This window comes from Spermophilus citellus (assembly GCF_964194105.1).
Source record: "Spermophilus citellus genome assembly, chromosome: X".
NCBI lineage: Eukaryota > Metazoa > Chordata > Mammalia > Rodentia > Sciuridae > Spermophilus > Spermophilus citellus.
In genome coordinates, this window is record NC_138190.1 from 131,853,088 (window position 1) to 132,141,445 (window position 288,358).

The 288,358-nt window shown below is 37.6% G+C and overlaps 4 protein-coding genes across 6 annotated transcripts; all 4 read left to right on the forward strand.

Annotated features, from left to right (window-relative positions):
* Positions 1–39,551: 39,551 nt before the first annotated feature.
* Positions 39,552–149,976, forward strand: ADGRG4 (adhesion G protein-coupled receptor G4; the record flags this gene model as incomplete). The annotated part of the gene is made up of 23 exons (XM_081277756.1): positions 39,552–39,621; positions 53,613–54,227; positions 76,835–82,828; positions 83,785–83,885; positions 85,799–85,863; positions 88,166–88,205; positions 89,397–89,440; positions 92,334–92,497; positions 93,641–93,773; positions 95,518–95,636; positions 102,186–102,402; positions 103,391–103,553; positions 109,982–110,116; positions 114,076–114,195; positions 115,721–115,766; positions 117,563–117,666; positions 120,464–120,585; positions 122,498–122,766; positions 127,591–127,669; positions 131,012–131,292; positions 137,396–137,497; positions 138,604–138,771; positions 149,825–149,976. 23 exons carry the CDS (start codon positions 39,552–39,554, stop codon positions 149,974–149,976), a joined length of 9,303 nt encoding a protein of 3,100 aa, XP_081133882.1.
* Positions 149,977–205,534: 55,558 nt separating this feature from the next.
* Positions 205,535–209,840, forward strand: BRS3 (bombesin receptor subtype 3; the record flags this gene model as incomplete). The annotated part of the gene is made up of 3 exons (XM_081278330.1): positions 205,535–205,968; positions 207,536–207,887; positions 209,421–209,840. The coding sequence occupies 3 exons, from the start codon at positions 205,535–205,537 to the stop codon at positions 209,838–209,840; spliced, it is 1,206 nt and encodes a 401-aa protein (XP_081134456.1).
* Positions 209,841–214,831: 4,991 nt separating this feature from the next.
* On the forward strand, positions 214,832–231,848 carry HTATSF1 (HIV-1 Tat specific factor 1). Of its 3 annotated transcripts, none has more exons than XM_081276858.1 (10): positions 214,832–215,121; positions 215,349–215,566; positions 217,005–217,185; positions 217,551–217,598; positions 218,428–218,582; positions 220,724–220,887; positions 222,385–222,484; positions 228,084–228,173; positions 229,047–229,184; positions 229,713–231,848. In XM_081276858.1, exons 2-10 carry the CDS (start codon positions 215,381–215,383, stop codon positions 230,952–230,954), a joined length of 2,304 nt encoding a protein of 767 aa, XP_081132984.1. In that variant the 5' UTR covers positions 214,832–215,121; positions 215,349–215,380; the 3' UTR covers positions 230,955–231,848. The 3 variants fall into 3 exon arrangements, with proteins under 3 accessions (XP_081132984.1, XP_081132983.1, XP_081132982.1); XM_081276857.1 differs by having other exon boundaries at positions 214,835–215,112; positions 215,326–215,566; XM_081276856.1 differs by having other exon boundaries at positions 214,844–215,121; positions 215,326–215,566.
* A 23,406-nt stretch (positions 231,849–255,254) lies between these two features.
* VGLL1 (vestigial like family member 1) lies at positions 255,255–270,287 on the forward strand (the record flags this gene model as incomplete). The annotated part of the gene is made up of 4 exons (XM_081276547.1): positions 255,255–255,519; positions 265,082–265,504; positions 267,313–267,372; positions 270,244–270,287. 4 exons carry the CDS (start codon positions 255,255–255,257, stop codon positions 270,285–270,287), a joined length of 792 nt encoding a protein of 263 aa, XP_081132673.1.
* Positions 270,288–288,358: the final 18,071 nt, after the last annotated feature.

Below are 288,358 nucleotides of genomic sequence, written 5' to 3' on the forward strand. Positions count from 1 at the left end.
ATAAAAGATCTACTATGAAATGTAATCATCTATTAAGATTGGGAATCTATGAGTCTTTCTAGTTTAGTAGATGATGGTAGCTGATAACAAGTGGCACCTTGAGAGGCAGACACCCACAGTCCTCATTCTCATAATTTGAATCTCCCCAAAGACATAATTTCAGACATAACCACAGAGAAGTTTGGATGAGCTTTGAGATCTCCATAGCAACCATGGCCCAATTCATATATATCCCAAAAGTAAATTAAAATCAATTTCAAAAGATTCAAAAGGGGTCAGGAAAAGGCCCATACATTTTCTGACTGGCAACATCATCATTAATTAATCAATATTGTGTGTTTGTATAATATGTAAATCCTATAGATCCTATAATATATACATTTACATATAATTAGGCTGAAAGATTCTAAAATATCTTTCTCATTTCGTGTAATACGTCTATCCTATTCCACAAACTCTCAGTGACATTTTGCACTTAATGTCTCAAGACTATGAGCTTTTAACTAATCTCTTCATAAAACCTGTATGTGCTTTTTGTATACTCAGGAGAGTGGTAATGGGAGAGAGACCTTTTCACCTTTAGATCTGACACAAACCCCATCCATGGTTAGCAAAGAGAAGACTATTATTAAGTAGAAGGTCAGCCATTGGCTCAGATTTCACCAGTGGAAGTCTGTAGATTATGAGGCCACTTGGCACCATAAGAAAACCATGGATCTTCCAACCATGAGTCCTTCAGTCTTTATAGAGGGCTTTGTTAAGATATGTGAATAGTATACTAGGAGATGACTTCTGCAACCCAATGAATTCCTTCCCCAGGAAGGAAGCACTATGCTGAAGTGGATATTGTATATAGAAGCCTAAACCTTTCAGGGGGGCTACCTAAGTCTGTAACACCAAGTGCTAGGCTGGGAATCAAGCACAATGGCCAGTGATATAGAGACTGTGATTAAATGGGAAGGCAGCCATTGGCCAGTTCCCACAAATGGGAAGTCAGCAGAAAGGACATCGATGTCTCACAATGGAGGTAACATGGGTCCTCCTTCCTAAGTGTCTCTTCAGGCACCCTGAGAAAGATTTTTACAGAGATATGAAGAGTAATGTCAGAGGATGATTTAAAAAACCTTTTGATCTCCTTCCTTGGATAGATTGCAGTATTTGGTTATGAAGGCCTCATGGGGGAGCATAGAATCCTAGGTCCTGTATTCTTCTTACTGATGTGGCCCTATGATTTGGAGTTCTGAGATAATAAATAAGCATACTGGTACTGATACTGAGGTAGTGACTAAGAAATAGGGAAGCCATTGACCACCTTCCATTAATGGAAAACTTCAGTTCAAGGGGCCATTGATGCCTCAGAATAAGGGATTAATGACACATGTGCCTTGAATAGCCTTATAGCCCATTAGAGAGAAACTTGCACTGAAAAGCAAATAGTGGTATATTAGTAATGTATTACTAATGATATTAGTAATAGAAAGGAAAGCATATGCAAGACTAAATTCTGAACCTTAATGACTGTACCATGTGCAGAGGTGCAGATGTCATAAAGGAAGCATTTCTTTCTGGAGCCACTACTATCAATTTTCACGGTACACACCAATAATTTGGAGCTCTGGGTTGAGAAGAGAGCACATTGGCTGGCCACAAAGTGCCCTTGATTAAGGAGGAGGACAGCCATTGGCCACCTTCCACCAATGGGAAACATTAGTGGAGAGGCCATCAATACCTCATAAAGTGCCGCAACCTGGCTGGGCACAAATCACGAGCCACTGAAGCAGGAACAAACTTTATTTTTGAACTGCAAGAAAACACTTCACCCATGCTCCAGGGGAATTCTCCCGAACACCACACGCTCGTCCAGGAACCCCCAGCCAGAAATATCTTTCCCGGAAATCCCTCTTCCTGCACTTCCCCAACCAATGGGAACTCTCGGGGAATCCCCGGGAATCCCCATGAGAACTCCAAAGTAGCGCAAGAACTCAAAAGTAGCGGCCAAGGCAGATAGTAATGCCTCGCCTGTCAATCAGTACTGTTGGCAAAATGCCAGGGGCCATACAGACTCGGCCATGGCTCTCAGCATCTCCCCCCTTCTGTTTAATTAAACAACAAGCAATGTGGCTAGGTGCCGCAGTCTGGGCACAATTCAGGAGCCACTTGTCAAACGAAACTAACTTTATTTTTAGAACTACAAACGCCAAACAAAACAGCTCCTCAGGAAAAAACCCTCAGAGCCCAACTGCCACCACCGGCTTCCCACAAGCCTCTCACCCCCACACAAACCTCTCCACCTCCCACAATCCTCCTGCTCTTGAGGCTGATTGGCTGGGTCGCGTGGGCGGAGCCAAAGAAGTCCCCCAATGAGCAGCTCTGTGGAGGAGCCAATCAGCTAGGTGTTGCTGGGGCCGCTGTGAGCCAATCATCAGCTGGCAGTCTGAAGGGCAGGGAAACAGCCCAATGAACATCACCGCAGAGGAGCCAATCAGCTAGATGTTGCTGGGGCTGCTGTGAGCCAATCATCAGCCGGCAGCTGGAAGTTTGCTGGCAGCTGGAAGTTTGCTGGGGCCCCTTTGGCTGTGGCTCTCAACATCTCCCCCTCTCTGTTTAAACAACAAGCATGTGGCTTGGGGACCGTGCCTGCCTTAGGTTGTCCAATACTACATATGGTCCTTACCCGTCTTCGGATGAGCTGACCTCAGGGCGTCAGCCTCCTGTCTTAGATTGGTACCATTGTAATTGGATCTTACCCATCATTGACTACCGGTCCAGTATACAGCCACACCTGTGGAGAGGTCTTTGTCATGACAAGCAGAAGGGAGGAAGATACACCAAGCCAATTGATGGCTCTTGTTGGAAAAATTGTACCACCGATGACATCATCAGCAAAAATACCCCAACACTACCACAAGTTGCTGCACCAACAGATAGTTCACAATGCATACAAGTGAGTTCACAATGCATACAAGTGACACATAGTTTAGGCAAGTTCTGCAAGCAGTTCAGTGATGGCTATTGCAGAAACTGTAGATTAGTTTTATCTTTGTCTTCACCAGAACTGGGATGAAGATAGGAATTCTGGCAATAATGGCTAAAGAAAAAATTATGTAACATTCCAGAAGGCACTAAAAGAAAACAATTTTCTTAACAATTTACATTATCTTGAAGAGAATTATTAAATATAATGAAAAGGAAAGGTGAAAGTAAACAAACAGATCTGTTAACCTTCTTTTTTGTTTACATATTAAAACAATTCTTAATAGTTATTTACCCAATTTAAATTAAACCATTTAAATCACGTGAATAAAAAAAAATTTGGATCCATTTTTTCATGAGCGCTCCTCATATATGATATATGGACATACGTACATTCAAACATATAACACAAAACACAAGTGTGCACACATAATATAATACATACAACACATAACATAATAGTAAAGGCCTTATAACTTTTTACAGGTGAAATCTCCATTGCAATGTTTAAAACTCTATAGTCAAAAAAAAAAAATAGAACTGATCAGCAAAACATTAACCTAGGTCTATATGAGCTCAAAAAACAAAATAGAACTTCATGATATGGGAAAGGGCAATAATAAAATAGATATTGAAAAAAGCATCCTGGTTCTGTCGCAGATGTAAGGATAGCCAAATTGGAGTTTTGGATATCAGCTGTTATGGATTTGAGCCAAATCATCTTCTTTTTGGTCTGTAGAAATCGCTTTAGTTAATCTCTCTGGAATCCAAATGGGCTGCTGTTCTCCCTGTGGAAATACACAAACAGGCCCCCGACTCCAGACAATCACTGGGTCAGGACTTTAGTTAATCTCTCCGGAATCCAAATCGGCTGCTGTTCTTCCTGTGGAAACACACAAACAGACCCCCGACTCCAGACAATTACTGGGTCAGGACCTTTCCATTGTCCTGTTAGAATATCTTTCCAAAGTACCTTGGGCTTATGTACATTTTTTGGACACATATGTCTTTCTGCAGCACTAAGTCCTGATGAATCCAAATTTAAAAAGTTTAGAGTAAAAAGGGTTATTTTAAGTTTATCTTTGGGGAATATATACCCCTTCCCAATTCCGTCTTTTTGCTTTAATAAGTACATTTTAATAGTTTGATGAGCTCATTCAACTATGCCTTGTCCCTGTGGATTGTATGGGATTCCTGTTATATGAGTAATGCCAAATGATGAGCAAAATTGTTTAAAAGAGGTAGAAGTATAACCAGGACCATTATCTGTTTTTAACTGTTTTGGAATGCCCACAGTGGCAAAATTTTGTAAGCAATGAGCTATAACATCTTTAGTTTTTTCTCCGGCATGAAGGGAGCCCATCAAAAATCCAGAAGAAGTATCAACTGTAACATGAAAATATTTTAATTTTCCAAATTCTGGCAAGTGTGTGACGTCCATCTGCCAAATATGGTTAGGTATCAATCCTCTAGGATTGACTCCAAGATTAACTTGTGGTAAAATGGTCACACAATTTTGACATTGTTTTATTATTTGTCTAGCTTGTTCCTTAGTTATTTTAAAATGTTTTTGTAAAGTATTAGCATTGACATGGAACCTTTTATGAAAATTTATAGCTTCTTCTAGTGTAGAGAAAATATGTATGTCATGTGTAGTTTTATCTGCTAAATCATTGCCCAAACTAAGGGCTCCAGGCAATCCTGTATGTGCCCTGATATGTCCTATAAAGAATGGATCTTTTCTGTCCTAGATTAGACTTTGTATAGTGGAAAACTAAGAGAAAACAGTAGAAGAAGGGGAAATGCTACCAGCATCTTCAAGGGATACTATGGCATTAACTATATACTGACTATCAGAAAATAAATTAAATACAGAATCTTTAAACATCACAAAAGCTTGTAATACTGCATTAAGCTCTACCTTTTGAGCTGATTGTTTGGGTACTAAAAATGTAAAAGTTTGATCAGGTGTAACTATTGCTGCTGTACCATTATTTGACCCATCAGTGAATATATTTGGAGCATTCATGATAGGTGTTTTTCTTGTCATTTTTGGAAAAATTACAGGATGCAATGACCAAAAAGACAATAAAGGATTAGATGGTAAGTGGTTATCAAATGAAACATTAGATTTGCACATGATTATTGCCCAAGTATTTAACTCATTAGCTAATTCATCAATTTGATTCATAGTATATGGAGTAATAATTTTATTGGGAGAAATTCCAAACACTCCCTTTGCTGTTTTTATTCCTTTGAGTATTAATTGTCCTACAGCCTCAGGATACCTAGTAAGAATAGTGTTAGGAGAATAAGATAAATGTATCCATAATAATGGACCTTCTTGCCAAAATACTCCTGTAGCAATATTTTTTGTTGGTAGTACAATAAATAATAAAGGCAATCTTATATCAATTCTATCCAAATGCATATTTTCCATATATGTTTCAATGATTTTTAATGCCTTTATTGCTTCAGGCGTTAACATTCGGGGTGAATTTGGATCTGATGGACCTTTTAAGATATCAAATAAAGGTCCCAACTCTCCTGTTGGTATGCCTAGATAAGGCCTTATCCAATTTATGTCTCCTAATAACTTTTGAAAGTCATTAAGTGATTTGAGTTGATCTACTCGTATTTGAATTTTTGGTGGACGGACCATGGTTGAGGATAATAGAACTCCTAAATAATTAATTGGAAAATTTAATTGTACTTTATCTATTGCTATCTCTAGATTATAATTTTTTAATAAATTTGTAAGTGTGGCATAACATTCTAGCAATATGTTTTTAGCTTTGTGTGCTAATAATACATCATCCATATAGAGAAATATTTGTAGTTCAGGATTTTGATTTCTAAGTGGCTGGATTACTTTGTTAACATAAATTTGACCCATAGTTGGGCTGTTAGCCATCCCTTGAGGGAGTACTTTCCTTCATAATTCTGATCAGGACCTTCATGATTCAGTGCAGGGATAGTAAATGCAAAACGTGGACTATCCTCAGGATGAATTGGAATTGAAAAAAAAAACAATCTTTAATATCTATAACTAAAACATACCAAGTTTTTGGCAAAGCAGACAATTGAGGAATCCCCGATTGAGCAGGTCCCATAATGACCATTTCATTATCAATGGCTCTTAAGTCTTGCAATAATCTCCATTTACCAGATTTCTTTTTGATGACAAAAATGGGAGTATTATGGGGAGATACAGAAGGTTGTATATGTCCTTCCGCTAATTGTTGTTTGACCAGATCATGGGCTACTTGTATCTTTTCTTTAGTCAAGGGCCACTGAGGAACCCATACTGGTCTTTCTGATTTCCATGTAATTTTTATTGTCTCAGTGGCCCTTTGTGAAAATCCAACCCATGTCTGTCTGTTCCTTGATCTATTTGTATTGGTGCTGCTATACCTTGTTCTTGTTTTTCTAATCTTTTTCCTTTCCTAAAACCTTGTCTAGCCATAATAGTGGGTGCATTTTGATTGGTGTTATTTGTTAATGTCAAACCTAATTGATCTAAGACATCTCGTCCCCATAAATTTACAGGAAGATGATCCAATACATATGGCTATATAGTTCCTTCACATCCTTCAGGATCCTTCCAATCTAATACCATTGCGACTCTATCGGGATTAGTCGCCACTCCTAGGCCTCGAAGCGTTTGAGTGGCTTGTTGTAATGGCCAATGTTTTGGCCATTCTTGACGAGAGATGATGCTAAGGTCTGCACCTGTATCCAGTAGCCCATTAAATTCATGTCCTTGAATATTTAGTTTTAGCATGGGGCGAGAATCTAAATTTAAAGAAAGCATAGCCCAATCTACACCTGTGAAGCCTAATCCTTTGGAACCTCTTTCTACAGCATGACTGGAAAATTTATCATGTAGGCTTGGTATTATTAGTAACTGTGCTATTCTATCTCCTGGTGAAATTATTGATATACCCTTTGGAGAACTGGCTATAATTTTTATTTAACCTTCATAATCGGGATCAATTACCCCAGGACTTATCAAAAGTCCTTTTAGAGTAGAAGAGCTGTGTCCCAATAATAAGCCTACTGTTCCTTTGGGAAGAGGTCCTTTTACCCCTGTGGGAATGATTTTGAACTCCCATCTCTGGAGTTAGTACTGATCTGGCGGAGGCGCAGATGTCCAACCCTGCGCTCCCTCTGGTTTGTCTGATGCGGGATCTGATGGACAATGTGTCCTGGGCACTACCCTGATGGGGTTGCTGGGTTCCTCCAGTGCTCCATATATTTGTGGTTTGGGGCCCCGGAGCATTGGGGCCCCCTGTCCATTTTTTGGCAATGGAGCCCAATGCCTTTGTCCACGATATTGTGGATAAACACCTTGTCCTTGTTCGTTTTTTGATAATGGAGTACCCTCTATGGTGGTTTGAGAACGGCATTCATTAGCCCAATGTAATGGAGTACCCTCTATGGTGGTTTGAGAACGGCATTCATTAGCCCAATGTCTCCCTCTACGGCATCGTGGGCAAATACCCGGTATTCTACTCCTTTGATACCTAGTTTTGTTAAACCCTCCTCCTATGGGAAGAGATATCATTAGACCATGGAAACAGGAAGATTTAAACACATATATTAAATTATGTAGAGACATTAATGAACAAGAGCAAGTCATGGCACCTGCAGTAAAACAGGCTTTAGATGCAGCTAGGGACCGTGCCTGTTAGGTTGTCCAATTCAACAAATGGTCCTTACCCGTCATCGGATGAGGTGACCTCTAGGTGTCAGCCTCCTGTCTTAGGTTGGTACCCTGCAATTGGATCATACCCGTCACTGACTACCGGTCCAGCATACAGCCATACTTGTGGATAGGCCTTTGCACCAGTGAGGGGGGGTGAGGATCTTTGCCTCACCTCTGTTGGCCCCCAAATTTGGCCTTGGTGCCAGTGGGGGGGTGAGGTTCTTTCCCTCACCTCTGTTGGCCCCCAAATTTTAGACCATCACTAGTAGAAGGGAGGAGGATGCATAATGCCATGACACTAAGCCAATTGAGGGCTCCTTTGAAAAATTGTACCACCGGTGACACCATCAGCAAAAATACACCAGCACTACCACAATTCGCTGCAGCAACAGATATTTCACAATGCATACAAGTGATACATAGTCCAGGCAAGTTCTGCAAGCAGTTCAAAGCAGAGGAATCTGTCAATATGTCCATTTCCTCCCAAAGTAAATCGACTCCTTGATTGAGCATTACTTGTTGAGTTATTATTCATTGATGCATCAGTTTATACAGTTTGTTGGGATAACTATCGAAGAAGCTGTAGTTTGGTTTTATCTTTGTCTTCACCGGCACTGGGATGAAGATAGGAATTCTGGCAATGATGCTAAAAAAAATGTAACATTCCAACAGGCACTAAGAAAACAATTTTTTGAACAATTTACATTATCCTGAACAGAATTATTAAATATAATGAAAAGGAAAGGTGAAAGTAAACAAACAGATCTGTTAACCTCCTATTTTGTTCACATATAAAACAATCCTCAACAGCTGTTTACCCAATTAAAATTAAACCATTTAAATCACGTGAATAATAAAAAAATATTTGGATCTATTTTTTCATGAGCGCTCTTCATATATGATCTATGGACATACACACATATAGACATACAACACAAAACAGAAGTGTGCACACATAACATACAACACATAAGACAACAGTAAAGGCCTTGTAGCTTTACACAGGTGAAATCTCCATTGCAATGTTTAAAAGACTCCACAGTCAAAAAATAAAACTGATCAGAAAAACATTAACCTAGGTCTGTATGAGCTCAAAAAATAAAATAGAACTTTATGATGTGGGAAAAGGCAATAATAAAATAAATATTGAAAAAAAGCATCCTGGTTAATCACTGTCGCAGATGTAAGAAGAGCCAAATTGGAGTATTGGTTATCAGCTGTTATGGATTTGAGTCAAATCACCTTTTTTTTTTGGTCTGTAGAATTCGCTTTGGTTAGTTTCTCTGGAATCCAAATCGGCTGTTGTTCTCCCTGTGGAAACACACAAACAGAACCCCGACTCCAGACAATCACTGGGTTAGGACCTTAGTTAATCTCTCTGGAATCCAAATTGGCTGCTGTTCTCCCTGTGGAAACACACAAACAGAACCCCGATTCCAGACAATCACTGGGTCAGGACCTTTCCATTGTCCTGTTAGAATATTTTTCCGAAGTACCTTGGGCTTATGTACATTTTTTTGGACACATATGTCTTTCTGCAGCACTAAGTCCTGATGAATCCAAATTTAAAAAGTTTAGAGTAAAAAGGGTTATTTTAAGTTTATCTTTGGGGGATATATACCCCTTTCCAATTCCCTCTTTTTGCTTTAATAAGTACATTTTAATAGTTTGATGAGCTCTTTCAACTATGCCTTGTCCCTGAGGATTGTATGGGATTCTTGTTATATGAGTAATGCCAAATGATGAGCAAAATTGTTTAAAAGAGGTAGAAGTATAACCAGGACCATTATCTGTTTTTAACTGTTTTGGAATGCCCACTGTGGCAAAATTTTGTAAGCAATGAGCTATAACATCTTTAGTTTTTTCTCCGGCATGAAGGGAGCCCATCAAAAATCCAGAAGAAGTATCAACTGTAACATGCAAATATTTTAATTTTCAAAATTCTGGCAAGTGTGTGATGTCCATCTGCCAAATATGGTTAGGTATCAGTCCTCTAGGATTGACTCCAAGATTAACTTGTGGTAAAAAGGTCACACAATTTTGACATTGTTTTATTATTTGTCTAGCTTGTTCCTTAGTTATTTTAAAACGTTTTTGTAAGGTATTAGCATTGACATGGAACCTTTTATGAAAATTTATAGCTTCTTCTAGTGTAGAGAAAATATGTATGTGATGTGTAGTTTTATCTGCTAAATCGTTGCCCAAACTAAGGGCTCCAGGCAATCCTGTATGTGCCCTGATATGTCCTATAAAGAATGGACCTTTTCTGTCCCAGATTAGACTTTGCATAGTGAAAAACACAGAGAAAACACTAGAGGAAGGGGAAATCCTGCCAGCATCTTCAAGGGATACTATGGCATTAACTATATACTGACTATCAGAAAATAAATTAAATACAGAATCTTTAAACATCACAAAAGCTTGTAATACTGCATTAAGCTCTACCTTTTGAGCTGATTGTTTGGGTATTAAAAATGTAAAAGTTTGATCAGGGTAACTACTTCTGCTGTACCATTATTTGAACCATCAGTGAATACATTTGGAGCATTCATGATAGGGGTAATTTTTGTCATTTTTGGAAAAACTACAGGATGTGAAGACCAAAAAGACAACAAAGGATTAGATGGTAAGTGATTATCAAATGAAACATTAGATTTACACATGATTATTGCCCAAGTATTTAACTCATTAGCTAACTCATCAATTAGATCCATAGTATATGAAGTAATAATTTTATTGGGAGAAATTCCAAACACTCCCTTTGCTGTTTTTATTCCTTTGAGTATTAATTGTCCTACAGCCTCAGGATACCTAGTAAGAATAGTGTTAGGAGAATAAGATAAATGTATCCATAATAATGAACCTTCTTGCCAAAATACTCCTGTAGCAATATTTTTTGTTGGTAGTACAATAAATAATAAAGGCAATCTTATATCAATTCTATCCAAATGCATATTTTCCATATATGTTTCAATGATTTTTAATGCCTTTATTGCTTCAGGCGTTAACATTCGGGGTGAATTTGGATCTGATGGACCTTTTAAGATATCAAATAAAGGTCCCAACTCTCCTGTTGGTATGCCTAGATAAGGCCTTATCCAATTTATGTCTCCTAATAACTTTTGAAAGTCATTAAGTGATTTGAGTTGATCTACTCGTATTTGAATTTTTGGTGGACGGACCATGGTTGAGGATAATAGAACTCCTAAATAATTAATTGGAAAATTTAATTGTACTTTATCTATTGCTATCTCTAGATTATAATTTTTTAATAAATTTGTAAGTGTGGCATAACATTCTAGCAATATGTTTTTAGCTTTGTGTGCTAATAATACATCATCCATATAGTGAAATATTTGTAGTTCAGGATTTTGATTTCTAAGTGGCTGGATTGCTTTGTTAACATAAATTTGACCCATAATTGGGCTGTTAGCCATCCCTTGAGGGAGTACTTTCCTTCATAATTCTGATCAGGACCTTCATGATTCAGTGCAGGGATAGTAAATGCAAAACGTGGACTATCCTCAGGATGAATTGGAATTGAAAAAAAAACAATCTTTAATATCTATAGCTAAAATGTACCAGGTTTTTGGCAAAGCAGACAATTGAGGAATCCCCGATTGAGCAGGTCCCATAATAACCATCTCATTATTAATGGCTCTCAAATCTTGCAATAATCTCCATTTACCAGATTTCTTTTTGATGACAAAAATGGGAGTATTATAGGGAGATACGGAAGGTTGTATATGTCCCTCCGCTAATTGTTGTTTGACCAGGTCATGGGCTGCTTGTATCTTTCTTTAGTCAGGGGCCATTGAGGAACCCATACTGGTCTATCTGATTTCCAAGTAATTTTTATTGCTTCAGTGACCCCTTCTGAAAACCCAGTCCATGTCTATTTATTCCTTGATCTATTTGAATTGGTGCTGCTATACCTTGTTCTCCTAATCTTTTTTCTTTACTGAAACCTTGTCTAGCCCTAATAGTGGGCGCATTTGGATTGATGTTATTTGTTAATGTCAAACCTAATTGATCTAGGACATCTCGTCCCCATAAATTTACGGGAAGATGATCCAATACATATGGCTGTATAGTTCCTTCACATCCTTCAGGATCCTTCCAATCTAATACCATTGTACTTCTATGGGGATTAGTTGCCACTCCTAGGCCTCGAAGCGTTTGAGTGGCTTGTTGTAATGGCCAATGTTTTGGCCATTCTTGACGAGATATGATGCTAAGGTCTGCACCTGTATCCAGTAGCCCATTAAATTCATGTCCTTGAATATTTAGTTTTAGCATTGGGCGAGAATCTAAATTTAAAGACAGCATAGCCCAATCTACACCTGTGGAGCCTAATCCCCTGTAACCTCTTTCTATACTACTACTGGAAAATTCATCATGTAGGCTGGGTATTATTAATAACTGTGCTATTCTATCTCCTGGTGAAATTACTGATATATCCTTTGGAGAACTATCTATAATTTTTATTTAACCTTCATAATCAGGATCAACTACCCCAGGACTTATCATAAGTCCTTTTAGAGTAGAAGAACTGCGTCCTAACAATAAGCCTACTGTTCCTTGGGGAAGAGGTCCTTTTATTCCTGTGGGAATGATTTGAACTCCCATCTCTGGAGTTAGTACTGCTCTGGCGGATGCGTGGATGTCTAACCCTGATCTGATGAGAGATCTGATGAGAGATCCATCTGATGAGAGATCTGATGGATAATGTGTCCTGGGCACTACCCTGATGCTGTTGCTGGGTTCCTCCATGGTGTTTCTGGGTTCCGCCAGTACCCCGTATATTTGTGGTCATGGGCCTCGGAGCATTGGGCCCCCCTGTCCGTTTTTTGGCAATGGAGCCCGATGCCTTTCTCCACGATATCGTGGGTAAACACCTGGTCCTTGTCCATTTTTTGCACAAGGAGTACCTTTTTGATAACGGAGTACCCTCTATGGTGGTTTGAGAACGGCATTCATTAGCCCAATGTCTCCCTCTATGGCATCGTGGGCAAATACCCGGTATTCTACTCCTTTGATACCTAGCTTTGTTAAACCCTCCTCCTATGGGGCAATTCCTTTTAAAATGTCTTGTTTGTTCACAATTATAGCATGTTTTTGGCCTAGCATCTAAAGCCTATTTTACTGCTGCCAAGACTTGCCCTTGTTCATTAATGTCTCTACATAATTTAATATATGTGTTTAAATCTTCATGTCTCCATGGTCTAATGACCTCTCTGCAGCAACGATTTGCTTGGTCATAAGCCAGTTGTTTTATAAATGGCATTGGTTGTTCTGTATCCCCCAAAATTCTGGAAGCCGTTTGAATAAGCCTATCTACAAATTCAGTGTAAGGTTCATTAGTTCCTTGTATTACCTTAGATAATTGACCTTGTAAATCTCCATGCCCCTGTAGAGTTTTCCATGCCCTAACCACATCTACAGCAATTTGTGTGTATACGCCAGGATCATATTCAATTTGTTGCCGTTGACCCTCATAAGGTCCTTTTCCTAACAACATATCTAGATTTCTTTGAGGGTAACCAGCCGCTGCATTTCGCCTAGCTGTCTCCGTGCAAAATTCCTCATTGTAAACCTTCCATAACAAATATTGTCCTCCATTTAGCACAGATTTACACATACTAGCCCAATCTTCTGGCGTCATGTACAAGTTGGTAATGGATTCGACCATGCTTACAGTGAAGGTTGCTTGAGGACCATAGGTTGTTACAGCCTCCTTTAACTGCTTCACTGTTTTGAAATCTAAAGCACAGTGAATTTGCTGCCCTCCTGCCTGCTCAAGTACAGGGCATGCTAATCTTTGAGGTCCTGTCTCAGGATCCCATCTATCAACTATGGGGGTTGAGGGCCACTCAGCTATCTCCATAGGTGGAGCTGTTGGTTGAATTACGCCCTCTGGTGATAGAATGGTGTTAGTAGCAGCCTCCTGTTGTAGCTTTTTCCCTAATAGCTGTTTCTCCTCTAAGCTTTCTTCCTTTAAATTTTCTTCCTCTGTCTGACTAGCTCGAGAGACTTTCTCTTTTGCTTGATCTAAAATGTCTTTCTCCATGGTCTGAACCTCTAACAATTTACTTAACAGTCTTTCAGTTTGTTTTTTACTAATTTCTAATCTGTTATAAAGATAACACAACCCAATAAGATAATACAAAACAAAACCGAAACAGAATGAAACAAAAACAGAACAAAAAATCATTGTATCAATTTTCCTATTTTCTTGACATGTGCATTTGGGGTCTATTTCTATCTCTTCCTCAGGGGCGAACAACTTCAAACCTTGAGCCAACCATTTTTCCCAGTCTGCCTGAGAAAGTTCTAGGGATAGGCAGCTTGAAACAAAAACAAAACAAATCAAAACTAGAACACATTTTTTTTTTTAAAATGGTCACCCATTCTTTCGCCTTCCTTTAGGGGTGAGCAATTTCACTTACCCCCAAGCTTTAGATGTTCCCCACACGGGCCGCCAATTACCGCAGTCTGGCTGGGCACAAATCACGAGCCACTGAAGCAGGAACAAACTTTATTTTTGAACTGCAAGAAAACACTTCACCCACGCTCCGGGGGAATTCTCCCGAACACCACGCGGCTCGTCCAGGAACCACCAGCCGGAAATATCTTTCCCGGAAATCCCTCCTCCTGCACTTCCCCAACCAATGGGAACTCTCGGGGAATCCCCATGAGAACTCCAAAGTAGCGGCCGAGGCGGATAGTAATTCCTCGCCTGTCAATCAGTACTGTTGGCAAAATGCCAGGGGCCATACAGACTCAGCCATGCTCTCAGCAATAAAGGAGTCATCTTGGCTTCTTCCTGGTAAGGGCCTTTCAGCCAATCAGAGATCACCTGATCACCTTATGCAGATGTGTGAAAAGTAAAGTGTGTGATGTCTTCTGAATCCCTCTAATCTCCTCCTGGGGTAGACTGCAGGGTATGTGTGTGACTGTGTGTTGTGGGGAACACTACTTTAATAGACCACTCATATTTGTCTTAATAACCATATCCTATGCTTTAGACATATGGGGTGTTTGACAAGCACATTGTGGTGTAGTGACTGATGATGTCACTAAGAAGGAGGGCAGCTATTGGCTGACATGACGCCGAATGGGAAACAGTGTTTAGAAACAATATTACGGCTCACAAGGGAGGTATCATGATCCTTCTCTTTTATGGGTCTCCTAATCCAATGAAAGAAACTTGTGCTGAAATATGAGGGACATATGCATGTATTGGTTATGGAAGTGATGACATCTGTGGCCCTCTAAATTCTGTCTCTTAGGGGTGCCATGCATGGAGGTTCAGATATCATCATAGAGGAAGCATTACTTCTTCCTACCACCCCTATCAATTTTTATGGTGCAACCCTATGACTTCACATTCTGGTAGAGGAGACATGAACACTCGCTAATCATACAATGACCTTGATTAAGTAGAAGGTCAGTCATTGGCTTACTTCCACTAATGGGAAACCTTAATGGAGAGACCATCAATTTTCCCAATGGAGGTATAGCAAATCCTCCCTTCTTTTTGTCCTGCAGTCAGGTAGAGATAATCTTTTTCTGAAATGTTTATGGCAATGTGTTGTTAATAGATATGGTGTTTTTTTGAAACCATATCAAGTCCTTTCCTTGGGGGGGATGGTACAGTTTGTATTGTTGGAGGTATCATTGGATGAGTACTGGCTTCTTCTGAACCTGTATTTCTTTTAACAGCCAAGCTCCATGATACTAGGTATTTCCATGGAAGTCAACACATTGGCTTGATAAGTTAGGAGGGTTGCCACTGACTCACGATTTGCTAATGGGAAACCTGAATTTAAGGAACAATCAACTCCTCATAATGGATGCATCATGGCTCCTCCTTCACATGGATTCCCTTTTCCTATTTAGAGAGAACCTTATGATGACATGTGAGCAGCCAAAGAATGTGTGCCTCCCTCTGAACAGCTTCCCTTAGGAAGGAAGTGCTTTTTTTTCAGAAGCTTATTTTTTTTTAAATTAGAGCTTTACAATTATACATAGTAGTTGGGTTCATCCTGACATACTTATACATGCATAGAAATCAACTCAGAAGTCTGTTTTAAGTAGATCACTGAAGTCTCTCTTAATTCCATTTCTCTCCCTCATCCTCAATTGTCCCCACCCAATTGTCCCCACTTCAATCATCACTCAATCTTGTGGTGTCATGGACTCCTTACATCACAGCAACCAATGTTACCATGTAACACCCATCCCTGCACCTCTTTTCAGACCTAGGCGTTCATGTACAGTCACACTGAAACACAACATTTGCCCTGTTGTACAGCATATTTTCCTAAGTCTTTTCTCTAATTAAGTTTTGCATTCTTCAAAATTCCTTTGATTGCAAAGGAGTCCAGAACAGTTCTGTATCAGATGTTCAGGATCCTGTACCACTTGTTTCTTTTCTCTGTGCCTCTCCCATTGGTCTTATCCACTTTCCATGGCTCCTCCCCATTGTCTCTGCTTCAGAGGCTTTACTCAGGCTTTGGTGTAAGAACTAGTGCTCTCTCTCTAACTGAAGTGATTACTACTTTATCTCTACCCATGAAAGTATCACTTACCTTTCAAAGTCCAGTTTCATGCTGGACCATTGAAATCTTCTTCCACCCCCTAGTTTAAATGGTCCCCCTTTGTTACTTGAGTGAATTGCAACACTAGATCTGAATTTTTGAATACTTCTGGACCAGTTTATCTGCTTAAATACCTTTATAGCTTTATCCTATATTGCTTTGTTTATTTGAAACTTGTTTCTATTGCAGCATTGAATGAATTCTTCTACACTCTCTCCAATTCTCTTGGAAAGAAAAGTAATCAATCCACAGATAATTAGTAAATAAATAGTCTTTCTTGGATAATTCTAGCCCTAAACCCTGGCTTGGGGACTCCTCTTTGTTACTTGTTCTGTGCACTCCATTCATTTGTACCTCATTTTGGCCAGATCTATTTCTTTTTAAACACCTTGATTGATGTCCAAGTAAATGCATGCTTGTAGGTGGGTAGATGTTGGCCATTCTCTGGAATGAGCCTTTCTATGAATGTGGGTTACAATATCTTCATTCAGGCTTTCCTGCAGTATCTGAACTGTCCCAGGGAGTGAGACTGTATTTACACCCTGGCCTCTTCCAGACTGCATTATTGCACTGTAATAAACTTACTATGATCTAGCTAAGTTATGACATACCTGAACTAGGGACAGGTTATATATGAGTATATGTCAATGATTGAACACTTTTCAAAAGGTAAAAGACCCATATTCATGTATAAACACAATGACTGAAAATCAAAAAATTCCCCCAAGATTGTAGATTCATGGATCCACTGCCATTTTTGTTCATGAAGCACAAAAAGAGGCACTAGGAATACTGACTCGGTTACATGGGAATCATCAGAGACTAATTGCTCATTTTGGTCTTTCATTAGAATCAGTAGCAAGACATAACCTTTATTTAAGTGTCCTAATAGCAATAGCAAAACATATGAAGATTTCAGTTAGTTTAGTTCTAAGTTTAGTGGTTCTCTAAGCTGTGATAACCCATGTATTAGAAAATCAACCCTTTTGCTAAGGATGTAGCTCAGTGGTACAGCATGTGTCTAACATGCACAAGGCCCTGGGTTCAAACCCCACCACTACAAACAAAACAAAACCAAAAACAAAACACTCACTGATTTTTAGCTTGTTACCCAACTTTCTGTAAATCATTGTTGCTTTCTCTTTCACACATCAGAGGACACAATGTTGTCCATTGCTAAAACATTATAAACCTAATTTCTTTCTTTAACCTAACAAAGGAAAAAATTCCTAATTGCTTACCTCTGTTAAAAGAAAAACAAATAAAAAAGTATCCACATATTGCATAGATTTTCTATAGGAACTCCCTTGAGAAATCTGAATGTAATTGTTTGTTAATTGTTTACACATAAAGAGCCAAATAAAAAATTGACAAATAGGATATGCTATTATAGACTTAAACTCACTTTTCAACGATACACTCACAGAAATTAAATCAGTTCAGATGGATTCATTAGTTGTCATCATGTAGACTTACAAAATGACAAAAAAAAAGAAAAGGATTTCTGGGTGGTGCAGGCCTGTAATCCCAGTGGCCCAGGAGGCTGAGGCAGGAGGATTGCAAGTTCAAAGTCAGCCTCAGCAAAAGTGAGGCACTGAGCAACTCAATGACATCCTGTCTCTAAATAAAATACAAAATGGGGCTGGGGATGTGGCTCAGTGGTCGGGTGCCCCTGAGTTCAATCCTGGTACTCCTCCCCCCAAAAAGAAAAGGATAAATATTTATAGTGATAGTAAGTATGTGGCTCTAGTTACTCTGACTTCAAAATAAAGAGATTTTTTTTTACCTCAACAGAAACACCTATAAAGATGGATACATTAAAGAACTTTGAGATGCTGTTAACTGAGAAAAATAGCTAAAATGAAAGTGGAGCATAGTTCAAAGCACAAGGACCCAGAATCTCAGGATATAGCCTTAGTTGACCACTAGGTTAAACAAGCAGCTTCTGCCAAGGCAATTGCTCCTATAATCACTTAGAAGGGAAAAACCTTAGAGGAATTAAATGAGATTATGGTACTGTCAGAGATAAACCCCTAATTGGGAAAAAAGTTATTGGGAAAACCTGAAGATTTATTGCATAAGAATAATATTTGGTACTGCCTGGACGGCTGACTGGCAGCACCAAGTGCTTTAAAATGGAATTCAGCAAAAATTGTCCATGATATTATCCACAATAGTGGAGATAAATTGGTCATGATATTAAACCAACATTGATGGGAGTAATTTTTAAAGGTATTGTTGAAGACATTTCCAGAATATTTCCTACCTGCCAGCAATCTTGTTTAAATAGGAAAAGTGGCTCATAGACAGGAACCAAAGCCTCAAGGGCACTTTGAACAAATGAACTTCTTACAAATGCCTCCTTAATAGCTATAAATATATCTTGTTATTATTTATGTTCAGAGGGCTACAATTCTGTATTTGTTTGCTAGGACTGCTATAGGATAGGATCACAAATAGGGGAGTGGGTGGTAAACAGAAATATATTGCTAGAAGTCTGAAATAAAGATGGCAACAGATTTGCTTTCTCTAAAGGGCTGCGGAAGGAGGAATCTGTTCAAGACCTCTCTCTTTGGCTTGTAGATGGCTGCCTTTTCCTAGGTTTCTTTATATCAATTTGCCTTTATGTGTGCCTGTGTCCAAATTTTGCCTTTTTTGTGAGGATTAGGGCCCACTGTAATGGCTTCATTTTAGCTTAAGTAATTACCTTTGCCAAGAACCTAGTTCTAAACAAGGTCACATCCTGAGGTATAGAGGTTAGACTTCACCATATAAATTTTGGGGGAACAAAATGCAACATACAATAGGCTCTAAGTATGGAAAAATTAATATTTTGATATCATTTTTCCTATTCTGTGGAATTCCAAATTATCTTTCACAAAACAGAACTTATTTTACTGGCACTGTTGCTAAGGAGTTCTGTAAAGTTCTATCTTTTATCCCAAAGCATCACTATCCTTATTGTATACAGTCCTCATAAAAAGTAGAGGAAATTAATGGAATTCTAAAACTAAAATTAGCAAAGATGACAGAAACCCTAAAATTTCTGTGGCCTAAAGTATTACCATTAACTTTCATGTCTACAATATCATTCTTCTCTGGCATCTACAAGTTATGAATTAATAGTAGACTATCCTATCTATTTGTGAATTTCACCCTCAATCTTAGATTATACCCGATTATAAGCCAACATGATTTATTAATACAATGGACTCATAAATACCTCTAACTTTATCACTAATAGGTACAAAGTGCATTTCCAGAATTTCTATCTAAACAGCCACTGCATGATTTGCAACCTGGAGGGTTGGTCTTCTAGCAAAGACATTAGAGAAACAATGCTTTTGAACACCAATGGAAAAGACCTTATTACTGTTACCAACTGACACAGCCTTAAAACTCCAACATGGCGATACTTGGATTCGTGATTCTCAATTCAAGACATACACAACTTCATGCTCATTACTGCACATCCATCCATTCCATCTGTGGACCTTGGATTTTAGATTCTTAGAAACCTTCCAGAAGCTACTGCTTTTAGAGGTGGACAATTTCCACCCAAGTTGACAAGAACAACATTAATTTTCTGACTCTATAAAAACTCCATTTTCAGTTCCTTTACTTTTCTAATTTTGCCTATTATTCCACTTATATGCCTTCTAGAACACTAATGTGACATCTTTTATCTCTATCCTATTATTTTTGCCTTGCTATCTATAATTTAAGAAAAAAATAAAACTGTCTTATATGTTTTTCCCATAACCACAACTCTGAAGTTAACTGATTGCTGAACACGTCACCCCCTGCCTTGCCCTGCTGACAAAAATGTAATAGCTGTTCCTTTAAACACTTCAGGAGGTAGATTCCCTTTTACAGATCTCTTCTGGTACTTGTTTTCCTCACAGCATTAACCCTAACCTTTAGTCTAGTAAAAACTAGAACTCACATCAACAAAAATGCTTCTGCTTGAAGTCATTATAATCTTATCAGAAAGATCTAATAAATCACGAGTGAACATGATGTCATTTTGGGGACATCCTGGTTGTGGTGGTCAGTTTGTTCTCTTCAACTTTCATTGGAAGAACTGTTTAACCCTACTAAAGGGATTTGTCCATTTTGAGAGACACAATGAGCTCACTTCTATTATAGTAAATGATGATTATGCACCCCTAATAAATTCTAGGCTTCACTAACGGTACTACTTCTTACATATCTCTGTATGCACCTTCTTATGTACCTTCTGCCATACACTACTATGTCCTGAATATTGGGGGTAACTTTTAGGATTTAAAAATCACAATCTTTATAGTGGATCATAGTTTCTTAAGAATAATACCAGTAGAGCTCAAACATGGCCGCCGACGAGGAAGCAGCGATTCCAATGTCTCCACATTAACGGGATCAGAAAGACCCATTGGAACAGCGGCAGTCTACCTACTGAGGAACTTCTAGCAAAATTCCGTGAAGAGGGGTCTTGCCGGGAATTGGTAGGTTTATTAGAAGTGTCAGTTTGTGGCCGCCGGGACTCGGGGCCCGGGGACTGCGGTACTTGCCGGAGAGGGGCTGTCGCCTCCCCGGCCCCGGGCGCCGCTGGAGCTGCGAGCCGGAGAGACACGGAGAGGGCTGCGGTGCGGCCAGAAGCCGGGAACGCCGGGGGCGGAGAGAGCGGCCGGGGCGGCGCTGGCTGTGGAGGACGCGGCGGAGTGAGGCGCGGGAGCCCGAGGCTGAGACACACTGGAGGGAGCGGAGCGAGCGCCCCGCCATCATCCCGAAATAGCGAGAAGAGGAAGATGGCAGCGGGAAGTGAGTAAGCCGCTCCGTGCTCCGCGCCCCGTGCTGCCGCATCTGAAAAGCTGAGACAGACAGCTGTGACTCAGCGTTAATCCATCCGGCTGAGGCGGCTGGTCAGCCCTTCTCATCCTACGGAGGTGGATGCCTGCCGGGCCTTCGTGGGTAGTGGCCGCAGGTTCCAGGCGGGGCTTGGGAGAGACAGTGGGGACCCGCCTGTTGCGTTGGTCGCCCGGCAGGGGTAGGCGAACTGTTGCCGTTTGCGGGGGACACCACTGTGGCGGAGGGCTGGCGTCGCAGGACTGCGGCGAAGAAGATAACTTCATTGAAGCCTGCTGCTGCAGGTGTGTGGTCCCCTGGCTTTCCCTCTCCACGCATCGGGGAAACCTTAAGGGCCCCTCCCAGCTCTCCCGTGAGTGCTACAGTCATCCCGAGGGAGTCAGAGGTGGGGCGGGACCCGCAGTGTGGAACTGCCGCTCCCACCAGGGCTGACTGCTGAGGTCTCTTGCACCAGCTACGGGGGAGTGGCTACCGGAGGGCAAGTAAAATTCGCTGAGGATTCTCAGCCCCAAGCTCTACAAACTTGGGGTCTGAGGGAATGGCAAACCGGAGGAGTGAGCCCAGATGTTCATGAAAACAGGGCTCCCGGGAGCAGCAGACCTGGCATGTAGCCAGTATTGTGGTGAGAGGGGCCTGGCTAGAGGAAAAGTGGGAAGTGACTGGACACAAGAGGAGGCCCTAGGTACTCAGGATTGGAGACTCGCCCAGTCTGGGAGGAGCCGCTGCACAGTGATTGGTTCCCGCGTACTGACAGGAGAGACTTGACCTGGTGGGCACAGCGCCACCTACTGGAAGAGAAGTTAATCAAACTCTAAGACGGCATTTATTAGTTTTTTTTTCTTCTCTTTTTTCTCTTCTAATTTTAATTTTAATTTTTTTAAAATTATTATTATTTTTAAAAATTTTTTTCTTTTTTTAGTTCCTATTTCTTTCTTCTTTTGTCTTTTCATTTTTCATATCCCCCCTTCCTTGAATTCTACCTGCCTACTCTCATTCTCTTTAGTGACTTCTTCCCTTCCCTTCTAATACCTTTCCTCCCAAGCATCAAATAAATTTATAGGAGTAAACAGTAACTCAGCAGTCAAACAGAACAAGAAGCAACATGAGCAGCTTCAAGAAGCAAGGAAGAAAAGGAGTACAAACAATGCAGGACAGCCTAAATATTCAGGAGGACCTAGAGTCATCAGAAAAATGGTCATATAAAGACCTCAAGGAACACCTTAGACAGATGGAATGGAACCTTAAAGAGGATACAAGACAGCAAATTCAAGCAGCGAAAGAACACATTGAGAATGAATTACATAAACGGATAAAAGAAGAAGTTAAGCATCTTTATCAGGAGATAGAGATTATAAAAAATAATCAAACAATAATTCTAGAAATGAAGGAAACGATAAACCAAATTAAAAACTCAATTGAGAGTATCACTAACAGAGTGGAGCAAGTAGAAGCCAGAACGTCAGATAATGAAGACAAAATATACCATCTTGAAAAGAGTCTAGCCAACTCAGAAAGGCTGGTAAAAAATCACGAGAAAAACATCCAAGAGTTATGGGATAACATGAAAAAACCAAAAATACGAGTCATCGGGATAGAAGAAGGTACAGAGATTCAAACCAAGGGAATGAGAAACCTGCTGAACGAAATAATTACAGAAAACTTTCCAGAAATAAAAAAGGAAACAGATATACAAATTGAAGATGCATACAGGACACCAAGCACACAAAATCACAGTAGACCAATGCCAAGACACATTGTTATGAAGATATCCAATATACAGAACAAAGAGAAAATATTAAAAGCTACAAGAGAAAGGAGGCAGATTACATGCAGGGGTAATCCAATAAGGTTAACAACGGATTTTTCATCACAGACACTGAAAGCAAGAAGGTCATGGAACAATGTATTTCAAACACTGAAAGACAATGAATGCCAACCAAGAATTCTGTATCCAGCAAAATTAAGCTTCAGGTATGACAACAAAATAAAGATCTTTCATGATAAACAAAAGTTAAAAGAATTTGCAGCCAGAAAACCAGCATCGCAAAGCATTTTGAGCAAAACACTACACGAGGAAGAAATGAAAAACAATAACCAAAACCATCAGTGGGAAGTGCCTCAGTAAAGACAGAGGGTGAGGGGAAAGATAATCACGGAGAAACAAACTAAATTTTTTTAAAAAAAAGGATAAACAATCAAACATGGATGGAAGTTCAAACCATACATCAATAGTAACTCTGAATGTTAATGGCTTAAACTCTCCAATAAAGCGACATAGGCTAGTATCATGGATTAAAAAAACAAATCCAACAATATGCTGCCTCCAGGAGACACATCTGATTGGAAAAGACATACACAGGCTGAAGGTGAAAGGATGGGAAAAAAAATACCACGCACACAGTTCTCGTAAGCAAGCAGGGGTGGCCATCCTCATATCGAATAAAATCGACTTCAAGACTAAGTTAATCAAAAGGGATAAAGAAGGTCATTATATACTGTTAAAAGGAACCATTCACCAACAAGACATAACAATTATCAATATTTATGCACCAAACAATGGTGCTGCAACATTCATAAAACAAATTCTCCTCAAGTTCAAGAATCAAATAGACCACAACACAATAATTATGGGTGACTTCAACACACCTCTCTCACCATTGGACAGATCCTCCAAACAAAAGTTGAATAAAGAAACTATAGAACTCAATATCACAATCAATAACCTAGACTTAACTGACATATATAGAATATATCAACCATCATCAAATGGATATACTTTTTTCTCAGCAGCACATGGATCCTTCTCAAAAATAGACCATATATTATGCCATAGGGGTGGAGATAATACCTTGCATTTTATCTGATCATAATGGAATGAAACTGGAAATCAGTGATAAAAGAAGGAAGAAAAAATCCTACATCACATGGAAAATGAACGATATGTTACTGAATGATCAGTGGGTTACAGAAGACATAAAGGAGGAAATCAAAAAATTCTTAGAGATAAATGAAAATACAGACACAACATATCGGAATCTATGGGACACAATGAAAGCAGTTTAAAGAGGAAAATTCATCGCCTGGTGGTCATTCCTCAAAAAAAGAAAAAACAACAAATAAATGAGCTCACACTTCATCTCAAAGCCCTAGAAAAGGAAGAGCAAAACAACAGCAAATGTAGCAGAAGGCAAGAAATAATTAAAATCAGAGCGGAAATCAATGAAATTGAAACAAAAGAAACTATTGAAAAAATTAACAAAACTAAAAGTTGGTTCTTCGAAAAAATAAATAAGATCGACAGACCTTTAGCCATGCTAACGAAGAGAAGAAGAGAGAGAACTCAAATTACTAACATACGGGATGAAAAAGGCAATATCACAACAGATGCTGCAGAAATACAGAAGACAATTAGAAATTATTTTGAAAACCTATATTCCAACAAAATAGAAGATAGTGAAGACATCGATAAATTTCTTAAGTCATATGATTTGCCCAGACTGAGTCAGGAGGATACTCACAATTTGAACAGACCAATATCAATGGATGAAATTGAAGAAGCCATCAAAAGACTACCAACCAAGAAAAGCCCAGGACCGGATGGGTATACAGCGGAGTTTTACAAAACCTTTAAAGAAGAATTAATACCAATACTTTTCAAGTTATTTCAGGAAATAGAAAAAGACGGAGCTCTTCCAAATTCATTCTATGAGGCCAACATCACCCTGATTCCGAAACCAGACAAAGACACCTCAAAGAAAGAAAACTACAGACCAATATCTCTAATGAACCTAGATGCAAAAATCCTCAATAAAATTCTGGTGAATCGAATACAAAAACACATCAAAAAAATTGTGCACCATGATCAAGTAGGATTCATCCCTGGGATTCAAGGCTGGTTCAATATACGGAAATCAATAAATGTTATTCACCACATCAATAGACTTAAAGATAAGAACCATATGATCATCTCAATAGACGCAGAGAAAGCATTTGACAAAGTACAGCATCCCTTTATGTTCAAAACATTAGAAAAACTAGGGATAACAGGAACTTACCTTGACATTGTAAAAGCTATCTATGCTAAGCCTCAGGCTAGCATCATTCTAAATGGACAAAAGTTGAAGGCATTCCCTCTAAAATCCGGAACAAGACAGGGATGCCCTCTCTCACCACTTCTGTTCAATATAGTTCTCGAAACACTGGCCAGAGCAATTAGACAGACGAAAGAAATTAAAGGCATAAAAATTGGAAAAGAAGAACTTAAATTATCACTATTTGCAGATGACATGATTCTATACCTAGAAGACCCAAAAGGGTCTACAAAGAAACTACTAGAACTAATAAGTGAATTCAGCAAAGTGGCAGAATATAAAATCAACACGCATAAATCAAAGGCATTTCTGTATATCAGTGACAAAACTTCTGAAACGGAAATGAGGAAAAACACTCCATTCACAATATCTTCAAAAAAAATAAAATACTTGGGAATCAACCTAACAAAAGAGGTGAAAGATTTGTATAATGAAAACTACAGAACCGTAAAGAGAGAAGTAGATGAAGATGTTAGAAGATGGAAAAATATACCCTGTTCATGGATAGGCAGAACTAACATCATCAAAATGGCGATATTACCAAAAGTTCTCTATAGGTTTAATGCAATGCCAATCAAAATCCCAACGGCATATCTTGTAGAAATTGATAAAGCAATCATGAAATTCATATGGAAAAATAAAAGACCCAGAATAGCAAAAGCAATTCTAAACAAGAAGTGTGAATCAGGTGGTATAGCGATACCAGATTTCAAACTATATTACAGAGCAATAGTGACAAAAACAGCATGGTACTGGTACCAAAACAGGCGGGTGGACCAATGGTACAGAATAGAGGACACAGAGACTAATCCACAAAGTTACAACTATCTTATATTTGATAAAGGGGCTAAAAGCATGCAATGGAGGAAGGATAGCATCTTCAACAAATGGTGTTGGGAAAACTGGAAATCCATATGCAACAAAATGAAACTGAATCTCTTTCTCTCGCCATGCACAAAAGTTAACTCAAAATGGATCAAGGAGCTTGATATCAAACCAGAGACTCTGCGTCTGATAGAAGAAAAAGTTGGCTCCGATCTACAGATTGTGGGGGCGGGCTCCAAATTCCTTAATAGGACACCCATAGCACAAGAGTTAACAACAAGAATCAACAAATGGGACTTAATTAAACTTAAAAGTTTTTTATCAGCAAGAGAAACAATAAGAGAGGTAAATAGGGAGCCTACATCCTGGGAACAAATCTTTACTGCTCACACTTCAGATAGAGCCCTAATATCCAGAGTATACAAAGAACTCAAAAAATTAGACAATAAGATAACAAATAACCCAATCAACAAATGGGCCAAGGACCTGAACAGACACTTCTCAGAGGAGGATATACAATCAATCAACAAGTACATGAAAAAATGCTCACCATCTCTAGCAGTCAGAGAAATGCAAATCAAAACCACCCTAAGATACCATCTCACTCCAGTAAGATTGGCAGCCACTATGAAGTCAAACAACAAGTGCTGGCGAGGATGTGGAGAAAAGGGTACACTTGTACATTGCTGGTGGGACTGCAAATTGGTGCGGCCAGTTTGGAAAGCAGTTTGGAGATTCCTGGGAAAGCTGGGAATGGAACCACCATTTGACCCTGCTATTGCCCTTCTCGGACTATTCCCTGAAGACCTTAAAAGAGCATGCTACAGGGATACTGCCACATCGATGTTCATAGCAGCACAATTCACAATTGCTAGACTGTGGAACCAACCCAGATGCCCCTCAATAGATGAATGGATAAAAAAAAATGTGGCATCTATACACAATGGAGTACTATGCAGCACTAAAAAATGACAAAATCATAGAATTTGCAGGGAAATGGATGGCACTAGAGCAGATTATGCTTAGTGAAGCTAGCCAATCCCTAAAAAACAAATACCAAATGTCTTCTTTGATATAATGAGAGCAAATATGAACAGAGCAGGGAGGAAGAGTAGGAAGAACAGAGTAACATTAAACAGAGACATGAGATGGGAGGGAAAGGGAGAGAAAAGGGAAATTGCATGGAAATGAAGGGAGACCCTCATTGCTATACAAAATTACATATAAGAGGTTGTGAGAGGAATGGGAAAATAAACAAGGAGAGAAATGAATTACAGTAGATGGGGTAGAGAGAGAAGATGGGAGGGGAGGGGAGGGGGGATAGTAGGGGATAGGAAAGGTAGCAGAATACAACAATTACTAATAGGGCATTATGTAAAATTGTGGAGGTGTAACCGACGTGATTCTGCAATCTGCATTTGGGGTAAAATTGGGGGTTCATAACCCAATTCAATCTAATGTATGAAGTATGATATGTCAAGAGCTTTGTAATGTTGTGAACAACCAATAAAAAACAAAATAATACAAAACAAAACAAAACAAAACAAAAAGAAACAGGAAAAAAAAAGAATAATACCAGTAGTCTCCAAATCAGGCAAACAGGTTATTCAAGAGAACTTTTAAGAGGGATAATCTATTTCCTCTTTATGCTTACGCCATGAGCTGTAGTTCCCACAGTGGACATAATACAACTGGAAAGGTGTTCTGAAACTTGTCTCCGACAAGTAGAAGCTAAAGTTCTGCTCTGAAAGTTGAAGAAACTAGTCAAAACTCATTAGGTGGAGTGGTTATGGATAATCATGTAGCTCTGGATTTCCTCTTAGCCAGGCAAGGGTGAAATATTGCTTGTTACATCTTTGCAAATACTACATGGAAAGTATAATAGTTTGTGAGTATGCTGAAAAAAAAATATCTGGTTGTCTCAAGTAGACCCAGTTGGTTTCATTGCCTGGGTTTCATAATCTAGGCTCCTGACTTTGAGGCATGTTATGATGTAAGCTTCTGATCATTGCTTATCTTACAGTAGGCTGATGAAATCTTTCCAAAGTCTTTTTATATTGAATTCGTATCATGCACTCATTTTTATATCAGAGAGTACAACAACTCATCTTGCAGCAAGCAGGAGAGATTTCAAGTCCATACTATCTATAAACAACTTCCTGATCAGCAATGGGGAGAATCTGGATATCATGGAGCAACACCCTGCTGACTGACTTCATCTCTCCTTGGCCAGAAGAGACAGAAAAGCAATCTGTCACATAGGAGCTGGTCTCATGCTCATAGCTAGGTCTGAATTTATTGGTGTAAGCTGGCCTGGTGGTCATAGTTAGAACATGTTATTCTTCTGTGGGACATAATCTCAGATAATTGTATCAGACAAGATTACTCTAAGGTGGTGGTAAAGTAAAACAAAACAAGTCCAGTTCATAAGTTTGTCTAAGCAGAGAAAAACAAAGCCACTGTGCAGCCCATAGATGCCAAATATTTTACCTCTCCTGGCTAATATGAGTGACTGCTACAGCTTTTCCAGTTATAGCTTTCTCTTCACTCTTGTCTGCCCTCCAAAGATAAATAAGATGCCAAATGATAGAATCTAGAGTGAACTCTTGCTTCCTTAAACCTTCCCCAACTCACCCAACCAAAACCCAAATTGTGGAATAAATGTTTCTTACTTCCTCTTACTGAGATGTCCCATAGTTGCCCATGGAGTATGTTTGCCCATGCTTCAAAAAGGAAAAATTCCACTTGTTCTACTAAGATTTGTTCCTGGTTGTTGAGAGCCACAGCCAAAGGGGCCCCAGCAAACTTCCAGCTGCCAGCAAACTCCAGCTGCCGGCTGATGATTGGCTCACAGCAGCCCCAGCAACATCTAGCTGATTGGCTCCTCTGCGGTGATGTTCATTGGGCTGTTTCCCTGCCCTTCAGACTGCCAGCTGATGATTGGCTCACAGCGGCCCCAGCAACATCTAGCTGATTGGCTCCTCCACGGAGCTGCTCATTGGGGGACTTCTTTGGCTCCGCCCACACGACCCAGCCAATCAGCCTCAAGAGCAGGAGGATTGTGGGAGGTGGTGAGGTTTGTGTGGGGGTGAGAGGCTTGGGGAAGCCGGTGGTGGCAGTTGGGCTCTGAGGGGTTTTTCCTGAGGAGCTGTTTTGTTTGGCGTTTGTAGTTCTAAAAATAAAGTTAGTTTCTTTTGACAAGTGGCTCCTGAATTGTGCCCAGCCAGACTGCGGCACCTGGTAGTCTTTGGGTTGATACAAGAGAACTTTGATGAATGTTAAGAGCTGCTAATGAGACTCATCTCCAAGACCCTGAGGGAAATGTTTCAGAAAGGTATGTTTTTTTCCAGAGAACTAACTTAAGTAAGGTGTCTTATACAGTTTTCCAGGTGCCTTCAAGATTGTGTCCTACCTGGATGACCATAGCCCTCTGTCAGAGAACAAGAGGAAGAAGACTATCATTAGGCTCTGATAAGATTTAGAGGAAACTAGGGAAGGGGCATGTTCTTATACAAGTCTCAAAATATAGTTGAGTTATGGCTTCTAGGTCACAAAGCCTGCATACCTTCCTTTTCCCCATCTCCCAGGTGCTTTCCATGTCTGGTCTATCCCTATCTCCAGGGTTATCTGAGCAGGCTTCCTGCCCCCGGTAGTCCTACTACAACTGTTTAGTGTTAAGGACACTAGCACTTCATTCTTTGGACTTCACTTGTGTTATGGAGTCTATGAACCTGAACTTCATGCCAACAGGATGAATTATTATCCTTGATACATTAGGAAAAAAAGAAACCCACAACGTGATTTTTTTTTGTTGTTGTTATCTTAGCAGTCTGGAATGGTAGTACTGAAGGAGAAGCACTAGGGTCCTGGGGTGGGATGAAAATGGAAGAAATTGTTCAGGGAAAATTTCACAGAGGAAAAAGATAGGTGTGTTATGAAGAATGAGATAGTCAAGCAGTATAGAACAGGTTGTGGGAAAAAATGTACTAGGTAAAGGGAATAGCATTTGTAAAAGCACAGAAGAATGAAGATAATGGGGCATTTTGGGAACTCTAAATGGTTTACTGTAGGCAGAATATGGTATTTGAGGAAGGGGAGTATTGGGGAATGAAAGTGGAGAATTTTCAAGGGACCAGACCATGGAAAACCTTTCTTTGCAATGCCACAGAACTTTAAGTTTATAAGTGATATGATCTACCAGAGAGTTTTGGCAGAAAAGCCACATGGTCAGATTTGCATTGCAGAAAAAGAAGTTTGTTCTGATAACAAAGATGCACCCTACTGTATTCTCCTTAGTCCCCTTAGAGTCAATTTTAACACAGCAGCCTGAGTGATATTGTTAACACATGTCAGATCATGTTACTCTTCTGCTCAAACCTGTCATAACTCAGATGTTGGTTTCTAGACACCATTTCTCTCTAAATGGAATGAGCGTGGATTTTAAGTATGAGGCAGGGGAAATGCAAGATAAATGTGTTGTGTAAGAAAGTAAAGAATTGCTTAAGGAATGATGGGAACATGTTAAAAGGACACAGAAGCAGGGTCCAGTGGTGCAAGCCTATAATCCCAACAAATCAGGAGGTTGAGGTAGGAGAAACCCAAGTTCAAGGCCAGCTTCAGCAACTTAGCAAGACCCAATCTCAAAATAAAAAATAAAAAGAAAAAAAATGGTTGGTGATGTAGCTCAGTGGCAGAGGGCCCCTGAATTCAACCTAAGTTCAATCTACAATACTGAGAAAAACCAGTATGAAAGGGCTTCCCTTGGACCAATTTGGGACAATTTGAGCATAAATATAGTATCTTATAATCCATAATATGTTGTAACTCATTGATTAAAATATGAATCTATGAGTTCATACTGATAAAAAGAATGAATATGAGAGAAGGGGGAACTCTTTCAGTAAAAAGCTAATAAATGTAGAAAAATTATAAAATAGAAAAATATAATTTGGCAGCCATCAGGTGAAAACTTGAAGTGAATGCTGAAACTATTGGTTGGAAATTTGAGGCCAAACAGATTATTCACACAAACTCAAAGTGTTTCCCTACAGATCACTTATAAGTTACAAATGGGAAAATAAAAACTACAGTGGAAAAATCTGGCAGACATCATCTTAACCAAGTGATCAAAGTTTGCATTCCCAATAATGGGACAAACTGACATCATGTGTCTCACAATGCAATGTACTGAGAAAGATACATCGCTTTGGTGCTGTTCCTGCCAAAAATGCATAATCTGAACCATGAGGGAAGTTTAGACAAACCCACATTAAGGAATATTCTATAAAATAGTTAGACTGTAAGCTTCAAATACGTCAGTGCCATTAGTCAAAGAAAGGCTGAGGAACATTTCCAGATTAAAGGAAACTGAAAAATCATGATGCCTAAAAGCAGTGTGTCATCTTAGATTGGATCCTGGATCAGACTGAGGCAAATGTAATAGAGGACATTAGTGAAACAGTTGGCTAAATACAAATATGGACTGTATATGAGATAGTATTACATCAATGTAAATATCCTCATTTTGATTATTACAGTTATGTAAGAAACTATTCTTGTTCTGAGGAAAATGCCTGCTGGAAATTTGGAGTGAAGGGACATGATGTCTTCAATTTACTCTCAAATGATTCAAAAATATATGAAGCAAATGTGGCAAAATGTCAACAATTGGAGAATCTGGATGAAGGATATAAGAGTGCTTTTTGCTTTCATATGGTTCTTCTGTAAGTCTGATGTTATTTCAAAATAAAAAAGTTTTTTTAAAGCTCTGCAATGTGTCCCCATTTCTCCAGGGTAAAACCAAAGTTTTTAACATGTACCACAAGACCCTGTGTGATTTGGGTCCATGACCTCTCTTACCTCTTTTCTCATTGTTTTCCATATTCTCTCTGTGCTTAGGCATGCTGACCTCAGTACTATTTCCAGTAAGGCTTCAAACACCCAGTGGCACACAGGGTATTTCCTCTTGCCTGGGTCACTCTCTAAGTGTCACCATGATTCACTACCTCACTTTCTTTTTTTGGTACTGGGGATTGAACCCAGGGGTGTTGAACCACTGAGCCACATCCCCAACCCTTTTTAAATATATTTTATTTAGAGACAGGTTATCACTGAGTTCCTTAGGGCCTCGCTAAGTTATTGAGGCTGGCTTTGAACTTGTGATCCTCCTGCCTCAGCCTCCTGAGCTCCTGGGATTACAGGTGTGCCCCACTGTGCCTGGCACACTCCTTTACTTTCTTCAGGTCTTTGTTCAAACAACACTGTATCAGTGAGGATACCCTCCATTGCTCTATTTAAAATGACATTTCCGCCAGTACAGTGTCTCAAGTCTGTAATCCTAGCAACTTGGGAGGTTGGTTGAGGCAGGAGCATTGCAAGTTCAAGGCCAGGCTGGGCAAGTTAGAAAACATTGCCTCAAAATAAATAAGAAAGGTTGGGATGTAGCTCCGTGGTAGAATGCTTGCCTAACATGTGCAAGATCCTGAGTTGAATGCATTCCCCACACCAGTTCTGGATATCCTATGCCCATTCCATCTTTGTCTATGGCATTTATTGCCTTCAGGTATGTTAGATTTTCCTTATTTTCTTGTTCGCTGTCTACTCCCACTAGAATATATGTTTTATGGGGTGAGAGGGGAGAGTTATCTGTTTTGTTCACTGCCAAAACCCTAGCACCTTATAATTATACCTTGCACATAGTGGGCACTCAAATGTTGCTCACTAAATGAATACTTTTGAACTTGAAAAACAAGTTGCAAAAAAATAGATAATCATGGTTAATACTTATAAAGCTTTTATTCCATACCAGAGAGTATTCTAAGTGCTTTGTATATATTATCTCATTTATTCCATGAGAACACTAGAGGTGGCCATCATCACTATAAACATCTTTTTTAAAATCTTTTTTTTGGGGGTACCAGGGATTGAACTCAGGGACACTTAACCACTGAGTTACATTCCCAGTCCTTTTTTTGTATTTTATTTAGAGACAAGGTCTCACTGTGTTGCTCAGGGCATCATTAACATCTTCATCATCAATCATATTCCATTTTGCAGATGAGGAAGTTAAGGCAGTGAGACATTAGAGAAACCAAGTGGTCTGGCTTCACAGTGTTTTAGTTTGTATCCTTTGCTGCCTTTCTTAAGGTATAATACATATAATATGTCATGTCTAAAAGCATGTAAACTTGTGATATTTAAAAAACATGTAGTACTGTTATACAAAGCAATAGTACATATTACTGAGGGATGCCAGCATATGTAGTTAAAGTATGAAGGTAAACATAGGAGGGATAATGAATAGGTTATCAGTTAGATGGTACTGTTTAACATGGCAATCAAATATAATCAAAATTGTCCTTCAGAATCTCTCAGGAAGTTACCAATACAGATGATTTTTTTTTCCTTCCAGTGCTGAGCCCCTTAATTAATCCTGTGGTTGAGTCCAAATTAAATAGCTGGGTTTTGGTTGGGAGCCATGTCATGTGGAATTCACCATACTCCCAATTGCCCTGGTGTGATGCTTACACCTAGAACGTGGAAAAGGAATGATGATAGCCTGGACCTTTAACAGAAGGTTGTAGGTATTTTCTAGAGTTAGATATGGGGACAATATCAAGTTATTCAGTTCAGTCCTGTTTGGGGGCGAAGTAAATCAGTAGAGCCATATGGCTATCTAGGCTGTCCAGTTTCCAGGGATGGATAGCTCATAACATCCTGTGATATCCTTTTCTGGTGTTTATCAACTCCTATGGTCAATAATGACTTATTTATGTTTAAACCATATCTCCCGCTGCAATTTCAGTCCATTTCCTATTACTCTGTAGATATGGAGAACAGATGGTCATCATTCTCCTTATAACCTTTTAGAGAGAATGAAATATACCCACTGAAGCCCTCCCAGGTGGCATTTTTTAGCTCTTAAAATATTTATTTCTTTATTGTTTCTTAGTGACTTTTTTATTAGAGCATTATAGTTATACATAGTACTTGTGATCATCTCCACAAATTCATACATTCATGGAATTGGATTTTAGTTAATATCTCCTCCCTTTCCCTACTTTACTGATCTTCCTTTCACTCATTTATTTATTTTTGATTGATTCTTTCTCCTTATAAAAGTGAAATTCCCTGTCATGTATTTCTATTTACCTAGGATGATTGTTTGAAAATTCATCCCACATTTCCTCCCCTTTTCTGTCCCTCCTCTCTCCCTGTGGATTTCCCTCTTCAACTCTACTGATCTTCCCTATACTTTTATACTGTCTGATCCTCCCCTCCTTCTTCCTTTTATTTTTTCTCTAGCTGCAACATATGAGAGAAAACATTTGACCCTTGACTTTCTGAGACTAGCTTCTTTTACTTAGCATAATTTTCATCATTTATCAGCTAATAACACAATTTCATTTTTCTTTATGTCTGAGTACAACCCTATTGTGTGTACAGATCACAATTTCTGAATCCTTTCATCAAGTGATATGCATCTGGGTTGATTCCTTAATTTGGTTATTGTGAATTGTGTGACTATAAACATTGAGGTGGATGTATTGCTATAGTGTTCGGATTTTAGTACTTTTGGATAAATACCAAGGAGAGGGATAGCTGAGTTGTATGGTAGTTCATTCCTAATTTTTTGAGGAACTTCTATATTGTAGGTGGCAATTTTTTCATAATCAAAGACATCAACTCCAACTTTTTTCATTTTTTTTGCACAAACTTCATTTTCCAGTTGATGATTTCATTTCACCTACACTGGATTTTCTTTGGAAAAAAATATACAATGTTTTTCTTTGAAAAAAATAACAAATGCAGATGACTAAAATTCTAATATCATAAAAGTATATCCTGTGAAAAGTAACTTTTGCTCCCACCCTCAGTCTGTCTTTCTAGAAGCAGCTATTCTCATCATAATCTCCTTCTAGAGAATTTTATTGGTATATCCAAGTATTTCTGCATATATACTCTTCAAATCATCCTCATCTTTGTATTTGGTTTCCATTGTTAGAACAAAATATCTGACAGTCTACTTATGAAGTAAAGAGAGTTTTTTGAAAATGTTTATATTAGTGTCTTATACATAATAGTGGAATTCATTGTGCCACATTTACACGTATTTAGTATAATTTGCTCCACTTAATTCCCTAGTACTTCCCCTTTCCTTTTCCTCCTTTTTCCCATGATCCCCTTCCTCAACTCTACTGTTCTTCCTTCTCTTTATTTATTTTAATTGGTACATTATAATTATATATAAAAGTGAGATTCATTGTGATATATTCACATATGTACATAGCATAACTTGACAATTTAATTTGTCAATTTCTCTCCTTTCCCACCCCTCCTGCCTCTTCTAGATCCTCTTCATCCACTTTACTATTCTCCATTTTTTTTCATGAGATCCTTTTTTATCCCTTATTTCTTGTAAAGAGAAGTACTTTCAGCTTATGGTTCTGGAGGTTCAAGTCCAAGATTGGGTGACCCACTGCTTTGGGCTTGTCATGAGGGTAGCACATCGTGGTAGAAACATGTATCAGAGCAAGCACTCACATTTTGAGCCAGGAAGAAGAGAGAAACTGTAGTCCCACAATCTCCTTCAAGGGCACAACTCCAATGTCCTAAAGATCTCTTACTAGGCCCCATATCTTAAAGGTCCAGAGTACTTCTTGATAGTGTCACCCCAAGGATCTTTGGAGGACACTACTTCTATTCAAACCATGACAATCTTCAATGTATCAGATACTGTTTAAGTACCTATAATGTGTTAGGCACTATGCTAACTCCTAGGGCAGGGCAGAAGGAGACTAGAGATGTATTTCTGTATCCTTAGGAAGTTTACACTCTAGAAGGGGAGAAAGGCATATTCATTCACTTAGTAAATATTGACTGTGTGACAGGCAATGTCTCAACTACTGAATATCATGCAGTTCCTGCCCTTTTGAAGCTTAATGTTGTGTAGGGTGATAGACCAATGACAAGCATGGCATGAATATCAACAAGTGCCAGGGAAGTGCCAAGGAGCTCCTTGACCACTGTATCACACTTCTTGCAAGATCTGTGGGGGACAGGTCACAAAGCCTAAGCCTTATGCGTTATGGAAAAGAGAGGCTTTGGAGCCCTGGATAGTAGCTGTGGCACGGAACTCTGTGAGAAGCAGTGGGTCAAGCACCTTTACACATGGTATGTTATATAATTATCACAGAAATATGAGGTGAGTTCGATTATCCATGTTTTACAAGTGAGGAGGACACAGGGGCTCAAGAGATGTCAAGGTTGTGTAGCTGAAATTCAATCTCAAGTTTGTCTTTGCCAAACCTGGGTTCTTATCTGCTGTACCAATCACAGCTTGTGGGCTTAGGGATGAATAATGAGTGATTCTGATACACTTTCCCTTTCTCCCTTCCCCTATAGAGAATCCTGGCCTACAGATTGGTTGACTCAGCCTCTTTTAGACTGAATTTTTTCACTTAAGGTGTGAGATGGAGAGGAAAATACACTGGTCTAAGAGTCAGCAGACCTAATTTCTAGCTTTTTCTCTGTCTTCATGAGCTGTCTATGACTTTGGATAAACAATCTACTATGTGAACCTCAGGGTCCTTATCTGTGAAGAATGGAGACTGAAGGAGATCATCTCTGGATTCTTGATGGGATTTGATGGCTTCAAAAGGGGCTGTAATGACATCTTCTGAGAGAAAACTACACCCTCTCTCTCGAATAACACAAAAATTAGTTCAGTAAATTGATTTATTTTCAAGTTGATTTGAAGAATAGATCTCCAGTGAAGGCAAAGAGTTGTCTTCTTTTTACTGACAACCTAAGACATATACATCTCAATGCCTTTTTGGCCTTTGCTTTCTGCTTATAGTTCTGACCCCACCCCATTTTCTCAATAAAATGAAATGAGCCTTAATTAAGTAAGTACCCATTTAATATATCCAACTTAGTTAAAGCAATAATTAACTAGAAACTGAAGATAATCCTTAATGAAAATTGGGAAAGAGTCCTCAATAGGATATTGCTGGTATGTAATAACCTGAGAACTTTGCTCAGGCTAATTTTATGCTTGGGAGAGCAGCCCCATGACGTGCACCAAGCCACAAAAAGAGGATCTACCACAGTCAATAAGCCCCATAAAGCTAAGAGCAGAGAGTCTGGTTTGATCTGGAAAAGAAGGTGATTGAGGCATGGCCAGCAGATAATGAATATCTTGTTCCATTTCACATGAAATGTAGGGATTTAGAGATCAGATCTGGTCATTTGTAAAGCAAACTCTTCTTTTGGTCTCCACAGTGACACAGGGGTAGGAAGTTAAAGGAATCCTGTTCTTAGGTAAGTGTCTCTCTTCCTCTTTCCTTTCCTCCTCCTTTCTTTCCCTCCTTCCTCTTTCCATCCTTCCTTCTTTTCTTCCTACCTTTACATTTTTTTAATTATAAAAGTACAATTACTCATCCTAAGAGAATCAAATTGCATGGAATTGTATGGAGAATAAAATACAAGTCCTTGATTTCGACCTTTTCTTGCTCTCCTCCTCTTTCTTTTTCTTCTTTTACTCTTTTCATTCATTCTTTCATTTTTTTTAAATTACTGAAGTAATGAATGCTCACTATAAAATAACCACAGTATGGAACTGTCAGTGGCATAAAGGAAATAATTTAATTCTCATTTTCCTTCCCTGTTTCTCCTGCTTTCATTTCACTTTTGCTCCTTCTTTCTCTTTTACTTCAATTTTTAAAATTATATAAGCAATGTATGATCATTGAAAAATAATTAAGCAATATAAAATTGAATGGCTTATAAGGGAAATGTCCTCAAGCTCTCCTCTCTTCTCTAGACCACCTTTTCATACTGACATATAGACTTTACTCCTTTTAGTGGCTGTGTAGTATTCTGCTGGTGAACGTCCTTTGATTTATTTATAGGGTGCCAGGTAAGTTTCTGACACATACCTTGGAATTGTTATAAAAGTTTAGAGGAAATGGAAGATATAAATTGGCTTGTTTGCTGCTGAAAATTCAATTTTATAGATAGTGATCATATCCATTTCTATACCAATTTATACTTTGAAAATTGCCTTCAAAATATCAACTCATTTGATCCTCTTCAAGAGTAGCTCTGGGAAATAGGCAGATTATTATATACATTCTTACAGATAAGGAAACTGAGGCCCAGGAAAATTAAGAGCAGAAATATGTATGGTCTCACCAGTTACTGATTCTCAGTCTAGTCCTTTCACAGCACTATAAATTTAAGCTGCATTTCATCTCGCAAGTCATAAAAGATTTACAGACCCCCTTAATTCCAAACTGGTGGTTCTGAAAATCCATCCAAGTCATACAAATTCTCTTATTATTGTAATGGGAATGACGGTAGAACACTTGGTAAATATGAAAAGCCTGATTAAGGGTTGATGCTCATAGGAAGCTCAAGATTCATCTGATTTCCTAATGGCTTCTGTTATGTTAAATGTGAGTCCATTCGCTTCAAATTCCACTTAGAAATGTAAAGAAATACAGTATGTTGCATTATTCTATAAGAAAAGAAATACTTAAAATCAGTCGTGAATCATTCAGAAGTGTGTTTATTTAAAATCAGATAATGCCGATCAGCATCCTACTACCAAATTTCTATAAAGTGTTTCAGAAAGATTTGTGGTTTTAACAAAATTTCCATTTGAGAAAAAGGGTATATTTCCCAAATAAGAAGCTTTAGTCACAATCAATTAAGGAGAGAAAGTGGGTGAATGTATTGATATGGTAGTTATGTTTCTCTAAACAGATCTGTTTTAAATATAGAAATGATTTGATGAGTTACTTTTGTCAGTAAGGTCTTCTTGCATAGTGTTCCTTCAACCCTGATGTGATCATTACATGTGATATGCATGTATCAAAACATCACATTGCATCCCACAAATTTGTGAAATTATGTGTCTAATAAAGCAAACCTAAGCTAAAAAGTTAAGAATCATTGAAACTGCAAGTAGTTGGATTGAAGTTGTGTACATTGATGTTAAATGCATCACACTTTGTAATTATGTATTTAATGTCTTTGTTTTAAAAAAGTATTTTCTTTAGTTGTAGATGAACACAATGACTTTATTTTATTTATTTTTATGTGGTGCTGAGTATTGAACCCAATTCCTCACAGATGCTAGGCGATCTACCACTGAGTTACAGCCCCAGCTGTAATGTCTATCTTTCTCACTGAGCTAACAGTCCCATACCAGCAAGTATCTCTATCTTGCCTTCTCAGCAATGTATTCCCAGTGGGTAACACAGTGTCTAGCACATAATATGACTTTAATAACATTTATTGAATGACTATATAGATAAATCAATCAATGAAGTTTCAGCCAAGGTGGGTAACTGGCAAGTGTCTCTCTTTGGATTCACTGACATGACATTAAGAAAAAGGAAAAATCCTTGGATGGATTGCAAAGAAATGTGGTCTCATACAATTTGTTATGAGTCTGAAATGGGCATATTTTTTACTTTTTGAACACAGGTTTAGACAATGAAAGAACATATCATATTTCAGAGGCTTTATGGATTGATGATCATGTCAAGGTTTATCTTTCTCTCAGGTAAGAAAACGTGTTCTTATTATCTCTTCCAAAGTCTCATATGCAGTAGTTACTAGAAATAAGTCATTTAAAAATATTACCAGTGGAGGTTTGCTGGGTTTCCTCTCAATAGCCTCTTTTTGGTCAATATAAGGCAAACTGTAGCTTCAGTAAATGTATGCATTCATTTAGGATTTTGTACTACTGATGAAGAACCTGCCTCAAGCAGGCTGTAGCTTGGACTACTGACTTGGTATTTCTTACTGGCAGCTCTGAAATGACACTTGGTGGCCAATGCACACCTAATAGATGATTTAGGCATTCTTTGGGGCTATTTTATCTCATGCATATGGTTTATTTAAAGTTCCCTGGAGCATTGTGATACTTTCTGTCTCCATTATACGTATATGGCAATGAGAGTAGGCTGCAGACAGGGAAACTGGGATGTGCAGAAAGTTCCTTGCTGATTTACAGTAACACACAGGCTCATGACTGGAAGGGCCCAGACCTTACTTACACACTGTAACAGGAGTGGAGATAGATATTTTTGCTTCTATTTTGTACTGAATAGATGATTAAGACAGTTCACTGAAGTGGCTGGTAATTTGGACACTTAAGGAGAAGGCGTCTTAAAAAATGGCAATCTCATCCATATTAACTACATTCAGTTGATAACAGCTCTCATTTAGTTCATCAGTCTTCAGTGAAAAGGTCATAAGATCCAGTGAGTGACAATTCCTGATGAAACTGACCTGGGGTTCAATCTGAACAGTACTCAGATTTTAGAGTCAATCTTCTGGAAAAATACCAAATCATCATCACCATCAATAACAAACAATGACTAGCTCCTTGCTGTGTGCAGGGCCTGATGGGAAACCATGTTTTTTTATAATAAAGGTTGAAATGGGGCCTATAGGGCACAGTGGCAACTCTATCACCTGGCCTTGCCTACCTGCTAAGATGTTGATTTATCTTTCTTCTGCCTGTTTCCTCAAAGCCAAGAAACTCTGTTTTCTCTATTTCTTTATCCAAAATATCCAACCCCAATCTTAACACATATGTTAGAAATACAGTTCATATGTACTGATAGAATAAATTAATGAAATGTGCAATTATAAAACTTTGAACATCTATATGGTGGTGGTGCATATGACAAAATCCTCGTCAGTTTTGTGTGAAGGATTATGGGGCACAGAATAGAGTAATTTAGTAATGGAGGGATATAGGAGACTAGTGTGGTCATGAAATAAAAAATACTGAAAAGTCCAGGAGATTTTTTTAAGGAATGCCATTGTTCCATGAAAATTATGATAAATGTGGTTTTTAAACTTGTGAAGGTCATTTTAAACCTGTCACAAGGTTTTCCAGACTGTTTTAGTCTCAAATTCATAAGTCAAGGCAATGATTCCTTTAGGTCATCAAACAATTAAATTATCCTTTGAATGGTGTGAAATGCACCAGTTTTTTTCTTGGAAAAAGTAGACTCTTGTCCTTGAAATTATAGTATAACTAAGGATGAGTTCCCTTCAGGTTCCGTAAGAGTCACCAGCCTCCCAACTGTGAGGGTTGTGGTAGGGAAGAGATTAGGGCCAGATGAAGCAGAGGGTGACTCAGAAATGCTCTAACTGGATGGAACCAGAGTGAACAAAGTGTGTTCATAGAAGAATGCTAAAGGTTGAGATGGAGAAACAAACTCTGCCATAAAGTCCAAGGGGTGAGAGTGAGTTTGCAAGAATAGGATAAAAACCAAGGCCAGGGACTGAATAGTTGGAGGTAAAGAATAAAGTAGGAGTGAGTGGAGAGTTCCCAGCACTTAGGTTGTCAGAAGGATTTAAGTTTTTTAGTGCTCTGTCTTAGTTAGTCTTGGGTTGTCACAAGAAAACACCATGAGTGGGTAGTTTAAACAACAGACATTTATTTATAACAGTTGTGGAGAGTGGGAAATCCAAGATGGTGTTAGCCAATTTGGTTTCTTGTTAGGACTCTCTGGCTTTTAGAGGGCCACCTTCTTCCAAGTGTATTAATATTGTGGAGTGGGGGGCATCTGCTATCTTTCTCTTATAAGGGCACTCATCTTTATCATGTAACCTCCACCTTCACAACCTCATCTAAAACTAATATCTCCCAAAGGTCACACATCCTAAAACTATTGCATTGCAGGCTAGGGCTTCAACATATGAATTATGGGAGAATATAAACATTCAGTGCATAATATGCTCCTTCCTCTTACTGGTGCTGGCTATTAGTCATATTATGTTTGCATGATAAGGAAGTTGGGTGTCTCTGAGTTAAAGTCATAGGGCTAATGTAGTTGAACCAAAGTACACCTTATCATCTCTCTCTCTCTCTCTTACACACACACACACACACACACACACAGAGGAATGACAGGCTTTGTTGTCTGAAAAAGGGTAATACATTTTAAAATATTCTTGACTGTAAGAATGACTGGAATTTTGTGACACATGATCACAGGATGCTTAAAGCAGACTCCATGGTTAGAATCTTAGTACCTTTTATTCATATACTGTATAGTCAATCTGGGCTGGAGTCAACTGTCTTGAGAAATTCTCACATATACAGACACATCTTGACCAGGACTCCTTTTGACATGGGAGGGCCCCAGACTCATGTAAAAAAAATCAGTACTTATGTTGTAGAGGTCAACTTGGTCAGAATCAGTCAGGATATGGTAAAATGGAAAGGTAAAGCAGCTCCATTTTTTCTTCTTGAAGAATTCATTTGGTGAGGAAGGACAAGTTGAGGATAAATTTTGAATAGAAATTCTAAATTTCTTTATAAACTCTAGAGCTGATCTGTCCAATATAATAATTACTTACAACATGTAGCTTTTTAAGTTTTAAGTAATTAAGATAAAAAATTCAGTCCTAAGTAACACAAGCCACATTTAAGTGCTTAGTTGTTACATGTGGCCAGTTTCTACCATATTGGACAGTGCAGCTATAGAACATTTCCATCATCACAGAAAGTCTAATGATGTTCTGGAAGGTTATGGAGAGTGGCCCATTGAGAAAATATTTTTTTTCAGAAAGATAGTTGTATTGAAATTTAATAAACATACCACAAAATCTATAATTTAAATTGTACTGTTTGGTATTTTAGTGTATTTACAGAGCTGTGTAATCATCACCAGTATCTAATTCCAGAATGTTTTTGTCACCCCTAAAAGAAACTCAAATTCTTTATTCATCCCCCCACAGTAGCCCTTGGCAGTGATTAATCTGCTTTCTATGTCTGTGGATTTGCCTCTTCTGGATATTTCATATAAATGGCATCCTACAACCATACCAAAAAACAAAGTGTTTTTTGTCTGGCCACTTTCACTTAGCATACTGTTTTCAAGGTTATCCATGTGTAGAATGTATCATCAGTTGATTTCTTATTGTTGAAAATATTTAATTATATAGGTATCTATGTTATACTTCTCTATTTATCAGTTGATAGAATGATTGACTGTTTCTACTTTTTTGGCAATTATGAGTAAAACTGCTGTGAACAATTGGGCTCTGGTTTTTGTGTGGATGTATGTTTCCATTTCTTTTGGGAATATACCGAGTAGTAGACTTACTGAGTCCTATAGTAACGTTTTTTGACTAACATTTTGAGGACCTAGCAGAACATTTCCCAAAGATACTATATCATTTTACATCCTCACGAAGCACATGAGGGTTCTGACTTCTCCACATCCTTGCCAACATTTGTTCATGTCTGTCTTTTTTTTTATCACAGCCATTTTAGTGGTATGATGTGATACTTCACTGTAGTTTTGATTTGCATTTCCCTATGACTAATGATGTTGTGCATCCTTTTATGTGCAAGAACAGACATTCTATCTAATAATACTCAGAGTTATTGCCTGTAAAATTATATCTCCCAGATTCTGGAGCATGTATTTCTTTCTTTTTAATTTTTTTTCCAGATATACATTTCCTACAGTTGACATAGACATAGTGCTTTTGTAGTCAGCATAGGGCAGATTAGAAGGGCTTATATGATAGCACTTTTTAAAATCTGTCATTCAGGTGTGTGACAGACCCTGACACTGTTTCAGGCCAGTAGATTGTAGAAATTTCATTCATCAACAATTAATATATAGATGGCTATTAACATAGGCTGAAGAGTAGGTCTCCAATGCTATTTTCCTCCTACTGTTTGCCTCCCAGGTAAAAATGGAGTTTTAAGATCCCTGGCTGGGAATTTTATTACTTAGGATCTTTCAAGTTATTCTATCAGGCCAGGTATTATGGGAGCTATTAACATAACAACATAAAGATCTTGATAGGGAAATGAAAGGCTGAGTAATTCCACTGTCAGGTAATAGTCTGCAGCTTTTCCTCTTCTGGAAATGGTTCCTCTGTATACTGTTACTCAAACCTAGAAACCATCCCATATCTTTCTCTTTCTCTCACCCTCCACATTCAATCCACTGAGTCTAGTTGATACCACCTCCAGATATATCCTATATCTGACTCTCTCTCTCTACGATATATTCTGCCTCCAAGTGATCTTTTAATATCTTAAGTCAGATCATTCTGATTTTACTCAAAACTTGCCAAGAAGTTCCCATCACAGTTAGAATACAATACAAACTCTTTAATAAGACCTAAAAAGCACTGAGTGATCTTGTCTCCCACTGCCTCTTGGGCCTCATTTCCTACCATACTTCCTCTCTCCCCCTCTGCTCTAGACACACTGGCTTCCTGCTATGCCTTGAAAATGTCAAGTGCCATCACCAAAAGGTCTGTGCACATGCTACTACCCATGTCTGAGTCACTCTTACTCCACACCTTTGTAACCCTACCTCCTTTTTCATCCCCTAGGACTGAGCTAAAATGATTCTTTCTTAGGCTTTTCTTTAACTGTGCTTTTAATGTAGACATTTCTATTCCCCTCATCCACGTTTTTCCCATTATCTAGCTAATCAGCCTGTTAATTTTCTTCAGAGCACTCCTTACAATCTGTAATTATTATTCTTTTGTTTATTGACTTCCTTTCTCTCTGGAATGTAAGCCGAGAAGGCCTATGTGAGGGTAGTTCCTCTGCCTCCTGATCCAATAAGAACTCTTGGCAGGCCACACATATGATCAGCAGCTTGGGTCCTGGAGGAAGGAATGTGTTGGATAGTTCTGTGACTGCTGACAGAAATGAGGGTCAGCATCGAATGCTTCTATATATAGCGAATCTACTCTAAGTAGTAGCCTGGTGTTTTAGTCAGTTTTTTCACTGTTGTGACCAAAGGACCTGACAAGTACAATTAGAGAAGTAAAAGTTTATTTGGAGGCTTATGGTTTCAGAGCTCTCAGTCCATAGGTGGTGAACTTCATTCCTTGGGTAGAGCAGCATAGCAGAAGGGTGTGGCAGAGAGGGAATATGGCACCAAGAAGCATAAAGAGAGAGAAAGAGCTCTGCTCAACAAGGACAAAATATATACCCCAAAGGCACACCCCCAGAGACCCACCTCCTCTAGCCACACCCTACCACTTCAGTTAATCCCTCTCAGAGGATTAATTCACTGATTTGGTTGAGGTTCTCATAACTCAATCACTTCACCTCTAAATGTTCTTGCATTGTCTCACACATGAGCTCTTGGGGTACACCTCACATCCAAACCATAACACCTGATTACTCGCAAGACCAGTGAGATGTGTGGGCATGGAGTCACAGTAACTATAGTTCTCTGTGGTTATGAACATTATAGTCATGGTGATGTAGATAATGGAGTTATCCATTATCAGGCACTTATCTATTATATCTATTCAGATAGTCATGGGTTTACTAGCTTAGGACCTGGCCTACAAATTTTCTCAATGCTCCAGAGCATTGCTTTGCAGGAGTCTGTAATACTAAAAGCCAGAAAACTTCTTGCTCAGATAAAGGCTTCATAGAATATGGAAATGAGTGTCTGATTATCCCCTTTTAATAGGAATGGTGACATTTCCCAGTTGGCAGGCATGGAGTACCCCTGGCAGAATGTGCACCCCCAGGGTGGTCAGATTCTCCAAAGTATAAACACCACTAAAACCTCTAGTGGGCCCTTTTCCTAAAATCTGCTGTGTCTTCTCTCCTTCCTTTGAGAGGAGGTATTTCCAGGTGGTTGGCTAGCCTAGAGCCTTTCACAGTATTGTAAGTTAAATGGTGTCTTCTCCAAATATATATGTTGAAATTCTAACTCTTGGTACCTCAGAATGTGATCTTATTTGTAAATATGGTTATTGCAAATGTAAATAGTTAAGATTCGATCATGCTGGAGCCAAGTGGGCCCCTAATAAAAAGAGGAAATTTATACCCAGACATGCACACAAGGAGAAGATTATGGAAGGCTAAAGGTAAATACTGGGGTAATAAGCCTGCAGGCAAAGGAACACCAAATATTGCAGCCAACCATGGGAAACTAGGAGAAAGACACCGAACAGATTTCTTCCTGATAGTCTTTAGAAGGAGCCAACTTTGAAAACATCTTCATCTTGAATTTCTAACCTCCAAAACCATGAAACAATAAATTCATGTTGTTTCAGCTATCCAGTTTCTGGTATATTGTTGTGCCAGCCCTAGCAAACTAATACTACAAACCAATGTTCTATCAGGCTCGCTGAGTCAAAATAGGAAAGCAGATTACCTTGTGTGAGAGAAACAGTGACCAGATTATTCCCACAGTGTCTGATCATGAGAAAACTGCATTTGTTCACTTTCCCTAAGATCTTGTAAGATAGTGCACTTGCAATCTCAGTCTCAAAATTTTGAAACACTTGAGCATTTTAAAGGAGAAACTTTGCAAAGAAGGCTCATAAGAGAATATGTCTGATGGTTACTTAATATTGTCCAGCTGAAAAAAATCATTTGGATTGTTTGTCTCTTAGAGTTATAAATATTTTGCTCACTGATTTTTTTAAAAAAATTGTTTTAATTAGTTATACATGACAGTAGAATACATTTATGCACTTTGATATATCATACATAGATGGGATATAATTTCTCATTTTTCTGAGTGTACATGTTGCAGAATCATTTCGGTCATGTAGTCACATATATACATACAGTATAATGTCTGTTTCATTCTACTATCTTTCCTATCTTCACGTACCCTCCCATCCCCTCCCATTGTTGAGAGCCACAGCCGAAGGGGCCCCAGCAAACTTCCAGCTGCCAGCAAACTTCCAGCTGCCAGCTGATGATTGGCTCACAGCGTCCCCAGCAAACTTCTAGCTGCAAACTGATTGGCTCCTCTGCGGTGATGCTCATTGGGCTGTTTCCCTGCCCTTTCAGACCACGGAGCTGCTCATTGGGGGAATTTTTCTTGGCTCCGCCCATGCGACCCAGCCAATCGGCCTCAAGAGCAGGAGGAGTCGGGCAGGTTGAGAGGCTTGTGGGAAGCCGGTGGTGGCAGTTGGGCTCTCAAGGTTTTCCTGAGGAGCTGTGTGGTGTGGTGTGTGTGTTCTAAAAATAAAATTCGTTTCTTTTGACAAGTGGCTCCTGAATTGTGCCCAGTCAGACTGCAGCATCCCATCACTTCCCTCTACCTAATCTAAGGTAATGCCTTCCCTAGTGCCCCGCCCCCAACTTATTGTGAATTAGCATCCGCATATTAGAGAAAAATTCAGCCTTTGGTTTTGTGGGATTGTCTTATTTTGCTTAACATGATATTCTCCAACTCCAACCATTTACTGGCAAATTCCATAGTTTTACATTTCTTTAAAGCTGATTTTAAAAAGAAATGCATTACTTTGGAAGGGGGGCTCTTTGCTGATCTTTTGCCAAAAGTTCTCCCAAATAAGCAGCAGGGTCTGCTCATTTTGTGCCAGATCCTTTATCCATATACTGATATCTTTGCACAAGAGACAACCCTCCACTTGCCCACCTATCAGCCTCCAACTCTATGCTCTAAAAGAAGGCATAACTGCATATTGCATATGTAGTAAATAGCTACTGAGAATCAACTATGTGCCAGTGAAATTGGATGCCTCCATATTACATCACTTACAAAAATTCACTCAAAATGGATGAAAGACCCAAATGTAAGAACTAAATCCATAACACTCTCAGAGAAAGGAAAGCAAAGGGACAAAAGTTCATAGCCTTCATTTTGGAAATGGATTCTTGTAAATGACACCAATAGTACAAGGAACAAAAGATAAAATAGATAAATTGGATTTTGTCAAATTTTTTTTTTGCATCAAAAGTCATTATGATGATCTGGGGTTGTAGCTCAGTGGTAGAATACTTGTCTAGCATGTGTGAGGCACTGGGTTTGATCCTTAGCACCACACATAAATAAATAAATAAAATAAAGGTATTGTGTTCATATACAACTAAACATTTTTTAAAAAGTTATTATGAAATTCTGTAAAACCCTGAGGATCGAGGAAATGAGGGGTAAGAGAAGAATAATACAAGTGGAAGAAATGATTTACAGTAGAGGGGGTAGAGAGAGAAATGGGGAGGGGAGGGGAGGGGAGGGGAGGGGGGATAGTAGAGAATAGGATAGACAGCAGAATACATCAGACACTAGAATGGCAATATGTAAATCAATGGAAGTGTAACTGATGTGATACAGCAATCTGTATACGGGGTAAAAATGGGAGTTCATAACCCACTTGAATCAAACTGTGAAATATGATATATTAAGAACTATGTAATGTTTTGAATGACCAACAATAAAAAAAGAAAAAAAAGTTATTATGAGGACAACCTACACAATGTGAGAAAATATTTGCAGATCATATATCTGATAAAGTTCTAATATCCAGATGATATAAACAATGCTTACAAATCAATGACAAAAAGATGAACAACCCAATTAAAAATGGGCAAAAGACTTGAATAGATATTTCTCTAAAGAAGACAAAACAAATGGCCAATGAGAATATGAAGAGACACTCAATGTCATTAAGTATTAGGGAAGTGCAAGAAAAGTATAATAGAATACCACTTCCCAGCCTCTAGTATGGTAATAATAATAATAACAGAAAATAGCAAGTGTTGTTGAGGATGTGGAGAAATTGGAACTCTTACACACTGCTGGTAGGAATGTAAAATGGTGCCACTATTTGGGGAAATAGTTTGGGTATTATTATTATAAATTGCTTTTAGGTACCAGGTATTGAACCAAGGGGCACTTAACCACTGAGCCACATCCCCAGCCCTTTTTAATACTTTATTTAGAGACAGGGTCTCACTGAGTTGCTTAGTGCCTTGCTAAGTTGCTGAGGCTGGCTTTGAACTCATGATCTTCCTGCCTCATCCTCTCAAGCCACTGGAACTACAGGCTTGCCCTACCATACCTGGCTATTATTATAAATTAAACATACAATTATTTGACCTATAGCAATTACACTCTTAGTACAAGTCCAAAAGAAATGAAAACATGTTGTTAAAACAAAATCAATGGAAAAAATCATAGAAGATTGTTCATTGTAGCTAAAGGCAAAAACAACCCAAATATCTATTAACAGATGAATCAACAAATGAAATGTAATATGCATATGGTGGAATAATATTCAGCTATGGAAAGTAATGAGGTACTGATACATGCTTCAACATGGATGAACATTATACTAAATGTAAAAAGTCAGGCACAAAAGGCCACATATTGCAAAGTTTCATTTATATGACATGTCCAGAGTAGAAAAAATTACAGAGATAGAAAACATAATAGTGATTGCCATTCATGGGGGATGGGGCAGAGCACAAACACAGAATGATTGTTTAATGAGACTGTTTAATGTTTGGAGTGATAAAAATGTTCTGGAATTAGATAAAGATATTGTTTGTATATCATTGTGTATATGCTAAATGCCACTGAATTGTACATTTTAAAATGGTATAAATAGTGAACTTCATATTATGTGAATTTTCCCAGTACAAATAAGATGGTGGTTCATGCTCCTGGGGCTGTAACATATGCATTTTAATAAGGCTTTTGATGAGTTTTTCCTAACATGGAATGCACTTATGTTATAATGTTAAGTAAGCAAGGGACCAAATTTTCCATACAATATGATCTCAGCTATAAACACACAGACACAAACAAAGCCCCCCTCCCCCAACACACAGTCAAAGAAGTCAAAGGAAATACATCAACCTGTTATTGCTGATTGTCTCTTGATGTCAGAACTCTCTGGCTGACTTCATTCTCGTCCTTTTACTTTCTAATACTTTCCATTTTTTTCTTTAAAAAATGTACAGTATTACTTTTATAATGCAACAAAACACCTCCTTTTAAAAAAATAAACTAGAGAAAGCAATAAATGGGATTTAAAATAAAAGGAAAGAGCAGACAGAGAAGAGATGCAGGAAACTCAAATTCAAGAGAGAATACACTTGTGTGTGTGGGGGTGGGTGGGTAATCATGCAATTTGGACTTCAAAATTGCCAGGGAACAGATGGCAGCATCCGAGCAGACATCTGCAATGGATAGCAAAATCATATGCAAAGACACAAGTGGCCTTTCAAGCAGGCCCTTGAGAGACCCATGGTGAAGGCTGTTTGCCTGGCCAAACAAGGGCCAAACCCCTCTCCTCCTCATCACAGCCCCTCCTCCTCTGGGTCCTGCTAGAGGCCTGGAGGCTGCAGGAAGGCTCAGCACAGATGTTCTTGCATGTGTGAGGGAGAGAACAAGGTTGTGGGAGAAGAAAGAGGTTTCTGCTAATAACACTGGTAAACACTGCAACTGACATTTCCATGGTACTTCATAGTTTATAAACATTGTCACACAGATCACCTCAATGTTAGTTGTTATTGTATCATCTTTTATAATGGCCTTGGGAGGAAGGCAATTATTATTCCCATTGTACACAGACGTGACATGAGTTTATTTATTTAACATTTATATGGGGCTCACTATCTTCCAAACACTGTCCTGAGAGCTTTACATGCACTAATTGTCCATGTCCACATAGCTAGTGAGAGACAGAACTGGGGCATGCATCCAGCTTTTAAGACTTGTGACACCACTCTTCTGCTGATGTCTAAGTAGAATTTATCTCTGTCTGCAGAAGCTAAAGTAAGGCCAAACTAATCTTTTCTTCATTTCTCTCTTCCTCCCTCCCTCCCTCCTCTCTCTCTCTTTCCCTTTCTTTCTTTCTTTCTTTCTTTCTTTCTTTCTTTCTTTCTTTCTTTCTTTCTTTCTTTCTTTCTTTCTTTCTTTTTCTTCTTTCTCTATTCATCCAACCATCAGTCTATCTATATTTTTCTGATTATAAATGCAAAATATGATTATTTAAAATGCAGTAATATTTATTTAAGTATAAATAATATTTAAGTATAAATAATACAGAAAATAAAAATCCCCCTAAATCTCCTATTTAAAAATAATCATTCTTAACTGTTTGATACGCTCTTCCAGACTTTCTTCTATGTGCATACTAACACATATATATATTATTTTTAATAAATAATACTATACTTACACTTAAGTAACTCCCCTTTCACATAATTTTAAGACTTGAAAATTTCTCCATGACTATATATGTCTACTTTATATGCTTTAGTACTTCATTGCACAGAAGTAGCAATTTTCGTAACTAGCCACTTATGAATAGACACATGTTTTTTTTTTTTTCATTTTTTCATGATTAGAAACAAAGCTGCAGTAAATATCCTTGTACTCACACCTTTGTATATATGTATATTTTTCTACAATAAATTGATGGAAATTGAGTTTCTGGGCCAAAAGTATACACACAATTTACTGGGCATGGTGGTGCACACCTATAATCCCAGCAACTTGGGAGGGAGGATCACAGGTTTGAAGCCAGCCTCAGAAATTTAGTGAAACTGTAAGCAACCTCATAAGAACCTGTCTCAAAATAAAATATAAAAGGACTGGAAATGGGGCTCAGTGTTGAAACACTCCTGGTTCAGTCCCTGGTATCAAAAAAATAAAAGTATATACACAATTAAAATTGTCATATAAACTGGCAAATTGTCCTTCAAAAACCCTACTCAACTGGTACTCCCACCAGCACCATATAAGAATTAGTCATTTCCCCAAATGTTTGCCAATGCTGGGTACCATCAATCTTCTATGATTTTATCAATTTAGTAGGCAAAATGGTATGTTATTACTGTTTTAATTTGTGCTTAAAAATGGTGAGGTGGCATCTTTTTTTATTGTTGGCCTTTATATTTTTGATTTTGTAAATTGCTCATTCTTCCCCCTTGGCAACTGGTTTTATATTAGTATATTGCAGAGAGGAGAGGCCCTTGTAGACCATATGAGACTATGATACATTCTTTTTTTAAGCAACAAGTAAGTCATGAAGATTTATATTCACCATAAAACCAGTTCTTAAATGTTTTATTTGACGTCATTTGGAGGGCTGAGCGGAAAAGCAATGTTAACCAACAATAATCAAGAGTTAGATATCATGGTGTTACTGTCTTGTGGGATTAACTCTTGATTTATTAGCTACATGAAAGATGATAAGATAATACCATATACCAAGAACAGAAATAAGCATTTTCTCATCTATCATGGATAATTGAACAATAACTGGTGGGTGGATAATATGAATTCCTGTACATGGGTATGCTGTGTGTGTGTGTGTGTGTGTGTGCACATGCGTGTGCAGGTTGAGTGTGTGCATGAATGTGTGTGTGGGTAAGCATATACATGTGCTTGTTTGTTTTTGGAGGCTATTCAGTAAAGGAATGGAGGGAGAGAATTTTGAATGGGCGGAGAATATCCGAAGGCTCTCATTTGGAGGCATCTCCAAGAAGCAGGGCAATAGTCACTTCCTTCCAGCCTCTATAGTGTGCTGCTATGGCTGTCACTGTTTTGAAGTAGTGGTCCCAACATTATGACTCTAATTCAGAGAGAAGTTAACAATTTTATTCTGCCACAAAGCTCTTTTTGGTTTGGCTTGGTCTGTCCTGGGCATGGAACTAGGTTGACATTAGGCAAACCGTGGATATTTTCCCAGTGGCCTAGGGCTGTGACACTTGTAGTGGTGATAATATCACAATTTAATAGCTTCCTATGAGACAGGAGAAATACCTGATTTAAATTTTCAAGCTGCCTGCCAAAAAACTGTACCAATGGAAATGTACACTTGAGAAGGCTTTGCGTACATTTTCTCACTAAATCTTCAAATACTCCTGTCAGTAGACAGGGACCACCTGGCCTAGATTCCAATGTGAACTGTGGTCCCTTTTGTTGGGCAAATATAAAGCACTATGGTTCTAAATCCTCATTTAGCTGAAACAAACATTTAGGCCCAGGGAGGTTCACTTACTTGCTCAAGTTTAAACTGATGTGTGTCAGTTGGAGCTGGGATTCCACTCCAGGCTCTCTGACTTCATAACCAATGATAACTGGGTTCATGGCTGTCTAGAGTGCCTTAAGCTCTCTCAGCGGGTAGAGGGAAGGAGGGCATCCAGATGCATTCAGGGCAGTGCCATCTCTTCCATTCCTTAGTCCAAGCTGAAACCCCCAAATTTCAATATTGTCCAGCTGGTCATTCTTCAGGCCTTTGCCAGTGATTTTTCAGTGAGAAGAAGTCTCCAGAGACAGAATAAAACAGGTCTTTTGGCTCAGGAACAGGCATTGAAGAAACAAATCTCTGTGGAATCATGAATATAATAAGGTGGTTAGGTGGGTCGAAACAATTCTCTTTTGATTATATATATGCATGAGAATTATATGGAGAAAATCTGAAGTCTAGGCTGTCTTTCTTTGGCTTCTTACCCCCACTAGCCACACATTTCTAATGGCCCCTCCAAATTGTCCAGCTGGTGTGGGCTCTGGGAACACTAATCTAACTTTTTATATTAGCCCAGGCAAAGTATAATTAGGAAGAAATGCTTCTGCCAAAAACATCACATGCCAATGTCAAAAAGAGATGATTTTTGTTATATCTACAATTTGCTTATTTGTATCAGGATTGATTCATAATTATATTGTGCAATTTGAGCATACTGCCAAAGATGGTAAAAAAATTTAACTGAAATTATTTGATTTGTTTTCTCTTTCTCCCTTTTCCAAATCTGCACAGATACACTTTCACTAAAAGGAAAAAAGCTGGATTTTTATGGAAAAAGTGACACATATGTAAGCCTGGCCAAGACCATTCCTGAACTGAGCCAATTCACAACATGTATTGATATGGTAGCCAAAAATGGCAAGCCAGGTTATTGGAAGGCCTTCTCCTATATTACTAACAACACTGTGCTGGGCAGAGAAGACTTACACCTTGGACTTGCAGGGGACCATCGGCATCTAATACTACACAACTTGGGCAAGACCTTTTATATCACTTACCGACTGGTTCCATTTAAATGGTATACAATATGCTTGATATGGGATGGGGTGAAGGGCAGATTAGATATTTTCCTGAATCAAAAAAGGTTAGTGATAATAATGGATGAGCCACGCAGCCTGACACCTAATGGGACCCTGGTCTTAGGGCACTTGCCCAAGAATGAAGATGGCCAGGTGAAAAAAGTGGCACCTCACTTTACTGGCAGCTTATACTACTTTCAACTCTGGGACCGCATCTTGGAAACTGAGGAGTTTATGAAGTGTTTAGATGGAAATATCATTAGTTGGGAAGAAGATATTTGGCTTCTCAACAAGATCATCCCAACTGTTGACAGGACACTGCGCTGCTGTGAGTAACTAATTCATTTTTCTCCTTAGCAAGGTTAGCATAAATGCTACGCCAGTGAATCCACTCTTCCATCAGTGTTCTGGCAAGAGCCTGAGATTGCCACAATTTTTCATTTACTTTTAATATACGGCAAATATTGTTTTCATTTACCTTTTATTTTGATATAATTTCGAATTTACACAAATATTGTAAGAATAACAACATATTTCATACTCTTAGATTCATCAATGGTTAACACTTCCTTATATATTTTATCATCCTCCATATCTTTTTATTTTTTATTTCTTTATTTTTTGGTACTAGGAATTGAACCCAGAGACACTTTACTACTAAGCTACACTAACAGTCCTTTTTCATTTTTTTTAAAAATTTTGAAACAGGGTCTTACTAATTTTCCCAGGCTGGCCTCAATCCTCCTGACTCAACTACCTGAGTTGCTGGCATTACAGGTGTGCACCACTGTGCCTGACCCATCCTCTGTATTTTAATCTTTCTCATTTCTCTTATCTTCCTCTTCCCCCTCCTCCTACACACATAAAACACACACACACACACACACACACACACATAAAACACACACACAGGCATCTAATTTATTTGTGAATCATTTGAGAGTAAGTTTCAGGCATGATTCCCTTTTATCACTAAATACCTCCGTGCATTTTCCCTAAGAATAAGGAATTATCTTACTTAAGCACACTGTATATTCAAAATTAGAAATTTAACATTGATACAATACTTATATCTAATTCACAGTTTATATTCAAATTTAGTGAATTCTTTTAATAACTTTCTTTATAGCTGTTTTTGATTGATCTAGGATCCAATTCAGGAGCATACATTGTATTTAGTTAGAATGTCTCTTTAGACTTCAATCTGGAAGAGACCCTCAGTCTTTCCTTGTTGTTATGGTTTGTATATGAATGGTCCCCCCAAAATTCTTGTGTTAATGCAGGGATGGATGAAATGATTGGATCATGAGAACTGTCACTTAATCAGTCCATTCTAATTTGAATGAAACAACTGGGTATTAACTGTAGGTAGGTGGAGAATGGCTGGAGGAGGTGGGTCACTGGGGGCATGACCTGGAAGGGTTCATTTTTTCTGTGACCCCTTCCCCCTCCTCTGTTATCTGGTTGCTATGAGGAGAGCAGCTTCCCTTCCTTCCCTATGCCCTTCTGCCATGATGTGCTCTCAAGTTAGTTGGAGTGCAATGGATTTAGCCCACCTTGAAGTGAACCTCTGAGTCAGTGAGTCAAAAGAAACTTCTCCTCTTAGTTGTTCTTGTCACGTATTTTGGTCACAGCAATGAAAAGCTGACTGACATACTTACTTGTCTTTCATGACTTAGACATTTCTAGCATACGGTCCAGTTATTTTGTGTAATTTCCCTTAATTTGGGTTTGTCTAATATTTCCTCATGGTTAACTTTATGCTTTGTATTTTGGCAAGAATACCACAGAAATTATGTTGTTCTTCTCAGTGCATTATTACATCAGTAGACACATGGTGCCAATTTGTCCCATTATTTGAGATGATAACTTTGATCACTTGATTCTGATCTCTGGCAAATTTTTCCATAGTAAATGTGTTTTCTTTTCTTTGTAATTATTAAGCAATTTCTGGGGGAGAAGTATGGGGGCTACATAAATACCCTATTCTTATCAAACTTTTATCCAGTAGTTTTATATCTATTGATGATTCTTGTCTGAATCACCAGTTACTATACTGGTGGCAAACTCCATTCTTTTTCTACACTTATTAATGGACATTCTAAAAGAATAGTTTTCTCTTCTTCCACATTTACCTGTCCATTCATTCATTTATGTGTTTATTTATATGAGCATGAACTCATGGCTTCTCATTTTATTCATTGGATTAAAATCTGTTACTATTGTTTATTTTGATACTCAAATTGGCCCAAATTTAGCAAGTGGGGGCTCTCCAATCTGGCTTTTGTGTCCCTTTGACATACCCCGTCATTCTTTGAGCATTTTCTTATTTTTTTTGACACAAGATACTCTAGGATCATCTTGTATTTTTTTCTCTTCAGCCCAAGAATCAGATGTTTTACCAAGGAGTGCTGGTTCTTTTAGCTGGGAATGGTATTCATAAACCAATTCACTTTTCTTGTGAATGTAATGATGATATTGAAGAACTATTTGGATAGAGTTCTTGTAAAAAATCCTCTCTTCTTGGAATTATGCATGCATGTTTCTCCTCTCTGCTTTAGAGAAGGAAATATAGGATTGATTTTCTCTGTAAAATCCCACTCTTCTCATTGCCAGTCTTCTCCACCATCATCAACAACAGTCCTGAAGCATGGATCACAGTCAGTGATAGTAGCATCAAAATAGAATTTTTCTCATTTCCCAAAACGTTCACTTATTCTTGGGGGCATTGTTTACTTATGAATTTGGGAGGAGAACAATTAGGGAGGGAGTAGGGGATAGATCCAAGCCTAAGAGGGCTCTCATAGACTGTTGGGATATACTTTCATCACTAGCCCATATGTTGTTTGAGTTAATGGTAGAGGCACATTGCAGGGGATTTCTATTTCTTTGAGATCAGACCGATGCAAAGAAAGAACAAAAGCTATTTCTTTGTGCTGCTAACTGAAGGCACTGTTTTTTCTCTTTTCTGAACTCTTGAAAATAAAGAACAGTCCTAGCTGGCTCTGATCATAAAACTGAGCTAGGAACTAGTAGGTTAACTCTGATCAGCTCAAGTAAAGCAGTTTAAAATAATTTTATGTTTGATCTAAGGAAACAAAAGTATGGCCCTAGCAAACTCACATGTTTTATAGTGGTATTTAAAAACTGAATCTGGTCACCTAATGACCTTTTATATTTGGCTGGTAAATAACTAAATCTAATTAATGCGTTAAAGTGCTATACAGCTCTTATTTATTTTGCTCTTTTGTACACTTTTTTTATTTTGCAATCCACTCTATTGGTTGGGTTGAGTCTTTATGTGCATAACACACAAATAATCCAACACAAGAAACACAAGAAAACACTACCTAAAATGACAAGTAAAAAAAAAAAAGGTAGAAAATATTCTCTCTACTTTTCAGATTTCAAGTGTTGATTCCATATCTTTATTCAAGAGTTCCTAACCTGAGGACCAGAATTGGTTGAAGGAGTTGGCAAAGCCCTTGAAATCATATGCAATATCCTAAAAATGCAAGGTGGATCTTTTTCAGGGAGAGTCAACATGTTTTATCTCATCCTAACAATATAATTGCTGCCTTTGACTAAGTTCTTATCATGTGCCAGGCATTTTACAGATGAAGAGAGAGGCTCAGAGAGGTTAAGTGTATTGCCTAAGGTCACCAATGAAATAAACAGTGGAGTTGGCATTTAAACAAAGATGTGTCTAGTTGTAAAGTCCATGTTCTCTTCACCCCTATATCATGCAGGACTCTCTCAAGGGATTCTATGGCCCCCAAAAGGTGGTGAACCACTGGCTTAGAAGCTTCCATTGATAGAAATTTCTGGCACTGATAACCCACCTGGGGGGATCAAGTTATTAGCTGGAGTTACTGTTGGCCTCACCACTGAAGGAACTATATAACACCACAGAATCTCTTTTACTTTTGTCTTGGCTATATCACATGTAGAGAAAGGGTGGCAATGTATGAATAAATATGAGTAATGTCTGGGTTTAACTTTGCCTAACAAATTGGTATTTATGGTCCATAGAAGGATTGTGACCTTTAAAAATCAATTTTAATGAGCAGATTGCTAGGTTACAATTCTCCATAAATGTATTTACACATAAATTATATATATTTATATATTCATGAACAAAAGGCTTTTGGGGAAAATTGCTGGAAAACATCAACCCTACCTGGGTTTATTAAATAAGTATCCACTATAGTTGGAGATGTCTGAGGAATATTTAAACATCATAGTGATAAATAATTACAGTAAAGGTGCCATTCATTAGAAATTTATTTTGGGGGATATTTGTACCTTCTTTTCCTTATTTTAAAAAATTATAAATAGAATATATATGGATGTGAATAAAATAGATTTAAACAATATGAAATATATGAAGTATAAAGTAAAACCTACTCTTCATCCTCTACATAGAAATGTCTATTTTTCTTATGGGTTTATAAAGTGAGTGTTTATGGGCACATATATATGCATGAATGCATGTAGTTTAAAAACAAAGATAAAACATAAATACATGTTAGTAAAAAACTTAATTTATTTTAATGAAATTATCATGGACACACAAGTACATTTAAATCTATTTTAGGGTTATTTATATTTCATTGTGTAGATGTAACATAATCCACTTAACCTTCCATTAATGCATATTGAAATTGTTTTAGTTTTTTTTTGCAGTTACAAATAATGCTACAGTAAGTTCCTCATACATACATACATCTTGTTATACTTGCAATTTCATAGGCCAAATTCCTAAAAGTAGAATTTCTCAGAAAAAGTACATAAGCTTTTACAATTTAAATTGACTTATAATTTTCACTAGTTATTCCACTAATTCAACTATTCATTAAAATTAGTCTCTTAAAGTAAAATTAACACATACAGTTAAAAAACTAAAATTACACAAAGATATAAATCCAAACTAAAAGTCTCTTTTCACTTTTTTTAAAGAGTGTGTGTGTGTGTGTGTGTGTGTGTGTGTGTGTGTGTGAGAGAGAGAGAGAGAGAGAGAGAGAGAGAGAGAGTGAGTTTGTATGTGGTGCTGAGGATCGAACCCAGGCAGCACGCATGCCAGGCGAGTGCGCTACCACTTGAGCCACATCCTCAGCCCCAAGTCTCTTTTCACTTTAATCTCCCACCGCAGGTATCTATCTCACCACAGAAAAAAATTAAGAATTTTTTAGGTAGCCAGGTATGACTTGGGAAGCTGAGGAAGGAGGATCACAAATTCAAGGTCAGCCTCAGTGACTTATTGAGACACTGTCTCAAAAGGAAACATTAAAAGTTCTGATTATGTGGCTCAGTGGATAAGTGTCCCTGGGTTCAATCCCTGGTACAAAAAAAAATTTCTTAGGTATACTTGCAGAAAAAATGCAAACCTCAGGTTTACATGTACGCATTATATATTTTTCTTTTTTATCACGGCTGGGATCATCATTATATGCATAGCCATCTGCATCTATTTTTTTAAAAAAATTAATAATATATTTTGGAGATATTTCCATGTCATATAATATAGAGCTATCTGATTATTTCTAGGGGTGGGCTGCTGAATAGTATGATAGAATAAGAATATGCTATAATTTATTCAACAAGCTCTATTTTAAGGACTTTGAATTTATTTCCAATTTTTAGCTATGAGAAAAGTGTAGAAGATTTTTTAAAGTAAAGTGTGGTGACAGATATGTCTTGGAAGAACCATTAAGACCTGATCATAAACTGAAGATCCTCTTTAGGTATGGTGAACATAATTTCCTAATTTCAACTTGGAAACATGATCCAACAGAGAATTTGTTCTGACCCAGGAATGTATGAAGATGAAGAGTCTCACAAAGGCATGCAGATTAAATTACTCTGAGTTATACATTTGAGGAATCCTTTCTATTGAAAAGAATGAATTCACATGAATTAAGTCCATCCTGGGAAATCTACACTGTATTAAAACATAGTGTTCCTCTATCTGTTGGGTCATTGATTTGCTAAGGATTATTAATTGACCTGATGCTCCAACTGCTTTGAATTATGTTATGAACCAACCATTAAAATATGTAGAGGTGGATTGCATAGTTTATGTATTTTCTAAAGGCCTTTGTTGTCCTACTATTAATCCTTCTATCCAATTATCAGCTCTCTTATGAAGGATTCCACAGTGATGGACTCTATAGCTAAAAGGCAATTTGGTCTTGCCCTTGTACATCAATTCTCTGTGCTCCCCTCGTTTTTCATCACGAAAGATAAGCATGAGCTGTTTGTACTTTCTTCAAAGCTTTCTTATTTGTATTCTCCTGCACAGACTGACATTCTCCTATAGATTCATACATGGAGACTCTAACCTGTCTCTCTATCACAAGATTCATTTTTCATGTCCTTGCTTAAAAACTGAACACAGACACCATTTTGAAAAAAATATCTCCCTTATCATCTTAAAGATGCTCATTTCATATTTTTAGTACCCCACTGGTAAATCTGTTTGTGGCACTTTCTGAGCCACCATTATCTCCCACAAATCTAATCAACACATTGAATTATATTTATAGAGGTCGTGATTGAAAGAAAAACCAGATGCGATATGTGGGCTAGAACAACACACAGATTTAATATGATGTGATATACCCAAATCACAACCAGAATTTGGTACCTTAGCAAATGTTCTACTTAATATTCTGTTGGCAGGTACATCTGCCTCAAAATGCCTCATAAATATTCAACTACTCTATACCTCTGTTCTCTAACTCCCAATGATTACAATAATACAATTTTGTCTAGAGTGAAAGAGCAAATGGCAATTAAGCTCACAGGCCCCTGTGAATCAGCATGGATTATCACCACTTTAATATACACAGACAGCAAAGCTCATGTAAATAATTTGTGGAAGTGATCACTTGTTCACAACAGGACTAGAATGAGTGCAGTTTCTGGGCTATATGGTAATTGCATGATTCATTTTTACAAGAAACTGCTGGACCAGTTTCTAAAATGAATGGCCCAGATGTCTTTCAATAGGTGAATGGGTAAGAAACAGCAACAAAAACTGCAATGCATTCTTGAACAATTCTTATACCACTAAAATTCCTCATGTTGTCCTTTTATAATGATACTTACCTCTTTCCCATCATTCCTTCCCACCCACCCTTTATTACCCCAAACTCTAATTCTTGACAATCACTAATTTGTCCTCTATTTCTAAAATTTTGTCATTTCAAGAATATTATATAAATGGAATCACATAGTATGTGACCTTTTAAGGTTGACTTTTCAGCATCATTCTCTGGAGAGTCATCAGGTAGTTATGCATAACAATAATTTGTTCTTTTTATTGCTGAATAATATTCCATAGGGTGGATACATTGAAGTTTTTGTTACTATTTCTTACCCATTCACCCACTGAAAGACATCTGGGCTAATTCTAATTTTTATTGCAAAAAATCATTATGAACATTTATGTACAGGCTTTTGTATAAGCAAAAATTTTCATTTCTTTGGAATAAATGCTTATAGTGAAGTTTCTGGACTATATGGTAATTGCATGATTCATTTTATGAGAAACTGCTGAACTATTTTCTAAAATGCCTTTGACATTTTACATTTCCACCAGCAATGTAGGAATGATCTATTTTCTCTGCATCCTTGCCAGCATTTTGTGTTATGTATTTTTTTAATTTTAATCATTCTTGTAAATGTGTAGTAATATCTCATAGTAGTTTTAATTTGCATTGCCCTGATATGAGTTTGAACATCTTTTCCTGTGCTTACTTGTCTTCTTTATTTCTCCATTGGTGAAAAGCCTGTTCCTGTCTTTTGCCTTTTTTAAAGAATTGGGTTGTTTGTTTTACTTTTGAGATTTGAAAATTCTTTACATATTCTAGTCCTTTGTTAGTTATCTGTTTTGCAAATATTTTCTCCTACTCTATAGATTTTTAAAAATCTTTCCACATGGGGTTTCTCAGAGAAGAGCTTTTCATTTTGAGAAAGTTTAACTTATCAATTTACATTTTATGTATCATAGTTTTGGTGTCAAGTCTAAGAACTCTTTACTTAGCACTAGATTCCAAAGATTCTCTCCTGTTCTTTTTTTTCTAAAAATGTAATAGATTTGTATTTACATTTAAGTCTGTGATCCCTTCTGAGTTAATTTTTGCTTAGGGTGTGAAGATTAGGTTGAGGTTCATAATTTTTGTGTCTGTGGATGTCAATTGCTCCAGTACTGTTCATTGAAAATGTTATCCTTTTTTGGAATTGAGTTTGTACATTTTTTGTTTCTCTTTTTTTGGAGGGGGGGCGGGGATACCAGGGATTCAACTCAGGGGCACTCAACCACTGAACCACATCCCCGGCCCTATTTTGCATTTTATTTAGAGACAGGGTCTCACTGAGTTGCTGAGGTTGGCTTTGAACTCATGATTCTCCTGCCTCAGCCTCCAAAACCAGTGGTATTACAGGCATGCACCACCATGCCCAGATGTAGGTTTTTCAAAAACCAGTTGAGCATATTTATATGGGTATATTTCTGAGGCTTCTATTTGTTTAATTCATCTTGTGTCTATCCTTCTGCCAATACTATACTGTCTTGTTATAGCTATATATTATGACTTAATATTATTGAGTCCAGTGATTCCTCTCACCTTACCCTTCTTTTTTAAAAGTTGGTTTATTATTATTCTAAGGCTTATGCATTTCTTTAAATTTCTGTAAATTTTCAGACTGTACCTGCATAAAACCTGGTTGGAATTTTAATGGGAATTGCATTATATCTGTATATCATTTTGGGGAAAACTGGCGTCTTTACTAAGTTAAAATTCCCAAACTATGTACATGGTATGCCTTTTCATTTTTAAAATAGTTTTATTTGGTTTCTTTCGTTAGCATTTTGTGATTTTTGACATATACATATTTTGTTAATCACTGGAGTTATTGTAACTAGCTTCTTGGTTTCTACCTGTTCTTTTTTTACGATGCAGAAATGTAATTGATTTTTGACTGTTAATTTTGTAATCTGTAACCTTACTAAACTCAATTATAGTTTATTATGGGAGATTCTTTTTTTCCATGGCGATTCTTTGGGATTTTCTGTGCAAATAAACCATATAATCCGCAATGCCTTTTTTTCCTTGCTTCATTGGAGAGACTCTAACTTCTGCTATGACACTGAGTAAAAGTAGCGAATGGATATCCTTGCCTTGTTCCTAATCTTCGTGGGAAAGCATTTCTTCTTTCACCACTGTAGTTGATGTTTGCTTTGTGTTCCTTGATGATCCATATTACCAAGCGTCTATAAATTCCACTATTTTTTTAAGTTGTAGTTGGATACAATACCTTTATTTTATTTTGAACTTCTCTTCCTGTGCTTACTTGCCATCTTTAGATCTCTATTGGTGAAAAGTTTATTCCTGTAAATGTGGGAGTTGGTGGAATTCCTTTTATACATCAAGTAATATAAGCATATGATTTTTCTTCTTTAGCTCATTGAAATAATGGGTCATGCTGATTTTTTGTTTTTCTGATGTTGAACCAGCCTTCTATATCCGGAATAAGATCAACTTAGTCATGATGTATAATCCTCTGTATATATTGCTGCTTTCAACTTATATTAATATTTTGTTGAGGATTTTTGCTTTAAGTTTAGAAGACATCTTAGTCTATGAATTTTTTTGCCATACTATCTGTGATTTCAGTATTAGGATAGCATTGGCTTCATAAAATACATTTGAAAGCTTTAATTTCTCTTCTCTTTCTGGAAGAGATTGTATAAGATCAATTTGATAGTAAACTCCAATGAAATCATCTGAGCCTGGATATTTCTTTTTCTAGAGCTTTTTAATTACTAGTTCAATATCTTTAATGGTTGTGTTGTTATTGCCTTATTATCTTTTTAATGGCTACAGAATGTGTAGTAATATTCTATTTCATTCCTGATATTGGTGTTTTGTAACTTTTCTCTTTTTCACCTTTATTAGTCTCACTGGAGATTTTTCAGTTTTATTGACTTTGAAAGAATCAACTTTACTCCTTTAATTTTTCTTTTGTTCTTTTTTTCTTAGCTATTTTCAACTTCATTGAGTTCCTTTGTGGGTTTATTATATCTTTTCTTCTGCCCACTTTGGATTTATCTTCCTCTGTTTTTTTCTAGGTACTTGAAGTGGAAGCTGAGATCATCATTTTGAGACTTTTTTCTGTTGCCTACCTTTGGTGCTATAAATTTCCTTCACAGTACTGCTTTAGTTGTGTCTCACAAAATTTGTTATATTGTATTTTACTTTTATTTAATTCAATTAAAAATTTCTTAACAATGTCTTCTTCAAATTGAGGATTATGTAGAATTGTGTTAAAAATTTTCCTATGGTCTTTCTTTTTTAATTTATTTTTTATTTATATATGACAGCAGAATGCATTACAATTCTTATTACACATATAAAGCACAAATTTTCATATCTCTGGTTGTAAATATAGTATATTCACACCAATTCGTGTCTTCATATGTGTACTTTTGATAATAATGATCAAAACATTCACCATCATTTCTAACCCCATGCCCCCTCCCTTGCCCTCCAACCCCTCTCCCCTATCTAGAGTTCGTCTATTTCTCCCATGCTCACCCACATCTCACTATGAATCAGTCTCCTCATATCAGAGAAAATATTCGGCATTTGGTTGTTTGGGATTGGCTGACTTCACTTAGCATTATCTTCTCTAACTTCATCCATTTACCTGCAACTGCCATGATTTTATTCTCTTTCATTGCTGAGTAATATTCCATTGTGTATATATGCCACTTCTTTCCCCATTCATCTATTGAAGGGCATCTAGGTTGATTCTGCAGTTTAGTTATTGTTAATTGGGCTGCCAAAAAACCAAATAACCCAATCAATAAATGGGCCAAGGATCTGAAAAGACAGTTCTCAGAAGATGGTATACAATCAATCAACAAATATATGAAAAAATGTTCAACATCTTTAGTAATTAGAGAAATGCAAACCAAAACTACTCTAAGATTTTATCTCATACCAGTCAGAATGTTAGAATGGCAGCTATCAAGAATACAAACAACAATAAGTGTTGGCAAGGATGTGAGGGAAAAAGATATACTCATACATTGCTGGTGGAACTGCGAATTGGTGCAGCCAATCTGGAAAGCAGTATGGAGATTCCTTGGAAAACTGGGAATAGAACCACCATTTCACCCAGGTATCCCACTCCTTGGTGTATACCCAAAGGACTTAAAAACAGCATACTACAGGGACACAGCCACATCAATATTTATAGCAGCACAATTCCTATGGTCTTTCTAAAATTAATTTGTAGTTCAATTCCATAATGATCAGAGAAACAATCTTATGAATTAATTTTTTAAAAATCTGTTTTATGGCTCAGTGTATAGTATGTGTTGAATAATATTCCATGGGTGCTTCAGAAAATGTGTATTGTGCCACTGTTTGTTGGAGTGTTCTAAATGCTAGCTAAATTTCATTGATTGTTTTTTAGGCCTTCTATATACCTGCTGATTTTCTGTTTTGTAGTTTTATCAGTTGCTGATAGAGGGTTATTGAAGTCTGCAACTATAATAATGGTTCTATCTACTTCTCCTTTTGATTTATACATTTTGCTCTGCTATTTGAGTGTGTGTGTATACATGTAATATCACTGTCTTCCTGATGAATCAAGCCTTCTATCATTGTAAAAGTACTGATGACTCAAGCAATTTTCTTTGTTCTGTACTCTATTAAATATTAATACAGTCACTTTTGTTTATCTTAAACTGAATGTTGGCATATGTAAATTTTCCCATCCTTTATGCTTTCAATCTACCTATATCTATAACTGAAGTGCTTTTTTTGGTAAAAAAACAATTTGTGGATTACTTGAATATATGTTAGGATTTCATCTTGATTTATTTTATTTTTTTAATATTTTATTTACATTTTTTAGTTTTCAGCAAACACAACATCTTTGTTTGTATGTGGTGCTGAGGATTGAACCCGGGCTGCACCCATGCCAGGGGAGTGCGCTACCGCTTGAGCCACATCCCCAGCCCCAATTTGTTTTATTTTTAATGTTTTAGTTTATCTCTGTTTATTCTTCTTATGGTTGCTCTTGGTATTTCAATATAAAAATGTGACATTACAAGTCTAATGGTATTAACATTTTACTACTTTGAGTGAAGTATGGAAACCTTGCTTCCAATTTGGTTCCTTACCTTTGTTATTTAAATTTTACTGTATTGAGTAACAGATAGTGCTACAAATTTTTCTCTTAATCATCAAATATGATTTATAAATCTCATGAAGGAAATGATAGTCTATTGTGTGTACCCATATTTATGTTGATTGCTCCTTCTTTCTTCCTGATTCTCCAAGATTCCTTTTTACAAATAATTTCCTCCAGTTCCATCCATTTACTGGCAAATGCTAAAATTAAGGCTGAATAGTATTCAATTGTGTATATATACCACATTTTCTTTATCCATTCACCTACTAAAGGGCATTTAGGTTGTTTCTACAGTTTAGCTATTGTGAATTGAACTGCTATAAATGCTGATGTGGCTGTGTTACTGTAGTATACTGATTTTAAGTCCTTTAGGTAGAAACCAAGGAGTTGGATTTCTAGGTTACAACCAGCAAGATTCTACATCAGATACAACCAGAAGAATGAGAAGTTATACTATATTTATGTATGATGTGTCAAAATGCATTCTGCAGTCATGCATAACTAATTAGGACGAATAAAATAATAATAATAATTTCCTTTCTTTTTGAAGTACTCCCTTTAGTAAACCTGATAAGGGTAGGCATGCTAGTGAGCAATTATTTTAGTTTTCTTTAATCTGAAAATGTTCTTATTTCCATTTTTTACTTAAGGATAGCTTTGCTGGATATAGAAAACACAGCTACCAGTTCTTTTCTGTCAGCATTTGAAAAATATTGTGCTACTTCCTATGGCCTATTTCGTTCCAGATGAGAAATCTGCTGTCATTTGAATTGTTGCTCCCTTGTATATGCCATTACTCTTTGTATACTTTCAAGATTTGTTCTTTGTCTTTCAGCTTTCAAAAGTTTAATTATGATGTAATACATGGATTTATTTGGGTTTATATTGTTGGAAGATCATTCAGCTTCCTGAATATGTAGGTTTGTGACTTTTGTTGTTTTCAGGATGCTTTAAATCTTAATTTCTTTTAATACCTGTTTAGTCCCATTGCTTTTCTCCTCTTTTAGAAATTCAATAAGAATGTTGATATTTTGTTATTGTCTCACATGTCCTTAGGGATCTGTTTACTTTTTTAGTCTATTTTCTGTTGTTTCAGTTGGGTGAATTCTATTGTTCTCTTTTCAAATTTATTAACTCTACTGTCATCTCCAATCTGCTATTGAGCCCATCCATGAAATTTTAAAACTATCTGTTATTATATTTTTCAGTTCTATATTTCCATTTGGTTCTTTATAACTTATATTTCTATTCTGAGCTATTTTTTTCATTTCACGAGAATTTATATTTGCTTGTACAGTTACTTTTATGCTGGTTGCTTTAAAATTCTTGTCAAATAATTCCAATATCTGATTCATCTTGGTGTACCATGAGTCAACTATCATTTTTCATTCAAATTGTAATTTTCTTGTACTTTAATATCATTTCCCTTGTGTCTCTGGGCAGGAAAGAAGAATCTTGGGCCAGACACTTAGTGCTAGTGGGTTCCTTTTGCTATTCTTCTTGGCTTCTTTGGTATCTCTGGATGAGGGAGAAGAGTCTTAGAGTTGGGCATGGTGGCATATACCTGTAATCCCAGAAACTTGGGAGGCTTAGAGGATCACGAGTTCAAAGCAAGCCTCAGCAACTTAGTGAATCCCCATGAAACTTAGTGAGATTCTGTCTCAAAATAAAAAAAATAAAAAGGACTAGGGATGTAGCTCAATAGTTAATCCCCCTGGGTTCAATCCTGAGGTAGAAAAAAATTAATCTCAGACTGCAGGTTCAAAGAGGCTGGTTCGTTTTCTCCTCTTACGCCTACTTGACTTAATGTTTTTGAGTTGCTGAGGAGACTTTTGAGAAAAAAGGAGCAAATAGTCTTTTTAAATATACCTTTTATTTCATTGATTTATTTTTATGTAGTACTGAGAATAGAACCCAGTGCCTCGCACATGCTAGGCAAGCATTCTACCACTGAGCCCCATCGCCAGCCTGCAAATAGTCTTTCCAGACCCGGTTCTGTCCAGCCAGTGTGTTTTTGTAGGCAGAGTTTATTTAGGTCTGCAGGGATGGAAAGGGCTTTGGTTGGCTGCTCATTGTTACCAAGGATTCCAATCAGTTCCCATTGCTAGTGGTGTCATGTTGTTAGAGGGACTCCTTTGTTCTAGAAGTGGATGAGCCTACTTGGACTATGTTCTGTTGCTCTGTTGGAGATTGGGAAATGCAAAGCCTGAGTTGCCTTTTTATAATGGGTTGGGGTAGGCAGGATGTCCACCACTAAATCATTCCTCTATTCTGTGGTTCCAAATCAGTTTGCTTTCATTAGAGTATCATTCATAACTCTTTGATTATCTCTTGTACCATGTCCAGTATTTATAGTTATTCCAAAGAAGTTTATATTCACTATCAAGCCTACATTACACACTAATTATACTGAATATGTTTGCTAAGCCATTGTAATGAATTGCTAGACTTAGGTTTTAAACATTCTTTAGTTCTAGGTTTTAAACATTCTTTAGTTCCTATGGGTCTTGATTCTAAAGAGCTACTGATGTTTGATTGGATTGTCTTTATCTGGGATATGAATGATTCTTTAAAGCAGTTACTCTTCCAAGGAATGGTGCTAGTTTGGGATCAATATTGGTTTTCAATGTCTGGGATAGCATGTTTGCCTTAATGTTTCAGTTTGACAATGTGATATTCTGTTCTAAAGTTTATGTCTTAGAAGATATTTTAGATGATTGTTGTATTTTGTACTGTTCAGCATTTGAAGAATTTGGCTTTTAGTATTGAAGTTTGTTTCTTCTTGATTATATCAGTAGAGCCTTTTTGCTTCTTTCTCTTTGGTGGTTCCATGTAAATTGAGGGCATGCATTTATGGGTGCTAAATAATTGAGGCATTGCCATACTGTCTTATTGCTTCTCTAAATATTTTATCTATGAAAATCTTTTCTTCTCAACATTAAACCTCTCTGGGCCTCATATTTAAATGAAAAGATTGAAAATAATTCCTAAGACTTGGATCTAAAATTCTGTGATTTTCATGAATGAAGATATAAATTTTTATTAGTAATTACTTTAGAGAAAAAATTTGATACAGCAGGCCCTTTGGGATGTAGGGGTGGGGGTACCTTGCATCTGAAAGATTAAATGGAATTTTTTTTCTGAAAAATAGAAATCCAGGCTTCAGTTTAGAATGGAGTAATGTAAGAAATATTTTCTTTTAAAAATATTTTTAAAATTTTTTAAAAATATTATTTTTGGTTATACATGACAGAATGTGTTTTGACATATCATACATACATAGAGTATAATTTCCCATTCTTGTGGTTGTACAATATGTGCAGTTTCACTGGTTGTGTATTAATATATGAACATTGGAAAGTTATGTATAATTGATTCTACTGTCTTTCCCAGTCTATTCTCCCTCCCTTCTCCCCACTCCCCCTGTCTAATCCATAAACCTCCACTTATCCCTCTCCCTTCCCAATGCCTATTATGAATTAGCATCCTCATATAAGAGAGAACATTCAGCCTTTGTTTTTGTGGCACTGGCTTATTTCATTTAGCATGATAGTCTTCAGATTCATCCATTTACTGGTAAATGCCATGATTTTATTCTTCTTTATGGCTGTGTAATATCCCATTGTGTATATGTACCACATTTTCTTTATCCATTCATCTGTTGAAAGGCACATAGGTTGGTTCAATAGCTTAGCTATTGTGAATTGAACTGCTATAAACATTGATGTGGTCGCATCTCTATAGTATGCTGATTTTAAGTCTTTTGGATATATGCCAAGAAGTGGGATAACTGAGTCTAATGGTGGTTCCATTCCAAGTTTTCTGAGGAATCTCCATACTGCTTTCCAGAGTGGTTGCACCAATTTGCAGTCCCACCAGCAGTGTATGTGTGAACCTTTTCCCCAACATCCTTGCCAACATTAATTGTTATTTGCATTCTTGATAATTGCCATTCTGACTGGAGAGACAGTAATTTGTATTTCTGTAATTGCTAGTGATGTTGAACATTTTTTCATGTATTTGTTGATCATTGTTATTTCTTCTGTGAAGTGTCTCTTCAGTTTCTTTGCCAATTTATTGAATATTGGTGGGGTTTTTTTGGTATTTTGTTTTTTGAGTTCTTTATATAACCTGGAGATTAATGCTCTATCTGAGGTGCAGATGGCAAAGATTTTTTTTCCCATTTTGTGGGCTCTCTAGAATAAGTATTTTTAAAGAGATCTCTGGTACTTAAAATGCTACCTTGCTCAACTAATTTGTTTATATTTTTGTAAATCTTTTTTTTAATTTTTATTGGTTGTTCAAAACATTACATAGTTCTTGATATATCATATTTCACACTTTGATTTAAGTGGGTTATGAACTCCCATTTTTACCCCGTATACAGATTGCTGAGTCACATCAGTTACACTTCCACTGATTTACATATTGCCATACTAGTGTCTGTTGTATTCTGCTGCCTTTCCTATCCTCTACTATCCCCCCTCCCCTCCCCTCCCCTCCACTCTTCTCTCTCTACCCCCTCTACTGTAATGCATTTCTCCCCCTTGTATTATTTTTCCCTTTCCCCTCACTTCCTCTTGTATATAATTTTGTATAACCCTGAGGGTCTCCTTCCATTTCCAAGCAATTTCCCTTCTCTCTCCCTGTCCCTCCCACCTCTCATCCCTGTTTAATATTAGTCATTTTCTCATGCTCTTCTTCCCTACTCTGTTCTTAGTTACTCTCCTTATATCAAAGAGGACATTTGGCATTTGTTTTTTAGGGATTGGCTAGCTTCACTTAGCATAATCTGCTCTAATGCCATCCATTTCCCTCCAAATTCTATAATTTTGTCATTTTTTAATGCAGAGTAATACTCCATTGTGTATAAATGCCACATTTTTTTATCCATTCGTCTATTGAAGGGCATCTAGGTTGCTTCCACAGTCTTGCTATTGTGAATTGTACTGCTATGAACATCGATGTAGCAGTGTCCCTGTAGCATGCTCTTTTTAGGGAATAGACCCAGAAGGGGAATAGCTGGATCAAATGGTGGTTCCATTCCCAGCTTTCCAAGAAATCTCCATACTGCTTTCCAAATTGGTTGCACCAATTTGCAGTCCCACCAACAATGTACAAGTGTACCCTTTTCCCCACATCCTCGTCAGCACTTGTTGTTGTTTGACTTCTTAATGGCTGCCAATCTTATTTTTGTAAATCTTATGTTTCTTTTTGAAAGGCTTGCTGGAAATGTTAATAATAATTGTCACATCTATGGCTCAGCCCTTTTTGATAAAAATACCATGTTTAACGCCCATCTCCTGTTTTCCAAAAGAGTTTCCCATTACTTGTTATGGATTAAACTAACAGTGCTCTTTGAGTAGTGCATCAAAGGAGGTAATTTAGGATTTTGTGATATTTAGTGTTTTGTTGTTATCCTAAAAAGTGAATGCAGCTCGATTACTAATCAGTTGTCAAGGACTGGGGATTGTGAAATCTTCTATCAAAATCACAGAGAGTGATTCAGGCTCTGGGATTCCACATTGCTTCTATGTGATAGAAATGACACTTTACCAACTTTCCAAAGCCAATTGGCTGTGATAAACCCATTTGCAAAAATGAAAACTAAGCCAGCCATGGTGGCCCATGCCTGTAATCTCTGGCTTGAGAGGTTGAAGGAGGAAGATTGTCAGTTCAAAGCCAGCCTCAGCAATTTAGTGAGGCCCTAAACACACACACACACACACACACACACACACACACACACACACACACACAAAGGCTCATGGTTAAGTCTCCTGAGTTTAATCTGGGGTACCTAAAAAATTAAAAAAGAAAACTAAGACCCTGGCTTTTCTTTTCTTTTACTTGTAGTTATGGACAACTTAAAGGCAGAAAACCTGAAGTAAATATTGTACTGTTGAAATATAATGATTTCTTTATAAGACCTAACAGAATGTGAATCTCTGATAATTGAAATGATTTTGTAAAATTAAGCTCAAAATTATTTATATAACTTGACTTTTCCCCTTATACATGTATATACTTTTATCAAGTTATCTATACAGTTATTGCAGGATTCATTTTACTTGCTAATAACCACAAAATCCTAAAGAACATCCTACACATACACCTCAGAATTTCTGGATATGCAAATTAAAAGTAATTTTAATGCTCAAGACATTGAGATAAGTTAGTAGATTTTCTACCACCATGATTATTCTCACATCGTAGGTAACATGATTCTCAGGTAAATTTAAAGTACTAGTTTCCCTAAGGTAAATATGCAGGATTTCATTTTAGGTGATTTAAATTGGAGAAAGTTTACGTCAGTCTTGAATTTTACTATGCACCATTATCACTTAGATCCAAATTCCACTTATCCAAGCCTAAACTGGGTGTGTGTTTTTTGTTGTTGTTGCTCTGAGTGAGGCTTCTGTCTCAATTTTTCAATTTTTGTGAATTTTACCAGTATTGTCTGAATTTCCAAAAATCAAAATTTGAATTCTCAGAGGTTTCTCTGTTCTTATCTCTTAAACTTCTTACTATATTCCATTAATTCCTCCTTTCTAATTGTGATAGGATTGGGGTCTTCACATTGTTTTCACTTCATTCCCTGCCTTCTTCATTTCCAATTATTCAGTTAGTCTAAAAATTGGAATTGAGGATACAATGGTAAGTAGTGAAAGAAGAGATCCTTGCCCATATGGCATAGGAAGGAAGACAGATATTAATATGCACATACAAACACCTGTAAAACTGCAGCTATGGCAAATACTATGAAGAATAAGTATGAGGTGTCATAATACTCTCATATAGACTACTTTGAGCTACTTGTGAGGTTAGGTAATTTAGGCTTTCCTGATGAAGTGATGCATGAATCGAGATCTGAAAGACAAATAGGAATTAATAAAATGAGGAAGAACAGGAACAACATTGTAATTTGTGGCAACAGCATGTGCAATGCTTTTTTGGTAGAAGGAGAATACTAAGTACTAGAGAACTGAAAAGAAGCTTAGAGCTGGGTGCAGTGGCACACGCCTGTGATCCCAGTGACTCAGGAGGCTGAGGCAGGAGGATTGCAAGTTCAAGGGCAGCCTCAGCAACTTAGTGAGGACCTAAGCAAATCAGCAAAATTGTCTCTAAAAAATATACAAAAGGTTTTGGGATATGGCTCTGTGGTTAAGTGGCCCTGGGTTCAATGCTCAGTATGAGAGAGAGAGAGAGAGAGAGAGAGAGAGAGAGAGAGAGAGAGAGAAAGAAGAAGAAGAAGAAGAAGAAGAAGAAGAAGAAGAAGAAGAAGAAGAAGAAGAAGCAGCAGCTTGGAAGAAAAGGGAGAGACTTGGAACAAATTGAGGCTGGAGAGGTGGGTAGGAATCAAACCATAAATGGCTTTATAGGCTCCACTAAAAAAAATTCTTTTCATCCTGTGAACAATGAAAAGCCACTAAAAGGAGCTGAGTGTGTGCTTGTGTGTGTGTGTGACATGATTATATTTGCCTTTCAAAAAGATCATTCTGATTGCATAATAGAACAGATTGGAGGGGACCCAAGAGCAGTGACAGAGAGCTCAATGGAGAGGTTGCTGTAGTAGTCAGAGGTTGGTAGTTTGATCAGCATGGCAACTGATGGAGATAGAGAGAAATTGATTGTATCGAGGTATTTAGGCCAGTCATTGTGGTGCACACCTGTGATCTCAGCAACTGGGCTAAGGATAGAGGATCATAGGTTCAAGGCCAGCCTAGGCAACCTAGTAAGACTATTGCAAAATAAAAAAATAAGAATAAAAAGAGTGGGAATGCAACTCAGTTATAGAGCACCTCTGGGTTCAATTCTAGTATCTGGAAAAATAAGAAAGAGAGAAATTCAGGCAATAAGATCTAAAGAACACAATTACAGGTTGGTTATGGCAGGTGAGTGGGAGAATGGAGGAGACAGATGGAGAGGAGTTTAACTTTTATAACTGAAGGTATGGTGGTATCATTCAATAAAGAAATACCAGAAGAAGATCAGTTTGGATAGAAGATGATGAGTTCATGTTGGGGTATGTTCAGTTTGAGATATTAAAGCTATCTAAGAGATTACATCAAGGAAGCAATTAGTTATAAAAATGTGTAGTTCAGAATACAGAATTGGTCTGCAGATATGACTTTGATATTGGTCTGTGTATAGGTGTAAACTGAAACACTGGTTGTGGAAAAAGATATAGAGAAGGAGTAACCAGAGAAGTAGAGGTAGTCAGCATAGATAAACTTTCTTTAAAGAATTTTGGGAGTTATGGGGAGGAGAGAGATAAGGCAGTGCCTGCAGAGGAATGTGGTGTTTTGATTTTTTTTTATTTCAAGAGACTGGAATATGTTTCATTTCAGGATGGAAATGCTGATTAGGGACAGAAAGTGATAACTGATGATTTGAGGTTTCTGAATGGTAGGAGGTGACAGGATCTAAAGCACAATTGAGTTTCTAGCTGATGATTTCAATTACTTTTAATTTTAAAGTAGGAGGCATGATGATCTGATAAACATGTGGGGGTGGAATTTGAAAATGGGGAAGATTTGAAAGAGTTATTGCTGTGTGGGAGCATAAATTGACCAGAGAAAAGTAGTAGGGTGGATGGGCAGTGTGAAAGTCTCATTTGAGGTTGGTGATCATGAAGTTATGGTACATGCTAATTTATCCTCTTGGGTGACCGTGTCCAACAGTGCTTGATTGCCCAAGTGCAGGCATAGAGGAAATGGACAATAGGGATGGCTCAGAGTTGGTGGGAGGAGATTGGGGGAAGAGGACTTACCAGCATCTTAAGAGTCTCTTTGTGTCCTGTCCCCTCTAGTTCCTACTCATCCTGTGTACCACCATGAAATTTCTTTTCCTCAAGACTGCTTTTTATTAACTCATTCCCCTTGGTCAAGAATATGGATCATTTATGGGCTGGGGCTGTAGCTCAATGGCAGAGCACTTGCCTAGCATGCATGAGGCACTGGGTTCCATCCTCAGCACCACATAAAAAAGCACCTCATAAGCACCTCAGCACCACATAAAATAAAGGCATGCTTTCCATACACAACTACAAAATTTTTTTTGAAAAGAATATGGATCACTCAAAATGGTGCAGTGATTTAGAGCACAAATGATAAACCTTGGTTTGAATTTCAAGTGTGAACTTGGATGATTCATGTGAAGTTTCTAACAATTCTAAAGTAAGGATAATTCATAATATTTACCCTATAGTTATTAGGCAGATTAAATGAGATTGCATGCAGCACTGTACTTGGTTTGTAGTAAATACCCAATACATGAAAGCAGCTACATTATCTTTTCTCATCTATCTTCCTACTCTTCCCTTCAGGTCCCATCTTAATCTGTCATTCTTTCTCATCACTATTCAACACACTCCCTCCCATTCCCTGCTAGATTGATCTTTTGCTGCCTCCGTATTCAATGCCATGTACCTTTGCCTACTCTACCCTAATTCCATCATTTCTCAAAGGTGTAAGAGAAAGCTTCCTCATTAGCTTGAAGCCAGGTTTGCTCTTTCACAGTATTGATCTCCCATTGCATACTGGTGACGTGTAAAACCTTATTATATTCTATTGTTCACTTTATTATAAACTTCATTATTGTTTTGTTTTAAAATACTATTGTATCTTTTAAAATATTTCAGTACCATAAAACTTTCTCAATGAGAGTATGAACTCTTTGAGGGAAGCAATCATGCTATAAGTCTATGTATTTCTCACAGAACTTAGAATAGTAGAATAGTATTCACAATTCTAGTTAACTTTAATTGATCTGAATGGAGGCATAAGTTAGGCTCCATTGTTCTTCAGAGCAGGGTATAAAGTCCCATGGGGTAACCAAACAATATGCTAGAATATAGGAAGAAAATATTACAATTTCTCCTTATATTTTTGTTACCATTTTTTGACATTTCTATTTTTGTGTGTGTTATAATGTATATAATACAAATATACACAAATCTATCTATCTCATGGTTAAGACATTTTAATCTTGAGGCTCCAGATAAAAACATTTTCAGTTTCTAGTTTTAAATGAGTGATAGAAAATTGACTTAGACAAAGTCAGATCAAATATTTTTTAAGAAGTTACTGTGTGCCAGGCATTATGCTAAATGTTTCACACACATTAACTCACTTAAGTCTCATGACAATTTTATAAGGTGGGTGTTATTACAGTCTTTACATTGCAGAATAGGATATTGAAGCATAGAATTTAAGCTACTGCAAAGTTTTATAGTAAGCAAGTAATGAATCAAGATTTAAAACTACTTCTATTTGAATCAAAAGTTGATATTCTTTTTTAGAAGATTTTTTAAGTACACAATTTGGTTACTTTAATAGATATAATACTAATAGAATTATCCATTTCTTCTTTGGTGATTTTTGGTAAATATGTCTTTCAAGGATTTTGTACCTTTCCCAGAGCTGATTGTGTCAATCAGTGCTACTTTAGCATGTTTCCCTTTTTAAAGCATCTATATGGACATACCATGGTATGAATACCTTCCATGGTAATAATAAGTTACCTAACCAAGGTATTATGAGAACCATATAAGATATTAATGAGTATACATCATTTTAAGAAAAATGAAATAAGCAATGTGATTATGTCTATGATACTTATTTCTCTTAAAAATGAAAAAGAAACCAGATGTTTTCCATAAAAAAAATTGTTTCTGATTTCTAAGGCTGAATCCAAAGTAAAAAATGCCTTCTGATTTTTCAGTTCTTTCTGAAAATATGACAATTGAAGAAACAAGTACGCCTCTTCCACAACAAATAAACTTGACAACCCCTTCCCAAATTACTGAACTAAGACCACAAAAGACTGTACATGTATCTGCAGTGATGTCTAAAAGCGTCCCTATGGATGCAACTAATTATACAACTTTATCATATTCTAATAAAACATCTTCGCCTGTAGAAATAATGACTGCATCAAAAAATTTAAGGACATCTATAGCTGAGACAGCTACCTTTGCTGCAGATGGTCTATCTTCTGCAGCCATCTCTAGGCCTACTCAGAGTACATCTATATGCACTACCACTGATTTCATGAAAATAACTAAATCCTCAAGTTTAGAAAGCAAAAGGACAACAAAAATGGCAGAAGTCATGTCTACTAAGACCTCGCATCCAACTGCAGCTATTAATTTCCTTTCCACATCTGGATTTACCAAGAATTCAAGTCCATCAGAAACTTCAGCTGAATCTCAGTCAGCTATTATGAAGACCACATCTTTATTCTCATTTATTGAGTCAACATCCATGTCTACAACATCTTGGCCCAAACAGAAATCTACAGTTATTCCACCTTTCCCTTTTACCACATCTGGGCAAGAGTTTCTTGTATCTACAGCTGCCAGAACTGTACCTTGGTCCACAGTAGAAGAGACTTCAGGTACAAGTACTGTCACTGAGACTGCATCAACATTCCCACCTGAGTCTGTGCTCATCTCTACAGTTGCTCCAGTGGATTCTATATTTACTAGAAATCAGACAATATCTACATTGGCAAAAACTGATGTGCAAACAGCATTTACAGTTCATTCTGTTATGTCTTTTGAGACCACACCTGCTGTAAGAACAGCAGAAAAAGAATGGGCATCTACAAATTTCCAGAATATTTCTTCACCTAGCTTGGAGGATGCCATATCTACCTCCATGACAAAAAACACCTCTTCTATGGCTTTTTATTCTGTGACCTCCTCTCCAATCACTAGAACTCAGAATGTACAGACAGTTGTTGATGCTGAGAGTTCAAACACAGCCTTCACTCCTGCAATCACACTTGCACCTACAGGGGCTAAAACTACTTTCTCCTCCACAATCACAGGGTCAGTACATACTCATAATACACCCACAGCTGGTGAACACATGCTTACTTTAATTTCTACTAAATCACTTTCCACATCCAAGGCATCTGAATCAGGTTCCACACCCACAACTGATGAAAGTGCCCATGGATTTTCCACCAATGGTAACACTTGGACTTCTAGGCCAGAACAGACCCTGGTAACATCTATAAATACAACTACCACACTTATATTTGTACCTAATGAAAATTTCACATCAGCATTACATGGGAATATTACTAATACAGGATATTCATCCACAACTACTAATATTATCACTCCACTGGAAGCCTCCACAGAAAGTAAGGCTACCACTAGTACTGATACCACTACAGCTAGATATACAACAGCTCTTACCAAAATAATATCTCCACAGTTTGCTAATTTTTCTACCATTTCGGAAACTACAAATGTAACTAATCTGCCTGAGTTTAAATTTACCACCTTACTACTAAAAACCAACTCTATGTCCACAGTAGGTGCAAATGAACTTCCTTCAACACCAAAGGAGACAGTTGTTCCATCAGCAGATATAACATCTACCCTTGCTGATATTAAACTAAAATTTTCTACTGAAGAAAACACTTCTGAAGTAACACAAACAGAAACAAATGGTACAAGCACATTTGGTGATACAACAGCCCCAGTACCAAAGTCTGTCACAACAGAAAGATTCAATGTTACTGTGACAAGGAAAGAAACAACTTCCCATCATCTTAAGGAAAAATCAACAATAGCAGCAGTAGCTGAGCTTTCTCAATTTTCAACAATGCTGGAAATGATAAATGAATCAGCACAAACAGTGACAGATTTTGCCACTGTTTCCCCTTTTCCTGATACAGAAAATTCAACTAATCTATTGGATCATAAAACTGTAACTACTGAGGTGGGAGGGAATTGGTTTTCAACAAATTTGATGCAAACCACACCTAAGAGTCCATACAATGGAGCTACAGAAATCTTTAATTCAACTCACAACTATTCAGCACATTGGACTTCAGAGACACCTGGGGGAAATTCAGCTCTGTCTCCCACTTCTGGGAAAATGCAGACATTCCCTGAACTCCTGGATGCTTCTACCACAAGAATATTGGAAGCCAGTGTCACCACTATTCCTACAGACAGGACAGCTTTGTTCTCGTCTGCTGATATCATACCTCCAAAGACTGCAGCTACTCATTCCTCAGTAACCCCTACAGCTGTTACCCATATGTTCTCACTGCCAGTTAATGTTTCTGCGGTCACTTCTTCTGTCATCTCTATGGTGGTGTCTGATGAAACTAAGGTGACCATGTCTGAGCCTTTTACACTGGCCAAGGATTTCTCCACATCTATGCTCTCGAATGTTTCAACTCTGTCATCTGCTACAAAAACCACAGCATTGGTGCCACAATTGAGTCAAACAGCTTCCACAACCAGTGATGCCATGCCTACCCACAGAATCTCAACTGATACCACTTCAGAGGCCGTAGTGATCTCTACTACAATGACACCCATGGCAGTTCCCCCTCTGACAGAAACTGTAGTCTCAATGAGACCTCTCACTCCTGTGACATCTAACACTAGGACCATCCTTTCCTCTACCTCAGCTGACACAGTAACTCCATCCACACACACTCTTGTCTGCTCAAAACCTCCCCCTGACAACATACCTTTTGTATCCTCTACTCATTTGATCACAACTACATCTGCACCAGCAACAACTCAACCCATATCTCAAGTGGAGAAGACTTCTATCTATGGTCTTAGCTTTCCATATACTTTCAGCAGTGGTGGAAATACTGTTAGCTTGGCTACTGGCACCGAGACCTCTGTTGTTGATGAAGACATATCTTTGCACACCTCTGCCAAAAATCTTATTACCTCAGTAGGCATTCACGTTTCTCAGCCTTCCACACATCTTGTAAACACACCAGTCTTTACCCAATTGGCAACTGGCACCTCTAATTTATCTTCTGACCAAGAGCAGATAACCACTTCCCTCGGGAAAACCACAAGGACTTTGGCAGGGACAGAAATGTCTCCTTCAAAGAATTCTTTTATTTCCTATTCCCAGGGTACTTCATCCTTAGAAATGACAGATATAGGATTTTCTGAAACCACAAAACCTTCTAGCTATCGAACACATTCACCTTCAGAGATTCAATCTGGGACTATACCTGATGGGAATTCAACTTCATTTCCAAGTTCTGGGAGCACACAGGCTACACCTACCTTGACCTCAAGTAAAACAGCAGATGTTCACATTTCAGAAATGTCTACTAGTTTGGGGAAAACAATTCTCCCTTCACAAGCTCTGAAAATAACCACTTTTTTGTCTCCTGATAATGAAAGCACAAGTGACCTTCATGTATATACTCCCAGAACTGCAGAAATGATAGTGAATTCCTCCTCTACAACTCACCTTGTCTCATATCACCAGAATACTTCAATCATTCATACCATAACTCCCAGGACAACCAGAATATCAAATAATGTACTCATCAACACAACTCTTTCAGACCTGCCTTCACTTAAGACTCAACCTGAGATAACTTCATTAGTTGCCTCTTCTACTTCTGAAAGCATACATACTTTCCCTAAGTCTTTGTCTCCTTCCACAGCTGGATTATCCAATAACAATTTTACAATGATATCAACTAATGGGATCACTACAGTCCTTTCTGTAACTACAACACTTCTTGGGGAAACTTCCACGACAACCTCAATTCCTGTTTACCATATAACCTCATTGCCAGTTAATGCCACTACTTTCACTTCCAAAAATGCTTCTGATACTCCCACAATACCAATGACCAAGTCTTCTAAAACCACACACTCAAATTGTTTGAAAAATACTACTATGACCACTTCTGGGCCCACATTTGAGATGTCTTCTAGGCCAATTAATGATTCTGTTTCCTTACCTGCAGCAGGTTCTTTTGACACTTCCACAACAAGTGGGTCATTCTCTATTTTATGGTCTTCAACTACCCCTAGGACTGCTATGACCACACAAACATCTACACTGAATGCCATACCTGTGACATATGTTGAACCTACTTCAGAAATGATCACACCTACAGCCACATCCTTTCCAACACGGCCAAGTTTTCTATCCATGAAAACCATTTCAACCACTATTCCAGCTAGAATAGTGACTTCAGTTGTAGGCTCCACTGCCACCTCTCTACTTAGTTCTAAGAACAGTGAAGCTATTTCCTCCATTCCAACAAGCATGTCTTCACCATCACTATCAACAATCCAACAATCATTAAAAGGAGATGAAGCTACAACCCTGGGCATATTACTTGGGATTACTAACAGCTCCCGTTCGGCTATGAGCAGTGGTAGAGTGACATCTCTCAAAAATACTTATTCTAGAATTCCTGTCCCTGAAAATGAGCTTTTGCAGACTCCTTCAGATAATCTTCATACTTCCTTGAATATCCAGGTTTCCCCATCTTCAATTGACTCTAAGAGCACTTTTGGATCCACAAAAAGTGTAAAAGGCACCACCATTTACCTTTCCTCTAATATGGGAAATGTGACTTCCTTGTCAGAAAATATTTCCTTATCAGCTGAGATAACAAAAAGAGCTACATCTGGGAATACTCCTGTTTTATATCCTTCATGGACCCCATCCAATACAACTACACCCTCTTTGACATCACTTCTTTATTCACCTCATGGTACTGAGGCAAATGCTGAGTTCTCTACTCCAGAGGTCTCTCTTACATCACAAATGGTTGAATATCCAGTTCTTGGAACAAGAATTACATCTAGTAACACAAAGTCTCTGCTTACAACTTCCTGGAACACACCCAGAACTGAATATTCTCAGTTTCCAATTTCTACCACTACTCATGTGCCTACACCCAAAAAGACGGAAACAGAGACTCTGCACCTTGTTCCTGGGTCTTTGTCAACATATGCAGCCCCGCAGACTGGTCTAGTCTCTAAAGATGTTATGGCAATGTCACCAATTACCACATCAGAAATTTTTCCTACCTTTGGTATTTCTGAAAGCTCTTCATTGTCAACATCTTTAAGAGATATCTTCACCTCTTCTGCTAACAATAAGCACACATTTGAGAAAACAACCACATCTGTAATGCCTAGGACCACATATCCATCAAATCCTTCTAAAATCTCCAAGACTACTACTTCATCAATGCTGACTTGGATCTTATCTAGTCTTCCTTCAGGTTTTCCCCTGGTGACTATAACTAATGCTCCTCATGTTATAACTTCCTCCCCAGTAGGGGTGTCAAAATCTACATTTCCAACTTCTTCCATGATATCAACATACCCACACATTAACATTTCAATACTTCCCTTTGCTACCGAAAGCACCACACTTACAAAAACTACTCCTACACCTACCCTGGGCAGTATCATTAATGGCTCTCCAACTTCTCTCCCCATTTCTACAAAAATCACAGATGACAATGTATACATTTCCACAACCCCTGAAGTATCCTCCAGAGCTACTATGACTACCAACTCCAGAACTATGTCTCAACCTCCATCTGTTGATGGAATGAGTATGTCACATTCTACAGCTGACCACACTCCATCTATTGGTTCCATGTCTCTGCCTAAACCTACAAAAACATCTGCATGGAGCACAATTCCAGCTGAGTCAGTATCTTCTACTTTAACTCTTCCTAATCCCATACTAGATTACCTCATAAATAAAACCACTACTACATCCAGTGCCACTGGAGCTTTATTTTCATTCACAGCTACTGGAATAACACATCCTTCCAAAGCAACTGTGACTTCACTAAAGTCTTCTTCTTTTGAGACAACCTGGATGGACTCCATATATTCCTTTCTATCTACAGAAGCACTAACTTCACCAGTTGCTGCTAAGCCCAAAGGTACTATTTCTTTATGTACGCATCCCTAATAGAAGGCATAATGGGCCATGTGTTCTCTAAGTAGACAGTTCTCTGAGAGCAGAAAAGATGAAGAAGTGTGCAAGTGTTTCTCTTCTTCAGAGACATAGTGTTCTTGTGCAAACATAATTGTGTAGAAAAGTTTCTTGTATCTAATTAAATATAATGCAAATGTATCTTTGCACTCAGTACATTTTTAAGCCTCCTTTCTACACTTTTTGTTCTTGATGCTCTGACTGATTCTGCCAATGTGAACATACTAGAAAATTTACCCCTACTCAGTAGAGATCATATGGCCCTAGATCTGACCATGTTTACCACACATCAGAAAACACTGGAATATATTCTATGCTGCCTTTGAATTCCTCATACTCAGGTCTCAGCCTTCTCCAATCCCTGTAACCAGCTGACTAAGAATACTTATCCATAGCTAGGGAATATTTGACTTCCATAGTGTTCCCATTTTGTGTGTCTCTGAAACTTACACTATTCAAAAATTAAAATGATAGAATACAGAAGAGTAGGAGGAACTTAAGGGAAAGAAAACCCTGAAGCAGAAAGGAAGATTAGGTGGGAGGTTGCAGGTTATTTTGTCGGTATAAATATGAGATAATGTTCATTTGGCTATTGAATAGACTGAAAGTCTGTTGTTCAATGAAAGTAGAGAATTTGGGGGAATTTGTAGAATATTAATCAACTATGTAGAAATCAGAAAAATGTCTAAAAAATTAAAGCAAAAATGGTATGATGCCATTCTGTTTTGCTTCTGAATATGGTACCAAAAGTAATGGTTCTTGACCTTACATTTAAATTATGCAAAGTTTATGCATTAGAGGTTGTTGTTTCATTTGTTTTAAAATGGAGAGCAGTTTTAATCAAATTTATAGAAGTCAAATTTCTTGAACTAAATGAATAAAATTAATCTCCTTATTTTTTAGTTACAGTTTCCTTCTACAATATTGAAATGAGCTTCTCTGTCTTTGATGAAGAGCCAAGGGTCCCTGTTACCAGTGTTATAAGTGAATTGGCAAAAAATTGGGTAAAATATTTTTTTGAATATTTATGATACATATAAACTTCTGTGACAAAGATTTAGTAGATTAAAACTAGATTTTACTTTTTTCTATCAATAAACCATTTCACAGATAATGAGGTTTTTTTTCATTGCAAATCTATTCTGTAAGCAACACTGTGAGGAACTATGCAGTCTCTTTCATAGTGCCAATAGTTGAAAGCTTTTATGCAATGTTATTATTTTCATTTGTTTAGATCTGCATATTTCTCTCCAGTGACACAATTTCTGAGTCTTTGCCAAAATTTTCTATTTGGGGTAAAATAGGAGAACAGTGACAAATTTTGTGCCATTGTATCTAAGTATCTTTGTTTTATTCATTTTAACTTTTCTCTCTCCTTGAATTTTTCTGATAATAAGACTAATTACATATGGTTTGTAAAAAAAAATTATCAGATATTAGTATCTAAAACAGAAAGCAAATATCCTCTACTGCTCCTCCTTCCATTAACTACTCCTAATGGTCTAAAGCATATTATTTTAGATGTTTTAGATTTTTCTATACATATTATAACATTAATGCATGTGTGTTTATTCACATAAATAATTGAAATCATGCTATTATGGCCTGACTGATTATGTTCAATTCCCCTTACTCAATCATGCATATTTTAAATTTTATTTTTGCAGTGCTGATAAAAAACTTCTAGGCCTCCTAGACAAGCACTGTACCACCACTAAGCCATATCCCCAACCATTAACCATTTATCTCTGAGCATATTTATGATGGTAAACATAGATCAACCTCATACACTTTAACAGATACATAGGATTTAACTTATATGCTTGTAATGTAGTGTTTTTTTCTTTCAAATCTAGGTATCCATTGGTGGACATTTAGGCTCTTTCTAATTTTTTCTCTATTTTTAACCACTTCTGAGAGCAATGCCCTTGCAATAAATTTTGAGGCACTTGAGGGTAAATCCCTAGAATTGGAATTGTTACATCAAAAAAATGTGAATATTTTACATATTAAGAGTTATTACCGGGCTGGGGATGTGGCTCAAGCGGTAGCGTGCTCGCCTGGCATGCGTGCGGTCCGGGTTCAATCCTCAGCACCACATACAAACAAAGATGTTGTGTCCACCGAAAACTAAAAAATAAATAAATAAATAAATAAATAAATTCTCTCTCTCTCTCTCTCTCTCTCTCTCTCTCTCTCTCTCTCTATCTCTCTCTCTAAAAAAAAGAGAGTTATTACCAAATGGTCTCCCAGATAGGTAATACCAACTTGCATCTTCCATTCAATGGTGAATGATCATATTGATTTCTCCTCTCCCCATCAACACTTATTTTCAAGTGTATAGGACATGATTATAAGTGCTTGAAGATGGTGAGTGTATCAGTCTGCTCATGGTATCTTATGAAGATCTGACAGACTGGGTGGTTCGAAGACAGGCATTTGTTTTCTCAGAGTTCTGGAGGCTGGAAATTCAAGATAAAGGTGCTGTCAGGGTTGGGCTCTGGTGAGCTCTCTCCTTGGCTTCCATATGGCTGCCTTCTTGCTGTGTCTTCACATAGTATCTCCTCTGTGCCCATGCATCTCTGGTCTCTCTCTTTTTATAAGAATATCAGTTATATTGGATTAGGGACCCACTCTTATGACCTCATTTAACCTTAATCACCTCCCTAATGGCTCTAGCTCCAAATATGATCACATTTGGGGTTAGGGCTTCAACATTTGGATTTCGGGGGGATAATTAAACCCATAACTGTAGGTAAAATGTAAATTGGAAAACTAAGTGGAGCAGATGGAGATGTTGAGCCAACTGAAATAATGAATACAGCTTAATGATCACATTGTCCCGGATGACTTTGCTGGGTTAAAATAGAAGAGTGAGAATATGAAAAAGTTATTTTCTGTTTCTTTTCTTTTACAGTTGAATTATATATTTCAAGACAGTGAATTTTCTCTTGCTAATCTGGCTATCCAAATAAAAAGCAGGTATGTGGATGGCATCTTTTCTGGTTGGAAGAGCAATTTGAGAGCATTCTGGGTCTGTTCATATCCAGTAGGAATTTCTTTTTGTATGCCTGAACTTTAGGGGCTATCACATTTATAGTTGCATCTTCTTTTCTAAAGTTCTCTTTGGAATGAGGAAGAAATTTGCCTTATTGCATGGTATAAAGCCAACAGGAGGACAAAACAAAAAAAAAGTTGAAATTAGACCAAGTTATCTCTACTGCTTCTATAGTTTCTAAAATTCCATGAATCTGTGACTCAAGGAAATCATGCTTTAAAGGGATGAAAATATATAGACGGCCAAGTGCGTGAAGATCTATAAGACATTTTACTTTCAGATGATGCACTTTTGAGAATTAGAAATTCCAAAGGGAATATGGAATGTTTAAAATGAGGAATGTCAACTACTCCAAGACTTGCTTGGGGCACAAATTTCAAGAGGCAATTGAAATAGGCAGAAACTGAGTAGTATCAAGGAAACCATGGTAAAGGCTCTCTGTCACCTGAAAAATGCTTCCTGTGATTTTCTCTGCACATAAATTAGTTTTCTATTAGAGGGACACTCAGAACAATAGGTATGGCTCTGTTAAATCATGATCAGTTGATTTTTTTAAAGAACATTAAATGTCTTACTCTATTTTCTGTTGCATTATCAGAATACTTCAGACTGGGTAATTTATAAAGAAAAGAGGTTTATTTTGGCTCATGGGTCTTAAGGCTGGAAAGTCAACAATTATATAGATAGACACATCTGGTAAGGACATGGTGCTGTTTCAACTCATGGTGAAGAGGGGAAGGTGTGTGAGGGCAGGTGTGTGCAGAAGAGGTAAAACAGGAGAGGCAGCCTCATTTTATAACAATCTACTCTCCAGATAACTAATCCAGTCCCATGAGAGTGAGAACCCACTCCTAAGAGAAAGACACGAATCCATTTATAATGTCTCTGCCCTAACACCTCTCACTAGACTCCATTTCCCAAAAGTGCCACTTAAGGGGCGAAGTCTCAACATGAGATTTATTAGGGATAAATCATATTCAAACCATATTACTAAATGTGACTATCTTCTGAAAGCTGGACTTCATTTTTTCTTATATGTTAAATATTAATAGGTGGGAGGTTCATATAAAAATAATGTAGGTAAATCCATTATAGATGATTGTCAGTCAGTTTGGGCTACCATAATAAAAATACTATAGACTGGGTGACTTAAACCATAGAATTTTATTTTTTATGGTCTGATAGCTGGGAAGAAAGCATGGCCAGGTCCAGATAAAGGTTTCTCTGTTTATAGTGTCCTCACATGGCAGAGAACAGAGAAAGAGGAAGCTGTCCTGTCTCTACTTACAATGGCACTAATCATGTTCACGACAGCACTATCTTCCTGGCTTAATTACCTCCAAAAGGCCACACTTTCTAATATTTCATAGGTGATTAAGCTTCAAATTGTTAATTTTAAGTAGATACAAATTTTCAATCCCAAACAATTACTAATACAATATCAGAGATATTTGGGGTATACAATGTTCCTTTACAAAACTGTTTACAATTATTCTTTATTGCAAGGTAAGATGTGGCCATTGTAAACCTTAGAACTTAACAGAAATATATGACATAGAAAATGAAAATCTCTGGGAAGTCACTTTTCCCTACTCCTTTAAGGACTCCTGTGAGGGATGGGGATGTAGATCAGAGACAGAGCACCTGCTTAGCATGCATGAGGCTCTGGGTCCTATCCTCAGCACTGAAAAAAAAAAAACTGAACAACTTATTTTATACATTCCTCTAAATTTTTCTCATGTGTTTACTAAGAGAACAGAATCCTACTCTGTGTACTGTTTAACAACTTTCTTTTCTTGTTTTGTTATACATAGTGTTTTCTTATTTTGTATCTTTTTGGGCCAACACATATAAATATATCTTATACATTTTGATAATTACATAAGATTCTTTTGTGGGAGCATAATATGATGTATGTGTTCAGTTGTCTAATGACAGACATTTGAGTAATTTCTACCCAAATATATATATTTTATGCACCATTACTGGTACAATTATGGAATAGATTCCTGGAAGTAGGATTATTGAATCAAAGGTTTACCACCATTTTGGTATGTAATGACCAAGTTCATTTCAAGTGTTCCATTGAACCCACAGCATTACTTAAATTCGAAGCTGAGAGGATTCTACTCTTCTGCTTTAGAGATTTCTTCATCTTGATCTTGTGTCCTGTGTAGTTGGTACTATGTTTCACTTTTATACAATTTTATGATACTTTTGATACAGGAAAACTTCTAAGGAAGAAATGGCCATGGACCGACTTCTTGTAAGTAATTTTGAAAAATCAACTTACATGAGACCAATATTATAATCAGGTATTAGATTAGTAAATAGATCTTTTACTCAAGGGTGTTTTATCAGGCAAGATTCATTGTTGACAATTGAATATCAAATTAAATTACTTCCACAACAATCCATTAAAAAATCCATCCCCTGCTTGTCTGAACTATCAGTGTGACAGTTTTTTTTTTAAAGAGAGAGTGAGAGAGGAGAGAGAGAGAGAGAGAGAGAGAATTTTTAATATTTATTTTATTTTTTAATTCTCGGCGGACACAACATCTTTGTTGGTATGTGGTGCTGAGGATCGAACCCGGGCCGCGCGCATGCCAGGCGAGCGCGCTACCGCTTGAGCCACATCCCCAGCCCAATGTGTGACAGTTTTTTGAAGCACATTTTGTGGGCTAAGAGAATGGGGAATGATGTGGGGATTGTAAATGTTACATAGAATTTCTTCTATTCTCTACAATTTCTTCTATTGTAGAGATCTCACAAAACTTCTAGCCTTTTTAAGAGTGACACAACTGTTTGCAAGACTGGTATTCACATATTAAATTTAAATCTACCCTCTATATTTGTATAGCCGTGAAATCAAAGTTTGGCAAAGTTATCGCCCATCATCCTTGTCCCAAATCTCAGTACTTACTTTAGTGCCTTAAAGTCTTACAATGGTACACTCTATGTACCATTTTTAAATGATTAGAAAGTACAGAGCTTTTAAGGTATTTAAATATGAGGTAAATATCTTGACTATACAAAATACATTAAGTGCATTATCTACCATCATTTAAAATACCTCCTATATGTAGTTGTCAGAATTTTAAAATATAACGTTATAGATAACATGATATAAATAAAACTTCAACTAGTAGTTGTAAAGGCTTTTTGGTGATAATCTGGTCAAGCTGCCTGGACTAGAATTCCTCCATTCCTGGCTGTGATATTTGGGACAACTTAATCAATCTCTGCTTCTTAATTTTCTCATCTTTAAAATGAGGATTGTTAGAAGGATAGAATGAGATAACTTATGTTAAGTGCTTAGCAAAGGGCTCAGAATGCATTAAATGTCCCATGTTTACTATTGTCACCACTGTGTTAATATCTAGATCCAGGAGCTTAGATTCTGCTCCTAATCCTGTTTCAGTGACTATGTACTTTTCTTTTGCATCCATTGGAACAGAGAGAAGAGCAAGGAATGACTACAATTTCCCATGTAGCATACAGGTAGGAGCTGAGCTTATTCATAGCTGGTACATTTAGTTCTGATTTTCCTTCCATTTAATTCTGTATGCACAGCCTGTTGGTCAGGGTTGTCAGAAGGAGATCAAAGTACCTGATGGTTATTTTACAGATGCTGTAATTGGGCTTTTGCCTTCACGAAATAGTTGCTTTGGTTGGTCACAGCACAGCCTAGCAATCTGCCTGCTGCCTCTTTGTACTGAGGAGAAAATGGGGTCCAAAGTGGTTATAATTTGGGGATAGGGGAATATACTGTTTGTTGTGGTCAATAAGGTTCATGAAATACTGAGCAGGAGAATTGAAAACAATGACAGCAACATAGAAAGCATCCCTGGTCCTGCTCAGATTCATGGCCCAGCTCCTCCTGGAACACTGGCTATCGTTGATCTGTTTGGTGCACATCATAATGGACATATAGCCAAAGAAGCCTCATGAACAGATCATTGAAATGTTCAAGGGGCTGGCATAGAGGGTCTGTTGCAAGCAAGATGAGAGGTTCAAAGAGAGGATTCTTATTCAGACTGGAAATCCAAAAGCTGAGAAGAGATAGGGTTCAAATTCAATGTGTAGGATGAGCAGGGACTTCACCACATATAGAACAGGGGATGGGGAGGAATCAAATAGATTGGATATACAGAGAAGTGTTGAGTAAAGTCATCTAACTTTCAACAACTGGTAGGAAACTCAGCAAATATGTTTTTCAAAAAACGATATGTACCAAGAATCAATTAGTAGGATGGCATCAAATTAAAAATCTACTGCACAGCAAACAAAACAAGAGTGTGATAAGAGAGCCTACAGAATGGGAAAAGATCTTTGCTAGCTACTCTTCTAACAGGAGATTAATACTCAGAATATATAAGGAACTAAAATAATTAACACCATCCCCCCAAATAATGCAATCAATAAATGGGCAAAAGAACTAAACAGACACTTCTCAAAAGAAAAAATACAAATGGCCAACAAATATATAAAGAAATATTCTACATCTTTAGGAAATGTAAATCAAAACTATATTGAGCTAGGCATGGTGGCTCATGTGTGTAATTCCAGAAATTCAGGAGGATGAGGAAGAAGTGTAACAAGTTTAAGGCCAGCCTCAACAACTAAGTGAGGTCCTAAGCAACTTTGCAAGACTCTCCCTCAAAATTAAAAAAAAAATGTGGTGAGTACCTGGGAATGTGGCTCAGTGGTAAAAGCACTTATGAGTTCAACTCTAGTACCAAAAAAAAAAAATACATTGGGATTTCATTCCATCCATGTCAGTGATCCAGAATACAAATAATAAAAGCCAGTGAGGATGTAGGGTAAAAGGCATACTCACATATTGTTGATGGGATTGCAAATTAGTACAACCACTCTGGAAAGCAGTATGGAGATTCCTCAAAAATATATGACTCATCCATTCCAATCCTTGGTATTTATCCCAAAGAACTAAAATCATCATACTCTAGTGAAACAGCCACACCAATGCTTATAGTAGTGCAATTCACAATAGCCAAGTTATAGAACCAGCCCAGATTTCCATGGACAGATGAGTAAATGAAGAAAATGTGGTTTATATACATAATGGAGTTTTACTGAATCACAAAGAAGAGTGAAATTATGGCATTTTCCAGTAAATGGATGGAACCGGAGAACATCATGCTATGTAAGATAAACCAGCCTCAGAAAGTCAAATATTTTCTCTTGTATGAAGAAGCTAGAGAAAAAGGGAAAAAGAGGAGATCACATGAAAATAGAAGGGAGATCAGTGGAGTAGAGGAAGGAGATAGAGGAAGAGGGAGAAGGGATGGGAAAAGGGATGAAAAGTGGAATTAAATTGACCAAATTAGGCTGTGTACATATATGAATATACCAACAGTGAAGTCCATCCTTATGTATAGCTATAAAGTACCCATTAAAAAAACAATGACTAGAGAGAAGGAAGACTTAAAGAGCAGAGGAAAGGGAGAAGGGGGAGTGAGGAAGGGAGGGCAAAAGGAAATACTGGGGGCTGAAATTGAGCAAATTATATTTCATGCACATGCAATTATGTGAAAAATGAACCTTCTATTATGAATAACTATAATGTACTAATAAAATATTTTAAAACTGCATGTACTAATGGAAATGGAAAAAAGAGATATAGGTAAGTGTGAATTTTAAAAGGTTCCCCTAATGAAATATTAGAGGAATTTAGAAGGGTTAAGGACCTCACTGTATGGGTTGAGGTCAGGGACAGTCTATTCTTTTATAACATATATTTTAGTGGACAGAAACACTGGATGGGTTTTTGTGACTGAGAGAAATATCTCCCTAAAGTTCAGCTCCCTCATCTGTAGAATGGGAATAATTAACCTTATAATGTTGCTCTGAGGATCAAATGACTCAAAACATGTGCAGCAAGAGCTCTACAAGTGTTAGCTATCATTATCATCATTATTATTCCATTATAGAAATAAGCCTTCTGTGGATCATGTCTTTATGAACTAATTGGACATGTGTCTATTTGCCATATTGCACTAATGATGGATAAATTGGAGATCAGAAGGATAGAAGGTTTTCTCTGAAATAATAAGTCTTGAGAGCACTTCATACTTTCTATTAATTATTAGAAACTCCTGGAGAAATCTCATGGTTAGTCAATTTCCACATACTATAAATGTTGCTGACATTTCATTTGAAAATAGGTTTTCGGTTGTCTGTGAGAAAAAATTTTCAGAAGATTTCAACATGCTGTCTTCCATCATTTCTTAAGATTTTTCACTTAACATCTACAAAATGTTTGACATTTATGGACTACCAATTAAGGCAACTATACCAAATTTCAGCACTGCAGGCCAAATTGCACTGTACTGACATAACTGCACATTTTCTTTTTTGTCCCATTTTGTAGCTGTGCTTGTCAGGTCATCATAAAGGCTGACTCTTCTTTAGAATCCATGGAATTGATCATCAAGATCAGAAATAAAATACATGGCAACTTCTCACGTGGAAACTTCACACAAGATCAGTTCACATTATTAGTAACGTCTGAACACATCACAGTGAAAAAGCTAGGTAATTATTTTGGTTGGGTATTTCAGTATGAATTCACTCCCCCTCTTATAAAATTCATGATGTATTCAGAGTAAGGACCCTAAGCTCAGAGGGAAGAGAAGTCATCTTCATGATCCTTTCCACATCTGCAGTACCCACTTGTCCTGATGGCCTTTCTACCTTTAAAAGCTTGTGAAAGAAATGGATTGCCTGAGAGTTTATAAGAGATCATTTGTCAGCTGTGGATATTAGCAGTGGCCAGTCTACCCACAGTGTAGGAGGATTGTCTCTCTTGCCCAAAACACCCTGAAGCCCAGAGAGATTTTTTATTACACACAATAGATGCCTAATAGATACTTGCTAATTTATTGTTTCATTCAGGCATCCTATTCATCTTGAGAAGTGACTTGGGAACTGTCCCAGATTTCTCTTCTAGGCCTTTACTTTCCTGATTAGGAATGCTTTACTGGTAAAAGTAAAACCCTACCAGTCTACTCCACTTCTCTCCCATTGCTGCCAGCTTTGTTTCTTGCCCCAACAGACTGCCATAAAAACTTTCTAGTGAATCCGGACATTCACAGATATTCCTACTCACAATCCGTGGCAGCAAGTGAATGAAGTAGCAGAGGGCAGGCTGTGATTGCACAAGAGAGAGAGAGTGGGATGAGAGGCAGAGAAGTGGGAGGGCACAGGCACAGCCCATTGTGCAAACGATGCTGATGCTGATAAATGTGTCCTGAAAGTGATAGGAAGGTACTTTACCTCTTGGCTCACAGAGAACACTGGGATGGGTGGTTTAAAAGAAGGACAGTTGACAGGTGGATACTTTGAATGCTTTCCTCTAACACCCTTTTATGTGACTGGAATTTTTTTTAAATCATATATACTATTTAAACAACAACAACAAAAAATTTTTCCTGTCAACTGGTGGCTTTAATGAAAGGGACTAAACCCGTGGCTATACTGGATGGCTTATTTAAGCAAGAATACTCTATTTAAAGCTATTTTCAGTGCAGCCTGATTTAAATGGCCTGGTAGAAAGAGCCTCCTCTTTTATTTGCTGATGTGTGTGTGTGCAGGGTAGTAATGATGGGTCATAATGGATGCTCATGATACTTTTAAGAGCCTTTTGCCCTTTAAAATGTGCATACATTTTCTCCGTAGATCCAGGAAAGTGTGAAGTCCACGAAACACCCACTAAATACAAAGGGACATATAAGTGGCTATTAACCTACCCTACTGAGACAGCCCAAACCAGATGCATAAAAAATGAGGATGGAAATGCCACTAGAATCTGGTATGTACCGGCCAAGTTCTAATTGTTAGTTCACATATACAAAGATTCGCTTCGTTGGGGGCATGTTTCTATGTCATTTCTCTGGGTGTGCTCCCTCCCCTCCACCTCTACTGCCAGTCTTTCTTTTCTTCACCTTGTGGACTTAAACATACATATGCAATATAATAAGAAAATAATGTCAAGAAGACAAAGAGAGAAGTCAGTCACCATCCCACCATTGAACACAGCTGTTTTTAGGTTGGCATGTTGTCTTTCTCTGTATGCTTTTAAATTTTCTGTGGAGGTAATCACAGTTCAGTTCTCCAATCCGTAATGTAATTTATCCTTTCACTCAATGGTTTATCAAACATTTTCCATGTTTTACATTCATCTTCTTAATGATTATTTCAAAAAATCGGCCTCAGATGCTGTTTCGTTGATGGGCCATAGTAATTTACTAAATCACTCTTCTATTGTTGACTTTATCATTTTCCTTTTTAAAATCATCAGCCCTTTTTTCTTACTCTCTGCTGTTAATGGTTTATGCCATTAACTTAAGTGGGCAAGACCAGAAGGACAGCAGGTTTTAACAGAGGCTTAAAAGCACTCTTAGAAAGCCACAACTCAACTGTATGCTACCTTTCCCTGCCTACATCTAATCAGTCCTCAAGGAGGGCAGTTCTGACAGCCATAGTCAGGGCCCACATGGAGCCTCTCCTTTCCAACCTCACTGCTTGGCGCAAGCCCATTACTAGCTCTCACCTCCTGTTAGAGTAGTCCCTTCGCCTTCTAAGCACCAGCCACCCCAGCTCCATTACACACTGCTGCCAGCATGATTATCCCAAAGGCTGACTGTCATCATGTCATACTCCTACTCAGGAACGAAATCCAAACCCCTAAATGCAGTCCTCCAAATTGTAGACTCCCTCTCCTGCTGTCTCGTTCACCACTTCCCCTCCCTTTACCATGCATTCCAGCCAAAAAGACCATTTGTTAGTCTGGACTCAATGGACACTTCCTTGTGTATCTCTCTGTGCTTGTGCTGTTTGCTGTGCAGGGAGATGGGGGTCAGGTGGGCAAGTTGTATGTCTTTCTTTGCCTCTGTCCTTTCAGCACTGGACTTAGCTCAAGTGTTGAAACTAAGTTCTTGCTTGATGGTTTGATACATTCCATTTTGTTTATACAGTTTTTCTTATATTTTGTCCAATTTTAAAGAAGGTAACATTTAGAATCTGAAACTACTGAACTACACAAATCTCAGGGGAGGATCAGCCTAGAACATAATGGGTGCTCAATGAATGTGCTGGCTGACTTGAACTGTGTTAAACTGGATGAGGCACTGGGAAGGGTGGCTGAAAGTGTCAGTGAGCTACAGAGGGTTCTATACTAATCACCTAGAGGAAATTTATATGCTGAGTTAGAGACTGCATTCCCACATTTCCCTTTACAATTACAGGTAAGAGGAGGAAATGAAGGTAAGTAGTCATGTTCAGCAGACTGACATCTCTCCCTTGACTCTTGATCAGCCAGACGTTGCTCTGCCTCCCTCCCCCATCTCCCTTGCCTAGTCATCCTCCCACCTACTGACCCTAGTTTCACTTGTCTTCCAAGAACAAATTTTTCTTCACTTTACAAAGAATTACTGTACTCCTGCCGGTGCTATCTTGGCCAGAAGGCTGGGGGTGGGTCAGGGAAAGGCATGCCAAAGATAGACCTGTTTTTTCATCCTAGGATGTCTTTTATTCCTCCCTTCTCTCTTTTTCAGTTCAATCAGCATTCAAACAGGCAAATCTCAGTGGGAGAAACCAAGGTTTAAGCAATGTAAATTGCTTCAAGGACTTCCTGAAAAGATTGTGGATCTTGCTAATATTACCATCAGTGACGGTAAGATTGTTTTGTACACATCGGAGAAATAATGGAATCTTAGCTAGTTTGCCTACTTGTCCTGAGACCAGAGAGTACAGGCAAACCTCGTTTAATGAAAATCTACCCTATAATAATCCAGTTTCAGAAACTAGGTAGTTAGTTTAAGTTGCTGGAAGTGGTGGGGATGTGACAAGTTAAGACTATCACGGTTTTTTATTTTGTTTTATGAATTTTTGTTTTATGATTTTTGACTTACTATTTTTCATTTTATTTTAAATTTTGCAAAAAGTTTAATTTATAAATACCTCATCTAGTCCAATATTCAAAGATAAAAATAATCTACAGTGAAACATCTCCCTCCCAGTGGTGGCCCCAGCCATTCAGTGACTATTCACAGAGAGAGTATACACATCTATAAAGAAATGTGCAGGGGCTGGGATTGTGGCTTAGCAGTAGAGCGCTCGCCTAGCACATGCAAGCCCTGGGTTTGATCCTCAGCACCACATAAAAATAAATAAATAAAATAAAGGTATTGTGGGCTGGGGATGTGGCTCAAGTGGTAGCGCGTTTGCCTGGCATGTGCAGGGCGCTGGGTTCGATTCTCAGCACCACATAAAACATAAAATAAAGATGTTGTGTCCACAGCTGCTGTGCCATCTTACATCATGCCAACACTGTCCAAAGATTCTACTTTTCTTACATATTTGTAAACACTCATTATTGTTCATTTTTAAACTATTGTTGCCTCCCCCTAACATGGGCACCTTCATTCCTGATTTTGGTAATTTGTGTCTTCTCTTTTCGTCTTGGTTAGCTAAAAGATTTTGAATTTTGTTGATTATTAAAATAGTTTCTTCATTTGGAGGAGTTTTAGGTTCACAGCAAAATTAAACAAAAAACAGAATTCCCGTATGCACACCCCCTTGACACATGAACATCTTGCCCTCACCATCAACAACCCTCACGAGAGTGCTACATTAGTTACAACTGATAAACCTACCCTGAAAAATCATAATCGCTAAAAGTTCATAGTTTCCATTAACATTCACTCTTAGAGTTGTTTATTCTATAAGTTTGAACAATTGTATCATTCAGAATCAATTCACTACCCTAAAAATTCATTCCACACTTCCAACTAACCCCTGGAAACCACTGATCTCTCTCTTTTTTTTTTTTATTGGTTGTTCACAACATTACAAAGTTCTTGACATATCATATTTCATACATTAGATTGAAGTGGGTTATGAACCCCCAATTTTACCCCAAATGCAGATTGCAGAATCACGTCGGTTACACATCCACAATTTTACATAATGCCCTATTAGTAATTGAAACCACTGATCTTTCTTCCATGTTTTTGCCTTTTCTAGAATGTCATGTAGTTGAAATTATATGGCATATAGCCTTTTCAGGTTGGCTTCTTTAACTTAGTTATATGCATTTAAGGTTCTTTCATGTCTTGTCATGGCTTGATAGCTTATTTCTTTTTAGTACTGCATAATATCCGATTGTCTGAATGTACCACATTTTATTTATTTGGTTATCTACGGAAACAAATCTTGGTTGTTTTCATATTTGAGCAATTATGAATAAGACTGCTATAAACATCAGTGTGCATGTTTTTATATGGATTTGTTTTCAACTAATTTGGGTAAATACCAAGGAGTGAAATTGCTGAATTAAATACTAAGAGCATGTTAAGTTTTGTAAGAAACTGCCATATCTTCCAAAGTGGCTGTATTATTTTAATTCCCATCAGCAGTGAATGAGAGTTCCTGTTGCTCCACATCTTTACCAGCATTTGATGTTGTCACTGTTTTGGATTTTGATCATTCTAATAGGTGTGTGATGGCATCTCATTGTGTCTTTAATTTTCAATTCCCTAATGACGTGTGAAGTTGAATATCTTTTCATAACTTACTTGTCATCTGTATATCTTTTTTTTTTGGTGAGGTGTATGATATACACTGAATGTTTATGCCCCATCACCAAATTTATATGTTAAAATCCTAATCCCAAGGTGACCTTACGGTAGGTGATTAGGTCATGAAAGTGGAGCTCTCATGAATAATATTAGTGCCCTTATAAAAGAGGGCCGAGGGAGCTTGTCTGTACCTTCCATCATCTGAAATTATAGTGAAGAGATCATTGTCTATGAACCAGGGAGTGGGGCCTCATCAGACATTGAGTTTGAATGGATAAGGAAAATGTGGTATATATGCACAATGGAGTTTTGCTCAGTCATAAAGAAGAATGCAATCATGTGATTTGCAGGAAGCAGAAAGTCAAGGACTTCATGTTTTTTTTTTAATATGTGGAAGCCAGAGAGAAAAAAGAAAAGAAAGGAGAATCTCATGAAAATAGAAGGGAGACCAGTGGGGTAGAGGAAGGGGGCCTGAGAGAGAGAGGAAGGGAGGAAAAAGGAAGGTACCTGGGAATTAGTTTGACCAAATTATGTTTGTACACTTATGAATATGTAACAATGAAGCTGAATATTATGTACAATTGTAATGCACTAGTAAAAATGATCTTAATAAAAATGAAAGGGAAAAACTAAATTTCATTTCTATGCCAGTTATCAGATGTGGCTTTACTGCATAAATTGGGTCTCTGCCATAATGAATTGTCAAAAATTGAGGCATAAGCACTCCAGTGCCTTGCAGAAGAGCCAGGAAATTGGCCTGGAGGCAGTGAACTTCTTGGACTTGTCTTCCTTGTGGAAGATAGAAAATTAAGACCCTTGTCCAGGAATATCTGGAAGAATTAGAAAAACAAGCACAACTTTGATGGTTCCTAGTTCAGAACTCATGAGTCAGGGCAGTAGGGAGTGTTGCAGCTTATAGTGAGTGGGAGGAAAGATAGAAAGGTCTGTGTTTCACGCTGACCTGCCTCCTTCTGAGTGACACATTTTCTTTAGACATGCTAATAGAATTTTATCTTGTGGAAGAAAAAGTTTAAAAACAGCCATAACAACAACAAAAGCACTGTATCAAGTTCGGATTTTTAGAAAATTGACTGTGAGAAGTCATTACATCTATATATCTATACACATACACACACATACATACATACACTACTGTGAAGCAAAAGGACAGTTGGATGGTGATTGTAATGTATATAACTGAAAAATAAACTATCAAGTTTTTTAGCTTTGGAGGAATCCTCTTATAAGTTAGGAGCTTAGTAAAAAATGGGTGCAATGTAAAGAAAAACGTATTCATGTTGGAATAATTTATTTTCATTATTTTTTAATCTTGTTGACAAGTATTAGATATCTTGGTTGAATCTTAGTTGGACGAAAACTCTTTAGTTCTTCCACTTGACTGCTCATTTTTCTTACCTCCTCAGTAATAACAGAGTTAGAAAGGCATCCTTATTTCAAAGTTCTTTGAGGCCTTTTCTGTTCTTAGTTTTGGTTACCCACATGATAGTGAAGATACACCAGGCTCTAATGAAGTTGGCTAAGACATCACAAAATTCTCTCCTATCCATGTCCTCCTGCCATCAGGGCAGGATTGTGTGTGACTAAGGAGGAATGATACTAGCTGGGGACATAGCTCAGTGGTAAAATACAAGCCTTGCATGCCAGAGGCCCTTGGTTCAATTTCCAGTAGGTCAAGTAGACCTCCTGCTAGTCCAGTGCCTAACAATATGAAGAAATTAAGAAGAAGATGCTGTAGTAAAAAGTGATATTGGAGAATTCAAGCTCTGGAATCAGAGTAGATTAGAATTTCTCAATCTGTATAAAGGGAGATAATATGAGAACTCATCACATAGAATTATTGTGGTGAGAAAATGCATGTGTAAGGCCTTGCTGTTGTATCTTGTCTCCAAAATGCCATACATCATTTTATTCCCTCCTCTTCAAGCGAGGATGGCTTGTGACTGCAAAGTATGGTAGAATTTGGAAATAGAGATGTTGCCAATTATGTGATCAACTTTTAAAAGGACTGAAAGTTTTGTTTCCTCTTGGTACACTTTCATTTGGGATGCTGCCTCTCAGAACTTATGGTTTTGAGTATCACCATTGTTTTGAATATAATTCACTTAATTGTACATTTATGGAATTTAAGTTTTAGTGATTTGTCTGCTTAATAACCAGTTCACAAAATTCACCCAAATTTGTTACAGGTTCCCATGAGCTATTACAAACCAGCTCTAATACCTCACATCTGGATCTAGCACAACACTGAGAGGGTCATGGGTAGGGAATGTAGACAATCCCCAATGACCAGCACATGATCAGCATCAACTAACAGCCATGTGAATGCACCATTTTGAATTTGCAGCCCAGTCAAAGCCTTCAGATGTCTCTAGCCCCAGCTGCCACCTGACTGCAGCTGCATGAAAGATCCCAAGTGAAAACTGCTTGGTTGAATCTAACAACAGAGCCATGAAAGATAATAATTAATGTTGTTTTAAGCCATTAATTTTTGGGGTGGTTTGTTATGTAGCAACAGGTAACTCGAACATTGACTCCCAGAAATTAGTCAGTAATAATGCATATTATTATTATTGTTTTGATTGTTGCAATTATTGGCAGATTAATTGTAATGCTATTTCAAGCAATATTCTGCAATTAATAAAAGAAGATTCATTTTATTGCTTCTGTTTGGGGACCTAGAAGTTTTACACAATAAATATAATTTAGCCTGAATTTTCCTTAAAAATTGTATAACTCCAGATGAAAAGTCTATAATTACTTTCCACAGAATAGTTAGGCTCCCATTGGCCTGTTGTTTACTTTCATTCTGCCACAGCAGGGACTATGTGAAGTGAAGTCACACCACTGAAGCCTGAAGAATCATGACTAGGCAGCTCCAGCTATTCCATTTTCAACAGAGCTTGAACAATTTAACAAGAGCAGTAGAAAGATCCATGAATAAGCTCACCATATTTTTCTTCTATCCCTAGTCTTATAGTTTTCTCAATTTGTTTAACTGACCAAAGGAAAGATATTAATAGGGACAAAATATTAGTTTAGAAACAACTACACACTTAGTCAATGTTCCCCCTTGTTCCCATCTCCGAACCCTGTTTTTGCCAACTCAGTTCCCACATAAGCCACCATGGAGGGGGGCTATTCAGAGGACCTCAGTTAAGTTTGCTTAATTTACATTGATGAGGGCAGAGTTGTTTGTAGAACAAAAAAGAATAGAGCAAGAAAATGGGGGGAAAGGGAAGAGAGGGAGAAACACCCTATGCTAGCTTTGTTAGGGGTAAAGTTATAGGGAGCTTGATTGAGGTAAGAGAGAGATTTAAAGAGATGCTGATGACCATGGAGGACCATAAAAGAGAGGGAGGGAGGGATGAAGAGAGAGAGAAAGAGAGAGCAAATTTTATGTGATATATTGTTTTCTCAAACTCAGTTGTTCATATGCAATATAACTGACTCAAATATGTCACAACTGTAATCTCTGGAATTTTTCCTAACAGACTATATTTTTCAATTGTTTTCCTTGTCTGTTTTATGTATGCATATTTTCTTATGCACCTGGACAGTGCTTTTCACAAAATAGATACTAATTTAATATTTCCTGAATAAATAGTAATACTCTTTCCCAAAAAAGTAGGTGATAATTCAGACAAAGCAATTATTTTTAAAAATTATGAGATAGTTAAGGATACTTGAGCACTGATAGGATATTTTATATTTGTAAACATTACTGCAAATTTTTCAACTTAAATTTAATTTAATTAGAATTATGGTTAAGACAAATGAAAGTTTTTTTAAAAGATATATCCTAGTTATATTGTTACATTGTCTGCATGCATGACTATGTAACAAAAATCCCACTTTTATCAATAATTATAATGCACCAATAAAAAACAGAAAAAAGACATGTATTAAATTATTTATGAATGAAATGATATGACGTCTAGGACTTGCTTTAAAATAATCTGGGCTTAGGAAAAATGTGGGTGAGACAGTAGATAAAATAAGATTAGCCTCTCATTGACAATTGTTGAAGTTGGGTGATTCATGAAGTACATGGAGATTCATTATACTATTCTTCTACTTTTGCATTTGCTTCAAAATTTCCATTATAAAAAGTGAAGAAAAAAGTGGGCGGGTTAATGTCTATTGTTCTTACTCTCTAGAAATTCTAAATTAATTGCTTTTTATTATGTGGTCCATATTTGCTTTTTTGCTGTGTGGGTTGCTGGTTCTTGACAGGAAATTGTACTCACTACCCTTGACTGGGAAATCATAGACTGTGTTTGCTGATATTTGAGTACAGATGGAATCTCCTTAACTCAATCCAACACTTTGAAATCTTAACTTAATTAGAATCAAATTTCAAGATAATTCTTCAGTGACAAAAAGATTTCCCTAGTGCATTTAAAAAAGGGTTTTAATGAATAAAAACTTGATTTGTGTGCCACTTTCTGGGACTATATTTGCTGTAGAAATTGAGATACAATGTTTCCCTTCTGCAAACTTTGTTACTTTGGCATGTATTACGATTTCACTGCCTTTACTTTTTAGAGGGAAGGAAGCAGACCAGCATGGTCTAAAACTAAGTATGGTAATATAGATGGGGCATTTCTGTTTTGCTTCCCCAGAGAATGCAGATGATGTTGCAGAACACATTTTAAATCTGATAAATGAATCTCCACCTCTGGATGAAGAAGAGACGAAGATTATTGTTTATAAAGTAGCTGAGATTTCAAAGTGTGATGAGATAAGTATGAACCTAACCCAGATTATATTACAAATAATCAATGCTGTTTTGGAAAAGCAAAACAATTCAACCTCCAATCTACATCAAGTAAGCAATGAGTAAGTACTAATGCTTTGGTAAAATAAATTATTTCACATAATTTAAGTGACATATTATTACTTCCTTAGCTTACAGTCCTCAACAGTTTCATGCATTGAAAGCTGATTTAGTACAGCACAGTGAGGTCATTTAACTCTAATCCCAGTTGTGAAATAATGAATTCAAAATTGAATTGAGTCTTAGTCATAACAACATCTTTTCAAGTCAATAGTGACTCCAAACCAAACTTCCAATTTATTTCCCCATCATGCCACTACCCCAGGGTTCTGCATTTCTTTAAAATGTACCCAACCAGTGCTAATCTGAAAAGTGGGAGAATCATGCTATTTACCACCCTATAGCTCATAGCCAATAAAATAACATGACTCTTACATGAGGCACTCTATATGTATTTTAAAATATCTTAAATATTCTGGTGGAAATCCATCTACATGTCTCCATCTCCAGGCCTAGTCTTATTTCTCTTCCTTGATCATCTAAAATAGCCTCCCAATTGATCTATCTGCCTGCACTCTTGCCCCTAACAGTCCATCTTCTATGTAATAGAGTGATCTTTCAATGCATTTATCATATCATGTCATTCTTTTGCTTTTAAACCACTAGGGTGCCATTTCATTACATGCCAAATAAAATAAAAGCCAAACTTCTCATAAGGTCTATGTGCCCTGAGGATCTGGCTTTACAAATAACAATTTCATTTATTTTTCAAAATGATCTTTTGAGATGTGTGATTACATCTGACTCTATAGAGGAGAAAACTGAAGCTCAGTGAGGTCACTTTACTTGCACACACAGTTAGAAATTAGAGGAGCTAATGTGTAGATCTCAGGCTGTCTTGTTCCAAAACCAGTGCTCTTGTCTAATAATTCCTGAGGAATATAAAGATGGGGATTAAAATATACAGTCTCGCAATGAGGAAATCTTGTCAGGGGATGGGTTTTATATTTAAAAAATGTAAGAAGACTCTTCTTTACGCTTTCCTGGTAGAATTCTGAGGATAATTGAGCGTGCTGGTCACAAGATGGAATTTTCTGGGAGGACAGCAAATCTTACCGTGACCAGGTTGGCTTTGGCTGTGCTACGGGTGGATCATACTTTCAAAGGTATGGCCTTTGGCATCCGCTCCTATGAAGAAGGTGCAGACCCTCAGGTGAGTGAAGCTTTGGAAACTGAGAACCAATTGGTCACACACTCTTTCAAGTCTTTATTTACTTGTTAGGAGGGAAAGAAAAGAGGGCACTGTTTTTCTTGTAGTTCTGGGAATGGAACCCAGGACTTTATGCATGCCAGGCAAGCACTCTACCACTCAGTCATATCCCCAGCCCTGCAGGACACTCTTAAAGTTTAACTCTTCAGGAGACCTTTTAAAAATGCATATATCCCAGGAAAGATTCATATGTAACCCTCAGGGGGCTACCATCTTAATTTAAATGGTGTCTGTGAGATGTGTGATGATGTGTGATGATGCTACTTTTAGCCCTGTGACCTGACATTACCTCAAATGTCAGTTTATTATTTTCCATCATTTATGGAACATTTATTATATGTTGAGCATTGTGCTACTGTTTATAGATGAGGAAACAGAGAAGTTAATTTGTCTAAGGAAATACAGCCTCATGACTAAGTCAGAATCCAAATCTTTCTGTCTAGCTTTAGAATCTGGGCCCAGAATATTTAATACAAAGAAATTATAAATGTTTGAAGTGACAGATATGCTAATTACCATGATTTTATCATCACCTGTGTATCAAAATATCAGACTGTGCCCTATAAATATGTACAATTGTTATATATTTGTTATGAAAAATAGTCTGGTCCCTTTTTACTATATCATACTACCTCAGCCTTTGGCAGATCATAAGCCACCAATACCCCTGAAAAAATATTGAGTGACCAGACTTTTTTTATACTTATGGCAAAACGTATAAATCCTGAGTTTACATTATAATCTGTACAACTCCAAACCCTATCAAGATATAGATATCATTATCACTTCTGAAAATCCCTTATGCTCTTCCCCATTCAATCCCTGAAACTGCTACCTCTAGGGTCTCCACTGTTCTGATATTTTCACACCATAGATTATTTCTGTTTTAGAACTTTATACAAATAGAATCATTATAATATGTATTCTCTTCTGTAAGACTTCTTTCATGTAGCAGTATGTTTTTTTGAGATTCACCCCTTTTCCCATAGTTTTTTCCTTTGTATTTTGGAATAATATTCCATTTAATATATATGTCATATATTGTTTGTCTATTCTGTTGATGAACACTTGCATTGTTTTCAATTTGGAGCTATTATGAACAATGCTACTATGAGCATTTGTGTAAGTCTTTGCATGGACATATGTTTTCATAATTCTTGAATAAATACCTAGGAATGGAATGGCTGGCTCATTGGTTATATGTTTAAATTTATAACAAGCTGTCATATTGATTTTTAAAGTGGATAATGATGTGGAGTAATTGTTTATTTTTGTAATGACCATTCATACATCTTCTTTAGTCAAATACTGTCAAAATCCTTTGTCCATTTTTTAACTTGGCTTGTTTACCTTCTTGTACAGGTGTAAGTATTTTCAGTACATTCGGGCTCAGGTCACTCATCAGATACAAGTTTTGAAAGTATTTTCTCTGTATCTTGCCTATTTTTCTTCTCAGTGGTGTCTTTCAATGAGCCAAAGTTTATAATTTCATAAAGTCTCATTTATAGTTTTTTCTCTTATGAATAACCATATATTGTTTACCTAAATATCCTATCTGCTGGCAAGTCATGATGATATTCTTCTATGCTTTCCCTTAACATATCTTTGGTTTCAGCTTTTATATTGAGGATGATAATCCTAGTTAATTGAATGAATGTTTGTACAAGGTGTGAGTTAGGGGTTGGGGATAATTTCATTCCATGTGGATATCTAGTTTTTCCAGCACTATTTATTGAAAACTTTCCCTTTCCCATTGGCTTGTTTTGGTACTTTGGCCAAAACAAACAAACAAACAAAAACCTCAAACTAATAATTAAAAAAATAACAGTTATGTAATATAGGTCTGTTTCTGGCTTTCTATTCTGTTGCATTTATATTTTGTAGATTCTGTCTTGGTGTTGTCTTCAGTCGTGAAGTCAATAGTGTGAGTCCTTTAACTTTGTTCTTTTTCAAGATCACTTCAGCTGTTCTAAGCCTTTTTTATGTCCATATGAATGTTTACATTTGTTTATCAATTTGTGTAAAAATTTTACTGAGATTATGATTGGGATGGAAGCTATTGATTAATTTTGGGAGAATTTATATCTTAACAACATTGAGTTTTCTAATCCAGTAACACTTACCCAGATCCACTAAAGTTTCTCTCAACACCATTTTATAGTTTTACGTGGAGAGGTATTGTATGATTTCTTTGATAAATTTATTCCTATTTTATGATATTTATGTTATTGTAAATGAAATACTTTTAAAAATTGACTTACTAATTATTTGCTGAATAAATACCTAGGAATAATTATATATAATTATATATAATTTATGTAGCCTATGCATTTGCTAGATTCACTTTTTTGTTATACTAGATTGTTTTGTAGGTTCCTTAGGACTTTAAATAAAACAACACTATCTGACAATAGAGAGTTTTATGACTTCCTTACTGATATTTATTTCTTTTATTCCTTTTTCTTTTGGGATTATTTTGATGTCTAATACTTCTGGTAAGATATTGAATAGATGTGGTTAAAGTGGGCATCTTTGTCTTTTTTTGACATTAGATGAATAAATTCACTATTTTAACATTACCATTCTGTTAGTCCTATTTTTATTTTTAAGATGTCATTTATTTGAAGAAATTACTATTATTTTATCCTGGGGTCTTGCTATGTTGCCCAGGCTGACCTTAAACTCCTGGTTTTTAAAAAATAATTTCTGTCAGACTTTGGATTTAGGCTGGGCTCAGTGCCATATGTGTGTAATCCCAGCAACCTGGGAGGTGGGAGAATCACAAGGTTGAGGCCAGACTCAGAAATTTAGAAAGACCCTGTCTTAAAATAAAAAATAAAAAGCTCTGGGGGATGTAGCTTGGGTGTAAAGTACCCCTGAGTTCAATCCCTAGTACCAAACAAACAAACAAACAAACAGACTTTAAGATCTTGCCAACTTTATAAAAGTGAGTTGGGAAATGGTCCCTGTTCTACTTTCAGAAGTACTTTAGGAAACACTGGTGTTATTTATACACTAAATGATTGATGAGATTCATTCTTAAGGAAAATTAAAATAAAATCATTGGTGATATTAATCATACAGAATGGTGGGTTTCATTGTGACATGTTTGTTCTACATAAAAGCATAGTTTGATCCATTTTACTTCCCAATATCTTCTCTACCTCCTCCCAAACTGAACCCATTCCTCTACCCTAATGTTTCCCCTTTTACTTTCATTGCATCTCCCCTTCCTCCTGACCCCCCAACTTCTTTATGGGAAATCATTAATAGCTAATTCAAACTATTTTTAAATATTTTTTAAATTGTAGTCGGACACAATACCTTTATTTTATTTATTTTTTATGTGGTGCTGAGGATCGAATCCAGCACCTTGCACATGCTAGGTGAGAGCTCTACCGCTGAGCTACAACCCCAGCCCTGATTCAAACTATTTATTTATTTATTGAATTTTTTAATATTTATTTTTTAGTTATTGGCGGACACAACATCTTTGTTTGTATGTGGTGCTGAGGATCGAACCCGAGCCGCACGCATGCCAGGCGAGCGCGCTACCACTTGAGCCACATCCCCAGCCCCCTGATTCAAACTATTTAATGGATATAGTGTTCATCTTTTGTCTGATTTATTTATTTATTTGATTTATATATGACAGCAGAATACATTACAATTCTTATTACACATTTAAAGCACAATTTTTTTCATATCTCTGGTTGTATACAAACTATATTTACACCAATTTGTGTCTTCATACATGTACTTTGGATAATAATGATCATCACATTCCACCATTATTAACAATCCCCTGCCCCCTCCCTTCCCCTCCCACCCCTCTGCCCTATCTATAGTTCGTCTATTCCTCCCATGCTCCCCCTCCCTACCCCATTATGGGTCAGTCACTGTATATCAGAGAAAACATTCAGCATTTGGATTTTGGGGATTGGCTAACTTCACTTAGCATGATATTCTCTAACTCCATCCATTTACCTGCAAATACCATGATTTTACTCTCTTTTAATGCTGAGTAATGTTCCATAGTTGGAGTCTATATTTATAGTTGGATTTTATTCTCTAAAGGGCAGATAACAAGTATTTTTGGCTTTGTATGCCATAAGTGGTCTCTTTCTATTGTGGGTTCTTATTTATTAGTGTTTGTTTCTCTTCTCTTATCTCTCTATATTGTACAATCTTGAAGCAATGAAATATAAAGTCCATTTTTACTTCAAGGTGATATAAAGGCAAACCTTTGGTAAGATGTGGTCTTCTGACTAGTTTGTCAACCTCTGATGTATAGTGTTAATTCCTCTTTCATTCAGAGCTTTAGATGTCCTTTATAGCATTAGTTTCTGTCCACCATCAGGCAAACAGCTGTGAAAACAGACAACTGACCCTGTGATGTTACCTTTTCTCAAATGTCTACTCTTCTCCAGATTTTGTCTGCTTTTGTTCATTTTCCATAACTTCAAGCCATTGTTAGTTTATATAGTTGTTATATGTAGTGGGCATCAAATCTATTAAGAGCTGCTTAGCCATACTAGAAGCAGATGGTGACTTCCCATTGCATTTTATTTACATATATAATTTTTTTATTATAAAGTTGGTGGATAAATCAACTAACCTAAATCACACTCTTGGTACCAAACTGTGTACATTTTGAAGCTAAAACATTACCTTTCCGTGATACTTTTTTTTTTCTTTTTTTATTGGTTGTTCAAAACATTACATAGTTCTTGATATATCATATTTCACACTTTGATTCAAGTGGGTTATGAACTCCCATTTTTACCCCGTATACAGATTGCAGAATCACATCAGTTACACTTCCACTGTTTTACATATTGCCATACTAGTGTCTGTTGTATTCTGCTGCCTTTCCTATCCTCTACTATCCCCCCTCCCCTCCCCTCCCCACCCCTCTTCTCTCTCTACCCCCTCTACTGTAATTCATTCCTCCCCCTTGTATTATTTTTCCCTTTCCCCTCACTTCCTCTTGTATGTAAAAGCAATCTATGCTAAGCCTCAGGCTAGCATCATGCTGAATGGAGAAAAATTGAAGGCATTCCCTCTAAAATCTGGAACAAGACAGGGATGCCCTCTCTCACCACTTCTGTTCAATATAGTTCTCGAAACACTGGCCAGAGCAATTAGACAGACGAAAGAAATTAAAGGCATAAAAATAGGAAAAGAAGAACTTAAATTATCACTATTTGCAGATGACATGATTCTATACCTAGCAGACTCAAAAGGGTCTACAAAGAAACTATTAGAGCTAATAAATGAATTCAGCAAAGTGGCAGGATATAAAATCAACACGCATAAATCAAAGGCATTCCTGTATATCAGCGACAAATCCTCTGAAATGGAAATGAGGTCAACCTTTCTGTGATACTTGATTGCCTGAGCAGAGATCATTTGTGTTAGGCAAGAAAGAACCATTTATATCTTTTGGTTTCTTACGTCATTTTTAGAAATATTGTAAAGTTTCATACTCCCATTATACACCAACTAGGTAATAGCTTCTTGAGAGGGAGCATAGATAATAGAAAAAAATGTTAAACTAAAATCATATATATCTTTGTTCAGCCACATCCTAGCTTTATGATCTTAGACAAGTCACATAACTTGTTTGAACCTCTGTTTCTTGTTATAATACAAGCATGATTAAACAAGGGTGCTCATGAACCCTGTTTTTCTCTGGGAGAGAACAGGTTTACAACTGTGTTTCCAGTGTAATTTTTGATAAAGCCCCTTTTATGCCTTTTTTTTTTTCTGAAGCCACAAGCTTCTCTGACTTTTTTCTGCCTCACTTTTAATGAGAGTGTTGTTCAACAAACTATTGGCAAGTGCCTAAAGCCATTGGCTGATTTTTGTCGTTGTTTTGTTTTCATTTTCAGAACTCTTATGTGGGAAAAGAGGCCTGATTTCCAAGACTGGACTTTATTTCTGAGAATCAGGACAGATCACCTAATTTGTCATTCCTCTTCCCACCTCTGGTGTTACCCAGGTGGAAGTAGGTTAAAGAGAGAGAACCTCAAAGATAGGCTTGGAAAGGAAAAAGCTCTCTCTCTCTCTCTCTCTCTCTCTCTCTCTCTCTCTCTCTCTCTCTATCTCTCTCTCTCTCTGTGTGTGTGTGTGTGTGTGTGTGTGTGTATCTACATCTGTGTGCACCAGGATCATGTCTTGGCTTGTGATGTGTGTGTGTGTGTGTGTGTGTGTGTGTGTGTGTGTGTGTGTGTAATAGCTTATGGAGCTAGTTCCACCATTCTGCTCGTTGTGGGATGCTCTGGGACAAGTGCTGGGGTGGGAGGTAGGAAGGCTTTCATCCTGATAGATGAAGACTCCAGCTTTCATTCTCTGATTGTTCTTGGCAGATCTACCTGGGCAATGCCCCTCTGGAGAGGGTTTTGGCTTCCATATATTTGCCTAAATCACTGAGGGAGAAAATTCCTCTTAACAACTTACAAACCATCTTGTTTAGTTTTTTTGGCCAAACTTCACTTTTTAAGGTAAGTTCTTGCCTCTGGGAACTGTCATGAAATGACATATGGTGACTCATTGTAATTATGAACTCCTGCTATTTTCATGATGTTCTGTTTATTTTAGAATATGTTCTCTGATTGATTCCACAAGTCTTGCAGCACAACCTCTGGCTCTCAACATGAATCAACATCTACTTTAATGATGTTCTACAGTTTTTAATTTTCACAGCTTTTCGGCTTTGGAAGCGACCTTAAGGATTATTTGGTGACCAAACAGAGGCCTCAAGATGTTTCAAAGCTATAAAAGAACAGCACGTTCTCCTGATGAAATGCCCTTTCAGCTTGCTAGTGCTTTCTTCCCAAATCTTTCCTGGCTTCTCAAAACCAACATGTCTACTCTTCGGGGCCAATTTATTTGAAACTGGGTGGTGTCCAGCAGGATATTTGCCTGCAGACATTTGTTGATCTTTCTATCCACCTCCAGAGAACCTTCTCTGAGGGCTTCAGCTCTCACCTACTAAAAACACAGGCAGTATGATGTGGTGGTGAAGAGCATAGGCTCAGGTTCCAGGCTGGTAGAACTTGAAGCTAGCTATGCCATATCTGCTTGTGTGACTCCATGTGCCTTAGTTTCCTCCTATGGGTAATAATAATAATAATTTGAGAGCTGTTGAAGGACTAAAGGAGTTAATGAGTATAAAATGCTTACAACATTGCCCAGTACATAATAATCATCACTGTGGTTGCATTGCTATTATTATTATACTACCTTGGGTCTGTGCCTAACAAACGGCTCATTTCTTCAGGCCACTTTTATCTCATCTAGCTGTTGGGAAGATAGCCATCAGAGTTTGCATGTTGTTGAAGACAATGACTAGTATTCATTGTTAATATTTATACTTATTATCTCATTTTATTCTCATAAGAAGCTGAGACTCAAATAAGTTAATTAATTTTGCCCAGGATCACACAGCTAGGAAGTGGCATATCTAAGAATCAATCTCAGGCTGTCTGATTCCAACGTTCATGTATTTAAGAGGCTAATACATTAGTTTGCCCAAGTGTGCTTGTATTTCTAAGGAGGTTACTCTAAGGAATTAATTTCTAATGGTCAAATATTCACAGAGTTATTGTGGGGATGATGGGGAGAGATGGTACTGGGCCAATGCAAAATATACCGCATATTCATACTACCTACCAACTCCAATTTACCACATCACCTCTAAGTCTGTAAAACCTTTTGTTCCCCTGAAATTCTGCAGCCACTCTTCCTTCACTCTAAATTCTCCTTGGTTCTGTGGGATTAGCTCAAATCTTACCCAAGACATCTGCCTAGAGTAGTGAGCCCCTCCCTGCTCTTTCATCTGCCCCCTGGAGAAAAACTTTTGGTGGACAAAATTTTTTAATAAAAGTTTGAAATGTGGTCTGATCCTTTTGATAAATCTGTCAATTCTCTGTACCATCTGAGATGCTATTATTTTGGTCTTAATTTCTCATTTCTTCAGAAGGCTGTGCTTGTCTATTAGAATAGGAGATAAACTTGCTTTGCATAGATTTCACACTTAATAAGAAATTTTTATTCACTAACGCCTTCTACCGAAATGGATTAAACATCTTTGCCAAAATTAGCCTGCAGACGTCATAGTGCCAGATGAAGAAGGATTAGAACTAGCTTGCCATCAAATTCAGGGCTGGAAGGGCCCTCAGAACTCATGTAGTGTCCCATCCCCTTATTGTACCAATGAGGACATGGAGACCCAGAGAGTCTTTAGCAAGAGACACTTGCTAAAGGTGACTCAGTTTACTAATTTATTCACTCATTTATTCTTTCAGCAAATATTTATTGAATTCCTACTCTGTGTCTTAAGTGGTGCTACATGCTGGGTATATAAACTGAGCAAGAGAGATGTGATGGTTGCCCTCAAAGAACTTCCAGTATGATGAAGGATAGCAGAGATCTGAAGTTTCCAGCACTGAAGGGGGGACCTGAGGCTGAGATCTGTGCTAATGGTTGTTGGATACTGAGAGCTTACAAGAAATGTCACCTTTTACCTATCTTTTCTTTGAGTCCCTGAATCTGGCAGCCTTGTTTTTACACTGCTTCCTGTAAAATCTTTTGATCAGAATCTCAACTGTCATTACAACACATTACCTTAGAAATTCTTAAAAAGACACCACTCCTGAACATCATGTACTTCCTCCTCCACTCCTCTACTAGCTGCAGTTCTCAGGGAGAGGAAAAGGCACAAGCAAGTGCAATGTGGCATAGGGACTCTAGGGCTGTAGAAGAGGGTCTCTACTGTCATTTGGAAGAGCAGGAATGGCCTGGTGTAAGAGAGCTCTCAGCTCACACCTGAGACTACAATAGAAGGTAGAAGATGAAAGATGGTGAAGAGGGAGGATGAAAAAAGGAAGGAGAAGTGCTTCAGTCAGAGGGAATGGATTGTTTCTTCCCCCAGCATGGCCACCATTTTATAGTTAAAATAAATGAAGACAGAGAACAGGTTAATTAAGTCTGGGGCTGTAATGGGTGTCTCTTTGGCCTTTCCACCACAGAAAATTGTATTGCTTAGACTAAGTTGGGAGGATGATTTGAGATCATCTGGTCTATCCTCCTTCTTCATGTGACCAGTGGCCCAGAAGGAAGAGTGCCTTTAGAGGAACAAGAGGGCTTGGGCTAGCTTTTGGTCTTGCCAGTGTCAGTCAGGTCCTTTCTAATCACATCGTGCTGCTAATACACCTCTACATCAGGCTGTCCCAGGTGTTCCTACTGAAAACAGAATACTTAGCCATAAGATTGGTTCGGATGAATACCTCAGGTCATAAACAGGAAGTTAGTAGGTTCCTGGTGGACATACATTGCATTTACAATTACCCAGACATCAGAAGCTGCAGGGCTCAGGTTGGGTAGGGAGAGGGGGCTGAACATTATTTCTTCAAAATTATGAAGGCATGGCATCTTTTAAAAATGGCCTAGCAGGTTTTTCATGGGATGTCTTTGGGGATCACATTCTCCAGGCTTTCTTGGCAAGTCCTTAGAGGATTTGCTGCTTCTACTATCCAGAGATAAGCACTGGCCCTATAACTGGTCCACTCACATGTGCTCCAGAAGAGGTATACTTTCAGCTGGAGCCTTAGCCTTTGGATGTTTGGCCTTGTTAATTAGAAAGCCCTATGTCTCAATAGGTACATTCTAGTTAATTGTCTTTAAACAAACATTATATCTGTCCTATCATTCACAAGTTTGTGTGACCTTTGTACATATAGGCATTGAGCTTGTCTAAGCCTCAATTTATTTGAAAAAAAATGTCTGTCTATATGATGTCCACGAAGACCAAAGATAGTAGATAGTGTAGAAAGCACTCAGCAAAGTATCTGACTCATGGTGAGCCCAAGATAAAGTACCTACCATGCAGGGAACACTGGGACACACAAAACCTGGACTATGGTCTCAGAGCTCATGGTCCTCAAGGGAGAAGAACACTATCCTCAGAGACTCATTCCAAGCTGGCTGTTGATCAACCTATTTCCATCTCCAGTGAGGATAGAACAGGATGTGGTATATAACTAACTCATGAGGTATTTAGATTCCTTATAAGGGATGTGCTCTTATAAAGATGGTTGAGATTTAAAACTGGATGAGTTATGAAATGTAAGGATCTGGAGAGCTCTCCAAGTTGAGAATAGTTTTATTTTGTTAGTGCAGTGCTAAGTAGCAGGTACAAAACCAAAACTGGTTGGATAGATATTTGGATAGATAGATTAATTAATGCATTGTTCCATCTTGGTATAATGATCACCTTATGTGAAGTCAGGAGATGAGCTGAATGATCTCTAAAAATTCACTCTCAGCTTGTAATTTTATTTTCCACATTTTCTGTACCTAATACTGCATGTAGTAGTTCACAAGTTCTAGATTGATAATGAACATGTAAAACCTTAGAAATTCAGGACCTAAACTTCTCTTCTTTATGTTTCATCTACAGATAAAAAATGTCACGAAAAAATTAACCACATATGTTATGAGTGCTAGCATTTCAGATATGTCCATTCAAAACTTGGCTGATCCAGTGCTCATCACTCTGCAGCATATTGAAGGAAACTGGGTAATGCCCATTTTTATCTCAGAATCGCATGGCCTCAGAACTCTTCCTTGATTTTCCTGTTAAAAATAATTTTCTTTTAAAAAATTTTTTAATTTGTAGATGGACACAATGTCTTTATTTTATTTATTTTTATGTGGTGCTGAGGATCAAACCCAGTGCCTTGCACATGCTAGGCAAGCACTCCACAGCTGAGCTATAACCCCAGCCCCTAATTTTCTAATTAACAGATGTGATTCAAAGATTTAGTGAAGATTATCCCATTCCAGGTATCAGAGGTGTGTTGTAACTGGGGACTTCAAGAAGTAACACCTTATCTCAAAGAGATAGTGAATGGTGGGCATTCTATCACTGTGACAGATTGGCAAGGCAGTGACTATAGATAAGTGGATGTAATGGTCATCCCATCACACTAAATGACATTTAACTTCGTTTATTTTTAAGTGAGGCAAACAGCTTCATTCAAAATAACTGAACATTTGTATTCTTCAAATTTCCATGAAGAGCATTAAAATGTGTATTAATTATCACCAAAGGACTAAAACCATAGTCATATGGCATAACATAAGGCATATATTACTAAATGATCAAATTTAGCCTTAGAATAAGAATGAATTACTATTTCATTCTTTGATGTTAATGTGTGTCCAGTGTGAAGTCTTAATAGCCTCCTTCATTGCCAATCTACAAGACCATATGGTACAACATATTTTTAACTAGTCTTGATTCTAGAAGAGAAGAAAGAGTAGGAGAGAGAATTAAAAAAATATACCAAAAGAAATATGTTAATGGGGTAAGATATCTCAATTTGGACTCGAGCTACAACTCTCAAATTGTTCCCAGCAATTAATTATTCCTTCCCTCCAGTTTCCCAGAGATTGTGGGTGCTGGCAAGGCCTAGGAATGTTCAGTAGGTCTAATGAGGAGGCAACTCAACTTTGTGTCCATAAGGCATGAATGACCTCAACTGTGAGCCCTGAGTCCCACAGCTATAAAGAACACCAGTACTAGCTGGGCATGGTGGCACATGCCTGTAATCCCAGTGGCTGGGGAGGCTGAGGCAGGAGGATTGGGAGTTCAAAGCCAGACTCAGCAACGGGGAGGTACTAAGCAACCCAGTGAGACCCTGTCTCTCTATAAAATCCAAAATAGAGCTGGGGATGTGGCTCAGTGGTTGAGTGCCCATGAGTTCAATCCCCCCAAAACAATACCCAGTACATATCAATCCTGCACTTACTAGCCACAGCTTCCTCCTGGGCCTTGCACCAGGACATCATAGAAAATTCCAATGCTACCAACTATTTTCAAGGACACACACGAGATCACCATGTGGTGACCTGGTGTTTTCTCATTTATGAATCCAGAGTTAGATGGTGTTAGTCTTAAAATCAGTTCACAAATGGGCCCTGTGTGTGTGTGTGTGTATGCAAACATGTGTATCTACTGTCTTCTAAACTCTTGTGTGTGCTCATTACTGTGTGATAACTCTCATGAGGAAAAATGTTTACCTCTGATTTCTTTTTTCCAGAATTATGATCAGGTTCACTGTGCCTTTTGGGATTTTGAGACTAACAGTAAGTATTTTTGTAAGCAAGCTTTTCCCCAGATCATTTTCATATTTGGCAGTTGAAGGGGGTATTGTGCTGAAGCTACTGTCTTATCAGGCTCTACAGAGTGCTCTGAATAACCAAGATACAGGATGTGATTTTTATATCAAATTAGGGTATGGAAATTAAGAGAAAAATCCTTTTAGATGAGACAGTTGAAAAAGCATACAGGGGTAAGCAAATTTGGAAGAAAGAAATTTTGAAGGTCCAATGCAGAGTAGCTTAATGCTGTTTAAAGAAAGTTGAGGAATGGTCACCTGGGTCTTAACTTGTACATTCCCACAGGGATTTTCAATGGATACTGTCTCCTTCCTTTTTTTCCTCCTTAACTCTTCCAACCTGACTATGTGACCTTGGGAAAGCCATTTAACCTGTTATCTCAATCTTTTCCATCTTTTCATTGAGGAAATGAGACTTTTTGGTTTGTCCCTAAAGGGCCCTTCCTGCTTGAATGAGTATGAGTCTTTGACACCAGTAAGAGATGATGAGGATTGTTATTGCTCAATGGATTTCTCTTAGGCTTGCCATCTTCACTGGAATTTCTAAAGATAACACCAAATCTTAGAGAATTCCACACAAAATCAATTTCCCCTGAAATGCCAGAGCTGACTATGAGAGGAAGAACTACCTGGGAATTTTTCCTTTTTTGGTATCCTTAGGATTCTGGGAGAAAAGGAAAATTCTCTTCCCTCTTAATTTTCTGGTGTGCAGGAATACTACCTATTTCTGACAAACAGAATTAATACTTCACTTTCCTGGTCTCCTCCATGTCTTTCAGGAAGAAAATGCTGTAAAGTGATGAGCTTTATTCCCCATAGCTTCAATAAGTTGATCTCTGTATTTACTAATGCCAAATGGTTAGATTACTCCCAGGATATCCTTTGCCCTTTTCTCTCTGCTTAATGGATCCAGAACTTTTGAAATCTATGGAGTTATCATGGATGGACAAATTCAAACTATACTATATGCTATAGTTTATAGTTGCCTTACTGGTCTAATGCCACCTGGAGGCTCTACTTTAAATCTTCTGTGTGACCCAATATTGGCAGGTTATGTCAAATGACAGTTGGTTTCAGAACCCTGAGAATTCTGAGAAGAAACTAGGTAGGTGTTCAGTAGAACAGAGACTCTAGTTGGGTCTAAAAAGCTCTAGACTTGGGCTCAAAGCACTTAAGACCACTTGAATTTTGGGTTTACCTGGTTGTTTAGGATGTCTATTCCAGTCCCACCAAGTGTCAGTGTATATTCCACAGGTCCACATCCTTCAAAAAGTTGTAGATCTGCCTATTTCCTCTTTATTGGCTATTTAAAAAAAATAATCGCTCCAACATGGTAGCAAAACTATTGTTCATGATTATTAGAGTCTGTCCTAATCTGTAGAGGTATGGTACAAGAAGAGGAAATGTGAGAGACAATGAAGTTATGCCATGCACAAAATCCCTTAAAAGTCAATTTGGGGGACTGGGGTGGTGGCTTAGTGGCAGAGCACTTGCCTAGCATGTGTGAGGCACTGAGCTTGATCCTCAGCACCACATATAAATAAATAAATAAATAAAGGTACATCAACACTAAAAAATATTTTTTAAAAAGTCAATTTGGTCTTTTAGATTTAATTTAATTTTGGTATTCAATTATACCTCTATCTTTCAGTCTTAACAAACAATACTAATTATAACACACGTTTGGATGGTGCATACAATGAAATGTTAAACATTTCTCAGAAAAACCAAAACTGCTTTGAAATTCCCTTCTGTCTCCTGCAGATGGACTAGGCGGATGGAACTCATCAGGCTGTAAAGTAAAGGAAACGAATGTAAATTACACAATCTGTCAGTGTGACCACCTCACCCACTTTGGAGTCTTAATGGTGAGTTGTCCCTTCATCATTCCTCAATAGAATTTTGACAACTTTTATTAGATTCAGATCAGTAACACACGTATGAACAAAGTAATGTGGAAAAAAAGTCCCTTATCCCATCTTGTTCATCCAAAGTAGAGAGATTGAAATAAATATTATCTTTCTCACAAAATGAATGCCTACTTTTCAAATTTCAAACAATACAGAAAAGGTCCTTGCAATTCCCCTCCCAAAAGATTACTACCTTTAACAGTCTGGTATGTATATGTATATTCATTTAGAATCTTTACTTCTGTATACATGAATATGCTTTTTATAAAATAGGATCAAATTTTTTCATACCATTTTACTGCTTCCTTTTATTTTTAACCTAACAATATATATTGGACAATTTTAAGGCAAATATTATCCATTTACTTCAATTTAAAAATACCTTTATGGTATACCATTATGTTGATTGAACATGATGAGTTTAACCAGACCTTGACAGGTGGCTGTTTTAGCTATTTTTCTCCAATATGAACTTTGGTATAATATACATTCTTGTTTATTTTTCTTCCAACATTTGTGAAAGTATTCCTGTAGAGTAAAGTAACAGCATTGCTGAATTGAAGGCTATGATCATCAACAATTTTTAATTTTAATAGTTATTGTCAAATTGCAGCATATGTAAGATGTATTTTTAAAATGTTTGCAGGGGCTGGGGATGTGGCTCAAGTGGTAGCATGTTCGCCTGGCATGCGTGCGGCCCGGGTTCGATCCTCAGCACCACATACAAACAAAGGTGTTGTGTCCACCAAAAACTAAAAAATAAATATTAAAAAAATAAAATAAAATGTTTGCAGTGCTTTAACTAGTAAGAGTTAACTGACCAATTTACAAAGCCAGGCTTAAACAATCAGCATCACTGTTCACTCTCCTAGTTCTTTCATCTCCCATGATCTTCCTAATATCAACTTGCTGAGTTTTCCTCTAAACCACTCTCAACCAAATGGCTTCTCTACCCACACATGAATACTTCCTTGGTTTCTTAAGTTACTTTATTAGATAGTGGTATTTTAATGTGTCATGTGTGAGTTGTTTCTCCAGCTAAGTTCTTCAAGGGCTGAGAGTTTGTCTGACATTATATATATATATATATATATATATATATATATATATATATATATATATATTCATTCCTCAATAGAATTTATATATGTATACATATGTATATAAATTTACTAACTCTTGTTGAATATTTTTTTAAAGAAATTAATATGGCTGAGAATGTATATACATATATATATATACACACATGTATATATGTATATATACACACACACATATATACATATATATACACATACATACATATATATAAATATACACATATATATACACACACACATATATACATATATATACACATACATACATATATATAAATATACACATATATATACACATACATACATATATTATTCATATATATATACATATACACATACATGTATACATGCGCATATATATAAAAATATATATATATAGAGAGAGAGATATTGATTCCAGTGCCTTACACATGCTAGTCAATTACTCTATCACTGAGCTACATTCCCTATTTATTTCTTTTAAAAATGTTGATTCAACAAATAAGAGTTAGTGAATTGATAATTATCAAATTGTGAGAAAATTTTTTTTAGCCTCCCCCAAATCAATTAGAGCACTAGAGTAGGAATCAGAAGACCAGGGTTTATTTCCAGCTCTGTCATCAGCTAGCTTTGTGATCTTGTTTGGGTTGTTTTCCTTGTTTGGAACTTAGATTTTTCTTCTGAAATATAAATTATTTAAGGAGACCAGGGTTTATCAATTTTTCGCTCTATTGATAATTAGTCAAATAATTCTTTCAAAAATCAATTAATTAATTAATTAATTAATTTTGTTGATATACCTTTATTTTACTTATTTATATGTGGTGCTGAGAATCAATCCCAGTGCTTCACACATGCCAGGCAAGTGTACTACCACTGAGCCACAGCCCCAGGCCCCAAATAATTATTTTATTGTGGAAATCTGTTCTGTGTATTTTAAGATATTCAGCAGCTCCTGAGCCTCTACCCCACTACAAGCTACTAGCACCCTTCCCAGTTGTGACAACCCCAAATGTCTCCAGACACTGCTGCATGTCCTAGGAGGAAGGACAAAATTACTTCCAGCTGAGAACTACCAGAGTAGATCAGTACTTCTAACTTTCTGCAAGTCATAAATCACCTTAATCATCTGATGAATGCTATGGACCTTCTTCTCCAATCAATTCATTCATATATTCAAATAATTTTGTGTGTCATTCCAGGTCTTTTATGGTCCTTAGATTAAGAAATTATTGGACTATGTGATCTCTAAGGCCCACTTTATCTCTTAATTTTGTGAGTTATTTAAGGTTTAAGAGAAAAGAACATTTTTTTGATGTTCCATGTAGTGTTTTGGGACGTGCAGTTCACGTAATGATTCACTTTGTATCCCAAATTCACATCTATTAGCTTGGTTGTATTTTAAGTGTAGAACATGTTAATGACAATGAAACCAAGGACTAAATGTTCTTTCAATGCTGTCAATGTCTCTCCATGTCTTGTACACAGTAAGTTGTACTAGGCACAGTCACCAAACAATATAGGGTCTTATCATGTATTTATTTACACAATCTGGTTGTATAAGAACTATGGCAAATATGTTATACATTCTGGGAATCACATGTTTGTGAGCACTGGAAGTATTGTCATAAATTTGCTCTGGTAGATGTGTAACATACACACATTGCATTCCCTAGGATTTATCCAGGTCTACAGTGGATGCAGTGAATGAACAGATATTAGTTCTTATCACAAACACTGGATGCGGAATCTCCTCCATTTTCTTGGGAATTGCAATGGTGACATACATAGCTTTTCAGTAAGTTGATACAGATTTGTTCTAAGTTTAATTTGGTTTGATAGATGCTGTTGTCATTGTAACCTTGTTAATTTCATGAACAAATCCCAATAGGAAGAGGTCAGATCCATTAGATTATGAAGTGGATAAATTAAAAACAAAACAAAACAACTATCACTTCTAAAAAAAAAGTTTGAATTGGGCTTTTAAAAAGCAAGAAAGTTGGGATTAGAAAATATTTTTCCACCAGGATACAAGAAGACTAAGTGATAAAAGAAAAAGTTGAACTTATACATTTATGATAGCAAAATGTCAAACCACAGTTTCGGAAGAAGATATTTGCAATGCATATATCTGACAAAGGACTTTCATGCCAAATATATTTAAAACTCTTAAGAATAACAAAAACAAGACAGTACAATTGCAAAATGGGCAAAATAGTTTAACAGGTACCTCACAAAAGAAGTTATCCATGCCTAATCCCAACTTTTGCCTAAATGGCCATTAAGCAAGCATATGACAAGGCTCTCAGCATCATTTTTCATCAGAGAAATGTAAATCAAAACCACAATTACCATTAGACACCAAACAGAATGGCTAATATTGAAAATACTGACCATAGCAGGTATTAACAAGGATGTGGAACAATCGGGACTCTTATATATTGCTTCAGGGAATGCAAAATGGCAGATGCTTTGGAAAATTCTTTAGCAATACCTACTAAAAGATAAATACACATTTAGCCATTGATCCAGAAGTTTTACTCTTAGGTATGTATTCAAGAGAAATAAGTGCATGTGTCCATCAAAATATATGTACAGGAATATTTATAGCAGCTTCAGTCAGAGTAACCCCAAATTAGAACCATCCCCAATGCACATTAACAATTCACTGGATGAATAAAAGGTGCTATCTTTGTAAAATGGAATGCTATATAACAGGAAAAATGAACTACTTTTATATAATATTTAAATAGGATTGAGCAGAAGAAATCAGAAAAAGAAAAGATAATGTTTTATGATCCATTTCATATATGTGAAGTTTCAAGTGCAGGCAAAAGTAAATATAGGGGATAGAAGTTGGAATATTGATTACCTCTTGTGGGAGTTACTGAATGTTATGAAGTATTGAAAACATTCTAACTTTTGATCTGAGTGGAAGTTCCATAGGTGTATACAGATGTAAAGAATTTTAAGAATTCACTGAGTACATTCTTAAAATATGTGCCCTTTACAGTTTACCTTGATCTAGAATACCACATTAATAGGAAATAAAAATTCCAAAACTTAATTCAGTAAACACTGACTAGAAGTTGAAAAAAAAGAATCAAAGAAGAAAATAGGTATATTTAATTTTTGAAATACTAGATCAATTTCCACAAAATTAAATTGTGATCTCTTATTGAAACTTAGGGCTATATTTCCATGATTCCAACCATTGCAATATTTGGAAATATCCAAGTAAATCTATTTTAAACGGTTTCCATAGCCATCATCCTTTTCAGTAATATGCAGATCCAGCTCACTACATTGGTGATAATGGAAATGTAGTATCTGAGAAACTCTTCTCTTCCTTCTTTCTAAAAGAGAATAAAGAGAAAAGGGATTGCTTAGTTGAGAGAGGCTATTATTAATCCTGTTAATGAAGGTCACTATATTTAGGATACTGTGATTCTGTCTGGAAAGATATTGGGGGTACTCTAAAAGTCAGTGTGTGTGTGTGTGTGTGTGTGTGTGTGTGTGTGTGTGTGTGTATGACCATATAATTTACCATACTATATATATGCATATATTATATATATAAATAATGTAGTAAAATAAGTAATTTAATTTTAATAGGTAGTTCTTTTATTTTTGTAGTACACAGATGAGATGTGGCAATGATTAATTTAAACAGAAACCCTCACTAACTTAACATTTTTTTTTTTTTTTAGCAAACTTCGAAAAGATTATCCTTCCAAAATCCTGATCAACCTGTGCACAGCACTACTGATGTTAAACCTGGCATTTCTGGTTAATTCCTGGTTGTCATCGTTTCAGAAAGAGGGACTTTGTATCACAAGTGCAGTGGCCCTTCATTACTTCCTGCTCGTTTCTTTAACTTGGATGGGCCTGGAGGCAGTCCACATGTATTTTGCTCTAGTCAGAGTCTTCAACATATACATTCCATATTATATCCTTAAATTTTGTCTAGTTGGTTGGGGTAAGTGTATCTGCCATTGTTCTTGATGTCTTTGTTTTAAGCCTGTGTGTCTTTCTAATTCTTAGTCTGCTTTGTGCTGCTATAACAGAATACCCAGGAAAATTTATTAACATATTCTATTTCCTTTCAAAATTAATTAATTAATTTTAATTGATATATTATAATTGAACATAATAGTGGGATTTGTTCTTTTAATTTTTCTTTGTTCTTTTTGGATATACATGACAGTAAAAGGGATTTGTTATATATTCATACATGAACACAATATAATATAATTTAGTCAATTTAATTCCCCAGTACCTCCCTTTTCTCTCCCCTGATCCCCTTCCTCTATGCTACTGGTCTCTTCTATTTTCATGAGATCCCCACATTTTTTTCTTTCTACTTCCACATATGAGAGAAAATATATGATCATTGACTTTCTGAGTTTGGCTTATGTCACTTAACACAATGAGATTTATTTCTTAAATTCTGGAGGCTGGGAAGTCCAAGATCAAGGGGCCTGCATCATAGTAGAAGGCATCACATGGGGATGGAGGACAGAAGTTACAAAGAAATATCTTCTGCAAAAAATAAACCTATTCCTGCAATTATGGTATTAATCCATTCATGATGTCAGAACCTTTATAATCTTAAGTTTCCACCTCATGAACTTTGGAGGACACATTCAAACCATAGAAAACTCTATTAAGCAATTATTTTGTGGCCATATCATAGTTAAGGAATTAAGGATAACCTCACTGTGTTTGAGTGTGAACCTCTTTTTCTGCCTATATTGCTCTATGAATTCAACTTTTAATCTTTATGGTGAGGAGTTGGTTTGCAAATATTTATTGAGTACTTGCTTATGTGCTGTGCTAAGTGCCAGATATATAAGGGTAAACCTGTTAGATTTTAGTCATCCCTTTACAGAAGTTACAATCAACAAATAATGATGGAACAGCTAACAGTAAGGTAGCTTGTACTTGCACCGGAAGCTATTCCAAGTGCTTTATATGCTCATTTAGTCTTCACAGTATTTATTTTTTAATATTTATTTTTAATAATATTAAAAATATTATTTAAAAATATTATTAAAATATAATATTTAATAATAATAATAATCCAACTATATCCAAATAGTTGGATGCAATACTTTTATTTTATTTATTTTTATGTGGTGCTGAGGATTGAACCCAGGGCCTCACACATTCCAGGCAAGTGTTGTACCATTGAGCCCCCACCCCAGCCCAGTCTTCACAGTGTTTATATGGGATGGGTCCATCATTATTCCTACTGAGGACACTGAGAAACAGAGAGGTTAGGTAATTTGCCAAAACTCCATCAGTTAATAAGGACAGAATAGGAATTTGAATTGGGGAGTTTTTCTCCATAGATTGGACTTTTAACCTCTATGATCTTGCCATGCCATTTAAGGAACAGAAAAAGGACTTGACATGGGTGAAAGGGTGTCGGGCCAGGTACAACCTGACCCTTTTGACACCTCATTGCTGCTGCCCTTAAAAGAAGCCAGAAATAGAACTCAGCATGCATAGTTTCCTAATATAAATGTCACTATATTGGTTTACTTTCTTGTATTTCTTTTCAACATAATAAATAGTGAAAAGGTGTTTTGTTTTTGTACTGGGGATTGAATCCAGGGGCTGTAAACTAAGCTACATCCCCAAACATTTTTATTTTTTATTTTGCAACAGGGTCTTGCTAATTTAGTAAGGCTGACCTCAAATTTGAAATTTTCCCTCAGCCTCCTGAGTCTCTGAGATTATAGGTATTTACTACCACACCCAGCTTTCCAGCTTTCCTTCCTTTCTCTCTCTCTTTGTTTCTTTCTTTCTTTTTTTCTTTTTGTACCAGGGATTGAACTCAGGGGCACTTAACCACTGAGCCACATCTGCAGCCCTTTTTATTTTTTACTTTGTGACAGGGTCTCATTAAGTTGCTTAGAGCTTCAGTAAGTTGCTGAGGCTGGATTTGAACTCACAATCCTCCTCTCTCAGCCTCCTGAGCCACTGAGATTAGAGGCATGCAACAGCAGGCCCAGCATCCTTCCTGTATTTCTAATGGGCATGGTCAGCTCAGCTTCATTCCTATCCTCCCTTGCCTATCCAAAAGAGATTTTGTGTTCAAAAATGTGTTGGATACAGAAGTGATATGTATTAAGTAGGATACATAATGGTACATAGGTAGATAGATTTTATCCCCCATTGACTTTGTGAAGACAAAGTCAGCTACTCATCCTATTGATGAGTTCATTAGCATAGTGCATGCTTTCATTGGATAGACGGTCAGTGCTATTATCTATGCTAATGTCAGGTGCAAAGACAAATAGTAAACAAATCATAATCTAAAATATGGCTTCAGTATACTTAACAATCTATTAGAAACACAGAACCAAAAGCAGTACATGCATTTCCTTTTGTGTGTCCCTCATCTTGATTCAACCAGAAGATTGAAAAATGTTGTGGAAGAGGCTTCATGAAATGATGAAGTGGTCATAAATGTCCCTTGATCCTGGCTTTCCTTTTCCTCATCACCACTCCTCCTTGACTCCCTGTGTAGAAGGTCCTCCTTCACTCACTCCTCACATGTGGGTCTTCTCCAGAGATTGTTTCTTGCCTCTCTGATCTTCTGGTTCCACACACTCCTAGGGTACAGGGAGATGCAGGGAAGGTTAATGCTTGCACTTGCAGAGAAAAATATCTCGAAGAGTACCAAGTACACACAAGCCAGGGCCAAGCTGAGGCTGAGGCCTGACAGGTTTTGTAGGTAAAGAAAGATACAATGAATCACTCTTAGACTTATTTTCTTACTTACAAAGACAGCACAAGGAAGAGTAGCTCAAAGTGCCAGCTCCCAAGTTCTTGTCTCACACGCTAAAAACAACACCATCAAGACAAAGGGAACACATGACTGCCACACTGAGTTCTGGGATTTCCTGTTACTTAGGAGCCAGTTCTAAACAGAAGCTGTGAGATTTTCTCTTCTGTAGCTCTGTTCTGAGGAGACAGGGTACAAAGTCCCACAATTCTGCAGCACCCAGGCCGGTGATGGAAAACTGTCTCAAGATAGCCTCCCAGGGGATGTGAGTAAGAGATAGCTTTGGAGCACCTCTTCACAAGCTTCCCATCTTCTTTCATTCATGGAGGACCAGAGGGCACTCTGCCAAAATTCAAATAAGCTGACATCCAAGCCTTTGTCTAAGTGGCCTATGTGGATACATTGAAGGTCCCCAAGGGAAATAAGTATTAGCATCTGTTTAGATTTGAAGCTGTGTCTTCCTATTGCCAAAGCACCCTGATTTAAAGGTTCATTCTTTTTTTAAAGCCCTGTCCAAACTGGAGAACATCATACTATGTAAAATAAGTCAGACTCAGAAAATAAAAGTTGAATGTTTTCTCCCATATGTGGAAACTAGAGCATAATAAGAGGAAAAAAGTGTGTGTGCGGAGGGGGGGGGGGTTGAGTATCATAAAGATAGAGAGGAGTAGAAGATGGAGGTTGACAGAGAGGTAGGAGGGACAGGAAAGGGGAGGAAATGTGGAATAAATCTGACAAAATCATGCTAAGTGCATGCACATAGTGTATGTAGTGAATTCCAGCTTTATTTGTCTCTATAAAGCACCAAACCAATCTAAATAAATAAAAAATAAAGAAGTGAAAGGAAGACAAGCAGAGTAGAGGAAGGAAAATAGAGGGAGGGAGGAGGGGAGAGAAGGGGAGAACGGGGACTGAAATTGAGTAAATTAAATTTCATGCATGTGTGATTATGTCAAAATGAACCCAACTATTACGTATAACTATAATGCATTAATAAAAGAAAAAAACTACCCAAAGCAGATTGGTCCATGTTTAAAAAAGAAACAACCAACCAATAGATATATTTTTAAAAAATAATGTATATATCAACTTGAGGACTGCCACTTAATTCCATCCTAAATATGAGGTGTTCCATCCCTCTACCCCCATTCCAGGGGTATCTTTGAAACATGTCTGCATCATACTAGGCACTGTGCTTGGTGTGGACTATATAGATTGGAAGGAGCTGTCCTATTTATCACAGAATAGGATGGTGGAGGATTTTTGCACTCGGGGGTTTGGAGTAGCTTTGGAAAATATCTTACAAAACCCCTGAAATGTGTGTGAGTGTATGCTCTTCATTTAGGAGAAATACTGTTTTAGAAATAAAGAAATCATTTAATTTCTGCAAATGTACATGAAATTGGATTTTTCAACCCTGTGTCTATACTCACATCACGTTTGACCATTTTAACTGAACTGATTGCTTTATTATAGTCTGGCTGAATTGACTGGTCGTTAACTGGTCGATCTAGTCAAAATGTCAAACTAGTAATGAGTGTGGAAACAGCGTCCCTGTCAAAAAAGCACTGAAGGCTGCAGCTGATTGCCTGTGCCCTTCCTCCAAGGTGACCTAGACAAAAAGATAGTAGGAACTAAGGGGCAGTATTGAAAAGGAAAAAAATTGGCAGCCCATCATTTGAGAAGAAATGCTTGATGCAAACTCGCATTCTGATGAACTAGATACTTCCATTGCCAAGTTGATTTTTTGGCACTTGAGCTATTTTTAATAACCAGTGGGCGTAGTATTGGAGCCATTGGCATGCCGTTTAATTTAGCAGATTGGAGAACTCCTAGAAATGTTTAACTTGGAAGAATTCACAAACATTTTGCAAACAATGGTATTTTGATGCCCGCACATCTGTGGCTCATTTAAACATTATCTTAATATATCAGTGCCCACAGTCATTGATCTGGATCCTTCTCCCATGATATAATGGGATCCTTTGGCTTCCTTTCCTACTCTAGGAATCCCAGCAATTGCAGTAGCAATCATACTCACCGTGAGAAAAGATCTGTATGGAATTCTGAGCCCAACAACTCAGTTGTAAGTACCAAGAGCTCTGCTCCTTAGGTGGTGGGTTCTGGCCTGGCTGGGTATGGTGGGATGTTCTCAGCTTGGGGCTTGGCCTTGACACTGGCTTCAGGGAGAACTTAGCCTCAGCCTTTCTATCCTGGACACAGTCACAGCCACACTCATGGAATGGTTAGCTACCTAGGCTCTGTACGACTTTGAGCAAGTTACCAAATCTCTTACTTTTAATCTCTTCTGGAAAATTGGAGTAATAATGTTTGCTGTCAATGTCATGTGCAAATTAAAATGAAATCACATATATGTATATGTGTGTGTGTATATATATATATATATATATATATAATATAAATATATATGTGTGTGTGTGTATATATATATATATATATATATATATATTTGCTCAGCCTGTTGCCTGATCCATAGTGTTATATAACTGGAAGCCATTGTGATTATAAAACTCACAGACCGTTGGAAAGATTTAGTGGCCATTATAAGGAAATACTGAGGTAAATTGGAAAATATTTTCTACCTTTCAACAATAAAAATCTTCCCTGAAGAAGATAGCAAACAAAGCTTTTCTTGGTAAATTGGCTCAACTTTATTGTTCTCTTTTCCCTCCCTCCCTCACCCCCTTTTCTCTCTCTTTCTTTTTTTATTTGATTATAAGCCCATCCCTTTAATTCTCTAAACTGTAGCCATAACAAAGTAGTCATTCATTGGATTCCATCTCTTTAGAATCTTCTGTTATAGCCATGTAAATAGCTATCCTGTGGTCCTTTAGGCTGCACAATCTCATTTCACGTTTGTTTTCTTTCCCTTACATATCCATTCTCTTTATAGTTGCCTCTCAAGATCACGTCCACTATAGATTTCCTTTCCCACTGGACTGGAATCAAATGTAGGAGGTCCTGCTCCCAAGACTCCTCTGTCTTTCATATTGAGATGACAGTTTCCAGAGGGTCAAAATTATATTGCCCTTTGCAGCAAACGCTTTCTAATTAAAATCTTTGTTATTCTTTCTTTCTCTGCCTTTTCTCTTCCCTTCATTCTCATCTGCACCTCCATCTTCCCTCTTTGTCTGTTTTGTGTCTTAAAAGGTCCTCAGTGTCTATCTACTAGTGATTCTTCTTGAAAGATCAAAAGCAAAAGTAAAATCAGAACAAAATCAACTCCACTCTCCCCCAAAAGAGCCATTTCACATATGACTTTGTTAGTAAGAGGCAGATGGCTCTAAGAGCTTTGTTTTTTAAATAATTACATTTTGAAAGGTAATTCAACACATGGTACAAAATCCAAATGTACAAAAAGGTAGAGGATGAAAAATAAGCCTCATCCCAACCCCAGCCACTCAGCTTCTCTCCCTTGAGGTAATTCTTGTTACTAATAATCCTTGTATACATATTCTTTTGCATGTTTTTTTAATTTGTTTTAGTTTTTTGATCTATTTTATTTTATTTTTTTTCTTTTCTTTTTTTTACCTTTTATTTTTTTTATTTTTTTAGAGTAGAATTTTCTTTTCTTTTTCTTTTTTTTATTGGTTGTTCACAACATTACAAAGCTCTTGACATATCATACTTCATACATTAGATTGAAGTGGGTTATGAACTCCCAATTTTACCCCAAATGCAGATTGCAGAATCACGTCAGTTACACATCCACAATTTTACATAATGCCCTATTAGTAACTGTTGTATTCTGCTACCTTTGACCTATTTTATTTTAATTGCTACATAGTAATCACATATATTTATGGGGTACAGTAGGATCTTTAGATACATTCACATGTTGTGTAATGATCAAATAAGGGTGATTAAAATATCCATCACTTAAAACATTTATTATTTTTTTGTGGTGAAGCATTCAAAATCCTTTCTTCTAGATTTTTTAAACATACAATATAATATTGTTGATTATAGTCACCCAACTGTAACAGAACACTAGAACTTATTCCTTCCCACTATTCTCCTCATCCTCTCAAAACTATTACTATTCTACTCTCTACTTCTACGACATCAACTATTTTAGATTCCACATGTGAATAATGTCTTGCACAATTTGTTACTGAAATGGTGAATATATATGACTTTACACATTACTCTTTTCAATTAATAAATATCTTGGAGATGACTATCCAAACATACAGTTTGCCTCATTTTACAAGTTTTTTAAATACCTTCTTTCAAGGCTGAAGATAATATTTAGAAATCCCTAAGCATTAGAGTCCATTAAGAAAATTAAATATTTTTTCACACCCTCCCAAGTTGCATACACACAAAATCATACATACATGAAATTATCTACACCAAAACGTGAACAACATGTTCAAAGAGAGTTTTCCTGGCTTTAAAAACGAGAGATCCCAAAGGGGAATGAATGAAAGAGAGGAGAGATGGGAATAGAAAAGACAGCAGACTGAATTGGACATAACTTTCCTATATTCATTTATGAATACATGACCAGTGAAACTCCACATCATGTACAACCACAAGAATGGGATCCTAATTAGGATGTTGTATTCCATATATGTACAATATGTCAAAATATGCTGTACTGTCATGTATATCTAAAAAGATCAAAAATTTTTATTGTAACTAAAAATTTTTGGTTCTAGCTCTGAGAGAGAGAGAGAGAGAGAGAGAGAGGGGGGGGCAGGTCTCTGCAAAGCTAACACACAGTTGAATTCATCAAGTTTGTCTGTGTTCAAAAACTAGAGGCAATGCCTCAGTAATTAGATATGTTATTAAATTAAGTAACTATACATATGAACCATAAGAAATTTCTTCTTTAATAGAAACTGTAGAGCCTTTAATCAATCCAGTGGCTAGTGTTGCTTTTTATAGTTCAAATATATCATATTTTAAAGCATTTTTACTAACTCTGATCAGCTCATCATTGTTGATAGAGCATTCAGAAAAGCCATTAATTGCTCATGTCCTTCTACTGTAATATTTATAATGCAGAGTTGAATCTGTCCTGCAAATAAAACTCAGGTGTAAGGTGGGGAGAGGAGAGTCACTTTGGGGGAAAAACATAATTTGTTTTTCTGCTGATGAAAAATAGTCTCCTAGGGAATTCGACTGAGAGGTTTCTGCCTATGTAGGACAGAAACATCTTATGGGATTTCTAACTTGGTATTGAAGAGTACCCTTAACTGGGCTCAGAAGGTTGGTGTTTTAGTCCTAACTCTGCTACCAGTGGGTGTGAGTGAACTCTGTCAAGTTCTTCATCTCTCTAGGTCTAGGTGTCCTTAGATTAAATGGAACTGACTAAGTGATGTTCAGAATCTTAGTAAAATAGGAGCTAATGTTTTCCTACCTCACTGTAGTCTTCTTTTTTTTTTTTTGTTTCTTATAGTTGTTGGATCAAAGATGATTCTCTCTTTTACATCTCAGTGGTGGCTTATTTTTGCCTCATATTTCTGATGAATCTCTCCATGTTCTGCATTGTCCTTGCTCAACTGAATTCCATGAAATCCCAAAGCCAGAAGACTCGGCAGAAGATGATTCTGCATGATCTCAAAGGCACATTAAGCCTGACATTCTTGCTTGGCCTCACCTGGGGGTTTGCCTTTTTCGCCTGGGGACCCGTGAGGATATTTTTCTTATATCTTTTTGCCATTTGTAACACTTTGCAAGGTAACTGCTGCTTCTCTGTTCTCTGTGTGGCTACCTACACCTTCACCAAGTGTTTGGTTGCTTTGAAAAATAACCTCATCTTTTAGAGACTTAAAGGAGGAGAAAATAGTCCAGGAGGCCTCTGTTCACAACTATTTGACAAGAAGTCATTGGAAATATTAGGTAGATGTTACCCCTCATTGTAGGAATGAAGTTTAAGAATGTAAGAATTGTAGGAATGAGGGTTAGAGCAAGGAGTAGTGGGCCAAGGCAACAGGCCAAGGTTCTAGTCTTGGTTTTGCTACAAATCCTCTTCAGAATCTCACCATAACTGATTGAATTAGATGATCCTAAGCTAAGGGCTCTATAGCTCTTTAATCTCCTTCATATATTCTGGTGAAAGAAATAAATGATCAATGAAGTGATTAACAATAGAAAAAAGGCAACATAAGAAGTAAAGCTGGGGGGCTGGTTAATATATTTTTGAGTAATTATTGATTTGTCCTATAAAAACAATCTTTGGGTGATTTGGGGACGCATGTAGAATTGATTCATGGAGGACTGAAGCTCCTCTTCATACTATTATCCTCATCTTCGGCCAAGACCATTTAGGCTACTGGGGCTGGCATGGAGCCAACTTAGCTCCATTGAGTTAAGGTCTCCTTTAATACTCTCTACTATTTTCCACTCAATATACACCTCCTTCCTAAATGCACTCCACTGGTGGTCCCAGGGGATGCTCCATCAGGAAAAGGTCGCTTTGGTCAAAGAAACATGGGAAATGCAGCAGTTCATTCCCTCATTCTTTGGAATATAGCTTGTTAAAAACTCTCAGAAGCTATTGAAAAATATTTAAAATTTTGTTTCAACTTTACATTTTTAAAACCTCAGAACCTTTTTAAAATTATGGTTGTTTATCCTTGAGGAATCTCAGGAAATATGAATTGATATGTAATTATATTCCAGGCCCTTCCAAAGTGGTATAGGCATGTGGTGGAGCAATCTGTATACATCATAGTTTTACCCTAATGTCTTATGATTCAAGAACCCATCTCATTTGCAGCAGTATGGTGACTTAACAGAAATTTTGTGTCCCACCAGATTCTAGTCTACCAACCTTAAACAGTAGTTCCCCTTATTTCTGTTTTACTTTCCACAGTTTTAATTATCAAGTGTCAACCATGGTCTGAAAATATTAAATGAAAAATTCAAGAAATATACAATTCAAAAATCTTAAATAATTTTATTATAGAATGTTGATATAATTGTTTTATTCTATTATTAGTTGTCATTCATCTATTATTGTGCCTAATTTATAAATTGAATTTTATCATAGGTATGTATGTGTAGGAAAGATAATATATATAGGATTTGGAAGTATCCATAGTTTCAGGCATTCTACTGGGGATCTTGGAATGCAGCCCTCCCTTTGGATTACAGGGGATTACTGTACAGCCATATTCTGACTAGAAAGTGTAAAGGTGCAAAATGTGCTGTTCTTCCTTCAGGTGCCATTTAAAAATTTTTTAGTTGCAGATGGACACAATATCTTTGTTTTATTGATTTATTTGTATGTGATGCTGAAGATTGAACCCAGTGCCTTACACACACAAGGCAAGAGCTCTACCACTGAGCTACAACCCCAGACTTTAGGTGCTATTTTTATTGCCTCTGGTAGTAGGAATGAGTTTTTTAGGAATACCCCCACCACACACACACACACACCAGACTTACTTGATCCCCTCTGAGACTACCTGCACTTGGTTATAATCTAGATTACTGACTGAGGCTTTAATGCTGGTTCTATATTTTTCCTCTGGACAAAACCACCTGACCCACACTGAGGTACTCTAACTCTATACTCCAGCATGATGCTCTAACCTCAAGAACTAACTGTACTTGGTGTAGAATGTTCACAGAAGTGGCTTAGGAACTAGGTGCCTGTACAGACTTCTTTCTTAGTACTAAATCCAGACATCTCATTGGCTCACTAATCTGAGGAGAAATGTACTCACTCTATTGAAAGAGGGGTTAAAGGAAAGCTGACAAAGAACAAGAGAGCAGTTTTGAGCTTGAAAAGGAAGGAGGTGTTTTCAAAACAGCCAGTGCTCCGTTCCTGAGGTGGAAGTGGAAAGTAGTGTCTAAGCAGGGAGCCTACATGAGTAGAAGCAAAATTTAATTGGGTATTGTTTTGAAGACTAAAACCAAGGTCCCATAGATCCAGCATCAACAGAGCCAAGCTGTCTCTGTCACATATGCTTTACGTCAATCAAGCACCCAGTGTTCCTAGTCCTGCCTACAAGATAGAATGTGCCATCTATCTTGGGAGGGTGTTTTCAGAGCTCTGAGTTTCAAACTCAAGTCTTACCCCCCTTCTCTCTCTCTCTCTCTCTCTCTCTCTCTCTCTCTCTCTCTCTCATACACACACACACACACACACACACACACACACACACACATCAAGTAACTGCAAAACAAGAATGCAGTGAAACACAGGAACAAGCTAGCTATTTACACAGCAAATGGCAAGCTTGCAATCTGGCTAAGGGGCTTGCCCTGTGGTCAGGTGGGAAAAATTATGTTCATGATGAGTCATTTGTGAAGGAAGGGTGCACAAATAAAAATGCAGGTGACAAAAACCTGACATCTTCCCTCATGCCTGTGTTCTGGTGAGTAAGCAGATCAATCTGTTATTGGAAAGAAAAGGGAAGGCTGTCAGGCAGAGAGGGAAAGCTGGAAGGCAGCTCATTGGGAATTCACAGAATAACCTTTAAGTCTGAGAATTAACGAAACTCCATGCAGAAAATCAGAGCAGTAATAGGTGCTTGATGTCACTGTTGCCCCTTGTTCGTGCTGAAGCCGGAGGAGTTTCACCTGCTCTGAGGCTGAGGCTTGCTCTCATCAGGTTGCTGCACCACCATCCAGGTGGCTGCTGCTCAGACAAAGAGTGAATGCTGCTGAATTCATCCCCACAGTTGTGTGGTTACACATAGAGCTAAAGCCCTGGGGATAGTTAGTGAAAAACGTCATTTTGTTTAGCCTCCAGATTGCTGTCTCCCACCTGGAATCAGAATGTCTCAGGGCTGGAACCAGGGAACCAAGATCTTCCCAATCCAACTCCTCATCAAGTAACAATAAGTCACTGAACCTTTCCTGGCACAACATTCCATAAATTTGATGTAAATTTCCTATGTACATATATGAATATAGCACAGTGAATCTCACCATCATGTACATCCATAAGAAATTAGTTGAAAAATAACTATGGGTACAGGGCAGAAAGATCAATAGAGGGAAGGGAGCAGGAGGTGAGGGGAGAGGAGGGAAAGGAGAGGTACTGGGGTCTGAATTAGAACAACATATATTCTGTGCTTGCATATTTATGTCAAAATAGATTCTATTTTCATGTGTAACTGAAAAGCAGCAAAAATTTAAAAAGAAAAAGGAAAGGAAGCCCCACCTCCCAACCGGAAAGAAAGCTCAATATCCCATAAAGCAGAGCATTTAATTTCTCCTTCTCCTTCTCCTCCTCTTCCTCATTCTCCTTCTCCTTCTTCTTCTTCTCCTCCTCTTCTCCTTCTCCTGTACCAGGGATTGAATTCAGGGGCACCCGACCATTGAGCCACATCCCCCAGCAGCTTTCTGTATTTTGTTTTGAGACATGGTCTTGTAAGTTGCTTAGGGCCTCATTAAGTTTCTGGGGCTGGCTTTGAACTCATGATCCTCCTGCATCAACCTCCCAAGCTGCTGGGATTACATGTGTGCACCACTGTGCCCAACCAGCATCTTCTTTACCCAAGAGTAGTATAGTATGGTGGTTAAGAATGTGGGCTCTACAGTCAGACTGCCTGTGTTCAGTTCTGATGCTGCCAACTTAAATATTAGCTTTGTGACCTGGGTCAAGTTTACTAGATTTCTTGGACTCTGAGGTCCCTCATCTGTAAACATGAGACTAAAAACACAATGCCTATCACAGAGCCATTGCTTAGCAAACACTAGCTGTGATTTATTATTTTCTGGCTGTTCTGTAGCTTCCTCACATTGCTCCTGGTTCCAACCTGGCAACCACAAAGAACAGGCATAATTTCTCCTTTTGATGACAGCCTTTTCAGAACTATGACTAATGCTACCAACCTCTCCTCACCCTGTATTTCTCATCCCAAGAATTTTCTTATCTGGATACAACACTCCAGCTTTTCTACAAGTTCATTACTATCCTTGTTTATTTTATTCTTTTTTTGGGAGGAGGGTACCTGGGATTGAACTCAGGGGCACTTGACCACTGAGCCACATCCCCAGCCCTATTTTGGATTTTATTTAGACACAGGGTCTCAGTTGCTTAGTGCCTCACTTTTGCTGAGGCTGGCTTTGAACTCACTATCCTCCTGTCTCAGCCTCTCCAGCCACTGGGATTACAGGTATGCACCACCATGCCTGGCTATTATTCTTGAATATTTCTCTTTGTCATCATCCTCTTAAAACAAAGCCTCCTAAACTGAACTGGTAGGAGCTATGGTCAACCCATGGCAGATGGCAGAGATTCTTACCTGCCTCAGTCTAGATTCTTTACTTCCACTAAGGCCCTAACTAAAATTGTCTTCGAACACATTTACTATATTGACTTGTGCTCAGTTTGCAATGAGTTAAGATCATTTTGTTACTAATCATTGATGTGCATAACAACTTTCCATATAGAGTCAAACTGAACACTGCCCTGTATGCAGAACAAAGGTTTCTGAACTGGCCTTGGGCCCAAAATAATACTTTGAGATCCAAGAAGGAATTGCTAAGGTTGCAGAAGGCTGTGAGAGTTTACACTTCAAGTGCTTTGGAGTCCAAATAATCAATAATGTATTGAGCTGCCACACAGAGTACTGTAGACAAAAGGGAAGGTGATATAAGATGGAAAGGAAACATACCTCTCCCCTTCAAAGACTTGACACTTAGAGTGTGAGATGGACAATCCATGGAAAGTTATGTGGCTAAGTAGGGCAGATATTATGAGAAATGAAGCATCATGGGAGTTCAGGAGTGGTAAAGGTGAGTTCCAGTTTGAGGCATCTGTAAAGGCTTTGTGGATAAAGACTTTTGGCATGGACCATAAATAAAAGTGAAAGTATCAACAGGAGTTATTTCTGCCAATTCCACCACAAACTTTTGGAAATCCAGTTGTCCCTCCTAGGACTTTGCAACAAGGATCATCTTAAGTCCCAATTTTGCATCCCAAGGAGAATGATGGGGATAAAAATTGGCTCATACTGCTCATAAATGCCTTTGGCACTCTCCTCCCACTTGTGGGACAAAATCAGGGCAGTAGAAATCAAGGGCATCAGATGCGTGTTTTCCACATGGTGTAATTGTGGGAAGATGATGTGTATTAGTTATTTATGGTCGTGTAGCTAATTACCCCTGAATTTTATTATCTCACACAGGGTATGAGGGTCAGGAACTCAGGAGCAGCTTAGCTGAGTATTTCTGGTTCAGAGACTCTGATGAAGTTGGAGTTAAGCTGTCAGCTAGCATTGTAATCATCAGAAGACTTGACTGGGACTTGGGGAACTGCTCATACATATGCCCACTCACATGGCTGTGGACTAGAAGATTCAGTTCCTTACCATGTGGTCCTCTCCACAGAGATGCCAAGATATCCTCAGGACAAAATGCTTGACTTTTTTAGAGTGAATGATGGGAGAAAGGGGAAAAGAGAGAGAGAGAAAGGGAAAGGGGGCAGGGGGAGAGAAAATATGACTTTATTATGTTTTATAACCTAATCTTAGCATGTCATTGCCACATTCTATTGGTACAGTGTGAAAGGAGACTGCACAAGAGTGTGAATGACTGGATGTGGGGATCATTGAAAACCATCTCAGAGACTGGATATCCTAGCAGCTCTTATTTGTAATGGTCTAAGATAGATAGCAATCTTGGGGCAAAGGAGTGGTGGACATAAAGTTTTGATAACAAACCTTTTTGCCATCACTGTCTTTATAAAAGCTAGAAAAATGAAATCAGAAATCAGGTAATGGCCCTGGAGCTCTTTGGAAGTAGCATTGACAAGAGCAGCTTTGTGTCTAGGTATTGGTTACAGCTGATGAAAAAGACTGACCTCCTTCTCCTGGCTTAGGATTCCTCATTTTTGTGTTTTACTGTGTGATGAAGGAGAATGTACGGGAGCAGTGGCAGATACACCTCCGTTGTGGGTGGTTGCAAACGGATAACTATTGTGGTAAGATGCCAGTCTGGGTAAGGTTTTGAATTTTACATGTTTTACAAAACTGCTCAGATTAACTTATCTCCTAACTTGAGTTCAAACAGTATCAGCATCAAAATACAGTCTGTTTCTATGACCTGAAAATGATTTGTGTTTTTTACACTAAGATGAATGCAGTCAAGTGAAGAATGTGACTTGGGTCATATATTAGCCTAGTGGAGCTTTTGTTTTAGCACAGATTCCTTGGATCACTTTTCCTCTATGCCACATCACCACTTATTCAATCAAAATAGTATTGATTGAGTGCCTGCTGTGTTTAGGCACTGGGTCACAGGAACTTCTGGCCAAGTAGCCAACAGTAGATTGAGAGGATGTGAAAAGCAAAGAGTGGTGGTGGTGGTGGAGAGAACTTACCAACATGCCAAAGATGTCTGGCCAGTGGGCTGCCAGGATGGTTCTTCTGATGGCCTTCTCAGTAAACTGGGAGATGTAGTAGATGCTATTGTTGTCTCTTAGCAGTGGTGATTCACGTGAGAATGTCTCCAGTACAGGCAAGTTTAATTTTTATGTATCAAAAGTGTCTTCCATCCAATTCTAGCAGTTTGTCTCAGTCTCAATGCAAAGCTCAGTCTGCTTCCCTAAGGGAAGACAGCATTTGAACTCTAAGATTCTATGAGTACCACCAAGATCTCCTTCCTTTATACGAAGTGTATCTGTGACCTGTGGTCCTTATACTGTAGGGAAAGCAGGTCTCCTTGGTAAGTGCTTTGACTCTTCCTTTGTCACACATGATAGTACAAACTTACCTCTCATGACTTTGTAGAAAAGCTAACTCTTAGAATGAACAAACACTGTGTATTGAGGTTTATATTTCCCCCTGTTTTATTGATGTATTACAATTATATATAATAGTGAGATTTGTTGTCATATATTCATCCATACACACAATATAACACTATAATTTGGTTAGTATCATTCCCTATTATTTCCCCTCTCTATCACCTCCTCTGTCCCCCAGGATTTTATATTTTAACAGGACCATTGAGGTATCATAATAGTCATTGATTTTAAGTGTAGAGTTTGATAAGATGTATGTTTTAACATTTTTTGCATTATTTCAGATGGAAGTAGCAGGTGTGGGTTAAATGTTGGGTATAAACAGAAGAGACTGAAGAAAACCTTTGAGCACAAATTGTTGGCAGCATCCCTTAAATCAACTGCAACAAGCTCTACTTTCAAGTCTTTAGGCTGTGTACAAAGCACTCCTTCAGAAATGATCTTCCCAAACGGTGAGGAAAAGGCTGTGTTGCTTACATTTATAGCCCAGTGATACTGAATTAATCTGAGACCATGTAGTAGGTCTTAAATAATACTTCCTCTTCAAACCTGAACACACACACACACACACACACACACACACACACACACAGCTTTAGTCAGATTTTTCATCACTGTGACCAAAAATCCTGACAAGAACAATATAAAGAAAGAACAATTTATGTGGGGCTCACAGTTTCAGAGATTCAGTTCATTGACAGCTGACTTCATAGCTCTGGTTCCAAAGTGAGGTAGAACATCATGGCAGAAGGGTGTGGTAGAGGAAAGCAGCTCAGAACATGGCAACAGGAAGCAGAGAGAGCTCTGCTCACCAGGAACAAAATATAAACTCCAAAGTTATGCCCAAGTGACCTACCTCCTCCAGCTATACTCCACCTGCCTACAGTAACCATAACCATTGACCCAGTAAATACATATTAGTGGATTAATACAATGGTTAGGTAACAATTGTCATAATCTAATAAATTTCACCTGTGAACAGTCTTGCATTGTCTCACACATGAACTTTTAGGGGACATCTCATAACCAAACCACACACATACATACATGTACACATCTGGGCTCATTCTTGGCTGAGAACATATATAGAGAAGCACTTAGCAAACTTAATATGTACAAATCTGATGAGTTATTATACTAATGGGACTACAGGAGACAGGTTAGAAAAATTCATGGGAGTTAAAAACAATTGTCACAGACTGTTGAAAGCACAAGAACCTAGACATTGTATAATCCTGTTCCCTAATTTTACAGATGTGAAACATTAATCAGGGTAAAGGAAAGTGCCTTAAGGACAGTCATTCTGTTCAGCAGCAGCAGACTGGGACCAGAAATAAGGCCTCCTGGCTTTCAGGACTAGTGCACCCTACCAAGATTACCCTTTGAGTTACATGTTCACCTTGTTCTATAGGAAGCAATATTTATAGGTAGAGACTAGAGATGGAGCATTGGGAGACAAAGTGTAAGGAAAGGGTGGGTCTACAGGCTAAAACAGAGAAAGATAAAGTGATCAAGAACTTAACAACTTCTAGTTGGTCCATGATGCAATGATCTTGGTTGACTTTCTTGAAGACCATTGTAGACCCCCGCTCACACACAGATAGACCACCTTTGTAGCCATTCTCTCACCCTCTCAGTGCTGATAGTACGACTGCTCATCCACTTGTATTTTTTTTTTATTATGTTGGTTCAAAAAAAAAAAAAACTGTTTTCCAGAGCTGAAGCTCATCTGGAAGTAGTATGGTGGATTTTAAAAGCACTTAATTTTGTATGGGAAAGCTAGTAGTACATGAAAGAAACCTTTCCTTGGCCACAAGCATTTATCAGACTCTAGCCAACTAACTTGTGGGTATGTTCTGGTGCTCATATGGAGGCACAGGGGAGCCACAGCACAGAGAAGACCTGGACTATGGAAGCTCCTTTCTGCATAATAGTTGGGGCTGGTTGGATGATATCATTTTGGCCAAAGGATAGTTAGTATTGGTTCCCCTGCTGCCCCAGGAGTATATTTCATTAGCAAATAAATAGTACAAATGTACACATATTTTTCTTCAGAGGAACAGTAGCAATACATGTGAAGGATTCTAATATTGTTGTACTAAGCAATAGACCTGGACAGCCAAGGGGCCTGGGATCTGTCTCAAAATGAGTGACAGGTAGACAGCCCCATGTTCTAAAATTGAAGTTTGGATGCTACCACCCAACATGTGGTAGCCAAAAGCTAGATTCCACTAGCACAGAGTGAAAAATCATGCTCTCTTTAACACCAGACAATCTCAACTTTGAGAAATAGCCAAACTTCCAGTGTAAGAATATCAAATCCATAGGGAATATTACATATTCTTATTCTACTTTCCAAGGCCTCCTAAGTTTGGCCATAAATATCCTCCCCTAGGTTAAGTTTAAGATCTGTAACACTGTTATTCACAATGGGGAAGACACTTTTGCCTAAACAATATGCTGTCAAAACAAATCAATTCATTCCATATTTATATTAAACCATCCAAAGAAAGCAACACAATGTTCACTTCTTTTATTTTCTTATATACTTTTATTTTATTTATTAATTTTATGTGGTACTGAGAATGGAACCCAGTGTGTCACATGTGCTAGGCAAGTACTCTACCACTGAGCTACAGCCCCAGCCCTCTTTCCCTTCCTTTCTAATTGTTCATTCAATCATTCAGTACAAATTTTTCATGATTCTACCATATGCACAGTTCTTAATGCCCCAGCTGAAAAATATTCTTGTTTTTGTTAATGCAGATGACATGGATGAAGATACCTACTGTTTTTCTTCCTTGGGTTGTGAAGTTATGCCTGACTGTGCAAGAAGAATATTACCTATGGAAATCAAAATGAATTCCAGCCACAAAGATTTTTTTTCAATAAATCTCAGCAGAGATGCTCACCTTCTCCCACCTCTGGGCTGGGAAAAGTGTTGAATTTATGAAACAATCTGCTCCAACCTCCAATGAGATAATATTTGGTGAATATTAAAGTTGTAATAATTCTATTCATTGTTACAGTTGTTTCTTTTTTTAAAGATTAGATTGGAGCCTATAGTTATGGTACATTAGGGGAGAAATGTCTACAGCATTTTGTTCCAAAAATGTTAACTGTGTGTATCCTAAATGAAAATAGTCAAGATTGGGGGCCGTACTGTCCTGCTCTGGGAGACAGTTGCAGATGGCCAATGTATTAGTATCTCCAGCTGGCCTGACACACAAAGGAGAAGTAGATAGGAAGAGCCACAGGTCATATCTTTTTTGAGGAAAAAAACCTGCCTTGTTTGTCTGTCATGACAAAGCACCTGAAATCCTCATTATTCAAGTTATATTTTGATTGAAGCCCCTTATTAAAATGCAAACATGTTTTGTGAAATAGGTAGCTCATCAATCCACAGACACGCATGAATTTCTTAACGGGGACTAATTTCTCAGCTAAGACAGCCCCTTGGGAAACAGTAAGCAGGGTCCTGAAGAATGTAACAGCAGGAAGTGTCTGAATCTGCCTTTTCTCCCTTGGAAGGAAGGGAAAGGTCAGGGTGAGCAGGACAGTAGGGGAATGGAAGAGAGAAAGATCAAAGGTGACAGAATGAGCAAAGATGAATTTTGTCTGCTTTGCATCCTTTGATAAGCATGATAAGAGTTCTTCTTAATCCCATCCCAAATACCACCACTGCAGTTTCCCAGCCAAGCATGCTGCTCACATTCAACCTTGGGTACAAATGAGGAAAGAAATGAACATTCTGGAAGGATACACAAGCAACTGGTATCATTGATTTGCCTTCAAAAAGAGGGACTGTGTATCTGGCTGCAAGGGAAAAGAAAATTTACTTTTCCCTCTGTTTCTATATATCTTTTGAATCTTCAACTGAGAGAATATATTACTTCTTTGAGCAATAAATAAATGAATACACAAAGAAAGTTAATCAAACCCTTCCAATGAGAAAGAAAGATAAATCCTTGGGGTTTAATACTGCCAATCAACCTCCCTACAGTCCTTGTGAATGTGTATGATGCAGTGGACTGTGGAGACAGCAGAGCTGAGTTCAAATCCAGCTTTGCCACTTCCTAGATTTGTGACCTTGAGAAATAACAATAATCATACAATTGAAGTGAAGCTTAAATGAGATGATGTTCTGAAAGTTTTCTAGCACAGTGGAATACATGATATGTTAACTACTTTCTACTCACTGCCTGCTTACTACTCACCCCCTGTTGGCCCCACCCACCATGTCTATTCCATTAAAGGCAACACACTGGATCCTTGAAGTGAAAATTTATGTTGACTACTAAACAGTCTGGAGTTGGTGCCAGTCCCTGGTATAAAGTTCTTAAGTCTCTCTTGCCCCTTTATCGGCTCACATAATATTGAAAAGATAGGTAGGCTCTTAAGCCCCAGAATATCTGCCATTAAAATCAGTCCTCTTGTCTATGAAATGTTATCATAAGGAAATCATACATCCATTGTAGCCCATATGATTTCATGTGTACTTTGAAGCGATGGTGTATGTGTGTGAGAGGAATGTGTGTGTGCACACGCGCATATGCATGCATGTGTATGTGTTCGTGAAGGGACTAACATAAATGATGGCCAACATGTCTTGGATGTTACATGCCTTTGAACTGGCAACATTAAGTCACCATCATTCAAAAGTGGATTTAAGGACAAAACTTAGTTGTAGTTAACAAAGCTACAGATACATGCATTCTGCAAATTGTTTAATTTGGGAGGATCATTTGGTTGTTAAAACGCCCATGATTGTATTTATTTTCCAGACCCTGGTTTTTCTGCTGCTGTTGGAGTGATAAATGTGCAGTCTGTCTCTAATGACCTGATATGCTGTCAAAAACAGAAACGTTATTTTATAGAAATTTCATGATTCTTGTCATGCCTCCTCCTGTTAATTAGTAAAACATAGGTTTTCTGAAAATTAAATGACAGTTTGAGCTTGCAGGGAGAACACTGATTAAGCAACTTTAAGGGTATCTTTTCATTTTTTCTTGGGTCCATAAGATGGCTGACACTTTTGTGAAGATGGAAACAAATAATTACAGAAAAGAAACCCTAGGAATTTTTTGTTAAAAATATCATTTGTTCTTTTTAGATATACATGACAGTAGAATGTATTTCAAAATATCATATATACATGGAATATAACTTCCCATTTTTGTGGTTGTACATGATGTGGCTCATGTATTCATATAGGCATTACTTTCTATTTTCTTCATGTATAAACTTTGCTTCATTCATTTATTTTTTATTTTATTTTTTACACATGGAGCACAAATTTTCATTTCTTTGATTGTACATTATGTAGAGTTATACCATTAGTGCAACCATATCCATACATAGGGGGAATGATGCCCATACGATTCTACCATCTTTCCCCACACACAGTCTCCCTTCCCTCCCTTCTTTCCCCTTCTTCTCCTCTGTTCAATCCAAAGTTCCTCCATTCTTTCCTTGCCCCTGCCCATTATGGATCAGTATCCACTTACCAGAGAAAACATTTGGCCTTTGGTTTTGGGATTGGCTTACTTTGCTTACCATGATATTCTCCAATTCTATCCATTTACCCATAAATGCCATAATTTCATTCTTCTTTAAGGCTGGGTAGTGTTCCATTGTGTGTGTGTGTGTGTGTGTGTGTGTGTGTGTGTGTGTGTGTATCATAGTTTCTTTATCCATTCATCTATTGAAGGGCATCTAGGCTACTTCCACAGTTTGGCTATTGGGTAAGGCAGAAATCCATTTCTCAATACCCAGGCAAATACTCTTTATTGAGTACTGGCCAATAAATTTACAGAGCCCCTTGGAGCTTCAGGGCACAAGCTCTGGCCTTTCACTCTCTGCTGTGCCTGCCGGCAAGCTAGCAAAAAAACCAGAATGGTAGTAAACTCTCCCTGAAGTAAGTCTGAGGATGCTCTTCCCATGACTCTAATATTTACTGTTTTGTAAGAAATTCCGAGGGTCATAATGACCATCTGTGATGGCTCATGTCCCCTGCACCGAAGGATATGGGAAGATTGGGGAGGGTAAAAAAAAACAGAGGAGGCAAGTTTTGTATATTCAACAGTTTAGGGGTCTATGGTTTAACTGGTTTGCTCCTGATCCTAACCTTTAAGCATTTAGGGAACTCAAGGAGTTTGGAACAATGGGCAGAGGACATATTGATCTCTGTTATGAGGCAAAACAAGTGAAATGGATTAAAAGCATACTTATAAAGTCTGGTACTTCATAAGCACTTCATAAATATTTGTCACATACATGTCAGGATATACAGGAATGAACGGTATAAAATTGTAAGTTGAGAAAGTAGGATGGGAAATGAAAGTTTTCAATCTCTCAAAAGCAGTGTTTCTCCAAGAAGGAAAGGCTGTTATAATTTTTAAAGACATTGTGTTTGGGGGCCTGTGACAGTTGGTGAGGTAGGAGGCACATGATATTTAATCCTCTCCGACCTGCTTTGTTTCAATGAGGACCACTTGGTGAGAACACTATTGTTTTCCCATTTCCTGCCAGATCCTGTCAATAGATAAGATTCTTTTCCCATATCCTTAGCTGCATTTGTGGAAAGTCTTCATCTTTTCAGTGTCTTCTTAGAGATTTTCCTGAGAGAGCAGAAGAGGTAGTATAGGAGACTGCTTGTAGAATGTTATTCTTAACCCAAAATCATAAACTAAAATCCCTTTTTTGAAGAGTCAATTTCTGCTTATATCAACAAACAAATGGGCAATTTAAGTACAGAGAAGAGCTTTGATATAGATCAAAACAATCTATAACTAAATAAGACAGATAAGTCAGTCTTATTAAACAACTAGCCTGTGTCCATAATATTTAGATAAAATAAAGTTTCAGTGAATGTGACTCAATATCCAATAAGCAATTATTGGATATTGGTGCATATGAAAACTCTTCATCAGGGACCTATTATCAGAAAGGATCAAAGAAATTGACTGAGATGACCCTAAAAGTCCCCTCAGTTTGATGAAACTTTAGATAGATTCCTTTCTGATAATAGGTCCCTGATCCCCTTGGAGAATTTAATTTAGAACCCTAGGAAGTGTTAATCCTTTCTCTGACCACTTTAAGATGTAGATCCTCTCCCAATCCATAACCAGCGTTAAAATTTAGGAAAGGCTTTCTGGAGGATTTGGAAGCCATCACTTTGAATTGTAATCATCTCCCAGTCTCTCTAGGAAGAAAGGAGCCCAATATATTCAAGCGCAAATTAGCAAATGTAGATGGCCTAATCTCACTGACAACCATTCCCTAACTGCTTCCAGAGATTTTCCTCTTGCTCACCTCAGTACTTGGAAACTCCCCCACCTCTTATTTCAAAAGTTGAATTTAAGCTATTCCTCCTACTGCAATAGTTTTGACCCCTATAGCAATCCAAATGAAGTCTAGTTTGTCTGTTTACAAAAATAATAAAATACATGTGTATATGAAAGCAATGACAGGATTTTACATATCTAGTGTTTCTCATCTTAGTTCTGTGTAAACTTACATTTCCCATTAGCATGTAAGCTTCACGATGGCAAGAACTTTGTCTGCCTTGTTTCCAGGTGTACTGTCAGTGCCCAGTACAATATTTCAGTCCATGTTCTTTGGTTGCCAGCAAAAGAAATCAAATGTCTTTAAACTGAACCATATTGTCATTTCCAATTAACTAAGAAAAGGCACTATAATGAGTTTTCATAATTAAAATAATTTATGGAAAGGTTAAAGGACAAGGCTTGAAAAAGGACAGAGATCTACAAAGCAGGAACCATGGGGATAATCTCCAAACAGGGAAAACTTCTCATAAAGAAACTACTCCTGGGATGGAGAAGCAGTAATTTCTTCCATCTCATGTTACTAAACTCAGAAATGTTTCTGATCAACTAAGCTTAAAATCTGTGCTTTACTGAGCAGTAAGAGGAGGATTGTGGCAGGAAAAAAACCTCCAGGGAGCTTTTTGTTTTTGATAGTGCTAGGACAGAAGTTTGGATTTATCATCTCACCAAGAATAGTCACACTGTGGAGAAGTCATTTTACAACAAAAACTTAGGGTGTGGTATGAATGAATAGAAGGTGAGTATTTAAAAACACAGTACATCTACTAAACACAGTGTAGGTCTGAATATATTTTAGTTGAGTGAATGGTTAATTCAGTAACATATTTCCTCAGTAAGTGTGCCGAAGTGCTTAGAAGAGAAGATTTCTCCCCTCCTCAGGTCTCATTCATATATTCACTTGCTTTTTTAAGGCTCAAGTGAATCAGGAAGTGGGAGTTCAAGATAAGCTTCTCAGAAAAAAAAAAGATAAGCTTCAAATGATAATAGAGAATAGTGCTATTAGAAAAAGTGATCTTTAGAGACCTTGGGCATAGAGATCTTGAACAAACATTGATATGTGAAAATGTGCCCAATTATTTGTCTGTGTTACTGCCTTGACCCATCTCTTCAGATGAGTTCAAAACATTACATTTTTTGAAGATGCTTCACCAAACAGCTTTCTGAGGTCCCCCCAAATATCTAACATTATATGTTGATGCAACTTCCAGGCCCCTTCAGCTTTGATTAGGGAGATTTCAACTGCCTGGAAAGGAAAGCTAGGAGAAAGGCTATTTACATTCTCCATCTTACCATGCTAATAGTATGATATTCACAAAGTGAGGCTCATAGAAAAAAAGGAGTGTGGGGGAATTGGGGACCCACATTGGAGGACTCTGGTATGATATATTTTTAAAAGACCCAGAAGAAATCAATAACAAGCAGTAACTTCAAATATTGAAAAAAATCATCTCATCTAAATGCATAAAAAATGTACAGATGTTTCCTTAACATATGCAGCTCTATGCAAATCATTATGTAAATTAAACAAAAAGTTAGAGCTGGCAAATTCCCAAGTTTCTAAGATTTACTTAGTTAACGTAGTGTTCATCATAGACACAAAGTTGAGGATTTTTGCTTACATCCCATCTCATTTAGATGTGAAGGGAGGCAAGACTGAAGGATGTGCTACATTAATAGGGTGAAGGCACTCAAATTGGGGGACAAGCTAGATAGATGGTTAGATAAATAGATAGATAGTTTTCACCTTCAAAATGTTAGCCAGCTCATCCATCATGCTCAGTTGATTGTGGGCAGCAATGGGACTAGAAATGGAAATGAATCTGAGTTGCAGTGAATTTTGATGAAGGCCTAGTTCATGCAAGAAAGATTTTTTTTTTGAATCCTCAGCCCACAAATTCCCAGAAGAATAGAAGACTTTAAGAGCATTTGCAGGGGAAGAATAAAGACCTAGTGTAACAGGCTACATCAAATCTTTAGATACGGGCACTTTCAAAGTAGAAACATAAGGTTATACATATAGTGGGCCACATTTCCCCATGTGGGTCTCTAATGGTTCTAAGAAATCAGATTGTTAGCTTGAGTTTTGTTTTTTTGGGGGGAGGGAGGAAGGTTGTAGCTAGTGAGGGGTAGAAGAAGATTCCCTCTCTTCTCTCTGACTCTTACACACCTGAGTCCAGAAATGTGAACAGGTAAAAGGTTTCAGTGTGGTTTGGCAGTCTTTGAATCTGCTAGCTAAATAAGTACAGCATACTGATGCTAAGTACCACAGAAGAGGATAAAATGGTGTAAAAGCCACAGTTCTGCTGATAAGAAACTTAGATTGTACTTGGGGTGATGAAAGATCTATTTCTACAAAAATTTGTTCAAATTAACACATTGTATGTAACTCTTCAACTCATGTAGTAGAGACTTTTAGGCACAACAAATAGTAGCCACTAAATTATTAATTCAATTTCACAAATATTTATTGACGTTTCCCTATATCTGAGGTTCTGATTAAGACAGATGCAGTTCCTACAATTGTCTGGGAAGACAATTGCGTGTGCAGTAATAGAGTGTGATATTCTTTTTAAAATTTTTTTGTCTTTTAATTTTTTTTAGCTATCAATAGGCCTTTATTTTATTTATTTTTATGTGGTGCTGAGAATCAAACCCAGGGCCTCACATGTGCTAGGCAAGCGCTCTACTACTGGGCCACAGCTCCAGCCTGATATTCTTCTACATCATTATTGGAGTTTTTAATTTATGCAACTGGTAGAAGATCAACAGGTATAGCCTATTTGTCAAAGTACTCTGTAATTTCTAATTAATTAAACATGTTCTGTGACCCCAAAATTTCACTCCTAGGTATACATCCTAAAGTACAAACATGTATCTACAAAAATATTTGTACACCAATGTTGATAGCTGCTTTATGCACAACAATAACAGTAACATCAAAACCCAAATATTCATTAACAGGTGAAGGTATAAACAAGTTGTGGGGCATTTATACAATAGAATACTGTACATTAAAAGGTGAACTATGGATATGAATGAATGTAAAAATATTTCCAGTCAAGTCAGACAACTAAGAGTACATGCTGTTTGACTTTATTTATATTAATAGGCAAGATAATTGATGATTCTATAATTGAAAATAGTAATCATCTCTGGGTAAGTGATATATACTAGAAAAATGCAAGGGGAACCTTCAGGGATGATGGAAATGGCACATGTCTTGATGTAGATTGTGGTTGAACAGGTATATACACATATAAATGTTTATTCATTTGTACACTTAAAAAGTGTAAACATTTTACATGTTGTCTTGCAAAGGGAAAAGTAGAAGAGAAAAACAACTTTTTTTGAGGGCAGTTTAGCATTTACCTATCCAAACTTAAGCATACATTACTTATCTAAGAAACCCACTTCTGGTATTCTATCCTAGTACAAGGATACAATGATTAATGGAGAAGGTCTTTCAGTGCAACCCTGCAGTAGTGAAGACTGGAAATAAGTTAAAGATCCTGCAATATCAGAATGAATAATGAATTTAGTTTATGCATAGTATGGAATAATACACAGCCAATACAAAGAATAAGTAGAAACAATATGATTAATAATTCACAGATATCCACAATATGTTTTGGTATAAATTTGCATGATACAACACAGTATGATAGAGTACATATAAAAAAAAATTCTCACTGCTTTTGTGGTCATTGCTTTGTTGTTTGCTTCATAAATGAATTCAACTCCATTTTATGTGGGTTTATATATCTTTAAAAAAGTCCACAATAAACACACTTTGTTAATAGTGGTATACCTATAGGGAGACAGATTGATGAGGCTTTCATTTTTTGTTTTATATGCCTTTATATTGTTTTAATTTTTATAACAAGAATCCGTAATTTTTGTAATTTAAAAATTTAATAATAAGAAGAATATATACAGTGTGATGAGATTCCTTGAGATACTGACAGGAATGACTGAAGTGGGGGTGGTTGTTGAGAAAGATAATAAATTCTGTCCTGGACATATGATTTTTTTTTATTTTTTTATTGTTGGTTGTTCAAAACATTACATAGTTCTTGACATACCATATTTCACACTTTGATTCAAGTGGGTTATGAACTCTGGACATATGATTTTAAGATGCCTCTGGGACACTCAGGTAGAATTGTCTGGAAGGAAGTTCACTGTGTAAATCTAGAGCAGAGGGCAGCAGTTCAGGATGGAGATAGTGATTTGAGAATGTGGATGGCAATTAACGCCCCCATAGGAGTCAACAAGATTGCCAAGTGCAAATATAAAGTGGAAGAATAAAACAAGTAGGCCTGGGAATGGGGAACACTTAGTGCAAGTATATGTGGATCATTCTGCAAAGGGTACCTTGAAAGAAAGGCTAGAGAGGGAGAAAGAAAACCAAGAGTATGTGGTGCCATGTAAGCCCAGGAAAGAGAGGTCCACAATGGACAATGTATTCAATGGTGACAAATGCTGTGGAGAATATAAGTCCTGTAAGACAAGAACTATGTCTTCTGGATTTAGGAGAAAAGACTCTTAGGTGAAATCCAGGAGGAGGAATGAGGAGGGAGTGAAGGGCAAATGGAACTCTTTCAATAAATTTAGCCACTAGATTACAAGAGTTGGTGAAAAAAAGATCACTGGGTGGGACAGAGGTTGGGAGAAGTTTTAAACATATAGTATTAATATCAGGGAGACTTAATTTTACATGATTATTAGAAATAGTAAGATATAGAAATACCACGGCAGGGTAGAATTTAGCCAACAAAACCAAGATGAGAATCCATAGCACAGATGGAAGGATTCCTCTTAAACAGCAGTTGGGGCACCCCATTGCAACAGGGAGGAAGGAAGCAAGGAGTGGGCATGGATGCAGGCACATTTATAGATTTGGTCATAGGAATTTCAGGGAGCTCTCATTTGGTAGCTTCTATTTTCTCGATGAAGTAGGAGGTGAGGTAACCTGCTGAGAGTGAGAGAAGTAATGAGATGGAGAAGGTTTAAAATAGCTGTTATGGAGAACAGGAGGAAGACCTAACTAGGGAAACAGAATTTGTGTGCCTCCTTTAAGAGGTCTGAGACCATGGTTGCGGTAATTTGGAGGGATTGTGTGAGGTCATCTCCTGGGAGTGAGGGCAGAAATGGAGCATCTAAAAGATGTCAAAATCCCTAAGCAGTTAGGTTAATTGATTCCAAGAACTAGTCAATTCAGGAGGGGAAAACACATGTGAACATCATAATTCCTTGGCATCACAAAAGACCAACTCCTGATGATTGCCCCAGCTGAAGCATTTGCATTGAATTCTATCACCCAAGGCTCATTGGAGAAAAGGAGATCTTCATCATTCTAGTCACAGCTCACAAACAGCTCCCTATTCTCACTCTCACCTACAATTCTTTTCTAAATTGGAATACTTCTTATTGCAGCATTATTTATGGTGACAGAGAGTTGCAGGCAATCTGGCATCCATCACTGAGAGAGCAGAGAGGCGAAGTGTGGTGGATGCACATTCCAGAGTAGTTTGCAGCAATTGTAAGCAAGGGATTAGTTGTATCTAGAGTAACATGTGTAGATTTTTAAAACATAGTGATGGGTAAAATATAGCAATAACAAGAAATGGAATCATAAATACCTATATATAAGCACAATACATGATTTACAGGAATTAAAAAGGCCTTCACTCAAATAATAATATACATTATGTAATAGCGTATGAAAGAAAAATATTATAATTAATCAGAAAATACTACTTACTAAAGAATGAGGAAAGAGAATTTGAGTGAAGTATGGGAATGACAGGAAGTAAATAAGTTAAACAAGATCTCAACGATGATAAATGTGCCATGAGCTGAGTTTGATTAATTCAGCCCTCTGCACCTAAGGCACTAACTAAATACAGAAATAAATAAATGAATCAGAATGCTTTCCTAACCTCTAGTAGGCTTTGTCACAAACAATGTCTTTATCTTCAACCCAGAATAATAGACTTACTGAGGATTGGTGCTGGAAGAAAATGTGCAGGGCAGCTAGGGCTGCCCCTCACCTCATCACTTACGTTTTCCCAATTTTATCACGGTATAATTGACAAGGCAAAATTGTATGTGTCTCAAAGGGGAATGAAGGGAAGGGAGGGGAGATGGGTATAGGAAAGATAGTAGAATGAATAGGACAAACTTTCCTATGTTCCTATATGAATGAATACACAACCAGTGTAACCCCACATCATGTAAAATCACAAGAATGAGAAGTTATACTCCATGTATGTATAATATGTCAAAATATATTCTACTGTAATGTATGACTAAAAAGAACAAATAAAAATACTATATGATTCTATAAAAAAGGATGTACAACATAATGTCTTGATATAACATATACATTGTGAAATAATCACCACAATCAAGCTTGCTAACACACCCATCACTTCACATTGTTAACCTCTTCTGTGTAGTGAGAATACTTAAGATCTACTCTTTTGTTTTAACTTTATTTTATTTATTTATTTTTATGTGGTGCTGAGTATTGAACCCAGTGCCTCACACATGCTAGGCAAGCACTATACCACAAAGTTACAACCCCAGCCCACTCTTATCAAATTTCGATTATACAATATAGTATTATTAATTTTAGTCACTGTATAGTAGATCCTTAGAACTGATTCAACTTATAACTGAAAGTTTGTACCCTTTGACCCCACCTCTTGGGCCCAGGTATCCACCCTTCTATTCTGCTTTTATGAGTTTCACGCTTTTAGATCCCACATGTAAGTGATATCATAAAGTATTTGTCTTACTGTTCCTGGATTATTTCACTTAACATAACATCCTTCAGATTTGTTACAAAACACAGAATTTCCTTCTTTCTGAGGCTCAATAATATCTCATTATGTTTATATGATACAGTTTCTTTATCTACTCATCAATGGATATATAGGTTGATTCCACATCTTGGCTATTGTGAGTAACGCTGCAATGAACACAGGAGCACAGATGTTTGTTTTGATGTGCCAACTGTATTGCCTTTGGATATGTACCCAGGAGTGGGATTGCTAAGTCATATAGTAGTTTCATTTCTATTTTTTTCTCACTGCTTATTTTGTAAATGAGGAGACTGAGACCTGAGAAGTAAATGACTTGGTTAAAGTCACACATCTAGTTGCAAAGCTTGGTCTAGATCTATGTCTCCTGGGAATCCATTATTCTTTTCCTGTATTCCTTCAGGAAAATTCTCACTGTTTTTGTGGTTATTGCTTTGTTGTTGTTTGCTTCTTAGACTAATTCAACTCCATTATATGATTTCTGCTTCCTTCATAATTTTTAAAATTTAGAAATAAAATCAGGATAAATTTATGTTACCCTATTCTGTCTACATGGGGGAAGAGTGATTATACCAGTAAAACTTACATTATGCCAAGCTTTTTTTTCTAGTGATTTTTATATGTTATATTAAAATTACTATTTTAATTGTACAAATTTATGTGGTACATTGTTATACTATATATCCATATATACATATATGTATATAGTTTAATGATGAAATCAACTTAGTAAACATTTCTATCTCCTTAAACATTTAAAAGACTTTTTGATTAACACATAATAATTGAACATATTTATGGGGTACAGAGGCCAATAATTTCTTAAAATCTATGACACAATTTTGAATACTAGAATTTTTACCTCATGGAACTGTTTGCCAACATGCCTCAGCCTTGTGTCACAGTTTGTGTAGAACAGTTCCCTGTTGTAACCACATTCACTTATATACTCATGAGACACATGAGTAACCAATCTTTCTATACACCTGTGTGACCTTGTTCTGTAACATTCATTTGATGCTTTCTAAAAATTTTAAAAAATGTTAAAAGTTTTTATTGAGATATAATTGGTACACAAAGAAATGCACATATCTAATGTGTACAATGTGATGAATTGAAATGTTGAAGCACATGTAAACACCTGTGATACCATCATCAAAATCAAGGTGGTAGACCTTGACTTCCAGGTTTCCCTCTGCTCCCTTTCTTGTGGTAAGAATATGTAACATGAAATTTACCTTCTTAATTTTTGAACAAAACCATATTGGTAACCATAAGATCCATGTTATACAAGAGATCTATGAAATTTGTTCATCTAACATTACTGATACCTTTCCCCTCCCCTTCCCCTGGCTACTTGATTAATGTTACCACACACCACTTCCCCCAGAACAACTTCAGGTTCTTAGAAGTGTGGAAAAAATCAAAACAAATTCAATAATGTTTTGAATACTGTGATAGTATATGTAATGTGTCTATACTTAGAAGACACAGAATAAATGGTAGTTATTATTTTTATAATGTTTATACTAGAATTAAAAGTGTCTCCCAACACCTTTTGAAATCATACAGATTTTAAGATTGGTGATGTGACTTAGTGGTACAGAACTTTCTTAGCAAGCACTGAGCCCTGGGTTCAATCCCCAGTACTACAAAGAAAGAAAAATCATACAGATTTTAATGTTTCAGATCAACAGATGAGTCATTGTTTAGGGGAGCAAAAAAAAAATCTCAAAATAAGTTTTGATGTAGTGCACATCAAACCACATCTCACACGATGACCTCCAGAGAACACATCTGCTAAGTTTTCATCTCATTTGTGTTCCCTAGGATGTGGTAATTATATGTAACTACCAGAGGCCTAGGAAAAAGCTTCTTTCAAAAACACAATCTTCTCTCAAAATGGGACAAGCATCTCCATTAGCAAGCATATCTCGAGTGTGACAAGGCCATAAAGTTGCTCTCTTTTTTCCCCCATATATACATTATTTTTCTCTCTCTCTCATCCCCTAATTGCCAACTTAAAAGTCATGAAAGTAAACTGACATCTGAGAATTTTCCCTTACTCAAACCAATACTCCTTCTAAAATCTTTTTAAGATGATGAACAAATAATATTACATAAGCCACAAGTAAGGAAGACTGAGAAGTCTTAAAGAGAGTTTAGTTGGGAAATAAAGTCAAACTGAAAACGAAGTTAACATGACAAGTATATATTGGTGTGCATAATTGTTAAGGCGCTGTATGTTAATTAGACATAAGTTGGAATAAGCAATTCACATTAGATATTCTTTTACACAGCTGAGCCTGATTATATCTTTCCTCTTGGTTAATTCTCCAGGAGCTAATATTCCTATTAATGAGGAAGATGCTTTCCAAAACACCACATTCTATTATGTTTGTTTATTTGCTTATTTGCTGATCCCTGCCTGTTTCAAAGAAAAAGGTGTTCTTCCTTTCTAAGATGCATCTTTCTGTCACCTTCTCAGGGACTCACCTCTACCAATGCCCTTTCTCCCATCACCTGAATCTGCCTTCTCTGTTCAGCATGCACAAACCTCTGACATACTGAAAGTCTCTCCCTAGAACCTGTCTCTTCAAGCCACCACTTCTTTCTTTCTTCCAACACCAAATCCCTCATCATCTCCAATTTCTTATTTTGCAGACAGTTTTTCTCCACCTACTACCTACCTCTATCCTCTCCTGCACCATTAAAACTGCTCTGTCTGATATTAACAAGGACTTGTTGATTGACCCATCCAATCAGGCCTCATCCTCTGTAATCTCTTGTAGCATCACAAACACTTGGTAACCTCAAAGATCCCAAAACTTTGTCCTCCCTCAATTTTGTTGACACAGTTTTGTGTTGGGTCTTTTTGGCTTTCCCCTAGAATTCTCTCTTCACTCTTCTCCTCTCCTTTCTCTGTGTATTTTCCCTGGGAGACACAACTCAATCCCATGGCTTTTATTGTTAATATGCTCATAATTGCCATGACTGTGTGTCTACTCCAACCTCTCCACTGAACTCCATCCATCCCTCCATTTCTAACTTTTTTTATATTTATTTTTTAGGTGTAGATAAACATAACACAATGCCTTTATTTTTTTAATGTGGTGCTGAGGATGAAACCCTGCCCATGCTAGGCGAGCACTCTACCGCTGAGCCACAATCCCAGCCCCATTTCTAACTTTTATTGGACATCTGCATCTGAGTGACTCATAAGTGCCTCCAACTCAACATGGTCCTACTCAAACTTGTCATCTTCAACTTCTTGGCCTCAACTTATGCCATTGCCTAAACTAGAAATCTGGAAATCATTCTCAATTCTTCCCCATATCTGGACACCCATATCCAATTCATTCCTAATTTCTAAAACGACTCCTCTCCTCTGCTTCCTCTGTGTCCCATGGGTTTGCTGCAGGGCTTCTGTATCTTTTACATGAAGCCTCTCTACTTTTCCTCCTTGCCTCTACCAGTTCTACTGACTTCAGCCACATTGAACTCCTTAGCCTTCCCTGGATGCCAATAATCTTCTTAAAGTAAGGAGAAGAGTCTAACTTACTTTTCTGAAGTGTGTTTCTTATACTGTAGAAAATGCCATCTGCATTAAACTTATAGAACATGCAGGCTCCAAGCCAATTATGCTACATAACTGAATATTCAGTGTATGGAGGCCCTGGGGCTGATGGGTTGCAATGTACTTTGTTGCATTAGCAGGTCCCAGATTAGCCCCTCTGGGTCCCTGGCTCATTGGTCTGTGACCTCCTCCCCTGCCCACTCTGGAAGTATTATGCAGATTATAAAAGATAGACTAACGACTAGATTTTATTCAGGGAACTCCTGCCTTGTTCTGTGCAATGGAAATTTGTAAAAGGAAAATGCCCATTCTCTCACCCAAAGCAAAATGGAACCCCACTGCGAACTGGAAAAAGCAGGCCTAATTCCTGACAGCCACCTTTCCCAGTGCCCTCCATTTAGCCCATTTGGAGAGAATGGATCTGATTACGGGTTTGCTCAGCTCATTGTTAAAGATTATTCAGATTTGAAAAAGATGTATTTTTAAAATGTTTCTGTCTCATTGTTACATTTTTTTTCTCTCAGACAAGAAATCCTAGCATTTTACTGTATTTCTTAGATCTTTCCTTCGTTTCTCCAGCCATAGCCCAAATGTAAATCTTAACCATATCATTTCTTGGGTGATTATAAGACCTCTCCACTTCCTGTGTTAATCTGCATGCCTGCTTTCTCTAAAGCCATTCCTTTTTTTTTTAGTCATCAGTCAGTTAACAAGGATTTGTTGAGTAAGAGCTGTGTGCTGCCCACTGCACTATACCCTGAGAAAGGGGAAGAGGAACCAAACCAGATCCCCATACAAGGTCCACAATTTCATCAGGGAGATAGACATGTCTGGAGAAGCACCCTTCCCTCTGTGTGAGCAATTCCTTATCTTTCAATGCCTAACTCAAATATTGTTTTCTGGTCTTCTGTGTTCTCCAGCAATTTGTATACATCATTGGGAGGAGGGTGGGTTGCTGATCATCTCTATTATTTGCTAGGCAGTGTACTCTTTGAGAACAGGGACTGTGATATACTGAGTTTTTCAATGTGCAGGGCGTAGTGCCTCAGAGATGACTCAGGCAATGTTTATTGAATCAGGTAACCCAAGAAGAGTAAAGGTTGGTGCTAATCTGAGTTATAAGCAGAATGCTTTTGGAGGGCAAGGGCTCTCCTTTACTCTGAGTGCCTCTTCTCCAACCAGGCCAATCTGCTTGCCATGTCATGTGTAATCACTGATTCACCTATCTCCAACTCCCAGAAATCCTGCTCTGGTTCACCTCCTGTTTGTAACCCAGGAATTCTCAAATGACTTAGGTATCTCATTAAAATGTAGATTGTGAGTCAGTAGGTTCGGAAATGGGACCTAGGATTCTGCATATCTAACCAACAAAATTTGATGTTGATGGTCTAATAACCACACTTTGATTAGCAAAGATTCTAGCCAATTTTCCCTATTCTCAGCTCTTCTGGTCACATAAGTCAGGATCACTATGTATTATTGTGTAGAAATGCCTGGTACTAAGGTTCTCAACCATGGAGGACAGTGTTGATTGAAATCTAACACCTGCATTCTGGTACTGGCCAATATGATGAAAAGAAGTGGCACATTTTCCCCCTTTTTCCACTTCCCCCCAGAGTCTTGTAAGTCAGGACTGCATCCAGCAGACGTGAGCACCTTTTTGTTATTCACACAAAGATGCCACTTAGACTAGCAGCTTGGCTATGGTTGACACCCCAGCTCACTTCACCATTTATCCTTTGCTCCTTTGTGACTGACAACTGAGGTTGAAGTTCTATATGTCCTTTAGTTCTGCTCTGTCTGTTCTACGTGTGCCTGGCCTTTGTGGCTATGTGAGAAGCAACAGGATGTAAAAGAGTACTGCACTCTTCATCAAAGGACTTGGGCTCTGGCTCTGGCTGCTGTTGCTTTTTTTTTCCTCTTTAAAAAAAAAACTAACTTCATGACTTCAGAGAAGCCACATAAACCATCTGAACCTTGGTTTCCTCATTTATAAAATGAGGATTGGTAAGATCTACTTTACTGGCTTCTCTAGTTTATTGTGAGGATAAAAGTGATAACCAAGGGGAAAGCTCTTTGTAAATTGTAAGGTTCTGAACAAATGTTAAGGATTATTACAGAGGGTTATGAGGCATATCGTTAAATCCCTTTGTAATTCTCTCCAGCTCAGAAGCACAACACCTTATACATGGTGATTCAGAGCCTACTACTGGTTGACCAACTACAGGAAAGAGCACTCTTTGACTTCTAACAAAGCCCATCTTATGTTGGTGAATAGCACTGTGTGCCAACTTTTATATGAACTATATCCCAACTGCATCATCCTGCATAGTCAGCAAGAAGATAGCATCTATAATATAATTACAAGGGTTTAATGAGATTTAAGCAGTATAAAAACACCCAAATGAAGACACCAAATTCGAAATGGATGGTTTCTAAAGAAATATTTCACTGATGATTTTTTTTCAGGTTTGGAAGGTTGACTCACCTGTTTATATGCTAAAAAGAACCCCTTTATTTTGATTTCTGAATACTTTCTCTTCTAGTAGTCAAACGTATTATGGAATAAAACATTTTGATAATTGCTTTTTAATATGATGAAAGGTTGGAACCTTTCCCAATGACAAGTAAATGAGGGAATATAATGGAATGATGTCTTGTAATTTTTATAACTTCCAAATAGCAAATGAAAGAGTCGTTCATTTCTTCACTGAAGTTTCCTTCCAGAATCACAGAATTACTCCTACACAGCAATTAGAAGGGGAAGATGAATGTTTAAGCGTTAGCTGTAACTTCTCTTTCTGGGGAGGAGGGGACTAGGTTTAAACTGTTGGCAATGAGAAAAATTCATTAACAAATAAAAAATTTTAGATAATACTTCTGTACATTCTGAAAAGGTTTTCTAAATTGAGAGATTAAATAAACCATTACTGTAATTCACAAGGATTTTCTTTTAAAAAGGAAGCCAAGCTAAATAGTCTAAATGTTTGTATTTTAAGTGTTAATCTTCGAAAAATACAGTTCTTTAGGGAGCAAGATTTTGTATGGATTGGCATTTGAAAGTCCATGACCAGGCAAAATGGGTAGAAACATAGAACTAACATGCTACATTCAGTCTGTTTGCAGACCCCTAAACTTTCCTCTACCCCAAGGTCACAGCCCATCCTGCCAGTGCATGTTATGGCTCACAAAGGCCAGGAGGAATTCTTTATCTTCAGTTCCTTGTCATTCAGGATCCTGCTGTTCTGATGGGAGTTGCTGATTTTTCTTATCTTTCCTTTACATATCTGAAGGTATTTTCTTCTCTCTCTCTCTCTCTCTCTCTCTCTCTCTCTCTCTCTCTCTCTCTCTCTCTCTCTCTCCTGTTTGTCTATTACAATAACCCTCTTTGAATCATTTTTGGAAGTTGTGGCTGTTAGATTTAAGGACAGCAAACTCAACAAACAACATAGCTCAGTGGGCAAAGGTTATTTCCTCTTTCACCTTAAAACCTTATTTCTTTTTGACACTTTTTTTCATCTCTACATGACATTTTTCCCTCACCTATGTCCCTCACCTATGTCTTTTACCAGTTGTCTCTGAGAAAGGAATAACAAAAAATTAATGAAAAAGGACACCAGGTCTGTTAGTATACTGTGTTTTTTAAGCTTTCCTGAGAGCATTATTGTTTTTCTGAGGGCTATGTGCTTCTGCTAAGAGTGAAACATCAGAAAATGGGCTTTTTATGATGTATTTCCTTTCTTAATGCTCTAAACCAGGAAATAAGTTGTTACAACAAAATTATTTGCTTGGTATTCTCATCAAAAATATTTCTAATCCAAATATACATAATTTTTAAGCCACATCAAATCCTTTCTGAAAAAAGATATATGTACAGAAAACAGATTTTTTGGTGCCCTGTTATTTAAGTGTTTTACATGCCACAGTTTGTCTCCATTATTCACTCATGAACTCATCATTCCATAATTGTTCATTAATTCAATAAACATTTATCAAGAGCCTCACCTTGTACTAGGCACTGTCCCAGCCTGGGAGGACACAAAGATAAATAAGACAAAGATTAAAAGTCCCTGTCCTGGATATAAGTGAAAATGCCCTCGAAGAGCTTACACATTAGTAAGAGACACAGTGAATGAACAAGTATAATATAATGTATAATTCATATGCTATGATGGATACAAGTAAAGTTTATGACAACACAGAGGATGCAGTGATTAATTCAAAGTTGAAGAAGGCTTTGCAGAAAAGGTAATTTTTAAGCTGATCCTTGAAAGATGAATTGATTTATCTGGGCCAAGGTATGGGGAAAAGGCATTCCAGGTTGAAGGAAAAACATAAGTAAACCCTTAGAATGATGCAAAAGATTTGCTGTTCATGTAGTTAGATGAGGGGAAGGTGCTGAGAGAGGAGATTGGAAAGGAAATTGGAGCACACTGAGAAGGCAAAGCTAACATTTGTAAGAATCACTCAGCACTCTAGAACCTTCCCAATTGGCTTCCAATATTCTTTCCATCCCATTCCAGTTGCTGTCTACCATTTTCCACCTCAGTTCTGTTGGTGGGTATAGTGACTGAACTGCTTTTCATAGCTTGATTCTCAGTACTCATTGAGGACTTGTACTTTGTTTTCTTTCTGCTTCTGGCTACCTTAGATTTTCTCCCATCTTAGCCTCCAGCCCTTGGGATATGCAGCCAACAACCTAGTTGGTTTTCTGCTCCCATTCCCAACTTGCCTGCATTCCCAAGGAGTGACAGAAAGGAATGTGTTCAGACAAAGTCTCTGCTGGTCACATGTGCTTAAGGACTGTGTCTAGAGAAGTGAAACATGCTGTTGCTAGGGGTTAGGTGAGTTTTTGCATCAAGAGTACCCCATGAGGCAGAATAAGAATGGAATTAATTTTATATTTTAGAAAATTGAGTTTTTAAATCTAAAGATTCTAATCTTAAGGACAAATATCACAATAGCATGATCCCGGTTGCTTCTTGGAAAAGGAAAAAAGAAAATGTCAATGACTGAGGGGCGATAAAGATGCACCAATTTTCTTCTAAAATATATTTCATTTTCTTGAACTCCTTAGTTATATTGGATATGGAGAAAAGTTAAAAGACATGATTGATATTGGCAGACATTTCAGTGTAATCATTTTTTATTTTACCCCTTATTTTTTTCCTTTCTTCCAGTTGGCATAATGAATAACCCATAGTGTGGATTTGAGTAAGACATATCTGAATTTGAATTGAGACTCTTTGATGTATTAGCCATGTGACCTCAAGAAAGTCATTTAATTTTTAAGAGTCTCCTTTCTTCCTCTGCAATATGAAAATAATACATTGTGTATATCTTATAAGAATGCTTTGAAGATTAAATAAGATTGTGCATGTAAGGTATTGGACACAGTGCCCAATACATAGTAAGTATTTAGTTAATATTTGTTATTGTTCTCATTATAATTTTGTTATGCTTTTTCTGGTGTCTTCATTCCCAATTATTTTCTTTTATTTATTTATTTTTCTTTATTTTTTATTGTTTTTTATTGGTTGTTCAAAACATTACAAAGCTCTTGACATATCATATTTCATACATTAGATTCAAGTGGGTTATGAACTCCCATTTTTACCCCAATTATTTTCATAAAATGGTGTCTTTTATGGGAGTCAACATGGCAGATTAGAGGAAGGCTACATTCGTAGTTGCTATTTATGAAAAACCCAAAGCCAACCTCATAGTAAATTGAAATCATTTCCTTTAAAATCTGGAACAAGACAAGAATTCCCAGTCTCACCATTCCTATTTAATATAGTGCTAGAAATTTTAACTAGAGCAATTAGGCAAGAGGAGGAAATAAAATGGTATAAAAAAGGAAAGGAGGCGCCGCAGAGAAGCGATTAATTAGCAAGCAGGGAGAAAAGTGGCTGCCATTCGGTGGAACACCGCTGGCCAAGCCCGCACTGACCCCCGGGCTGAGTACGGGATTTCAGACGGGGAAGGAAGTGATACAGTCCTATCCCCCACTACGGAAACTCCACCAAGGCAACCAGCAGCCACCATCTTGGAGAGCTGAAGTATCCACCGCCACTTTCCGACAGACTGCAACAATAAAACAGGTCTGTGTCACTCAGCCCATCCCCCATACATCGGGGAATTCGCATAAAATCTCTCCTAGGCTTTCCGGGGGAGGGAGTATCAGAGCAAGCCTGCATAAAGACTAGGGGAAAACTAGAGACACCTGACCTTCAACTCCCCGTCCCATCAGCAGCCAAAACGAAACATGTCTAGCCAGCGCTGGGGGAGGGGCAAGCAGAAAAAATCAAAACGATGGAGTGCCAGGGAACCCAATAGCCAACTGTGCGACCGGAGATCCGGGCTGACTGATACGCCCAGCCTTCCCCGCGGCTACAGAAGGCAGGGTGCAGCAGAGAAGCTATTAATTAGCAAGCAGGGAGAAAAGTGGCTGCGATTCTGTGGAATCCTGCCGAATGAGCCCACACTGACCCCCGGGCTGAGTACGGGATTTCAGACGGGGAAGGAAGCGGTACAGTTCTATCCCCCACAACGGAAACAAAACAATAGAGTGCCGGGGTTCCCAATAGACACCCTCCACACCCAACAAACGGCAGGCCCAGAGTACAGTTTGAACTGCCGAGAACCATCACTCAGGGGAAATCTGGTCTAGCAGGAGAAACCAAGACTAGCAGGAGAAACTAGGGGACTAGAGGCCAGGCCCTCACGACTGGGCAGCTGGAAACTGCAGGCCCGCCAGCGACAGTTCACCCACTGTCCGCGTAACTGGGCGGTAGGAGAATGCCCGCTCGCCAGTTACCGACCGCAGGATGGGGTGCCTAGAGATCGCCCGCCCACCAGCGACAGCCGGCCCGCTGCCGGCGCGACTGGGCGGCTGGAGTCCACATCCCCGCCAGCGACCGATCACCCGCCCGCTGCCTGAGATACTGGGCGGCTGGAGACTGCCCGCCTGCCTCGACGGGGAGCTGAAACCAAACAGAGACAGTTCAGTCACACAGCCCCATTAGGACACCCCAGCAAGGAGCCTGGGGCCCGTCATAGCAGAGCAGTGACGTCACTGGAGCTCGGCCGTCGGAATTCCTTCCCAGCAGAATCCACGTTAGCAGGCACAGTTTAACAACACAAAGAAGAAACAACAGAGTAATACAGAACCAAAACAAATCTATAGAAGAGAGCAGAAACACGGCAATCAAATAGAGCTGGAAAGTAACGTGGACAACATGAGAAAACAAGGGAAAAAAGGAGTACAAACAATTCAGGACAACTTAATTCTACAGGAGGACATAGAAACATCAGAAGCAGGGATAGGGAAAGAACTCAAGGCATACCTAACTCAAATAGAAAGGAATATTAGAGAAGACATGAGACAGCAAGTCCAAGCAATAAACGTATATTTTGAAAATGAATTAAACAAACAAATTCAAATGGCAAAGAACGAGCTCTACCAGGAGATAGAGATCTTAAAAAAAATCAAACAATAATCCTAGAATTGCAGGAAAATATAAACCAAATTAAAAACTCAAACAAGAATATTACAAATAGACTTGATCAAGTAGAAGTCAGAACATCAGATAATGAAGACAAGATTTATCAACTTGAAAAGAATATAGTCAACACAGAAAAGATGCTTAAATCCCACGAGCAATCTATTCAAGAGATATGGGATGTCATAAAAAAAACAAATTTGAGGGTCATTGGGATAGAAGAAGGCACAGAGACTCAAACCAAAGGAATGGACAGCATATTAAATGAAATAATTCTAGAAAACTTCCCAGAGATGAAAGATGAAATGGATTGCCAAATCCTGGAAGCCTATAGGACCCCAAACATTCAAAACCATAATAGACCAACTCCAAGACATATAATTATGAAGATAGCCAACGTACAGAACAAGGAGAGAATATTAAAAGCTACAAGAGAAAGGAGGCAGATTACATTCAGGGGTAAGCCAATTAGGTTAACGACTGATTTCTTATCACAGACGTTCCAGAGAAGATCCTGGAACAATGTATTTCAAATGCTGAAAAATAATGGATTCCAACCAAGAATACTGTATCCAGCAAAATTAAGCTTCAGATTTGACAATGAAATTAAAATCTTTCATGATAAACAAAAGCTAAAAGAATTCGCAGCAAGAAAACCAACACTGCAAAGCATTTTGAGCAAAATACTACAAGAAGAGGAATTGAAAAATAGTGCCCAAAACTAACAGCAGGAGGTATCTCAGTAAAGGGGGAGGAAAATAACCAAAAAGTAAAACCAGCCAAACTAAAATAAATAAATAAAGAAGCATGACTGGAAGTACAAATCATATCTCAATTGTAACCTTAAATGTTAATGGCCTAAACTCACCAATCAAGAGACATAGGCTAGTAACCTGGATCAAAAAAACAAATCCAACAATATGCTGCCTTCAAGAGACTCATATGATAGGAAAAGACATACACAGGCTGAAGGTAAAAGGTTGTGAAAAATCATACCACTCACATGGCCCTCGGAAGCAAGCAGGAGTGGCCATACTCATATCGAATAAAATGGACTTTAAACCTAAGTCAATCAAGAAGGATAAAGAAGGACACTATATACTGTTAAAAGGAACCATCCACCAACAAGACATAACAATTATCAATTTGTATGCACCAAACAATGGAGCTGTAACGTTCATAAAACAAACTCTCCTCAAGTTCAAGAGTCAAATAGACCACAACACAATAATTATGGGTGACTTCAACACACTGCTCTCACCATTAGACAGATCCTCTAGACAAAAACTGAATAAAGAAACTAAAGAACTCAACAGCACAATCAATAACCTAGACTTAACCGACATATATAGAATATATCAACCATCATCAAGTGGATACACGTTCTTCACAGCAGCACATGGATCCTACTCAAAGATAGACCATATATTATGCCATAAGGCAACTCTTAGTAAGTATAAAGGCATGGAGATAATACCATGCACCATATCTGATCACAATGGAATGAAATTGGAAATCAATGATAAAAGAAGGAAGGAAAAATCCTACATCACATGGAAAATGGACAATATGTTACTGAATGATCAATGGGTTACAGAAGACATAAAGAAGGAGATGAAAAAATTCTTAGAGACAAATGATAATACAGACACAACATACCGGAATCTATGGGACACAATGAAAGCAGTTTTAAGAGGAAAATTCATTTCTTGGAGTTCTTTCCTCAAAAAAAGAAAAAACCAACAAATAAATGAACTCACACAACACCTCAAAAACCTAGAAAAGGAAGGGCAAAACAACAACAAATGTAGTAGAAGACAAGAAATAATTAAAATTAGAGCAGAAATCAACGAAATTGAAACAAAAAAACCATTGAAAAAATTGATAAAACTAAAAGTTGGTTCTTTGAAAAAATAAATAAGATAGACAGGCCCTTAGCCATGCTAACGAAGAGAAGAAGAGAGAGAACTCAAATTACCAACATACGGGATGAAAAAGGCAATATCACAACAGACACTACAGAAATACAGAAGATAATTAGAAAGTATTTTGAAACCCTATATTCCAATAAAATAGAAGATAGTGAAGATATCGATAAATTTCTTAAGGCATATGATCTGCCCAGATTGAGACAGGAAGACACAATTTAAACAGACCAGTAACAAAGGAAGAATTAGAAGAAGCCATCAAAAGACTACCAACCAAGAAAAGCCCTGGACCAGATGGGTGTACAGCGGAGTTCTACAAAGAAGAATTAATACCAATACTTTTCAAGCTATTTCAAGAAATAGAAAAAGAAGGAGCTCTTCCAAATTCATTCTATGAGGCCAACATCACTCTGATCCCAAAACCAGACAAAGACACTTCAAAGAAAGAAAACTACAGACCAATATCTCTAATGAACTTGGATGCAAAAATTCTCAATAAAATTCTGGCAAATCGAATAAAAAACATTTCAAAAAACTTGTGCACCATGATCAACTAGGATTCATCCCTGGGATGCAAGGCTGGTTCAATATACGGAAATCAATAAATGCTATTCACCACATCAATAGACTTAAAGACAAGAACCATATGATCATCTTGATAGATGCAGAAAAAGCATTTGACAAAGTACAGCATCCCTTTATGTTCAAAACACTAGAAAAACTAGGGATAACAGGAACTTACCTCAACATTGTAAAAGCTATATATGCTAAACCTCAGGCTAGCATCATCCTAAATGGAGAAAAACTGAAGGCATTCCCTCTAAAATCTGGAACAAGACAGGGATGCCCTCTATCACCACTTCTATTCAATTTAGTTCTCAAAGTACTAGCCAGAGCAATTAGACAGACAAAAGAAATTAAAGGCATAAAAATAGGAAAAGAAGAAATTAAATTATCGCTATTTGTGGATGACATGATAATATATTTAACAGACCCAAAAGGGTCTACAAAGAAGCTGCTAGAGTTAATAAATGAATTCAGCAAAGTAGCAGGTTATAAAATCAACACGCATAAATCAAAGGCATTCCTGTATATCAGCAACAAAACCTCTGAAATGGAAATAAGGAAAACCACTCCATTCACAATATCCTCAAAGAAAATAAGATACTTGGGAATCAACCTAACAAAAGAGGTGAAAGATTTATACAATGAAAACTACAGAACCCTAAAGAGAGAGATAGAAGAAGATCTCAGAAGATGGAAAAATGTACCCTGTTCATGGATAGGCAGAACTAACATCATCAAAATGGTGATATTACCCAAAGTTCTCTACAGGTTTAATGCGATGCCAATCAAAATCCCAATGGCATTTCTTGTAGAAATAGATAAAGCAATCATGAAATTCATATGGAAAAACAAAAGACCCAGAATAGCAAAAGCAATTATAAGCAGGAAGTGTGAATCTGGAGGTATAGCGATACCAGAGTTCAAACTGTACTACAAAGCAATAGTAACAAAAACAGCATGGTACTGGTACCAAAACAGGCAGGTGGACCAATGGTACAGAATAGAGGACACAGAGACTAATCCACAAAGTTACAACTATCTTATATTTGATAAAGGGGCTAAAAACATGCAATGGAGGAAGGATAGCATCTTCAACAAATGGTGCTGGGAAAACTGGAAATCCATATGCAACAAAATGAAATTGAATCCCTTTCTCTCGCCATCCACAAAAGTTAACTCAAAATGGATCAAGGAGCTAGATATCAAATCAGAGACGCTGCGTCTGATAGAAGAAAAAGTTGGCTCCGGTCTACATATAGTGGGGTCGGGCTCCAAATTCCTTAATAGGACGCCCATAGCCCAAAAGTTAATAACAAGAATAAACAAATGGGACTTACTTAAACTAAAAAGTTTTTTCTCAGCAAGAGAAACAATAAAAGAGGTAAATAGAGAGCCTACATCCTGGGAACAAATTTTTACCCCTCACACCTCAGATAGAGCCCTAATATCCAGAATGTACAAAGAACTCAAAAAATTAAACAATAAGATAACAAATAACCCAATCAACAAATGGGCCAAGGACCTGAACAGACACTTCTCAGAGGAGGATATACAATCAATCAACAAGTACATGAAAAAATGCTCACCATCACTAGCAATCAGAGAAATGCAAATCAAAACCACCCTAAGATACCATCTCACTCCAGTAAGATTGGCAGCCATTATGAAGTCAAACAACAATAAGTGTTGGCGGGGATGCGGGGAAAAGAGTACACTTGTACACTGCTGGTGGGACTGCAAATTGGTGAGGCCAATTTGGAAAGCAGTATGGAGATTCCTGGGAAAGCTGGGAATGGATCCACCATTTGACCCAGCTATCGCCCTTCTCGGACTATTCCCTGAGGACCTTAAAAGAGCGCACTATAGGGATACGGCCACATCAATGATTATAGCAGCACAATTCACAATAACTAGACTGTGGAACCAACCTAGATGCCCTTCAATAGATGAATGGATAAAAAAATGTGGCATCTATACACAATGGAGTATTATGCAGCACTAAGAAATGACAAAATCATAGAATTTGCAGGGAAATGGATGGCATTAGAGCAGATTATGCTAAGTGAAGCTAGCCAAGCCCTAAAAAACAAATGCCAAATGTCTTCTTTGATATAAAGAGAGCAACTAAGAACAGAACAGGAAGGAAGAGCATGAGGAAAAGACTAACAGTAAACAAAGACGAATGGGGGGAGAGAAAAGGAGAGAGAAGGGAAAGCATATGGAAATGGTAGGAGACCTTCAATGATACACAAAATTATAAGAGGTTATGAGGGGCAAGGGGGAGGGGGAAAAAGGGGAGAGAATTGAACAACAGCAGAGGAGGTAGAGAGGGAAGATGGGAGGGGAGGGGAGGGGAGGGGGGATAGTAGGTGATAGGAAAGGTAGCAGAATACAACAGTCACTAATATGGCATTATGCAATAATGTGAGTATGTAACAGATGTGATTCTGCAATCTGTATTTGGGGTGAAAATGGGAGTTCAAAACCCAATTTGAGTCAAATGTATGAAGATGATATATCATGAGCTCTGTAATGTTTTGAACAATCAATAAAAAAAGGAAAGGAAGAAGTCAAATTATCACTGGTGGCAGCTGATATGATCCTATATTTAGAAGATCCATCAAAAGACTGCTAGAGGTAATAAACACATCCATAAGTCTTTGATCCACTTTCATCTGACTTTTGTGAGATTTGGGGATCTAGTTTCATTCTTCTATATATGGATATCCAGTTTTCCCAGCACAATTTGTTAAAAAGGCTATCTTTTCTGCAACATATATTTTTGACACTTTTGTCAAGTAACAGGTGACTGTAAGTATGTGGGTTTGTCTCTGTGTCTTGAATTCCATTCTGACCATCTCTCTATGATTCCTCAACTAAAGAATTATTGTAAAATGATTGATATTCTCTTGTATTTATTACTACAGTTGGGCAAGTAGGGAGAGGTGCTTTTGCAAGAGAGAGAGAGTTAGATTCCCTTCCCACCATGTTAATATCCTAAAAAGCATGAGATATGAAAATGTGATGATTTGAATCACATTCTTTGCTTTGTCCACCTTTCCAGTAAGAATGGACTCATGGGACTGGGGATGTGGCTCAAGCGGTAGCGCGCTTGCCTGGCATGCGTGCAGCCCGGGTTCGATCCTCAGCACCACATACAAACAAAGATGTTGTGTGCGCCGATAACTAAAAAATAAATATTAAAATTCTCTCAAAAAAAGAATGGACTCATATTTTCAATAATAAACTGCATTTGTATAACTTCCACATACCTTTAGACTCCTTAAGGGATGCCTTATGTGTACTCACAGATAATTCCATTTTTTTTCTAGATACCTACTGGGTATCTCTGTATATGCTGGGTACCTCATAATCATGGGTATCTCCTATTTCATCTGGAATACCAAAGCTATACACTATTCTGTTTTACAGAGAGGGGATCTTAAGCACAGCTGTTGGGCCCCATGCTTTCCAGAAGTTTTATTGACATCAGATAGTCCTTAAAGCCATAGGTCCAGAAAATATCACCTATTAAGAGAGCATGGAGCTCGGTGTGGTGGCACATGCCTGTAATCCTACGGGCCTGGGAGGCTGAGGCAGGAGGATCCCAAGTTTAAAGCGAGCCTCAGCAACTTAGTGAGGCTGTAGGCAACCTAGTGAGACCCTGTCTCCAAATAAAATATTAAAAAGGCTGGGCATGTGGCTCAGTGGTTAAGTGCCCCAGTATGAGAGAGAGAGAGAGAGAGAGAGAGAGAGAGAGAGAGAGAGAGAGAGAGAGAGAAGAGGAGAGTCGAGTCTAGGTCCAAACTCTAAAGAATCACAATATTTAAAGGTCAGGTAGAATAGTAAAAGACCACAAAGGACATTGAGAAAGACTTACCAGTGATGTAGGAGGACAACCTGAGAATATGATATCACAGATACCAAGAGTGGAGAGCATTTCAAGAAGTGACTAATCAATGGTCTCTAATGCTGCTGATTGGTTAAATAATCTGAGGACCTTAATGTATCTGTTGGTTTTGGCAAAACAGCGATTGTTAGTGAAATTATTCCAGAACTATGTCAGCGGAGAAATGAGTAAAGAACTCATACTTGAGACAACTGAGGAAAGGATGGCAAGTAAGAAAGTGGAGACAGCATAACATGTGAGGACAGCTATGGCAGTTTTGCTGTGAAGGGGAGCTATAGGGTTTTTTTGAAATGTGAAGTAAAGTATTGCAAAATAGTGATGGGAATGTTCTGGTAAAGATGGAATGATTGAAGATACAGGAAAGAGGGGGAGAAGTAAAGGAATAAAAGACTTGAGTGTGTGAGAAGGTTTGGGATACAGGGTACAAGTGTGAGTTTGCTTTTTGTTAGGAAAAGAGTGGTATCTTTCATTATATCAAAAAGGAGGAGAGGGCTGGTGGACATTAAGGTAAATTATGGATTTAGGGATGACAAGATTCATTCATTTGCTGAACACTACTGAGCAATTGTGCTATATCTGAGGACACTATAAGATAGACAAAGTCCTTCCTCTCACACCATTCTAAGGAAAGAGACATATCATGAAAACTTCAAAACACATAATATATTATAGAATTTCAGAGAGAGAGAGAGAAGTGCTATGAATAAGCATAAAGTGGGCTGAGGGGTTAGTGGGAGATTGTTTATATGGTTAATTGAAGTGGTTATTTTAAAATGAAACTAGGGAATGAGAAAATGAAACTACTAGGACTTTCTTATGGTACCAAGAGTTATATTTGTGATCATGAATTTAAAGTGAAAGCAGCCATCCCAGTTCTGTGATAGTCTCTAGAAAGATTTAGTTGTTGGGGCTGAGTACAATCAGAGTTGATCTTTTGCTCAGTGAATTCTATGGGTAGAGATGGAGGAAAGAAGGAGGTAGAGGATGCATAAGTGCACAGGCAGTTGCAAAGAAATTATTAAATGATTTATGGAACCTAAACTTGACAATGAAGGGAAGATGGGAGGAAGCTGAAGAATTGAGAAAAAGTAATGAGTAAATGTATTGGAGGTCTCAATGAAGCAAAAGAATTTAGACATGTCTGAATCCCAGCTTAAAAGGACTTGAACTACTCTCCCTCCATACATACACCCCATTGACAGAGCAAAATCCTAGCATCTACCCAGCCAGTTGGATCCATTATATAGCAATTAACTGTTAAACATTTGTACAATAGTTGATGCAATAAAATATTCTAAATTATTGGATAGTTACACAGCCCTTGACTTTACTTTAGCTATATGAACACAAGTTCAGAAGACTTGAAGACTTTCTAAAGTCTATTGAGAATGAACTTTGGGATGGTCAAGTTCATCCAGGGTTTTTAGACATTGTTTCCAATGGTTCCACCAAACTTTATGAAATTCACAAATTTGAGTGATACAAAGGAGTTTGAATACTCCCCAATTCCCTGGTTTACAATACACTCTGTAGTAGAGCAAGTTCTTCCAGGATCTGGATTAGAGAGCATTTGATTAAGGCCACTCAGGGTAATAAATGCATTCTTCAATAACTTTGAACTCAAGACCCAGGCACACATCATTTTCTTGGTTCTCTTCCTTCTTAGGGCGAACCCTCTGTCATACTGAGGCATGCCTCAACTTTCCCAGATGGAGGTTAGTAAAGTCTTTGGGATTTATATTTTATTGTAGAATTAATTGTAGAATTAATTATTAATTGTAGAATTAATTCTACAATTCTTGGAGACTGTCAATCTCAAATTACCTTTGTGATTCCTTTCAAGAGGCCAAATCTCTCCAGATCTCAGTTTTCTGGATAATAGGGATAGTGGTAGTTATGGAGATTTAAAAGAACAACCCACATAAATGAAACAGCACAATGTAAGGCACCTTAGAAATACTCTGTCATTATTACTATTCCACTCCACTAGAATGAAAACACTACAAAAGCAGGGATTTTTGTCTGTTTTGTTCATTGCTTTATCCCCAGAGCCTAGACCACAGATTGGTACATTGTAAGTGCCAATTAATTATTTATTGATAGAATGAATAATATGTATCTTATATAATTTTTTTAATTCCCATATTAGGTACACATAAATATCTATTAAAACCAAGAAACCTGTAATACTATGGCTGGTAGAAGTTGAAAGATCAAGACCAAATATTTCATTTTATGTCCCACATCATAAAATCAGTTCAAGGCAGTGTGGATAGTTAAGAATCCACACTGCAAAGACACACTAAGTAGATTCAAATTTCTAATCTCTCAATTTCTAGCTGTGTAACTTGGGCAAGTTACTTCACTTTTCAATATCTCAATTTCTTTATGTGTAAAGTGGAGATGATGATAATAGCCCCCGAATTCATATAGTTTAATGAACCTGAAACAAGTTTGTATATGTGCCTGGCACATAATAAATGGTGCATGTACATATTATTGTTGTTGTTATTAGTTACTGAGTTAGGGGGTCTTCCTACTTTCAGTCCAATGTGTATCAATTGAGTTAGGTATTTCTCATCTGGAATGAATGTACTCTTCCAGGTTTCTAGAAAATCTGTAATTGCTTCTGTGAAAGACAGAGCTGATTAGTCTGCCACGGATCTCCATGCTATGACTGGTGGCTTTTCACTGTAACATTTTGATTTCAAAAATGGAACTTTTTACCTTGTCATCTGGAATGAGAATATGTACTTTTCTTGTTGCTGAAAGTATGTTCTGTACAAACACTATTAAGGGTCTTTGTCATCTTTAAATTTCTAGTGCTTGGCACATATTAGAGTTTAGTGAAATATTATTTATTGAGTAAATGCAACCTTCTTTAGATCCTCTGTCATATGATCATGCAGGAACAGCAGGAACCAGCAAACTTTTTCTGTAAAAGGCCAAATAGTAAATATTTCAGGCTTGTAGGTGAGACATTTTCTATCACAGTTACTCAACTGTGCTAAGAAAGCAGCCACAGACAATGTATGAACTGGTGAATGTGGCTGTGTTCCCATAAAACTTTACTTACAATAACAGGTGGCTTGCTCGTAGGCCACAGTTTGCCAACTCCTGCTTTATAACATGGCAACATGCTTGGAAAAAAAATGAATAAAAGCCGTGTATTTAATTAGAAACATGTACTCAAATGTACTGTAAGTATTTATTGCTCATTTAAACTAATGAGCAGAGGTTTAAGCCATACACAAACACATGTGAATTCTAAGCTTTTCTACTGAATGTTGTCCAGTTGGGTTTTACCTATATTGGTAAGTAAATGAAGCAGTAAAAAACAAAACAAATTACTGTGGAGGTCAAGGGTGCAGTGGTTCAAACACAGTACTGATCTATTCCTTGTGTTTTTATACTTATTTTTGTGTGCTAGTAGTTGTACACCATACAACTCAGGATAGAGTTGATCATTGGTTTGTAATGAGGATAAAGTACTGCTAGGGAACTTTGTTTGGCCTCTGCCTTTTCCTTCTACCCCAAAACCTATACAACCAACTTTCTAAATCTTTTTGTTTTTAAAACAGGTGGAAGAAAGCATCAGGGAAGGGTATTTATTCATTCATTCATCCTATAACCGACTGAGCACCTATTCTATGCCAATGTTTAAGGAGACCCAGAGGAAGCTAAAAGGATGAAAAAATGCACCATCCATTCCTGCTCTTATAAAGCTCACAAGCTCATAAGAGAGACAGGCCAGCCAGCAGGTTGTTAATACTTAAAATACAGTGTGGTTTCATTAGTGTCGTTAGAAAGTGGCTAGTCCTGAATTTAAAAATCATATGGTATATTATTTGGATACTCAAGAATTTCACTGGAACTTGAGATAGCTAGTATAAAATTGATGACTTATAACAGTTCATTTTATATATGTACATGCATACTTTAAACTAAATCTTATCCTTAGAAAGAAAACACTAAGACAATAAAGGATTTTTTCTAATTGCTTAGCTTAAGAATTACCTGCTAATGATCCCAATTTGTTTTGACATTTGTAGGGAAAGATCGTTTAGAAAGAGATGACAAACCTAAAGTGACCTAGGGAGGAGCAGAGTCCTTTATTATTTCACGATCAATATGAGGCTGAATAGAACAGAGTGCAGAAAATAAGGCGAAAATATTACTTGTTATAATTATATGTCATGACTAACCCTTATCTGATGTATTTGGCATAAAAGAATAATTAGAAATTCTATTTATGGTACTATTTACACTTTTATTTTCAAAATTAATGATTCACTCTGAGTGTTTTGGCCTATGTTCATTACTTTCATTGCCTGTAACTAAATTAAAATGTGTTTATAGCCAGGCACATTGGTGCATGCCTGTAATTCCAGCAGCTTGGGAGGCTGAGAGAAGAGAATCGTGTGTTCAAAGCCAGCCTCAGCAATGGCGAGGCACTAAGCAACTCAGTGAGACCCTGTCTCTAAATAAAATACAAAATAGGGCTGAGAATGTGCCTCAGGGGTCAAGTGCCCCTGAGTTCAATCCCTGGTACACACACACACACACACACACACACACACACACACAAATGTGTTCAAATACTAACAAATCGTTCTTTTCATGGCAAAGTCCCAGACTCAGTCATTTGTGCTAAAAGTTTTTACCAATAGTTTACAATGCTCCAAAAATTAAAAATCCTTACTTATATAAAATTTCAGTTATGCAATAGGAATAAATTCAAGAGACTTATTACATACAATGGTGATTGTAATTGATAACAATACATTGTATAATTGAAATTTGCTAGAAGAGTAGATTTTAAGTGTGCTCACCACACAATAAATAAGTGTTTGAGATAATGCATATGTTAATTAGCTTGACTTAGCCATTCCACAATATACACATGTGTTGAAACATTTTGTTGCACACCACAAACATATATAGTTTTTGTCAATAATAAATAAAATTTTGAAAATTAAAAAAAAACCCTTATTCTTCAAACTAGACATTTATTTTAATATATTTAATAACTACTTAATACATGTATAAGAAATGTATGACATACATACAATGAAGGTATCTTATTAGTAACATAACAAACTCTGAAGTACCTTCAAGAAACAAGAAAAAATACACTTAAAAAGTCAATTTTATTTTTGTAACAGTAATACATCACACAGCACAAATTAAAAATATACAAAAGGGTATACATTGGAAAATTTACCGATTTTCTCATACTCAGAATGTAAATCACCTCCTCATTATTTTTTATAACTGCATAGCATTGTGTAATATTGTATTTAACATCATTTATTTACCAGTCACCTGCTGATTTATATTTAGGTCTTCTTTAATAGTTTGCTGTTACAAAAAATGCCAAAATGACTAACTTTGTATATAAATAATTTCATGTATGTCTGAGTACATTCATAGAATAAATTCTTAGAAGTGGAATTATTAGGTCAAAAGGCATGTATATTGTTATACAGAAAAAATTGATATTTACACCAGCAATTCAAGAGAGTGCTTGTTTCTCAGCACTTTTGCCAATAAAATGTGTCATTTAAACTTTGTCAACGTTATAAGTGAAAATGCTATCATGGAGGAGTTTAAATTTGCATTTCCTATTGTTCTGAAACCGAGTGTCTTTTTATATGTCAACAGCTATTTGTATTTGCTCTTCTGTGACCTGCTTGTACATCCTCACCTATTTTTCTCTAAGGTTGTTGGTGTTTTTCATACTGATTTGGAAACACAATTCATTTAGCGAAATTCATTCTTTAGCTGATCTTCCCCCCCCAGTTCAGTTGTCTTTTTCCTTTGTTTAGGTGGGTTATGCCATGCAGAAATTCTTTATTATTATGTAATCAAAGGCATCAGGCTTTTCCTTTATGTTTTCTTTTGTTTGTTTTGTGATACATTTAGAATGGTCTTCTCGAGAATAAAAACAATGGACATTTAAGCGGAATTGTGATTAGTGCATCTTTCCTGCTGCAGAGTTTAAAGACTATTTTACCTGCAACATCTTCACATCTGACCTCCAGAGCTGAATGGAATGGACTGGATATAAAAGATTCTGCGCAATAAACCTTCAGACATGAAATTCAGTTGCTATGGAAATTTGATCCAGCTCTGTTGTTTAAAAAACACTCATTATTTGCCTATTATGAGTAAAACCCTGTACTAGGCACCTTGCATGATACAAATACGAAATTAGAAAAAAAAATAGACTTCATCCTCTAAAGAACTTGCTATGGAGTGTGGGAGATAAATATGTTTAAAAAACATGCAGGGAGTGAAGAGGAGAGTGGGGTGAGTGATGTACAGGACTCAATGTAGGTTGAAATACACCTAGCTATTATTGACTACTAATGTCCTTATCATGCAAGAGGGCTTGGCAAGCTTTATCTGTACAGGACTAAATAGTAAATATTTTCAGCTTTACAACTACTTAATTCTGCATAAACAACAAGAGTAGTTGTGTTCCCGTGAAACTTTATTTATGACATTGAAATGTGAATCTCATATAATTTTCACACATCCTGATTTTGTGCAAACGTTTTTTTCCCCAGCATTAAAAAAAATGTAAAAAACACTTCTAGCTCATGCATCATTCAAAAACAGGTAGCCCACAGGTCATAGTTTGCCAACCTTGCTATAGAGCAACAACTGTGAAATTTTATCCTGGGAGCAAAGACGATTTCAGAGAGATCTATGTCATTGAAAGCCTTGAAAAATAAATTGAAATCCATGACTTTATTTAAGTTTTGCAAAAAGAATCTGGAAGCAACAAATGGGGAAGCTATGAAGGTGTGACCTGCTGCTGTTCAGCTTTGAGGTGGAAAGGACAGAGTTGTATGAATCGAATTCACTGATTCCTTCTGTTAAACTGCCTTTCACCTAATATTTTTGTCAGAGAATCTAGAAACTATGGTGATTGATGCCATAGAAACACACAGCAAGCCAGCCGGGTGATGAGCTTGTGGATCATGGCATGGCTGAGAGGCAAAAAGCTTTTTAACTGCCAATCTAGAAGGAAAATAATGGACTAAAATGCAATGCAGCTAGCATGCAGGGAGTTTCACTGTTTACAGAGCACTACTCACACACATCATCACCCTTCATTTTAGCCCCAATTCGCAATAACCCTGTGTTGTAGCTATCTTTATGATTGTATAGATAAGGAATTGAGATATTGCCATAAATATAAGGACAGGATAGGTGTTCCTCAGTGCTAAGGCTAAGACAACAATTAATAAATAATGATAAGGAAGAAAATGATAGTAAAAGCATGCTATTCACTGAATTCTCCCTGTGTTCCACACATAGAGCTGTATAACTGATGTGTGAGCCTCACATTAACCTCATAACAGCTCAGGTATGGAGCCATTATAGCATTGTGCCTAATCATGCAGTCAGGCTGAGGTTCAAACCTTAGTTTTGCAACTTACAGCTTTGTAACATGAGCCAAGTTATTGAACTCTTCTGATCTGTAAAGGGGGGAGTGACATAATACTATCTACTTCTTCTGATTATGGCATGAGATAATGAATGTAAAATGCTTATCACAGTTTCCCACACATACTAAATGTTCAGTAAATCATTATTACTACACAAAGCTTATAATATCTCTGTTAACCCTGCCAAAGACGACTAAATTAAATAGAACACACACACATGGCATTTGGCATTCAGCCTTTTAAAAAATTTGAATTTGAAATAACTGTACAGGAAGTTGCAGAAATAGTAGAAAGAGTCCTGCATGCCCTGCACCCAGTTTCCCCCAATGGTTAAATCTTATATAGCTTTAGTACAACATCAAAACCAGAAAAGCCAACATTGGTATGATACTGTTGACTACAAACTTTAATCAGTTTTCACCATTTTAAAGCTGCATCGTGTGTATGTGTGTGTGTGTGTGTGTGTGTGTGAGTGTTTCTGTGCAATTTTACCCTAAGTATGGATTTGTGTAACCACCACCACAATCAAGATACAGAACTGTTTCTGCTATTACAAAATAACTCTCCTATGTCAACTTTTTGGATTTGCACCTAACCTCCAACCTCGTTCCACAAAACAAACTAATTTTTTTTAATATTTACTTTTTAGTTGTAGTTGGACACAATATCTTTATTTTTTATTTTTTTTAAAGAGAGAGAACTTTTAATATTTATTTTTATTTTCCAGTGGACATAACATCTTTATTTTATTTTTATGTGGTGCTGAGGATTGAACCCAGGGCCCCACGCATGCCAGGTGAGCGTGCTACCACTTGAGCCACAGCGCCAGCCCAATTTTATGTGGTGCTGAGGATGGAACCCAGGCCTCGCACATGCAAGGCGAGCGCTCTACTGCTGAGCCACAATCCCAGAACCTAAAACACACTAGTTTGTGTTTACATTATTTCTAGAATATTAGATAAATGGAATCAATCATACAGTATATAACTTCTCAAGATTGAATTTTTTATTAAAGTCCATCCAGGTCATTGCACATTATCAATAGGTCATTCCTTTGTAATGTTGACTCACAGCCCACTGTATGGATATACTAGAGCTTGTGCAACTGTCACCCATTGAAGAACATTTGGACTATTTCCAGCATTTGGCTATTGAAAATAAAGCTGCTTTAAATAATAGTATTCAATCTATGTGGATATAAGCTTTCATTTCTTTATGCCTTGAGAGTGATTTGTGGGCCAAATGGTAAACATAAGTTTAAATTTTTGTGAAACTGTTTTCCAAAGGCTCTGTACCATTTTGCATTCCCACCAGCAATGAATGAGTGATTCAGTTTCTCCACATACTCACCAGCATTTAGTATTATCATATTTTAATTGTATCCATTTTAATAGGTGTATTGTGATATCTCATTGTGATTTTTAATTTACATCTTCCTAATAGCTATTGATGTTGAAAATATATTCTTGTAATTATTTGACATCCACATCTACTCTTTGGTGAATCTCCATTAATGTTTTTGCCCATTTTAAAATTGATTTGATATTTTTATTGTTGAGTTTTGGTAGTTCTTTATATATTATCAATATAGGCCTTTGCTAAATAAATATATGGTTTATGTTATAGACTTAATTCTGTCCCCCCAAAAATATATATTCAAGCCTAAATCCCTAGTACCTGTGAATGTGGCTTTATTTGGAAATAGGGTCTTTGAAAATATAAAGTTAAAATGAAATCATATTGGATCAGGGTGGGTACAAATCAAATCATTTGTACCCTTATGAGACAGAAAAGTTGGGGCACACTCAAATGGGGGAGGACACCATGTGATAAAGGGGGCAAAGATTGCAATGATGCATCTATAGCCAAGGAGTGCCACAGTTGCCAGCAACCACCAGAAATTAGGAGGAAGCAAAGAGTTCTTCCCTTATAGCCTTCAGTGACATTGTGTATTTTGAGAATAAATTTCGATTCTCCTAAGCCATCGAGTTGGTGGTAATTTTTTATGGCAACATTAAGAAATAAATCTGGGTGTTAAATATTTTCTCCCAGTCTCTGGTTGGTCTTTCATTCTCTGAACAGGATCTTCTTAGGGGAATGTTTTAATTTTGAGGTAGTTTGATATATTATATTTTTCTTTTGTGGATCATGCTTTTAATGCCATTTCCAAGAACTATTTGGCTCATCTTAGATCCCAAAGATTTTCTCCTAAAATTTAAAAATAATTTTGCATTTTTATTTAAATATATTATCCATTTTGAATTATTCTTAGTTTATAGTGTGAGATTTTGCTTACTGTTCATTTGTATCTGTTCATGTGTGTGTGTGTGTGTGTGTGTGTGTGTGTGTGTGTGTATGTGTGTGTGTATGGATGTCCAGTCTTTCTTGCACCATTGAATTGCTTTTTCATCTTTGTCAAAAATTAATTGAACATATTTATGTTTTTTAGGCTATGATCCTTATTCTATTCCATTGATTTATATCTCTATCTATTAATATTACACTGTCTTGGCTACTGTAGCTAATAAGTCTTAACATTAGGTAGAGTGATTCCTTCCACTTTGTACTTTTTCAGAAATGTTGTAGTTATTCTAGTTCTTTTGCTTTTCCAAATATATTTCAAAGAATCTTATTTATATATAAAAAAATCTTGCTGACATCTCAATAAGAAATGCATTAAACCTTATAGATGGGTTTGGGAGAATTGACATCTTTACTCTATGGAATCTTCCAACCCGTGAATAATGTGTGATCCTCCATTTATCCAGATCTTTAATTTCATGCATCAGTATTGTATAATTTCCAGCATGAAAATCTTATTTGTGTTTTTGTGAGATTTGTACCTAATTACTACATTTTCTTTAGAGTGATTAAAAGTAGTACTGTGTTTTTAATTTCCCCTTCCACATATTTGTTTCTGGTCTATAGGAATGTGATTGAATTTTGCATGTTTGTCTTGTATTATGGAGCTTTGCTAATTCAACTATCATTTTTTTTAAAAAAAATATATGTTTTTAGTTGTAGTTGGACACAATACCTTTATTTTATTTTATTTATTTTTATGTGGTGCTGAGGATCGAACCCAGGGCCTCACACGTGCTAGGCGAGCACTCTACCGCTGAGCCACAACCCCAGCCCCTCAACTATCAATTTTTAGGGGGGTGATAATTATTATTTTTTGTTTATTTATTTATTCTAACCAGGTATATATGTCAGCAGAATGCATTTTGATTCATTGTACACAATTGTAGCACAACTTTTCATTTCTCTGGTTGTATATGATATATCATCACACCATTTGTGTCTTCATACATGTACTTAGGGTAATGATGTCCATCTCATTCCACCATCTTTCCTGCCCTCATGCCCCCCTCACTCCCCTCCCTCCCCTTTTGGTTTATTGGGATTGGCTTACTTCACTTAGCAAGATATTCTCCAACTCCCTCCATTTACCTGAAAATACCATAATTTTATTCTCTTTTAATGCTGAGTAACATTCAATTGAGCTGCTATAAACATTGATGTGGCTGTGTCCCTGTAGTATGCTGATTTTAAGTCCTTCAGGTATAGATGGAGGAGTGGGATAGCTGGGTCAAATGGTGGTTCCATTTCAAGTTTTCCAAGGAATCTCCATACTGTTTTCCAGATTGGTTGCACCAATTTGCAGTCCCACTGGCAATGTATGAATGTGCCTTTCCCCCCACATCCTCACCAATACTTATTGTTGTTTGTCTTCATAATGGCTGCCCTTCTGACATTCTGACTGGTGTGAGATGAAATCTTAGAGTAGTTTTGGTTTGCATTTCTCTAATTACTAAAGATGTTGAACATTTTTTCATATATTTGTTGATTGATTATATATCTTCTTCTAAGAAGTGTCTGTCCAGCTCCTTAGCCCATTTATTGGTTGGGTTGTTTGTTTTTGGTGTTAAGTTTTTTGAGTTCTTTATATATCCTGGATATTAGCACTCTATCTGACATGTGTGTGGCAAAAAATTTGCTCCAAAAATATAGGCTCTCTCTTCACCTCATTGATTGTTTCTCTTGCTGAGAAAAAGCTTTTTAGTTTGAATCCATCCCATTTATTGATTCTTGATTTTATTTCTTGCATTTTAGGGGTCTTGTTAATGAAGTCAGGGCCTAATCCAACATGATGAAGATTTGGGCCTACTTTTTCCTCTATTAAGCTCATGGTCTCTGCTCTAATTCCTAGGTCCTTGATCCACTTTGAGTTGAGTTTTGTGCATGGTGAAAGACAGGGTTGTAGTTCCATTTTGCTACATATGGATTTCCAGTTTTCCCAGTACCATTTGTTGAAGAGGCTATTTTTTCCTCCAATTTTTATTTTTGGCACCTTTGTCTAATACGAGATAATTGTATATATGTGGGTTTGTCTCTGTGTCTTCTATCCTATACCTTGGTCTACATGTCTATTTTGGTACGATACCATGCTGTTTTTGTTACTATAGCTTTGTAATATAGTTTAAGATCTGGTGTTGTGATGCCTCCTGCTTCACTCTTCCTGCTAAGGATAGCTTTGGCTATTCTAGGTCTCTTTCCAAATGAATTTCATGATTGCTTTTTCTATTTCTATAAGGAATGACATTGGGATTTTAATTGGAATCACATTGAATCTGTATAGCACTTTGGGTAGTATGGCCATTTTGACAATATTAATTTTGCCTATTCAAGAGCTCTTTCCATCTTCTAAGGTCTTCTTCAATTTCTTTCTTTGGCTTTTCATTGTAGAGGTCTTTCACCTCTTTTGTTAAGTTGATTCCCAAGTGTTTTAATTTTTTTGAGGCTATTGTGAATGGGGTAGTTTTCCTAATTTCTCTTTCAGAGGATTCATTGCTGATGTATAGAAATGTATTTGATTTATGGGTATTGATTTTATATCCTGCTACTTTGCTGAATTCATTTATTAGTTCTAGAAATTATCTAGTGGAGTTTTGGGATCCTTTAATTATAGAGTCATGTTATTAGCAAATAATGATAGTTTGAGTTCTTATTTTCCTATTCATATCCTTTTAATTTCTTTCATATGTATAATTGCTCTGGCTAGAGTTTTAAAGTCTATGTTGAATAAAAGTGGCAAAAGAGGGCATCCCTGTCTTGTTCCAGTTTTTAGAGGGAATGCTTCCAAGTTTTCTCCATTTAGAATGATGTTGGCTTTGGGTTTAGCACAGAGAGCTTTTACAATATGTTCCTACTATCCCTAGTTTTTCTAGTGTTTTGAACATGTAAGGGTGCTTATATTTTGTCAAATGCTTTCTCTGCATCAATTGATATAATCATGTGATTCTTATCTTTAAGACTATTGATGTGATGAATTGTATTTATTGATTTCCATATGGTGAACCAAACTTGCATCCCTGGAATGAACCCCACTTGATCATAGTGCACTATTTTTAAATATTTTTTAAATGCAATTTGCCAGAATTTTATTGAGAGTTTTTGCATCTATGTTAATCAGGGATATTGGTCTGAAATTTTCTTTCCTTGATGTGTCTCTGCCTGGTTTTGGTATCAGGATAATACTAGTTTCATAGAATGAGTTTGGAAGGGTTCCTTCCTTTTCTATTTCATGGAATAAATTGAGGAGTATTGATATTGATTCTTCTTTGTAGGTCTTGTAGGACTCAGCTATGAATCCATCTGGGCCCAGGCTTTTCTTGGTTGGTAGTCTTTTGATGGTGTCTTCTCTTCAACTATCAATTTTATAGACTATTAAAAAGATTCTTTTGGCCAGGCATGGTGGTGCACTTCTGTAATCCCAGTGACTCAGGAGGCTGAAGCAGGAGGATCTTGAGTTTGAAGCCAACCTAAGCAATTTAGTGAAACCCTAAGCAAGTCAGTGAGAACCTGTATCAAAACAAAAAAATAAAAAAGGCTGGGGATGTGGCTCAGTGGTTAAGCAACCCTGGGTTCAATCCCCAGTACCAAATAAAATAAAATAAAGAAAGCAAGCAAGCAAGAAAAAAATCTTTTATATTTTCTACAAGACATCCATCCCATCTTCAACAGGGATATTTCCTTTCTTTATGCCTTTATTTCTTATCTTTATGCCTTTACTTTTGTTGTCTTAAAGCGGTGATTAGAACTTCCAGGAATTGTGAGAGTGGTTTTTATTACTTTATTGACAATCTTTGAGGAAAAGCATTCAGTCTTTTGCCATTATGTATGATGGTAGCTATAGGGTTTTTTTTGTAGACATTCTTTATCAAGTTGAAGAAGTTCTCCTTTATTCTCAATTTGTTCTTTTTAAAATTCTGAATCCATCTTTTATTTTTCAAATGTATTTTGCATATCAATTGATACAATCATGAGATTTCCCTTTATATCCTGTTAATATGGTGGATTACATTGAGTGATTTTCAAATATTAAACTAGTCTTGCACTCCTGAATTAATCCCCACTTGGTTATGTGTATGATTCATTGTATATATTGCTGAGTTCTATTGCTAGTATTTTGTTGAGTATTTTTGCATCAACACTCACAAAAATAATTGGTCTGTGGTTTTCCTTTTTATGAAATTAAATTTATCTGATACATAAAAATGTAAAAATTGTACAATTTATGGGGTACCATGTAATCTTTTGATGTATATACTCATTGTGTGATATTTTAATAAGGTTAAACATATCCATCTCCTCAAACATTTATTATTATTATTATTATTATTACTGAGGATTAGTCCCAGGGGTGCTTAACCACTGAGCCACATGCACAGCCTTTTTATGCATTTTATTTAGAGACAGGGTCTCACTGAGCTGCTAAGTGCCTCACTAAATTGCTGAGACTGGCTTTGAACTCACAATTCTCCTGCCTCAGCTGCCTAAGCTGCTGAGATTACAGGCATGTGCCATCATGCACAGCCATTTATCATTTTTTATGTTGAAAACATCCAAAATCCTTTCTTCTAGCTTTTTTTTTAAAAATACACAGTACATTTTTATTATCTGTTGTCACTCTACTGTGCAACAGGACACCTGAATGTCTTTCTCTCTCCTACTCTTCTCAAACTCCAATAACCATCATTCTTTTCTCAACTTGTATGAGATCAGCATTATTGGATTCCAAATAAGAATTATATTATCTGGGATTGAAACTCAAAAGTTTCTTCTCAGCAAGAGAAACAATCAGGGAAGTGAATAGAGAGCCTACAGAAGGGGAGCAAATTTTTACCACACACACATCAGATAGAACACTAATCTCTAGGGTATATAAAGAACTCAAAAACTTTAACACCAAAAAAAAAAAAATAACCCAATCAATAAATTGGCGAAGGAACTGAACAGACATGGCTCAGAAGATGATATACAACGAATCAACAAATATATGATAAAATGTTCAACATTTTTAGTACTTAGAGAAATGCAAACCAAAACTACTCTAAGATTTTATGTCACACCACTCAGAATGGCAGTTATCAAAACTACAAGCAACAATAAGTGTTGGTGAGGATGTGGGGGAAAAGGCACACTCACACATTGCTGGTGGGACTGCAAATTGGTGCAACCAATATGGAAAGCAGTATGGAGATTCCTTGGAAAACTTGGGATGGAGCTACCATTTGACCCAGCTATCCCACTCCTCCATCTATACCCGAAGGACTTAAGAACACCATACTACAGAGTACAGCCACATCAATGTTTATAGCAGCACAATTCACAGTCGCTAAACTGTGGAATCAAGTTAGATGTCCTTCAGTAGATAAATGGATAAATAAAATGTGGCATATATACACAATGGAATATTACTCAGTATTAAAAGAGAATAAAATCATGGCATTTGCAGGTAAATGGATGGAGTTTGAGAATATTATGCTAAGTGAAGTAAGCAAATCCCAGGAAACCAAATGCTGGATGTTTTCTCTGATATGTGGATGCTGATTCATAATGGGGATGAGCAGGGAGCATAAGGGAGGAATGGAGAAACTTTAGATAGGGCAAAGGGGAGGGAGGAGAAGGGAGGGGGAATGGGGGTAGGAAAGATGGTGGAATGAGATTGACATCATTACCCTAAGTACATGTATGAAGACATGAATGGTGTTAGTATACTTTGTGTACAACCAGAGACATGAAAAATTGTGCTATGTGTACTATGAATTGAAATGCATTCTGCTGTCATATATAATAAATTAGAATAAATTTTAAAATAAATAAATAAAATTATAGTAGTAAAAAAAAGAATGATATTATCTGTTACTGTTATTTCTGTGCCTGGCTGAGTTTACTTAATATAATGGTCTCCAGTTCCATCCATGTTGCTGCAAATGACAGGATTTTATCTTTTTATGGATGAATAATATTCCATCATGTATATGAACCACATTTTCTTTATCTATTCTTGACTTGATTGATACTTAGGTTGTTGGAGGATACAAAATCTACACAGAAAACCAGTAGCATTGTTATATCCAATAGCCAATTATCTGAAATAAAAATAAAGAAAAATTTACAATAGCTACAACAAATATACCTGGCAATAAGTTAAACCAGTGACATGAGAGAATTTGTACAATGATGACCACAAAACATTGATGAAAGAAATTAAACAGTATACAAAAACATTCTGTGTTCAGGGGTTGAAAGAATAAGTGTTGTTAAAATGTCCATACTACCCAAAGTGATCTATAGATTCAGTGCAATCCCTATAAAAATACCAATAGTTTTCTTCACTGAACTAGAAAAAAACACACCCACACACACAATAGCCCAAACAATCCTGAGCAAAGAGAACAAAGCAGGAAATATTACACTGCCTGACTTCAAAATATTCTGCACAATATAGCATGGAATTGGCATAAAACAGACACATAGACCAATGGAAGATAATAGAGTCTAGAAGCAAACCTATGCATCTAAAGCCAATTGATTTTTGACAAGTGTTAAGAACATACATTGGAGAAAAGGCAGGCTTTAAATAAACAGTGCTGGGAAATTTGGCTATCTACATATAGAATAATGAAACTAGATCCCCATCTCTCACCAGTTAGAAAAATCAACTCTAAATGGATTAAAGACAGTGTAGCTTCCTTCCTATCTTCCTTGCTTCCATACTGCTTTTGGATTTTCTATTAGGAACTGCATATAGTCAATTGGGAAATGTTTTGTCTTCTTCAATTTTCTGGAGATTGTGAGAATTTATATTGCTTTTTTAATATTTATTTTTAGGTGTAGTTGGACACACTACCTTTATTTTATTTATTCATTTTTTATGTGGTGCTGAGGATCAAACCCAGTGCCTGGCACATGCGAGGTGAGTGCTCTACTGCTGAGCTACAATCCCAGCTCCTGATATTACTTCTTTGTTAAATATTTGACAAAATCACCAGTGAAATTATCAAGAAATGAAGACTTTTCATAAGTTTTTAAATTATGGATTCAATTTATTCATAGTAATATAACAAGTCAGATTATCTTTTTCATGTTGGATAAGTTTTGATAGTTTGTGTTTTTCAAAGTATTGATCCATTTAATTCAAATTGTCAAATTTATGTGTGTAGAGTTATTTTTTTTGTTATCCCCTTATTTTCCTCTTCATGGCTATAGGATCTATAGCAGTATCTTTTACTTTTCTGATTTTGGTGACTAGACAGTTCTTTATCTTTATCAGTCTTCCTAGAAGTTTACTAATTTTGTTATCTTTTCAAGGAACCTGTTTCCCCAAAACAATTTCTGACTTCCATAATTTCAAGTGACAAATACACTGTCATTTGAATTGTTCATCTTGTGATGTCTCATTTTTCTGTCTGCCTTCAAGATTTTTTTCCTTGTCTTTAGTTTTCAGGAGTTTCATTATGATGTGTCTTTTCATGTATTTCTTTGGTTCTATCGTATTTGGGATTTGCATAGCTTCTTGAATCTAGAAGACTATGTCTTTCTATAAATTTGAGGAAATTTCAGTCATTATTTCTTTAAATAAATTTTGTAATCCCATAGTCTCTTCTTCTGGAAACCCAATGCTAACAAATGTTAGATCTTTCATTATTATCCTACAGGTCCTTGATTCTCTGTTTGCTCCCCTCCCCATTTCTCTCTGTTGTTCAGATAAATTTCTAGTGCTCTGACTCTCATTTCATTGACTTTTTCCTCTGTTTTTTTCCAACCTTTATTGAGCCTGTCTAGTGAGATTTTAATTTTTTTAAAGAGAGAGAGAGAGAGAGAATTTTTTAATATTTATTTTTTAGTTTTTGGCGGACACAACATCTTTGTTTGTATGTGGTGCTGAGGATCGAACCAGGGCCGCACGCATGCCAGGCGAGCGTGCTACCGCTTGAGCCACATCCCCAGCCCAAGAGATTTTAATTTTTATTTGTATTTGTTCTATAATTTCCATTCACATCTTTTTATAGAATTTATTCCCTTGCTTAAATTTTTCTTTTGTCATTCATTTCAAGATAATTTATAATTGATTGTTGAAACATTTTGTGATAGCTGTTTTAAAACAATTCAGATAATTCAACATCTGAGTCATCTCAATGTTGGCATCTACTGATTGTTCTCATTCAACTGAGATTGTCATGGTTCTTGAAGTGATGAATGGTTTTCTATTGTATCTTGAACATTTTGGCCACTATGTTAGGAAAGTCTGATTCTTACTTAATATTCTTTGTTAGTAGGCAGTCATTTTGTGTATGGTGTATAGGTCCCTATGAGGGTGGATATTCATCTCCCCCTGTACCCAGCAAAAGTGAGAAATCATTTCCACTGCCTCATTGCATATGAGTGAGGTGAAAGTTCATCCCTACTGCCTGATTCTATGGGGAAAGCAAATCACTGTCTCACATTACCTTATTCTACCTGTTGATGTTGGATGTAGGTGGGGATTGATCTATCCACTGGTCTCACTGGCCCTAAAGTGGGTAGCAAATCAGAATGTAGGCTGGACCCTCTGGACCAACTCCTCAGCTTGTTTAGTTTCATTGATGCTTGGTAAAAGATGAAGATTCAGTTCCTTGCTGGCCTCTGCTAATAGAGCACTGGCAGTGGAATCAGAATGCTATCTGCTTCTATTCAGCATTTTCTATGTTCTTTCCACGTTTCCAAATCTTTCAATGCTTGTTTGTTGTAATATGTCCAGTATTTTTAATTGTGAGGGGGAGGCCCTGGAAGAAATGGGATATTCCATTTTGACCAGATTCAGAAGTCAAATCTTCCTATAAGACCACTTGTTTATGCTCCTAAACTTGTAAGAATATACCATAGCTTGGTGGAAGGAGTGATGTATTTGACCCTGCTCAGTTGCATTTCTTTTAAATGTGGCAGTACGGATACATTGGTGTGGGTAATAATGACAACAAAACTAACAGTTAAGTAATGCTTACTAACCTCAGGCACTATTCTAAGCACATTCCATTAAGGAACACATATTATAAGTTTGTAATCTCTTATTCATAAGTCAAAACTACAAAAGGCCTTGGAAACTTTGTTTATAAACTCATTTGTTGGTAAAACCTGTCCTGAAATGGCATTAGACTATTTACGGTCTTTATTTATTGCACTTAATGTGAATATATATCCATTTCACTGCAGAAATACTAATGTATTTTCCTTTGAGATATTGCCCCAGACCCCATGAGGGATGTTAAGAAATATAGAGTATATGTACCATATTATCTTTCTAAAATCTAACATTTTCTGAATTCTGAAATGTATCTGGCCCCCAAGGGTTTTGGATAAGGGATTGTGGATTGGTTTAGCTTATGTGCCTGCCTCTAAGAGTCCATTAAGGGAACAATTTTTGCTGATACTTTAAAGCTCTTTCCAAATTATAACTGGAGTAACAAATGTGAGCACAAAAGTAAGAAAGTTAGATAAACCCAAGTAAGTAGGTTGGGAAGTGCCCATTTTATCACCAACCCAACCTCCCTCTCAGATTATATAGGGTAAATGCCTGATCACAATGATATTAAGTACCATGACTCAGCTATTTTTTCAACAATTAAGATGAAAACTTGTACAGGTCTAGTGGTCATATTGAATGAAGAAGTATAAAAACTACTTATAGATAAACTCAGTGTCATTGTTCTATCTGTTCTTCATTCACTTTAGTTTTGTAACGTGGCAGCATAAATGAGAATTTTAATTATAATTTATTTTAAAATTAACATTAACCCACTAATATAAAGACAAGAAGTTCGCCTTATTATGCATACGTCACTAAACTAGAATCTATCTGGAAGTTCAGCTCATTTCCATCGATCTGTGTGGAGAACCATGTTCATTTTATTCATTCATTCATTCAACAAATAATTACTAAGAACCTACTCCATATAAGCCACTGGAATAGATACTGTGTGCCCAGAAATAAACAAGATAGAAATATTCTCAGATTTATCTGCCAAGCAACATCTTGAGCTCAAAGCAGAAATGAAAAAAAGGATGTTTGTGCTGCTTCTAATTTCCTGAAGATTGAATTATTCATTCCATTAGCCAGTGAGCTCCAAAAGTATCTTATGATGTGGCATTTCCACTGGGAAAAAGCATGAAAAAGAACACTTTGGTTATGGTGGTTATAGTTCTATTGATATTATGCTGTATCTTCACATGAAAAAAGGGAAAGGGAGCAATTATCTGCCCAGTCATTGTATCACTATGGTCATTTATCACCCCCCAACCATACTTTGAAGGCCCCAACTCATTCCTAGAGTATGCAGGCCTTCTTTTTTTTTAACTAGGCAATATTAATTTGACCCTCAATACAGACTTAGACCTATTTCCAGGTTGTAACCCTTGCTGCACATCAAGAATCGCCTCTAGAGATTTAAAATGTCCTGTTGTTAAAGACCCACACCAGACCAATTAATTGATTCAGGGCCTCTGGGGCTACAGCCAGGCATAGACACGTCTTAAAAGATCTCAGATAATTTGATGTTTAGTGAGGACTAAGAACCACTATAAATTTATCCCAACCCACTGATCAAGGTTGCATAAGTCCAGTCTTGTGGACTTAATTGTTGAATTAGATTTTGTTAAGGTTCTACTTACTATGTGCCAGGCACTGGAATTAAGATCTTCACACATGTCGTTTTTGTGTTATTTTTACAAAATGTTTGACCCCTTCTTTACTATCTCCATAAGATCCTTGAAAATAACTCCAAATAAATATATCCAGAATGAAGAAGCACACTATTTGCCACAATACTCAAGATAAACTCCGCTGGCTATTCCCTCCAACCTGACTGTGTTTAAGTCATTCTTATTTGGAAACCCAGGAGCTCCCACTTCCTCAAAACAATCCAGGGAGATAAATATTATCATCTCCATTTTGTAGTTGAGAAAACCAAATCAAAGAGTGATTGAATGATTTGCCCAAAGTTACACAATTAATATTAGAGTTCAAGCAATTTCTATTCATCAACTTTACAATTGCTAGTACAATGAACTAGATTATGTTCCTCCAAAATTCATACATTGACATTCTAAACCCCAATGTTATTATGGAGACAGGGCCTATGTGGAAACAATTAAGGTTAAATGAGTCATAAGTCTGGGGCCTTGATTTGATAGTAGTGTCCTTACAAAAAGTGACAAGAGAAAGCTCATCCTCCCACTGTCTCTCTGCTATGTGGAGGCATAGTCAGAAAATAACTGTTCACTAGCTAGAAAGAGGGCCCTTATCAGGAACCAATCCCATTGCACCTTGATCTGAGACTACTAGCCTCCAGAACTGAGAAAATGTCTATTTAAGCTACCCAGTCTATGGTGTTTTGCTGTGGAAGCCAGAATGAGTAGACTATACAGCTGGGATCGTGCTGTATTAGTTATTACTATAGACCCAGCACCTAGCACTGTACCTGCACCTGGCACCTGCTGGTTGCTCTGAGTAAGTGGAAAGACTGCAAATTTCTGATCTTTACCACTCTACACATACCCCATCCCAAGGACCAGGCCTTCCTTGAACATCTGTTCCAGTTACTGGATCTATGTCTCTCCCTTGAGCCTGTTCTCATACCTAGGACTTTGATTGTCATGTCATTGTTGAAGAGATATAATAGCCAATCAGCCCATTTTTTTTTTGTTCTTCCCTTGCATGTAAGCCTTAATTGAATTGTGAATTTCCAACAAGGTCAGAACTTAAGTTTCATTTTGTACTTCTGCCTCTTACCCTTTATTTGCCATTTTGTGGTTGGTTAGGGGGTAAGCCACTGAAATTTTCCCTTCCTCTTGCTTACAGCGATAGGCTTTCTCTCCCAGGGAGTTCCAGCTTATGTCTTCTGAAGCAGCACTGCCTTCCTTAGCTTTCAATTTTGCCATGGCATCTAGGTAAGGTAATTTTGTCTTAAATGTAACCAGGGCCGAAGCATGGGATGCTGGAGCCATAACAATTATCTGGCTCCTGTGCAGTTGGTTTTGCATTATAATAGGCACAGATGTCCTGTGGCCTCTTTAGAGGTGAAGGACTAGACTATATCAAACACTTTGCCACAGGACACCAAGGATAGGTCTCAGTAAAACCAGGAAGATCTGGGTCTTTGTGACAGAGACAGAGGCAGACATAACAGCATAAGCTCTTAGGATTTCTTCAGACTTCTGTAGTTATCCTCATAAGTGAATATGGACCTCAGCCTACCATAGCCATGTCAGCCCTCTCTGTGGGCAGTTTGCCTCAGGGGAGTCACTGCAGACAGGGCAACTATTAGGAGGAAACTGGGGATTATGTGGAACATTATACTACTTCACTCTGAAAAGGGTGTCTATAGAGAGGCCATGCCTTCATGCTCAGGGATCCTACAATTCAGGTAAAACACAAGTAAATAGAATGTGGCACAAGCAAGGGTCAGAATTCACCGGCAGTCAAGAGAGTTGTTCCAAACCTTTTAGGTCACTATACTTTCATAGCTAGTGAGCCAAGAGCAAGACATGGACTGTGTCCTTCTGTTGTGACATCATAATACCCGCCTCACTCTTGCTGACTTGTCTGCTAGGGAACAAAATTTTATTTCAAAATTTTGATATCTGTTCAGTTTCCTGTCAATCTATCTAGACTTCTCCTATATCTCACCAGGTTCTTCGTTGCCCCAGCACCCCTCCTCTCTCCCTCATTCAGAGCCTCCAATATCCTCTGGCACAGACATTGACTCCACTACCTACATACCAATTGCCTGTTGCTGTCATACTCTGCCAGCTGCTCTGGTTCCACTCCAGGTCTGAAGTAAAGAAAAGCAGAACACACCCAAGTGTCACCAAGTAATCCCCAGACCTACCTGATCCCACTGTGTCTCTCTTGTGATGCTCCTCCGCCACCATAGCCCAGAGCAGCTAAATCACAGCCAAGAAGTCAGCCCACAAGATTCCCTATTCCTTCGGCACAAAGACCATGTATGAAGAATGTTCTAGAATAGTGTTCCCTTTAAAGCATAGAGGCCCCACCTAATCAGAGTATCTGGCTCTGGGTCAATGTGACCAGAGCACCAGCCACAGCTAACAGAACCAAAGGCGGTTTATACATACCACCCCTACCAGGGAAAGTCATTACTTTCCTGGAGGCTGATTATTGGTCCCCTGGCAAGGTGCCAGAGTACCTAATCCTGAGTTATAGTTTGTGTTCTAGGGGCCAATTTCACAGACCTAAAGAAAAGGGAAGGAAGGATAGGTGGAAGGATGAAGGACTGGAAAAAAAGGAAGAATGGAATGATGTAAGGAAAGAAAGGAAAAGAGAGGGCTGGGATTGTATCTCAGTGGTAGAGTGGTTTTCTAGCATTTGTGAGACATTGGATTTGATCCTCAGCACCACATATAAATTAGTAAAATAAAGGTCTATGAACAACTTAAAAATTATATATATATATATATATATATATATATATATATATATATTTCAAAGAATAGAATAGAATAGAATGTTGGACTTACACCATGACCTCTACTCTCCTATTCCCAAGCAGACACAGAGGGCTAAAGCCTCCTGAATCTTAGTCTTTCTAAGCACTTCAGGGGCTGGGCCATATCCTGCCTGTGGTTCTTCTTCTCAGTGCCAGCAGAACCCCAGGGAAGTGTTGATTCATCATCCCTGCTTTGCTGCACAGAAACATGGCTGGGAACACACACTGCAAAGCAGGTCCACAAAATCCAAGGAATCTGAGCCAAGGATTACTTGTTCATCACAAATCATCATGCAGAAATATTTTGCCTGATTCCTGCTGCTTCTTGAGTGGGTCAGTCTTTCAATGAACCTCGTGGTTAGCAATAAGGCACATCATCTCATCCAACCAGGAAATGCAACCTGCTGACCTAAGGCATGTGCAGAAATCTGTAAAGAGCTGAGGACAAGGTCTACATTGAAAAAGCCCAAAGCATGTATCTCATATCCCAAATGGAACCTGGTTTAGCAGGGAGGAAATGCATTGTGTACAGTTTCCTCCTTGACCTCAGGGCCCAGGCCATAAATAGCAGCTCCACAGGACTGGCTACATAATTTGTGGGGCTCATGAAAAATGAAAATATGGAAAGGGGGGCCACAGGAGAAAAGGCAACAAGTTTTTCACTACTGTTCCTACCAATCCACAGGATGATTTCCGAAATCTCTAAGCAGGTCTAGCCATTTTGGCATAACACCTTCAGAGCTATCTTTCAGTCCAGAACACAAGACAAGAATCACTATTGATGCACATTTTTCTACCACAAATTACCACCCACCCTTATTCCTTATACATAGATAAAGCTTAAGGATGACAGAAAAGCTGTAATTCCAGGCACATGCCTCTGTACAGGCAAAAACACAGTTGCTGTACCCCAGAAAAGGAATCTCCTATACCATGTGTTCAAGACCAAACATGTTCTCCACGGTTTCTGCTATGCTACAGAGAATTAGTGTCAGAGATTGCTGTCTGGTCTTCATACTAAGTGTCCTCCCATGACAGAGGAGAGGATCCCTATGAAGGGGAATCTAATGTGGACAGGGCAACAATGTTGTCTGCTATTCCTACTGTCTCATAAACTAATACCAAACCTCTCTGTCTTGGTCATTCAACCCATTATCCCTCTGGGATTCCTCCCAGACACTCAGCAAGGGAGAAGATCTCTTGATCAAAACCCCTTTTAATCAGTGCACAGTTACTTCTATTGAAAATAGATAAACTTCTATTGAAAATAGAAAATGGAAAAGCTGAGGGTATGTACAGTTCTCAGCCTCTGTAGAGAACCTAACACAGCTGTTCAATCTCAGGCCCTCAGAAAGAAGAAATCTGCAGAGACCACAAAGTAGTAGAGGCCTGTGAACTAGATTCTAGACCCTACAAGGTAGCAATATTTCTTCTACCACTTCTTGCGTTCTCTAGACCCCGGCTCCCTCTAAGTCTCCCTTTGGGTTTCTTTGTTGATCAGCCAGTAAGGGGAGATGATTTTTGACTTATCGGTGCACAACTGCTTCTACTGGAAGTAGATGGGGCTCTAGACAAATGGAAAAATTGATGGTATTTTGGCCTCTGCAAAGGCACAAATTCAGCTGCCCTTTCTATGCAAGAGAGGATGAAAGGTCTGAATAGTCTGATATTCTAGACTTAGGGCAGAGAGAAGAAAATAGAGTAAAGGAGTGTGGAAAGAGTATATTCATCCTTTTGTAAAGAGGATGAATTAATTTAGGAAAAGTTTGAATCTTTGTTTTCCAGTTTCTGCTTTATACTTCTCAAAGTCATGCCCACAAATCCTTTTCAAGTCTTCATTACTGCATGCCATTGAGTCATGGACAACGATTCAAGGATTAGTCTTGGCTTAATCATTTTAGAAACAAAGATTTTTGTCCCCTTGTCCATAGTAGATATGGCAGAAAGAGTAAGACATTATTTAAATTGCATACCATACTCCCTGTAAGGCCAAACATAGCTACTTTTATGCAAAGGAGAGTTAAAGAATGGGGTGAAGCAGATACCTCCAAGTACCAGCCCTGGGACAAGTGGAAGCTAGACTCTAGAAAACTCTAGAATGGCTATAGTGGCAATTTTTCATTCCAGCTTCACCAACTTATCCCCCTTTAGTACCACGGTTACTGTGATCATATATCATTTTCAAGATCTTCCAAGAGATCATCTTTGAGATTATGTAAGTAACTTTGCATATTGATGTGCAATCAAATAGATGGTGTATGAGAGATCAAAAAGTTCATTTCATTGTCCTTGTACAAAACCTTGTTATACACTCTAAAAGCCAAGGGAAATTGGAACGGAGTGTGGGCGGGTGTTGTTTGGCAGCTTTTTCCTCGCTCTGCCTGTTAGCCAACCTCAGGTTCATCTGGGAAGTTCATTCTCCAGCCTCAGGTCCACTGTGGACCCCACTTAACTAAGCACCAAGGGACTCATGCTGGCATCCACGTCCACACACCCTCCTGACTGGTATGCTATGCACTTCTGGAACAGAGCTGCCTGCTGGGCCTTACACCTCTTGAACACTTGAGTCCAAGCAGGAAGAAGGATGGAAAGCCTGGGGGTTTCTAACAGCACTCCACTGGGAAGCCATGTCCTGGTGAGGGTGGCTTTGGAGTGATAAAGTCTGGTTGTGCAGTGGACTCTTAGTCCTCACTCTCCCTGACTGCCCCTTGCTGGGGCCGAGGCCATATCCTCCTCACAGGGGACAGACAGGAGCTTGCCTCTTTGCTTTCCATGTGCTAGGCAATGCAGAGAGCTATTCACCACATCACTGGGCTGCAAGGAGAGCTTAGAGGGTGAAAACCAAGGCATCCTGAAAGCAATACAAGAAAAAGAAAATGTGAGCTCAAGCTTAATTACAAATTCAGTGCCACAGTCATTTGTTTTGCTTGTCAGGAATCCATGGTCCACTTATTATTTTTGTGCATCTCTAGAGCTTTAAACTGTGTTTATTAGTCACAACTCTTAGCTCAGCTCATCTACATGTTTATTTTTCTATGGATGATATTTCGTTTGTGTTTCATGGTGTACAATGTTTTATTATTCAGGTCCTCTGCAGTTTTGCTACAAATATGTTTTAGACACCTAAATAACACTTAGTAATGAAAACACCATGGACATGATCCCTAGAATCTGGAAGTCTGTCTTCCAAGAAACAACTGTCCTGGAGGTAAACAAAGCCCAGGAAAGTCATTCTTCTCTTGTACCAGACTGTAAAGGCTTTGCATGACCTGGAAGAGAGTCAGTGTTGATGCTGTGATATCTGAAACTATGGAATCTTATCTCCATTCATAGGACCACAGGTTTCCCACCTATGCATTTGGTCCCACCCTCTAGTCCATATGACCAGTCTTGGCTTTTTGAAAAGGGACGTATGAGGAGGTCTAGGTTGGTATTCTGGGCTCAGGTTAAACTACCTTTCTTACTTTTGTGACTCTGTCTTTGCATTTAATTTAGATGATAAGCCCTATTTTTTTAAGCTTTTCTTAACTTGGACCCAAGTCTTTCTTCTGATAATTTACAAAATATACTTTATCTCCCTCTTAAGATGGGGAGTTGTTGGAAACTAGCGTTGGATAAAACATAGGGAGGAGTGTTACTGTGAGGTTCTGGAAGAATCCCTTGAAGCAACTAAGGGTCATTGATCTTCATGCTCCCCATGCCATATATTCCATACTGTCCAATTTATATTCTTCTATTTCCTCCTGGAGTCAGTATAGAAGCTCTAGTTGCTTAGCCGTATTGTCTAATGCCCTCCTCAATATAGGACTCACTTACAGCAACCAGGCCGGATCCAGCCAGTCAGAACTGCCCACCAGGTCCTGGAAGGTTCCAAATTAGTTCCAAAGGAATCTTAGTTTAAGATCATCCAGAAAGGTCAGGGTCCTTGAGAGTGGAACAGCCACACCTGTTCCTAAATTGTGCATGAGGTGCCTCCACAGAAAAGGGCTGCTCCAGAACTGACCCATTAGCAGCTTTAATTATTTGTATCTGATTTTGTTCTGCTTCCATTTTGTCTTTATGGCTCCTCCTTTTCTGTCTGGTCTTGTAGATGAATAAAAAGAAAATGGAGCTTGATACTAAAAAGCTCTGGATTTGAATTCTGACTCTTCCACTTACAGATGTGTCTGACCTTAAGCAAATCCCTTTGCCTTCTGAACCGTATATCCTTTGCCTCTAAAATGCAAAAAGAATGTAATTTACCTGTCATAGATGTCTCCAAATTAAATTAAAGAATATATATCACCAAGCATATAGTAGGTACTCAATATCTGGTAGCTGTTATTCTACCTCAAGTCAGGCCATTGACGTAGTACCTATTCCTCCTAAATGTAAGACTTGTGTGATCTAAGAAGAGGACAAAGAAAAATTAATTTAATGCTTTTCATATTTGAACCTAGCTACTAATTTATTTTAGCAAGGACATTTCCCTTCACAACCAAGTGGATTATCTCCCCCAGCAGATAGCTTTAGAAAACAGGCCATTTTCCCCTTCTTTCCACATATTTATTGGTGCATTATAGTTATACATAATGATAGGATTTTTTTTCAAATATTTGAAACAGAACTTTTAATCACAACTGGGCCCTAGGAACCTCTTTCTGAAGCCCCTCCTCATCTAGTTCCTCACTATACTCCAATAAACACTGCTTATACTGGGCCAGACAGGACAATAGTGGGACAGAAAAGCAAAACAGGATCAGGTCTCAAAACTAAGTAAGATTTGGAGATAGTGTGGTCAAAGAGGAGATGTGGGGATGCTGGGGTTGTGGCTTGGTGGTAGAGCACTTGCCTAGCATGTGTGAGGCACTGGGTTCAATCCTCAGCACCACATACGTTAATTAATTAATTAATTAAAAAAAATAAAATGAGGTATGGGCAGGTTAAAGTGATGCTCAGAAATCATTCCAGGAACATTGTCAGTCTGTAATGAGGTACCCTTAGGTATGGTTCAGTATACTTTTATATGTGTGTATGTGTATTATTGATGATAGTACCCAGGACATTGTACATGCCAGGCAAGTGCTGTATCACTAAGCTTTAACCCCAGACCCTAGCACATTTCTTAAGGGACATAGTGTTCCCTGTATGTTTTTGTAGTAGCCAAGCTGACCTGGGCATCACTTTAATTCACTGAAGTACATAGCCCAACCACAAGTATAAGTAAGTGTGGCAGTTTGTACCCCTAAATTGTCAATCAAAATATATGAGAATGCTCCCTGGATATCTGGTCTGAGGTTGCAAAGACAGGGTCCAGATCACTCACTCTCCTGCTAAAATATTTGAAATAAAAAATGTATTGCATGTTGAATGAGGTACAAACTCATCCCATAACATTCGTATATTTTCCACAAGGCAACCTAAATCTACTTTGCCAAGATTATTTCACCTTGTTTCCCTATTCACACCCACACTTTAGCAAAACTGGATTGTCATTTCCTAAACAAACCCCATATACTCCCACATTTGTGTCTTTTCTATTTATTTTTACTTTTGATTTCTTCTCTGGCCCCCACTTAAATCCTTCACAGTCCATCTAAAAAAAATGGACCCTGCCAGGAATCCTTTCCTGAACCCTCAACCCTCCTCCTACTTGGTGTTAACTTCTTTTGAAGCACACACAAAAAAAGAATTTCATTTCCATCTTGTTTATGGCATGGATTCTAGCTGGAGCCTAGGTTGTGGCCCTTGTCCAGATTTAGAAACACTAAGGGAATGGTGGGAGTGAGGGCCTCCCAAGAGAAAAAGCCTCCTAAGAGGGAGGTAATGACAAAGTCTCCTAAGGGGAGGTGAATCAGACACAACCCAAGTCTACAATAGGAAGCAGCCATTTGTAGCACAATATGATGACTATTACCTGAATCTGGCTCCAGCCTAGCCTCCTTGGATGTATGCCTGTGCTCCATTAGGGTATATCGTCACCTCGATGAAGAAGTCTCATGGCAGCAAAATAAATGGCACCCCACCCTTCTCTTCCCAAAATTGATCACTGAATTCAACAGTATAAATGATGTCTAAAGGCCCAGGGTGGTCCCAATGGGGCCAAATTGTAGAAAAGGCACAAGTGTGCTCCTCTAAGAGGATACTTTCCTCAGAGATAGAAGCAGTTTAGTTCACTGGAAGAAGGTACATGTTTTCATTTTGGACTCCTGGTGGATGCTCTCCAAGGCAAGAGCTGTATCTAAGCCACTGAAGAGTCAGGGTACTCATGGATCTGTGTAGTTTATCTTTAGGATATCTCTGGCCTGAATCTTACAGAATACCAGATTACATGTTGAGAAACCATCTTGAAGATGGATTAATATGGCATTCTATGCTGGAAATAGTCAAAGCTAGTGGCTTGGTTGTGGTAGTAGTTAGGAGCCCAAACTCCTAGAACTTGATAACTTGATTTGCTCTGTATTTTAGCTTCTTCATATATAAATGGCAATAATAGAGTCAGTCAACTGAGAACAATAAGTGGGACCTCCTTGATGTCAGCAACTGTGAAGTCCATTTCAAGAAGAAAGACTAAGTTGCCAATCACTCAGTAGACTGAATTAAAAAAATCACAGGACGAGTTATGATTATGTGGATACGTGGAAGTAACCCTACAGATTCTTGGTTCTGTTTAAAGAGGAGCATCATTATAATTCTTTCTAGGAAAAAAATAGGGGAGGGGGTTGTTTTAGTCATCATTTTTGCTGCTGTGACTAAAAGATCTGGCCAGCACAATTGTAGAGGAGGAAACGTTTATTTGAGGGTTCATAGTTTCAGAGGTCTTAGTCCATAGACTGTGTACTATTCCAGTGTCTTATGGCTGTATACTATTCCAGTGTCTTAAAAATATTTTGTATGCTATTCCTCAAAGCTCAAGATGAAGCAGAACAACATGGTGGAAGAGTGTGGCAGAGGGAAGCAGCTCACATGATGATCAGGAGACTCCACTCCCCAGATACAAAATGTCAACGTCATAGCCACACCCCCAATGCCCACCTCCTCCAGCCACACCCCGCCTGCCTCCAGTTACCACACAGTTAATCCTATCAGGAATTGATTCACTGATTAGGTTAAGGCTATGACACCATCATTTCTCCTCCAAACCTTCTTGCACTGTCTCACATGTGAGCTTTTGGGGGACATCTCACAACCAAACCCTAACAGGGGCCCTCAATGCTGTTGTAATTTGGATATTGATGGATAAAAGAACTAATTTTTAACTTGCAGCCTTATAATACTTTGTCATACTGGAAGTGCCCAGAAGACCAGTGGAGAGAAATTGCTATGCTTGGTGAAATAGTGGGAAAAAGCTATTAGACCTGGCAGAGTGACATGGAGACTGTAGGGCAGAGTGTAGGGCTCCCAGTGGAACAGCAACAGTGCAGGGAGGAATACCTTTGCTTATCATCACAGGGGAAACCCTATGACAGAACCCTAAGCATTCAATAATTGCCACTGACTCTAATAAAACTTCAGCCCAAAACTACAGACAAGGATTGACAAGAAGCTAGACACTCCATGTGAACAAGTGTGTGCTGAAGCCAGAGAAATTCATATTTTATGGTTGTTTGTGTCCTTTCCTTTTCTCCTTCATTAAGATCTTTGAGAGCAGGTGCTAAAAGTCTTCTCATCTTTCTCTGAAGAGCATGAATTCTATTCCTGACAGAATGCTGTGATACTGCTATGTCTTACCTATATCCCCCAGTGGCACCTGGTCCCCAGCTTACATTTTCCCACATTTTTTTCAGCTTCATTGACGTATAATTTAAATATCATGAATTCACCTACTTTAAGTGTAGAGTGTGAATTTTAATAAATGTATACAATTATACACCCATCACCAAACTACATAGCTTGAGAGTACTTCCATCATCCCTAAATTTTCCCTGTTCACCCTAGCAGTCATCCCTGCCCCAAACTGCAGACCTAAGTAACCACTGATATGCTATCCATCACTTATGGTTTTGTCTTTTCTAGAAATATTATATTAAGGAATCATATAGTAGGTCTGATGTCTTTCATTGCATATGTTTAGGATGCATCCATATGGTAACACATAGCAAATTTGTCATTTTTATGGCTATATAGTATTCTAGTCTTAATAAATATTTTGTATACTCATTTTCTAACTGATGGACTTTTGGGTTACTTACAATTTGTTTTTATGAAGAACACTTCCATATACATCTGTATACTAGTCTTTGTGTCAAGATATGCTTTCATTTATTTGGGATAGATAGATGTCTAGGAGTGGCATTGTGGAACCACACATCAAATGTCTTTTCTTCATTGGTTTGAAGCATCTTAATGGTTTTAACAAGTATGAGGCTGAAAGTAATTCATGTGGGAATGGAAAACATGATTGAGTGTGTGAGAAAAAATTTCTGGAAAAGAAAGAAGATTAATGAGAAGAGAGACAGAAATGCCTTAAGAGATGAATTCATCTACTTCATAATTTGTACCTCAATATTCAAAAAGTCTAAACGTTTTATCTAATTCAAAATTCTAACAACCTGTTATAATCATAGAATTTCACATTAATCACAGTATGTAAGATTAGGTATGTGGAGGTGGACAAAGGTGGAGATAAAGGCATCTATCAATCACCTAAATGATGAATGTCCACTTTCAGGAAACCTTAGGTTTAATCATGGTAAGAATTTGCCTTCAACAAAAAAAAAAATCCACTTAAAGGATTCAATTGGAATTTCTATTCTTAGTACAGTCCACCATTGCAATTTGTATTTATTTTACTTGTTCTCTGTAGAGACCATTCTGAATAGTAATGTCAGTATATGAAACTGTACTAATAAAGCAAGAAATTTGGGGGCAAGAAATTATGAAAGAGAACAGAACTCTGTGACAATAGGAATCACTATTACATAGATCCAAATACACCCACAAGTCAAATTGTATCCTCTTAAAATTAATAAAACCCAGTTGATTTTATGAAAATTCATCCTGTTTCCTAGCAAAAGAGTATAAAAGAAGGAACCTCTATAATGAGAGTCTTAGAAACTGAAAATTCTAGTTATTTTTTCAATCTCAAGTATACAAAGAGTTTCTGTGCTTGTGTCAGAGGCAAAAGGTTTATCCTGTTCATCTTTTCCCATTAGTAAGATCACTCCAAGCCTCCCTCATCCATTTGAACAGAGCTACCCAAAAGTTCAGCAAATCTGGCTTACCAGGGATGGAGATCCATAGAGGAGGGTCACCTCCTAGAAGATTTTTGGCACATTGATCACCTCATACAATGTGTTTTTCTTCAATGAAGATCCATAGAAATATTCCTTCAACCTAATATATAGAGAAAGTATAATTCTCTTGCACAAACTGGATTACTTTGATCCTAAATAAGTGGTTCTCAGAGTGTGGTTCCTGACCAGCAGCAGCAACATCACCTGGGAATTTATGGGAAATGTACAAGTTTGGTCCCACTCCAGACCTACCAAATTAGAAACTCTGGATACAGGACTCAGCAATCCCTGTTTTGATAAAAGCCTTCCTAGTAATTCTGATGGAAGCTAAAATTTCTCCTTTTTAACTGTTGGCTGAGAAACTTGGAGCCATATTTGTAACCTCTCTTTAGCTCACTTTATAACTGTTCTCTCCACCGCCTTGGAAAGTAGAGAAGGGTATTTCAGAATCCCTGTGTCCCTAGCTCCCTGGAAATTCAAAAAAAGATTTTGACAACATGAACTGACTAAACTAGGAAAAACCAGGAAATCCAACTTCAGGAAACTACTAATTTATTTGTTCAAAATGCAATATGTCTTTGAGTTAAAAGCTACATTAGGATTGTTTTTCAATTGTTTAATCTGTAACCAAGTTGTTGGTTTTGAAAAGCCTGGATGATAATGTTGACCAGTTATGTTCTAAAATAAAAAAAGGAATTCATCATTTTGTATAGCCTAAGTACTCCACAATCTTAATTACAAATGATTAACTAGGTGTAGTTAAGTTTTGTGGGTGAGTTATCTATCACGAATGGCTGATTAGCTGGGAAATCTTTGGTTCTTTGGTTAATAAAACATGCAGAAAATCTAAGTCTATGATGCCAAATGAGAAAATATGGCTCATTGACAAGAACTGAGTGTTTTTAGCTCCTGTCACTGATTTTTTAACCATTTAGAAGCCAGAGATAAGTAGGAGAACAGAACAGAACACAATGGAAAGAAAATCCAATACAGAATGTGCATGAGACCTTGGATCAGATGCTTTCCCACTTTGTACCTTATTTCTGTCTCTGCAAAATGAGAGCATTTGCTTTCATCATCCCTAAGGTCACTTCCATTTCTGATATTTCGAAAATCTGGAATTCCAGGGATCCAAGACACACAACCCCACCACTTCAATACTGCAGCTCTCTCCTGACCTCTGCCTGATCAGAGGAAGAAGGGGAAGGCAAAGGACCTTGATGGCTGCGACCTGCTAAGAGCATCACTGAGATCTTGGGAATTCAGTTGATTTCAGAAATCGCATGCCAGCATTTGTTCCTTAGAAAACAGTGCTGTGTGAATATCAGCTGTGGTGTGAATTGGGAGATACTGTTCACTCTTTGCTAAATAATATGCAGGAATCCTGGAGGAAGTTCATAATTAGTTTAGTGAGAATAAGATGTGAACTCTAGAGATCCTTTCTTGGGGGAGGGGGTGGGTAGAGATGATCTTAAAGAGCCTGCTCAGTGCACAAAACTCCTTGAGCATATGTACTGAAAAGCGTGGGGATTGAGGCTTATGCAAACACTCCCTTACCCCATCCTCATCAAAAGCACATATTTAACTGAGTAATTTGAACTGTGGAGATGATTCTGTAAAGGGAGGAGGATAGGTATGGTTTAGGGTCTCAAATTAACTAGGTCACCTATATAATTCATCCATTTTGCTTAGTGCAATTTATTGAACCTAATTCATCAGTATAAAGAGCAGCTTGTTTGCTTCTCCCCTTCATCAACTAGCTAAATAATTTGTTGTTTTTCATTGCACTTTCTAGAATAATTTCTAATATGGTTATACTTATAAATATCTTACTATGCCAAGTTTCTTCTAACTAAAACAATATCCATTGAGTTTGATAGTTTCAGAGAATATTTTTGTGGCAGGTTTTATTATTAGCTGCCCTCAAACTGCTGGCATCTAATTCTCAAGCACCCCCCCCCCCCGCCGCCGCCATTTTCTGTAAAAGGGGGCTTTTCTTGCTGGGACTTAATTTTCTACTTCCTTCAATTGATGTAAACATCACATACCTTCCCCTCACCTCTGGAGTAATCTATGGCATATCCTTGTCTGAAGATAATGATTTTCATTCTAACAAATCCTATTGTATCAGGATCTCAAGTGGTGGTGTTCTGTATTATTTCGTTTGGGAATAAGTCCAGGTAATTTTAACCATTTTAAGAGAGAGAATCCCTAAACAGTTCTTTTTTGAAATGTGATATTAAAACAAATGGTAAAATTTTTTCTATTAGGACATTTAGCCACAAAGCAACTGGTAGTTTGCCTAGATTTTTCATCTTTTAAAGATTGCCTTGAAATGGTGCAGCACAGCCAGGGAATATGCAAGGTTAGGAATAACCACATGTCAGAGCTAGGTATGAAGCCTGGGTTACCTGAATTATTGCTTCTTGGAGGTGATATAAGCCCTGCCAAGGAATGAAGGATTTGTTGCTTGAGCACCTCTCTGACATTAAATCTTGCAGAGTGGGTTCAAGTTTTGTGCTTCAGGGGGACTCCTACACTTATTTTTCATGTAAAACAAAATGCATTAGACTACCATGTGCTTGTAGAGGGGTAAGTGATGTTTTTTTTGGGAAAAAATCGCCAAGGTCAATATAGACCTGGTGGTTAGATATAAGGTCAGGGTGAGTCTAATAAACAATAAGATGACTTAATTAAGCTAATTAATCAAAGGATTACCCAACAGGGAGGAATAAGCAACTGCAGAGCATTTCCTCAGCCCCCTCCCTCCCCTTATGTCATAGGAACACCAATAAGACTCCTCCATCCTCCACCTCCCACTCTCTAGTGCCAGATTGGTAAGCGCTCAGCCAAGCATGCTGGGAGTCACAGAACAACTGAAGGGAAGGAGTATCCGGATGTCTTGGATTTTCTTTCCATTCTGTTCTGTTCTGTTCTCCTAATACCACCTCATTGCTAGACGTAGGTAGGCACTGGGCATGACAATCAACTACATTTGAACTGAGCAGATGAAATATTGAAGACACAGCCAGTCTCCAGGAGAAATGTCTCAAAGGCAGCCTCAGTCACCTAATGAGACTTTAATTTCAATCACAAATGACACAGAATCATCAAGCTCTGTCGTTTCCAACGATACCACAAATAAAGCACGGACCGGAGACAACTCTCCAGGAATAGAAGCACTATGTGCCATCTATATCACTTATGCTGTGATCATTTCAGTGGGCATCCTTGGAAATGCTATTCTCATCAAAGTCTTTTTCAAGACCAAATCCATGCAAACAGTTCCAAATATTTTCATCACCAGCCTGGCTTTTGGAGATCTTTTACTTCTGCTGACTTGTGTGCCAGTGGATGCAACCCACTACCTTGCAGAGGGATGGCTGTTCGGAAGAATTGGTTGTAAGGTGCTCTCTTTCATCCGGCTCACTTCTGTTGGTGTGTCGGTGTTCACATTAACAATTCTCAGCGCTGACAGGTGAGTTTCTTTTCTCTGTTTTATTTGCAAGGATGTGGATTTAGGTAAAAAGAAAGTAAAGCCTGTGCTTAGCATTTACTAGCTTTTATTCTGCTTTTCTCACGCTCTGTAACCTGGATGTAAGATTGGAAAATCTGGTGGCATTTTAAATGAAAGTTGGTGTAAAAATGTTAACATTCCGGCATTAGCATCTGGGGAGACGATGAAAATATATGCTTCAGGGGAATTTATTTTCTTTGAAGTGTAATTATTTGCTTGAAAGAATACCGAATAGTGTTTTTATTTTCCTCCGGCTTATTAAGTAAGGCAAATTGTTGCAGGTGTAAAAGAAAAAAAACATGCTTTATACATTAGTGCAGCCTAGTGGTACAATATAGGCAACATGAAAACATCGGCATAGGTGTGAAATCCACCACATATGCATTACTGTATACAGGAAGGAAGGTAAAGAGATAACATGCAGCTAATTTATTTGAAATTCAACAAACTAGCTAGTGACAGAAAAACGGTGAGGTTTTCAACTCCCTGATAACTCAGTGTAATTTCATCACTTAATTCTATTAGTTTTCTCCATAGGCATTCAGTGACATTTTCATTTCCAGAGAAATAAATTAATCCTGATTGACTTTCGGAGCTTTATGGAGAGAGTGTGTGAGAACCTCTCACCATCAGGGTGTTTGGACTCTTGTGTTAGGATGTTTTCAGTCTAAGTACCATGTTTTTCTGTGTTCCTATTGTAGAATGATAACTGTGAAAGCATGAAAAAAAATTGAGTCTCCAAATGTTAAAAGTGGTGTTTAAAAAGCCTGCAAGAAGCCTGTAAGTAACCAATGCCTGGCAGTACCAGAAGGAATAGCGTCTTCCGATTCTGGCATCTGAGAGGAGGAAAAGCTTTCCTCCGAGTCTTTTTTGGATTTTTGCTTTGACTAGTCTTATATTCTGTTTGAGGGCAGACTCACATAAAGGCTATATATTTTAAAGTGGATTTGTCCCAATGAGGAGGCACTTGTACAGGCACAGGTCTTCGGATTTCACTCTTTCCTTGTCCTAAATCTCCCTACTCCATCCATCAGTTTAGGCAACAAAGTAGCACTTATGAATGGAGAAGAAATTAACCCTCACCTCTTTACTGCTGTTAAGTCCCTGGAATTCTTTTCTAGAGAGATTGAAGACAGCTCACTCATGAAGAAAAGAGTTAATTCAGTTTAACATGAGTCACTTATAAAGAAGGAATTCTTTTAGAACACTTAAGGCAATACAGAGGTAGTGAATTATTCTCAATCACACATAAAATCATAGTGAAAAATATTTGTTCTAAATAGAGAATCTAGATGTAAAATTGCAAATCTGCAATATCTCATAGGAGTGAATAAGGGAATAGCTGATTAGCATAAATATAAAATCCTGGGGTGTATTATGTGTCTTTGAAACCGTAACCAATTCTAGTCAGTTAATGTTGATTTGTTTATACACGCAGAACTGGATGACTGCTAAGGTCACTTCTAACCCTAAGAGTCTATAATGTTGGTGTTTATGTTAACCCTTGCTTTTGCTTATGTGTTTCTAGATACAAAGCAGTTGTGAAGCCACTTGAGCGACAGCCCTCCAATGCCATCCTGAAGACTTGTGCAAAAGCTGGCTGCATCTGGATCGTGTCTATGATATTTGCTCTACCAGAGGCTATCTTTTCAAATGTGTATACTTTTCGAGATCCTGACAAAAATATAACATATGAATCATGTGCCTCTTACCCTGTCTCTGAAAGGCTCCTGCAAGAAATACATTCTCTGTTGTGCTTCTTAGTGTTCTACATTATTCCACTCTCAATTATCTCTGTCTATTATTCTTTGATTGCTAGGACTCTTTACAAAAGCACATTGAACATACCTACTGAGGAACAAAGCCATGCCCGCAAACAGGTATGTATTAATTGGCAGTCATACAAATAGTTTGAATTTATATCCAAAATTCCTCCTTCTGCAACTGTGTATTTACCTGTGCATAAATTCAGTAGCAGTATTTTTGTTATGACTGTGGTTTTAATACTAACCCTATCACATATTAGCTGAGTAATCTTGAGCAAGCTACTTAACATCTCTGAGCTTTGATTTCCTTATCTGTAAAAAGTAAACAAGGACTAGATGATATGGACGAAACACTTAGCATAGCTACTTGTGCAGAGTATGAATTAAATAAATGGTGGAATTATTATTAATAGAGAGGGGACAGCTGAAATTTGTGAAGAGCTAAAACCCCATGGAATAATGAGGAACATCACATAAGGTGAGATTATAAAGAAAAGCATATTTTGTTTTAGACAATGTAGCAGAATAATAGAAATGCACAAAATTGTAGAACTGGCAAGAACCCATAACATTATTCAATGCAAACCATTTACACACAGATGAGCAAACTGTGGTGGGGTGGGGGGGCAGCTGGATGAAAAAGCAGTGGCAAGAGAACACAGTGACTCACAGAAGCTTAATTAAAACCTTTTTGCCAGAGCCAGGTGTAGTCTCCTCATATAAATATGGACAGAAGAAAATAGATTCTGCCAAAATATAGTTTCATAGGGTTTCTACCCTTGGGACACAGGGAGGTAATTCCATTTACCTTCTGATCTGTATGAGGAGAGTTGTGCCTTTTGGGGGAGCTAGTTCATTCAGTTAGTTATACAGTGGTGCTCAGAGGCTTAAATTGTATTTTTAATGCTTTGTGAAACAGTTAACTTTGTTCTGACTGTGACAAAAGGGTTAACGTCACTTAATCTGGTTCATTTCTCTTTTAAATAAATGTGCATAGTATTATTATTATTATTATTATTATTATTATTATTATTATTATTATATATTAAAGCTGGCACATTTGGTTTTAGTCCTTTGACTATATGGTTAAACTTCCATATAGACAAATAACCCCCCCCCCATTTTGGTACTGGGAATCAAATCTGGGGCTTTGCATATGCTAGCAAAGCACTCTACCATTGAGCCATACCACCAGCCCTTAGAGACTTTTTGGATACCAACATGACAACATTCATGAATCCTAGAAGATTATTCTAACCTTGTCAGCCTCTGCTGATGTAGCATAAGCAGTTTTGTATAGTGTCTTTCCTGGGTTTTAATTAAATGAAATTGCTGGGAATTCCACCACACTCCTTGAGTTAACTGGAGACGTCCTAGAGTATCTTTAAATCAGGGGCCAGTGGGAGGTCTCTGAAATAGAGTTAATGAGACCAAGATCACGGGTAAACATGCCAATTAACTTGCCAGTATTCTGTAGCCACAGGCTGACTTCTGGCACATCCCAGACAGTTAGCTCACACCACATGTTCAGAGGGAGACCAGTTTGTTAATTGTAAATTTCTGTGTAAATCTATAGAGACTGGCTTGAAAAAAAATCTCTGCCAGCTAAATGATTCTTTTGTGTGTCATTTTTCTTCCCCCCTGTAGATTGAATCCCGGAAGAGAATTGCCAAAACGGTACTGGTGCTGGTGGCTCTGTTTGCTCTCTGCTGGTTGCCGAATCACCTACTGTATCTCTACCACTCATTCACTTATGAAAACTATGTAGATCCTTCTGCCATCCATTTTATTGTCACCATTTTCTCTCGGGTGCTGGCTTTTAGCAATTCTTGTGTAAACCCCTTTGCTCTCTACTGGCTGAGCAAAACCTTCCAGAAGCATTTTAAAGCTCAGCTTTTCTGCTGCAAGGCAGAGCTGTCTGAACCTTCTCCTGCTGCTACCCCTCTTAACAATCTGGCTGTGATGGGAAGGGTCCCAGTTCTTGGCACTGGGAGCACACAGGTGTCTGAAATTAGTGTGGCCCTGTTCAGTGGGTGCAGCATGAAGAAGGAAGAGGACACAGTCTAGCTTTTCAATTAAAAATGGTGTTTTTCCTCCCAAAGTGTGTATCCAACTCTAAGCTGTGAATAGGTGTATGGTGTCCAGATTTTTGTTGTTTGTGAATTGTGTTGGAATCTCAGGAGTGAAGGATTCCTATTAATGAGAGATGAACCATGATTTTCTTCAAAGTACAAACAGTAATGCCTTTGGCCTGTCTAAATAAAATGAAGACCATTAAGTATAGAAAACTGCTTTTGCATATGCCAGTGAATGTAAGGGAGGCTGAACAGGAGGGAAGGCAAAAGAAACAAGATCAAACTTTAAAAACCCACTGTTTCCACTGCTTCTCTGATGCTTAGAATTTCTCACACTCATGTGATTGTCATAAAATTGTGTTTGTGTTTATAATGTGGTATAAACATAGCAACTACAATTGTAATTTGTGTATGAAAAGGAGATCTAAAAGAGATAAAATGTCTCTTAAGCAGTTTTCTTTAAAAAAAAAAAATATCTTCACAGAGTGACTGCCCTTTTCCATTAGTCTCTATCTCATTATAAATCTGTGCAATTGACATGTAAATGCTTGGGGGTGAATACTGAGTAAGGGTCTGGAGCCGATGATTGCTTTACTGGGTCAACACTTAACTGACTGTGGTTCTACTTACAACTATCATCGATTAATAACTGGGCAAAGTTATTTTCCACAAGTATTTTTAAGAATTAACCTTATTCACAGGCAGAAGAATAAATGGACATGTTTTATGGTGTCATTAAGGGACCCTGTCAAAACATCTGCAATCCAGCCAGTGTCTGAAATTCTTCCTTTAAGGAAACTGATTTCCTTCTGGTAAGCAGTGCCCTCTTTCTAAAAACATGTAGAAGTACCACACAGAAATCCCTAACACCTGGATGTGCAATCATCATCAGATCATTTTCTTGCTTGATTTTATTAAACTCAAAGGGTGCCTAAGTCCTGTAAGAGTATGACATAATTAATCTGTGTCCCTGGAAATCAGATGGAAGAATCTGATCTTCTATCCTCTGCTCTTACTTGCTACCACAATAAGCTTGTTACTGTCATTTTAAAAACTGTTGTCAATAGATTTGTCAGGTGTAGATTTGTGGTTTCAGAAAATGTATTCTCAGAAGTAAATTAAAGCTTATGTTTGTCACTATAGATAGTTAAATTTGTCTTTTAAAAAAACTCGAATTTTGAGTGTGCTTTCAGTAGTTTTGAGCTTTCTTTAAATGGCTTGTGTAGTTGTGAACTTTTGCTAATGATGTGGCTCAAAAAGGGGATATATATCAACAATAGACTAAATTTCTGTAAAACTGGTTTACTTAAAGTGGGGGTGCTGATATTGTATTAATATTGTTTTAAAGTTGACATTGTAATCAGCAGGGGGAAACAAATATGAAATAAAAGTTTGAAATGGCTTTGTGTAATTCATATTTTAAAAACAGCATTTCTGGCAGAATATAACTAAGAACACATTTTAACTCCAAGATCTATGCTATTTTCAAGTCACATAACTCCAAAATATTACCATTTTCCTCACTTTGAGTAAAAGTTACATATTTACTAAGCATAACATTTTAGAAACAATAAAAGTACCAGGTTACAAAAGCCAAGAGAACATTTTAGTAGTTCATAAAACCAGAGGTGACAGAAATTTCTTTATTTTCATTCTTAGTAATCCCCAAGTGAGTTAGTATCTGATACAAAATAATTTCCTAAATAGTTTTATAGGGGGCCAACCTCCTCCTATCCCTAGATGGAGAATTGGAGTTAAAATTCATCGCTTTGTTTTGATTTTTTTCAGTGGGGGTAGTCTCTCTTTTAACAGATTTTGTCAGAGGTAACCTTACAAGTAGGCCACAATATCCACAATTTCTTTCACACTACTGCTTATCATACCATAAATGTTCCTATGGAAGATTTCATTTCTTTGGAGAGAGCCCTAGATAGTGGAGAAGTGGGACATGTGCCCAACAAACTTCATGTATGTTTCAATTTTGCTCAGTCTTCCCTCACCCAAGATCTAGGATATGGACTATAATAATACACTATAAATCATGAAAACATAGTCCAAAATTAGGTATAACCAAAATAATGTTCATCAGGAAAGTCTGTCATAAAAGTTCAAAGTGTTACATTTAACACTGGTGTGCCTGCTGCAAATAGCAAATTTGAGTTTAAAGAATTTCTGCAATTTGAACCATCTTAGGTCAAGGATCCATCAATCTGTCAGAAGGAAGTCTTTTTATTTCTACTAAGTCTTGAGATTACAGGGTATGGGGACAAGAACATTCCTGAACAGAATGGGCTTGAAGAGGCTATTTTTACAAAATTTAGTTTGATATAGTTCCTTAACTTTCCATAAAGAGTTCCTAGGCTAGAGAGGTGACTTCTCTGGCCAAGGATTCTCTATTTTGGTAAATTCATGTATTTCTATTTACCACAAAGGCTGTGTTCTATTAGGCCAGAAGTACCACACGATCACCCCTTTCAGAGGTCAGAGAGAGGAGGATGAAGCAACTATTCAGAGAGAAGCTGGCTATTTAGATTCCTCTTCGTAAGCCCAGCAGTATCTATGTGACCCATGTCCATTGTGCTCTGGAGTTTCAGGAGCTACCACCTATCTTTATAGACTCCCGTTTTACTTGTTACTTTGAGTGTTTCTGTGACTTGCAAAAATTTTTTTAAAAAAATACAGGTTGCAAAGAGAGATGTTTCCAGATCACCTGTTACTAGGAGTTATTCTGTACAAATATAAAAAGAAAAAGCACAAAGAGGAACCTGGCCTCATAGACCACAGCAACTGTCAGGAAAGAGAATGGCATCATAGGTACAAACGTGCTTAGCTCCCAATTCCACTGCTCAATTATTATCAGGTATCAGTAACTAATGCTGCTTCAGTTGCTCCTTTTACCTTCTGAGTCTCCTTGCTTCTGCTCTAGTCTGACACCCATGTGTTCTATACTCAATCTTCCTGGGGGAAGCTCTTATTGACAACCGAACCCAATTTAAAACACATTGCTACCCAACCTGCCAGGTCACCCCACAGACCTCTGGGTAGTCTTTGGGCCAGGGTGGCTGGGTGACATGGGACTTAGGCATAAGGAATATGCGCCTGCTTGTGAAGGGCTTGGGTGTACAGCAGGCACTCACTGTCATGTGCAGCAGGGTAAGGAGCATATAATCACCTATACTATAAATTCAGGAATGAAACAGGAGCCCAATAACACTGCTAGAAACAGCTATATACAATTTTTGGATCTAGGAAGAAACCTTTAGCAATATTTAAAGGAGTCTAAAAAAAACCATATAAAATGCATGGAAATTCAGTTCACTAATTGTTCTTACCAGAAAAGAGTTTCATGATACAAAAAAAATGTAATTGAAAACAAAAACAAACCCAAACTACTATTTTTTTAAAGAGAGAGTGAGAGAGGAGAGAGAGAGAGAGAGAGAGAGAGAGAGAGAGAGAGAGAGAGAGAAAGAGAGAGAGAGAGAATTTTTAATATTTATTTTTTAGTTCTCTGCGGACACAACATCTTTGTTGGTATGTGGTGCTGAGGATAGAACCCGGGCCGCCCGCACGCTTGTCAGACGAGCGCGCCACCGCCTGAGCCACATTCCCAGCCCCCAAACTACTTTTTTAAAATATTTTTTTTTAGTTATAGATGGACACAGTATCTTTTTATTTATTTATTTTTATGTGGTGCTGAGGATCGAACCCAGTGCCTCACGCCTCATGAGGCAGGTGCTCTACCACTGAGCTATAGTCCCAGCTCCCCAAACTACTATTTTAAAAACACTATTATGATTGAAATTAGATTCACATTGCTGGTATGTGTGGAACCAGGGTTTTCTAGAATCTACACACAACCTCTGTTTATAAGCAAAGGTCACTGGAATAGTAGAAATAATTTATTCTGGGAAGCTCTTCCCTACTCTGAAGTCTGGGTTATTATACTCATGTTTACACATAATGTATTATTTTAAACGAATAGTTTTTAAGTGGAATTTTTAATACTAGAGCAACAAATATTGATAAATATAATCCACCTATTAAAAAAGCTCTCTGGGGTCTCCAATAGTTTTTGAGTTTAAAGTGGTGCAGAGACCCAAAAGTTTAAGTATGCTGTTCTCCAACATCCTGTACTTCTCCTACCATATCATTTACCAGCTTTTCCAACTCTTTCTCCCTTGAACTGTGCCTGTCTTATTCACTGTTGCCGCCAGAGCCTGGTATAGTGCTTGGCACTTAGTAGTTCAATAAATGTCCACCCAATTAAAAAATATGGACCCCTTCACTTTCAGCAATGTGTACAATTTTTGAAAAAATTTATTTAAAAAAGAAACATGTTGTGTATTTATAAAATAAACAGTCAACCAGTGAAACTGGCATTTACACTGGAATGTTTACAATTGAGCTTCAAGTTTGGACCTTGAGTACCTCTGAGTACTAGAGTATAAGGTCGCTGCCCATCTTTTCTTCCAACAGAATCGAACTACAGCCTGAGGAAGGTACCAGATCAATATAGGAGGGAGATAAGCCTAGGAAAAGGTTGCCACTTTCATCCCATCGTTCGTTCATTCATTCATACACTCACTCCGCACTAGACACCAGACCCCGCATCAGGTACTTAGGCGGCCACGTTGAACTACAGCCTATGCCTATCCTAGAGCAATCATTAAAAAATAAGTAAAAGACCTTTCCTGCGCAGGGGAGGGGCTACCAGGAGAAGGAGGCGCGTCATTTTCTCTAAGCAAGAGAAAGTTCTCCTGCCCGCCCCACCCACTTTCCCAAGATGGCGCCTGCCGCGATACCGCCCGGCGCCCGCTGCATGGGAATATTCCCACGCCTTCCTTCGGGACACCGCCGGAGCCCAACCTCGCCCAACCCGTGGGAGACTCCGCTGAGCCTCAGGTTCCTAAGGGGTTGCGGGTCCCAGCGGGCCACGTCCCGTTTCCGGGAGGGCTCTGGTGGGCGTTGACACGAGACAGCTACGCGCCCCCTGGGGCCCCGCCCCCGATTCGAGAGCCGCAAGCCTGCGTCGGCGCCTTCTGACGCTACTGTGGGCGTGTCGGCGCGATCCGCGACGTCGCGACGCGGCGGCAATGGCGACTGCGTCAGGCTCTGTGGGGCTTCGTTTTTAAATCGTTTCCTGACATTGCCGCGGGAGCCGCGATCGTCTCAGACCCGGTAGGCGGCGGCGGTGGCGGCGGCGGCGCGCGTATGTGCGCTACTGCTGCGTCCCGGACCGAACAGCGGCACCGCAGCCCTGTGAAGTGAGCCAGGTGGGCGGCGGCGCGGCCGAGCTCAGAGTAGCAATGCGCGCGCGCGTGTGCGGCTGGCGGGCGGGCGGGCGGAGCCGGGGGCGGTGCGGCGGCAGAACTGCCCTGACTTCCCGGGGACTGCTGGGGCGCAGTGGGGAGGCGGGCCGGGGGGCGGCGGGGCTCGAGCTGAGCACAGCGGACCTCCCTTTCTCTGCTCCCTTCCAGCGTCATCTGGGCCTTTTCTCTAGTCTAAACCCTGCCGGTGGGCTAGGTAGGAAACATGAGCGGCAACAACTTGGATGCGAACGATGAGTTTGATGAGCAGTTGCGAATGCAAGAATTGTACGGAGACACCAAGGACGGTGACACCCAGAATGATCCCAGCGGAGAAGCCGATTCTTTTGGGCAGCAACCGGCTGACACCCCCTATGAGTGGGACCTGGACAAGAAGGCATGGTTCCCCAAGGTAAGATAGAGGCACAGGCGCCACTGCGGAGAGGGCCGCCTGGCCAGCCTTGCTGGTACTCCTATTACGTTTGCTTTGCCAAGGACCATGATCCTAGCCCCCCATGTCTGGTCATGACGTGTCTTTTTGTTGCGTCTGTTACAGAACCTGTGTGTAGAGAAACGTAAATCTTTAGGTGGTGTCTTAAATGCCTTTTGTATGCCTTATTAATTTTGTCTGTGAAGGTCACAGCTGGTTATTACATTGATGACTGATTTTTATTGCAAAGAGGAAAAACACTAGATTTAGTAACGTTTGATCTCAAGATAGTCAAGGTGATATATCCTGGGAATTCAGATGTTAAGCTTATGTACTGTGTGAAGCATGTTGATTTTTTTTAAAAATAGCCATTTATATATCTTTATTGTTTGAACTTTTCTTTGCCCTTTGCTTTATTTTCCTACTAAATTTTGTCCCTGGGCATATGTCTTTGAACCGTTTAACCACAGGACTGTGACTAAAAATGCACAGAAGATGGATGGAAATGATCTGTGTACATTTGTTTGGAGTACTTAGAGTTTGTTAATTGTTTTATTTCAGCTTGGAAGTAAAATAACTAGTGTTAAACTTGGTTCTCTAAACTTGTGGTAAATGTTCCCTGGTAATCTTAAGACTCATATGAGCACCAGTATCAAAGGATATTAACAACACAGTAACTTGCAAGCTGATAATACCAAATGTGTCTCCATTGTGTGATTGGATGGTTATTTTAAAACTTTACTTTAGTGTTTTTCTTTTCCATTTTTTGTTGTATATATTCCAATCTCTCCAAATTTTTAAAATAGACTGTTTACTTATGTATAGTGATACCAGCTTGAGTGCAGATTTGTTTTCTTTTTCCTTCTGAGTACTTATCAATTATTTGGTAAGAGATTAATTTGTAACTCTCTTTTTATGTTATTGATTCCAAAAACAAGGAATACACATATGATTTGGACTTGTCCTTAATTTGTTTTGACATTGAATGATAGTGTAATTTAATTAGTGATAGAGTTAATATGAACATTTTGTTTTACAATTGTTAGCCCCATTCTTCATACAAAACATCAAGAGTTGCATGCCATATGCTCTCATATACAGAAGTGTATTTATTGTACACATATATTGCATCTAGACAGTAAGAAATTGGTTTCTATAATAGATTATTAGATGACATTTGTTGTTCTGCATTATTGTTAGCTGCTGTTTCCTTTGTTTTATGTATTTGTAGCCTTAGTCAAGGGTATGGTAGGGAAGTAATAATTTACAAATGAAACAATTAGAAAAGGAGCCAATATTTCTTTGGTATTTATGCATTTACAGTTTAATTACTACAAGTGTTAATCTGCAGAAGTTTAAACTTTTTATGGGTGGAAATGACTTTGAATTTTTTTGTATGCATTTTGACTTTCTTGTCCAGATCACTGAAGATTTCATTGCTACTTATCAAGCCAATTATGGCTTCTCTAATGATGGTGCATCTAGTTCTACTGCAAATGTCCAAGATGCCAACACTAGGACTGCAGAGGAACCGCCACAAAGAAAAACCCCTGAACCTGCTGATCCTAGAAAGAAGGGAGAAAAAAGAAAGGCTGAATCAGGCAAGTGGTTGTACCTTGCAAAACATGAGCATAAAAATTTAAAAAGTGAGTGTGTAAACATATATAGTTAGTTTTGGGGGAATTATAATAGCTCTGAAGAAATGAGTTTTTTTTCTTTAAGATGTCTGAGTCATAAAGAATCAAGATAAAATGACCATCTTCTCTTTTAGCCAGGGCTTGAAAACAAATTTGTCAAAAGGTTCAAATATTTGAAAGGTAGGCAGTGATTTGAGTTAGTTTATTAGTCTTCTAAAGGTAAGAGAAAGTTCCTAGAAATTTTAAGAAACTGTCACATTGTCAAAATTTCATAATGTAATTCTTATCTTGGCTTTTAAGCATTTTATATATTTCTTTTTGATTTTTAGGGTGGTTTCATGTTGAAGAAGACAGAAATACAAATGTATATGTGTCTGGTATGTATACCTTTTAAAACAAACTTAAGATTGAACAATTTTTAAAAATTTTTTCTAGTTGTTAATAGATCTTTATTTTATTCATATTTATATGCAGTGCTGAGAATCGAACCCAGTGCCTCACATATCTGAGGCAAGTGCTTTATCACTGAGCCACACTCCAGCCCAGGATTGAAAATATTTGATGTTGAGATTTTTTCAAAATGATTTTTAGTTTTAGTTCCTCTGAAGTCCATTTTTAAAATCTTTGTGGATGGATGTATATATATGTGTGTATTTTATATGTATATGTGTATATATTTTTTGGTACAGGGGATAGAACCCAGGGGTGCTTTGCCCTTGAGCTGCATTCTCATACATTTTTTTTTTCCATTTTGAGAGGGTCTCGTCAAGTTGCTTAGGCTGTCCTCAAATTTGAGATCCTCCTTCCTCGGCTTTCCAAGTTGCTGGCATTACAGATGTGTGCCACTATGCCTGGCTCATTGTAGAATTGTTTATTCACTTGTTTACACTAATGAGGAATTTGCTTATTACAGAACTAAGAAAAATTAAGTGTATGTAACTTTGTATATACCATCCATTTTACCTGCGTTAGCTAATTGATGACAGTTTTCCCTCTTCAGATTCAGTGAGGGCTAAGCAAAAATAATTTTAATATATATTTGAATACATAAATATGTGAATGTTCCTTAGTTTGATAGATGTAAGATTTTTGCATTCACTTGGAAAATCAGTTTTGCATTCACCTAAGTTGTAAATTTCTAATTGATAGAATGCTAAGTAACTTTCACCTTTATAAATATTTTGGAAAATTTTCTTGATTTTACAGGTTTACCTCCTGACATTACAGTGGATGAATTTATACAGCTTATGTCCAAGTTTGGTATTATTATGAGGGATCCTCATACAGAAGAATTTAAGGTCAAACTTTACAAAGATAATCAAGGAAATCTTAAAGGAGATGGGCTTTGCTGTTATTTGAAGGTTAGTTATATGATCAAATAAGTTCTTGTATTTCCATTTTTTTAAATGGAGGTCTCACTCTGTTGCTCAGGCTGATCTTGAATTTGAGGGCTCAAATAATCCTCTTGCTTCATCCTCCTAAGTAGCTGGGACTAAAGGCATGATTTATTGCACCTGGCCTTTTTATCACCATTTTTACTTCAGGAGCCAGGACTATAATCATTTAAAAAAATTTTTTTTAGTTGTAGATGGACACAATACCTTTATTTTATTTACTTATTTTTATGTGGTGCTGAGGATCAAACCCAGTGCCTCACATGTGCAAGGCAAATGCTCTGCCACTGAGCCACAATCCCAGCCCAGGACTATAAAAGGTGATAACTTAAACCAAGCAGTATTCAAAACAGGGTATAAAGAAAACTGAAATTTCAGGTGGTACCTGTGTGTATCACTTTGGTAAGGTTTTCACGTGTTTTGAAAGTATATAAGTATGTGCCTGAAGTGCTTCTTTTGTCTTAAAATTCTCAGTGCAAAGATCTGTTCATCAATGTGTGTAATCAGTTGGGAAAATGGTTTAAAAATCTGAGAAGAAAAATGAAAGCCAGAAACATTTTTTTGGCCTGTTGAAATGAATTAGACCAGGGTTTTGCAAACTCCAGCCTGCCACCTGTTTTTGTAAATAAAGCTTTATTGGAGCACAGCCATACTCACTCATGTATGCATTTGTCTGAGACTGCTTTTGTGTTTCATCAGAGTTGCATATTTGAGCATAGACCTCATGGCCCACAAAGCCTAAACTGCTTACTAAATGGCTGTTTACAAAATGACTTTTCTGACCCTGGAATTAGATCATAAAGGAGATGATAGCTTATGCTTATTGCTTTAAAATATTTTTGAATAGGAGAAAAGAGAATGATATTAACAGAAATTTGCAGATGTTTTGTGTAGTCTTGGTACCATAAATTGCACAGAGGTAGCTCAGGGCCAAAGGCAACAACACCTGCCACCTTAGGAACGAGTATTATGTGTTATTGCTGGGTACAAAATGTACATGATAATGAAATGTACATTTGTCATAGAACCTGACAGTAATTATAAAGTAAAATAAAAATGGTACAACAGCAGTGCAAGCACTACAAGTGCATTGTGAATCTGCTGTATTTCAGTAAGACCAGAAGAGGGAAGGATTAAGCTGACAGCTTTTTGGTAGGTAGGTTTTTAACCTTGTTCTTAAACAAGATGGGTGTGGGACATAAGCATGACCATTTGAGGGAAGTACTTTTGTAGTGTTTAAATGTAAGGAGATTTGTAAGTTTTATAGTTCTTCAAGGATTATTAAACATCTGTGAGCTGCTTCTTTAAGGGGGTTTGATTGGATTTTTTAAAAATGGAGTTTATGAAACTTCATATATATAATTTAGGGCCCATAAAAGCACAAGATTATCAAACCAGTAAATTGAGTTCCAGAAAAATTTGTGTAATTATTTTAAGATCCATATTTGATTTGAGCAGCTGAGTTCAGTTTTGTTTTCCTCACACCTTCGGGTCTTAGACTCTTTGGATCTGATAACTGCCCACCTTATGTAGGACCCACAGTCTATAAGTGTATTTCATAAATATGCTGCTAGATATCTTCTACTTATTAGTGTATTGCAGACCAATATTTTAGTTGTTGAAGCAAAAAATTAAAGGCTGGAAATCTTATTCCCAGTTCCTTGAGTCATCTAGCTTTTCAGGTGGGAGTACGATAGGATTTTAAAACTAGAATCAACCTTCCATTATGCAAGTCCACTCACCTTATTTTGTAGATGTGCAATTGACATTCCAAGAGGCAAAATTAACCCAGTAATTAATTTATTGAATATTTAACTGTCTGCTAGTTCCTACCCTTTGCGTGAACTATTTCATTTCACAAGGAGCCCTGTGATGAAGATAGTACTATTCCATTTTACAAAGGAAGAAATTGGGGCTCGGGAGTTTAAGTAAGGGGCCCAAGTTCACACAGCTGGTTAGGGGCAGCTGTGTCTCCAAAGTAAGTTTCCTTATTTACATTCTAGAGTTCTTTATCTCAAAGTAGGTAGTTGTCATCATTCCTTTCTAAAAGACTTCTCAAGTTTTCAGTGTGTAACTTATTGACTGTATTTTATTTTACCTTTATAAAGAGGGAATCTGTGGAACTTGCATTAAAACTTTTGGATGAAGATGAAATTAGAGGCTACAAATTACATGTCGAGGTAGCAAAGTTTCAGCTGAAGGGGGAATATGACGCCTCAAAGAAGAAGAAGAAGTGCAAAGACTATAAGAAGAAGCTGTCTCTGCAACAGAAGTTTGTATTTTTTTTCTTTTTGAAAGGTTCCATATAAATATCCTAAAGTATATTTTTGATAGTAGCCACTTAGTTTTGTTTCATCAAAAATGTCTACAGATCATTTTTAAAGAATTTCATTAGTTCACCAGGGATCTTTGGTAATCTAGTTGATGGGCTGATTTGGCAATGGTGGTATTTTTCTTTTCTGCAGTATTTATTTATACTATAATGGTAATTAACTGAGCTAAGAAAAATCAATTTTTTAAAAAAATATTTTTAGTTGTCAATAGATCTTTATTTTATTTATTTATATGTGATGCTGAGAATCAAACCCAGTACTTCACACATGCTAGACAAACGCTTTGCCACTGAGCCACAAACCCAGCCCCAAGAAAAATCATTTTTTGAAAATGTTGAACATTAAATTAGCAAGATAGTTTAGGCTTATATACCAGAACTTTTGGTTTATTTTCAATGTGAATTGAAATCAGTTATACCAGGAGCTAATTTTTATATACAGGTTTGTTTGTAGAAATTAGAAATGATAAGCTTTATTACTGTATTTTCTGTATAGTTACATGTAGCATATATGTAATGTTGTCAGGTTTTTATTAATATATTTTTAAACAGACAGAAGTATGCTAGTTTTAAGAAAAGGATAAATACTTTCCCTGATGTTAAATAATAATAAAAGTGTTTAGTTGTACTGTCCCATAGTTTTTACAAGATTAGTTTAAAAAGATACTACAAATTTTGTAAATGGTATTAGTAGAATTTAAGACTGTAACAAAGTGAGTAGTTTTATATATTTCTGTGCAGCTTGTTCTTTATAATGATAAAGTGCCTAAAAACTAACACAAAACATTTTTTAACCTCAAAATACAGTCAACTTTTCATATCCGTGTGTTCTATATCTGTGGACTCAGTGTACTGTGAATTGAAAATATTTGGAGAAAAAATTGCATCTGTAATGAACATGGAGAAATTTTTTCTTGTTATCATTCCCTAAGCAATACAGTATAACAACTATTTATGTAGCATTTATATCATATAAGATACGATAAGTAATGTAGAGGTGACGTAAAGTATACAGGAGGATATGTGTAGGTTCTATGCATATACTGTGCTATTTTATATAAAGGACTCGAGTATGGGTTTTGTATCCAAGGTGGGTCCTGGAACCAGTCACCCATATATGCTGAGGAATAACTACATATCTTCCTAGAGAATAATAAGAAGTAAATAATTAGGAATTTTAGGAGTCCCATTGGAATGTTTGTATGAGATGAGTTGCTTATATATGCTGAGGGTTTCAGGTACCAGATTTATTTTTACCCCTGCCCAGCGTTTTTAGTTCAGAAAGTTCTGTGAATGGAATTGTGACAAAAATATACATTGTTTTAGAATCAAATAATCATCATTATTAAATATTAAAGGGTTATATTAGTAACTCATTTTCTGTCCAACAAGTCTGAAACAAAATTCATTTTCTTTCTACTATATTATGATATTTAGGCAGTTGGATTGGAGACCTGAGAGGAGAGCTGGGCCATCCCGGATGCGCCATGAGCGAGTTGTCATCATCAAAAATATGTTTCACCCTATGGATTTTGAGGTAGGAAATGGTGTTCTAACGAATAGGAATTCTGATATGTTTTCTTTCAAGGGAGCCCAAAGGTCATCTTCCATCTTTGTCATGTCACATCCTACATGTTCAGGTAGTGGATAAGGCAGAAAAATGGAGCCAAGGATCAATCTGATGTTTTGGATTTGTCTTTGTTTGGCACCATGTTCTTTTAATTGTATCCCAGTAAAACTGTTTAGTAGTCTTATTTTAATTTTTTTTATTTGTTCTTTTTAGTTATACAGGATAGTAGAATATATTTTGACATATCAAACACACATGGATTATAACTTCCCATTCTTGTGGTTGTATGTATATGAACATAGGAAAGTTACATCTGATTGATTCCATTGCTTTCCTAGTCCCATCTCCCTTTCCTTCCCTTCATTCCCCTTTGTCTAGTCCAGTGAACTTCTATATCCCTCAGCTTAATACTCTTATCATGGCCCCAAATAACAGCCTCTTGGTGTGGGAAATTGTTAAGAAATATCATCATTTAAAAATCAGTGAGGATAGTTTGTGGATTTTGAGTGCAGTCCAACAAGTATGGGCTGATTTTGGTGGAGAGTACCAGTTGCACACTTGCAAATGAAAACTCACTTTGCTACTAAAAGTTTAATCCTTAGTATAATGAAATTAAGCCCCCAATGTTTTAAATAACGGGTGTTGTTTTTTCAGAACCTCAGTTTTACAAAACCCTTCAATGGCTACTAGGAGAAGGTTATAATATTTAATGTCCATGTAAAATTCTTAAGAACAGGGAATAAATGAATAAAGGAAGTTTTCTAGTACTGAAGAGGTTTGAGGAATACTAATAGTTGTCAAGGTATCTTGTGCTGTATTCTGCTTCTAATTTTTGCTGATGTAGATTGACACTATCATTACTGGCAAAGCAACTCTATTCTCTGTCTAGTTCTGGAATTATAGCAAGTCATACATGAAGAAACTGTTCATAATGTAAAATTCCAGCTTTACAAATGTGGTAGGTGCCATCAGTGCTCATTCTTGTTGTTCTGTGCTTGGTTTGTAAACAGTGTCAAAATGCAGTATCATTTTAGTTACATTAGAAAGATTCCCAAGATGGACAATTGAGCTCCATCTCTGAACAGTGATGCAATAGGACTTACTGTCCACCTGTGGAGTCTGGACATCTTTCAAAGTCATTGGATAGATGCATGTGGTATATTTGTAAAGTTGCATGGTGTCTCTGCTGACCAGAAATCCAGAAGAACCTTGAAATATTACAGAGCTATTGTAGACTTGCAGGAGTAATGAAGTATGACTTAAAAACACACGTGTGTACAAGCACACTACAGAAGGTCTCTGACTTTACCTGGGTTTGATTTGACACATTTTTGACTCTCTGATGGTGCAAGAACAATATGTGTTCAGTAGAAATGGTGTTTCAAATTTTGGATTTTGATTTTTTTCCCAGGCTAGCAATCATGAGGATGAACAACCAGTACTCTACAGTGTATATACAGTGTTCATCAAACTACATCCAATATTCAAGTCTTTATTATAAAATAGATGATTTTGCCCAACTATGGGCTAATGTAAATGTTCTGAGCATATTTAAGGGAGTCTAGGCTAAGGTCTGGTGTTCAGTAGGTTAAGTATACTAAATGCATTTTGTACTTAGTATACTTTCAATTTCTGATAGGTTTGTTGGGACGTAACCCCATTGTAAGTTGCATAGCATCTGTAGTTGCTTTTTGAAGTGCTGTCCTTGCTGGGTAGGACTTTAAAAGCAATTCATAGGTAAATCACAGTGTCTAGTCTACTAGGTACAACTCTAGAATTTCCTGTGATTCATCGAATTTTATCTCCCTGGTGAATAAGTGGTTTGTTGATTAGGTGGCATATTTATTTACGTGACTTGAAGCCCTTGATTCACATATATCAAACTCCTGACATTCAAATGTGAATGTAATTGCAAACTTAATTCAAAGCATTTAGTCCCTCTAAAGAAGTCTGTAAATTTTGTATGTTCTTGTTTCTGCCTCCTGCCTTGCTTATTGACAGACCCTATTTATGTGTAACTGTCACCCTGAGCTGACTTAGCTTTATAAATATTATCCCCTCCAAGCTACATTTATTCCATCTTAACCCTTATAGATCTACTTATAAATTTCTGATTCTTTAAAAACAAATACTTCTTGGTTTAGTGTAAACTTTACTTTGGAGTTACAGAGCCTTTATATTACCCTGTTTTGTTTCCCTTGTGTCATTTATTATTATCTGAAATAATTTTATCTCTTCTGCTAGAATATGAGTTCTATGAAGACCAGGACTTTGCCTACTCTGTTTGCTGCTGTAGTCCCAGGGCATAGAATTGTAGACCCTAAATATGTATTTATTATTAGGCCCTCCCTATATTTTATTGTTCTGCAATTGAACCCAGAGACTAGTGTGTGCTGAGCACATGCTCTAGCACTGAGCTACACTCCCAGCCCCCCTGCCCTATTATTTATATGAAGAATAATTGAAAGAATCAATGAAATCCCTATCACTTCCAAGCCAAAGTTTCTACATTCATGCAATGGATAAAATATTTCTGCTTTACATCTTTATAAATGAAAGCAATTTTCTTCTCAGATGCTATGCTTCAGAGTGTGGCAGGACAGTCTGTGCTGGCAGTGGTACGCTTCAGAACTCCCAAGCAAAGAAATCCTTGGCCCTCTCCTTGTTTGTGCACCAACCTAGTTTCAAGTGGTCCAACTAGATTGACAAGAGCCTGTTAGCAAGAGAGAGAACAGTCTTGGTTTTTGTTCACTATCTCTGTGGTCTTGAACTTCAGAATGTATAGTGTAGACCTATACTATCTGATATTGTAGACTCTAGCCACATATGTATAGTTTAATTAAAACTAAATAAAAAGTTCAGTTCTTCAACTGTACGAGCTATATATGCAATTAATAGCTACCAAATTGAATAATGCAGATATGCAAATTTCCTATCATCATAAAAAGTATTAGACAATACTGGTATAGACGTTATGTGACAATGAATAGAAGGGTTTAACAGGAAAGCCTGCTTTCATTACATAATTTTTGGGATTGTTTGATTTGACTGAAGACTTCTTGTGAGCCTAAGGAACAGACATTAGCATTGAGCTTTTTAGTGGGAAACAAAAAACTGAATTGTCTAGTTACTTCAAGTTATCAGAAATAAGTCAAGATTCTGGGAGTGTAATATATTTTTATTCTAAACAATTGACCAATGTTAGAAGCAGCATATCTAAAAATACTCTTTGGCAGCAGGGTAAACAGTGAAGCCTAATGTTTTTAATGTCACTTCAGAGGGTCTGCAGTATTCGATTCAGCCTTATTTAAAAATGTAATGTCTGACAAATTAGAATCCCAAGAGATGAGGAGTGAAAATTCAAATGCAAAGGTATGTTTCTCTTTGTGTGTATCAGCAATGTCCAATAGAAGTATAAGGTAAGCCCCATGTGAACTTTAAATTTTTCCGTAATCCAAATAAAAATATAATGTGAAACTAAGGAAATTAAATTTTTGTGAATTTTAATTTAATCCAGCATATCCAGCATATTACAGTTTTGACATATAGTGAGTATAAAAATATTAGTGAGGTATACTCCTTTTTTTTCCTTTTGGTACTAAATTTTCAAAGTGTAGTGTACGTTTTACACCTAGAGTACCTTGAGGTGGACTAGCCACATTTCAAATGTTCAGTAACCCTGTGTGATCAGTGTCCACTGTCTTAGCTAGTGTAATTTTATATTGGAAAGGCATGAGAAATATCATTTATTTCTTCTATACAAAACAAAACACCATCATGGGGGAAATAAATACTGAGAATTGATGGTAGAAAGTTGTAGTGCGTGAGGCCAATTTTAGTCACAGGCCTATTGCTTGCAAAATGCCATCTTCAGAAAATTTCCATGTGTAGCTCACTAGGTTAAAGAGTCTTCCTAAAGGAGGAGAACATTATCATGGAGCATCAGGATACTGTACAACAATGATAATGTATTAGTTTTTCAAGTTGGTATAAATGAAAACAAAGGTCTGGCAAGACTTAGGCTCAGAATTGATACCTATCTTATAGGAAGAATACTGAGAAATTGATGTAGAAATAATGGTGTCCCCCATCCTAATGGAATCACATTTAAATTCGAAATTTGTTAAATATTTAGAAACTTTTTATTTTTGTTTTTTTATATAACCCCAATTTTTCTTGGTGAATAAGAGAGAGATTAGGAACAGTTTGTCAAACTCTGAAAAAGATTTTATTGATTATTGGCTGTATATAAAATTCTGTACTGTTTACAAAACTCAGTGAAACAAGATTCCTGCCTTCTGCAAGCACATGATCCCATAGGAGCTGATTAGACACATACATCACCAATGGCCACTGCGTGACTTTATCAAAAGATGTTTATGTTCCATTGCACCATTTTCAGATCTGATAGTTCTGCAAAATTAGGTTTTCTTCTCCAAAATAAGGTTTTATAAATAGGGAAATTCAATCTGCCAGTTATACTTTTAGAAGCTGCAGATTTGTGCAAATTGGGTTTTACATTTTTTCTTTTAAATCTGATTTCAGTAACTGCTTCCCAATTTATTTTTGCTTTTTGAGAGAACTTTAAGGGGGAAAAGCTACTTTTTGATACTTCATCGTAGTTCCTTTTTAGTTGGTAAGAAAAATAAAACCCTGTGAGAAAGATAGATGCATTCAAATGTTTCTTAGTGTAAATGGACTTCAATAGAAATTCTTAGATAGCATATCTTCGTTTATATTTGTTTGTAGTTGAAATTCAAGTTTATAAACCTAGCTTTTTCTGAGCCCTTTTCATACATTGAAACTTAGAGAAATATTCCCATTGGAATATTAAAAATCCTTTTGGTTTGAGGAGGAAAGTACACCTGAATTTGGCTACTAGAAATAGCAATGCTCAAATGTTCTCCGTACACTTGGTTGTTGTAAGAGCAACAGTAAGAATATGTCTTAATGTTTGCTTTAAAACCTTGTGTGCTGTGTTGACTTGTTATAACACAGCAGAAGATAAGATAAACAAGAATCCTCCTAAGGTTTACCTTGTGAGTTAAAATAGAATCTTGAAAGCACAAACACAAAAAAGGTTTTAGGAAATTTAGTCAATAAAAGTGATATCTCTTTCTCCTTTGCAACATTTCTGTAAATAGGAATCTATCTGAAAATCAGAGCAAAGGACTCATCAGTATTACTATGATGCCTGTGCAGTACAGGAATTACCAGTCTAAAAGTGTGCCACAGGGTTTCTTCCTTTACTGCTGCTGTTAATTTGGAATTTCCAGTCCCATTTCCCTTCCTTTTTTCCTTTGTCACTGTAGGCCCCCCTCTTCTCTTTGCCATGCTTATCCATTTCCTCTGTCTTAAAGCAGGGTAGACATATACTAGTAGCATTGTCTACAGTGGTCTAACTTCATTTGATTTTGATTTTTTTTTTTAATTTTGTAGACTATAGACATAGTCAAACTTAAGCAAAACCTTTTTTATTTGTGGGTTTGTCAGAGCAATAAATTTGATTATCAGGAATTATAGTTGAAGAAACAGGAAAACATTTTAATTATGTTAATTTTTACAGGACGATCCATTGGTGCTGAATGAGATCAGAGAAGATCTTCGAGTAGAGTGCTCCAAGTTTGGACAAATTAGGAAGCTCCTTCTCTTTGATGTAAGTTCATGGCTTGGAAAAATGAATCCTAAAGCAATTATTTTTCTAGCTTAATAAATGATTATTGAACATTAGTAAGCCCCTAAATTTTAGATTAATGTTTTAATATAGTAAGTTTGCTATCTGATGATAGTCATCTATCAACAGTAACTAGATAGACATTTTTTACAAGTCAAGGCTTTGATAGACTTGGTATGTCTTGTTCATTTCTCTTCATCCCTCTTAGAGGATGTGAACAGGTGAAAGAAACTACAAGAAAAATGTACAAGACTTTATTTTTCCCTATTTGCCCACATTTTCCCCTCTCTAAATTATTCTTCTCTGTATTTGGATCAATTGGGGAAAATATTCTACTGTATATTTCCCCTTTACATCCTTCTTTTACTTCCAAAATTGACATAGCAATTTAAAGTCACCATTTATTTTTGTTGTACTATTAGCTCCTTTACATGTTATCTCATTTAGCCCTCAACAACCCTTCCAAGGTAGGTAAGTCCTATTCTACCCACTTTACAGATGAGGAAACTAAAACTTTTCAGATGGAGCACCGTGCCTAGGGTTTATTCAGCTGGTAACAGCCAGGATTTAATCCCAGAGTGAATCTCACTTCAGTGTTCACAGTCTTAACAATTACTCTGTCTTATCTCTCATTAGACAATATTTTTCGCAGAAATATTTCTGGCTCTAGCTAGATAAGATGTAGCTAAAGAAATAGCTGAATGCATGCCATTTTGGGGATAAAAGGGAGAAAGACTTCTTAAAGTTTTCTACCTTGAAGTATCAAAGAGAATACTATTCCTTACATACTTTATCAAATGTGTTTTACTTTTAATCTTATTGTTCATTATTTTTTGTTCATTCTTGTCTTTCTAGAGGCACCCAGATGGTGTGGCCTCTGTGTCCTTTAGGGATCCCGAGGAAGCTGATCATTGTATTCAAACCCTTGATGGAAGATGGTTTGGTGGTCGACAGATCACCGCCCAAGCATGGGATGGGACTACAGATTATCAGGTGAATTCTACAGTTATCAAGGGCACACAGATTGTTTCATTACCAACAAATATTGATCAAGCAGTCTTTTGGGTTTGGTTTAATCTGTTTAGTGTATCAACATTTCTTTTAAATAATACTTTGCATTCAGAGGATGGAAAGAAAAAATGTTGCAGTTTGTAAGTCTGAAATTTTGAGACTTGCCCAGAATAGTGATAAGAAAAGAACACATTAAACCAAACCATTTCTTTTCCTTTCTGTGTTGTTGTGTCCAGACAGAACTCAAATACTAACTTTTAAGACATGAAACATTTCTGTAGTACTGTGGTGTTTTCATTTAGTTAAATGATCCTATTTAAGGTTGGCTATTATTTAAAGTCAGTAAATCAAAATGTAAAGTGTTTGAAAACTGAAGACAGATATTACTAGGATTTCCTGAGGGGAGCTGCCTTATAAAATCAGGGTATTTTCATCAGTATTAGAAACACTCAGAGAAATTGTCCTTGTTGCCTAAAACTCATTTTAATGGCAGTTTCTACTCATCCACAGGTGGAGGAGACCTCAAGAGAAAGAGAGGAAAGGCTGAGAGGATGGGAGGCATTCCTCAATGCCCCGGAGGCCAACAGAGGCCTTCAGCGTTCAAATTCTGTCTGTGCTTCAGAAAGGGCAGGGCCTTCTAGAATAAGGCATTTTTCAGAGCACCCAAGCACATCTAAAATGAATGCTCAAGAAGCTGCAACTGGAGTGGCATTTGAAGAACCTATTGATGAGAAGAAGTTTGAAAAAGCAGAAGATGTGGAAGAAGTTGAAGGAGAGGCTTCTGGAAAAGATGCTAAAGAAGGTGGGCCTGAAGAAGAGGTCAAAGAAGGCTGCCCTGAAAAAGAGTCTGAAGAGAGCTGCCTTGAGAAAGAGTGTGAGGGAGGCTGTCCCAAAAGAGAATATGAAGAAGGCTGTTCTGAAAAAGATTTTGAAGGGGGTAGTCCTAAGAAGGAGTTGAAAGAGAATGGCCCTGAGAGAGAATCTAAAAAGAAGAAACTCAAACGTGATTATGAAGAGAACGGTGTTGCCAAAGAGTCTGAAGATGATGACCCTGAAAAGGAGTCTGAAGAGGAGGATAGCCCCAAAAAAGAATCCGGAGAGGATGACTCAGAGAGAGAATCTGATGAAGATGGTTCTGAAAAGCAGTCAGAAGAAGGCTCCGAAAAAGAATTTGAAGAAAATGGCCTTGAAAATGATTTTGATGAGGAGGGCTCTGACAAAGAGTTTCCTGAAAACATTCTTGACAAAGAGTTAGAAGAAAATGACACCGACAAATCAGAATTTGATGAAGGCTCTGAGAGAGTGTTAGATGACGAGGAAGGTTCTGAGAGAGAGTTTGATGAAGATTCAGATGAAAAGGAAGAAGAAGAAGATATATATGAAAAGGTTTTTGATGATGAGTCTGATGAGAAGGAGGATGAAGATTTTGCCAATGAAAAAGAGCAGGAAGATGCTAATGAGAAAGAAGAAGAAGAGGATGCTGATGAAAAGCTGTTTGAAGACTCAGATGAAAAGGAAGATGAAGAAGATGCAGACATAAAGGAAGATGAAGATGTAGATGAAAAGGTATTTGAAGATGGCAATTCCAGTGAGAAGTTTGATGAGGAGTGTTCCAATGACAAGGTGTTTGAGGATTCTGATGACAGGGGGACTTTGGGGAATGTGAAAGAAGATGCACTGTCCACAGGCAGCAGCTTTGTCCTTAGTAGTGATGATGATGATGATGATGATGATGATGATATTGATATTTAATCCCTTAAACTTGCTTTTTAGGGAGAGTCCTCCATCTCTATTTGCCTGTGCTTCAGGGTCATTACTAGTAGTGTTATATGAACATATGCATAGTGATAGGGTGCCATCTGATTAATGCATTGAAGTTTTTCCATTGTTACCTGTACCTCATTATTTTAAATATCTGTTAATTGGCTGTCGAGTTGAAACCTCATAGTTAATAACGCAAATAAACTGGATACTCGTCCTTTTTGTCGTATTTGTTAAATGCATGCAAAATAATATTTTTAAAAGTATTCTGATTGAAGTTTGTGATATTCAAAAATAAAAATAAGCTGATAATATGCAGAAACTAAAAATTGTACTGGAGTTAAATTGCATCCTAAATTCATGCTATTGCTTTATTCATACAAAATCTCTTGGGAGTGTCCTTGTTTCCAACTCATGTTACCACTTGTGTCCCAATTTCTCCATTCTAAATCAGAACATGTTCCTGAACTCATAAAGCAAACACCACTTCAGAGTTTTTCCCTGCCCAGTCCTTCCACCATTGAAAATATAGGGGAGACTAGCATTCTTTCATGTACTGTTTCTTAGCCTCCTTGTACCCCTTTAAAAGTAGATTTAATGAGGCTGCTCCCCAGAAAATTTTATGCATGCATACTATACAACTTCTGTACAGTTTGGGGGGGGGGTGGTTCATGGATCCCCTGAAGATTAAGAACTTTGTCATGCATACTTCAGTTTTTGTTTTTGAATAATGGTGCCTAGTATTGTGTGAAGTTGTGTAGTCCAATAGAGTTGTGGGTCTTAACTGTGCTTTCCAACTTCAGTACTGATAACTAATGATGTAGCAGTAAGAAATTATTCTCATAAATTAGAAGCATTAAAATAAACTGCATTGGTGCTCTTTCATTATAGCGTCTGTAATCATTATCTTCCTTAAACAGCAAAGAGTTCCTATACTTGAAGCCCATTGTGTTCTGAGGATTTTTTAGTCCATGTGTGGGATTTCTTAAAATCTTCAGGATTTTACCAGGGATGAGTCAGTAAAAAAGTTACATATAGGAATATTGCAAACCCAAACTGTTACCTTCAAAGATTTAGAGTCATTTAAACACTGACGTATTGTAGAATTGGTTTTCTAAATAAAAGGAAAAGAATGCTTTACCCTCTGTAAACAGAGGTTGGGACACATTACAACAGAAGTTAGCTCTACGATCATGAGAGGGGCCACTTCATTCTTTACATTAAAATTGTATCTTGGAAGATCCCAAATCTGCAAGACTGTACATTTCATCTGTTGTTTCAGATATTAACCTTTGCTTACTAAATATTACCATTTATAAGAATGGAGAATGTAGTAAATTGGGCTGGGGCTGTAGCTCAGTGGTAGAGTGCTCACCTCACACATATGAGGCACTGGGTTCAATCCTCAGCACCACATAAAAATAAAGATTGTGTCCATCTACAATTAAAAATATTAAAAAGAATGTAGTAAACTTTCACTATTTGGGGGACTACATCATCTAAACAGAGCATTGCAAGCCCTGACAGGTTCCCATCTACAATATGAACATTTTTTGTGTGTGTAAAAGACATCTTTTACTTAGGTGATATCCCTATATTCTGACCTCTTCTTGTTCTTTAATTTGTTGATATCAAGTACCCCTCCCTGCTCTTTTCATATAAACACACTGGAAGTGAAAGATAGCTGTAAAATGGTCATGAGAATATAAATTAACAGCCACACAGCACACACACACACATAGCCACCTGTTTACTAAGTAATCAGGTTTCATTGGTCCTAAAAACTGAGTTTATTGTGAGGCAACAATACATCCTATTATCAGAAGAAAAGAAAATATGGGGGTGGATTCTAACCACAACAATGCTCAACAATTGCCTGACAATTCCTAAATTGAATGTTCCTTCAGATTAGTTAATTTGCACAAGATATTTCATACTGTATTGCATTCAACCTTGAATGTATGAACCACAAATGGCTTCAGGCATGCCTTTGAATGGCATGATTGCCCTGTTCTCTGAGCCCACGCCTATCTTGAACAAGAAACTTGAAACTTCATATTAGATAAAAAATATTACTTATCTTGGGCAATATTAATGAAGTATTGAAGTTGTTACTGCTTTCTACAGGAGAAACGATAAGGGAAAAATAGGAGTAAGTTATTCCAAGTATCTATTCTCCTTTCTTAAGCAGTCATAGGTACGTTCTTTCTGGAGCCCAGAGGAGACAAATCCAGTCCATTTGGAATGCACTACTTCTTCCTGTTCAATCTGTTTTCCTGATGTAAGTTACTTGATTATTTCTAAGTCTTGTAGAGATGTTAGGAATTAGCTAGTATTTGGATTATGCTTTTCTCAATAATGCAAACTTTTTAAAAAGTAAGCTAAACATTTTTATGTAATAGAAATGTTTTTAATTAGTTTGAAAAAAGCCATACTTTGGTGAATGGGAGAATGCCTATAAATTTGCCCTTTGTGAATATTTGTCAATATTCTTAAGGATTTTTTCCTTATTGAATCTCTTTCTGATACAAGTTGCAACCTTTCTTTAGACAATCACTTCATTTAAAGTCAGTTTGCTCACATACTTTTTGCCTGTTACCACACTTCATTTACTGGCTTTGTTTATATCTCTCAGTAAAATACCTCCCTGATGTTAGAAAAAGGTAAAAAAAAATTATTCCTTTCTAAAATCACAAGTTGCTATTACAAATAGCGTAACTCTTGGAAACCCATTAGTGTAGGGAATAACTGCTTGAGAAAAAAAAAAAGCTGAAGGCTTGTTCCTCTAAACAGCAGTACTCAGAGATGGGGCTTTTAGGAAAGTGATTGGCTCATGATCGCTTTAATCTCATCAAGGGATTGATTCATTGATGGATTCATAATTTGATTGCATTATTGGGAGTTGTATTTTACATGATTCATCATGTAAAGTTGACTTTTTAGGTGTTCAGATTTTGCCATGATGGTTTTATTTTCCATTAGAAACCAAGAATATACTGAGGTTATATGATAGATCAGATGTATTACCCTCAATTAGAAACCATAACCAGGTGGCTTTGTGTTCATAGTTTAGTTACCTTGTAGAACTTGAAGTTTGTGATATTAAGATGTGCTGGCTGTACAAAGTTAAACAAAGACAGGAAAGCAGTAACAGCACAAAGATGGCTTTTTCACTGCCATTATTCCACTGCTGGCACTATTTCTGAGTGTTTCTGCTGAGATAGTAATGATAACATTAGAAGGCAGAATCAAAGTATAAAACAGCCTTTGTTTTGCTGTTTTCCAGGTTTATCACAGTAATTCAACTTAAGTAATAATGATAATCCACAACATCTAAATGTATAAATGTCCAGTCAACTATGTGTCTGATTTTCAGATTTGAAAATGTGATTGACTTTCTTTTTATCTAAGTGTTTTATACTACCTTTTAAATAATGAAATCTTTAGGTTTTAGGTAATTCTGAAGAAATAATAGATTAAGTCAATCAAATTTTGTATGGTATTTCAGTTTTTTTGTACCACTATGTACTGGGACTATGTGGGTCAATTTGAGATAGTTGTAATGTTAAACTATTGATTTAGAGTATTTAGACTCACTGTAGCATCTATGTTATGGTTTGAGTCTGGAATCTCACCCAAAGTCTCACATGCTGAAGGCTTGGTCCTCTAAGCAGCAGTACTCAGAGATGGGGCTTTTAGGAAAGTGATTGGCTCATGATTGCTTTAATCTCATCAAGGGATTAATTCATTGATAGATTGATAATTTGATTGCATTATTGGGAGTTGGTGGAAATTATAAGAGGTGGGGCCTATTTGGAGGAAGTAGGCTACTGGGAGCATGCCCTAGAACAGCATATTTTGTTCCTTGTCCCTTCCTCCCTCTGTGTCTTCTTCCTGGTTGCCATGAGGTAAACAACTTTTCCTCACCAAATACTCCTTGCCATGATATTCTGCCTTACAATGGGCGCAGAAATGATAGAGTCAGCTGGGGTGCAGTGGCACATGCCTATAATCCCAGCAGCTCAGGAGGCTGAGGTAGGAGGATTACAAGTTCAAAGCTGGCCTCAGAAATTTAGGCCCTAAGCAATTTAGCATGACCTTGTCTCAAAATATAAGAGGGCTGGGGATGTGCCTCAGTGGTTAAGCACCCATGGGGTCCCTGGTGCTAAAAAAAAAAAAAAAAAAAGTAGAACCAAGTGACCATGGACTGAAACCTGTTAAACTATGAGCCAAAATAAACCTTTCCTCCTTTTGTTTATGTTAGGTACTTTGTTGTAATGATAGAAAGCAAGTATGAACTGGGCTAGTGTGTGCCCAATAATATGCTAGATGAGGTGAGGCAGTGAGGAATAAAGGGAACATTAGAAATGGATACTTCCTTAGATGGTAAGTGTAGTGTCTATATGGAGATAAGACAGCCAAAAAAAAAAGCCCCACATACAATTGGCATTTGAGATGGTTAATCAGAATTATAAACTTGATTGGATTTAAAGATGCTTAGGATTAAAAGACTTCTGGACATGTCTATGAGGGTAGTTCCAGAGACAATTGGCATGAGGGACAGCAAATTGAGGGGGAACACTTGCCCTGAATGGTGACACTGTTCAATAGACTGGGGGCCCAGATGAGATAAAAAAAATGGGAGGAGGAAGCTGTACTGGATGAATGATTGATTTTTCTTGAGTTGATGCATCTGTGGCTGCTACCATTGCCCATGGACTTTGGACCCCATATCCTTCAGTCGTCCAACATGGAATCTTACCAGCAATTTCCCAGGTGAAGAGAAAGCCTACAGAAACGGAGAAGATCTTTGTCAGATACTCTTCTGAAAGAGAATTAATGTCCAGAATAAAGAACTAAAAGTAGTCAACATTATAAAACAAATAACCCAATCAATATATAAACAAATAAACTCGACAGACATTTCTCAAAAGAAAAAGTATAAATTGCCAACAATTTTATGGAAAAATGTTCAACATCACTTTTAGCCATCAGTGAAACACAAATCATTTTATTTCTAGCATCAAAACTACACTGTTTATTTTTTATTTTATTTTTGGGAGTAGCAAGGATTGAACTCGGGGGCACTCGACCACTGAGCCACCTCCCCAGCCCTATTTTGTATTTTATTTAGAGACAGGGTCTCACTGAGTTGCTTAGCACCTTGCTGTTGCTGAGGCTGGCTTTGAACTCGAGATCCTCCTGCCTCAGCCTCCTGAACACTGGGATTACAGGCATGCGCCACCATGCCTGGCTTACACTGTTCATTTTTATCATTAAAACTACACTGAAATTCTCTGACTCCAGTTATAATGGTAATCATCAACAATTCAAATAACAATAAATGCTGGGGAGCATGCAGGAAAGGGAACTCTTACATACTCTTGGAAATCACAATGGAAACCCATTTAAAGTTTCCTCAAAAAGCTAAAGATAGAACTATCATATGATCCAAATATACCATACCTTGGTATTTATTCAAAAGATTTAAAGTCAGCATACTTACAGATAGAAGCTTACCACAGCACAATTCACAATAGTCAAGTTATGGAATCAGCCTAGGTGTCCATTGACAGAGAATAGATAAAGAAAACGTGGTACATATACACAATGGAATATTACTCAGCCATAAAGATGAATAAAATTATGTCATTTGCAGGAAAATGGATAGAACTGGAGAATATAATTTTGAGCAATATAAGTCAGACTCAGTGAGAAATGTACCATATATTTTCTCTCATATGCAGAAGTTAGAAGGAAACAGACAACCAATCAGGAGAAAAAGGATGCTGTGATAGTAGAAAAGGAATCTCTGTATTTTTTTGATAGGGGGAGGGAGAAGAGTGTAGGGGAAGTATTAGGGAGTGAAATTGATCAAATTAATATATATATATACACACACACACACACACACACACACAAATACACCACAATGAAACCCACATTTCTATATAATTAATCTGTACCAATAAAAATAAAATAAAAACATGTATAGCATGCATAAGGCCCTGGGTTCAATCCCCAGCACCACACACACACAAAAAAGGATAGCATAACATGCTAAAAAATGAACTATGTGAAATTTCCTTTGAGAGACCCCTTGATTCAATCTCTAAAATTTAGTTTCTGATTTCCCTACACTGTTCTTCCCTGTTATTTTAGTTTCTGCATCTGTTCTGCAGATAACCAGCAATTTTACCAAAAATTATTGTGTATTCACAAATTTGTTTGGATCTCTTTCAGCTTGATGACGTGTATTATCTCTAGTCACTTTATTATTACAGTAAAGAAATGAGAGCCCAATTCCAGTGTCACTGTAGAAGCAAAGGAATTTGGGCCATTTGGCAATAAGACAATTTTTCATTTATATACTTACCAATGTTTCTGTTACAAATTTAGTCTTCTTATTATTAAGGCACTAAGCTTCACTTCTAGCTCCACTTTATATTCAAATCACCAGGAAGGATGACAGGGAGAATGGTGAATCAATAAGCTATTTACAATGAATGAGTGAAAGTATGTAAGAATATCCATTGAATATAAGAACAGCCCTGAGAATCTTTGAACATTAGCCTTTTTACACCAAAGTTCCATACAATGGGAGTTTGCTTATAAAAGTGCTAATTAGACTCTCCATTCACACAATAAATACAGACCATGAGCCAGACATTGGTCTAGGTGTGGGGAATATAATCAAATTACATTTTTATATATGTACAAATATGCCACTATGAAACCCACCATTCATTAACAAGGGGGAATTAGGGAAAGATAAATCTGATGATAGATGCTGGGAACAAATTAAATCAGGAGAATGTACTAGAGACAACCTGGCCCGGGGAGATGATTCTTTTTTTCTCTCTCTCTCTCTTTCTTTTGATATTTTGTAGATACATTTCTTTTACAGGGGTAAAATATAACTTGGTAAACCCTTACCCATTTTTCTCATTAAATATTAATTGAGAAACAAAAATAATGCTATTCAGGTATTTTACTTAAAGGAAAACTTCACAAATAAGGGTTATTGGAAAGATTTGTCAATCTGAATTAGTGGAAGTTCTGGAACATAAATTAGTTGTTGTTTATTTATTTATATATGACAGCAGAATGCATTCTGATTCTTATTACACATATAAAGCACAACTTTTCATATATCTGGTTGTATACATAGTATATTCACACCGATTCCTGTCTTCATACATGTACTTTAGATATTAATGATCATCACATTCCACCATTATTAACAACCCCCTGCCCCCTCCCTTCCCCTCCCAACCCTCTGCCCTATCTATAGTTCATCTATTCCTCCCCTGCTCCCCCTCCCTATCCCACTATGAATCAGCCTCCTTATATCAAAGAAAACACTTGGAATTTGGTTTTGGGGGATTGGCTGACTTCACTTAGCATTATCTTCTCTAACTCCATCCATTTACCTGCAAATGCCATGATTTTTTTCTCTTTTATTGTGGAGATGATTCTTTAGCCAGGGTGATAAGGAGTGAAGGTTGCTGAGGAGGTGACATTAAAGCCAATACTCAGGGCTGGGGATGTGGCTCAAGCAGTAGCGCGCTCGCCTGGCATGCGTGCGGCCCGGGTTCGATCCTCAGCACCACATACAGACAAAGATGATGTGTCTGCCGAAAACTAAAAAATAAATATATATAAAAAAGCCAATACTCAATGAAAAGGTCTTGCCAGATAAAGATCTTGGGATAAGATGGTTCCAGGCAGCAGAAATAGCAAATGAAAAGACCCTGAGGCAAGAATAAACTTGACATGTCCAAAATCCAAAAAAAGGTCGGTATGTCTGGAGTAGAATGAGCAAGGGAGGGAGTGGTGGATTTTGAGGCTGGAAAGGTTGTGGGGCCAGATTGGAAAAGAGAGGGACTTGAGAGCTCTGGAAAGAAGGTGAATTTTATTTGGAGCATATAGAAAGGCATTAGAACTTTGACTTTTAAACAAAGCAGTGATTCCATCTGATTTGTGTTTTAAAGGGAGCTTTTTTAGCTGCATCAAGGAAACAGAACTAGAAGATTAGGAGGGTTTTTCAGTAGCTCAATCAAGCAAAAGATGGTGATATCTATGTAAATAGTGCAAAGTGATTAGATTTAGGATATATTTTGGTGGTAGAAATAAAAAGTGGGGGAGAAGATGTCAATAAGTTTGTATTTTGGGTTTTACAGTAAGTATAGATGTTTCTAGTGTAATGGCACCTCTGAATGCTTCACACAATGCAACGATATGTGCTAAAAATAATAGGGCTTATGGGAGATGCAGAGTTAGGGCAAATCATTCAAAATCCATGGAACTTAGTAAGTAGAGCGTTCAGAAGCACAATACCAAGTCCAGTGATAGAAATAGTGGAGTTTATCTCTGATACCATTTGCATCCCATAACCCGGTCAGTTAATCTTTTGTTAACCTTTAAATCCTGCTCAGCTTCCTCCTTCAAGATATAAGTCCTACAGGACATTCACTTCTAATAGTGAGGAATTTTAACCAAAATTTAAAAAGTGATCTGGGACATAGTCTTTTTCACATTACTTTTGCATCATCTTCATCAGTACTCAGTTTTATCAGATAGCTTAACATAGGAAAAAAAACAGCAAAAATTTAAATCATTTAACTGCTTACCCTAGTACCAAGGAGGGTCTCTCTGTAGAGTTCTGCCTTATGCTTAAGGTCTTCATGTACTGATAGGGCCTCCTATTTAGTAGTATAAAAGTTGGTCACAGCTTGAAAATATTAATATGCTAAAAAAATGGAATGTGAACGATGCCATTTTAAAATATTAGTTCTTTTTAAGTAGAGTGTATTTTGACATATACATACATGGAGTACATCTTATTCTGTTTAGGACCTCGTTCTTGTTTTGTTCTTTTTAGATATACATGACAGCAGAGTGTATTGTACAACCAATGCCACTTCTGTAATACCAACATTATTCCCCAATTACTTAAGTAATTACCAGCAAAGAAATACACACACACACACACACACACACACACACACACACTGCAACAGACAGACTATGGAGCTTTTAAACAGAGTTGTGTGATCTGGATTATGCTTCAGAAAGATCATTCTGACTGCTAAAAGCAGGACAAACTATGGGCTGGTGGCAAAGGGTGGCCTTAAGGGACTGTTGTAGTAGTTCAAGTGAGAGGTGATGGTGGTTCAAACTAGGCTATTAGGAAAGATGGTGAGAAATGACAGGATTCATTCTGTTTATATCTTGGTGGTCAAGGGATAGCATTTTCTGATGGATTGGATGTGGGGATTCAGGGAAAGAAATCAAGGATTACTTTCTAGGATTTTGGCCTGAGCAACTGAGTGACTGGCTGGTGGTGCTATATTAATTTTGGTAGGTGATAACAGGAAAACAAGTACCCTTGAGGAGTGAAGCAGCTGAAGGTTTCTGTCTTCATTGTGTTAAGTTTTAGTCATCTATAAGAAATTCAATGGGATATGTCAAGTAGACAATTAGATATATGACTCAGAAACTTGGGGATGAAGTAAGAACTGGAGATATAAACTTGGTGACATCAGGAAAAAGATAATATTTAAAGGAAGGAACTAGATGAGCTGTCTTCAGGAAAGAGTATAGAGAGAAAAGAGGCTGGGACTAGATGAACCCCTCATACACTTGAGCATTTGTAGGCAAGACAGAAAAAGAGGGGACAGAAAAAGAAATAGAGGAGTCGTAAGTGATATAAAAGAGAGGAGAATGTGGGTTTCTGGAAACAGACATGAAATATTTCCTGATGTAAGGAATAGCCAACTGTACCAAATATTGCTAGAATTTGAGATGAGAATAGAAAGTGGGCCATTTCATTTGTCAATCTGGAAGTTGATGGTGATCTTTATTAAGAGTCATTTCAGTAGCGTGTTCAGGATTAAACCCAAATAAGGGGTGGTGAGAAGAGAATGTGTGGGAAGAATGTGGAGGCAGCAACTATAGGTAACTACTTTGAGTAGTTTTGTCATGAAAGAGAATAGAGAATGGAGCAGATTCTGGAAGGAAGGTTTTCTTTTTAAAAAAAAAATGGGTATTATTAAATCAGGTTGTGTGAAAAGGGGAAACTGAAGGAGAGAGAAATACATGTGCAATAGAGGAGAGGACAATAACAGGGTAGAAATCCTGGAACAGGCTATTTCAATTGGAGAGACGTCATCAACTTGCTTTTGTGTGGGCAATTCACTTTCATCAATGCAACTTGTAGGGTGGTGGCCTTCATCATTTGGTCCTGCATTATGTCCGATGGCTTCCATATCTCACTCCATCAAGTCATCACACCTTGTATTTTTGTCTAGTTGGGGTGAATGGATTCATTATAACTATCCACTTAAAAGTCACCTATTGAACAACAGTGGGGATAAGGCATGGAAGAAATTAGCAAAACCCATTACCAATTCAATATGTGAACATGCCCTAGGGACTCCCAGAATACTTTAGAGGAATAGAATAGAACTTGAAAGCATTTGATTATCCTGCAAATGTAGGTGATCAAGGGACCTGGTAACATCTAGGCACTGGTGCGATTGTGGCTTCATTGGTACCCAGCAATTGATGATGTTCTGATACAGTGCCCTTAGGTCAGTTGTTCTTAAAATTTCAGCATGCAAACTCCAAAAGACTAGTTAGAACATAGGGCCCACCCCCCAGAGATTGTAACTTAGTAGGTTTAGGGTGGACCCTGAGATTCTACATTTCTCATACTATCCTAGGGGATGTGAATGATGCTGGACAAGAGACCATACTTCAGGAACCATGGGCAGAGAAGGGACTGACTCTTTTCTGATAGGAAAAATCAGGAAAAGGTAAATAGGAGACGAATGTGAGCTGTAGACATGCATAAATGTTAGGCAGGCCAGCAAGAGGAACAGAGATAGGGTCCTTATTTGTTTCTTTTAGTGGCAGCTTAAGCTAAATGGATCATGTGATGATTCATTTATACTGTTGACAAAACTATAACAAACACATCTGCTGTGCTGCCAGCTATTCCAAGGAAATACTGATTTAGGTAATGCAATCTTAATGAATGTATTAGTCTTACCAAATAAATATGATGGGGAAAAATTGAACAATGCTTGGCTATTTTTGTACTGTGAATTTAGATTCTGTGAAACATAATTCACTTACAAAGAAAGAAAGAGGAACACAGGTGTGTTTTATTTTCTATTATAAAATAGATTATTAATCAACATTTCAGAAAAATATCTACTATCCCTGCCCCCCCCCCACAAGAAACCCTTGTTGAGTTAATAGCTTCAGTCTCTACCTATCTGATAAAGAGGCAGCTTTACTCTCTCTACAGACTGGCATTCTTTAGTTTGGCTCAGTTTAGTTTTTAAATTAAGTGAAGACCAACAGAGGTATTAGTCTTTCTGCAGGTTTGTGCAGATGAACATGAGACTTTGTAGTTTGCTTACAGTTATATTATTATAAATCAGAAATGTGTTTTTGTTAAATGCACATTTCTTTTTAAATATCTATTGTATTTAGAGAAATAGTAGTTCTTAAAATAGATTTCATAAAGTGGTTTGCTACATCATAAATTATATATATGTTATATTTTGATAAATGTGACCAAATTTACCTCTAGCAACATTGATCTAATTTGTATTCATGGGAAGCATATTAGAAGATGCTGTTCCTATAATCTTGTTAACACTGGGTGTTACTGGTTTTTCAAGCTTTTGCCAATCTGATAGTCGAAAATGATATCTCAGTTTATACTTTCCTAATAACTCGTGAAGTTAAGCATTGATTCTTATACAGGTTGACTTGGCATTTCTTCCTCTGATTTGGTTGTTTGTATTCTTCAATGAGTTTTCCATGAGCTTATTTGCCTTTTGATTTGTAGAAATTCTTTGAAATATTATGGATAGCAACCATTATGGATAGGATCTCAAGTAGGTTCTCTCAGTCTGCCGTTTGTCTTGGAACTTGGTGGGTTGGCGCACACACTTTTTTTTTTTTTTGTGCCAGTTGGTAAATTGTTCTCTTTATGACTTCTGAGCTTTATATCAGGCTTCGAAAGGCCATTCCCTCCTTAATGTATTTTCTGTATGTATGTTTCCATATATTCTTTTATTAGCTTAGTAGCATAATGTTTACGTATATATGTTTGATCTTAATGATATATCTGTTTGTATACAGTATGAGAAACAGATTAGAAGTGAATTAAGAGTTCAGGTTTAGACATATTATGTTTGAAATGCCTATTCGAGGAGAGGGCTGGCAAACATATTAAAGTCTGAGCTAGAATGATCAAAGGAGGGATTCTAGAATCAGTGGAGGAAGCCCATAACCAGTCAATCCTTGAGGTAATTTAGTGGCTGAGCAAAGGAGATTGAGAGGAAAGAACTACTGAATTCAAAGACAAACAGGGAAGGGCAGTGCCTTGGAAGCCAATAGGAGAATGAAGAATAAAAGAAAAATGGTCAACTCTACAAATACCTCTAAGAGACTGAGCAAGATGAGGACAAGACAGGGTCATTGGATTTAATATCATCAAGGCAATTTGTGATCTTGGCAAGAGTAAATACATATCACTGGTGGAAATGGAAACCCCAAAGAAGTGAATTTAGGAATGAATACAAATGTGAGAGGCAGAGGTAGTGACCGACCATGGACAACAAATTCAAGAAGTTTTGCTGCAAATAGACATAGAAATGGAAGAGGAGGTGTTAGAGATGGGAAAGACATTTGAAAGATGACGATGATTTGGTAGAGATGAAGAAATAGAAGCAGGAGAGAAAATGGATAACTGAGATTTAATTTAACCCATAAACTCATTACTTTTCCCAATGAATAGCCAATTTTTTCAATATCAGCAGTTAACCTATCTTTTCCTTACTGATTTGAAATATATAATATGAAGTTCACACACACACACACACACACACACACGTGAATTTCATATTATTGCATAGACTATTTTAATGATATTCCATGACTTGAGCTTCCAAACTACTAAGAGTTTTCAAGTTATTTCCATGGCAACTTACCAATTTTACTGAGTTATTTTATTTCAGCAATTATGGTTTCAATTTTTTAAGAACTTTTTTATTTTCTGATTTTTTTTTTCATGCCAGAATAATGTTGTCCTTTGGATGCAGTGCTCTCATGGACATCTCTCAAGACACTAACAAGAATTTTTATGTTTCTTCTGTTTTCTCCTTAGAAGTCAGTTGTTTGGTCTCGTCATCTTAGTATTTCTGTACCATGCTGTTGATTTTCCTTAAATATCTGGTGATTGGTTATTCATATGAAACACTAGATTGCTACATTTTGGTAACTGGCTTGGGATCCTCAACAGCTGTGAGGATCGCTATTCACCCAACAGGTGTCCTTTCCAAATGTGACCATGTTGTGCAAGTGAATGGTTAAGGACACAGGGACAGGAGAACTTCCATTTATGAAGCTTGGATAGCAAACTGGTTGAAGTCAAGGAAGCGAATAGTTCAGAATTTGGGAAAGTACCTTATTGAATGTAGAGTGCATTAGAAAATTTAACAGTGATACCAAGGTGCCTTTTGAAACCATATCCTTATGATGGCCCCTAAATCACCTGGGCACACCCCACTCTTTTCCAACCACAAAATCCATACTAGGCTCCCCTGCCTGTGCATGAGAAGAGCTTTGCTTAGAATCCTGTTCTCACCAGCTATATCCAGAGGCGAGCACTACAGCAAAACACTGTACACAGAGTTGGAGCATGGCCCAGTTACTTTGGCAGACCTTCAACTCACGCTAGCTCCTAGCCTCTGCTAGCTCTAAGCATTTTCTGGGTATGCATTTAGAAGATTAATGATAATTTCTCCTTTATTCTTCTGCTTATCCTGGTTTAGCCGGGTGTGGGTTCTGTATGATAATTTCAAGAAAGTTCTTACTGTTACTGGAAGGTCACATAACATAGCAGACTAATGTGCAGACTTTAGAGTCATGTTGCCTGGTTTGGACAAGCTACTCAACTTCTCTGTGGCTCTGTTTACTCAACTTTTAAAATTGGCTGGTAATAGTACCGGCCTTGTAGAATTATTTAAATGGTTTTATGCATGTAAATTGTTTAACACAGTACCTGGCTAGTTATATTTTTCTGGTCTGTTGGTGATACATTTTCTGGCTTTCTAGAGCTCTGTTTTAGTCAGCTTTGTTGCTGCTGTGACCAAAAGACCTGGAGAGAACAATTTTAGAGGAGGAAAAGTTTATTTTGTGGCTCACAGTTTCAGAGGTCTCAATCCATAAATGGTCTACTCTGATGCTCTGGGCTGAAGGGGATGCAGAACATCATGGCAAAAGGGCATGGCAGAAGAAAGCAGCTAGGAACTTGGCACCAGGAAGCACAGAGAGACTCCACTCGCCAGGGACAAAATGTATACCCCAAAGACATTCCCGCAGGAACCCACCTCCTCCAGTCATACAGTGTATCTGCCTATTGCTACCTCCCAGCTAATCCCAATCAGGGAATTAATTCATTGATTGGATTAAGGTTCTTACAACCAATTAATAGTATCTACCACATGGACCTAGGTCATAAACTTCCTTGTGTCTGTGCCCATCCTATACCCTTTTCTCCTCTTAAAACAGAGCAGGACCTCCTCCTATTGAAAGCCAATCCTTCTACCTGGACTTTGATCCTATTCTCTCCTCCTGTTTTCTCAAGTATTTTATTGTTAATAATACCTTATTTCTGTGGTATATGCAACCTCCTGCTTTCAAATAGACCCTTTTCATTGGCCTTTAATCATGTTGAAATCTACATTCCCCTTTGTCTAACCTACTGAACTTCTATTCTTCCTCCCCGTATCTGGTTGTGTGTTAGCATCTGCCTAACAGAGAAAACATTCAACCTTTGTTTTTGTGATACCCAAATTTTTTTTAAAATTTTTAAAATATTTTATACTTTAATTACAGTTGGGCACAATACCTTTATTTTATTTACTTATAATTATATGCAGCTGAGGTTCAAACCCAGGGTTTCACATGTGCTAAGCAAGAGCTTTACTGCTGAGCCACAACCCCAGCCCCTTTTCAATAGATGAATGGATAAACAAAATGTGGCATTTATACACATTGGAATATTACGCAGCACTAAAAAATAACAAGATCATGGCATTTGCAGGAAAATGGATGGCATTAGAGCAGATTATGCTAAGTGAAGTTAGCCAATCCCTAAAAAACAAATGCCGAATATCTTCTCTGATATAAGGGGGGGGGTGACTCAAAATGGGGTAGGGAGGAAGAGCATAAGAAGAAGATTACCACTAAATAGGGAAGAGAGGTGGAAGGGAATGGGAGGGAGAAGGGGAGTTGCAAGGAAGATGGAAGGAGACCCTCATTGTTATACAGAATACAGGTATGATGATGTGAGGGGGAAAAAAGAAATGTGTCACCTTAGATTGGGTAGACAGAGGTGATGGGAGTGGACGGGAGGGGAAGGGGGATAGGAAGGGCAGCAGAATAAAATAGACACTAGTATTGCTGTATGTATATACGTGATTGTATAACCAATGTGATTCTGCAACGTGTACACTCAGAAAAATGAGAAGTTATACCCCATCTGATTCAAATGTATGATATGTCAACATCATTGTATTATAATGAGCAATTAATAAAAAAAAGTAAAAAAGAAAAAGAAACAACTTGATTGTGATGCACTATCTTTTTTCATATATTTTTGTATTTGATTTGCCAGAAATTTTATTGAGAATTTTTGCATCTATGTTCATTAGAGATATTGGTTGAAGTTTTCTTTCTTTGATGAGTCTTTGTGTGGTTTTGGAATCAGGGTGATATTGGTTTCATAGAATGAGTTTGGAAGACTTCCCTCTTTTTTTATTTCATGGAATAATTTGAGGAGTATTAGTATTAGTTCTTCTTTGGAGGTCTTATAGAACTCAGCTATGTACCTATCTGGTCTTGGGCTCTTGCCGGAGTTTGGCTGGGCACGAATAACCAAGCCGCCACAAAGCCTTGTAGGTTCAAACAGCAACTACTTTATTTCAACTCTCACCGGCACTGCACGCGCGCTTTTCCGCCAACGCCACTCACGTGGCCCTTCCAGAAACCCCCCACACCGGAAATCCCTCCTCCGGCACTTCCCTAACCAATGGGAACTCTCTGGGAATCCCTGCGAGAACTCCAAAGTAGCGGGTGGGCGGGCACCGAGGCAGCAAGAGCTGCCCCATTGCCCGACAGTAAAGGTCAAATATACAATACAATCAATCCAGCATCACAGCAATTATATATAGCTTAACTCAAATCATCATCTCAATGGTTCGCTGGGTCACCTTTCAACCTTCAACCGTTCCCTCTGGCAAATGACAGGCGTCATTCTGACCGGCTGTGGCTCTCAACAGGCTCTTGCTATCTTACTCCTTGTTTTATACCCAAAGGACTTAAAAATAGCATACTATAGTGACAAAGCCACAGTAATGTTTATAGCAACACAATTCACAATAGCTAAACTGTGGAACTAACCTAGATGCCCTTCAGAAGATGAATGGGTAAAGAAACTAGTATATACACACAATGGAATATTACTCAGCATTAAAAGAGAATAAAATAATGGCATTTGAAGGTAAATGGATGGAGTTGGAGAATATTGTACTAAGTGAAGTTAGCCAATCAATCCCAACAAACCAAAGGTCGAATGTTTTCTCTGATATGAAGATGCTGATTCACAATGGATATTGGGAGAGGAGAGCATGGGAGGAATGGAGGAACTTTAGATAGGGCAAAGGGGAGGGAGGAGAAGGAATGGGGCATGGGGGTAGGAAAGATGGTGGAATGAGATGGACATCATTATCCTAAGTACATGTATGAATACATGAATGGTATAACTCTACTTTGTGTACAACCAGAGACATGAAAAATTGAGCTCTCTATGTACTATGAATTGAAATGCATTCTGCTGTTATGTATAACAAATTAGATTAAATAAATTAATAAATAAAAAGTAACAGCTTTATTCAACCCTCCTACTCCTACCCCAGATTCTGTTTCATCTCTCTATTCTACTTCCAAACACCTGCAAAGTACTCTCCATGTTGTCAGTACCAGCTCTTCTACTCTTCTCCCATCCTATGTGAAGTTTCATTGGGGCTTTATCACCAGAGCAAACACCTCTAATCAAGGTCACATCTGACCTCAATGCTACTAAATCCAAAAGACACTTTCAGGTCAGAACCTTCCACTTTTCAGTAATATTTGGCACAGGTGATTAGTTCTACCTTCTTAAAAATACATTTTTCTTTGGGCTTTAGGATACTAGCATCCTCCTGGTTTTCTTTTTTTTTTAAGAAAGAGTGGGAGAGAGTGGGAGAGAGAGAGAGAATTTTTTAATATTTATTTCTTAGTATTTGGTGGACACAACATCTTAGTTTGTATGTGGTGCTGAGGATCGAACCCGGGCCACACACATGCCAGGCCAGCCGCCACCGCTTGAGCCACATCCCCAGCCCTCCTCCTGGTTTTCATTCTACATCCTTGCTCATTTCTTCTCCATGATGTTTGTGGGCTCATCACTTCAACTAGGTTGGTAAATGTTGGAATCACACAAAGCTTCGGCTTGGTCCTTCTTTATATTTCAGTCTCTACTCTCCCTGGGTAAGTTAGAATTCAAAGATTCAATAGCCACCTGTGTATTATTGGCCCCCAAATTTATATCTCTATTTCAGACCTCTCTCCTGACCAACTACTGTCATTTTTTCCTTCCATAACTCCAAGACTCTTCAAAATTAACATGCTCAAAATGAAGTCTTTATTTTTTTTTGCAAACATGACACTCATCCAATATTTCATATCTCAGTGAAAGGCACATTCATCAGTAAAGTTATGCAACCCCTGAAACTAGGGATTATCCTTGGTTTCCTTTCTTTCCTACATCAAATTCAGAACTAAATATGTTGATTTTATTTTCTAACTACCTCTCAAATCCATTGATTTCTCCCTACTTCTTCCTCCTTTACCCAAAGCTCAAGATAAAGCTGTCATCATCTCTTCCCTACACCAGCAGACAGCCCTATAACTGCTCTATTCACATTCATTTATTCCTGCAATCCTTTTTCCACAGTGCAGTCAGACTGATAATTTAAAAATGAAATCTAAGGATGCCACCTCCCTTTTCTTCCCTTTCCCCACACTCTTCAAAACATATTTTTTTTTTGTAAAATGCTTCAATAACTTTTTATTCTTCTTAGAGAAAAGATAATTTTTTTCAATATGGCTTACCAAGCCCTGTTCACTCTGCTCTCTATCTTTCCAGCTCAACTTGCACCATCTTCCTTCTCACTGCAAATACACTGCTTCCTTTTCTCCTGTCACTCATATTTGCCAGGCCCCTCCCACCTCAGCGCTTTTGCATGTGCTGTTTCCAAAGCTTAGAGCACCCCCTCTCTCCTCTTGGCTTGGTTAATTCCTGCTCAGCTTTCTGGGCCTATGAGATCTCAACTCAAGGCATTATTTCCATAGGGAATGTACTTGTCTTCCCTGAGTAAGTCAGGGTTCCTAACTATAAGCTTTCCTAGTATTAGGCATTGATTCATCATTATGGCAGTTGTACATTTATTAGTGATAATATTGAATAATTTCTCTCTCTCCATACTTCTTATACATTAATTTAACAAATACTTACTGAGCCCATACTATAAGCCAGGCATTATTTTACATAGGGCTGAGAAACTATAAACAAATAAATATGAAATATGAGGTAAAGAGGTGAAAAGTGCTCTGAATAAACACAAAGCAGAGTGACAGGACAGAGAGTTTGACAGGCTGCTACTCTGGACAGAGAAGGCTTCTTAGAAGAAGTGACTGAGCAAAGATTTGAATGAAGTGAGTGGAAAAAGTTATGAAGATGCCCGAGGATGAGCGTTCCAGGGAGAGAAAATAGAAAGGGTAAAATTTAGAGGGTGTCTAACTTGCTCAAGGAATAGCCAGGAAGTGAGTGGGTTTGGAATGGAATGAAGCAGAGAGTTTTAAGAGATAAGAACAGAGACTAAAGTAGGGAGTGGGTCATGGCAGGCCTTATAGGCCATACTGCTGGGGAGAAAAAAAAAAAAGATTAAGTAGGGTTTAAGCAAGGAATGCCTGGATTCTATGTATGTTCTAAAATGATTGCTTGACCATCTTGGGGTGATTAAATTAGAAAAGGGGAAGGGTAGAAGTAAGGAATCCAGTTAAGAGGCTGTGGTAGTGGTCCTGGAGAGAAATTATGTGGACTTGAACTAGGGTAATGACAGGGAGGTAATGAGAACGGCTTGAAAGGTGCTTGAAAGGCAGAATTTACAGAACTTGATGTGCCCCTCCAAACCCTCCAGTGTATTTCTTTTTCATGTACAGGAGAAGTCAAACGCAGATGGGGTCTCCTTGGTTCTGGCTCCTCCTCCCTCTGCCCACTCTGTCTCTTCTTCAACCACACTGGCGTCTGCTGTTCTGTGAACAGACCATCCAGGATGTCAGGTTTTGTATTTGATGTTCCCTCAGGGATTAGGAAAGCTGGAAAGCAGGTCTCTACAGGGATTTCTCCCTCAGGGTTTTGCTCAAATATCACCTTTTTGGCTACCCTCTCTACATTACTGCCCTACCCAAGCATTTCTGATTCCCATTTCTCTGCTTAATTTTCTTCACAGTACTTAATACTGTCTGATATTACACATAGAATGTGTGTGTATATATACACATACAGTGTGTGAGTACTTATTCTGTGATGGTAAGGATTTGGTCTGTTTTGTTCACTTGAGAACAGACCTTCCAGAATAGTTCCTGGAATATATTTGTTGAATTAATGTTGAAGTAAGAATAGGAATGGCCCTGGGGCTTGGGGCCTGAATGATGATGCCATTTGGTGAGAAGAGGATGGATCCCCGTGCTCCAGCCTCCTGCTGGGATCCTTGAATGGCTTCCTATATTTCAGGTTCATAGGATTCTTCACTCCATAGAAGCCTGTAACAGGTCCAGAAAATCTAGGGATCTGGACTACCCTTTGCTTTCCTAGGGGGAGAGGAGAAACTAGAGATAAACCAAACTGACTCTCAGTTCCTAAGATGGAATATAACATCAGTTTGATCTAAGCCCCATAACTGATGTTTCAGTTGTTATTGACCCCGTGTGTGGTTTTGAGCAACAAGTTGGCAAGACAATATTACAGTACTTTTTTTTAATGCAAAAAGAAAGAAAAAAAAGAGCTATTAGTTTTCCTCATTCCTGCAGGTGCCCAACCAGGTTGACTTGTTGGAGTGCATTTTCTGCATTCTTAATAGATAGCTAGCAGGAAACGCCTTGCACAGCCCCAGCTAGAGGGGTAGAAAGTAGCCAAGGGAGGGTAAGGATCCTGAGCTCCTGCTTCCGGAAGCACTGAGCTGCCCTAGAATAAGCCAGACAGGCAGCTCTAGCCATCAAAGCCCACCTTTACCCAGCCACAGACTCTTGCTCTGTCTCGGGTGATGGTCCAGAATTAAGGTAAGAGAAACTGGGGACGTTTTTGAGGGGGAAGAGGGATGGAAATTCAACTGGGAAGGAATTGGAGGGAATTACACATTTTGCTCAATGAAATGCAATATGGTCCCTTTGGGGTCAGTTCCAAGTGACCATTGTGAAAACCAATCCTTCTGACTTCTCACCCTGCCCCTGTTGTGCTAGGTACAGGTGGTAAAAACATCCATGCGGTGTCCATGTGGTAGAATGGAAGTCAAATGGCTGGTTTCAGATTCCATGTTCAAAGACTTTTTTTCCCCCAAAGTTTGGGCAACATTTGTAGGTACCATTGTAGCACTTGGTGTCTTTATATTTTCTGACAGACATTCCCTTAGATGCAGCTTTGCAGAATTCCTTTCTTGTAGGTCAGACCCTCCTTTCTAATTCACACATGAATAGAGACCCCTTACAGAGTTCATTTGAGGATAAAGCTATTCAAGTTTCTCTACAGGTGCCATAAGATGCAGTTCTTCATAGATTAAATCAAATGACAATCTTCAGAATTTTCTTTCATTTTGAAAAGATTTAATTATTTTTCTGAGCCAGGATCTTGCTCTATTTCCTAGATTGGTCTCAAACTCTTGGGCACAAGTTATCCTTCTGCCTCAGCCTCCTGAGTAGCTGAGACTAAGCTGTGTGCCACCATGCCTGACTTAATTCTCAGAATTTGAATATTTCTCAAATACAGTTTCCTTCCACTGGGGGCTGAGTGCAGTCCATGGAATTGCTTGGGAACTGGATCCACAAAAGTAACCCACAGTTTTCTTTCTGCGTGACCACTGTGTTTGAAGAGGAACAGAGAGGCAGAGGTAGACCTTGTGGTTTATTCAGGATCCAGTATGATGATGCTGAAACATCACCTTCAAGTTTATCTCTAACTTTTCTTGGTTGTGCCCAGGTGGCCTGTGGTCTCTGTGGACTTTATCCTAGGATATTTGGAACATGATTTTGGCCATGATGTCCCAAGAGTCCAGCCAGCTCCTTACATGTGGCTTTCAGAGGCAGTCAGCAAAGACAGGCTGTGAACTGGGTCTAGCCTGAGCCTAGAGCAGTGAATGCTGATAGTTCTGAGAGTAAGAGGGTGAGTCCTCCAGAGGTCCTAGCTGGTCTTTAATGGCTGGAGGCAGAGGCTTCAAGGAAAGCCATGAGGGAGTGCACAAAGTTTATTCCTACCTTCCCTGAAGGAAACCATGTGGCCAGATTAGTGTCCTGGCTCATGCTCCCCTACAGATTAGAAGCCAACCCTGTCCCCACATTTGATAGATATGGAAAATGAGGCCCACGGAAGGGGAGACACTATCACAATCATTGGGTTGACAGTAAAGGGTAGTAAAAATCAGACAGAAATTGGTGCCAGAGAACCCTTGGTTCAAATCCCAGTTTTACCACTACCTAGCTGTGTGGCCTGGGTAGTTTATTTCACCTTCTCTAAGCTCTACCTTCCTTATCCATAAAATGGGAATAATAATACCTACTTTGAGGGTTATAAAGATTGGAGAAGATATGTGTATAGCTTTTGGAACAGAATAGGAATTGTATAAACTGTATCTTTAAATGGCTGCTGTCTCTACATTTATCATTACTTTATACTTTATTACTTTATTCACAACACCTTTGCTGTATTTCTTTTACCTAGTATCTGAGTATACTTGTGCTATTTATTCAGGAATAATTTACCTACAGTGAAGTACACCTATCACAAGTGTACATTTTGATAAATTTGGGCAAATGTATACGTCCACATAGTAACCATCAACCTCGTGCCCCTTCCTGGTCAATCTCCATTCTACAGACAACCACTGTTCTGACTTCTATCACTATAGATTATTTATGCTTCTTCCATGTAAATGTATGTTCCATACAGTATGTGGCCTTTCATGACTGGCTTCTTTCATTCAATGTGCTTTGAGATTCTTCCATGCTGTTGTGGGGAGTGGTAGTTAGTTTCTTTGTATTGCTGGCTTTCATTCCACTGTATGAACATATTATAGCTAGTTTATTTATTCTCCTGGTAGTAAACATTTGGGTAATTTCCTTTATTTGGCTATTAGAAATAAAGCTGCTATGAAAACTCATGTACAAGTTTTTATGGGGACATAGCTTTCGTTTATCTTGACCCTGTATACTTAAAAGTAAGAATGCTGGGTCATATAGTAAGAAAAGTATAATTTATAAGAAACTATGCTTTTTCAAAGTGGTCGTTCACATGGATTTTGAAGTAAAGATACAATTGAATTGTTTTTTTTAAGTCATGCATGGCTATGCTTAGCATGACTACCAACCAGGAGAAACAAAACAGTAATGTTCAATCAAATGCTTCTCTAGACAACATAATCCAATTATGACTGGGGCTAGAATGACTCTGAAAGATCTTTTTGGAAAATCTGCTCACTGCCAGATTCCTTCCTAATGTTCCCATTGTGACCTATTGACATTTCTTAGGCTGCAGAATTCACACTCTTCCAAACCCTTTATTTATTCTCCAAATCCAAGAGTAATATGAAGCACAGAAAGGCTATGCAGTTACCCCAAAATTACATAGCCAAGGAAAACCCCAGGTCTTCTGACTCCTAATATGCTATAATTTCCTTGAGTTGTGCTTTCTCTGCATGAAATGACATTCAGTCATTCAGCCATTGTTTACTGATCACCCACTTTGTGCTAGGTACTAGGGATAAAGAAATGAATAAGAAATAGTTCCCAATCTCAAAGATCTCATAAACTAGAGATGGAGACAATTTATTCAACCCCAATTATTGAGTTAATGAATAGACTAAACACATCTTTGGTCAGAGCACAGGGCAAATCAGATTGGGTGGCTCCAGGTAAGAGGCATTCAGACAGGCTACTTCCCTAGTTAAAGAAGGTCACAGCATGTCTTGAGTGCTCACCATGTTCTGGGTCCTGGATTGGGTGCAGATGGACAGCCTCTGTCCTCAAGGAACTCATAAGGTGGGATCAGCTGATGCCACCAAGGGGTTCCAATCTGAAATCTATTCAGCAAACAGCTATTGAGCATCCACTCTGTTCCAGGCATGGTTCCAGATACAGAGGATATGATAGTGAACAGAATTGACAAGGTTATGGTCTTTCAGGAGCTTTCCAGTAATGTTACTACAACTTATTCCCACATTTTTTGAGATCTGTATGTGGCTCAGAATATATCCATCTGAAAGCCTTAGAGCTCATATTGTTTATAATTGTTAAATTTCTAAGTCAGAGTCTGGGTGGAAGCAAGACACTATCTTACATAGATTAGGGCAGAATTTCGTGGGTTTTATCCTCTTGCATTAAAATAGTCATGCTGCAAAGTAGTGTTTGCCATGCTAGCTGAAATTATCCAGTACCCATTGCTTAGTCCTTTCTTGGGGAGCCTGTGTCTCTAAGTAGTTATGGGCTGACCCTGGCTCATTCATTCGGGAAGAAGAAACTTCACCAGAAGGCAAATTACATTGCTATTTGGACTTAGTGTCCTCCAGACACATCTCCTGTTGCTTTTCTAGTCCTGTTGTTTCACAATTCTCATTTGTAAGAGAAGGCCACCTCTAGCTGTTGGTAGAGCTTTAGGTTGTTTCCTGAACGCTGATCACATTGAGCTCCTCAGCTGCTCACAGTCCAACACAGCATTGTTGTTGACCTTCAGGAACTCAGTGACTCCCCAGGGCTCTAGTGAGAGCCTGTACTTGGTAGGAATAAATTGCTTGCCCTTAGGGATGGTGCTCAACTAAACAACAGCCAAACCCCTTGATGAAATAGTACCAGTGACTTTTTGTATTTGGTTTGCAGCCATCACCTGTGTTATTGACAATGGCAGAAATGAGCAAGACCGACATCCAGCAGCCCAAAGATCGTCAGAAGCCCATAAAGACGGAATGGAATTCCCAGTGTGTCATTTTCACTTATTTCCAAGGAGACATCAACAGTGTCGTGGATGAGCACTTCTCAAGAGCTCTGAGCAATATCAAGAGGCCTCAAGGATTGAACTCCTCAAGCCAGAGTGAAGATGTGATCCTGAGGAATGGTGAGCATCTCAGGAGGGAGGAGGCTGCAATTTCCTGTCCAAGCTTTCACTGTAAGCCCCAGTTTTTAATGCATTCTGCATGTGTATGTTTGCTAAAAGCAAGTCACACTGCCTAGTGAGAAGTCATACCTTTTCTTAGAAGTTTAATGCAAAAATGGACATTGTCTAATCAAATTAGTTCACTTATTTCATTATCTCTTCAACTGCATTCAGTGCTAGGTTCCCTGCTCAGCATATAATAAGAGCTTCATGACTACTCACTGTTACCATCAATCAGTAATATTGCTGTTGGCCAGAGGGCTAGAACACCAAAGCATCCATGATAAGATAAACATGTCCTGGGTTGATGCTCTCAGCCTCCTTTCAACCAATAGTGGATAATCTGGTGAGCAAGGATAGGGGCCAGAGGGAGACTAATGAAGGGTCTTGCCACATCCTTCTCCCACCCTTCTCCGGGTTAGGGATGCATATTGCTCAACAGAGCTATGTCACAATGTGCATATCAAAGCATGCAGATTTGGGGGAAAGTATGATTTTAAGCTGGCAGGGGCCACAATATGTCTCTCATGGACCCCAGATACTTTTGCCTTCATGGAGCCCTTGATCCATAAAAGTATTAAAAGTTACATTTTATAACTGTGCTGTTTGTTATGAGATGAGGATAAACCAAGCTGAATTCCTTTTTAATCGGTATCATTATCACATTCATCTTTTTCTTCTGATTTTGAAATAAGTTACATCACTTCTGTGGACTGCTACAAGTATTCACAGGCCCTAGTCACTGTGCCTCTTATGCTTAATAGAGGCACCCTTGCTTGCCAGATGAGAATCAATATGGCTCCCATTTACCTTTTTTGAAAAGTGCAAATGGACCCAAGTCTGGTTGATTTTAAGAGCTTTTTATTTCAGTTACCTAGCCCACAAGTTAAATGTTTTGCTTCCATTGGAGGACCTGTGGGCATCCAAGTGGGACACTTTGTACAAAGTGGACACATGGGGCCTCTGCCTGTGGGCAAAGAGCTCACCTGTTTCCAGGTACTAACAGTCCGGTTCTGCTGTTTGGTCTGGACAGAGCACTGGTGTGTATCTGATGTACTCTCCATAGCAGAATTTACTTCTTTCCTAGGAATGATTTTTCCAGTCAAATGAATTGACTTTCTCAGAGAATCTTGTGGGTTAAGTACACATGTGGAAAGGCATGAATTGTTTGGGTGATGTGGTAAAAATGAGAAACCCCTACTCTGTCATTTTACCCTGTTTTGTTTTTCTTCTCAGCATTTGTCACCACCAAGCACATTAGGTATATTCTTCTGGACTCCTTTACACACCCTTTAGTCTGAATTCTATGGCAGCAGGATTTAGTCTGTTAAAATTACTGCTTTTTAAGTACATAACTCAACACCTGACTTATGGGAGGCACTTAATAAATATTGCTGGAATGAATGAAATTATGATTTGAATCATAGGGTATTGATCCTAAAGATGGGGTATGTAGTCCATTTTCTGTTGCTAGTAACACAATGCCACAGACTGGGTAAATTATGAAGGAAGGAGATTGTTGTGGTCAAAGTTTGAGGGCTCACATCTGGTGATGACTGTCTTGCTGCCAGAATCCCAAGACAGTGCAGACATCACATGACAAGAGACTAAGAAAGCATATGTGTGTTCTCTGGTCTCTCTCCCTCTTCTCATAAAGCCACCAATAATTTAATCATGGGCCCCAACCCGGATAAATTTATCTAGTCCCCAATAATCTCCCAAAGGTTTCACCTCTAAGCATGATAGTTAGATTAAGTGCCCACCCTCAAAATATGTCACAGAGGACATTAAATCCTAAAATGAATTTCTGAGGGGACAAGTCATATTCAAACCATAGGGATCACCATAGAGAGGAGATATGGTGTGGTACACAGCTTTAGATCTATGTAGTATGATGCCAACACAGTTCCACTACTTCTTAACAGTATGATTTCTGGGCATCTTACTTTATCTGCTTATGCCTCAGTTTCCTTACTGCTAAAATCAAATATTTAACTATAGGAGAGTGCTTTGAGGGAGTCAATGAGATAAAGCGTGTCAGGTAGCAAGTAGTGAATGCTATGTAGGTATTAATTACTTTTGTGTGGATAATGCCAAAGGCTGACATGTTTTTTGAATGCAGGCCTCTCCTATAGCCTCCAAGATTTTTGGAATCCTGCTGTGTGGCTGCTTTCATGTTTTCTATGCCTTCTGACTTTACTTTGATTGAATTCTGTGAAGCTTCTGCCTGGGAGCTTGGGCTTGGCCCTGTTTCTAGGCCAAGCCAGCCTTCACAAGCCAAACAGATAGGTGGTTTTCTTCCCTTATCTTCTTGTTGCATTTTCCCTGTGAGAATCTCACAAATCCCCTGACTCTGAAGATGTTGCCTCCCTCATGGAGGGTGGTGTGGGCTAGGCAAATATTTTTCTGGTGATTGAGCAACTGAAGGAAAGACTGTCTCCCTCAAGGCCCCTCTTATCATAGCTAAGAGTCAAGTTTCTCACGAACTCTGCTGCCTCAGGGGAGGGCTCCGTGAAAGAAGTCCAGTCCTGCTGAGGTTCTTATTGGACGTGTTAAATGACACACATACAGCTTTGAAAATGGTGGGAAACCTATAAAGTGGCCTTTCATTACTGACTGCTAGTTAGCATCCTCTTAACCCCTGCAGGTCAGCCCCAGCTAAACCAGATTGCGGAGAACAGACCCCCATTCATGGGCTCCCGTCAAAGACTTGCCCACATTCTAAGGGCACTCTGTCAAGTCAAATATGCAAAGCCCAAACACAAGAGACCTGTGTGGCTAGGAAAAGCCATTGAATTTCCTGGCTTCCCTTCCAAAATCAAAGTTATTTTTAAATTTACTTATGTATAATTTATATGGACTGCACTTCAGAAAAGAAAATATAAGTTGAAGGTATCTTTGGATTATCTTCCATTTTGATGGACACTGGGAATTTTCAGTCAGTAATTGGGGAAGCTTCAATAACTGCAAGTTCTTGGGGGACACAGTCTTGGTGCACTTCTCAACCCATATTCCTCCTGAACCACCCCCAGCCCCAGTCTTGAGCAGGCCTGGTAACATGCTCAAGAACTGTTGAGAGAAGAGAAGCTATATACCTGACCACCTAGCAATCTTCTTTAACCAGTCTCAAAGGGTCCCAGTGGATCTTCCCTGCCTTCCATCTGCCATGATTAGCAGGGTAGGAAGAAACACTACATTTCTCTTTTAGTGTGAATATCTAGACAAGATATAGTCATGCTGGCTGTTTATGGTGCCTGTGAATATTGCAACTTTGTGCCTCCACTAGGTGCCAGACACCACATTAAAATTATTACACTTAATTCAGTCCTTAAAACCCACTATGCTTATCAAAGATAAGCAAACCAAATCCATGATCTTAGAAGACAGGATTTGGTCTTGTTAGAAGATGTTTGTCAGGGTTAGCGATGGAGAGAGTGCCTGAGGGGGCCTTCTGAAGTGTTAATCACATTCTGTTCTTCTGTCTGGGTACTCATTATCCAGTTTGTGAAAGTTCCTCCAGCTGAAAACTTATATTTGTGAATTTTCCTGCACGTTGCTTGTATTTCACAAAACCACTTTGTCCTCATTTTACAGAGGAGTAAACTGTAACCCAGCAATGGTGAGTACTCAGAGATGGGTCACCTTGCCAGTGAATGATAGAGATTGAAAGCCAGGTCTGTTTGACTCCAGAGCCAGTTTCTTGACTTTACTCTCCTGCTTTTGTAGACCCTGACAACACCACAGAGAGAGGGTTAATACCCATGAAGATGTTTGCAACAATTAACACTTAGTGTGTACTTCCTGGGTGCCTGGCCCTTTGCTAGGGGCTGTGACATAGGTTATCTCATTGAATTTTCACACCAACCCTATTGGTTATTCCTTCTGTGCTTATATTTCTGGTGAGATAACTGAAGCTCAGAGTCAAGTGACTTGTCCAAGATACCACAGCTAGTAAGGGGTGACTATAGTGTTTGTCATCAGATGGTCTTGATTCCATATTCTGAGCTCTTAGCCACTCAACTTTCAAGATACAGGCACATGTTTTGTATTTGACCTCTACCTTCAAGGAATCTGCACTAGCTACCCCAGGGAAGTGACTAGGAAGGAGGGATTGGGACTGAGCAGGGTTTTCTGTTATCCCAAAGCAGGACTTTCTTCTCTAAGCTGTCCCTCTGCTTGTGGTGTTATTTTAACTTCAGGTAGTTCAAGGACTACCTGCTTTGATCCTGGGGTGAATGAATGAGGGATTATTGCTACCAGCTATGCTGGCAGAGAGGGGAGCGCCAATGTGTACCGACTGGACAAGCCAAAGTTTGGACATTTGTGGGACAAAATGTGTGTGTGTGTGTGTGTGTGTGTGTGTGTGTGCGTGTGCACGCATGTGTGTCTGGTTTAACCTTCATCATAAATCAGGACTGGTCTTACACACACACACAGACACACACACACAGCACAAAGAGAAGTGGGAAAGAAGAAAGGATGAATGGAAGGGAAATCAGGCAACTATGGATTGGTCTTTACAACTGTCAACTCACTTTTAGGAGATTCACTGATCAAGTGGTTTCTCAAATTTTTGCTTAAAAAATAGCTTAGCTGTGTGCAGTGGTATGTACCTCTAGTCCCAACTACTTGAGAGGCTGAGACAGGATTATCACTTAAGACCAGGAGTTCAAGGGCAGCCTGGGCAACAGAGCAAACTGACATAATCTACCTTAATCCTTTTCAGGGCATTGCTCTCAATGACTTCTCACTAGAGTCTACCTCTTTAAAGATTCTGCTACCTCTCACAATGCCCCACTGGGGACCAAGTTTCCAACATGTCATGTAAGATTCTGTCTCAAAAATGAGCTTTTTTTCTGGGGCTGGGGTTGTGGCTCAGTGGTTGAGTGCTCGACTAGCATGTGTGAGGCCCTGGGTTCAATCCTCAGCACCACATAAAAAATAAATAAAATAAAAATATTTTTAAAATGACCTTTTTCTAATTATAAAAATAAATATGTGTTCATATCTGAAAATTTAGAGAACACAGATACATATTCAGGAAAGAAAACAACCACATGAACATCTAATCACACCTGCTAATTTTTACATAGCATCACTTTGCATAAGCTGCTTTTTTATTTGACAATAAGTCTGTTTGACAATGAAATTTTAATAGAGTTCCATTTCATAGATGTATCAAACTTACTAAAATATTTGGACACTTAGGTTATGTTTAGTTTCATTATATTATAAATATCACTTTGAATATCCTTGTAGCTAAATGTTTGCATTACATTACATTAATTACATCTTTAAAATAAATTTTGGTGAGTGGAATGACTGGGTGCTATGGTTTGGATATGCTTTAAGTGTGTCCCCCAACATTTTATTTGTTGTATGTTAGTTTTTATCACTGTGACCAAAATATTGGTCATAAACAACTTAGAAGAGGAAAACTGTATATTGACTCACAGTTTCAGTACGTTGTCAGCTGGCTCCATTGCTCTGGGATGAAAATAAGACAGAACATCATGTCAGAAAGGTGTGGTGGAGAAAATCTTCTCAGTTCATGACATCCAGGAAGCAGAGACAGAGAGGAAGGGGCAAGAGACAAGATATAGTCGCCCTAGGGCACACCCCCAGTGGCCTGAATCTTTCAACCATGCCTCACCTACTTACAGTTTCCACCACCTCCCAGTAGTGCATTCAGATATCAACAGATTAATTCACCACTGATATCAATGTCCTTATGATCCAATCACTTCCCAGAAGCCCCACTCCTGAACATTACTACACTGTGGACCATGCCTTCAACATATGAGTCTTTTGGGGGACATTCCAAATTTAAACCATAACATGTTGGTAGCTTGGTCCTCAATGTGGCTATATGAGAATTAGAGGAATCTTTGAGATATGGATTCCAGTCATTGGGGGAACTGTCCTCAGAAGGGAAGGTAGTTCTCATGGGACCCGAAGTTAGTTCTTATGAAAGTAAGTTGTTATAAAAGAGTGAACCAGATCCCCAAATAGACACACATGCACATGTGTGAGTGCATGTATTTATTTGTGTGTATGCATACATTTTGGCAACTATGTGTATTTGTGTTCAATTTTGTGTGAGCGTGTATGTGACTGCATGTATGTGTATGCATTCGTTGAAATGGCATTTAGTCAAGTCCTACCATATGTCAAGAACTGTGCAAATTTTGGGGACAAGATGGTGAACAAAAGAGAAATGATCTCATCTCTCTTAACGTTTACTGAGTAGAGGAGAGGGCCAATATCAAATAAATGAGTAACTGAAGAAATTATAGGATTACCACTATGAAGGAAGTAAAGAGGATGCAGTCACAGAAAGTAACAGGATAACAAACTTTGTTCTAGAAATCCAGTGTGAGTATATATGAGTAAGAATTAATGATGTCTCTGAGTGTGCTTGGGAGGTAGGGAAATGGCCTACCAGTTTCTTCCAAGGAGGCAGAACAAGAAATGGAGATTAGTGCTCTGTGCATAGGCCTGGTTTTAGGACCAAGGGCCTCAGGAATTACCCATATATATTTCTGGAAAATCTTGAAATTTCTAGAAGCATGTAAGCATTTGCCTTTATGCCAGAAGACTATCTTCCACTCTATCCCATCATGGCGGCCCTGGCTCCCATGTGATGGCTATGACTCCCTATTCCAAACGAATTTCTATTCATACAAAAATTAAATACTACCCTCTCAGAAAAATTCTCTCTGGATTTCTAGAGAGAAAATTGGCCCAGTAAACGTTAAGAGAGATGAGATCATTTCTCTTTTGTTCACTGTCTTGTCCCCAGAATTTGTGCAGGTTCTTGACATGTGGTAAGACATGACTAAATGCCATTTCAATGAATGCATGCACATATATGCAGTCACATACATGTTCACACAAAATTACACACAAATACATAGTTGCAAAATTGTATGCATATACCCAAACACATGCACACACACATACACACATCCCTTCAAGCTGAACCTTTCCATATTGAGCAGAGCAGCATGCAAATTGGTTAAGAGCAGGGCTGGTGTTGTGAATCAGTGGTAGAGCACTTGCCTAGCATATGCGAGGCCCTGGGTTCGATCCTCAGCACCACATAAAAATAAATAAATAAAGGTATTGCATCCAACTACAACTAAAAATTAAATATTTAAAAAAATTTAAATGGTTAAGAGCACACACTTACACACTAGAAGCATGGATGGAGCAAAAGGTATGGTCTGATGTCCAAGGTCAGAGTATATGGAGTGAAAGCCATCTGGATTCTTACTGAAAGAAAAATCCCAACCTACCCCAAGATTCTTTGAATCAAAATGTTCCTCACATGCTCTTTATCTGTTAATGTAGTTCGTGGTTTGAAAAGGCTTCAATATCATCCCTGAGGTGTGTTCATTCTCTTTCTCTTTCTTCCTCTGCCTACACACACACACACACACACACACACACACCCCTCTAGAGGTAGCTAAGAGGGGACAGTTGAGTGGAAATGTCACCAGAGCCACTTCTAGTAAGCAGTAACCTTGAGTAAGTTAAGAATATGGTTTGAGATATCCTCCTCTATCCACAGTGAAGATGGGCATGATTGCCAGAGTAGTTGGCTCAAGAAATCTGAGAAAGCATGGCCAACCCAAATGTAGTGTCTCCACACCATGGGCCACCAACAACCAAGCCTAGTCTGGAAGAGTGAGTTTTTCCAAGCCACCTATAGCTATTGGGTTGCTGTGAGCATCCTTCCAAGCTCCCATTCAGACTGTACTCTAGAGCACCAGGTGACCACATAGGACTTAAACAATGGCACACTACCTACTCCCTTTAACATTTCTATTAGAGAATTCTGGTAGGTAAGCAGTTAAGAAAAATATTCAAAGCACCTTGGGTCCTGCTTTTTATATTTCAAGTATTTAGCAAGCACCTAAGTCATATGTATGAGATCTCTGAGGACAGTCCAGATGGAAACTGTCCGTTTTCAGAGGCTATGCTTTGTTTCTAATTTGTGCTTAGGACATGCAGTACCTTCATCCAATATGAAACATGGACAGTGATTATATGAAATCAACTTAATCACTCTGTTTGTACCACACAGTGCCCTGAATTGCTACTGGCCTGGAGATATCAGTTTTCAAAAATAACATTTATCCCTGGGAACACACCCTAATGTATTTCCTTGCCCTTGGTTTCATTAGAAGAATCCCACCATTGCCAATTGCTCATTGTAAATGGTATGAGATATTGAGCAGAGTGTCTGCCATGTGGGTTTAAGCTTCTTTTTTAAAATATCTATGTTACATAGAAAGCCAAGGTAATGGGTGGGGCCACTCCTGTAAAACTGTACTGGCCTCTCAAATGTTTTTATCTTGTACAAAATCCAGCCAAACTGAACATTAAGGAGAGCTGGGAGAGGTGCCCATGGAGAGAAAAGGGCCCAGTGTCTCAGGATCTCCTGTCAGCCAATCTTCCTTTGTCCCCTTACTCATGTCCCCCTCCTCCAATATCTTGGATAGATGAGAGGCTTCAGGATTTTAACACCATCTGGCAGAGTTATTTCCCTCCTCCCCTCTTGTCTGAGTGGGTATTGAGTATGGAGAAAACATGTATCCATGTTGGAAGCTATCTTGGAGATAGCAGATTTAGCTATTAGTTATAATAGGCACAATTAACATAGTGTCTATGGAACTAAAGGAGACTTTGTTCCCTTCTAGTGTGTCCACACAGAGTGAGCAAGAAGAAACTGACTTGCCCTAATAATTCTGCTTTTAAAGATGAGGTCCAAGCAACTACTTTTTTTTACCCATCACTCATTTCTACAGTTCAGTTCCCTACTGGGCTAATCTGCTTTTTGCCCTCTTGTTTCAGTCTCTTAACATCTCTGTACCTCAGATTTCTCTGAAAACAAACAAACAAACAAACAAACAAACCTTGAGTTGTATTAATGACCAACTGTTGCCTGTTGAATAACAACAAGCAAGTGTTAAGCCCTTTTTAATGTTCTATGGAGTCCTCCTATTAGGTGTATTTAGAACAGTAGCTATGAAATAGAGGTAAACAATATCAGCAACCAAACACAAATTAACCACTTTTGCTTCTAGAAAAGTTTTATTAAGGGGCTAATTTGACAAAGGGACAAAGATGTATGTACAGAGTTGCTCACTGCCATGTTGTTACTATAACTTAAAAAACAGAAGTAACTGAATTCCCCGCAAATATGACATCTGTTAATCCATTATTTTCTCCTATAGGAATAGTGTATACCCATTTTAAAAGTTGGTGTTTGGCTCAGTTCATTGCTGTGGGAGAATATTTGTATATATTGATGAAGCAAAATCAGCTTTAATAATGATACATGTTGTGAAGAAAATGCATATATGAATAGAAACAAATCCTAGAAAGAAGTACAACTAAAGGAGAACAATGGCTGTTTATGAATACTATGATTAATGTGTGTGTATTTTACTTTTTCTTTATTTTCTTCAAGTTAACAAATATAGTATGAATTAACCTGAAAAAAGCTACTTCCATTTCAAAAATTATAAGTAAACACCTGACATGTCTCCTAAATCTTTTCTTCCAGATAGCGACATGCCTCCAAATCAGTGGCGTTTCTCTTCTCCTTGGACAAAGTCACAGCTGGAAATGCCACGTGCAAATAGTGCCAACAACAGCAGCTTGAATATGTCTGGTCCCTTGGCTGTGAATCAGTATCCACTGTCTCTGCCTGAGACCCACCCTGTTCAGCCTCGGGATCTGTGGCATTTCCCCTCCCTAGCCAGCCCCAGGTCCCTGGAGCCTGGCTACTCTCATGTCTTTCCGGATGGGCACCTGGTTCCAGAGCCCCGGCCTGATGGGAAATGTGAGCCTCTCCTAGGTCTCCTCCAGCAAGACAGATGTCTAAACTGTCCTCAGAAATTTGCCACGAGGGAGGATCGCAGCAACCCTGTCCAGATAGCCGGAAGCACAGGATTGCTTTTCAACCTACCTCCCAGATCAGTCCACTGTAAGGAAATGCTTAGAGATAATTGGTGGATTTCCTCTGAGGGGTTGTGGTCAGGAGTGAGTTGGCATTAGATGAGTGCTAAGACTAATTGCTGCCAGTCTGGACATAGGGCTTCTGCTGAGGGGGTGGAATGTTTTGTGTAAATGTTCTATATATTTTCACTAGGCTTCATTAACACTCACAGTTTAATGGTTAAAGGGTTACATAGATTGCCAGCCAGATGGGTTTGGTCCTCAATACTCACCCCAGTCTGTTGACTTGGCCTTACCCTAGAAAAATGATGGACTGCTGCCTAAAATTGGAGGGTCCCACATCTACCTCATTGGGAGCCATTAAATAATCTGTTTGCAAAACAGAGCTCTGTGACGTACCTACAGGCTCAAACGTTATGCTCCAAACAGTCTGACAACTAACAATGATGCCAGGCTCCTGGGCAAAAACAAGGGCAATCTATACCAACCATCTGCTCCACACATTAAAATTCAAAGCAACTGGAGAGGCAGCCCCATTGCTGTCTGGAGATGGCTGTCTGTGACTTCCTCCTTTACACTGGCTGCTCTTGCTCAGTTTCCCTTGGGTCATTACCCCCTGACAGCCACCTCTCCCCTGAACTGAAAACTCCCTTAAGAAACACTGAGTTTATCATTCACTCGCTCACCCAACAAATATTTAATTGGGGTCTACTAGATGTGAAATACCCATAAGAAACAGGACTTCCTGCTTTGTAGAAGGACAAGGAAGAACTGTCATAAACCATGCTTTCAGTAAAAATGTAATCTACTCTGCTGAAAGATTTGCCTTTCATGTGAAATACTTGTAACAGAGTATTTATATATATATATATATATATATATATATATATATATATATATATATATATAAAAAATACATTCACGTGACCAAGTCTGCATTCTGTTCTCTGGAGTAATTTTCTTTTGCAGTTCTCTGGTCTGTACATATCTATGGTTCTATGCCTGAGAGAAATTACTGGAAGCAGTTTTTACTGTGAACTAAAGATATAGTACACAAAGGGCCTGTTTAGCATGGCCTGCCTAAGTTCAGGACTGTGTTCCATCCTAATATTTCACAACAAATGTCCTGTTAAAATACCATTGTGTCATTTCTAAAGTTTGATTAGCAATGCATACAGAGAGTAAATCATAAAAATGTCATGCTTGGGATACCAGTGAAAATTCCCACCCTATACTCTTTTGCAAAATATTTTCCTCCTGGATTCAGAGGGAAATTCAGACCAACTGTGTTTGTATATATGCCTGTGCATATACATAGCAGAGCCCTTATTCAACAGTTGGTTAGAACACACATGGCTCAAATCATCATCTTTCAAACATAATAACTATGTACACTTCAGATCCAATTCAGCAAATATTTAGTGAGCCTATACTATAAGCCAGGCACATCCTGGCAAACAAACTGATAATACAGGCATTATCCTATTCCTGAAACCTCTAGACAAAAATTCATGAACAAAGGTTTATCATCAATGTCTCAACTGTTATGGGATCTTCACACATTCCTACTAATGTTGACAATCAGTCATATTCATTGGTGACTGACCAGGAACTGTTGAGAAAGTGACCTTTAATTAGGAACACTGTCTGTAAGATGGGAACAAGTTCTAAGGGGCCTTAAGAAAACAAGCTCCTTTGATTTTTAGTATCTATTAGGAGAAAATAGGCCAGATGTCCATACACTGAGAAACAATCTGGTACCCCTGGGTAGCTGCTGGGCAGTTTTTAACCCAGCCCTGGAGATTTCATTGTTAATCATGATTTTTCTTTTTTCAGGTAAGAAAATATATGTCTCCCCGAGTCATGGACCTGCCAGTCCCAACCTTGCAAATGAAAGTAGGTATCCAGTTCAGCCTTTGATAGCTGGGTTCTGTATCCTGAGAACAAATTTGTGGAGATTATATTATCAACATTAGGGCCTCTAGCAGCTGACAGGAGTCTTATTTCTATTATTTGGGATTTTGATGGATAGAATTCGTTTCATTGTAGTTTCAACGAACCCAAGTACTTCAGATCTTGTCAAATTTCTTGTATATTTTCTCATTTTGCTAGAGAAGCGATTTTATTGAGTCCTTTTTTCTGAGCCCAACTTACCTGAGGTAACCAAGGTGACTCACAATAATGAACAAATCCATGAGGATTAGCTTGCTTTGTCCCAGATGTTTGGCTTTCAGCTTAGCACATAGGGGCACCCCAGGACTCTGTGATCAGGAAAATGTGACTCAAGCCCAAGACAAAGACTCTGGGTTCCACACTCAATTTGAAAATGAAATCCATAGGAACTTCAAAATGAGGACAATCTGGGTGGAATGAGGAGAGGATCTGCATAATCTAGGTTTAGGGTTCAAATTCCAGCTTCATTACTTTAGCCTCAGGAACTCAGTCACATTTATTAAGCTCCCTATGCCTCAGTTGTCATATTTGGAAAATAGGCATCAAATTATTGCTTACCTCATGAAGTTTCTATGAGCATTAAATGGGATAGTCTATGAAAATGCTTAGAATAAGGTCTGGCACATAGTAAGCCATCAAAATGTGTAGGCTTTTTGGAAGGCATCCTGGTATCCCAAATTATGTTCTATGCTATGTGTTTCAGAGAGGACCAACAGGAAGAAGCACCACCAAAGCCCTGGTTTCAGGCATTTTACAGTTCAGTGTGAAGAGGGGTTGAGGGTGATATATAATACTCCACTTCAATGTCAGTTTAACGAGGACTGAGACTTTGAGGGGTGAACTGTCATATCCCCAATACCTGCAGGAATGCTTGACACAGAAGTCCATATGTATTTGCTGAATGAATGAATGAGTGAATGAATGCTAGAAACAATAAAAGAATATTTAAAAAGGAAATAGCAAGAAAATCCCCACCCAAATAGTAAAACTTCATGTGTTTCAGGCTGTTATATAAAACAAATCAACCTATCAACCTCAGTGGTTAACTGGCCGTGCCCAGATGAGGAGATACATTAAGGGCTAGATGGAAGGCTCATAGCTGAGTCCAGGCCCAAGGGAATGATATCTAATTTATGAAAGTCAGGATTGTGATATCTCCTAAGTACTTGTTAATATTTCCTATATTATTTTATTAGAAGTTGTGAAATTGCTGATAATGTAATGATGCATTCCATTGTTCATAGGCCCCAAAGAACAACATTTTTTGGGTATTGACTGTGAGCCAGATACCACACACCTCATCCTGCTTAGTTTCCACCACAAACTTGTGATATATATATATGAGTATATCCTAGGTAAATCACAAAACCGATATTCAGTAAATAATGGTTGAATGAATGAATATCTCCATTTAATAGATGAGAAAACTGAATCTCAAAGAGGTGAAAAGACTTGCCTTTAGATTACATAGAAGCAAGTGACAGGTGTAATATTATCTCTTTGCTCTCACAGTGTCATACAATCCTCAAAGCAATTCCAATTTAAATATATTGCATAATAGTAAAAATTAGTTACTGGTGAGACTAATTCACTCTACATGGGTTTACTATCCATCTGTGGCTAGGACACTGTTCTAGCATAAAGGAAGAGGAGTGCAGAAAGCTCAGAAAGCAAGCAAAATAACAAAAAGCAATATTACTTGGGAAAGGGGTATGGGGATGATCTTCCCTTGCAAAGAAGATTTGAGAGAAAGCAGGGGAAGGGTATTTGGTTATGTCAACAGCCTACCACTATTGCTCTGGGCAGAGGGAGGCTGCAAGGAATAGGGAGGGGAGAGGGAGAGTTTCCTAGAGCTCCAAGCAAACTGACCACAAACCCCAGCAAAACCAGTGCTCTTAAAAATGACATCAGTCTCCCAATCTTGCCTAATGCTAAGATCCACTGGAAGCTTATTATCTGCATGAATTGTGCTCCCCTATTCCTGTGGGAGTAGATCTGGCATGAGACACAGTCACATTGGCTTGTATTGTACTCTTTATGTATTTTTTATTAACTTCAGTTTGAAGTGACCTGTATGAACCTTTCAGTAGGAATTTTTGTAGTTCCAAAAGATTTCCAATGTGAGGCTCCAGACAAATATGCTGTAAAAGAAGAAAGGCAGAGTCTCTCCTGTCCCTCCCATATGGACTTAACCCCCTCATGTACCTATGAGGTAGAAGCCATGTGGAGCATGCCTATCATGCACAGGGCCTGTCCCATTGATGCTGAAGGCCCTCAGCATTGATCAAATAATCTATCAATCAATCAGTTTAAATAAAAATTCAAAAAAGAAAAGGAAGAAAGAATAAAAGAGACCCAGTTGCCACCTACAGTACAGGCTCTATTTTTATCCACATTGACAGATGGGAAAATTGAAGTTTTAGGAGGTTAAGTAACTTGTCCCAGTGAGTAAGTGGCAGTTTTCTCTGACTTCAAAGTGCCTGATATTACCCACTAAGCTAAGGTGCAGCTTGACCACACACTAAATCAACTCTATCACATTTAGAGACACTGCTTCCTTAAACAAAATAATAATGATTTATTGAAAATATATGTGCTAGCTGGGAGCTTCATATACATTTGACTCAATTCTCACCAGAATCTTAGGAAGTTGTTATTAATATCTCCATTTAACATGAGGGCAGTAGGACTCAGATAGGCTTGGTAACTGGCCTAAGGTCACACAGCTAGGCAGTGCTGAGTCGAGGACTCAAACCTGGGCTCATCTGACCTCACAGGTATCCTCTTTTTCATCATGCTTATCCTGTTTTTCAGGAAGCCAATCTCCAGAGAGAAGAAAAGATCTGTACTATTATTAACTGCGGTTTGAAGAAGAGAAATATTCTTTCTAAACCTGCTTATGATTTTCTACTGTGAATCCATAGGGTCTAGAGACCTCACTGTCCTTTTCTTTTTCCGCCCCTAAAGAACATTTCTGCCCTCCCTAAGATTGTGCATTTCTCTTCCTTGGTAACTATGTCCTATAAGAGGGTTTTCCAAACTTGCTAAGTGATTTCCCAGCATCTTAAAGAGCTGTTCCAGGGTGGAGGGCATAGAGGCCCACCTGCTTGTTCATACCCACTGCACTTAGAGATCACAGCATCTTGATTCTCCCCAGCAGTAACCTTTGAACCAAAGCTGACCACATGATATTTATTCTATGGGTGGTTTAGTCAGCTTTCTCGCTGCTGTGACTAAAGGATCTGACCAGACCAACCATAGAGGAGGAAAACTTTCTTTGAGGGCTCACAGTTTCAGAGGTCATAGTCTATAGAAGGTGGGCTCCATTTCTTGGGGCCCAAGATGAGGCTGAACATCATGGAGGAGTGTGTGGCAGTGGGAAGCAGCTTACATCATGGAGATTAAGAAGCAGAGAGACTCCACTCGCCAGATATAAATATATACACCAAAGCCACAACCTAATTCCCACCTCCTCCAGCCACACCCTACCACTTTAGTTAATCCCACCAGGGATTAACTCATTGGTAAGGTTAAGGCTATAACTCAATCATTTCTCCTCCAAACCTTCTTGCGCTGTCTCACATGTGAGCTTTCAGGGGACACCAAATCAAAACCATAACAATAGGTTTGTCCCATGATCCCAACTGAATTAATGTGTCAAGAACAGCCTGTAGCTTTCCAGTCTTCACTAGACTGTGGCCAACCTCACCCCTTCCTCTACCAAAAGCAGAATGAAAATGAGGTGGGCAAGACCTACCAAGAATGGGCTGAGGCTGTGGGCTCTCTACTGGTCCAAAGTCTGGAAAGAAGCTGAGAATTCTCCATCTGGACTTGATGAATGAAATAGTTTCACTTAGAAAATTTGGTTCCTCAATTCCAAAAAAAAAAAAAAATGATTCCAAATGGAATTGTTGGGAAGTCCAAGAACCTAACTTATTGGAAATTGAGAAAATTTCCCTGTCCCACATTGAGCCTGCTAGTGGAACAGAATTTGCTGTAGTCAAGTTGGAGGAGCAAGGCAAGACTTGGTCCAAGACATAGCAGCAGAACCTTCATGTAGATTGTTCCAGATAAAATGATAATTGCCAATCTGGTAGACAGCCTTGTGTCTAGTATGAGCTGGATGTTTGCCCTGTGACAGTCCTAGAATCCCCTGCCATAAATGTTCTCCATTTGTGCCCCACTTGCTCTTGGGTAATAGCTAAAAGGGTGAATAATAATAAAGCTATACTTTTACAGATTACCCTGTTCTGTTTTCTAAGTTTTTTCACATTCATTCAAAATTTCCAGCAACCTTTAGATTAACAATATTATATTCATTTATTATAGGTAGATACTGAAGCTTATAAAATGTAAATGACCTGACCCAATTCACATAGTAACAGAACCAACACTGAAATCCAGGTGTCTGAACACAATGCTATTTTCTCTCCACCATAAGATACTTATCAAGGGTTAATATCAATATGCCTCTTAGATACTTGTTGCTCCCATATGCTGTGTAAATAAAGACCACAACTTTTCTGAGTGCATTGTTGATTTGGGGCAGTAATACAGCAATTCTTCTATCTCAACAACAGTTTTTTTCCCCAGTGCATTGCACATGTTTCCTACATTTAGGCAGAGGATAAAAGACCTAGCCAGTATATTTTCCCACAAAGTTAGGTACCTTCAAAAGTTTCGTTCTTTTTTAGGTGGTGATTGGGAAAATTGGGGGGGTGGAAGCTAATTCTAGTACTTGTGATTAATAATTACACATGTATGTGTTTATCTTGGCTCATTCTATAAAGATTCATCTGTTAGAAGATAACATGTATCATCAGAATTGAACTTTATTTTTTTGTACAAGGGATTAAACCCGGAGACACTTAACCACTGATGTGCATCCCCAGCCCTTTTCATTGTTTAGTTTGAGACAGGGTCTTGCTTAGAGCCTGGCTAAATTGCTGAGGCTGACTTTGAGATCTTCCTGCTTCAGCCTCCTGAGCACTGGGATTATGGGCTGCACCACTGTACTCAGCTTAAAATTGAATTCTTAATGTGCTGTTTAGGGAAAACAAGAAATGATTCAAGAAGAGCTAGTATATTAGGTAGACTGGATGATCTGATGACATTTACCTACAAATCCTTAGAAGTTCTCTTTTGAATAAAGCTGAAAGCAGTGGTCAGTTTTCTTCCTTCAGTAAAAGGAAGAAAATTCCTCCTTTTGATAAGCAATCCCCCACTCCTCTGACATATACAGATAAATACTTGCTTAGATTAACTGCTACTTAATCTCAGACTTAGGTTTTTGTCTTCCTGTATTCATCCTGATTTTGCTTTCCTGCTTTATTTCCATGAGCTAACTTTATTAAAAAGCATTTCTTTAATCCACTTTGGAATTTTACTCTTACAATTAAAAAATATTCTTACCATTCCACAAGATATATGCCACCTTTTACATACAGAAGTAAGGTAGCTGGCCCAAGTGAGTTGTCTCATCTACACTCTAGTTGATGATTTTGTGAAGTGTTAGATGAGTGGAACGTGGCGGGGCGGGGGACATTTTTTTTCCCATCAGATTGATTAAGGTCTTGCAACCATAGAAAGTCAAGGTCCAATGGTTATAGAATCCATAAACCTCATTCACATCACTCTCTATAGTTTTGAGAAACTGATAAATGACCTGATTGGCTGACTCAAAAGCTGCCTTGGTCCTTACCTCCCACTTCCGTTCCTGACATTTACAATCTGGAAGAATTGAAATTGCTTCAAATGGGCTTTAATGATGCCTGTCTCTGACAACAAAGCAGGTGACAATTTGCTCTTCTTGTAAAGACTATTTTTAAAAATTCCAAATAAATGTTGTTTGCAGATATAACTGAAGCTTACATTCAAATATTTTTCTATTCTAAAAACCAATATCATGAGTAATCTTGAAAATAAAACCACCCCTCCACAAATAAATGCTAACTAAACAGTTATTTTTTTTTCTTCCAGATACATAATAAATGCTGACCTTTCCCTAATTATTTGTATAGCTTAACATAATTAATTGAAAATAATTTTGTAAACCATTTGTATTTTCAAGATATAAAGTAATAATGCATTAGTCCATTCCAGTTCCTGCAATGGGTAAGGTTTTAAAGTAGTGTCTTACTCATTTGTAAAGGGAAAGTTAGCACTTGTGTGTTTTGTTATTCTCTTATTTATTTATTTACTTACTTATTTATTTTTGATACAGGGGATTGAACCAGGGACATTTAACTACTGAGCTGCATCCCCAGCATTTTTTTTTTATTCAGGGTCATGCTAACTTGCTGAGGCTGGCCTTGAACTTGCATCAACCTCCCAAGTGGCTGGGGATTACAGGTGAATGCCACCACACCCAGAACTTTCAGGTCGTTGAGGGGAAAAAACCTGGATATTGTTATTTCCTTGGTTTCCTGTTACCATTGTTGGAGGCAATTTTAGGATATTGTAAGTGGAGGGATGGCAGTTACCATTTGAAGCTGAAATGGGTTATGTCTAGGACAGATAGAGATAGATTCATCTTTGCTGTCTCTAAAGCATTTTCCATGGAATATGTTAGCCTCAGCTACACACAGAAAGCTAACACCAAAGCAGTGGTCACTGGCTCACCCTGGGTTGCTTTTAACCCTGTCATGCATGTAGCACATTGTTGGCATCATTGTGATAGTCCTAGAGAAGCTTCCTGGAAAAAATGAATTGTATATGGTCTAAAGGGATTAACAGAGGTTTAAAAATGAGAAAGAAGAAAGAGAGGGTAAAGAAATTAATGTAAATCCTGTCAATTTTTTTATTTAGGGAAAATAAGAATGTGTAAACTTACAGTCCATATTTATGAGACCATTGCTTAAAGGCTATAAATTATGTAAATATATTAATAAATTTCAAGTTGCATTCAAGCCTCTGAAAATAGTGTTACTGTGAATTTTTGTAGATTAGTGGTGATTAAAGAAATGAGCTAGGCTGTAGCATTTTCTTAAGAATTATTATTTTATCACTATTTCTTTATAAGTTTATAATAATTTCTGAACAGCCTTCTCAAAGATAAATTTGGTTATTTTATTGTTTATTTTAATGATTTTTCATGCTCAGGAGCAAATTAACCTATTTAGTTTACTATAGCATTTACAGTTACTCTTTTGGTTGAAAATTGTCACCCTTCACCAATATTTCCAAATGAGAAGACTTTCTTAATGCAAGTCTGGACTGAGAATTAAGTCACCTGGGTTCTTATCCTAGCTATGCCTCTAGTTATCTGTGCTATCTTAGTAAATAATCTAATGCTACACCTTAAGACCCTAGGAAAGGACAATCTGTTTCAGTAAACATTTTCATCACTGTGACCAAAAGACCTGAAAAAAACAACTTTAAAGATTTATTTGGATACCATGGTTTCAGAGATTTAGTCCAAAGATGGCCAACTCCACTGCTCTGGGCCAAAGATGAGGCAGAACATCATGGCAGATGAGTGTGAAGGAGGAAAGCAGCTCAAGACTTGGCAATCAGGAAGCAGAGAGAGGACTCTGCTCTCCCAGGAACAAGATATAAGCCCCAAAGGCCTGACCCCAGTAGCTTACCTCCTTCAGACACACTCTGTCTGCCTACAATTACTACTCAGTTCATGCATATCAGTGGATTAATTCACTGATTAAGTTAAGACCCTCATAAGCCAGTCATTTCACCTTTAAACTTTCTTACATTGTGACACACACGAGCTTTTGAGGGACATCTCATATCTATACCATAACACAAATTAATTCCAAAATAAGTAGAAGATAGGAAATAATTAAGATTGGAGCCAAAATTAGCAAAAATGAGTATTTAAAGAAATAATACATCAGATTAATAAAACAAAGAGTTGGTTCTTTGAAAAGATAAACAAAATTGATAAATCCTTTTCCAAATTAACCAAAAGAAAAAGACCCAAATCAGCAAAATTAGAGATGAAATAGGAGATATCACCACAGACACCACTGAAATCCAGAGATCATTAGAAACTATTATTAAAAATTTATACTCCAATAAACTCAAAAATCTAGAAGATATTGACAAATTTCTAGACACATATGAACTGCCAAAATTGCACCAGGATGATATAGAAAACCTAAGAAGACCAATATCAAGCAATAAGATTGAAGTAACTATTAAAATTTTTTCCAACAAAGAAAAGCCCAGGACCAGATTCTCAGCCAAGTTTTACCACACCTTTAAAGAAGAACAAATGCCAGTCTTTCTCAAATTATTCCATCAAATAGAACGGGAGGGAACACTCCCAAATAGATTCTAGGAAGCCAGTATAATGCTGATATCCAAACCACATAAATACATAGCAGGAAAGAAAACTACAATATCCCTGATGAACACAGAAGCAAAAATTCTTAATAAAATATTAATAAACTGTATGTATGTGCATTTTCCCATGCATAGGGAATGCATAATTAATGTCTGGGATAATTGCCAACAACGTATTAGCAGTGGTTTCCTTGGGGGGTGTGCCTGAGGACAATTTGTATGTGTGTGTATATATGTGTATGTGGTGGTGGTAATCAGAGAAATGTTACTTTACACATTATGTCCTTCTGTGATATTTCAATCCTTACATGCCTGTGTTGCTTTCACAAGAAAACCACTTTAATATATATCTTAAACAGAAAATCTTCAAAAAACAAAACAAAACAGTAGCTATCTCTGAAGTCATGATGGTCATGACGCACACAACAGTATCTAATAACCCAGATTATCTCTCCTTTCTTCTCCTGTTTGTTTCATAAGACTACAAGTGAATCATACAGCACCTGGGGGCAGATACAGTCGCAAGAATTACCCAGGCCAGGTCCCTCTTTTCAAAGAGATAAATTATTTAAGTGATCTGGGACAAATAATTGCTTATCAGGCAAATGTAATAACGTTCATTGGGAGAACACTAGTTACCTGTATTCAGTGATTATTTTCTTTACTGTTTAGTCACAATGTCTACAGAAATAAAAATGAATTCAACCTGGCACAGTGGTGCATGCCTGTAATCCCAGTGGCTCAAAAGGCTGAGGCAGGAGTTCAAAGCCAACCTCAGCAACTTAGTGAGACACCATGCAACTTAGCAAGATCCTGTCTGAAAAAAACATTAAAGTCAAAAAATAAGGCTGGGGATGTGGTTGAGTGGATGTGCACCCATGGGTTCAATCCCTAGTACCAAAAAAAAAAAAAAAGAATTTAAATATTCATTGTTTATTATGAAGTACTTTTACATACATTGTCACAATTTGAGCCTCACAGTGACCTTGATCAGGAAACTGAGACTCAAGAAGATGTATACGTACTGTGAAAATGGAAAGAGGGGAAGAAAAAGTAACATTTACTGAGCACCTACTATGTACTAGTATGATACATAACTTCCTTCATTTTATCTTGACAATATATAGGGGTTATTTTTTTCATCTTGCAGATGAGGAAACTGAGGCTGAGAGAGGTTCCTTCAAAACATAGTTTGAAACTTGAAAGAGCCAGAATTCCAAACCAGCACTTCCTTTTGTAAGGGTAGTATTCTCTCCATTAGCCTGTTGAGATCTCTGCAACATTTCCCTGATGGGTCTTGAATTCTCCTGATATGACCCTGAAATTTACAGAATCCTGCATATGATAATTTCAAAATTTCTCTCCCAAGCTCCTGTGAGCAAGAATCATTGCAAATGTGAACAGAGGAATTCTGAGATTTAGTTAATAAAAAAAAAATCACTATTTCAGAATCATTCTTTTGTTCCTGTGGTAGTGGGCAGGGAAAAAGAGCAGTTTATTTTTGTGGTAATTTCTTTTAGTTAAAACACTGAACATAAAGGAATGTATATGAATGATTCTATGATACATCCTATTGGAAGACAGAGGGGGAAATCTGGAAGTAATATTCAATGGGTCTAGAGTTTCAGTACTGCAAGATGAAAAAGTTCTAGAGATCTATTGTATAATAATGTGAATATACTTAATGCTCCTGAACTTTACACTTAAAATGGTAAAGAATATAAGTTTTATGCTATGTGCTTTTTAAACTGATGCTTTAAATTAAAAACAAACCCTATTAGAGAGTTCTGGAGATTTCTGGATAATGTTTAAGAAAGAAAAATGAAAGTGAGAGAGAGGTGATGAGCATGCTATTTTATTCATTCTAACACTGTTAAATTTATGACTTGCCCTTGTAGCCAATGCAGACAGAGAATGTTCAGATTGTGTACCTAAATCTATTGTATTCATGACAGGTGAGAAACTAAGCCACAGAACTCATAGTAATAGTGAAGAGTAAAGGCGTTGACCATCTCCTGGCACCTATGATCTAATTGTGAAACAATCCAAATGACTTGAGCCCTCAAAGAATTGTTTTGTTCAAAAACATTTACATGTCAGCTATATTTGGACACACCACTAGATGGTACAAAAACATAGTTTTCTGATAACGGTTTTGTCATGTTGTGAAGACAATGACAGAGTATTAATATGAAAAACTCTGAAATATGTTATTTGTGAAATTGGAAAATGAAACACATTAGAATAACATCTTGATAAAATAGCATTACATTCTCTTTTTCTGTTAGTTTACTTCCAGCTAAGCTAATGACAGAAAAGGCACATTCAAGGAAGATAGTTTAGACACATCGCCAAAATTTCCCAATTGTGAAATTTTGTTTTTTGTGTTCTAAAATCTTGTTGCAGTGGTGATATGTCCACCCAACTAGCTAAACCTCTATAATATCCGGAATTTTAAAATTATAGTAGGACAATCTCCAATTTTAGATCAGAAGAGCTTGATACCTTGATAATATTTTATCTTTTCTGAAAAGAGAAATGTTTTTGAGTTCCAAAAGTAATGCATCAGGGTTCCACTTGTATAGAGTTGAAAAACAGTTCAAATCTATGATCTCAAATGTCAAGGTTTTTTCTGGAATGAAACTAAAACTTGAAAACAAAGACAAAAATGAAAATCTCTTCCATTTGAAAAAAAAATTAAAATTCATATTGAACAATTTTGGGGTGAAAGGGGGAAAATTATAACTATAGATTTCCTGAAAATAATTGTGATGAAAATACTATGCATCAGAGTCATTGAGATACATTTAAAGCAGTGGCCAGAGGAAAATTCATAGCTTTAACTATCTACAACAATGGAAATAAACAAATAAAAATAAATGAATTAAATTCTCTTTTTTTAGTTATAGTTAGACACAATACCTTTATTTTATTTATTTACATGTGGTGCTGAGGATCAAACCCAGGGCCTCGCATGTGTCAGGCAAGTGCTCTACCACTGAGCCACAACACCAGCTCCTAAATTCTCAACTCGAAAAACTAGAAAAAGAACGGTAAACCAAAAGGGAGTACAGGGATGGATATTAATAAAGATAAAAACAAAAATCAAGGTTTCCCTTGGGGACAGTGGGTAGTGGCTAAGTGGGGGTGTAGGATAATGGTGTTTGTAATGTTCTATATTCTGATTTGGTTGATGTTTACACCTGTGTTTTCTGTTTCCAACAATTAAGCTGTCCACTAAAGATTTGTGCCTTTCCTATATGTATGTTAAACTTCATTAAAACATTTACCAAAGCACTGGGGATTGTAGCTCAGTGGTAGAGTCCTTTCCTAGCATATGCAAGGAAGGCCCTGTGTTCAACCCAGTACTGTGAAGAAGTTTACTCAAAAATAGACAATATAATTTTATTATTTCGTTTCCTCCAGTACATTATTCTTTTCCTGATGTTTACCATAGTATCTTTCACAGAATAGGCACTGAACAAATACTGAATCTCCTTTAAAGTTATTGTATATCCTACCATTAGATCTGTCATTATTGAAATTTGAGGAAATACATAATAACAGCATTAATATTTTCTCAATATTAATAATGAGTTTTATTAATTATTATAATCAATATTGTTATAATGTTTATTATTTTATTTATTATTATTTATAATTTTATTTATACTATATAATATTTTATAATATTATATTATATAAATTTTATAATTTATATTATTGTTTAAGATGATATTATTTTATTAATTATTAATTAAAATAATTATAATTATTAACTCATTACCAATGAGTTAATAATGAGTTTTTTCCTCAAAAAGTAAAAGACTAACAGTAATAGTTAAGCTATACCCTCAGCCTCTTTTAAATTCTATTTTGAGACCAGGCTTCACTCAGTTGCTGAGGCTAGCTTCAAATTTGCCATTGTCGTGTCTCATAATCCCGAGTAGCTGGGATTACAGGCATGTGCTACCATGCCTGGCTGAATCCTTGACTTTAATACAAATGAAATAGATTGCTTGGATCAAGGAAGAGATGTAGATCACATGTATACTTGGAAGGTCTCCTGTCCTGGGAATGTTGACTATCTTACTGGTAACAAAGAGAAAGGGGAACATCTTTGTCACATTCATCTGCAGTAACCAACAATCCTGGTTTCCCTTGACTGCCCTGGTTTTAGCAGTTAAGGTCTCATGTCCCAGGAAAACCCATTCCCAGGCAAACTGGAACACTTGGTCATACCATATTACTTTACATGCATTATTTCATTAGCCTTCACAATAACCTTGTTAGTTAGGAGCTATTATTGTTTTCATTTTCCTAATGAGAGATTGAGGCTAAATTACTTGTGTAACATCACACAGCTAGGAAGTAGTGCAGTCTCAACTCTAGCCCCTGGTTGAACTGACTTAAAAGTCAACATTCTTTCCACTCTACTGTAGCTGCAAAGAGCCAAAATAGAGAGGTAATCTCAGTCAATGAAGACTGAATTACTGAAGTCTTCCAATTTGAAAGGATATTCTTCAGCTTGTCCAGAGAATGAATGAGAGAATTCAAGACTAGCTGAGAGAATTGAAATTGAAATAGTTCCTTGACCTGGAGCTGAAAACTGTGATTTAGTGCAGCCCTTCTCAGGAGGTGGTCATTAAAGCCTTTTGCTGTCATTGGATCTGGAATGTCCTCAAAGGCCCATTATGACAAAGTCTTGGTTGCCAGCCTGTGCCATTACTGGGAAGTGATAGAACCATTAGGAGGTGGGGCATAGTTAAAAGAAGTTAGATCATTGGGAGTATGCCCTTGAAAGGGACATTGAGACCCCTATTCCCGATCCCTTTCCTGGCTGCCATGAAGTAAGCAGCTTTGTTCTACCACATGCTCCATGCCATGATAATCTGTCTTTTTCACAGGCCAAAAAACAATGAAGTCAAATCACCATAGACTGAAATCCCTGAAACTGTGAGCCAAAATGAACCTTTTCCCCTTCTTTTAAATTCTTTATGTCGGGTACTTTGTCACAACAAATGAAGGCTAATTCACCTTTTGATGCTGAAAAGCTTTGTAGATTTCTCTCTAGATAGAGGAGTGAATACCTATGTCCTATTAAGTTTATTAGCAAAGGGTTAAATTCCAAGAGAACTTGGAGCAGTTCTTCTGAGCAGTTTCTAGATAACTCACCAAGCAGGAGGGCCAATATCTACCCAGAATAGAATCAGTCACTGTTTGAGCCAATTGTCATTTTTCCCCAAATGACCCATGAAGACCTAGCTGGGAGCACTGTTGTATTTCTTTGGAAAATCAGAATCATGACTGTTTTCTGATCTTTAAGTTTCATAAACCCAGGTTTCTATTATAGATGCAAAGATATGAGAAAATGCATGGTTGGAAGTTCCAGGATGAAACATTCAGGAGGCACTTGGAAAGATCTGGACAGAGATGGTAAAAGATGAACATGAGAACAAGTAAATGGAAACATAGATGGAAGTAGTGATGCTTCCCCAAACCAATAAAAGAGTATAGGAAATTATATTCAAGCAGGGCCATGATACAACATTCTGGAATGTATAATAAGCACACCATTTGAACATTTCCTCATTATTTACCCAGAAACACAGCTGAAAATATTTCAGATCTCTAGAAAAACAATTTATCATGTTCTAATCACTCTGTACCATGACACGGAGAGAAAATTCCAGTATTAACATGTTTGCTTGCATCATTGACATTGAGTTTGATTTCATCCTCAAAAGCTGAAGGATAGTCAGTCTTCAAAATTCCATTAGCAACTATCTCTGATTGTTGATGACATGAAACAATATCTAGAAGACCCAAAACATTCCACCAGCAGAATTCTAGAGTTGACAAATGAATTCAGCAAAGCAACAGGATACAAGATCAACACTCAAAAATCAGTAGCTTTTCTATACTCCAACAGTGATTCAGTTGAGAAAGAAATCAGGAAAACATCCCTTTCACAATAACCTCAATGAAATAAAATAAAATAAAACGCCTGATAGTTAATCTAACCAAGGAGGCAAAAAGCAAACAAACAAATAAAAAACCTCTGCAATTAAAACTATAGAACTTTGAAGAAAAAAATTGAGGAGGACTTCACATATTCTTAGATAGGCAGAATTAATAATGTCAAAATGGCCACACTGCTGAAAGCAATATACAGATTCAGTGCAATCGTCATCAAAATAACAATGACATTCTTCACAGAACTAGAAAAAACTGTTTTTAAATTAATTTGGAAGAATAAGAGACCCAGATAGCCAAAGCAATTCTTTTTAAAAAAATTTTTAAGTTGGACCTTTATTTTCTTATTTATAAGTAGTGCTGAGACTCAAACCCAGTGCCTCACATGTGCAAAGTAAGCACTCTACCATTGAGCTACAACTCCAGCCCACAAAGCAATTCTTAATAATAATAATAATAATAATAATAATAATAATAATAATAATTCAGGAAACATCACAATACCTTATCGTAAATTATAGTACAGAGGTGTAATACATAGCAAAACCAGTATGGTATTGTCATCAAAGTAGACACCAAGACCAATAGGATAGAATAGAAGACAGAGAAAAATCCACATACTTCCAGCCAAATGATACTTCACAAATGTGCCAAAAATATATATTGGAGAAAAGACAGCCTTTTAACAAATGGTGCAGGGAAAACTGGATATCTATATGTAGAAGAATGAAATTAGATCCCTCTCTCACCTTGCACAAAAATCAAACCAAAATGGTTCAAAGACTTAGGAGTTAGACCAAAACCTTGCAACTGCTAGAAGAAAATAGAAGGTCAACACTCCATCATATAGGTTCAGGCACTTACTTCCTCCACAAGACACTTGAATCTCAAGAAATAAAACCAAGCATCATAAGTGGAATGCCATCCAATTAAAAAGCTTCTGCACAGCAAAGTAAAATATTAAGAATGAAGAACAAGCTTATAGAATGAAAAAAATCTTTGCCAGCTACTCCCCTGAAAGTATATTGGTATCCCGAATACATGAAGAACTCAAAAAACTCAACACCAAAATAAAAACCAAATAACCCAATCAATAAATGGGCAAAAGAACTTAATAGAAATTTCTCAAAAGAAGAAACACCAATGACCAACCCATATATGAAAAATTTTCAACATCTCTAGCAATCCCCTGATGTAAATCAAAACTACACTGAAATTTCATCTCCCTCTAGTCAGAATGGCAATTATCAAGAACATGAATGATAATAAATGCCAGTAAGGATGTGGGCAAAAAAGGTACACTCACATGTTATTGGTGGAATTGCAAATTAGCATAATCACTCTGGAAATCAGTGTGGAAATTCCTCAAAAAACAAGGGGTAGAAGCACCATATGACCCAGTTGTCCTACTCCTTGGTATTCATCTACATGAACTAAAATCAGGATACTGTAGTAATACAGTCACCTCAATGTTTATAGCAACACAATTCACAATAGCCAATTTATAGAATCAACCCAGATGCCCATCAATAGATGAATGGATCAACAAAATGTGGTGTACATACTCAATGGAATTTTACTTAGTCATAAAGAATGAAATAATGGCATTTGCTGGTAAGTGGATGGAAGTGAAGAAAATCATGCTAGGTGAAATAAGCCAGACTCAGAGTTGAATGTTTTCTCTCCTATGTGGAAGCTACAGCAAAACAAGGGAAAGAAGGCAGCAGAGGAGGGGATCAGATATCATAAAAATATAAGTAAGATCAGTGGAGCAGAAGGAGATTGAGAGGGAGGGAGGAAAGAATGAAGGGAAAGCAGAGGGATTGCAGAATTGATTTAACAAAATCATGTTATGTACATATATAAATATACCACAGGAAATTTTGCCTTTATGTATATGTAGAAAGTACCAATCAAAAATAAATAAATAAAGGAGTGAAGGGAAGGTCAGTAGAGTAGAGGAGGGAGAATAGGGTGAGGGAGGAGGAAAGGAATGAAATCAAATTCCTTGTATGTGTGATTTTGTCAAAATAAACCCAAGTACTGCATATAAATATAATGCTCTAATAAAGATTCATATATAGTGGACTGGGGTTGTAGCTCAGTGGTATAGTGCTTGCCTAGGATGTCTGAGGCACTGGGTTCAATTCTTAGCATTGCGTATAAATAAAATAAAGGTCCATTGACAACTAAAAAAAAATTTTTAAAAAGGTCCCTATATATGTATGAAAATATTCCATTAGCTAATCCCTATAACATATAACCATGCAGGAGGTTCCAGAAATTCAGGAACATTATCGTGTTCATAAATCAACATACTTCACGACACAAAAATAACAAATACTTAATGGATATATTAATCAGGCAGAAAATACTCAACCAGTGAATTCCTCAGCCTTATTGTTACCTGTTACCTGAAGCTAATGGAGTTTGTAATTCTGAACACATTGAAAAGGATCACTCTCTCCCACTTCCTAAAGGAAAGAGCCAGATTTCACAGGGGCAATACCCATGTATGAAGCATGTCTGTTTTCTTTCTTTTTTTAATGTACTTTTTAGTTGTAGATGGACAAAATACCTTTATTTTATTTATTATTTTTATGTGGTGCTGAGGATTCAACCCAGGGCCCCACATGTGCCAGGTGAGCACTCTACCGCTGAACCCCAGGCCCAGCCCTGCATGTCTGTTTTCTATCATTTCTACCATGGTGTCCTAGTTCAGCAAATTTTTGTTCAATAAATAAATGAGTGAAGATAGCATTTATGCCACTAATAAATTGATATTATGCTTAGCTAAGAGAAGAAAATGAACTTTATAGATCCTACTTCTCCACACACCAAAGCTGAATTAGTTCTCCTCTTCTGAGCTCCCATAGTTCCCTGGGCTCTTCCTGTTACCCCGACACCATGTCCCAGAAGCAGTTATAGAATGTTCATCCCAGCTGACCATTTCCTTGTCTGTCTTTCCTACTAGACTACAATCTGAATCCTCTCCTGACTATCACTGCATCTGTAACACCATGTTTATGAATAACTTAATGCATACTATATTAATTTTACTGTGTGTTCCAGAAGTACAAGTTTGACTTTAAGGAATAATGGTTTTAACATTATTTCTCTAGTCTCCTTGCTCAACCAACTGTGTGACCACAGGCAAATAACTCAGCTTCTGGAGAGCAAGCCTCCGTTAGAGGAGTGGGACCATGGACAGACCTTCAAGCAGAAGGTAGGGGGGTGTCAGGACACTTCCTGACACCAGGGCTCTGAGAGAGACCTAAAGCTGGAGGGGGAGAGTAGATTGCTTCTCAAAACCAAAATTGTGGGCTGGGCACAGGGGCACATGCCTGTAATCCCAGTAGCTCAGGAGGCTAAAGTAGGAGGATGATGAGTTCAAAGCCAACCAAATCAATGGTGAGTCACTAAGCAACTCAGTGAGAGCCTGTCTCTAAATAAAATACAAAATAGGGCTGGGGATGTGGCTCAGTGGTTGAGTGCCCCTGAGTTCAATCCCCAGTACCAAAAAAAAAAGAACAAAGTTGTCAGGAGGAGCCTTAATTTTCTTGTGGTTAATGTTGGGACTTGGACAAATGAAGGCTTAATGTGCATCTCCAGTCCCTTTCTGACTTTGGACAATTACCTCATCTCTATGTACCTCATTTCTTTATCAAGACTTATTTAAAAAATTTTATCATTGCCATTAACTCTCCTTAAAGTGAATTCATAACTGTGCGTGTTTAGAATTTTTACAATGTTTGAGTAAGAAAGGCTACTCTTTGCTGAGCGTTCATCATGGACCAGGCTCCAGGCTAAGTGCTCGAGATGCCTCATCTCATCAAGCCTTTGCAATAACCATTATAATGATATAAGAATCAGTGTGCTGTTTTACAGATAAGTAAACGAAAGGTTGGAGTGGTTTGGTAATTGGTCCAGCCCATACAGCCAGTTAGTTGTAGAGCCAAGATTCAAGACTGATTTTGTCTGACTCCAAAGCCCATACTCTCAATCCCTATACTTGATTGCTGTGGAGAAATTAAGGGGTATTAAGGTAGAAATCTGTAACAGTCAAAGAATAATATAAATAAATAGAAAAGCTTTTGCCTTCCCTTAAAAGGCCATTAGTTCCAACCGCACTTTGGTGTTTAATGGAAAAAATAATAAAGTTGGCCCATCAGTTAGTAGAAGTAAACATGCCACTTGACCAGTATGCTAGGCCCTTGTTCCTACTGGTAGCTAAAATAATTGCCATCCATTCAATCCATTTAATGACTCCTGGCCCAGAGATATGGAGCTTTCATTTGGCTCTTTACCAAGCCGTAGAACATCAAAATAATATGTAGCTGGACAGTTCTTTATGGAACCTTTGCAATCACTGTTGGGGGGAAAAAAAGCAGAAGTCGCTAGCTTTTACCAGGAATTCTTTCAACATTCAATAAGCCCCTTTGTCAGTTGCATTTAACTCCTTATACAGGAAGTAGTGACCACCCTTTATACTGTCCTTCCCAGGACAGTTTCAGACCTCATGGATGCTGTAGGTTAGTTAACATTGGGAATGATCTTAGTGACTCAAATAGCTCCTGTTGCCCTAGTTTTGGTCTGAAATTTGCAAATTGCTTAAGTGTTGAGGAAGCACATTTTAGTCAAACCACGCTCAATTTCCATCCCTTTAGAGATAGGCCACTTGCTGTGCAACGTTCAGAGAAGAAAGGGGCTTGTTTACAGGCAGGTTTATGCTTGGGGTCTCTGCTGCTCTCTGCTGGTCGCAGGCCATTGCTGTAGTTGCCAAGAAAGTGGCTCATTCAAAGTGCTGTAGCTGGGCTTGTCCTACTACTGTGGCTTTCATTATCACTACCACTACATAGTACTATTTATTGAGTGCTCTTTTACTGTCAAGTTCTGAGCTAGGTGCTGTGAAGACAGAGATGACAAGACCTGGTCCTTATCCTTGGAAAGCTCAGTCTAATGTGGAAGATAAATTGTCAAAGAATTGCTATAGAGTATTGAAAGAGAAAATGGAAAAGCATCCATGTACTGTCTCAGTCAACAGTACATTTGTCCCTTGGTATCCACAGGGGATTGATTCCAGAACCCTCTGTGAATACGAAAATCTGAGGATGCTTAAGACCCTTATATAAAAAGATGGAACATTTGCATAGAACCAATGTACATCCTCTGTATACTTTACTCATCTCTAGATTACTTATAATACCCAATATGATGTGTGCTATGTAAATAGTTGTTATACTGTATTGTATATGGAATAATTATTGGAAAAAAGTCTGTATGTATTCAGCATGTTTGCAATTTTTCCCAAATATTTTTCATCTAGAGTTGGTTGAATTTGAGGGTACAGAACCCAGTGATATGGAGGGGCAACTGTACTGAGTTCCTTCTCCATGTCAACTGCCAAGTGAGATTCTGGGAAAAAAAGTACAGAGCTTCATCATTTTAACTGTCCACTTGGTACACATCTCATTTGATCATCACAAAAAAATAACTGAGAGGTTTGTGGGGCAGATTAATATTAATAGTTTCATGTTATAGATTAGGAAACTGAGACCCAGGAAAGGTTGCATAAGTTGCCAAATGGAACACAGCTAGTTTCTAGATTACAGAGGCATGAACTTCGTGTGACTTAACAGTTCTCTCCCTCTATGTCATACTACATTGCTTTGTCTGCTTACTGAGAGGTCAGTAGGATAACAGTTAAGATCAAGTGTTCCTAGAGTCAAGATGCCTGGGTCCAAACCCAAGCCCTGCCACTGTCTAGCATCAGGCAAATTACTTAACTTTCCTGTGACTCATTTTCCTGATCTTTAAATGGGAAGAACTAACAGTACTTAACTTGTAAGTTTATTTTGAGGAGTAAAAGTCTATACCAGTCATAACATCAATACAATAAATAAATGTCAGCTTTAACGTCACTGTCAACCCATGAAGCAGAACAACTATGGGCAAGTGTGAAGAGGAAGTGTGCTGTAAATTTAAGGAAGGCACTGAGTGCTGCAGAAGTCCCATCTGATTGGTTACTCTTCCTTGGTGAACAGGAAAAACCCTTTGGCTTTCTATGTAGAGTCCATTCATTTTTCAGTCCTCCAGGGACAGAACCCCTTCTTCTTGTCTCCTAGAGTACAGAAGTAATGGGGCTACAGAGAGTGGAGGAAGTCATTCTGCCCTGGAGAGCTGATCTTTGCCTCGGAAGGGACAAAAGGCAGAAGAAAACTGTCAGAGGGTCCAGACTTTTAAGAGTCTGTCATAGAGGATTTATCATTGAACAAAATTCATCTTACCAATATCTTCAAAACAGGGTCAGTGTGGGTTTGTACTGGGAATGTGGGCAGAGATTTAATTATATAATAGTATTTATTTATTTATTTATTTAGAGAGAGAGAGAGAATTTTTAATATTTATTTCTTAGTTCTCGGCGGACACAACATCTTTGTTTGTATGTGGTGCTGAGGATCGAACCCGGGCCACACGCATGCCAGGCGAGCGCGCTACCGCTTGAGCCACATCCCCAGCCCTATAATAGTATTTAAATTGGACCTTCTCTACAGCCAGATTAATGAGACATTGTGCTCCATTTGTGTACAATGTGTCAAAATGCATTCTACTGTCATGTATACATGTTTAGAACAAATTAAAATTTAAAAAA

Coding starts and splice junctions, on each gene's coding strand:
- HTATSF1 (XM_081276858.1), top strand. CDS start 215,381: ATGAGCGGCAACAACTTGGATGCGAACGATGAGTTTGATGAGCAGTTG. Junction 217,599..218,427: donor TACAAATGTATATGTGTCTG/GTATGTATACCT, acceptor TTGATTTTACAG/GTTTACCTCCTGACATTACA. Junction 220,888..222,384: donor AAGCTGTCTCTGCAACAGAA/GTTTGTATTTTT, acceptor TATGATATTTAG/GCAGTTGGATTGGAGACCTG.